The sequence below is a fragment of the Lutjanus erythropterus genome, chromosome 1 (assembly GCF_056507025.1).
Source record: "Lutjanus erythropterus isolate fLutEry1 chromosome 1, fLutEry1.hap2, whole genome shotgun sequence".
In the NCBI taxonomy this organism is placed as follows: domain Eukaryota; kingdom Metazoa; phylum Chordata; class Actinopteri; order Lutjaniformes; family Lutjanidae; genus Lutjanus; species Lutjanus erythropterus.
The window spans coordinates 17,272,207-17,515,999 of record NC_139317.1 but is presented as its reverse complement, the minus strand read 5'-3'; the positions used below and the strand labels follow the sequence as shown (position 1 = coordinate 17,515,999).

Below are 243,793 nucleotides of genomic sequence, written 5' to 3'. Positions count from 1 at the left end.
AGAGAAGAGGGGGTGACGTGCAGCAAAAGGTTGCAGACTGGAATTTAATCAGGGCTCCTGCTCCTCCTTATGTTTGTATTGTTGACAAATTTATTTATTTCCTATATGTTTTTATTTCTTAGTTACTTTTGTAAGTACACAATATTAATTCTGTTATTTATTTATTTTTTTTAACAAAGTTTTTTTCACATCTAGTTTTAGTTTTTAACATTAGTTTTAACTATGAACTTGGCATGCTATGCTTTATAGAGAAGCTGTTTACAGCAGGTTTTTGTCCACACAAAATGCTGATTAGAGAAATATGCAAACTAAATGGCAACAGTAAATGGAACAAAATTCATATTCCTACTGAGAACCACTGTCCTACAGTGTGTTTGACAGTGTGTGTAAAATGTCAGCTTGCTAACAGTTGTCCCTTATCAGGTTGCATTCCTCCTGCATATCATCATCATCATTGGCTCTTCTGGTAATGCTTTGTCTACTGTTACTCTCAGCATACTCAGAACCACATTCACCAACACGTCAGTGGAAAAATGAAGGGAATAAAGGGTCATGAATAACAGTTTTGTGTAAATTAGCACAACTCATAAGGGGTAAATTCAAAGAATTAGGTGAAGATGAGGATTAAAGGAGGAGTTAGAGAGTTAGAGAGTTGAGCCTCAATCAAGGAAGAGCTCATGGAGTGGACGGGGGGGCATCAGTTGGGCTGATGCTCGCTCCATTCTTACTCTTCTCCCATGGGGCGGGCAGGATGTCAACAAGGTCTAGCACCAGCTGACAGGCTTGCACTCCAGCCCAGCAGCACATTAGCATCCCTTCCAGTGCGTCCAGCCCCCATTACCACTCCACACCCAGCCATCCAGCTTTTAGGCTTTGGGGCCATGGGGATTGCCTTTTTAGGAGACACCTGATCACGACTGAGCTCGCCACCACCGCCCAACACAAAGAAACTGTGGCTGATAGCACGATGCTTTTGTGAGCGTGAGTGCCAACCTCCTGGTGCTGAGGGACAACTGATGGGAAACTAGAAGGGAGATCTGAGGGTGGGAAGGTGGTATGAGTTATTATGTAGAGACAGAAGTCTGTGGTAGAACCGGAGAGGCTGTTTGAAGTTCTTCAGAATGTTTTGGGGCACAAGACTTGGTTCTGTTTCCATTGTACTGTGACTGTGAATCTGTTGAGGTGGTGAAGAAGCCCTACAGCTTGGCATTTGTTTGGGCCAGGAGCCATCTCAATCTTTTTTTTGTGAGAAGAGCCCGGTATCATGGAGAAATTCAAGGCAGCCATGGTTCTGGGTGCTGTTGGTGATGCCTTGGGCTACAGAAAGGGCCGGTGGGAAGGTTGCACCTCAGGCAAGAAGATCCAAGAAGAACTGGCCTCTTTGGGGGGACTGGGGGCCCTAAAACTGGACCCTGATAACTGGCCCCTGAGTGATGCAACGCTGATGCACATGACTACAGCAGAAGCACTTATAACAGGTATGTTCAGAGTTGATATTAAGATTTCTAGTAGGCAGATGAGAGCAGGGATCACAGCAAGATAACAGATTAATTTGCTTCTTTCTCCTATTTTAAAACATCAAATATCAAATAAAGATGTCACATCGTATCTAACTTCATATAAAACCAAAACATCTCTCTTTATCTTTTCAATAACCTGTAAAAAACAATATCTGACCTGTCCAGTCAGGCTTTTGATCTTGCTACGTTTAGAAGGACAAGAATAGCTTCTTGTATACAGTCAGTGGAAGCTGCTAATCACTAACTGGCAGACCATCTCTAAATGATGAAACGTGCTGACGTGCCATAATCCATCCTTATAACCAGCCATCAAAGGCAAAATCTCAGTTGAAACCTCTTTACCAATGCCATCACTCAAATGTCATCTCAAGCCCCCAACAGAGTGGCCCGGAGTTGCCAGGACAGAAAAGTCCAAAATAGACCACTTTGGAAAAGCTGATCCTCGGCTCTCCTTCACTGAACAATAGCAGGTCAGACTCCTTCGTAATCTGCCAGTATCATGTTTGGCTGCAGATGTTGTTCAAAGCCAATGACAGCGGCCCTCTGAAATGGTGATGACATCTTTTGAGATTAGGAAGCCCTATTTAGCCACAATGCCTCTACACATATACATGTGCACAAACTGACTCCCCTGTTCATATTTAGTAGCCCACTTATTAGCCATTAAAGGGACTTATTCAGTGTACATAAACTGATTTCTACCTGAAGTGCCCAAAACCTTAAGTATCAGGAACATCTTTTCAAAGTAAACTAAAAAGTTCCTTCAGCCCATTGTTTTCCACCATATAGAGCGACAGACCGGCATCATTATTATAGTAAGCGTGAAAGGGATTCAAGTCATAGTGCTGTTGATCGTGATGTACTGCTGTGCAAATGGGGTCATTGACTGCATTTCCACCCTAAGTACCTGGAACGTTTAGTCCCAGGAACTACTTTTCAGGGAACTAAAAGGTTCCTTCAGCCTGTATTTGTCTGTGTTTCTACTGTAGTCTAAAGACCTGTGAAGATTACACAAATTAGTTTGCATGTCATTTTTGGGGAGAATATACAACACTGACAATGATGCCATTAAAAGCCACCGACAAGCATTAATGTTTGTGTGACACTGAAGTTTCCACTTCTAATTAATCTTCAATATAAATACTCACTATTAGACTTCACGGTTGGTCCATCCATTGTATGTTTTAAAAATAAAGTCTGTGGGTTTTCATCTGATACCTGATCTTGGCATCCAATATGTTTTGGTCTCCAAAAAAGCCTTTGTTTGTTAAAAGATTCTGGTGGGGGGGTTGTTGCAACGTTGATGATCGCAATGCACAATCATTTCGCTGTTTGGGGAAGGATGTCCATAAAGGCTGTCCCACAGCAAAGAAAAGGTGACTTGCTGATGGTGACTTCTAACTGTCTCCCTCAGCCAAAAAAAACCTGACTCTCTAATCCATGCTGGGTGAGCCTCTGACATACATCCCCATCCTGGATTTAAAAGGGTCTTCATCATCAAACCATGTTTGTAACTTAGTTGTGTTCAGCCTCTGAAGCTTGAAACAACATACAGAGGAAGCTAAGCTAAGAAAAATATACAACATAACAATGGCACAACTGACAGAAACACACTAACAGCAGCCAGAAGAAAAGGAAAACCACTGCCACCAATGTAACTGAGCGTCTTGAGTTCACCTCATCAGGCAAGTTTAATAAGAAAATAATAAACGGGACATGGAGACATTATGTTAGCGCAATGACCAGCAACTTCTTTTTATTTTCTCTCCAATGTGTCAAAAACTGAACTTCGCCAACACCTCCTGCCTCAAGGCAACTCTGAGGGGACTCTCTCAAATCCAGAAGGCTTTTAAATCATGAGGGCTCAGTGGTCGATGACTGTCAGACATCGGCAATAGACAATTTGGAAACGTGGCTATACATTTTTTATCTGAGATTAAAGAAAGACAAGAATCTCCAGGTCTATCCTCCGTCATCCTCTGTAACAGAATCTGAACCACAGTCCAGTCAGGAGGGTCCCTGTCTTTCATCAAAGTCCTACACCACCAAAGTAGAGGTGATGCTTCTTTGTCAACATATAGTCTCTCTCTTCCTCACACATGCAGTATGGACATAAACAAATTCTAGCAGGATGGCTGTGGGCTCAGCTCGAGGATCCCAGTTGACCTCATGGTGTGTGGAAGTGACTCCACTCGCTCCACAGGCATGCTGGTCCTAATCTGCAGTGTGGCAGGCTGAGGCTAAACTTAGCTCACCACAGCACCACTCATCTCGCCTTGCATGCCAATCATGAATGACTCTCAGTCACTGTGTGTGTGTGTGTGTGTGTGTGTGTGTCCAGATTACTGGTGTCTGGAGGACCTGTACCGAGAGCTGGTGCGTCTCTACGTGGAGGCCATGGTGTCTCTCCAGGGTAGAACCCCTGATCCTGCCACAGTGGAGGGCTGCGTTCACCTTAAACCACACAACTTCCTGCTCGCCTGGCATACACCTTTCAATGAAAAAGGCCAGTAGAGATCTTAGATATCGTTTTTTTTTATTTATTTTATGAGATCAACAGAAGTGCATTATATGAAAATGTATGTCTGGATGTGTCTATGTCCAGGTTCTGGGTTTGGGGCAGCTGCCAAGGCCATGTGTGCAGGTATGAGATACTGGCAACCTGACAGACTTGACAGCCTGGTGGAGGTCAGCATTGAGATTGGCAGGATGACCCACAACCACCCCACAGGTGAAAGTTGGCAGTTTCTACCTTGTCCAAACAACTAGAATCTGATTATTGCACTGCTGATAAACTGTTAAGCATCTCTAATTGCATAGCCATGACTTGTGATGTCACTCTTGGCTTCAGGCTTCCTCGGCTCCTTGACAACGGCACTGTTTGCCTCCTATGCGATCCAGGGGAAACCTCTTGTGAACTGGGGCCGCGAGCTGATGAAGGCCATCCCTCGGGCTGAGGAGTACTGCAAGAAGACCATACGACACATGTCAGGTTAGATTGTGTTTCTGTGTGCAAAAGGACACATCTTGGTTGATTTGGGTGTGTTAAGTTTTCTTTTCTTCCAGCGTTTCCCAGGCATGGTGATGGGTTATGAACTTTTTTAAAAATAAAATTGATTATTTTAGTTTGAGCTTGAGGTCACTGGTAGTCCAGTTATTGAATTTTGTTGGATTTAGTTTAGCATGTATAGGGGATGAAATGAGTGCAGCGTCCCACTGCGTGGCTGGCTTAGTGTCCTCCCCATGTTTTGTTTTTTCTGGCTGTGATCTCAAGCCCTTTTTGTTTATTTTCTGTTGCACTTTGAGTATGGTTGTAAGAAGTATGGTTACTTTTTAAAAATAAAGCTTGTGGGTTTTCATCTGATGCCTGGTCTTTTGTTTTTGGTTTCTAATAGAGAGGCAGTAACATATTTCAGGGCTCGTCCACGATTGCTGTGGCCACAACGCAGACTACTGATATGACCATATTGTGTATGTTATGTGTTCCTGCACAGAGTATCAGGAAAACTGGTTCTACTTTGAGGCCAAGTGGCAGTTTTACCTGGAAGAGAGAGAGTTAGAGAAGGAAGGACAGAATAAACCATCATTTCCTGATCGCTATGATGCTGAAGAGATAGACAAGGTAAATCCTACCTCTCTGTCACACTAAAAATACACAAGAAAAAGCATACCTTAAGATTGTTACATCTACAAAACTCCTAACAGAAATAACTGTTATCCTCTCCTCCTCCATACAGATGTATAAACGCTGGAGCTCAGAGGGCCGTGCAGGCCGGAGAGGTCATGATGCCCCCATGATTGCCTACGATGCTCTTCTAGCGGCAGGAAGTGACTGGGCTGAGCTGTGTAAACGAGCCATGTTTCATGGAGGTGAGGACCAGGGTATTCTTCGCCTGCAAGGAACAGAGAGAAAAAAAAACATACAGCTATGACTTCTGTGAAAATGCTGGGTTGTGTTTTCTTTTTTTTAGGTGAGAGTGAAGCAACAGGCCTGATTGCAGGTTGCCTTTATGGCCTCATGCACGGCCTCAACCAGGTCCCTGCAGGCCTGTACCAGGATTTGGACAAAAGAGAGCATCTGGAGGAGCTGGGAGAAGCGCTTTACAAAGCAGCATCTGCAGAGAAGTGCATAGACAAGTAATGCTGCTCTTCACTGGCCTGAACCCTACTGGCTATCAGAGGAATTACACAACTGTAAAACTGCTTCTCTTTATCCCACAGTAGTCCCTAGTCCTCCTTGGTAATATCCCAGCAGTCTTGACAGGCATCCTGTCCTCTCCTCACCATACTTTCCTGGAACTACATCTACAATCAGTTTACATAAATTTCATGTTCTGTTGATGGCAGGGAGGAGTAACTTGTGTCTATTACTCCACCTACAATTAGCCTAAATAACACAACAATAAGGAAAAGTAAACTCTTACACCTTTATAACTTTTATTTTAAGCTCGTAAACTTGTTGTCTTCTTAAAATTAAAAAAAAAGATAGATAGGTAGATAGAGTTCCTTCTCTGTTTCCTTTTCTAAAGCTAACCTGTATTAACATGAAGCACATGGTTATGTAATGCCAGCAAATATCTTATTAATCAAAACAGATAAAACATTGTGAAAACTTTATACAAAAACCTAACTGAAGATTAGTCTCTCTTCACAGTAAGCTTCAATAGCTTTTAATGTAGATTGACCATGGCTTTTTAATGCATGTAAAGTGGTTGCAGATGGTTTTAACTTTTATGCATAACATTATAGAGTTGTAGAATGGTAATTATTTTATCTTATACTGTGATCAATTATTATTTGCACTGTGATGCTCTGGGAATAGTGTTCTATATTGTGAAAACACCATTACATGGTGAATATTAATATGATATGAACATTAAAATGGACTCATATAAACACGCATGAAGTGCCTGTCTCTCTTTATCTTAACTAGAACTTTCAATTTTGATGGACAGCTTGGCTATCATAATTTTCCTCTTCTTGCTACACAACCCTCCTCTACAATCCCCTGAACTAATCACCTGTAACAAGTTCACACTGCAAGAACACTTCACATCAAGTCTGAACATTTTGTCTCTTCTACTTTGCTGCAGAGGGGGATGTCTACAAGCACTGTTTACTGACTCAAATATCACTTAGGTAGAAGAGAGAGAAAGAGAAAGTAGTCATTTTTGGAGATTACTCTGATTACAGTGAGTGAGTAGTTTTGTATGGTCATTGTGACAAGTCAAATTCACCACACTCTGAAAACAAATCCCTCTCCAGTTCAGAGATGTTCATTTTGTATGTGGGTTAATATTTACCCATGTGTTTCCTCATTAGGTGTGTTAAAGCAAACATTATACCCAAATTCTTTTTCATGATTGTGCTATCATTAAAAAAAAAGTTTTGGGTCATTACAACTGCATGAAAAACACAAATTTAGCACCATATTCTGAACTGGCAAAATGGTGCAGTACCATCATTGCATCCAGACTAGGGTTACTCTTAATTTATCAGTCATTTTCTGAATCAATCAATTAGTTGTTTTGGTCCATATAATGTTAAAAAAAGCAAATAAATCCCTGTTTTCCAAAGCCCAAGGTAACATCTTCAAAAGTCTTCTTTCATGCACAAACAAAAGTTTGCTGTCATAGGAGATTAAAGAAACCATTTTTTCTGACTCAATGACCCAAAACAATTAATCAATTATCAGAAAAGTTGGGGATTCATTTAATAATTGGCAACTAATACATTAATCAACTAATCATTGCAGCTATAATATAGATAGGTTGGCCCTTTCTAGGCTATTGTTCTTTTCTCTTTCTCTAAAGTTAAGTGCAACACTTACAAGATAAACTTACTATCTATCTAAAGAAAGAAGGTTTGGGTAGAACTCACAGTATTTGTTTTGCTAATCCAAATACATTTAAAACCTTCCATTTTGGCCAATTATTCCTAAGACTAAGACTAAGAAGTCTAAGTGTTTCAAGTGTAGGCCACACAATGTCAACTATCATGAATACTGCACATTTTCTACCTGTGGGAAACAGTTATGATAATGACAGCATTAGTGACCATCCAATCTCCTGGCAATTGTGCATCCAGCAGAGCAATAGTAAATGTAATAATTTGATATCCAATTTGTCATCCTTCAACTGTGCTGTCAGTACCAGTAACTGTAACAGGTAAACTGCAGATGGCTACAGGGATTAAGTTTTGTATGTCCTCTATTCTCCATAGACCAGATTCTTGGAAAACTAGCATCAGCCCTGATGCTGGTATGTTGAGGAAGTGGGTTAGAGACCGCAACTGCCGTCCTGTCCTTCGAGGGATTCTGGAGAGTCTGCTGCATTACCTAACACAGAATCTGCCCAAGTGGACCACCAGAGACAGGAACCTGGCGAATAAGCCAGGGTTGAATACTGTAGTTGAAAGAAACACAGAATTGCCTGATCAGAGAATTGAGGGTTCAAAGAAGCAGACAAGCTGCACTTTTGTTCAACTCCTTGAAGAGCATAAAACAACCCAGGAAAAGACTGCTGAGAGCAGTTTCAAGATCCCTGAAAAATGTTGGTCAGAGCCACAAAAGGACAGATTGCCAAGCAGGAATGGAGGAGATCAAAGAGCAGGAGACTTAATACCCCGGCGCCTTACCACATTCCAGCTCCTCCAGTCCAAATTCACAAGATCCACACCCAAACCTCCCATCACCCATCAAAGGGAGGTAGGAACTCTGTCCTGCAGCAGAGGAGTGGCAAGTAATGTGAAACAAGACACTGAGGAAAACGTGCACAAGATGGACTGGACTAGAAGAAAACAAGGACTGAAGAAAGGCAGCAGTGTAAAAGATATTGTAGCCAAGTTCGCCATGGCTGAACAAAAGGAAAAGGGAGAGAACACACTCAAGAAACAGCCAGTAAAACCAAGACTGATTGGAAGAGGGGTCCTCCTGTCCTCCTTGATGGAAAAGTTTGAAACCATGGCAACTGTGTGCAAGGGAAGTGACTTGAAATCTTCACATGATACGCCCTCTGAAGAAGTCAAGGTGACAAGTAATACAAAACAGAGGGCAGCTTGTGATGAAAGACAGCACCAACAGGCGGTGGATAAAACAGTTCACATACAACACAAGCAAATGAGAAGTAAATCTATTGGTCAGCAGCTGAAAGTAAATCAAATTGTAAATGTGCGAGAACAAACACCAGAGAAGGCCATGGATGTTTTAAAAAAAGTAAACTCAAACCTGGAACAAGAAAATCATTTGAAAGCAGAGCAAATGAGAAAAATGGTTGACGAGCATTCAGATCAAAAGGCTGAAGGTCAGTGTCCATTAAAAGATATAAAAGCTCAAGATGTTAAGTCAGGGGAATGTGGTGAAATTCAGACTACAGCAGAAGAGACTAATATCACCAACAAGTTAAAATATGGGCATGTAGAACGGCTCTGTTTAACATCCGTCACAGATAGTTTGCTCCCAGAACCTTACAGGCTTTTTCCACAAGTAGAAGCTCAACTGAAGTGGCACGTGGCAACCATCACGACCTCCCCTCCTGCGTGGACCTCATGTGTAGATTCCTCTCCCAAACAGTATTCTGCAGAGCCATCAGGAAGCTCACATGCAAATTTGACGACAGAAGTTCCTTTTAGTGCCCTACAATCCAGTATGGATGAACTCGCCACAGATGGAAGAAGATGCCCTTTAAAGCCCGAAACTGAGGGGCGTTCTACGTGTACAGGCCACGACACCACTAAGAATGGAGAAGTGGACAGTCCGGACCCAACCAAATCTGTGACCTTTCAGAGAAGGTTGTCCAAGCATGTCATCCCCTGGGCTTACAGATTTGATTATCCTCTGGATGCTGATGACCAGACTGATTCTTCCCTTCAGTCAGCACCACAACCAGAAACTATAGCTCCACTGGTTGCAAACCCACCATCACCACCACCACCACGCTCAGATTCTTCTATGGTGACAACAGGAACATTTCAAAACATTAATCTATGTCCTTTTAATAACATGATGGTACAAACCCTTCATGCAACAACAAAAGAGGTTAAACCTCAAGAAAAAGAAGTGGAGGCAAAAGACGTAACACCAGTGGACATAAAAAACACTAGTATGGTGCAAGGTTTTAGACTTTTTGAAGACACTGCCAATAAAGCTGCATTTGAAGACAGTGAGACCTCTGCTGTAAAAATTCAACCTGAGAGAGGTGATCCAAAACAGAGACCAAAGTACACAACAATCAACTATGAGGATCCTTCAGTCAAACAGACATATAAACCCAAAATCATACGATTTACTGACACTTTTACGTTCTAGGATGGCACTATTGAACAAACTAGAATCAGCATCTAGCTTACTGGTGAAGCACTGTTTCCTTTTCACAGAGACTGTACAAGAAATTTTAAATAATGATTTCAGTTCCTTCATTTATCAGTAATATTGCAGTTACAACAAAGAAACAACAATAAAAACACAATGCAAGCAACAAGTAAAACTGGTGATTTTCATTTAAAGTACAAGCACAGTAAATGAGCATGTTGCCTGTGTTTTCCTGAATGCTCAACACAGATTTTCCTAAGTGAGATAATCTCCATCTGCTCTTAAGTCATTAACATATAAAAGAAAAAGCTTTTGATCAGACTTAGAAAAAGGATCATCAGATTCTTTTTTCCCCTCACTTTCCTCCCAGGGCTTCTATACTCTACAGTATAGGAATAAGAAAAAGCTCCCCACTAAGAACCAACTTGCAGTGATAACCTTCAAATGACCAACAGTTACACTGGCTAGTCAAGACCTTATCAAGACTGAACTATGCAAACAGCACTGCCAGCTTGATGACGGTTTTCCTTCCGTACAAAACTTGGCATCATCATCTTTTCTACTTGAAATGGTTCTTCGTGGTTTCAACACTGTAAACACAGTAGGCTGAAACTAAAGTAGTGTACAAGCATTACCATAGCATGCATAATATGATATGAAGACTGGGTATTAGAAGATTATCGTTTGACCTTTACATTTCCAAGGTGTATTATAACTTAATTCAACATAAATCTATGTTAATCCATCCATCAATTTCTGACAATTATCTGGGGCCAGGTTGCAGTGGAGGCAGACTAAACAAGGAAGTGACAGCCCTCTTCCCAGCACAGTTTTCCAGCTCCTCCTGAGGGATCCTGAGACTTTCCCACGCCAAAGAAATGGTCAAAAAGGCCATGAGGCTGTTCACAAGACAGCAAAAAATTATTATTTATGATCTTCAATATACCACATGAGCGACGACAGTAACAGTGGAAGGGTTTATTGACGTTAGACATTAAAGTGACACTGTCCATCTGTGGAAAACTGAACAGTGCCTAGTGCACACAGTGATGACTGCCTAGAGCAGATGAGTGGTTGGTCACAGCAGTGCCCAACATATCAGTAGCTGGCCAGAAGCTCGGCCTATTCACGGATCCAACCCCGCCCACCAGCAGGATTACGCCACTGCTCAAACATGAGCCTGCATTTGGACTTACTCTGGTATTTTTACAAGAGGATAAGAGATCGAGCCCTCCGTGATCCATCATCTGTCCATTCCAAGGCTTATCCTGATAGCCAGCAGTGGCGATGAAGAATATGGGGTTGTTATTGAGTGTTTATATAGGGCAGAAACGCTTAAATCAAATTTTAAGTACGTGGATTTAGGTTGGGCAACTAAGGCTTCTACAAATAAGTGAATTTCTGTATCTTTTCATTCTGTTAACAGTAGTTAAAACAACATGTAATTCAGTCATACAGACACACCCACACACCACATTATATGGGATAATTGTGGTGTTTATGGCTGGCTCTTTATCACTGTTAACCTGGGCTGTTTACCAATTATTCAGTCCACCTCTCTCTCATATACTCTCACCTGTAACATGTAACTGTCTCCATATCCTGAAAATAAAATTGAAAAAACACAGCAAAGACTACCTTTAACTGTTTTCGAGCTTAAGCATCCTTTACTTAATCTCTTTGAGTACAAGCCATACTAACTACATTTCTATCTCCACATGATTTCCCTCTTTCCCAGCTCTGGAAAATAAAAATAAAAAAATTACTACAGGAAGGTCATCAGAGATGGCCACCAAAAAGCCACCAGAAGAACCTTAATGTAATTTTGCTACAGTTCTGCCTGGAACTGGGTGACGTGTTGGGACACACTGTCTGAGGCTCTGCTCCAGATTCTCTCATTATCGCATAATCAAATTGAAATCTGGTGACTTATGTAAGGTTTACGTCATTAAACTCATCTTTTCCAGTCAGAGCATCATTTTTCACAAGGTTTTGCACGTAGGGATGTAACATTATCCATCCATTTTCTGTAACCGCTTATTCCCGAAGGGTTGTAGGGGGGTGGAGCCCATCTCAGCTGACATTGGACAAGAGGTGGGGTACACCCTGGACAAGCCACCAGTCCATTGCAGGGCTAACACACAGAGACAGACAACCACTCACACTCACCTACGGGCAATTTAGAGTCACCAGTTAACCTAGCATGCATGTCTTTGGACCAGAGAACCTGGAGAGAACCCATGCAGACACGGGGAGAACATGCAAACTCTGCACAGAAAGGTCCTGGATTTGAACTCAGGACCTTCTTGCTGTGAGGCAGCAGTGCTAACCACTGCACCACCGTGCTGTCCGATGTAGCATCATCAAATTGAATATTGTGATACTGCAATAAAAAAATGTCTGCAGTATCTACTGTAATATTAAATGTAATTTTAAAATGTTATTTTATAAGAAGACAGCACTGACTGCTGCATTGTTTTTTGTTTTGCAGTGTTTTATTCATAATTCAGGCACTCATTACTAATTAGGCAATACACCCCTACTTATTTCAAATTATTTCAATACAGTTGATAGTTACAGTTGTTGTTGTTTTTTGTTTTTTTTTAAATAATAATATTACTCAGGAAAAAATCATACGTTTCCTAAGGATTTGAACCTGTGCTGATGCTGGGACAGAAAGAGTGGTAAATCAATGAATTTTAGTGATTTTTTTAAATTTAATCTATGTATTTTCATAAACGCTGTTTTTTGTCTCATATTTATCTGCCATATCTGCAAACTTATATTGTTTGTCATGGACTGTGGGAGTCCAATCCCACAGTCATAATCCAGTCATATTATTTACTGGACCACAGTAGAAGCTCATGTTAACAGATGGCTGTATGACTGTATTTACCTGTGCTACGTGGCTGTACTGGAGAGGGTGCGGCTACTTACCATGTTTGGTGCATTTACGTGCTATCGGACATACTAAAACTGTATAGTGCCACCGGGGAATTCTAGGAATTTTATTAAGTTTCACTTGTGACGGTCGCAGGCTGTATCTGTGTCAACAATTGACATTAATGTGACATGTTATAATCCCAAACAGGATGTAAAATTAACTTTTTCTTCGTCCACCTGCCCAATAGCTAAGCAGTGTAAACATTTTACCAGACACTCAATAGATTACCATTGTTGTTTGAAAAGTAAGTGAAACAAATCTACCAACCACTTGCATATTTATTTACCAGCATTCGACTGGTAGCTGATGCTAACTAATGACAATTAAGTGTTTGGCTATAGAGGCTTTTTCAAAAGGTTCTGAAATGTCTATTTTTCAAATTGCAGTGAGCAAAACAAGGGTTGCCAAGTGTTCATTAATGGGAAATATATAAACAAAAGTAATAAATATGTGTAATACTTAAGATTATAAAGACGTCAGAGTGGAAGTATAGGCTTGACATAGAAAAATGAAAACAACACAGAGAAGAAATAAATAAATAATAACGAACAATGAATAAAAAAAACCGCAAGAATAAAAATGGCACCAATAAAATTTAAATGTATAAATGTAAAATAAATAAATTAAAAGTCAGCAGAATAAAGTAAAAGAAACATTAGGGATGGAAATAATGTAAAAACAATATTTGAATCTTAAAATTAATGTTATAAAATTACTCCAAAATTAATGTAAAAATTTATCAGAAAATCCAAAAGTGAATTGCTTAAAAACTCAGTCCAAACTTTTTCCTCCTTTTCGTTCTGCTACTATAGCTCAATTATTTTCCCGACCAAAGGCCCGTGAATGCAACATATGTCCCATGAGAGCTGTGAAGTCGGATGTTACGGGAATCATTTGAAAGCAGCACTAGGTCTGATTGACGTGTGTGTCCTGGGACAGACTTTGGGTCCGAAATCTTCGCTGGGAGTAGTCCGAACAAAAAGGTTAAGTGGAAGACGTGACTTGTTTCTGGATCACACCGTGGACCATTCATGTAGTCGTCATGTTTGTATTTTTTTATTAGATTTGTTGGTTCTACTCCGAGCCGGAGAGAGGGATCAGCAGCAGCAGCAGGTGCATGTGGATGGCGATAAAACTCTTCACACGGCCTGAACATCGAAATGATCGATAAAACACTTGAAGAATCAACTCAAACCGACCTCTTGGTTTGTGGAGAAGCATGAGACCGGTTTGCACGGCTTTCCCCTCTCGAGAATAGCATTTTAATCCCAAGAAAAAGCGGCGTCTTGCCCCGTCCCTCCGCACGCAAACATGGAGAAAGTTAATAACAGTGAACGCTAACTAACTTGCCTTAACTTTGACTTCGACATTCATGTTTGCTGCAGACTTTTGCATTGTTTTTGCCTTGTTTGAGCAACACAACACGGTGGATACATGGTGAGACTCTAGCACAGATTTTCAGGATACCATTGACACTGGAGCAGAGGAGAGGCAATGGAGAAGAAGACCAAGGCGAAGAACCAGAGACCAGTCAACGGCGGAGCCAAAGACAGAGTAGACAGGTTAGAAAACGTGACGTTGGTTTTGAGGGTTAAATCACTCTACTGAACATGTTGAGACAATATCTTACCGGTTTTGTGAGGGCAGTGGTAGTTGAGTAACTTACCTGATAGGTAAACCCAGTAGCAGCTAATTACGTTGCCCCACAATTCGTGGAAACAACAGGAACGTTAGTCAACTGACTACTTTAGACCGTTACTGGTGCCGTTAGCCGTTAGCTAACGGCTTACGGCTACCTGAACAAAACTACATTACACGTTGTTGTATATTAACAAACAGAAGCCAATTTCCACCCGTGTGATGGGGAGAAAAGATCCTAAAAATTATCAAAATATTGGCATATTTATTTAAAAGAAAGGAAAAGAAAAGTCAGTTTCTCAAAATAGGGATGCACATTAAATATTGGGCCGATTAATTATTGGCCGATAATGGCCTTTCAAAACTATATTGGTATCAGCATACATTAGCCAACAAATATCTGCTATATTAGCAAATATTGTGCTTCCTGCAATTTAAAAATTGTAGTAGGCCATATTGTGATTTCGATAAAATTTAAATTAATTGTTCAGCCCTAATACCAAGTTATTATTTTGTCATACTGAGTCATTATTTGGAGATGTTAAGTCATTATTTTAACATAAAAGGTAATCATGTTCAGATGCTTTTTTGATCACATTGGCAGAGATGGGCTTCCCTATAAAATAATAAGTTAATATCTCAAAATAGGGATGCATGATAAGTATTGGTTTGAGAAAATATTGGCTGATACTGGCCTATCAATGATATATCTGTATCAGCTTTTATCAGCCAATAAATATTGGGTGTATTACCTCAAAGCATTTTATTTGAATTTTTTGGCCAAATTTCTCTATAAAAGTCAAACTATGTCAGAACTGTCCTTTTATGGGATTTTATATAATCCATATTTGCTTTCTACATCTGAGCCTGTCTTCCCTTCAAGTGCGCATAAACTAAAGGTTATATGAACTTTTTATGGATTTCATGGATGGTAATCCATGCATGTGGTGCATGCCTATCTCAAAATAATGAGAAAGTTCCTCAAAATAATTATGTATTATCTCAGAATACAACCACAATAAACAACTTGTACATTTAGAAAACAATCAGTATACTCAGTTTCTAGGTTATTTAGTACACCACGCTAAATTAATGCAGTCTTGAAATAATTCAACCTTCATGAAGATTATCATGTTCATTTTTTGCTAAAATGTTGTGGAGAGGTATTGATTCAACTTAAGTTATTTCGTGGGGCTTTGAGAAGATTATAATATTTTGCATGCCCAATTTTGCGCTTCATTAGAAACTGCAGCCTTCAGTTCAACACCTCTCTAAACCAGTTTCAACAAAAACCTGAACGTCCTTCATGAAAGAAGACTTTGTTGCAGGGCTGTTGTATTAGACTGCCTTAGTTTTCTCGTGGTGTAACTAATAAACTGCCAGCGGACTGCATGTTGGACTTCAGTTGAATAGCACTTGAAACAATACAGTTTATCCAGTCTGTCTACATGTAAACATAGGCTAAAGCATGGCTTTTTTTTAAATTGTTTAAAATCCTAACTCACCTTTTGCAGTATATTTAAATGATATCTATTTTTAAACAAGATGGAGAGCTGTTGCACTGTTCAAACAACAGTGATACCCTGAACCAACACCTTAATCAGATGCCGCATTCACAAACTCCTGACTGATACATCTACTGCGTGCTCTTGCTTTTGTTGTGGCAACAAAGCTATTCTCATATGAAGAGCATAACATTTGTATAATGACCTTTATTTTCTTCCAGTATTTGCAGAGCACCCAGACACTAGTAAATGCCTGGGCTGTGTGTAGTATATACAGTAGTTAGTGGTTTCACACTGTAAAGTCTTTTGAGCTTTAACAAAACAGATGTAGTGGCCTACCACACTGCTGGTCTGAAGGTGCATTTCGTCTTCAGGGGTGACTTTGCTCTTGTGAACGGGTTAAGCTGATTATCATGTTACCTAAGGCATTAGGTTGAGCCACCAACACCTACAACTTTTTCATCTATAGCCAGATTGTAGATGTAGGTAATGTAGGTACACATGGAGGGCTGCACAGTTGAACAAAATATTATCAAAATCACAATATGGCCAAGTGCAATAAAGCTGTAATTTTTCTTATAAAGGAAAAAAGGGCGACAAAACAGCATTATAATAGTCTCATTGGCACAGAGTGGAAAGGGAAATTGTGTTGAAAAAAAAATTATTATCGTTTCAAGCCAAATGTTGGTAAAATATTCAAGCGGCTAGTAAAATTTCAACATTCACTAGCCATTTGGCCATAGACAAAACAGTTATTTTTTTCATTCTGATTCTTACTAATCATAAATCATATTGCAATCACATTATTTGTCCAAATAATCGCAATATGATTTTTTTTACCATGTCATGTAGCCCTATGCACATACTATATATGAAATATTACATGAACAAAATTAAACCTTTGGTCTCTTTTTTTGTGTTGTAGCATCTAATTGTGCCTAAACATGGTGCTAAAGAAGTTGGATGACAAGGCATAAATGCTAGAAACACAAATGAGACTAAACTAATGAAATGACAATAATAGGTTTTAGAAAATACATGAGTTTTTTTTTTTTTACTTTAATTGAAAATTAGAGCTGCGCGATATGGACAAAATCAAATATTCTGATATTTCTGACCAAGTACCACAATACTGATATTGCAACAATATTGTAGGGAAGAATGTTAGTATGTTCACAAAACATTTACACAATGAGATTTTTCATAATGTGGATATATTATAATGACTAAATGGATAAAGGCAAATAATAGAGCAAGTAAAACAGTCAAGTAAGTGAAGCAAAATACATCACCTTACTGTAATGCAGCCTTTAAAATAAATATCGATGTATAGCCCAGCCCTGTTGGAAGTTTGTTTTCCAGCTTGCCTCAAATATAGTAAATAACATCATAGTACACAACTTAAAGTACATAAACACGCACCGGCATACATACACAATTGACTTGGACTGTTCACCTGATTTTGTTCAAAGTAATCTGTTCAATGTGTTTATGCTTTGCAATGCTATGATGTGAATACTTGGTTATCCTGTTGATGGTTGTGATATACTGACTGAAAACAGTCCTTTGTTGTGCTTCATTCATTGATGTAGTTAACAGTTACTAACTTTGTGCTTTTTGACCCAGAGTGGATCCGTATGGCTTTGAGCGCTCGGAGGACTTTGACTTTGAGTCATATGAGGAGTTCATGTCTGAGTATCTAGTTGTGCTCACCAGACGATCCATCAAGTGGTCCAAACTACTGAAGGGAAGAAGCAAAGTGCAGAAGAATGTGAAATGTTAGTGTGAAAACTTAACACACCAGTATCTACACATGGTGAGTGTACACAATACAACTGAACTAAACCTTAATGTTCCCCCTCTTCTGCAGTAAAGCGTTACGTACGCAAGGGAATTCCTAATGAGCACCGGGCTCTGATCTGGATGGCAGCTAGCGGGGCTCATGAGCAGCTAGAGAAGAACCCAGGATACTACCAGACCCTGCTCGGAGCCCAGCACGACCCCAAACTGGTAGAGACCATCTGCACAGGTCAGGCAGTTTCTTATTCTCCCTTATAGTCACCCAGATTTCCCTTAAAAGCCCTGACACATCCTAAGCCAGGCTCAGCAAACTAGTCCTAGTAAAGACTTAAAGTGCCTCACATCTTCTGTTATGCTGCACGTTGCACTTAAATCTTTATCTAACCCCTCATTAGGAAAACTAACATTCTAATCCAAAGATCATCATGAGCACACTAAACAAATTAGCCAGTTACTTTCACAACAATGTGAGTCTGATTAAATGTCTTGTTAAACTCTATGTTTTTAACATAAAATGAGAATATTCGTGATGAAAAAGTCGCAGCTGTCATAGACATAAAATAGGGGAAAACTACACTAAATGAGCAAAACAGATTTTATTTGAACACAGAGTCAGAGAACTCTTTCTCACTGACTGCCCCTGAGGCTGCTTCAGTATGCTGATGCAGCTGAACGGTGGCTGATTAATGCTGACTATAGCCAACTGTGCCAGACACACTGCAACAACCTGCAGGCAACAGTCACCACACAGGGCACGATGATGCCCAACAGTTTGATGTGTCATAGCCTTTATACTTAGCTTTACAGATTACTATCATATAACATCTGAGAAGCTAGTGTTCAGTGTGACACATAACATGGTTCTGTGAGTAAGGGAGACTGCACTTTATCAGCTCCAGAGATACTGAGATACTGGCTGGGGATTGTGACAGAAAACAGCACTGCATTAAGAGAATGCAACAGACTAGGTTGGTGGGGGTGTGTTGTTTCAGCTACTTGTGAGGAAATAAAAAACACTATGCAGTGTGTGCTGACATGTAACGTACATCTCTGGGTGACATTGTATTGTTGCAAGTCCGATTATGTCTGCACCACCTATGGGCCCTTGATTTAGTATTTAATAACTCTGGTAACAGAGTTAATATATTTGCGCTAGCTGTCTATTAGGGCTTTACATGACTTTTTTTCAGTCGTTATATACAAATATTTGAAGATTCCTTCTTTTTGTCAGTTCAGTCAGTCACACTAAATTCCTGTATCAGCCTAGATTAGTATGTTCTACTAGACTCACATTTTAATATCCTTCTTCATCATATGTGCTGTGAAAACAGATTATTATAGTCAGAGAAAGTAAAAGTGTGGAGCCTCTCTCCCCAGGCGTCAGGTGTCACCTGCCTTGCAAGCTCCACCCTCACTCATGCTGAGAATTAAGGGTTTATTTCACAGTGGATTAAGATGTTTTTGATGAGGTTTATTTTGTTTTTGTCAAGTTTGAATGAAGCAGACTATGATGATGTTAAAATGACAGTTTTTCAAAGTGAGTCTAGTTAGTTTGGCACAAGCAATAAAACAACCATTTCTGGTTACACAAAATGTATCTTACTCTATAAAAAAGGCCTCTCGCTGTCCTTTCTGTAATGTTGCCAGACACTTACGATAACAGTATGAGCCTGCCAGTGGTAAAAACAAGGACGAGCAAACAAGCAAGCATCACCTGCTCTGGGGAAGTGGCTGGCAGCACATCACCGTTGCTCCATTTCTGTCAGTTCGTTTTGTGGTTTGTGGTGATTTAGAGACTCTGTTTGTTTTAACAGCCTGTGATCCTGTTGCATTGCTCTGTGTACAATGACGCAGCTAAAAAAAATAGAGCAGAAGCTTGTTTACCAGCCACTCATTTCAACCTTTCATCAGTTAATCACCACCACATTGTTGTCACAAGGATTTTTTGCAACAGCTGATATAAAAATATAGTTTTATGATTCCTCTAATCGATAATATATTGTTGACATGTTATCTGTGTGCATTTTTATAAGCTTCTGTCCGATTTATTCTGTTGTTGTGATGCACACTGACTGACAAAAGGGAAAAAAAAATTAAAAACAACTCAACTGTAGCAATTTCAGTCAACTGTAGGATCGCCGACTGATGATTTGAATCTTTGACTTTTACGGTGTAGCCCTACTGTGTATGTTGGGAAATAATAATTTATCCAATAAAACAACACAACATATATTGAGAAAGTCTTTCGAACTTTACCTGCCACGTTAAGAAGAACTGCTGTATTTATCTACAGCATACTTAGGAATGAAATTTTTAGTTTCAGTTACACTTATTGGCAAATAACAGCATATATAAAGGATATTTGGCCATGCAAGTTTGCATTTAGATGTAATTTGATTACAAGATTGATTTAACAACTTCAGTTGTAAAAGCAGACCCCGTGTTTCTTGTTCTCTTGTATTTATAAACAGACAGACAAATAGCACTAAATATGAGTGTCTCTGTGTTCTTTTCCCTTCAGACTTGAACAGAACATTTCCAGACAATGTCCAGTTCCGCAAGACGTCCAACCCATGTCTGCAAAAACCTCTGTACAATGTGCTGCTGGCTTACGGTCACCACAACCCAAGTGTGGGCTACTGTCAGGTAATATTACTTAAGATCCAAAATCTTCTTACATGTGTGACAGAGACTTCAAAGAAGAACAGTGTTAAAAAGCAACCTAGTATTATATATTGTTTCATTATAGTTTGTAGTGCTGTGTAACTGCAGTGAAGGATTAAGTCTGTTATTGGTGAGAATTACAGGACAAAATATACAAAACTGACCTAAATATTAGTGTTATATTTGTTAGCCAGAAAAAGTAGACAATGTAAATTTGAATGTGTGGAGGCACCTATATCCAAAATCTGGTTGGCCATTATTCTGTAGAGGGTTTTACACGTCTGTGTCCTAAGACAGCCTGTTTGTGTCAGTGTCAGCATCAGCTAAGTGTGGCCCTACATTAATCATTAACATTTGAAAGGCAAATCTCATTCACCAGAGCATATGCAGCTAGATTTGCAATTCAAACAGACATCAGGACTGTGTTGGTGGTTACATCTCTTACAAAAATACAACTAGAACTCATTCATCTGTAGTCATACCCAGGTAGCCTGTTTTATTGTGAATGTTTTTTTTTGTTTAATGTTCAGTGTACTCTCACTGGTCTCTCCTTCAGATACCTTATCAAAGGGCTCGAGAGTCTCTAATAAAACCTGTTCAGGCAGGATCACAAGATTCGTGTGTAACCTGAGTGTCTCTCTTTTGTGTACAGGGGATGAACTTCGTAGCCGGGTATCTACTTATCATCACAAAAGATGAAGAGAAATCCTTCTGGCTGATGGATGCACTACTTGGGAGAATTTTACCAGGTTGGTGGATGTACAACATTTATTTGCCATTATTTTAGTCTCATGACAGGTATGTGTCTGGACTAAGAATAATCCTGTATTCTGGATAAAGGGTCTTTATCCGTTTTAAGACCTACAGTCTGTTTTCATTTGCATCTCACACTTATTCAACAAGAGACTGTCAGTACAAATAAATGAGAAAATTCTTGGAAGCAACACTTTTGGCATTGTCAGTTACACTTGTGTGTGTGTGTGTGTGTGTGTGTGTGTGTGTGTGTGTGTGTGTGTGTGTGTGTGTGTGTGTGTGCATGTGTGGTTCCAGACTACTACAGTCCAGCCATGCTGGGGCTGAAGACGGACCAGGAGGTGTTGGGGGAACTGGTGAAAGTTAAAATCCCCACAGTCTGGCAGACCATGGTGAATCATAATGTAATGTGGACGCTGGTGGTCTCCCGATGGTTCATCTGTCTCTACATAGACATCTTACCAGTGGAGGTGAGTATATGTGTGTGAATTTCATGGTGCAGCCAGGAGGGGAGTCTGGCCATTGTTACAGTTATTTGATTGTTTTACTTTGCACCAGGAGTCAAAATTCCTTAATTAAGAAGTTTAGAAAAGCTTGATAACAGGCTTTGTGGCAAGTCAGCAATGAAATATAGTCACTGGCATTTAGTATTTTATACAATAAAAATATGAGACGGCAAAGTTATTCCAAACTTTAATATTTTGATGTTAAAGGGATAGTTCGAATTATCTAAAGTGAGGTTGTATGAGGTACTTACTGATAGTCAGTGGTCATGTTAGAGAAGCAGAGAGGAGTACCAGCATGGAAGGTAAGCAATGTAGCTACTGCTTTGGATGGGGTCAGCAAAACATGTTTTGGCTCATTAAAAAAATCTGCCAGTTTATATTGCTGTCAGACAGCCTTTTCTGAGAGGAAACCACTGTTACAAAAGCCAAGAAACACTCTCTCACTCAAACAGACTGCTTTTGCAAAAGCAATTTTAGCTTGCAGAACATGGGAGTTGCTGGTCTACAGCTTCCTCAATCTGCTACATTCATGAAAACGAGTCGCACAATAACACAAACAAACTGGTGGTGGAGGACCAGCAGCTCCCATGTTCTGCAAGGTAAAATGACTGATTTCACCAGTGTGAGAGTGTGAATGTTTTAACAGGTTAGCACGGATTTATCAAAGTCACATAATAAAACAAACTAGCAGATCCAGGCAGCACTAGCCAGTAACTCCAGAGTTCTGCAAGCTAAAATGCAAAACGAGACTGACTGAATAACAGCAGTGTCCTTTTGGAAAAGGTAGTGTGGTGGTAAGGTAGAGTGGTGAAAATATTCTAAAAATAACGTACATTTGAACTGATATTGGTTTCTTTCTTTTTTTTAGGTTAAGTAAAATATGTTTTGTCACTGATCCACAGTACATTGCTCAGCTTCCTACACCAGTAGTCCTGCTGCTTCTCCAAACTGTGATTCTTCCACCCGCTATCTATTGTCAGCAATACACTGACTACTGATAAATACCTCATACAACTCCACTTCAAAAAATCCAGTCCCGTTAAAATGTGCTCCTCATATCTCAAACAGAAAAAAAGCTGTGTCGATGCACACCATTCACTGTTCTCCACAAACACTGCTTCATGTCAGCACCGCTTTGAGTAGAATCAGATAAAAATGAGCTTTTACTCCCTACTTCTTGTTTCTTTTTAATCTCCTTTCTTCTCAGCATCTCCTCTCCTGCTCTGCTCTCTGATCTCCTCTGTACGTTCAGCTGATTCTCTGTCTGTCAGCATTAATTTGAAATGGCCAACACACCACATTCAACAGTCCTTGTTGTGCTAACTCCCTCTGTTGGCCTGGGGAGGGGTGTGAACTGCTATGTTTGCTCTCCAAATACACATGGAGTTCAGTAGGAGGGTGTAACAGTTGCAGATGTTCATGTTATTCTCTTGAGATTTCAGTCCCACCCACAGGCACCGCTGCCAACCAGTAGGAGTTGCTGCTGCAGCAACAAGGACATGGTTCCTCACTAATTTCCCATCCCAAGTTTGAATCAGGGTTACTGCCTCTGCCTCTGCTCCATTTGAGAACCGTGCCTCAGTTACAGATGTTCACTTTTTAAAGTAGCTGCTAAGGAAGTCCATTACAGGGAAAAGAGGAATAAATGGGAAAGTAATTATTGACTTATTTAAAAAAAAAATAATAATAATACAGCACTTCACCATTAACTTGTTGAGGTGAATCTCATTAAAACACCTTCATCCTGATACTGACAATATTTTTTTGGATCTGTTTTTGTTTTCTCACTTTTTTATAACCTTTTTATAACGTTTCAACCACAAACTTGTCTTGATGTTCGTCTGTCATTCAATACCAACACTGGCTTCCCGCTTACAGTGAATCTGATTCTGTTTGTTGCTGTCTTTTACTGTTTTTGGCAAATAACGAGTGCATTTAAAATGGGACATTAAATAGCAAAAATAGCAACATTATAAAAATGTATAAAAATTTATTGAACATACACTGTGCAGTCCACCAAAATACCCCTAGGAATACTAATACTCACACTTTAAATACACTGCCCTGGAAATCCAGTAAGTCATGAAAATATTAGCCCCAATAGTATGTACTGTATGCATGTTCAGTAGCTTACTTACACTAACTGGTGCCCCTTGGATGTGATGTTATTTCTGTTCCTGACACCTTTTCATACTTGACAGCAATTTAGATATTTTTTCAAGCCTGTTTGATAGTGGGATTTATTTGTTTGTTGTTGTTTTTCTGCAGACAGTTCTACGGATCTGGGATTGCCTGTTCTACGAGGGATCTAAAATCCTCTTCCGTGTCGCTCTGACACTGATCCACCACAACGAGGCTCTCATTCAGCAGGCCCAGTCACTGCCAGACATCTGCCAAAGCTTCAAGCAGATCACTCATGGACCATTTGTTGATGAATGCCACACGTTCATGCAGGTAAATTAAAATAAAGGTGGTATCCCATCGGATCACTGCCAGTCATTATGAGTTATTTCACTGTAGGAAAGACGGGGAAGTATAAAACATCCCTTTAAATTTGCTTCCATTAATCCTTTAATCCCTGTGTTTCTTGCCTTTCCTAGAAAATCTTCACTGAACCAGGAAGTCTCCCCACGGCAACCTTGACTAAGCTGCGGGCGACGTGTCGATCTCGCATAATTGCAGAGGAATCCTGAACCAAACTCCAAACTACCTGTTGCTTAAACTCAATATACATTCCTTTGGGATGAGTGCCCAGTAGCTTGTTTGCACCTTTTTTTTTTTTAACTACTGACTTAATATCATCGTAACTACTACATACTTTAAGTTTCTGTCTTAAACATATTTTGAGATGATCATACAGCCTGAGTGTAAATATATGGTTAAATAAGGATATTCTTAGCAATTTGCTGTATGAGCTGACAGTTCCATTTGAAATTAACATGTAGTTTGTCTTGTTTAATGTGGAATTATGCACTTTACTTACTCCAGAAAGTCAGACACACTGTAGAGAGAAAAGCTTGGCAGCAGGCCAGATTAATGTGTTGCACACTGTAAGCACAGCCGAGAAGAACCTGTCTACTGTATTTCACATTGAAGGTAAATGACTGTATGTACTGTATGACCTGCTGCGGTAATCAAATGTGAATCATACTGATTTAATTACATATTTTCATTGCAAACATTTCAAAATCTGATTAATGTATTTGTTTTGAGCAAATGTTGTAGGTCCTAAACTCAGTCATTAATTCAAATGCACTATGGTGAAATGATCTAAGCACAAGTGAAAGGGCTGTTCTCTGTTTCTAACAAACATGTTTCCAGTTTGTTTTGTGTTTGGGTTTTGCGTCCTCTTAAATTCTCACACAACTGATTACATTGTGCGGCAGTGGACAAAAATAACCCTGGCGTTGATCCCGGCTCCCAGTATTCTGTGTGTTGTCCACCTAGTTTAACAGTTCAGAGTAAACAGATGTGTTTGTTTCACATAAAACCAAGTAAAACAAATCATAAAGCTACTTTTGAATGAAAAACAATATCCCTGCTGGACTTTTTAAGATTTTTATTAACTTTCAGTAAGATGCATAATAGAAAACGAGATCAAACCATTTTCTATAAAAATAAAAGATCAAATCACTACAATTCATATTAACATTTCCTTAAGGGTGGGAGGAAGCAAGAATAGAAAATGAACCCATGCACCTGTTCACTTGTAATGGTAAAGTTTTAGTAATACAGAGTCGCACTCTGTTTAAGGCTGGACCATTGACTGTGAATAAAGATAAATGACATGTTTCAACTTCTTGAGAATGAACATTAGCCTCTCTTTGGGGTGAAAACAAATTCTGTAAATGTGGCCAGTAAGTATGTGTGTCTGTGTTAAAACATGACAGGTTAGTTAATGAAGTTACTAAGTAAATGACATGTGACTGATTGTGCCTGTAGATTGAAGTGAATCAGATCAGAGTCTTCCATAAAACACCTGCTTTCAGAATGGAGTTTGGTTCATAATCCTGCAAAAATGGCAAAATAAAGTGTCTTAATGACATATAGTGTCTGTCACATGTCTGCAATACATTACTTGAAGATTTAGTAAGGTAGGATTTGGGCTCCTTCGAGCTAAAAAGAGATTTTTTTTTTAATTTATGTGTTAAACTGGCAAAGACTCTGACTTTGTGTTAACTGCCAATGAAATGAGAGTGGATTTCACCCAAAAAGGGGTAGAGGCATGACACAGGAGTAAAGTACCTGGATGGGCTGCTGTCATCCCTATCCTGGATACAAGCGCTGTGTTTAAGTGTGTCTATGCGTATATGTTTAAGTGCAACACTTAAATGTACATCAATATGATGAGAACAACCTAAAATGATAGAAAATATCTTCGGGAAAATTTGACTTAAATTTCTTTGACATTTGGCCCCATGTTCTCTCTGCTAACATTAAGAGAGTAGGGGTTTTTTGACCTATACTGCAGTCAGCCACCAGAGGGTTATTGAGCTGTTTTGGTTTCACTTTTGGGGAGCTGTCATGTCATCCATCTTAAAAGAGGTCAATGGGCCGGCCCGCCATTCACTGTCTACAAAAAGCAGCAAATCCCTGTTTTTATCATCACAATTACTAGCCGGTGTTTAATTAGTTGGATTGTGCCTCAGTGTACCATTGGGACAGATCTGCCTCCACTGGGGAGGAGTATGATTGGAAAAGACGCACATTCAGAGCTTTCCCTTTTCTTAAAGTGACTGGGATCATTTTATTCTCATCAATTTGAACTGTGTTTACTTGGACTGACATCCTTTTTTAACCAACAGTGGAAGTTTAAAATACTTATCCTACATTTCATCTGACTCTCCCTCTGCCTCTTAAATTGCATGAGAATAATTACAAAGCTAAAAACAACCAGCAGTTCAAGCAAATTCAACCAATTCCTAGAACATAATGCAACAAGAACTAAGAGTTGATGGTGAACTTGCTGCGGCAAATTCAGCTTCCTCCATCCTTGATTATGCGGGGACTCTTGTTCTGTGAAGTCCTCTCAGGCTTCATCAAGCTGCACACCACCTAAAATTAGCAGGTCTTTGGCTTCTCATCATCATCTCATAGCGGAAGTGAAAGGAAAATCAAATATCCAGGAGGTCACGTAGGATATGCAAAAACATTCACTCACCACAGAGTATCACCTGCTTCCATTCACTCGCTCGTGTCCATGGGTCTTAATAACTTGCTCACTCACACACTTGGCTTCATCTCTTCACCATTCAGTCTGTAAAGTTTGAGTTAAATGAAGGGTCTGTTCATTCAGATGGTCTGGTATCCAGCATGGCTTCTCTTCCTGCCTATTAGATATGCAATGAGCACGATCAGCACCAGGCCTGCCAGAGCTGCTCCGACAATGATGGGGATGAGCATCTGGTCCTGGTCCATCTGACACTCCTCCGCTGGAGACGGAACGAAAAAAGAAAAGATGAGAAGGTGACATTTTATTGCAGAATTCTGGATCTCGAAACATGGAATTTATGTACAGTAGCTTCCTTTACATACATACAGTGCAGGCTGTCTGATACAACCATAATTTATGAAGGGTTGACACAGTTCATGTTTAAATGCCCTATGGAAATGCAGCATAAACACGGATTACTGATTCTGAACCTCTGAGGTTGTTGATGCAAGACTATGAGATCTCTCTTCAAGAATCCCTCTGACCACATCTCTGATTTTATTACAGCAAATCAAGTAGTTCTACTGTTGTTCTCATTACAATTCAGAATTTTTAACATTGATACAGATGAAGCGATCACAGGCAAGGGGGAGAGAGAGTTTGGGGATGACACAGGACCGCAGGCAGTAGTCGAACTCATGGCTGCAGATGAATTACAGCCTCAGTACATGGGGTACATGCTCCACCAACAGAGCCACCAGGGTGTCCCATACTATACTCGTACTCGTACAATACTTGATACTTTTTTCAATACCACAGTATACCTTGGCACACATTCATTCATTCATCATCCATAACCACTTATCCTTGAAGGATTGCGGGGGGCTGGAGCCTATCCCAGTTAACACTGGGTGAGAGGTGGGGTACACCCTGGACAAGCTGCCAGTTAACCGTTCACACACACATTCACACCTATGGGCAATTTAGAGTCAAATATTAACCTGCATGTCTTTGGACTGTGGACACAAGGAGAACATGCGAACTCTGCACTGAAAGGCCCTGCCCCAGCCAGCTGGGGACCTTTTTACTGTGGGGCAACAGTGCTAACCACTGCATCACTGCCTCAGCACACTTTTTTTTTTTTTAAATAACAACCTGCATACAGTGCTTACACAGAAACATTTTTTTTGGCAAGACTGATAGAACTGAAGTTGTGAATGTGGACATACAATTTTTTTTAATAGCTTCTGTACTTTTGATACTATAACGGATATTGTATCGTTTTAAACGTGATATTGAAAAAGTATTGAAGTATCAACTATCACTTTTGACAACTTTTGTGCTCATTGATGTCTGATGTTGGAGAAACAACCAACCTTATAAATGTGCATGAGCCTAATGAGGCCAACTCAGAAATAACATTTAAAAGAACAGCTTGGCATTTTTTGGGGGAAATGGGCTTATTCACTTTCTTGCCAAGAATTAGATGAGAAGATTGATACCACCGTCGTGTGCAGACAGTAAGCTGTAGTGCTGTCAAAAGTATAGATTTATCGATAAATATCAATTCTGAATATTTTAAATGCTTTCAATATTCATTTTCCATGGTGTTGATACACTGGTACCACCTGTGCTTTCTTACTCTCTCTTCTCTCTGACAGAGAATATTAAATTTTACCAGTCACTACATTGCCGTAGTTTATTTGGGCTGGTGAGTGAATCACTTCTATCAGCTACTCACATATTTTACCAGCATTTGGCTGAGAGCTTGTTCCTGGCTGCCATGTTATAGCCTTGTTATATTTATCTTTTAATAAAAATATAAAATTTTATGGCCTAAATGTTGTGTCAATTTCTGTCAATGGCATCAAAATTGGGACTGAATATCAACATTTGTCAAAGTATGGTACTAAAGGGAGAAATTCAAGTATTGTGACAAAACTACTAGGCGATTAATGTAGCTTAGCTAAGACTTGAAGCAGGGGAAAACAGCTAGCCTAGCACTCTTAAAAGTTAACAAACTGGCCTACTAGCCCATCTAAAGCTCTCATATTAACACAGTGTCTCATTTATTTAACCTGCAAACCAAACTAGTGAAAGAAATCAAGTTGTCATTTTATGGGCAGTTGCATGCTATAACTACTTCTGATGTTTTCGCAGATTTTAGAGTGGTATCAACTCTCCAGGAAATTCTATTTACCCAAAATGTCAAACCATTTGATAAAGAAAATTTGTGATAAAAAGTGAATAACAGTAGGGATGGTAAAAGACAGGTTTAGTACCTGTAGCAAACTGTTTGGTGGTGACTCCAAAGGGTTGGACCTGCAGTCTGAATGTGTTGAGGGAGAAGGTTGGTACCACAAACAGAGTTTGCTCTGCGTTGCACATGTAGGAGCGGCCCAGTGTACTTCGCAGGTAGTTTAGACTGGTGTTGCTGACTGAGAGGGGAGCTGTGGAGAAAGATTGGTCAGTAATTCTTTGAATGAAGTAAATCAAAGCCGAGAAAACAAAGTATGTTGCTGGTCACAAATGGCATACCAATCATATCAGACCAGTCAGCAAGCAGAGATAATGCACTCAGGTGGTACTTGTTGGTCGTGGAGTTCTGTGGACGAGAGGAGATGGGATGAATAAACACGCAAACAAAAACCAAACTGGTCATGTAGCTAAATTCAAAAAAGAGGAGGGATTATCTTACCAGAGTGAACGTGAAGTTGAGTGTGGTGATTCGCTGCTGTGTCAAAATCAAGGTAGCAGTGTTGGCTTCACATGATCCTGATGCACTTGTCAGATTTGGAGTCAGGTTTAGCAATTCTAGGACAGTCTGGTAAGTAGAAAAAAATTCATTTGTTTTATTTGATCTGTTGTGTAGAATAGACTGAAACGTATGTATTATTTTACTCTGAGTTATCCTTGTAAAGCTCTCTTTTACCTTATTCTGAGATCGAGAAAAATAGGAGACGTTGAGCTGCAGTCCCATTTGGGCAAGGAGACACTCAGTGCCATTGGTGTTGTTTACAAAGTATGTGCCCCGGTCAGGTGTTCCTGGAGGGGTTGGTGATGGAGCTACGGTTGTTGTAGTACTGGCAGTAGTGGTTGGAGCTGTAGTAGTGGCCTGATCTGCCCTACATACGCTTTCTGTGACAAAGAAACAATGAAGAAATATGCAATCAGCAGGTCGAGCAACCTTTAAACTCACCTTGGCCCATCACAATAACAAAAAACAACATTATTAAGGTCATGCCCGTATACCCTACAATAAACTAATAATGTAATTATCATGGCAGAGTTGTACCTGTTGGACTCAGGTCATTTCCTGGCATGTATGCCTCCAGCCTCATATTAGAGAAAGTGACATTTGCTTCACCAACTCTAAAAGTGGCGGGGCTCAAACAGCGGTAGGTGGTGTTGACTGTTGCCGAGATCCCAACTGAAGATGACACCACAGTGACCACATCTGGGACAAAATCAAACATACAGCAAATGCAGTTATCAATCTATAATATAGTACCAGTGAAATACAAGTCCATGTGATTTTCATTGTGTATTTATGAACAGAACTGCAACAATTCGTAAATTAAGTGATTAGTGATTGATTGATTTGTTTTGAGTCAGTTTTTAAGAAAAATAAATGTCTGATTTCAGCTTCTAAAATGTGAATACTTTCTTAAGCCCTCATGACATTGAACAGAATGTCTTTTGGTTGTGAACAAAACAAGACATTTGTGGATGCCACCTTGGGCACAGGAAAAAAGTGATCAAGATTTATCATCATTTTCTGACATTTTCTACTAATTAATCAAAACCAAAAAAAAAAAAAAAAAAAAAAAAAAAAAAATCATCATAAAATATTTTCCATTTTCCATATAGTTAGATCTAATGTAAATGTTATTGTCTATATAAGCACACTTGAGAACAAACTGAATCTGCACTGCACAGTTTGTTGCTGTATTTGTTCTCACCAGAGCTGTTGGCCTCAGGGAAAAGTGATGTGTCGCTGAGGTTGTACTGCAGCGTCAGGTTAGCAACACTGTACAGACTTCCACTGGTTGAAAAGCCCAAACCCAGAGCATGGCCGGGCCCAAACACTGCCACCAGCCATGGCGAGCTGCCATCTGTGCCACAGGAGCTGCTGCCTGTGTCGACTGAGGCGGAGTCAGGCAGGGGGACCTGCACTGTTCTCTGAGGAGAGACAAAAAATACGACTGGTGTTCACAACACACATCAGTTAAATCAATACTGATGGTTTCTAATATGGAAACCAGACTATTGTTGTCACTGTGCATACCGTGCTGTTTGAGGTGCTGTATGTGATTGAGAATGATGCAGAAAGCTCAGCCTCGATGCAGGTGGAGTTCCCTTCATTCACCTCAAGAGTAACAGCCTGAATGCAGCCTGCAGAAAACATGATGAGCAGAGAGGCACAATATTGAAATGATATGGAAAAACGTTCTGATAAAAGCAAACATCTTAAAACATACCACTCAAACTGAAAACATTTGTGTGCTGTGTGTCATCAGATGTATTGTACAGATATTAGAATACACACTTTTAGGTGTATTAAGTATTCATTACTAGATAAATAACAGAATAAGAAATACTTTATTGACCCCCGGGGGAAAAAAACTGAATTTTGATACTTGATTTTTGTGGCAGATTATACTGATATTGGTGAGTTTAAAAAAATTCTGATATTGATATTCCTTATTTAGATATTTAAAATGACACAAGGGCACTGAAACAGTTAACATTTATTGGTATTTTTAATAGTCATTGATAAAAATCAATTTTATTTAAAAAACACAAATATAAAAACATATAAGCTAATATGATATAGACAGATATAGCTGTGTTAGACTAGTATCAGGCCAATAATATTAGCCAACCAATATGTTGGTTTGGCTCTAGTTAATACAATACAATATATATCAATAACAATAATGGTCAACAATGGGTCAATAAATAAGTGCAAGAATATTATCAATAAGAGTATTGGTTGAAATGTACAGTACAAATGCAGTATTGATGCCAGTGTATATCATAGTATTGCACGTTTGAATTATGATTAAATTATTTTACTATTAGGTCAGTGTTACATGGTCAGTCACTTAAGAAAACAAAAAACAAATAAATAAATAAATAAACTGTGGGTTATTGGTCTTGACAGGGGTGAAAATAAGATAAAAGGCCAGTCTACTGACTCAGTGTGTCCGACACTTTGGGGGAGGAGTTCAAATGTTTGATGGCCACAAGTAGGAATTATTTCCCGTGGCGTTCTAAGGTGCATTATATGGGTCTTGTTGTTTTTATTTCTCTTGGCTGGCAAAGGTTACAAAATGCAAACAAATGATAACAATGATGATTATTAAAAATAAGCAGTGTTACATGATGCCATGTCCTACATACAGAGTCACGCAGTTCACACAAGGTACCACCAGAGGTCTGCAGACAGCTGAAAGTGACAGACCAAAACCTTCCCTGACACAGTTAAGCTGCTGCTACACTCTAGACTTGTAACAGGTGTAAGTGAACGTCTCCAGAACAATGTTGTCAGTAATCAGGAGCCATACTTGTTAGTTACAGTATACTAAAGGTAGCTCCTATGAACAGAATTACCAAGTAGCTTTCTAAACTCCTTGCAACTTTCACATCAGCATTTAAGGCTATTAATACCCATACGACCTATAAATCTATTGTCTATGTGTATGAGTGATAGTGACTGTAATTCTCCAAGATATTGTTTGGAAACTACAATGGCTATTCAGGACTCAGGTTTTTATCAACCCAACAATTCACATCCTCAAAAAAAATGATACAATAACGCAACACAGGAGTTTCACCGCTTGCTTCACACTTCCCAGAATGTCTACAAAGAAGCTGAGGCAGTTTGGCTCAAATGTGACCATTGCATGAGAGCAAATATTTCCATTTGGTGAACTTTTCAACAGCTCAGACACGTAGCTGTGTAGATTGTGTTGTATTTCTTTATTCTGGCTGGTCAGTCTTAAGTGATAAACTAAAATTTACTCATCATGCTGCCAATGCTATTGATATTTTACTGCTAAGAATGATTATTGGAATAGAGATGTTCCAATAGTAGCTGGTTAGCTGTTTACACTGCTGAGAGACAGATTTATTTAGCATTTGGCTTGTGGGTGGTGTTAGTTGCCCAAAGTGCCACTGGTACTAATTTCATAACTTGCTTATCACACAGCCGACTGACTGAGATCTTTCATATCTTTTCACTTCTCTCCCTGTCATCTTGAGCTCTCCCCATTAATATAATCTATTGATTGAAATGTACTTCAGTTTCTGCCAATCACACACCCCTTCCCCTGCTGCCTTGCTGAAACTTGACCCTGATGTTACCTCTGTGTTCACCCTGTAAACACACAGCACACGGTTTACACAACACTGCAATCTGATCATGAGGTAAAAGCGGCAGTGTGTACAGAGTATCAAGCTGTAGATAGCAGCATTCAGATGGCTGGTGTGGAAAGAATATCAAAAAACAGAGAGGTGTCCCTGTTTTGTGAGGAAATGCTGCTTAACTCAGAGTTAACTCATATAATAAAACTACTAGAGCTACAGACATGTGGGTCTGTTTTCCTGTGTCAGCAAGCAGCCAGGTGTGTGTGTGTGTGTGTGTCTGCGCGTGTTCAGGGCGATTAAACTGGCCATAAACTAACACTGTCAGTAGGCCCCTAATGGGCTGTGTGCAACACAAAGCCATCACAGCAGTCACATGAAGCTCTCAAATGTCACAACAATGAGGCCAATCTGCTGGTCCAAAACATTAACAAAACCTGGGTATTACATTAGAATAGAATAGAATAGAATAGAATAGAATAGAATAGAACAGAACAACAGACTTTTCCTGTGTCTCTTTTGATACAATTACCTAAGGGCAGTGACCTTTGTATTTTTAAGTCTTCTAAGTTAATGTGAAACTTTGAAAGGCTGTAGGCAGTGGTGGAGGAAGTACTCAGATCTTATGACACTGCATAAATACTCGGATGAAAAGTAGAAGTCATGCATTCCAGTTTTTACTTAATTAAAAAGTACAAAAGTACTGGCATCAAAATACAGTACTAAACGCAAAAGTGTTCCTGTATTCCTTATGCAGGATGGCCCATTTAAACAGGTGTATATTATATAATTGGCTTAGAAATATTGATAAATCAATATGTTAATTGGCTGGTAAATGTGGAGCTAATTTGAATTACTTTATATAGTTTAAATGCCGGGGTAGGTAGTAACTTAAATTATCACATAAATGTAATGGAGAAAAAAGTACAATATCAGGTTCGTAAAATACAGTGTAGTAGAGGTGGAAAGTAGCAAAAAATGTAAAGTACTAGTACAGTACAAGTACCTCAAAATTGTATTTAAGTGCAGTATTAAGTTAAGGTACTGAGTTACTTTCCACCACTGGCTGTGGGTCCAAGTTACACCAGGAGGTTACATGTTATATTAAGCCATGTCATGAATGAATACAAAGCTTTAATTACAAATGTGTTTAAGTATTATGTTTATATATTTTATGTATGTTATATTCCGTGTAAAGAACATCTTTACTCTTTAGGTAAGACAGGTAGTTCAAGACTAGCCTAGACTAGACTTCTCACCTCACCGAACAATATCCTACCTACTGCCTGTAATTACTATGTAACTTAGCCTACATAAAACACAAATACACAAATATGACTCTATAGCTACATTAGGACAACACATGGCTGCAAGTAACGATTATTTTCATCACAACTTAAATATTTAGCCATTGTAAGTGCAATGCCGATCATTTTCTGGATGAATACATGGATAGACTCGTCTATAAAATGTCAGAAAAAGTGTCAGGTGACATCTGCAAAAAGTCCACTGTGTTCGACTAACAGTTTACACCGAGATATTAAAATTTCTATTACCAAAGAGAAAGAAAATAATCAAAACAGTCATATTTTGATCCCTTGTTTCAGCTAGCTAAACTAGCGAACACCTAACGTTAATCTAACACTGACACAACTAACCAACGGTCGAATACGTAACGTCGTTCGCTCCAACGGTAGCGGCACGACGCCGAGCAGCTTTAAACCGTGAAACACTCACCAAACCAGGCGACGCTGAGCACGGCCAAAGCGTGACAGAGTTTCATCCTTCAGGTCAGCTCACGCCACAGAGCAGACTATTACTTTGTTGTCCCTGTAGAGGAAATAAAAAAAAAAGCCCGGAGATGTATTGTGTTGACGCCGCTGCAGGCGCAGGTGGGTCTACACGACGCGCGGCGAACTGCACTTGACTTCACGGACCGTTAGCGAAATCTGAGGCGTCACCTTTGGTCTTCCTGTTGTTGTTTACGTCCCCCGGCTGCCTGGAAGTATTAATTAGTATTTCCAAAGGCGATTCCTGCCGGAGGAAATGTTCAGTCGATGCGGTTAAATGTCGGTCACAGCCTCACTGACTGGATAAGCCATGTCTCGTCATGTGAACTAGTAGCATTTAGAGCCACCCAGTCACGTGAGACCGCCCCCTCTGTCTTTCACAAGGACTGAGCTCTATTCAAGGCAATACTTAGAAACTGTATGCTCCCTAACAGAAATAAAATGACATAAATATACACAGCAGGCTAAGAGACAGCAGTTTTGTCATCTGTAGCTGTATGACAAAATGATGGTTGATAAATTTGACTTATTACAGACTTACATAACTGTATAATGTAGGGTAGGTAACACCAACAAGGCGTCAAGAGACACCTAATGAGGAAAAAAGTGCACTTTTTGGAGTAATTTTATCATGAAATTACTTATTTTTCAGGGAACTGACACCAGTAACATATGTCAAAGCTTGTTAAGTAAAAGTAATTAATGAGTAGGGATAAAAAAAAAACAACAACAACACCAAGTGCAGGAATATTAGAGGTGGAATGTAACTAGTACCTTTACTCAAGTACTGTACTTAAAGGGATAGTTCCGATTATTTGAAGCAGGGTTGTATGAGGCTCAGTCAGTGTATTATTTACAGTAGATGCTGGTTGCACCCTCGCTTTGGAGAAGCAGAGAGGAGTACCAGCATGGAAGCTAAGGAATTTATTACTGTGGACAGGACAATAAGGTCCGCCTAAAATAAATCAATATCAGTTAAGTGTAGGCTATATTTAGAATATTTTCACTGGTTTACTTTGCTGCCAGCAAGACTTTTCTCATGGAAAATTGCCAATATATAAACCAAATATTGCTCTCTCCAAACCAACCAAACTCCATATGCAATATCAGTAATTTTACCATGCAGAACACAGGAGTTGCGAGTCTATCACTGCCTCAATCATGTATACATTTTCTTCAGTTGGTTGGTTTGGCTTCTCTTTCTGACACTTTTCTAACTAATCCATATCAAACACCAAGAATTTAACTCTAAATAAAATAGTGAGCTGGTAAAATAGTGACCACTAATCTTGAAATGATTTAAATACACACTATGTAAAAAAGGTCAATTATATGGTAGGCTGTCAGAAATGTAAAATCTGGAGCAAAGCATATATAGGCCTAATTTGCTATATGGGAAGGTAGCATGTGAGAGTGTACACACTCACACACTCACACACACACACACACACACTCTGTGCTGTGCAAGCTGTAAAGTGCATGTGTTGTGGGTAGTCAGCTGACACCTTCATCAATTCACGAGGGTGTGCAAAACCCTAGAAGGAACGCAGAGGCTGCCTTAATGCTGCTGTCCAAGACTTATCAGGACCCTGCCACATTCCCCCTGCGTAGTTCAACCATGCTTTTTAACCAAAAGACACGCTGCTTTCCTGTCTTAAAATAAGACTATAAAGTCAATCAATAACTCTTTATACAATAGTGGTTTAAGATCTATTTTTAACCACATAAAAGCTGTACATTCCCAGCTGTGAGAGTGAAAGTGTCATAAAACACATTTCATTTTCAGTTCCATCTTGCGGTAACTTGAGATATTAAACTCCTGAATGGCTAATTTCTATGAGAGTGATGACTAGTTTTTTTTAAAAATAGCCAAGAGCCCATCTAATCAAGTGTATGGAAAGCTTTCTCATCCACTTAATGTTTTAAATGCAGACTACGCAGCGACATACAAGCAGAAATCCTCCTTGATACTCACTTGTTCAAACTAGGACTGCAAGTAACAATTGTTTTCATTAAGTAATCTGACAAATATTTTCTTGATTGTTTTAGTCCATAAAATGTCAGAAAATGAAAATAGCTGCCTCCCAAAGCCCATGGTGACGTCTTCAAATGCCTTGTTTTGTCCTCAAGCCAAACATATTTGATTTATTGTCATAGAGGAGTACAGAAACCAGAAAATATTCACATTGGAGAAGCTAAAATGAAAGAATTTTGACAGTTTGTCTTCAAAAAAAACAAAACAAAATGATCAATCGACTGTCAAAATAGAGAGTTTGAATTATTTGATATTGGGCTGTGTGAGATTGAGTTGTCAGTGTATTAGCTACAGTAGATTTCGTACAACACGGTCACAGTTTGGAGAAGCAGAGAGGAGTACCAGCACGGAGGCTAAGCAGTTTAAGTGTATGCTATATTTAGAAGATTTTCACCACTTTTCTTTGCCATCAGACAGCCTTTTCTGATGGGAAACCGCTGTTACAGAAGCCAAATGTTGCTCCCTCCAAACCAACCAAACTCCACAGGCAAAATCAGTCCCTTTAGCTTGTAGCCAAAGGGAGCTTCTGACCTCCCGCTGCTTCGAACTGTTAGATTGTTTGTATTACTGAGTGACTTTTGTGTTTTAAAAGGAACGTTTGGATTCACCAAAGTAACACAGTAACACAAAAACTAACAGAGCAAGGCAGTGGTGGACCCGCAAGAGAACAATATTTGGCTTGCATAACACAGGTTTCCCTTGAGAAAAGGCTGCCTGATGACAAAGTGGTGAAAATATTCTAAATAGTGTCAACTTAAACTGATAGATTTTTTTTAGGTGGACCTTTTTTAAGCTAAAATACCTTTGATTTACTGACCCTGTCCACAGCAGCACATACACACTTCTTACACAGCTTCCTACTTTTCTCTGCTTCTCCTAACTGGGATGTGCCAAACACCATCTACGGTAACTAGTGCCTCACACAACTCCAGTTCAAACAATCCAAAGTATCCCTTCAATTGTTGCAGCTCTAGCTTAAACAGCTCTTATTTGACAATTACTGGCTTGTTTTTGCTGAATTTGGATTAATCTGAAGGAGTTGCACACTGTCAGCATGAAAAATGACTACAGAGGCAACAGCAGACATCTTCCAAAAAAAGAAAAAAAGAAAAAGAAACACTAGCTAGTTATCTACAAATAATTCATTGAATCATTAAATATCCATTTATTCAGGTTCACTGTTCTCACTCTTACATAGAATACAATCTGATCTACAAAAACGTCAGCACATGACATTGGACATTTGGACATTTTGGTCAAAACATAGAAGGTACCCAAAAGAAATACCCAAGTGGCTTGCCTGCATGTTATTCAGCTTCTGTGTTACAAGCAACAAACCCTCCTTCTGACCCAAACACGTCCGACCCAACACATCCGGCCCACTTCATTCTTCTCAAATCTCTTTCTCAAGTCTCTTCTTGTCCTCAACAGCTGTTTCTCTGCCAAATTAAGCAACCAGCCAATCAGGTTTACACTCAGCAGTTTATGCAGCCATTCATAAGGAGAACAAAAAGTGAAATAAAACAAAACTCAAGACAAACCAACTATAGTAGAAAATAAGTGATTTTAGAACGACATGATGGAGAAAAAAAGATCCCACTTCAGACAAGGAAAAAAAAAGAAAACAAAAACAAAAGGAAAGTGCTAGTTATTTTCAGTTGAGTTTTGCATTAGCAGATTTGTAAGTCACATAAACCAACAATCAACAACCCAGGTCACTCCTCCAGCCCCGTCCCACTAAAGGTAACGCAGAGTGGGAACAGTACAGCCAAATGTCTCTTGTCTCTCTGGAGCTCTGTGTGATCTGGACACTGCGTCCAGGATCGTGGATGGAGGGAAAAAATACGGGCACCAGAGGAGAGTCGGGCGGCTGAGGGGCTGTGATGCTGTTTTTTGGGGGGGCCAGCTGTACGCTTGCTGTGAGGAAAGCATGGCGGTAGCAGTGGTACCCCTTCAGGCAACATAGTGGTACTGGTTAGGAGTCTCCTTGTCTCGTTCCATGTAGTCTCTGTCTATGAGTGACTCAATCCGCTTCTTCAGATCGCCCGGCTGTGGAGAGGAAAACAAGTCAGATGATGAGGAGCTTTGTGTGTAAGTATTAGTTAATCTCCTTTTGTTCATGACTAAATTGTCAGGACAACATAAATGAAAAAATATTAACAACAAAAATTCTGATGAAATCATTATGCTCTGACGAATAAAGACGAGATTAAATAGTTGGCTCTGTTAGGGTGAACAACATAAATTAGAACGCAGTGATTAACCATCTGAGAGCACTAATAAATAGCCAGCTGAACCATTAGCTGCTGCTAGCAGTTGGCCTCACAAATGAAGAGTGCCTCATCATCACCAGTGGCTTGTCATGTGAAACAAAGGAGGAGAGACAACCTGGGGACACATTTCTTAATGATTAATAATCCAATGAGGATGGAGAGTCTTGTGGACTAAAGATGTGTGGGAAAACCAAACACAGCCAATTTGAAAAGACACCTGGAAACACACCATCCTGTTATGTAAGTTGATTTATTTGATATATACTTAATAACCTTTTAGGACTAAATATAATGTTAGTCTAGCTTAAAGTTCTGTGTGAATTCAGAACACATGGCCTCCTCCCTCAACATATTGCTAAATTTAACAGTGCAACGTTTACAGTAAACATCTGCTCCTTCAAAGATAATTATGATATCTGATGACTCATGTGATGACTTTATGATGACTCATAACTTAACATAATTTGGTATTAATTTTAGCCCCATGTTAAGTGAATAAACATGTTTTTGAGATAATTCTTGTCTTGTCTTAAATGACTAATTTTACACATTTTTTATACCTGCTGATTTATTAAAACAGACTTCACCTGAGTGAAACATAACATTGGATTTAGCAAAGACCTAAGTAATATAAAAAAGTCAATTTTATCAGGTAATAAACACTATAATTGTCTGAAAGCTAAAGATGACGAATCAATAATAACTTATGCATTATTTTTTGTATGACATGAAAGAAAGTGTCAGTAACTAATTCTCAGCTGAGATGACTAAACAAACAGTTCTACGTCGGCTTACTTATTATTGGAATTTTACAACTGAATGAAATATCCTTCAAGCCATTACAGTATCATGAAAATAAAAATGACTAAAAGCCTAAATCTTGACAAACAAAAGCATAAAATGTGATTTTGACTAAAATTTTCAGTAAGTGACTTGCAACAATGGAATGAGAAGCTTAGTAAATGTCACCTTGACAGGGAACTTGAGCTGGTTGTAGAGCTCCGATACCAGTAGGTTGTGACTGAGGGTCTTTCTCATCTTCATGATGCGAACCACAGCTGCATCAATCTGATACTGCCTATCTTGAAACACGCGCTCCGTGGTGCTGACCTGCTCCTCTACCTGTAAGGAAAATGTGTTTAAAAAATGGGTGAGAAGTACTGTTTTTCACAGGAAGACACATGTAAGTTGTACAGCCTTGAATGTGGTGTGTGTGATGAAGAAACAATAGAAATGTGTTGTTATTTTTACCGTTTCTTTCATTTGGATCTGGTTGATCTTGATGCGGAACAGCTTGTGTTTAAAATCAGTGTTGAAATTGAAACGGTCTCCATCCTCCACGTCTTTCCCTCGAGGGTTCTTGTTGAGGACGCGTGCTTTTCCGCAGGCAAGGGACTGCAGTGTTCGCCTGAGCTCTCCCTCCTCTGTGCAGGACAAGAGAGGAAGATAATTTGATACCGCAGGTGCTTCTGACACAATAGAATAGCTGTTCTACATATTTAAAGACATTTTACCTATGCCAGTGGCAGTTCGGATCTCCTCCACGCTGAACTCTTCTCCCTCATTAAACATCAGCAGCACCAGCGTCTGGAACAGAGACACCTGCAGTTCCTTCTTACCCTGCAGGATGAAACAGTAATTTTAAGAACAGTTAAGACAATTTGTTTCTCTGCTCTGTTAGGATAAACCAGTCTCTTACCTCTTTAAACTCTGCCTTTAGCACAGCGTGGCCCAGTGTAGGCTGCCACTGCAGCTTCCTTCCACTGTGCTTGCCCAGGTAGAACAACTTGAACACCTCCTGCAGTTTTACCATCTACCAAAACATCATAAAGATGAAGTTTATACCAAGACTGTTCTGAACAGCCAGTTAAGAATCACTTGAGGATGTTGCAAAGTTTAGGGAACATCAGTGGTATGATGCAATACGTGAAATACAGTCAACCCAGATCTTTTTTTTTTATTATAAATAAACATTGTTTAAACAAACAGTCTGATGCCCAAGTTCTGCTTAACCCACAAAAATGTTGAAATTTAGGATTACACAACTTTCAGGTGCATAAATGACTCCAATGTACTGGTCCAGTATATTTGTCAGAATTGCCAAAGCACAGTGTGCACACAGGACAGCACCCCAACATAGAAACAAGGTTACTGAAGGTTATTGGTGAAAAAACATTTTGGTTAACTGAAATAAAATAAAAACCTAGAGTAGACTTTAGCAATAAAAATAAATAAACAAAACAAAACATTAAACAATTGTGTACTTATAAAACTATTTGTCAACACAGCAAGCTTGAGGAGGTATTGGTGCATAGACTGGAGAGAGACTGGAAAGTCTACACGTCTCTGAGTCAGTTATGTTTTAAGTGTAATGCCTATTCTATGAAAAAGGCCCATATATCTTAAAAACAAAGTAAAACTTGTACTGACACTACTGAAAATGAAATTAAAAGTAAAAATGGAACATTTTTGAATGATAAAAACAAAAAAAGAAATACATACCAATGTAATAACTGTATATAAATGCTTACCTCTGGGGGCAAGTGGACCTCCATAGGTGTGTATGAAGGCCAGTATCCCATAGTGAGGATGTTGACAGTTAGTTCTATGTTGCTTGGCTCACTCTGGTTCTGTATATACTGAGTAGAAATGGCATAATATTTACAGTCATGCATGAAAAATGCATTAAATGACACATCACAGTGGAACGCCTACACATACTATTAATATGGCATCAATATTTTAAAGATAACATGTATGCTTTTAAGTGTGTATGTGCAGAGAGACTTAAAGCACCTGTTTGAACTGGATCATGATGTCTTTGGACAGCTCCATGTCCTTGAACATCCCCTCGAGCTTACTGGTAAATGCCGCCCCACATTCTGGAGGAAGTCAAAACCACAAGATATCACAAGTGACTTGTTCTCACACCACCACACACGCAGAGATGATTCATTATGTCAGAATAAGCTTCAGCGCTTCATCTGATGTAATTCTGTTTTTTTTTTTGTCTCTACGCTGTGCTGTGACGGAGAGGATCAAGGGGGAACTTCAAGTCTCCAACAGGAGGATTTTTAAGTGTACTAAAGGACTTTCATTGTCCAAATTTTAGGCAAAAATCTATCTCATCAAGGGTATAATGTGCTTCTACTGTACAGCAAGGCTGCAATAACGATTATTTTCATTACTGATTAATGTGCAAATTATTTTCATGTTTGTTCATTTAGTCCATTAAAAGTAAAAAAATGTGAAAAATGCACATCACAATTTCTCAGAGCCCAAAGCAACATCTTCAAAACTTCTTTTGTCCAATCAAAAGTATAAAACCCAAAGACTCTTCTGTTACCATCATAATTGAGAGAGAAAAGCAGAAAGTCCTTACATGTAAGAATCAAATTAGTATCAGAATTGTTTTCTTTCCATTGACCAATTAATTAATCGACTAAACGTTGCAGCTCTACTGTACAGGGCAGGGCAACAAAATTGTATACCTCTTACAATCATAGATATTATTGTTGAGCCTTCCAATCATATCCTAAATTTATGAGATACGAGATATAAACACACTGGACTCACCATGTTTGAGCTTGGAAAGCATGGACTTCTCAGCATCAACAGAAGCACTCTTGCCGACCAGCAGACGCTTGGCCAAGTCCTTCTTGTAAAAAGCTTCAAACACATCTTTTCCTGTGAGAGAAAAACAGAGATTTAAGTTCTCATCAGAGTGTAACAAAGTTTATAATGGTTAGTGACACTATCTGACTGAGAGAGTAAACATACTTCCATTTTTTCACCATTAAATCTTTTTTGTAGTCTACAGATTATAAAACCATTTGAGGCAAATCTGTGATACTGGGCTATATAAATGAAAATGGACTCGACTTGAAATATGCTCTCACCACACACACACACACAAACACACACTAACAGACAGACAGAAGTGTGACTGACCATGTATGAAACGGAAGATTATCATGATCTTGTCCAGAATTCTCTCCAGCTCCTCCTCTGTAGCCTCCTTGTTCCCTGCTCTCAACTTTGAATCCACATATTTTGCTGGATGAGGGGAAACATAAACCAAGAGAAGTTATTATCACATGCTGGAACTAATAAAAACCACAGTAAAATGTGCTGTGAAAATTAACTAATGAGTAGAATGACTGTCTTTTATACTTTGTCAAAGTTGTAAAAATTATTCAAGTCACGGCTGCCGTGGCATGTCATGTATTTGTGTGACCCACCAATAAGTTCAGCAGGTTTGTTGGGCCTCTTGTTGATAAACGTCTCAAAGGCTTCCTTCATGGCGTTGATGAATCCCTCGTTCCGTGTGAAGCAGCTTTGTGCCACGTTGTCCATCTTGTCCTTGAAGTCAAGCAGGTCTTGCACCATGTCCTTGTCTTTCTCTGGAGTACAAACGATCTCTCCACCAAAGGACTAAGACAGGAGAAAGTTTCAATAATGTGTGTGTGTGTGCATTTCTCAAGGACATGGACATGTTTTCTTGATGGTAATGCTTTGTGTTATATTTTGGTTGAGCTCTTTGTTTACCTTTATGTAATCCCTCCAGAACTGCAGCAGTGTGGGAAGTCCTCCTTTCACCTTGCTGAAGAGCTGGTAGAGGAGGGTCAGCTCAGTCACACGGTTTTCATCCAGCAGGGTGCTAAGACCTGCCACAAATATGTTACAATATTATTAAAAACTAAAGGAAAAAAGAAAGAAAGAAAAGAAATCAACTGCATTTTACAATTTAAGGTTTATGACTAAATCAAATTCACTATGACAGCATGGACATGGCTGTACAAAGAGGGTAAGATAACATGATTTGCTTTAGTCATGGATTACTGCTCTTGTAAATTTTAATTGCGACCATTTCATGGTTGCTCATAAAACAGATAGAGTAAACAGAAAAGATTAAGTTTTAAATGAGCAACCGAAATAGCACGTGATTTACTGAGAAACTAGGACGTCTTACAATGTAATGCAAATCAAATGAAGAATGCCGTAAACTACAGCCTCAAGCATGACCAGAGTGGAATCAATAATCTTCGGGCACAGTTCAACAAACTCTGTACACAATAAGCTTCACAAATGTATTCTATATTACCAAACACAGGCTAAAGTACAGCACGAATTAAACTTGTTCAGGCAAGCCTACCCTTTTGTAGTATTGCAGTCATATGTTCTCCTAAAAGTTGTTTCTCCACACAACTAATGAGTGGTTTCCTGAAAAATAATGAGGAGAAAACAAGATGAAATAAAATTAGAAAAAGTATCCAAAAGCTGTAATAGATGTCCATCCTTTTAATTTGTAAAAACCCTTTCAAGAAAATGCCTTTCTGCACAGAGAGATGTGTTTAGATATTTAGATATATTTCTGCACATCAATTATTTGGTGAAAACTAATGAAAACTGGGGTTACAACTAATGCTCTAGGGTCAAGTGTTTGAAGCCACTGGATGAAAGCTATAAAAATATTTAAATCAAGCCTGATAGTATGGTTTTGCATGTAACCCTAAAACTACACTATTATACCAAAACAAACTGAATATTTAGAAGATGTTGAGTGAACTTGATGTAAAAAAAATGATGAAAAGCTGTCAGTTGACACTATTATGCAACTTTTGATTGCTGGTCAAAGAGTTAACACCTTGGCAGTTCATCTATCAGTTTATATAACAAGCACATGCAAACTGTCCATGCATACTGGGTTTACTTTAAGTGACTCCTGTGAATTCAAGGAGGAACCTCATGGTATTGTAAAACAGGTGCACTCTACTGTAAAGGGTAACTTCAGTATTTCTCAACTGGAACCCTGTTTTCGCATGTTTTTGTCTCCAACTGAAAATTTAAATTTAAAGCTTGAAACTGTGGTAAGACGAGCCAAGACGTTTTTGGTGAGTTTTATTTTGTTTCTGTTGAGTTGGAATGAAACCTTTTCCGCAAAAAGATAAAACGAACATTTTGGTAATGGCAGTGGGTTTGTTTGACGAGAACAATAAAACAGCTTTATTTCTGGTTAAATAATACGTATCTTACTCTGTAATAAAGGTCCGTCTCTGTAGTGATTCTTTCCATTATGCTGTCAGAAACTAAAAAATACAGACTTACCCTTTTCTGCTTGGAAAGAAATGGCAATTATTACTTATTTCTGTTATTATATTATTTTATTGAGATTCGTTATGAAGCATTATCTTTATTGTAGATATTTATGATGGAATAATGAAATGTAATTTTGAATGTGTGACATGATTTTTGTCTCTGATATGAAAATGTCAAAGAACCTACTGAGTGCTCTGGTCGAGGTAGCTCACGATACGATCATTCTCCTCCTCCAGCCGACGAGCCACATGGTGCAGGTACTCAGGCACCTGGACACACACAAACACACATACATACACATCCTCAGCATTATGCATGTATATCAGGTGACTGATGAACAAGTGGGACCACATGATGCACTAAAATAATACTGTCACTCACATCTCTCTCCTGCATCAGCCGCTGTCCCTCTGCTGCGTACAGACGATTGGTCTCAATCAAAAATCTCTCCTCAAAGGAATCTTTGTAAACCTGAACAAATGTAACAAAGTCAGGAGGTCAAAATATTGACACACATTCAGTCCATATATTGATTCGTTATGGTAAACAGACGATCAGATACCTGCAGGTCTGACAGCATGCCCAGTAGACTCCTGAGCAGACTGCGGTCTATCGTCTCTCCGTTCCGTTCAAGTTCTATCTGCTCCAAAATGCCGTCCACTGTGCGCTTCTGAACAGCACTGTCACTCACAATGTGGGTACGAAACAGCTCCAGCCCAGTGTCCCTACAATGTACACAGAACATCAGCCTCCTATACAAACAGTCTGCATTAACAAACAGATTAATCTGAAAAAACTGTAATCTTACCAGATGGAGGGCAGTAAGGAGTTCTGAAGCACATAGGTACGATCCAGGAAGAGAAAGATACTTCGGATCATTATCTGTAAAGAGAAAAAGAACCTGTCAACCATGAGATTTTCACTTTCCTATAGCTAAACTCACATTTCTGTCGAACATCAGACTCACAGTTTGTCTGCAGTGGTCCTGCCAGCAGCGATTCATTCGCTTCAGGAAGGAAAGGTTGTCCAAAGACTCTGTGAGCTCCATGTTAAGGAAAGAAATATTACATTCACTCAAGTCATTAAACCAAAATGTTGAATGATGATGCTTCACAGCATCCTGTGGCTAGGCAGCATTTATAAACACAGCAGTTTCACTTGGCTCAAAAAAAGATTTGGTGTTCAAGCTGAGTGACATTAATGGCTTTTACTCTTATCTGTCTTGAGCATGCTGAGGTTCTAATTAGAACGAAAAAAGGCAAAAATCTGTATTTTAAGTTCAGCTTGCCTGAAAACAAAGTCTTAAAATAGCTATAAAGCAACTGGAAGACATTAAATATGACTGAATAAATGAAAAGGTCCTATAATTGGATTTCCTATAATTTGAGCAAATTATGTTAATCATATTTTGCTATGAATCTCCTGTGTTATTGTACAATATGTCAAACATTTGTACACGATTTGTCAGTTGCAGCTACTGCTCATTATAGGCCCTCTGTGTAGGGTTTGGAAACATAAGGATAACTGCCAAACTTGTTATACATTGACCCCTGGTGAGAGAAAACTGCAACAACAGCTGAACTGTGCCAGGAGAGCCCAGACTGCCATATTCTTCTATACACCAATGTTGTTTTTGTGTTTAACAGCAGGATGACAACAGGCCATATATACTTTTGGGGGCTTTGTGACTTTAATTTTACAGGACAGCTACAGATACGACAGGAAAGGTGGTGAAAAAGTTGGGGGATGACATGCAACAAAGGGCCGTGGGCAGGAGTTGAACCCACAGCTTCTGCTGAGGACTCGCAGCCTCAGTACATGGGGCAAACGCTCTACTAACTGAACTACCAGGCCGACAGGACAAATTCTTCTTATCACACTTTCCCATTTAGACAAACAGAACCACTGCTGTGACTTTCAAGTTGTTCTACATTCCTGCTAATGTTCAAATGTGTGCATCAAAATAAAACTGGTCCTTATTCACAGTGCATCTCCTAGAAGCAAAATAAAACAAAGTCATACCTAAACTGGATGGATCTGGTGACACACTGTACAGCGTTGGTGTTATAGATGTCTGAGTTGCCACTGGACAAGGACGTGAATTCAGTGAGGTAATGTTTGCAACGTTATTCTTCTTGGGCTCCATGCATCCTTCGTATTGCAATTTGTGGTGTTTTTTCAGGTGGTTGAACAAGTTAGATGTGTTGCTTTGTGGTCTCATGCACTCTTTGCAAGTGATTCGTTCTTGCTTGACATCACTTGTCTTAAATCCAAAATACTTCCAAAGAATAATGATCCTTCTGCTCTCTATTGTATATTACTCCTCTACTCTGGACTGCAGCCACAACATCCAGTATTTTTTTTTACAAACTACCACTGCAGGGTGTGCATGCAGTGACATGTCAGTTACCCAAAAGTGAAGTAAAAACATCTAGATCGCCCCGTGGTGGATGAATGTTGATTTGGGAAGGGCTTTTTTTCATATGCAGCAGACTTTTCCATGAGCAAAGCACGCATTTAAAACGTCAATACCACAGGTGATTATGTTCCCAGTGTGGCCAAATGCAGTGTAGTTTATGGTAAATAACTGGTTAAGTACAAGTTAAGACAGAGGTATTCATGAGATATGTACCGTCAAGCACATGTCTGTCTTTCACAATGCTTTTTGCACCAAAATATGAATCCTATTAATCCCAACCTCGATGTTTTAACAGTTTCAACACAGAACTTGCCTGATGTAGTTGTAAAGAAAAAGGATATTCTCTAAACTGGTGGATCTGGGCTTGCACATGATCCTCACAGACCTGCCGTAGCTGCTTGTACAGCGTCGGGGAGACTTTATATGAACAGAGGTTCTCCACCGCCTACAAGAGAGACAGAAGGACAGAGATGAGGAAAAGTGACACAAGCAGAAGAGCGAATTTCACAATTATGTTCAATGACAAACAGTAGAGGACACATGTAACTGGATTATGAGTGCTGTATATTAAATATTAGGGGCTGTACCATATGTCCTTTTCGTTTTTTTTAATCTCAAAGCCTCTACTGATGTTCTAATCGTCAAATTGAACAAAGTGGTTTATCATATTACATGAGTTAGTCTTTCTCTTATTAAATTACCTTTCTTTCATGAACATCAGTCATCAGTTTTGTCAGCATCAGTGTATTTTATGTTGCTGTTAGCTTGTTGTTAGACTGCCCTGTGCTTCCCTTTATATGTGACAAATGGGAGAGCAAACAGTTTCTGACTGCAGTGAAAATGCATGTTTTTTTTTTTTTGAAAGGTTAAACACCAACAAATATGGATTGAAGCAAAATATTTCTTCACAACACCGTACAGTTATTGGAAATGTTTGGATCACGTGAGTCGGGAACAATCCTACAAAGCCACTGGAATGTAATTTTACAAACAGCATATTACTGTTAATATTAGTGAAGCCTCTTTATCTGCTACTGTGCAGGAATACCGGGTTTAAACAGAATGGATAGACATGCAAAAAAGAAAAACAGCTGTGCAGCTTTCAAATGATTGAATGAACTAATTGGTTTAAAATTTAAATGTAAACATGAATGAAGCCTCGAACAATGACAAAAGTAGATATTTTGTTTAGTCTTGGGATACATTACACATCTAAAGTCTCAAATGTCTACAAAGTATTGGCAACTCAATGTCTGGACTGTATGACCTGCTAAAAGATCATGTGTATGTAACTAATTATATTTTTTCTCCTCATGTGGTTTTGCACTGATATGTTTCTACAATCCCAGGGGCTGGGAGAAAAAATAATCGAACTGCCAGGTGTTTAAACAGACTGATGGACAACAAACCTGATAGAGTTCCTCCAGATTGTACTTGATGGAGGTGCTGTTCTGGATGGCACCCACCGCATCTCTTAGCTTCAGCCACGTGTCCTCAGTGTAGTTCTCGGCTAGTTTTGGCCTGTCTATTACAAAAAGCCAGTGACAGTGTTAAAATATAACTGCTGAACAAGCTTACATGAACCAGTTAGCTCAAAACTGCACATCTGCTAACATCGATCAAAAAAATCTGAAAATATGTTTCTACAATTTTTATTTTTTCATTTCAGCTCCACACAAACATCTGGCAGTACAGGCAGTAATGTATATATCTTGCATTCAAAATGGAAACTAAAATGAGGTAATATTAGTTTTCATGGTCATTGTTAGGATAACTGACAATGAACCTCTTACAGCACACACTTTGGACTAACAGTTAAAAAAGTAAATACACAGTTGTGACAGAATAAAGTGCAGAGAGCAATTTTAGTTACAGAGCTTGATTTAGACTCTTTTAAATTAAATATTCACTTTCTAGTTTCTTAAACTAGTATATAAATTGGACATTTATTGTTCTGGTTTGTTATTCTCCACTAAAAATACCCTTTTGTGGCCAAATCCTATGCCCTTAATTATCAAAATACAAAGATAGTTTTGTTTTAGATGGCACACATGCCTGCAAAACTTTGTATGCCTTTATGAAAAGTTATTGTATGTTATAACAAAAGACTCTAGCACTCTGACATCAATCATTTTTTTACTGCATGTTAAAGTAATGATTTTTTTTAACATTTAATTTTTAAAATGTCAAAAAATAATGAAAGCCTGTCACAAGTTGTCAAGTGATAACATATAATTATTTGTTTAGCCTCAAGTAACAAACAGCCAACAGTTATTACATTTTTGTAAGGTATGAAATTGTTACAGTAATCAATTTCTTGCAAGTAATGCAGTAAATGGTATGTTTGTTTTACCAACTTGTTAAGAATAGAATAACCTCTGCAAGGGGGAGGAAAAATCAAAATAAAAACGTTGATGTGATTTCTGCTGGGCTCCCTGTCAAAAATGAAGGTCCCCTTACGATTTGTAGGCAGGTGCTCAGTACCAAACACGAAATACTTTTTTTTTCTCCCTCAATCAAACCTTTATTTCCACACCAACACATGACATGTTCTCTGGAAGTATTACATAGCCTATGCAAAATATAAAGATGTAAAGGCCTAAATAGAACACATATACTTGAATAATTGTTATCATCTCTATTTCTGACTATTCAAATTATTTTCCTTTTTAAGTTAAGTACATTAAAAAAAAGTACAAAAAACAAACATTCTTTGGCTGTTATAGAACATTTTGCCAAAGAAGTCAAATTAAATGCTTTGACATACTCTGTCAAATCAGATATTGATATAGCTGATATTTATGGGCTAATATTTGCAAATACCGATATAGCTGTGATAGGCTTTATTGGCCCTGATATTTGACGTGCATCCCTACTAATTAATTAATTCATTGTATAAGCACACAATTTATCTTTATTTAGACCTGAAGTGGGCTACACACTTTTTTTTGCAGACATCTGATGGGACAGCCAGAAGTTGCGAGACTTTTAAAACAATGCAACGAGCAAAACAAATAAATCACTAGTAGATACAAGCATGTGTGATTATTAAAACAGGCCCTATTCAAATCTGACATGGGGAGCAGCATACTAATCAGAGCAGTTAAGTCAGCATATCCTTAATATTTCCTGTAAGAAATGTATACAACGCAGAGACAGACATGTTATGTACACTATCTTTAAGTTACAGTCCCTGTTGTGTTGAGATAAATCGATGTGACTGATGCTGTTGCTGTTAGATAACGAAGGTGAAAAGGATAATTGATTGTTACCTTTGAAATTTTTGATCACTAATTTCTTGGAAGCGCCAGTTTTGCTTGAGGCCACAGCGGAGGTCCTGGCCATCCCGTTGGTGTTGTGCTCCGTTATAGCAGAGAAGCTGGCTCTCTTGTCCTGTCGGGTGTCCTCTGCCATTATCAGATTAGCGCTTTGGCTTAACGCTGTATGGTTCAAGTGTTTTGCTAAGTTAGTGCTGGGTTGTTCAGTAGCCTCCTGTTTGTTTACTGTGCTGAAACACAGCCTCTTTGTTGAACCAGTGATCTTTGGTTGACAGCGCAGACAGTCGCAGAGTATTTAAAACACATGTACAAACACTGACTAACACTGTGGTAATTAATCAGCAAACATAACTACCGTCAGCTAAGTAAACAGATAGCTAGCTAACAGTATGTTATCTGAGACTGCAGCACACTTTAGCTCCCAGTTTTCGTCTTCTCCACAACACTTTAGCTTTAGCTCTGCAGGCTAGTCCATGCCGGTCTTTACTAACCCACTAACAGGTTTTAACTAGTTAAATTAATGTAATCTGCGACACTAAACAAAAACGTAGAAGAGACATAGTTATCGCTGATATAACAGACCCATATTATTGGTGGCTTTCTTTACCCACATAGCTAGCTAGCACAACAAAATGGCTTTTCTCAGACAGTTCAGTTGGACAGGTGCATCTTGGGTGAAAAGCTGCCGAGATGCGTTCAGCGACGGTACGAACATTTACAGTCAGTAACATTTTATTTATTTATTATCTTTATTTATATATATTTTTTACTTTTTCCCCACAACATCAAAACGGACGAACTGATATTTTGTTTCTGCAATTTATTATATATTTTTTTCTTACTTTGAGTCTTAAATAAAGTTTGAAAGTTTATTATAATTATTATTATTATTATTATTATTATTATTATTATTATTATTATTATTCTTTTTGTTGTTGTTGTTGTTGATGATGATGTTATTATTATTGTTTTGTTCATTACAAAATAAAATGAAGACTGAACAAAAATAACAATTGGAAAACAAAATTTCTATGAGGAGAGAGATTCAAATAAATTACACAGTGTGATATTTGATTTTGTCCATATTGCCCAGCCCTGTGTTATATTTTATTAATTTCATTACATTTTCTTTCTTGTATTTTTTGTTTATATGTCAGGTGCTCTTATTGTGACAAGTGCTTTTACTGCTGATTTTTTGTTTGCATCCAACACACTTCATTGTATTGTTGATCCTTTGTTAACACATATGACCAATAAAACATGAAATGGAAGTTAAATACAAAATGAATTAATAAGCTGACATATCAGTAACATTGTATGGTAAAGACAAATGTAACAATACAACAAATTCATATAAAAAGACCTTTTTCACAGCAGGCATTTTGACCTTTCTTCACAGGAAAAACACAAGTAGAATTAATAACATTAATGATGGCTCAGATTTACTGAAAATAAATTTGATGTTAGGCAGATTATTAAACATGCCACAGTTGCTATATAACTATTGTAATAACATATTATCGACTCAGTCTAAATGTGTTGAGAAATGTCTAACAACTTTTTCGCCTCGCTGGATGGTCTTGAACGCACCCCTGCATCACCTGCAACCACCAGGAGTTTTCAGTGCAAATGGGCGGCGTTTCGTACTGGATAAGGAAGCGACAACGCCACCATTCAAGCCATATTTTTCTCCTGTCAGTGCGGTGCCGCCCGAGCACCATGGGTATATTAATGTTTGGCTGTATATACATGTCGTGTCCGCTGTTTTTGGAGTAGTGGCGCTTGCCTCCTGGTGGTGATTCGGCCTGTCGTCCTGACCGCTGTCTGTAGCGGTAGGTGTGCTTTGCTAACGGGGCAGCTCCGGGAGAAACTCGGGAGGGAGTCGGTGCGCAGAGAGCATCATCTCAAGGGAGGAGAGGCCGGGTGGAAACTAACTGCTAGGTGCTTTTATTTCAGAGAGATTGTTATAACAGTGCAGCTTATTGAACACACCATCAATAAACCATTCTGTAGACTTACTGAAAAGATAGCTTAGCGTTTGTTAGCTTGCTAGCATTGGCATTACTGGAGAAGTCTGTTGAAGCTAACGTTAGCTTAGCTAGTTGGCCCAGAAGCTACCTACTCAATTAAAAACCAACACGACTTGCACGCATGCTTAATCTAAATTAACCTACCAACAAAATAGCCCACCTTCAAACAGCCAGTGGTGATCAGTAAACTTTGTTTTGCAACCGCTGTTAGATTCAGCCTGGGTGGTACAAGCTAGCTAACGATAGCTAACGTCATTAGCTATCACCACTTGAGCAACGCTACATGAGAGTGTGTCAGCTAATGTTTTCCAAAATTGTTGAAAAGTAACTCGACCTAGACTCAGAATGAATACTTATTTATTAACAGGTCTAATTTCGCTTCAAGACATTACACAGCAAATTCTAGTAAGGATGTGAATAACAGTATGGTAGGGAAGGAGTTAACAAGTCGGACTTTTTAAGAACTGTAATATTTATTGCTAAGGAATTTAAATTGAACTATCAATTTAAATATTTAAAGCCATAAGTATTTCTTTTGTTCAAGTGTCACACACCCCCTGTGTCCAGCCCATACAGTATGTAGGGTGTATAACTCTTGCATTACATACAAGAAATAATAAAACACACATACAAAAAAGTAAACACAATACAGCATGGGCTATATCCATAAGTGACAGAATTAGAGATCCAGCGATTAGCTGATAATTTGATTAGTCAATCATATTCAGTTAATCTTGTCAGTCATTTGACTGTTGGTTGGACTAAAGAAGCCATTTAAATTTTGGATTCTGACAAATTGTGATGACAATTTTTCATTTTTCATGTCCATTTTTGACGTTTTATGTACTAAACAATTATGCAATTAACAATAATGAAAATATTTCTTAGTTGTAGCCCTAGCCATGACATATAAGATAACATCTTATTAAATGTTGACAGCAAGTGTACAACAAACCCTTAGCTGAGTCATATGCCTGAAATGTAAACATGGGCTGTAATCTACTAGACATCTGTCACGTTGAACAGACCGATAAGTCTGGCAGATTTTCAGAAAACATTTAATTAAAAGTTCATGACAGATTGCACAGAATATAACCTTTAAGGTTTCTAACAAGTATTTTCTTTTTATTAATATGATGATTAATTGTTGGGTTTATAAAATGTCAGTCTGTGTCTGTCACAGTTCAAGGTGTTTGATCCAACTAACACTCAAAAACCTTAGGATGTTGGGAATGTTTTACATTTTCAAGCCCACTTGTGTTGTTATTCAGAGGTAACCCAATCAGAATCGAAGAAAAATCTGACCTGGCTAAAAGCAGTAAAGATGCAGAGTTTGTTGTGAATGAGGTGACACGCCTAGTGCTGCCAGTGGATTAATAATGTATCACAGAAAATGTTTTGCTGTGTAATCTGTCTGCAGTTTTGTTGACGCCCGTCTGTTTTGTATCATCTAGTGTAGATGCCGTGGCCGAGATGAGTGTGAAGGCTTTTGAGCTTGTCCCCGCTGTGGAGCGAGATCTCCTCATGGGTGACAAGGCTCGCATCAACATAGAGTGCATTGAATGTTGTGGAAAGCACTTGTATTTGGGAACCAATGACTGCTTCATCCACCACTTCCTGCTGGACGAGGTCACTTCAGCAAAAGGAAAACTGACTTACTCGGCTCAGAAGCTGCTGCACAAATATCTGGGCCTGAAGAAACCAGTCGCTGAGCTTCGTGCTGCCTCTGCTTTGGAGCGTCTGATTGTGCTCTGTGATGGAGTAGTGTTCCTTGTTGACATGGTGACACTGGAGAATGTGCCCTCGGCGGCAGGAGGTGGAGCGAAGATCAGAGGCGTGACGGCGTTCTGTATTAATGAGAACCCGGTGAACGGTGATCCGTTCTGTGTGGAGATGGGTGTGCTCTCCTCCAAGCGGCGGACAGTGCAGATTTTCATGGTGTATGAGGACAGAGTGCAGCTGGTCAAAGAAGTGAGCACTCCTGAGCAGCCTTGTGCTGTCAGTCTGGATGGTTACTTCCTGTGTCTGGCACTCGCCACACAGTACATGATTCTGAACTACAACACAGGAGCCTCCCAGGACCTCTTCCCTTACAACAGCGAGGAGAGGAGACCCATTGTGAAGAGGATTGGAAGGGAGGAGTTCCTGTTAGCAGCACCTGGTGGTCTGGGTAAGTCGAGACAAAAACAGGGTATCTGGAGGTCTTTCAAAGTCTTAAAATGAAGTTATTTAAAAGTCTCAGCTTTATTTACAAAGGTCTTCATTATTTTTTCTTGTCTACTATAGACGCTAACAATAGTTAAAAGTCTTTTTGTATGTGGTTGTGGGCTGTTGGTTGGGATGGGTGTTGTTGGGATTTATTGATACATAAATCGATACTAATACTGCTTATCAATGCCGATACTTATACTCTTATCAGAAACTTGATTATTTTTTCATTTTTTCAAATGGTAAGTCTATCCATCAGTCTTTATATGGGCTTGTAGAAACAGCAGTCGTTAATTTCATTCTATTTGGCATTATAAAAAGTCTTTTATTTCCTCCCTAGATTTGATTGTGTAACCATCTTTAACAGTTTCAGGTGTATTCTATTTTAGTGTTCAGATACAGTCTAAAATGCTGGACTGGCAAGTATGTAAGTCTCTGCATGGATCTGATATCACTTAATTTATTAACCCTAAAACAGGACCCTGCTACTTCCAAGTAGTGTACTACTAGTGTTTTTTTACCTGTCCCAGGCCATACAACAATGATAACAATCATATCACATCCATCCAGGGTTAGTATTACACAGTTTGGTATTAACTGATCCGCAAAGTCCAGGTATTGGTATCAGGAGGGGAAAAAAACAGTGTTTGGACAACTCTATTAAATTTTTTACCATTATTTAATATACTGTTTTTTGGATCAATGTACAGTATTTATCATGGAGTCTATTAATTTTCAAAACTTTTTGCAGCCCATAATTGTTACATTTAATAAACAATTGTCTTGACTTAAGACATATTCCAGTTAATCCTCAACATTGTCTCCCCGCATCTTCCACCAGGAATGTTTGCCAATGCAGAGGGGGTCTCTCAACGGGCTCCAGTCAACTGGTCGGAGAGTGTGATTGGTGCAGCTGTGTGTTTTCCGTACGTGGTGGCTTTGGATGAGAGCTTCATCACCATCCACAGCATGTTGGACCAACAGCTGAAACAGACCCTTTCCTTCAGGGACGGACACATTCTGCAAGACTTTGAAGGTATCCTCACATATTTTCATGTGTCTAATAAATGTCTATGTCTAATAAAGCCACCTATTTATCAAAAAATTAGAAGATGGATTGATTATCTAGTTGAAGCTGCATTTATGCAATTTTTAGCACTGTGCTCCTGTAACATTGTCCGATTTATGGGCAACAATAGGAATCAAAATGCAGCAGAACCAGTGACATTTTCTTCACATACATTTTCTTCCATGTTAATAAAAACCCTGAGGTGCCTACATTAACCTACAATGACCACAACCTGTCAACCGATAATTCAATCTGAGATTTTGGTGTATAGAGGCTAATGTAGGATTGAATCTCTAGACTGAAGCAGATATGTGGAACAGGCTACAGAGGTCTCATTTCTGAATCCCACACCCTCAGGTTGTAGCCCAAAACAGACACTGACTCAAATGACATTGAGTCAATTTCTCAGACTTTATCCAGTTCCCTCTGACATCACAACAAAAGACTTCAAACATGCTTTTCACACAGCCACTGGTACACCCCACTCGGGATTTCGTAGACCAGTTGAATATCAAAACCACTGTGCATTGTTGTAGATTACTCGTTGATCTGCACAAATTTAAGGTATTTAGAGAAGAAAACATTATTGCTCTCATTGCAAAAAAGCAGATATGTTACTGCAGTTAGATAGTATCTTCAGCTCAGATGAGCTTGCTGGGGGTTTTGTCCAATCAGATTGTTGCTCATTGGTTAACATACACTTAGAGCTAATCGAGAACTCTGCTATTTCACCTACCACAAGCTGCTCCTGCCTACACTAGTTAATCCATTACTGACTGTATTTGAGACTGTTTTGACAAGAACCGATCATTGTTATTAGGTGAAAAAAATATATGATACATCTCCCGCGACTTGTCGACTACTTTTTGAGAGTAGTTGGCAGTAGTTGTGAATGCCATACTCCCTAGGACTCAAAAACAGACTTTGATGTGTAAAATCAGTAAAGTTAAACCCTTAAATTTGTTAGTCCTATAAAAAAAACCATGTCTTTAACTGTCAAGTGCTTCCTCTGTGCACACAGTTTCCTGAAAAGTAAGCCTTGGTTATTAAAACTTCAGCGATAGAAGGAGTCATTGCTTGCTGGGCTGAAAAACTAAAACCTTTTAGCAAAATCTTTAATTAAAGTGGCTGAAAGATGTGTAGAGCTGAACACTGGGGCCTTGATTCTTAATGGGATTTTAAACACTAACAACATGTTCCTACTGCAGAGAATCTTTGGATTTTAGTATTATAGTCTGGGCACAAAGTGACTGGTAGATTGGATTCACTCACCTGCTAAAAAAACAATGGTACTCTATTCAGTGGCTGGTAAAATTTGAATGGTGGACAGAAATTTTAATTTTACACCCTGTTTATGGTTGCTCAGAAACTAAACCAAGTTTTGAGCTGAAGCTGCAAACTTTGTAAGAAAGTTTTGATGTTATTTGTTACATCTGTTTTGAAAACACATGAAAAACACACGAAGCTGTCTCTTTTCAGGACTAAAACCTGATTAAAGGATATTGTGAAAGGCGCAGGATTAAAATTAAAGCAGAGTCTGTTGGTTCTGTATAAACAGGACATGTTCTGACCTGTGAGTGTCATGTGTTTTAGGAAAGGTCATTTTGGCGTCCACTAAGGCTGTGTATGTCCTGGTTCCCCTGCCGCTGGAGAGACAGATCCAGGACTTACTGGCCAGTCACAGAGTGGAGGAGGCACTGATCCTCACAGAGGGAGCACAGAGAAATATTCCCAAAGACAAATTCCAGGTAATAAACTGTGTTCTTTTGACTTTTATGATATTTTGTGCATGATGGGCCTTACTCTGATAGTGATAACACCAGTGAAATGATAATAACTTTGCCTGCACTAAGGTAAGGTGTAAACTATTAATCTGAGCTGAGTGTCTTTTTCTAAACTAAGCATAATTGTCTCATGTTGTCACCTTCTGCATGTACAGATTTTGCACAAAAGAATCCTCCAGCAGGCCGGTTTCATACAGTTTGGTCAACTTCAGTTTCTAGAAGCAAAAGAACATTTCAGGTAAGAGTCTGAGTCACTGTTTGATGATTGTAGGATTTAAGTCTTGTGTTTGATAATTTTAGGATTAACTGTCTGTACCTTGAGTCTTACAGTTTCTGTTTAACTATCCTCACATACCAGTACATGTTGAACTGTGGCTGGTTAGAGTTGAAATAAATAAAAAAAAGACATGTTGGAATGAAGTGTCACAAACAGCAATCATGTTACCCATCAGGTCATCCAATTAATGTTTTCTAATTCCCATCTATCTGTCTTTTCTTAGCCTGTTAATTCCTTGTTACCCAAGCTTCTTTTCCACGGCAAAGACCTTTTGTAGAATAAATAAACTTTCAGGACTTTAGGAACACCACTTTTACTGAACAGCCAATTTTGGTTACTTGATCGAAGTTGCTATCCCATAAGTAGTCTAAACTGCTTCTAATCCGCACTTTAGTGCAACTCTGTGTAATTACTACTTCATGATTTTATAGATGACTCTGCCATGGAGGTAATGTTTTGATTCCTGTGTCTTTTCCTGTTTGAAAGTTTGGCCAAAGGCAAAGTAACTTCGGATTTGTTTTTGGCGTGAATCTGGATCCTTTATGAATTTAAAAATTTATTTTTAATTAGTAATGTGTATTTCTCTATTGTCTAGTATAAAGCTTTAACAAATGTTGAGATTTGCAGCTATTAAGTGTGTGCATTCTGTTGCTGTATTTATACTGCATGGTACAGCCTGACACGCTGGAAACAGTTCTTTTTTGTTTTTTCATTGTCAAAAGTTTTGAATATTTATTACCTAGCATTGTTATAGTGTCATTTCAGTCGAGGTTCCAAGAGAGCTGAGTGAAACACATCCTGCACACTGACCACAATTATTTTTATTCATTAAACCTAGTTTTTTAAAAATGGAAGCCCACAAAACAATGACATGGTCAACTGATGAACTGCAGACGTTTCTCTGTTTCGATGCCAATGAAAGGTTTTCAAAAAGAAAGGATTGTTCCTGTTTTTATGACAGGAGTTTCAAACAGTGTCACTATGACAGTCAGCTAAGAACCTGCCTACATCGAGTTAATACCAGCCACAGTGGAAAATGAAACTGAGAAAAGTACCTTGTGTCCAAAGTGCATTGAATCAAGCCAAGTTGTACCATGCAGTGAAAACCCATCATATGACTGTTCCTCTAGTTTCTGGCCTTTGTTTCTTGATTGCCTCAGTCCTTAGCATTTTTTTTTTTATCACCCTACCTTAATATTTGCAGGAAGGGTCAGCTGGATGTGCGGGAGCTGATATCTCTCTACCCATTGCTGCTGCCAGCCTCCTCTTCTTTCACACGCTGTCATCCTCCTCTCCATGAGTTCGCAGATCTCAACCATCTGGCTCAGGGTGACCAGGAAAAAGTCCTGCGATGCAAGAAATTCCTTATTAGTTACTTGGGAGAGGTAAATGGAGAAAAAAAAAAAGATTTATTTACACTTGTCAGAAGTTCTTGTCATACTGTATATGCATGATATACAGTTTTTCCTCATGTCCACTCACAGGTACGAAGCACAGAGGTGGTCAATGGCTGCAGAGAGGACGTGGACACTGCACTGTTAAAGCTGTATGCTGAGCAGGATCATGACAGCCTTCTAGACTTGCTGGCTTCAGACAATTCCTGCCTTCTAGCAGACAGCGTCCCCTGGCTGGAGAAATACCACAAGTGTGTATGATACCAATTATGGGTTTAAAGTTCTCTTTCTAAAAACAAGTTGCATTATAACACACACAGACATTTTTTACTTTTAATATTAAGATTTATCGGAAGGGACACACAAATGCAGTTAATATTTAACAGCATCAAAACTAATTAGATGTCACATTTTAATGTATGTAATAAAGCTGTTTGATATAGAGTAATTAGGGTAAATTCATAATCCCAGTTTGATCATGTCTCATGCTTAAAACTGCGGTAATTAGCAGAAATATGAACACTGTTGTGGACACTGTGGGAGTGTAATTTTAATTATTGCAGCCACAAAATTTGCAAATTCCTACAGGGACTGACTGAGACAGGACTTTGTTGGGTAAATTCTGTCCCTTGCCCCTCGCTCTTAATTACCAGCCCAAAGTTTTATTACTGTGTCCAGTTTAGTCAAGCCAATTTAATTACTTTGTACAAAATATAATCTGGAGGGAGGCTTTGCTTCATTCAGTCTTTTTTTCCCCTCTCCTCTTCTAGATATTTTGCACTCGGGCTGCTCTATCATTATAATGGTCAGGATTCAGCAGCACTTCAGGTATGTATGCCTAAAATGAGTCTATTATTGCTTCTCACAGTAAAATCAACACCAACATGATGGTGTTTAATGTATTCCCTTCATTTTTCTGACAGTTGTGGATTCGCGTCGTAGATGGGGATCTGCAGGATTCCACGAGATCTGACCTTTATGAGTACATCGTGGACTTTCTCTGCTCCTGTTCCAGTCTGGACCTTGTATGGAAATATGCAGACTGGGCCCTGCGGAGAGATCCCACTGTAGGTTACCAGGACTTTAGATGACCTCAAGAATACAACAGTGCTGTCAGGAAAAGTTTTTTTTTTTAATTTAAAAAAACATGATGTAAATAATCAGAAATAAGCGAAACAAAAACCAGAGCAAACAACACCACAGTCAGAGAAACCTTTACATGCTGATAAAGTTACAAACATACATTCTCTTAACTCATGTTAGGTGGCTTACAACCTAAATAAGTAACAAAACAATGAGAGAATAAATAAAATTGAACCTTATTCATATATATAAATTCATATTTATAAAAAGCCTGATGGCTTCTCAAGGTAATTACAAAAAGAAAATAATTTAATTCTACCCTTGCTGCTCTCTTCTGTAAAAACATTTTTTTTTACAACCTTCAGCTACATTTAATCTTTCCTACCTTCCCCTTTTTTGCCTTTTCTTCCTCTCCTCTGTATCCTTTCAATTTTTTTCCTTCCACAACAAATGTAAAACAAGAATAGTTTTTATCGTATACAAACACTCAGTCAGGCAGTTCCAAAGAGCCAGTAACAGCAGTAACAAAAAACATAAAATGACAATAACTGAAGAAAGAAGATAAAGAAAAATATATAAAAAGAAATACACTGCCTGGACAAAAAAAAAAAGTCACACACTCTAATATTTCGTTGGACTGCCTTTAGTGTTGATTACAGCACGCATTCTCCATGGCATTGTTTCAATAAGCTTATGCAATGTCACAACATTTATTTCTGTCCAGAGTTACATTAATTTTTCACCAAGATCTTGTATTAATGATGGGAGAGTCGGACCGCTGCATTAAGTCTTCTCCAGCACATCCCAAAGATTCTCAATGATGATGGTCAAAATGATGGTTCACCACTATCCTTCCAGGTTTTAATAATGTGTTGGACAGGCCAAGAATTTGACCCTTCTGAAACAGTAACATTTTTTCCAGAGGATATGTCTTCTGACATGGTTGTTTAAGAAATGAGAAGCTACTCACTGCATCAGTTAGGGTTAAATAACTTGTTATAAATAATTTACCTCTTTGCTTAGTTAAATCCAGGTGGTGATTTTTATTGGCCAGATAGTGTATAATAATGATAAGCAGCAAATAATATAGACAAAGAAAGTAAATAAGAGGGATAGTCTCTACAGATCATTAACTTGGCATCAAGTTATTTTTTTAACCGGTTTCACAGTGTAAACTAATTGAATATATATTTTTTTATTTTATTTTATCAAAATTTTAATTATTAATTAAAGAAGACTCTCCTTTGAATAATAGTGAGCCGGAGAGGGTTTGTTTTCATTAGTAGTCCCTGGTCAGATGATAAAGGCGCCATAAAAATCAAAAGAAAGGCATGTATAACCATAGTACATAAGCGTAATTATAGAATAGTTAAAACAAGCAGCAGTTCTCTTGTAGTTGTATTGGACCATTGAACAGACATGCAAAATAAGATGTCCATATGGCTGAAGAGTCAGCTTGCATTTCTCGCAAGCCATTTCTTCACTTCCTTATTAAATAAGGAAGGTACTTAGTTCTTACTGAACTCCTCATTTATACTGGAATTCAGCTCCGTTAACATGTGGTTTGATTTGGTTGATTTGGTTTTGCAGTACGTGGTCTTTTCTTGTGAAACTGTGGGTTTTTGGGTATCTTTATGTTCTGCATGTTTTCATCCTCATGTCATGTTATTGGCATCATTTTTAGCATCATTTCAACCTTGCCTTTCTTCTTTTGTTCATAGATAGGTGTCCACATCTTTACTAAGAGGCCTGGCAGTAAAGATCAGTCAGAATTGAACCGTGATGATGTCATCACATACCTGGGAAAACACAGCAAGGCGCTGCTTCTCTACTTGGAACACCTGGTGCTGGAGAGAAGGATACAGGTACAATAAAAGGATAAAATGACCAGCTGTTAATGACAAATGTGACAGAGTCAGGGATGGGCATCCTTAGGATTTTATTGATCCTACTTCTCATCAATAGCCCTTATTGGTTTGGTTCATTATTGACAGTGTTATCGATTCTTTGTCTTTATCAATTAATTGCTTTTTAAATATATTATTTTAAAAAATAGAATAAATTCAGAGCAGGATTAGATAAGATTGATTTTAGATTTTACATATAACTAAATGTTCCTAGAGAAGCAACAGCAATATTTAGAACAACAAAGTCACTTTATAAACTCAATATCTAATTAGAAAAAAATCTAAAATGTCAATAAGACCAATTAAATTTCTGATATCAAAATAGTGAGTGGAGTTAATAGAGAATGAAGAACACAGACATCAACCAGAGGAACAGAATCTGTGCTCGCCCCAGAGATGCTGTGTTGTAGTTGACCCAAATACTGACCTTCCTGCGGGGTACCAACTGTCATTAGAAGAAAGTCCCTGCAGTATCAGTTCTCCAAAGTACTGAATTGTATTCTCATCATGGAAATGTTTAGATTTACTGCAACTTCATTATTGACCACACTGTAAATATGAAACTGGTCACATGAGACACAGAGGGTCAGTGGTTAGCAGCGCTGTTCATTGACTTCCTCCTACAGTTTTGACCTGTGGGATACAGTAGGTGAATTAGGTAGCCTTTTAAAGTGTTTGTACAAACTCAATCTCCGTCTGGCTCCTCTCAGGAGTCCTGTTACACAAGTATGTGAGGAATGGATGAATGTTTGCATGAATTTTTAAAACTTCTTATAACAAAGATATTTTCACTCAGAACAGTGCTGTTTTTCAGCTGCACCATGCTTCACACTTAGAAGCTGCTCTGTACAATCGCAGTCCGATCTGTTGGTTACTGAGACACAGGCTGAGACACTCCACTGTACTAGTACTAGTAAATTGCAAGTTAATATCTGAATATTGCAGTTTGCAATGTAAACAGGATAACTGTTTTCTTAATGGAAAGTTAATTGAATTCATATTGTTTTCTTCCATGTTTGTGCATTCAGAAAGAGAAGTTCCACACACACCTGGCTGTTTTGTACCTGGAGAGGGTTTTGTCTTTGCTGTCGGAGTCGCCAGCAGATGAAGAGAAGCTCACCAGAGCGAGAGAGAGGCTCCAAGCCCTGCTCAGGGAGTCCAACCTATACCGTGTACAGTTTCTGTTAGGTGAGACACAAATCTGACGACACCACTACGCTTGAATGTCTTATTTTTTCAGATCTTTCTATTTTTGTGTAAACTTTGATGAATACTAATTTGCAGCATTTTAACGAACTCTTTGAAGATTTAAATAAGATTTGTTTAGTTGTAAAGACATTTCAGTTGTAGTACAGATGTATATGACAGATTGTGGCACCATAAATGCAGACTAAGGGCAGCTCCGAATGTAAGGATGATGATTCTCAGCACTTTGTTACAAAATGGCTGCAGGTTTTGACTCTGTCTGTTTGATGTCCTTCTGCTCTTATCAGGTAAGATGGAGAACTCTGAGCAACTGCTGCTAGAGCGTGCAACACTACATGGAAAACTAGAGGAGCATGATAAAGCATTGCACATATTGGTGCACAAGCTCAGAGACTTCCCGTCTGCAGAGGCCTTCTGTATGTGGGCCTCGTCTTCTCGGGATTCTGCTTACAGACAGCGGCTATTTCACCTGCTCTTGGGGGTTTATCTGGATGGGAACCAGACAGCAGCAGCAGGAGGTGGCGGTGGAGACCTGGAGATGGCAGCAGTGGACCTTCTAAATCGGCACGGCGAGGTGTTCGATGCAGTCCGCGTCCTGCGCATCCTCCCTGAGTCCTGGTCACTGCAGCTGCTGCGGCCTTTTCTGGGTCGAGCTGTCAGGGCCAGCATGCACGCCTGCCGCACCTCCCAGATTGCTCTCGGGCTGTCCTACTCTGAAAACCTTCAACTGCTGCACGACAGGGTGAGAAGCACACAACAAGAAAATCAAGAAAATGATAGAACAAACTACACAGCTATAGTTAAAGCTGGAGAAAAGAGACCTGAGTAAATCAATCAAATAATGAACAAATGAAGCACAGATGCAAATATTAGTCTATTTAATCAGTAGCTATTTTTGTTATCGGTGTTTGTATTATTTTTTTCCATAAGAAAAATGCTAAACATTTGCTGATTCCTGCCTCTGAAATGTGAGGATTTGATGCTTTTCATTATCACATGATAGTTAACTGAATATAATCGGGTTTTGGGCTGTTGGTCAGTTTTGCAAGACATTTCAATACATCTTCATAGACACGGACATTTCCTGACATTTTATTGACAGTTTAACCAGTAAATTAAGAAAGTAAGTGGTGTATTGATTGATAATGAAAATAATCATTAGTAGCATCCCTCAACTCGAACCATCTGTAAAATTTAAAATTCAGTTCAAATTTTAACTTCTGCATAAACTACTCAACTTAAGTCCTGGAGCTTTCACTCTTGCTATGAACTGAGATAGAAAAGTAGCAAGTATGTCCCAATAAGTATGTGGATCAGAATCCTTTCACAAATTCATAATTCTTGTTATGTTTTTCATCCATAGAACCATAGAACCTTAACCTATTGAGTGACTTATTGTTGTATCATTTATAAATCTTTTTTTTTAGTGCCTCCAAGGACAAAAAACCCAACAACATTGGATAAATGTCAGTAACCTCTAAAATTCTAAAGTGAAAATAAAAAATATTGCTTATATTTAATACATATTTATTGGTTCTCAGAGGGAAATTCACAAGCTACACAGCATTAAGTTAAGTAATATATAAAATAGGCTATACATAAATAAATAAAAATTAACTCCATATTTACCAGCTGTAGCGATGAACACCTGTTATGGTTTGTCTTCATGCTCATTACTACTTTAAGTGTTTGTAATTTTATGTCTTCTCTCCACAGCTGAAAGAGCGGAAGAAACCGATCTTTGTGTCCGATAAGAAGGGATGTCACCTGTGCCACAACACCTTCAGCGAGCCTGACGTGGTGTGTCTGCCAGGTGGAGTGCCCGTCCACACCCACTGTGTCGCCCAGAGAGTAAGAGACTCTCCCACAAAGAGACAGTTAACTAATAGCAGCAACCACACGTGAGACTTTACTCCTCAAACTACCATGTGATCTGTGATCAGAGGCACCAAACTAAAGCAGGACGTGCTGAGTTTTTGGATGGCAGAGGACTGTGGGGATAACAATAAGCACAGAACACCCGTCGCCATAGTAAAATCTACTATGGAGCTGATGAGAAACACAAAGAAAGCTGTGCAAGTGTGTATGTATGTGTGAGAGTGCAAGGGAGAAACAGATGATTTCATCTATTTATTCCTGTGCCGCAGTTACACCACACTTGCAGACTGCAAGTTTTTATAGAAGTAACAAAACAACAGCTAAGTCACCCAGCCCTTTAATCCATTTCAACATATTATTAAAGACAGGCTCCTGTGCTTATCTGTGGGTTCAGTGCTGTGCCGGTCATCGTCTTTGCTTGAACAGTTTTAAATTTGAGAAAGTGCTTGAACTACAGAACACACAATATTTGAAACCTGTTGCAAATATTTCTGAAGCATGCATAGTATTACCACTCTTACGGTTCTGGTCTAATCACCTCATATGGGTATTGTATTAATGTTGTCCTGACCTGCACATTGCAGTGTTAGGTTTTAATGTGAAATACTACAAAGACTCATCAGTACTGATGGCAACAGAGTCTTTTATGTCTGTCTTTTACTCTCTGAGATCTGTTCTCACTGCTGCTTTATTTTTCCCCCTCAGCCATAAGGGCAATGGATGTTAAATTCAGTGTTTCAGTTGGTGACAATAGTTTGATCATGGCACATTTTGATTTCCTGTGATCGAGGTTAGAGACATTGTTTCGGTGTATCATCTGTGTAGCAACAACAGTGCAAAACACTACATGAATTTATATATTGCTTCACTAATCATCAATAAGTTTAACTGGCGACTCCATACTCTGCATCAAGAACCAATCAGATTAATATGAAGCCCATTTCAAGCAGAGAAAGAAAAAAACATCTTCATGGCAAATCATAATTATAAGCTAAAAAAAATCAGAATCATCAGATTAAAAAGTTGAAATTATGAGCTAAAAAGTCAAAGTTGAGTTAAAGTCATAATTCTGAGAAAAAAAGAAGCAGAAATTGACATTAAATGTAAAAACGAGAGAAAAAATTTGAGATAATTTCTGACTTTTTTTTATCTCACAATTGACTATTTATCATGTAATTGACCTCTTATTTCATAATTATGACTTAAACTCATAATAATGATTAACCATTAACCATCTACTTCATAGACTGACCTTCTGTAAAGTGCAAAAATCAGCAACTACTGAGAGCGTCAGTAGAAACATTGCAACAGCTAATGTTATGGCTCAGATATAAGGGAGAAATACTGTACAAAGACTATCATAAAACCATGTGAAATTAAACTTAATCATTTTGGTCTGGTTTTGAGCAACAAATTAAATAAATCATGAAGGATCTTCACTGCCTGACTGCTGTCACAGATCCATTTTGTTTGTCTGGCTAAAGTCCATACAGTGATTGTATTATAGATGGTTAATTTGACTCCTACTTCACAGCACAAATGCCACAAAACAAATGTCAGTCCCAGTCAAAATGTGCTGTTGGCAAACTGCAGTAACATTTAGGAGGGCCACGTAGAATAAGGAGGTAATTTGCAATGATATGAAAAAACATTTGCGATTTTCATAAGTATGTTACAATAAAAGAGGAGATGATTGTAAGTCATCTGTTAATACTGTTTGGGGTTAATTCAGTTTTTTTTTCACAGCTTACATGTAAAACATGCAGTTACCATTTTCACCACAGGATGGCAGTAATGTTTAAAACATTTAAAACAAACAAAATGAACCACAGGTGGAACATTATGGTGATTACTTGGTATGGTATTCTTTACTGGTATTCTACTAAATGCCCTGCATATGTTTTTTAAATGGATAAATGTGAAAACCTGTTCCCATTTTTATTTCATCTACACCACACCACAATCCATTAACATGTATGCTGGTCCTGGTTAAAAGGACACATCATTGGAGTGAAAATGATAAATTATTCCATATTCAATGCTCTGACTGTGCAGCATTAGCATGAAACCTCCACATTAAACAGTTAATGTGGACAAGGATGACTTCCTGCAGTCCTAACAAAATTAATGAAGGACTGTCAAAGAAAATGGTCAACTCATGATGCATGACAGTTCACTGCACATGACCCCTACACAGTTTGATTTCTTTAATGTTTAGAAATTGTGAGAAAACCTTTATCATCCACAGCTTTGATGGCCCAAGAACAACATGTGGTTTCATGCATCTCAGCTTTCATAACTGCCTCCTCCAGAGTGCTGGAGTTATAGCTTTAACCTTTTCATCATGACATCCCTCTCAAAAAACAGACAGAAACTGAAGTCGGCCATATTCTATCACAACAAAGCCCTGAAATTCTTTACAGGCTTGTCATCGCAGAACACTGCTTTGTCCTTTAGTGCTTTCCAAATGTCGTATACGTGTTGGATAACAATAAAGTGCAGCTTGGACCTCGTAAATGTTTCTCCCAGATAGACATGACTAATTGCAGGTGCATAATGTGTTTGTGTAACTAAATTGCGTGTGCACAGTTAAATCGGGGACATATTCCTAAATGTCTGCTGGAGGTGACGCTTTGCTGAAAAGTGGTTCATGTCAAACTATTTCACTTTGAAAAATTGCGTTACTCCAGGTCGCAGAAGATGCATGAATTTCATAACGGAGGAAGGAGAAAATGCTGACAAAGTAAATGTGGTTTAGCAAAGCTTCTGTACACAAATAACATTGTTTATGAAGTTAAATCAGTGTGCGCCACCATTTTTTCTTTCTTATATTCAACACTTGTCTCTCGTTCTAGAGATTTGCCACACTCAACATGAGCATCCATATTTAAATTATGAAAACAAGTTATTTTGAAGGTTACATCTCCTCTAAAAGGTGTGAAAATCAATCCTTATCTTTTGCACACTACAGTCTGCACACAAGACGTTCATCCAGTCCTGAAAAAAAGAGAAAATCTGTCAGTATTCCCAGAATGAGGCCTCCATGGGTTATAACTTTTTAATTTTTGCCCGTCTCTGAGTAAGACAACAGAAGCAAAACCCAAAACATCAGAGAAGTGTGTCTCCTCAGTTGTTTATTTTTAACTCATGTATTGTCCAGGTTTCTTAAACACATCACTGTTGTGGGATTTTGCTTGTTTCTCTGGTGCCTGTGCTGTTGACGCTAGCCTTCTGTAACTGCAACCCATTTCTGTAGGGAACTCTGTGCAAACATGGGACTATTTTTCTAACATCTAAATATTGTAGATACTGTAGGCTCGACTCAATTTCCATAAGAGGAATTCACAGCTTATGCACAGCAGCATCTTTCTGTCTGAACAGTCCTAAGTGTAGCTTGCTTAAAAGGCCACCTAACTTCAAATAATTTAAAAAATACAGTACAGTTGTGTGAAAAAATGCTATTGTATTTTATAAATATGTGTATACTGGTATGTATATACTGCATTTGTACTTGTTTGTTGCTTTCTAAATCAATGCCAATGTGGATGGGGTGTACAAACTGTAAATCCGTCCCACTTTAATAAACATGAAACTACAGAGTCTCAGTTTCACACCTACAAGTAAATTTATTTTGACACTTTTGTTTTTCTCTTTTGTATGAGCTTTTGTCAGTTAAGGTCCTGTGGGATAAATTGTGAAGACAAAAAAAAATAATTAAAGAGGGAATGCTAAAGAAGGTTGTTTAATTAGCTTTGGTATGTTATTGGATAGCAATTAACTTCCCTCCAAATGTGGATCAAAGTGGATGGATGGATTTCAGCAGAAAAACATCATGTTTACTATAATGCATCTCATAACTGCAGTGACTGCAAATGTGATCTGTACAAATGCATTTCTTTAGATGACACTAAGATGATCTTTCTCTTTTGATGCTGAAAATAATAAGATTTATTAATCACTAGTTCACCCACACGATTTATAATGGACATATCAAATGGGTAAACATGCTTTCAAACAGCTTTAATAGACCTTTTTCACAGCAGCCATTTTTGATATGAAACAGTAAACACAGGTGTTACCAATGAAAGTAATTAAGGTTTCCTGATTCCATTCAGGTCAAACAGAGTCAGGGTTCTATTGTGCATGTTGGCTCACTGGAAAGGCCCTGCTACACTAAATGAAAGAGAACCTTAATTAATCATCGCTAACACCTGTGTTTACCCTGCCATTTCATATCAATATGGCCACTGTGAAAAGGGTCTGTTTCTATGGGTTAAAGAGGTATTCAAATCATTTATGACAACTGCCTGTATTTACCCTTCTTCTGCCTGTCAGTATGGCTGTGATTAAAAAGGTTTATTTCCAGGAACTGAGGATGCGTTCAGATAATTTGATCAAGTTAAGGTACATTCTGTTGAGAGAAATGAAAAGAAAAGTAAAAGTGCTCACAATGTAGAAAAATGGCCCTGTGAGTCTTACGAGGTTGTCAAAAGTATTGATTCCTTGATGCTTTTTCAATACCGTGTTTAATATGATATGATCTAAGAGCTCATTCAAGACCTCAGTTTAATTCAGTCCTGCCTCAACTTTGGCCACTTTTTCTGTGGCAATAAAAATCTAGAAAAGAAAAAATATTTAATTTTGTTGTTATTATTTTATTTATTTTGTGTGCTCAGGACTTTTTTTTTGCTGTGGTATTGTATTGAAGTTTAAAATTCTGGTATTGTGACAATTCTAGAGTCTTATACTATTATATATTATATAATTGTTATTAGCCTACATTATTATTACATTTAACTGTTGTTGGTGGTGTAGTTACTATAGACCAGTGCCAAACGAAAAAACTAATCTGTCTGGAGCTGCAACTATTAAATTCTCTTTCTTCTGTTTTAGAGTTTGGGTTTTTTGGATTAGGCATCCATAGCTATCCATAGCAAGGAAGACATAAGGCTAGTCACCAGCAAAATTTAGAAAAAAATGCACTGAACCATAGATGTAAGCATTGACAAAATATTATTTTTTCATTCATTCATGTGAAGGTTACAAAATTTTACTATAGGAGAATGTAAAATCACTATAGGTCTGCAACAGTGATGAGTGAAAATTAAAATAACCCTTATTCATTTCCTTTTTTTTAATTTATTTTTTGTTAAAGCCACAGGGAGCCACTGGTGAGGGACAAAAGGGCCACATGAGGGTCTGGAGCCACAGGTTGCAGACCCCTGCTGCAGTTCTTGTAACTGCAGCCATACTGAAATAGTGGAGTAAACACAGGTGGTGCCAGTTATATTAATTAATTAATGTCCTGTTTCATTTAGTATAGCAGAGTCTTTGTAATGGACATGAAACACGGTCTGACTCTGTTAAACCTGAATGTAACAGAACCTTAATCTGCATCATTGGTTAACCCGCGTTTAAGAAATCTGAATCTAATACCGTTATTTCATGAAATCATATGTTTTATATGTAAAATTTAAAACCGGAAATATCCTTACTTAATTGTAGTAGAGAAGTATAAAAGAGCATGACATGGAAATATTAACTGCTTTAGCTAAAGTTAAGTATTACAGACAAATCCACAGTCTCTTGATGCCTGCTTCCACTCTCTCACTTTCACTGGAAAAAAAAAATAAACAAAGAAAAAGCCGGTAAGTAGCTCGCAAACAGTTTGCGCCGACACCTGTCAATGATTAACGTTAATCTCGAGTGAAGTGAGCAACGTGATGTCACCACGGTAACGCCAGTGCGGGTTGCTATGACAACACGGAAGTGAAAATCATGAGCTTCCCCGTCGAACGTAATTTCAAAAGTATGCCAGAAAAAAAAAAAAAAAAAGAATCAAAGAAAAACAACAAATCCACTAGAAAAATCACTGAAACAGAAAAGACATGGTTGACATAGAGGATATCCAAGTGAGGTAATTAATTCAAGACTTCTGTACTCATGCGAAATTTAGAGCAGTTTCTGTATGCTGGCAGTGTTTAAAGTGTTTGAACAATTATTACGTGTTTCTTTTATTTATGTAAAAAATATAACGTGGGTAATTCGGTGCAAATATTGGCTGATAATATATAAAACCATGTTATTTTACACATCAGCATATAGGTCTATGTTGATTTCATGAAAGAACACGTTGTGGTGACTGCACAAACTAAATCTTGATAGATTAAAACTCACACCCACTACTAATTTACATTTAAAGATGATTACGTGAGATACAATATTTATTTCAAAGGACCTCAGAAGCTGCAGCTGACCCCAAACCAGGGGACAATTGCAACATATTAAAAAGACATAAAATTAAACTACCTCTTGATTTTTGTCTAGATAAGCATAGCATTCTGAAAATTTGTATAGTTTACAATAATATTAAAGCATTATTTATTTATTTATTTATTTAGTAATATTTATGAAAATAAGTTATTATTCATTCATGCATAGAACATAGGTCTTTCTTGAGTCAGCGTGCAGATCTTACAAATGCTATTCAATCGATCTATATTTCAGTGTGAGGCAAGAAAAATGGAACAATTTCCAATGCAACAAACTTTTATTAAGTATGCAATTTGTATTTGGGTGAACCCTTTATCTATGCCACTATGACTAATTTATGTGGAAAAATACTGTTGTGTGGTCTGTTTTGCTTTTGCTGCTTAGCTTGGGGTCAACGTGTCCCAACTGTCCCCACAGCCATGACAGAACATGTGCTAGCTAGACACCTAAACACATGCTAAACATGTCACTTAGAAGTCAACAAAACATTGTTTACAACTATCTAAGTTTTGGGTGAGAGTATAACAAAAAATACAATTCATGAAAAATTACTTTCATAGCTCCAAAACATTTTTTTTCAATAAATGAAGCAGAAGATGTTGAATGTGTCTTCGGTCTTCCTAGTGGGGAGATGATCTAACTGAGAATGTGCAGTGTGAGTATCATCACTCTAGCATGTTTCTGATTGGAGGAATAACTGTTGCAACTGTCCCCGGTCTACCGTACGATATTCCCAAGTGTGTTTTCATTAGTGTATGAAGATGCAGATGGGTTTGTCGAGATGGGAACAACCCCAGACCCATGAGAGATCTCACAAGGGTGATTATTTTAACCCAAACCATGATCGTCCCTTAACCCTAACTTAGTGTTTTTTGTCCCTAAACCTAAGCAGATCTTAACCACACTGTCGTCTCATTATAAAGCATAATTTGTTTGTACATTGTGCACAATAAAGAAACAGTACAAATCTCACAAGAGTTTCACAAACCTAAGATTCCCATCCAGACATGACTGTATGGAGCCTTAATGAGGAGGGTCTCTCTGCGTCCTCACACTGTACAAGTGAAGCCCACTTCACAACATGACACACCCCTATGAGATAACTTCCTGGATTAATGTACTTAGAATCTTTTCCTAAACCTACCCAAGTTGTTTTTGTGCCTACACCTATGAATGTAGTTTTGCTGGCTAAACGTAACCAATAAGCCAACAGTGTCTTGTAGTAGGCGTGTCCTGTACCACTGTGTACCTGCAGTTAGACCTACCTGTCTTCTTACAGTAGACCAGAATAGACGAAGTTTTGCGGCCACTGTAGGTTCTCTGGCACGCCTGGAAGGAGAGGGAGAGATGAGGTGGTTGTGATCTCCTAGCCTACACACTAGTCCTTTGGTCTTTCAGGGGACTAGCAGATTATAAAATTCAGATAATGATGAAAATATATGGGTTTTGAGAACATACAATTACTTTTTGAGTTTATAAAGACCAATTTTCAATTATGGTTTTTACATGACAGTTTGCTTGTAGAACCTATTGTTTATAGTATCTATTACATACATACATACATCTATTGATACCCTTTCTTTCTTTCTACTTTTTTTTTTTTACTTTTGCTTTTAGTTTACCATCGGAAGATTCTCGTGAAGAACCAGAAGTAATTGCAACAGAAGTTGAAACAGGCAGAGGAGAGACCCTAAACAGCTTCATGAAGAGACTGCTATCCAGTTGGCAGGCTGTTCTGATTGTGATTTTGGTTGTGCTTTTTTGTAGTGTGACCGGCGCCCTCTTCAGTGAGATAAATAAACGGCAAAGTCTGAAAGCAGAATTACAGCACATGGCAGAGGAGTTTTTCATTCAAATAGAATATAATCAGCTGAAGCAGTTACTGAACTCCACTTATCAAAACTCCACCCCTCTGAGAAGTGAATATGACCAACTGAGGCTGCTCATAAATGCAACACTGTCCAACTTGATAGAGAGAGAGAACACAATACAAGAAAAGAGACGGTTGAGCCTGCTCTTGCAGAATACAACACAAGAAAAGACACAGCTGAGCCTGCTCTTAAAGAACACAATGCAAGAAAAGACACACCTGAGCCTGCTCTTGGAGAACACAACACAAGATAAAACAGAACTGAGTTTGCTCTTGGAGAACACAAACCAAGAAAACACACGGCTGAGCCTGCTCTTGGAGAACACAAACCAAGAAAACACACGGCTGAGCCTGCTCTTGGAGAACACAAACCAAGAAAACACACGGCTGAGCCTGCTCTTGGAGAACACAATGCAAGAAAAGACACACCTGAGCCTGCTCTTGGAGAACACAACACAAGATAAAACAGAACTGAGTTTGCTCTTGGAGAACACAAACCAAGAAAACACACGGCTGAGCCTGCTCTTGGAGAACACAATGCAAGAAAAAAAAGAGCTGGGTCTGCTCTTGCAGAACACAACCCAAGAGAAGACACAGCTGAGCCTGCTCTTGGAGAACACAATGCAAGAAAAAAAAGAGCTGGGTCTGCTCTTGCAGAACACAACACAAGAAAAGACACGGTTGAGTCTGCTCTTAAAGAACACGACACAAGAAAAGACACAGTTGAGCCTGCCCCTGGGGAACACAACACAAGAAAAGACACAGCTGAACCAGCTCTTGGAGAACACAACACAAGAAAAGAGACGGTTGAGCCTGCTCTTGGAGAACACAACGCAGGAAAAGATAAGCTTGAGCCTGCTCTTGCAGAACACAACACAAGAAAAGACACAGCTGAGTCTGCTCTTAAAGAACACGACACAAGAAAAGACACAGTTGAGCCTGCTCTTGGAGAACACAACACAAGAAAAGACACAGCTGAACCAGCTCTTGGAGAACACAACACAAGAAAAGAGACGGTTGAGCCTGCTCTTGCAGAACACAACACAAGAAAAGACACAGCTGAGCCTGCTCTTGGAGAACACAACACAAGAAAACACACGGCTGAGCCTGCTCTTGGAGAACACAATGCAAGAAAAAAAAGAGCTGGGTCTGCTCTTGCAGAACACAACACAAGAAAAGACACGGCTGAACCTGCTCTTGCAGAACACATCTCAAGAAAAGACACGGCTGAGCCTGCTCTTGCAGAACACAACACAAGAAAAGACACAGCTGAACCTGCTCTTGCAGAACACAACACAAGAAAAGACACAGTTGAGTCTGCTCTTAAAGAACACGACACAAGAAAAGACACAGTTGAGCCTGCTCTTAAAGAACACGACACAAGAAAAGACACAGTTGAGCCTGCTCTTGGAGAACACAACACAAGAAAAGACACAGCTGAGTCTGCTCTTGCAGAACACAATGCAAGAAAAGACACAGCTGAGCCTGCTCTTGGAGAACACAACGCAAGAAAAGACACAGCTGAGCCTGCTCTTGGAGAACACATCTCAAGAAAAGACACGGCTGAGCCTGTTCTTGGAGAATACAATGCAAGAAAAGACACAGTTGAGCCTGCTCTTAAAGAACACGACACAAGAAAAGACACAGTTGAGCCTGCTCTTGGAGAACACAACACAAGAAAAGACACAGCTGAACCAGCTCTTGGAGAACACAACACAAGAAAAGAGACGGTTGAGCCTGCTCTTGGAGAACACAACACAAGAAAAGAGTCGGTTGAGCCTGCTCTTGGAGAACACAACGCAGGAAAAGATAAGCTTGAACCTGCTCTTGCAGAACACAACACAAGAAAAGACACAGCTGAGTCTGCTCTTAAAGAACACAATGCAAGAAAAGACACAGCTGAGCCTGCTCTTGGAGAACACAACACAAGATAAAACAGAACTGAGCTTGCTCTTGGAGAACACAACACAAGATAAAACAGAACTGAGCTTGCTCTTGGAGAACACAACCCAAGAAAACACACGGCTAAGCCTGCTCTTGCAGAACACATCTCAAGAAAAGACACGGCTGAACCTGCTCTTGCAGAACACATCTCAAGAAAAGACACGGCTGAACCTGCTCTTGGAGAACACATCTCAAGAAAAGACACGGCTGAACCTGCTCTTGGAGAACACATCTCAAGAAAAGACACGGCTGAACCTGCTCTTGGAGAACACATCTCAAGAAAAGACACGGCTGAGCTTGCTCTTGGAGAACGCAATGCAAGAAAATAAAAAGCTAAGCCTGCTCTTGGAGAACACAACGCAAGATAAAACAGAGCTGAGCTTGCTCTTGGAGAACACAACCCAAGAAAACACTCGGCTGAGCCTGCTCTTGGAGAACACAACACAAGAAAACACTCGGCTGAGCCTGCTCTTGGAGAACACATCTCAAGAAAAGACGCAGCTGAGCCTGCTCTTGGAGAACACATCTCAAGAAAAAATGCAGCTGAGCCTGCTCTTGGAGAACACAACCCAAGAAAACACTCGGCTGAGCCTGCTCTTGGAGAACACATCTCAAGAAAAGACGCAGCTGAGCCTGCTCTTGGAGAACACATCTCAAGAAAAGACGCAGCTGAGCCTGCTCTTGGAGAACGCCATGCAAGAAAAAACAGAGCTGGGTTTGCTCTTGCAGAACACAACACAAGAAAAGACACGGTTGAGCCTGCTCTTGAACAACATGACACAAGAAAATACACAGCTGAACCTGCTTTTGATAAACACCACTCAAGAAAAGAAAAGGTTGGCTGTTGAGAACAAAGAGCTTAACATGTTTCTAAATGTTGTGGAAGGGGAAAATAGACAACTGAACGTGCATCTGAATGACTCATTGCGCATCATCACCCTGGCATCTGCAGAAAGCAAACAGCTTCGCCTGCTGTTAAACAATGAACAGCAAACAACCATGCAGCTAGAGGCAGAAAATCAACACCAGCGTTCAATCCTGTTCTCCGACAAACTGTCCTTCCTCTGGAGATTCTGTGACAAGAGTACCTTGCAGTGTTCACGCTGCCTGCCAGGCTGGACCGAGCATGCGTCACGCTGCTTCTTCCTGTCCCAGGAAACACAGAAGTGGGAAGATGCTCGCAGGCAGTGCCTTGACTGGGGTGGTGATCTGGCTGTTGTTTTAAATGCTGAGGACCAGGGGTTCTTGACTAACATGACTTTTCAGTTTGTGCAGAAGCACCCTAAAGAGAGGTTCCATTCAGCATGGATTGGGTTGGAGGACATGGTGAAGGAGGGCACCTTCATCTGGGTCAATGGCAACAGAATGAAGTCAGGTATCATTTACTGGAAGCTCCTGGAGCCAAACAATGCCATGGCCTGGTGGGACAAAGACCGGGCAGGACAGGACTGTGTTGCCATTGTCCCACCAAGACGCATTGGACAGAAGGGCTGGTTAAACTCTTGGGATGATATTGTTTGTGGTGGTAAACGGCACTACCTGTGTGAGACAACAGTGCTCAGTTTGACCTGACTGAGAGGCCTGCGATGATGAAAGCTGGACTCTTCTCTAAAAATCTGATGTATATAACTGTAATCTTCATATTTATGTTTATGTACTGTTGTGATTTATAAACTCTTTTATAACGATGCTAATTCTTACAATATATTTCATGCCAACTTTACCTGGTTTCCAAATGTTCAGTGGACAAATGTAATGGTACATAAAGTATATATACTTAAATACAAATTTGAGATACCTGTACTTTACTTGAGTATTTCTATTTTATGCAACTTTAAACTTCTGGTCCTACGTCTCAGAGGCAAATACTGCACTTTTTTCTCCACTATGTTTGTCTGACAGCTTCAGTTACTAGCTACCTTTTAGAGTATCCTTAGTCCTAAATTTTAATTAGAGGCATTGGTGTACATTAAACTACCTAACAGTGTTTCACATAGTTAAAATTACTGCAACATTTACAGCAGCAAAACATCATCTATGTAACAGAAAAACACTGACAGAGACTATTTTATTGCACAATGAGCACTTTTACTTTTGATACTTAAAGTATATTTAGCAGATAATACTTACTTTTACTTAATAAGCTACTACAAGGAACTCTCATGTTTAGTTAATTTTCGAAATGCCTCTGGAAAAAAGTGGAAGTGTTTGTGCAGCCATAACCTCAAAATATGACGTCAAAAATAAAATTCTCTGGATAAAAATCTCCTCCTACTTATTTTTAACTGGCTAATGTACTACTCACTTTGCCTGAAAATGTTTCATACCCAGTTAAAACTTCCTGTAGTAGCTTTAAATGAGGTTTTGAATGCAGGACTTGTACTTTTAGTGGTGTGTTTTCACAGTGTGATGTTAATAGTACTTGATATGAACACTTCTTCCACCACTGCATATGTTTCAACTGAAATGAGACTCTTTTCTCATGTTGTCCTTTTAAAGTAGTGTATCTCTTGTGGTAAATGTATTTTGGGGTGTGTAAACATAAATGAGAAGATAAGATAATAATAAGAATATAAACAAGAAACAGACAACAATTGGATTAACACACTTGGATATAGGAAATATTGATTTACACAGTTTGAAATATTACACCTCAGTGAAATATTGATAATGCACAGTATGAAATATTACCCCTGAGTGAAATAATGATATTGCATAGTTAGTATACATTAATATTGCAGTGAATCTGTCAGTTTTGGTGTGTGTGGTCCACTGGCTGTAAAGTTGTATGCATAAGTACTCTTTTTTTTTAATGAAAATGTTGGCCCTTAAAATTGTCCCAGATTTCTGTTGACAGTTTTTCACAAAAACATGATTTAATAAAGCAGTAAAAGGTTTATACCCTAAGCACCAGTCTCGCATCCTGCTTTAAAGGGATAGTTTACCCAATTATGAAACTTCAGTCATAATCTACACACCATCATCCTTGATTGAAGGTCAGGTTTAGTTTTCAAATAGAAAAAACAACCAGAAAAACAAAACAAAACAAAACAAGACAAGACAAAACAAAACAGACAAACAAAAAAACAACAACAAAAAAACAAAAAAAAACCAAACAAACAGAAAGTGCCTTCATACTGCTCATCTGGTGTAATTTAAGTCTCTTAAAGCCCCAGCATGCCAAGTTGAGCTGAAAGATCCTTGGCTTGACGCCACGTTCATGTGCACTTGCACACTGTCTGCACTGGGTGTGTGTGTGCTGTGGTGGTGTGCAAACGCAAGTGAAGGTATGCTGGAGCTTAGGGAGACTTGAATTGCACCAGACAAACAAAAGTCAGGAATTATTATTTTCTTTTTATTTATTTTCTTTTTCTTTTCTTTTTTTTCGTGGTTACTTTTTAACTTTTTTTTTTTTATTTTTTTTTTATGTTTTTACGAAAACTGGTCACCATTCATTTATGTTATTTGAGAGACCTTCAATCGGCATGAGGGTGAGTAGATAATGACTGAATTTTCATTTTTGGGTGAACTATCCCTTAAAAAAAACAGGTGCAAATACTGCTCAAGCACTGGTAAGAATTTTTTTGACATATGAACTGAAGTTTAAAGTTGACATCTAAATGTGATAACGAATTTAATCACTAGGAAGCTGACCTGTTATAAGGTTTGATAGCCAAGAGTTTGAACTTTTAAAATCTATTTTCCCAGCATAATTGAAGAGTAAAAATCAAAGCTCCCTCAAAAAATAGTTTTGTCCTATTCTCAAAAATGTAAAATAAAACCGTTATTTAGTGCGTATGTCGTCGTCTGTTTAATATGACCTTTAATATGTAATTTTTCTAACTTTCTGATTATATTTCTTGAAATAATAACGTTCAAACCTAAGCTGAGGTTTCGGTGAAACTACTCCCCCTGCAGACACTTCAGTGTAACTGCAGGCTAACCAGCTCAGTGACTGAGGTCGACTCGACGCAGCAGCAACACGACCGCCATCTTTAACTGACAGACAGGCAAACTGCTGAACCAGAGTTGTGTAAAGAAACTAGGTCAGGCGCTCGGAAACCGAAAACACGTCTGAAAAACTTGCTCGATAAGCTATTCGTCAGTGTTTTCTAACCCGCCGACACACCGTGCTGTCCTATGGTCCAATGTGTTTGATCGGTCGGCCCGCTCGAACGCAGTTTTCTTGTGTCGGTCCCGGTTGACGTTGAGTGATCGTCTTTTCTGATAAACATCCGCCGAGGGAGGCGAAAGCCAGGTGAGAGGAGGACAGTGTCTATAACTGCTCAGGACACAGACTATGTGTTTAACTAGGACTATTTTTTCCACATGTAACTTCATATTAATGACAACTTGTTTGCTAAGTAGTTTGCTAGCAAGACGCAACGCCCGGTTCGGCTAAGCTAACTCTGGTCTTGGTTGGCTTGACGCGTTTTTGTAGTAAACAAACCTCCCATGTTGTCCCTAGCCATCGTTATATGTATGCAGAAATGTGCAATTCTACGTAGATTTTGCGAGCTGTAAGCTTATGAACTTTGCATGAGTGTGAACAGACGGTGTTGTTGTCTGAGGCAGAAGGAGGCGTGTCCTCTTTTACAATGTTTTCATTTGCAAGTGAGCTGCAGAGGTGCTAGAGACCAACACTGTAAAACACACCTGCTCCTTGACACTTTGACAGTTTGTAGTAATGTAGCAGGTAGATCTGTACAATATTCAAACACCAGATAGAACAATCTTCCATATTATATCCCAGTTTTTCCAATCATTTTTGCATGCATGACACTGGGAAATCCAACTCATTATGCATGAACCTAGGAAACCTGGTTTTCAGTTCTCAAATAAACATTCACTGCATTTTATCAGTACGATTTTACTGATCAATAAAATATAAGCATAAAAGATCATGAAACTGTCACATTCTTTTACGGCAGCCATGTTAACATGAAATACTAGGGTAAACACAGGTGTTACCACTGATAGTAATGAAAGTCCCTTTGCATTTAGTGTTACAGTCTTTACAGAGAGCCAACATGCCCAATAGCAGCATCCTGACTGTGTTTGACCTGAATGTAATGGGACCTTAATTGTTGTCATTGATAAGCCTGCGTTTACACTACTATTAATACACCACTATGCTATTACTATGTCTAAATGGCCGCTGTGAAATAGGTTGATTAGTTTCAGGGGTTCCCAGCCTTTTTCGTGTCAAGCACACTCCACAATAACTGCACTTTAGACCACAGACTCCCAGTTTGAGAGGATTTTGTCTTAAGGAATTTCCTCTCAGTTATGTCTTTTAATGTCTAGGTTTGAGGATAAAGTCTTAATAGCCAATCAACGATATGATTATTAGACATACTAATCAGTATTGATGTTGGTTTTGGTAGAAAAAAAAAGGATGTTTTAAAAAATGTATAAACCGATATGGGTGTCAGAATTCAACAAATCCGCAATCCAACTTTACTTTTGATTTTAAGGTTACGTTTCTGTTAGATTTTTTTGATTTAAACATATTTTTTGCACTGAGAGCTATGCCATTGTTAGACTGTCGAGTCATAATTTGTTCAGATTAATAGATTATTGGTTTTATGCCCTGATAACTGTTTTTTACATTTCAAACTCTTCTTTAAAAATCAATTGTGATTTAACAGCCGGTAAGCTATGTTGTGGCATCTTTGAATTGTTTTTTGTTTTGTTTTTTTTTCCTTAGGACATTTGATATATGGTGTAAGTAGGTGGGGGTGGAGAGAACAAAGATTACTGGCAGAATCACTGATTCTAGCCTTTATTATTGAAATTCAAAGCTAATTCCAATCGATCTTTGATTTAATATTGAAATTGTGATACCCCTATTAAATGATAGTGTATGTTTGTATGTACCATTCCTCTGAAGCTCACAGGTTTTGTCAGTGTAGTTTGGTCTGCCTTGTTAGTCCAGAAATACCAGTAATTGTGCCAGTTATGCCCCATTTGGCATTGTTGTCAGCCAATTTTTGAATAAGGACAGGCTGGTGAGAGTAGCGTTTAATATTTTGTTTGTTTAAGTTGTTTGTGCTTCATGAATGAATGTTTCACATAACTAATGTGCCGCTAAAATAGTTTAAATAAAACTTCGGAGAACCAAAAAGACTAAAATGAGAAAACGATGTGGGTTCTGTATCTCATTAATTATTAATGATTAATTGATGATTGACACCGCGTTCTAATATAGGTTAAGGAAAACAGCACAAAATTTTTACTTTACTTATTTTCATTATTTTAAATATTTGATGGACTAAGGAAATAACTGAGAAATAACTGGTATAGGCACTATGTATTGGCATGCATCAACAAAAATTAACTGTAAGCTTGTTGATAATAGGATAAATGAGATAACGTTTAGTCTGCTAAACATGCCAGGTCTGGTGATGAAGAGGCTCTGCATAATTAATACTGCTTAATCAAGAATTCCTTTCCCTGTAAAGTTAACTCAGCCCAACCATCTGGATTTTGTTAACTCCTCCTCTGTTTACCCAGGATGAAAAGAGGTCTGCAGGGGAATCAGCAGGAGGATGGAGGTGGCACCAGTGGGGGGCCTCAGGAGACTCTTAAACGGTCCCGCAAGCAGAGGAGGGAGAAAGACTTGGAGGAGGCGGGAGCCCACTGGGAGTGTCTGCCGCAGGAGATCCTGCTCCACATCTTCCAGTACCTCCCTCTACTGGATAGAGCTTATGCTTCTCAGGTACACATGTCATAATGAGCCATCAGTCACTACACAGTAGGGCTGTAGTCAACCACAGAAGATCTTGGTCGACTGAAATTCTCCCTACTCTTCAACCAATTGATTGATCGACGGGGGAAAAATTCTGCATGTTATCTCTACATAAACTAAATTGGCCAGTGCCCTGAGTACCTACTACTCTACTTGGTAGCCTAGCATAGGGGTGCTAATCAAAGTTACACAGCGTTTCCAAGCAAGTGAATTTCCGCTGTTTGGCCATTTCTTTTTCCACAAAGCTATACCGTTACCTTTAGGGTGTGTCTGTTATAGATACTTTTCATTATACGTATCACTCTGCTTTACAGGTGTTCTGATGCCTTTTACATTAACGTTACAATAACTAACAAGTAAAGACCACAGACAGGACAAGTATGAGGTGTCTTTTGCAGTAATGTTTCAGAGCTTTTACTGTGGGATCACTGTCACTTTTTAATCTGGCAAAGTACACAGAGGCCTCTTGCCTTCACTCCAGCACATGGTTTCTGTACTCTCCCGTGAGTCACGTTTTTTTCAACTTGCCTTTCCTACTGAATTCAAAAGCATGTGCTCTTATGGAAAATAATGCTTATTGGAAATATGATTCATTGTAAAAACAGTGAGTCCTGAAGCATGCTACTAGCGGGTTAGTTAAGCTTAACCAAATAAAGGGTATGTCAGAGATGGATCTCTTGAATAAGTCTTTCTTTCTTTTTTTTTTTTTTTTTAGCTTAATTAATTAATTAATTAATTAATTTTTTTGGTGTCACCACAGGTGTGCCGGGGCTGGAACCAGGCTTTTCACATGCCAGAGCTGTGGCGGTGCTTTGAGTTTGAGTTAAACCAGCCGGCCAGCTCCTACCTAAAGGCCACACACCCAGACCTCATCAAACAGATCATCAAGAGGCACTCCAACCACCTGCAGTATGTCAGTTTCAAGGTATGAAAGGGGTTTATAACTCCGGTGGTTAAAATGATCAAGAGTGAAAGTGCGTAGTGAAGTGAATTGGTCTGTTGGTTCTGCTCAAGTTCAAGTGTCACTGGGTTTTCATTTTTCCTCTCCGTGGTGCTCAGGTGGACAGCAGCAGAGAGTCTGCAGAGGCAGCATGTGACATCCTTTCTCAGCTCGTGAACTGTTCTTTGAAAACTTTGGGGCTGATCTCCACAGCCAGGCCCAGCTTCATGGAGCTGCCCAAGGTACAGTGAGCCTCAGCAAGATCATTATTTCCGTGTCTTTATCTACAGGCAAAGCTTAGACACTGGATTGCCTTTTTAGACCGCTGTTGTAATGGTAGCATTACAAAATGTATATTATTATCATTATTAAAATACCCAGTGATGAACTTTTCTGAATGGTAAGATACTGTATGGATGAGAGAATTAAGTAATGTATTAAGTCATTTTCTGATTAATACCAAGTGCCTCAGTTAAGGTCTATAATGTAAGATCTCCAAACACACACACACACACACACACACACACACACACACACACACACACACACATATGACATACACTGGATCACCATCTGTCCACCCCATTCTTGTGAACGGGACATCTCAAGAACACCTTGAGGGAGTTTGTTCAAACCGGCACAAATGACCACTTTCCCTCAAGGATAAACCGATTAGATTTCGATGGTCAAGTTCACGGTGACTTCACAAAACACATTTTTGGCCGTAACTCAAGAATGTCACAACTATGACGATGTAATGTTCAGCTCTTTATCAGTCCTCTGTACTCCTCTGTACAAAGTGAAGACAGCATGTTTTTCACTGAAATCATACTTGTGCAGTGATAATTTTCATTTCCCCACATAATACACTTAATAACTTTTATTTAATTCCTTCAAAGTCTTCACTACATTATATGAATCTGGACAGACATGGATGTAAACTGCTTCATGACTGGTTGGAGGAGGCATACAACCACAAGGCAGTAATTTTACTTTTGCCATGTGGTCTGTTAAGCGCATTTTCAGTATTGGTACACTGAAGTTTTTGATCTCAAGAGATGATGTGGAGTAAAGTTTTGAAGAGAGATTTTTTTTGTTTTGTTTGTATTTTGTGCTTTACAAGTATGTAAATAGTAAGGATGCAAATGCTCCTAGACAGCTCTGCCACCTGCAGAGGGCAGTAATGAGAATGTACAATGGAACTAGATGGAAGTTAGTAGCCTTAACTGCTTCTCAACTTTTTTGACGTTTTTGTAAATAAAACTAGCATTTTGTGACTTAGTATTTCTCTCTTTTGCTCTTTTTTGACAGTCTCACTTCATCTCAGCTCTGACGGTGGTTTTTGTCAACTCCAAATCTCTCTCCTCCCTGAAGATCGATGACACACCTGTAGATGACCCCTCCCTCAAAGTCCTGGTGGCCAATAACAGTGACACCCTCAAACTGCTGAAAATGAGCAGTTGTCCTCATGTTTCACCTGCAGGTACTGACAAACAGAAACAATAGTATATATTAGGGATCTTGATGATTATTAATGATTGACAGATTATTGTTAAAAATTTGTATTAATTCTGCCAAATGTTTGTTTTTATTTAGTCTTAGTCCTGAGCCAAAATGAGCTGTTAGGTTTTTTTAAAATCATTTTTACCCTGTTTTAGTTGACTAAGAGGCTGGGCATTTGAGTCTGCTTTACTGTAACCGCAAGTAAGTTAGTTTAGTTCCAGTCATTGACAACTGTAGACATTTTAAGTCTTTTTTAGTCATCAAATTATGTTGAACTTGCACAGTCAATCCAGTCTAGCCAAAAAACACAAATGCCACCACCTAAATTATTGAACCAAAATAGCTTTAAAAACACAACCTAATGTTTTGTTAACTTGACTCAGTGGTAGGTGTGGTGAGCCTCAATGTGTCTCTTCAGGTTTGTGGTATTTATGCAAGCTTTTTTTAAGGCCACATACTGCTCTCCTTTTAATAAAGCAATGCATTCATTTTTTTTCTCAGCCCCTTTGTAACGAAAATGAGACCAAATATCACCTTGTTTCTGTCTCGAAAGCCCTGATATTGTCCTTATTAACTTTAACTTGCTCTTTGTAAAACATAACAGATTCACTCTCATTTTAATCTGTGCAGCTGCATGCATTGGCTCTGTGCAGGCTTGTGTCTCAGCTGTGTTTCACCTGTGTAACCATGACCAAAAGTGTTTATCTATGCTTCAAGTCTATTTGTGCATCAGTTCATGCATAAACACAAAGATGATGGACTGTGCCTCTAGAGCTCCAATGGCTGATGGATGAATACATTTTTAATCAATTATGAAAATAATTTCCAGCTAGTTTTTAAGGGGGGGAAATGGGCAGAATTTTCTGTTTTCAATCATTAAATGTGAATATTTTCTGGTCTCTTTATGTCAGTAAACTGAATATCTTTGGATAGTAGACAAGACATCAGAACGTCATCTTGGGCTTTTGGAAACACTAATTGACATTTTTCACCATTTTCTGACATTTTTATGGACCAAACAACTAAACAATTAATTAAGAAAATAATCATAAGATTAATTGACAATGAAAATAATCGCTAGTTGAAGCCCTATTTGAGAGCAAATGATGAAGTTGAAAGGAATATAAATAAATTATAAATGCATATTAGCAGACAAAGAAGGTTAATTGTGCAGAAGTGAACTGGCAGACAAGATTGAAGGTGTAAGGGGACCTTGATATATAGATATTTTAGAGTTTTAGGTATAATGATACACAAATTCAATAAATCACTCTTGCTAAATGTTATTATGAAAGCAACTATAAATCTAAAAGCTACAGGGAGATTCAACAGTGTCAGCCAACATTGCTTTATCATTTTTTCTGTCTTAAACTGGCTGTGTAGATCTGTACTTTACTTTAATTTACTTTCCTCTATATCCCAGGCATCCTGTGTGTGGCTGATCAGTGCCATGGCCTGAGAGAACTGGCTCTCAACTACCATTTGCTGAGTGATGAACTTCTCATCGCCCTCTCCTCAGAGAAGCACGTTCACCTTGAGCACCTTCGCATTGACGTGATTAGTGAGAATCCTGGCCAACAGTTCCACACCATCAAGAAGAGCAGCTGGGATGCCATGGTGCGCCACTCTCCCAAATTCAATCTGGTCATGTACTTCTTCCTCTACGAGGACGAGTTTGGCCCTTTCTTCCGCGATGAAATCCCTGTCACGCATCTGTACTTCGGCCGCTCCGTCAGTAAAGATGTGCTGGGCCGTGTCGGGCTCACCTGCCCACGTCTGGTCGAGCTGGTGGTGTGCGCCAACGGACTGCGGCCGCTGGATGAAGAGCTGATCCGCATCGCCCAACGCTGCACACAGCTGTCAGCCATCGGTTTGGGAGAGTGCGAAGTGTCCTGCAGCGCCTTTGTGGAGTTTGTCAAGATGTGTGGAGACAGGCTGACACAGCTATCCATCATGGAAGAGGTACTGGTCCCAGATCACCGCTACGGGCTGGATGATATCCACTGGGAGGTGTCAAAGCATCTGGGACGCGTCTGGTTTCCAGACATGATGCCTACCTGGTAGAGCACCGCAAGAACATCCAAATTGTGTCCGGGTTTTTGTGAGAGAGTGTGTGTATGTGTCACTTTGAAAACTATGCTTGTTTGAAACACCGCTCGTCTTTCTCCTGTTTTTGAGAGAGGCATTATAAGTATGAGTCTGTTTTTCTCCCTGAGAACGTGAAGAAATTACTTCACTTTAAGATTTGATGTGATGAAAAGTGTAAAATTGATTCCAACTCTGCCATGTATACAATATTTATATTTATATCTAAATTTATTTGTCTTGTTGTCACTCGTGATATTTAGCACCTTGTTCTCAGACACCTTGCAGATTGATGACACTTTTCCATGGGAATTAACAGGAATGTCTGGGAAAGAATGGGAAACTAACTTACTGCATCATATGCAGGCAGATACATAAACATTTTGCCATATTATGAATGGGCATGAGTACATATTCATCTAATAGAAATCAGAAATGTCACAGTGCAGAGTTTCAGTTTAGGAAAGTCACCTGACACAAAGATGAATTCAACAGATTGTCATCACGACACTAAAAACAAAAGGAGGTGAAAAAAATGCATGGTACATGGATCAGATGGGGGATGATCACCATTATAAGCTAACAGGATTATTTTAATATATATGTACTGAGTTACAATCACCTCATTTCCCTTCATTAACTGTCATGGAAGGTTTTTCTGACACTTTACAACTCAATTAATGACACATGGTGACTGTACAAGAATAAGAAACATTTCATAATGAAGGGACGCGTGACTCTAAGAGTAACACTTGTTATAGACTGGGTCGTTGATCACATAGCACATACGAATTACATGTTCAATGCATACATTTTTGTTAGGGCTGAACCGAATATATTTTTTTTTACATTTGAAACTTGTATTGAGGTTTCTGAATTAAGTTTTGAAACACAAAACAAAAATAATTGAAATAATTTGAATAAAGTGATTAATCAGTTTTAATTTTCTTTTTTTTTTTTTTACATTTAAAACTAAATTGTATGTAGAAAAAGTTTTCAGTGAGCAGCATGAATAAACATTTCATGTCTGAAAAGGTGAAGGAAGCAGCATACTTGTCTAGTCTTTCCTCCTACCTATATTAATCTATCAATAAACAATCAATCATATAAACCCACTCTCCTCCCTGGAATCCATCCCCACAACATCACCACTTCGTTTGTCCTCTTACTTAATCATCAGCATTTCAAAATCAAGAATGTTACAAGTAAAAGAAAACTTTCATATTCAGCCAGCTTTCTTGAATTAATATAACTCACCAGTTTTGTCATTAAAATTGTAATTTTTGGAGCTGTTAGATTGCTGCTAGACCACCCTGTGCCTGTGTGGCAAGTGGAAGAGCAGCTTTTTTCACTGCAATGAAAATTTGTTTTTTAAAGGCTAAACGGCACAAAACTCAATTTTGAGGGGAAAAACTATTCGGTACAGCCCTGATTTGCGTTCAGTTTTGGTCTCCGTGTGTCATCTGCTCTTGTTTCCTGTCATTATGTCTCTCTTTGATGTGTTTGAATTGTGTTTCTTAGTCACTGCATCTCATTTAGAAACAGAACGGTCTCTTTCTCCGTCCTCTGATTTGATACGGACAAAGCTAAAGACAGTTCTATCTCCCTTTTTTCTAAGGACAGCTACTTGTGACGTGATGATTTACTTTGGCCATGATCATCTTAGTCTGTATATACTGTGTATATATACTGAGTGATGTTTGAACATATTTTTGTGTAATGTACAGCAGCTATATTTCTGCATTGCCTGGCCCATGATCCAATTGTAAATATCAAAGTGTTATATTGAGAAAAACAAACGAGAGGGAGAAATTTTAATTGTGGACGTCATATATCGTTATACGTTTATCCCACTGATGCACTTTTATTCTAATGAAGGACCCAAGTTAAGCAAGATGAGCTGCAATGAAATTAACATATTTTGCAGCCAAATGTTGGTAAATTTTGGCAGTGGTCAGTAAATCTTTTGATTTTATGAATCACCTTTGGGAGTTAACTTGCTTTTATGGTTTTTCTGTATTCTTACAAACATGTTAGGTGCTAAGAAATTTAATTGGCAGATGGAATTGTTTGATTATTGACAATTGGTGCACAGAAATAATTCTGGGAAGCTCCTGGGACAAACTAAACCTTCTTAACTGCACAATAATAATCTATACAGTCAGGAAATTTCCAAAGAAAGATACTGTATATTGTGGCTTGGCTTTTATAAAAGATATCTTAGAGGTAAATAAACTGCAAAAAAGGAGTCACCATGAGGAACTCTCAAGTTTATGGACAAATATTAGTCACCTTAAAAAAAAATATTGTTTACTCATGCTGTTAAAAGAGAAAAAGGCTTATATTTTCAATTATGATCAGTTGACAAATGCAAAAATACATATTTTCTGTATCCGAGTTTAGTTTGAAGTTATAGAGTAAGATAAAAACAGAGGATAAAAACTGAGGATTTTAAATGCGAGTACAGGGCTGCACAATTACGACCAATATTGTACTTTTTGCAGTCAGTTCCTCAGGCTGTCATACAAAAAACAATTGTCAGGCCCACAGCAAGGACAAATTTTACAACTTAAATTGATGATGGTCCTTTATATTTAATTCTAGATTGTATTTATTTGTTGCATAAAACATTAAACACCGCTTCACTCAGAAACCCCAGTGTTTAGTTGGATGTTATTGATTAAAAGAATATGAAAATCCTGATCTCAGTGAGGTCAGTGTGCAGCCCTGAGGAGAGGACAGTGTGGCAGCTGAATGTTGATGTAACTGAATGTTTGCCTGAATGTGTAAAAAAAAAAAAAAATGAAATATTTATGTTTTGTTGCAATAGAGTGAAAGAATAATAGTTGGAAAATGCGTCGAGGTGGACTTTCCAAGAATGTTGTTGCCTGTGGACTTGATGAAAGATACCACCCTTGGACTGTGCAATGAGAGAGACCTGTAAATCATTATGTTGATTTTAAAAAATGATTGTTATTTTACAGGGTTCATATTCATCTTTTGTTGTGTATTTTGTTTGTAAATGCTAAATGAAAAAAAACTCACTACTTCACGAGTATTTCTTCAGTTGTTGCCCCCTAATAGGGACCCATCACGTCTTAATTTTGTTTTCTGAAGGCCAGCAAGGCAGAGAAACGGATTTTATCCTATACTGACTCGCATTTTATTGTGTATTTATAAATCATGCCATCTGCTGGTTAACATTAACTGCATTTGTATTCAGTGCTTATAGGTGATTATTTTAATATTCAATGATAGGCCGAGTGACGGCTGCAGTTTTTTTTTTTTTAAATAGCGAGTACAGTGACGGTGTGTTGTTTGTATTTTAGTTACACAGGGCTGCATTGTACTGAGAATACTTATTGGAAGGTAACCTCCTGTACTTTTCCCAAAGACATGTAATATTTGAGTTAAGTTCATAGCCACATTAAAAATGCCTGTTTGAATACATATTCTGTCTGAATTATAAAGATAACACTGTTGCTTTAATGAGCTGCTTGTTGTGTCTTTTTTGCTTGTGTTGCACAGTGTTCTTCTTATAGACAAAGCAGCTCTGAAGACAGCTGAACCGAGTTTGAGCTGTTTGTTCTAAGATGCTTAACAAAGTTTAATAATGCATTTAGTTAAACAGACACACAGACTATTCTGGGCAGTGAAAGACATCAAATTAGTCATCAGAAATTAAGTTCACGCATCTTCAGGATTGAACCTGAATGAACTGAGATCAGTATGGATACAAAAGGAGTTCCTCTGAACAAGACACTTTTTTTTTTAGGTTTTCAAAGTGGAGGGTGGGCCTCTCCAGGGGGTCCAAACAGTTTTAGGGGAGGCTCAGTGAACTGAAGTTAGTAGTTATTAAATAAGTAATCAAAGGAGATAACATAATGGCCTGAATGTGTGTGATGTAGTTGAGGAGATAGTTCAGAGATACAGCAGTTTTGTAAAGTAATTACAGCAAATATATTTGGACAGAACTTTTTAGATTTATTTGTTAAAGTCAGAAGTTTTGTCAAACAGCAATATTAGGCTATTTTGCCTCAAGTATTGAGTGTCTGTGATTAAATTACATAGTCATGATCCTATAAGCAGTCAGGAATTGAGCAAAACTAAACATGTAAGCAGGGTAGGGGTCCTGCTATAGACCTTGGTCACAGTAGCCATAGTGATATGAAATAGTAAGGTGAATGTAGATTTTACCAATGGTACAAATATAGGTCCTTTTGCATTTAACGTAGCGGCAGTGAGCCAACATGGACAGCAGCAGCACCTTGACTCTGTTTGACCTGAATGGAACATGATCTTAATTAGTAAGATTGGTAACACCTGTGTTTAGCCTACTATTTACTGCAGAGAAAAAAAAAAGTCCATTTGTCTCAGGGGTTCCCAACCTTTTTCATGTCAAGGACCCCCTGCAGTAGATGCACATTAGACCATGACCTCCCAATTCGAGAGGATTTTGTCTTAAGGAATTCCCTTTCAGTAATTTCTTTACATTTTTAGGTTTTGGGATAAAGTCTTCATAGCCAATCAGTGATAAAACTAGGATCACTTTAAATTACAATCAATCAAAGCCAGCTGTATTTCTTTCACTGTTCCAGCTTCCCCACAACCAACTTAAGTGCCCCTATTGGGGTAATTGGTCTGAAAAGCACTGTATTAGTCCCATCTGGAGCCATACAACGGCTGTGTGAGGTTGCATTGTGGGTATTTGTTTATAAATGACAATCACTTTTTCAAGGTCCAGTGTTCCCCAGATTGATATGACACGTAATGGGAACATAACAAAGGGTCTTGTCCTCCCCAGCTCCATATAGCAAACAAGAGTTAGGGTTTAGTATAGAACAAATGACCCTGGGAACATAGATGCGCTCCTGAAATGACAGCAGTGGACAAATTGAAAATTTGACCTTGACCCAAAGTAATTGGAATTTAACCTGAAGAGAACAAATGTCTGTACCGTGTTTTATGGCATCAATCCTATAGTTTCCAAGATGTTTCACTCAAAACCACAAATCACGTCTACTTCATGGTGACTGCAGAGGAACTGCACAGGATAATCAGTGTTAGTAAGATTCATCCTCTGGGGCCAGTATTTGAAAAGTTTTATTCTAGATCAGAATTAATGTGGACAGGATTAAATCTCTGATCTGATCTTCTGGTATCTGGATCAGAATGATCCCATCTGAAAATCCTTTGATAAACCAGGATAAAATATACTAGATTTTATCTGGGATAGCAAAAAGGATGAGAAAATCTGGATAATTCTGATGAGCATTAAAAGTTTTGCAATACTGGCCCCTGGGGACCATGAATACAGTATGTAGCTGTCTTGCTACACAGACGCACGGATTCAGCTCTCAGACAGTATGCAGTACTTTCTTATGAGACTCGTGTTCAAAACACAATAGCATAAATGACTAACACACAGCATGCGCCTGCAGCTGCCTGGCTCCTCCAGCACATCCTCCAGTCTGCTCCATTTAACAGAAAACTCAGGCAGAGCTCCTCTTCTCAGTATGAGCAGCAGACATCTGACGGCCAGGACACTACTGCATGAAAAGGGGAGAGTGCAATTAGGGAAACCAGCAGCAGCTGTGCCAATCAACTCAAATGATACTACTCTCATGAGCCACCCCCACCCCCGCGCGCGCACACACACACACACACACACACACACCTCTCTCCCCTGCAGATGACTGCACCCACCTCCACACAGTAGCTGCTGAGATATTTCAGGCTGACCAAAGTGGTGGACAGACAACACTTACATTTCATTTAAGAAGGGTAACCTACAGGCCAGTTTTAGCGTTCTCACTTTGATTTAAGCGATTCATGATCAGCCCAGTCAAAACAGATGTTGCACAGCAGATTAGCAGGCAGTCAGAGCACGTTGAAGGCAACTCATCTGATTTGTGTGCCTAAATTTTTCTTAACAAGTAAACCCTGAACTCGGTTGTCAGTGTTTATCTTTGCTTTTTTTAGAAGACCTTTTCACACAGGGCTTGCTTTTTTCAGTTGGATCTCATATTCCCTCACCCAGCCGCTCTGCTTTCACAACACATGCTGTACTCTCTGTGATTGACACCCAGGTTTAAAAAACAAAACAAAAAAAGTTTAATTTCATCTTGATGTTGTAAGTGTCAGTTTGAATGCACCCAAAGACTAAATCAAATAGCTAAGTTAATTTAAATATACCAGGAATGAACAACAACAAAGCTCCCTTTAATTAGACCTGGCAAGGTAAAACTTTACTATCTGAAAACATGATAGTATCCAGATTTCTTATTGTTTTCCTGCAGGTGTCTTGACTCCTCAACATCTCAGACACTCATTTTCTGTGGTTGAGGATGATGCATTTACCGATCTACCGCTGCCATTATTTCAAAACTTTTAACCTAGATGAGAATCATTCAGAGTTTGTAAGCCATTTGGCTAACACAGATCAAACTAATCTTGTAGGTTTTGTCCTGGTTTTTGAAGAGTTTTTAGATTTGGATCATTCTGATCCAGATGACGCAAGATCAGGATTTCAGAATGTAGATTTGCAGTCTATGGATAGGCCTCAATCTGTTGGTCAAAGTAACATTTCATTAACATGGACATGTGAAAACACTGAGATTATTATCATTAATCAAATGTCCTGATGGATTAAAAACAAAACACATAACACATGTTTTGTCAGCATACTACTGTTTTATTGATCAAAAGGCCTTCGGTAAAATAATGTACGACTACAGTGTCTCTTACTGACGATCCAGCTGGTTCATCTGGTTGCACAGCTGCCGGCAGCAGGTTAGGGTCATCTATCTGGGCCTTCCACCGCAGTGAGGAACCGTGCACCGTTTAGCAATATTATGAAGCATGATGCAGGTGAGAATTATGTTGCACACTGCACTTTCAGTGAGAGAAATGTGATTTTTTTTTCCTTTTGCACCTACCCATTGTCACACAACAACAGCTTGGAGTGTGTTTTTGGTGTTCTAATTGAAAATATAGATTTCTTGGTTGATTGTTTAATTAAGAAATGACATTGTTTTGGCACGATCTGTTATCTTAATATGCAAGAAATTATTAAAATAGCAGGATAATGTTGATTTTTAGCATCAAAACTATGCTGATTTTCACCTTAAATTTAGGAAATATCTTAAAATAATATTTGACCTTGATTCGGAGTGGGATTTGATTTCCACATCTGTATCCACATCTGGATTTAGCTTCTCCACTGAATCACCTGTAATGGAAAACCAGAGCAATGATACAATTTAAAATCCACACTACTGAAACCAGACTTTCTCTTAATTGCAGTGTTTTAATCATCATTTCATTTTTTTTTTACCATAGTATTTTTCATTTTACAGTCTATCACAATCAATTTCATATGTTCACATGTCTATAACATGAGAAAGTAGAATCAGACAACGATTGGAATCAAAAAATGGTTAATGCATTTGAAAAACAACTTGTCTCGATGTTTAGACGAATCTCAGGGTTGTCATCAGCAGATGAAATTGTCATCATGTGACCACTTATATAATGTATGGACAATAACTGATGTGACCTTGCATTCATTCATTTTATTAAGCATCTGGATCAATCTCATACTTTCAGTTCCAGGACTCATTTATACACTGTATGAGAGCTCTCAAAATATGTTGAAGTGGACTCTTGCAGTACGCTTCTTCAAATATGTTCATTGTGCAAATAACTCCACAAATAACATTGTGAACCTATAAAACCTTGAAATCTAAATTATTTTTATATGTTCTTTTGATTTACTGTCAAAGTTCATTCTTGTTTGAGTCCATTTTATGACAGAAAATGTAAAGCCTTTTCACAATCTGTTTTTTTTTTTTCTTCAAAGCTGCTTTTAGAGTGGGGTTTCTTTTGTTCATTCCTGGAAGGTGGACCTTGCAGAATTCAACAAAAATAGCAGAAATGTGACGTTATTCTTTACATCCTTCGTTCTTCTCGATAATGCTTTTTATATGGCCTTGCATAACTCTTGTTCTTGTGCTTCCTCACCCGGCAAAGCTCTCACACCCCACGCTTACTGGGTCACAGAGGACATTTGATTAGTCAAACAACGTGCAAAATATCTCATGTTTAATGTACAGATGCTATTCATTTACAGTGAAAAAAAGGCTAAATGTAACTCATGTTTCTGTGTAGAATGATACACTCTATCACAGGATATATAGTGACCATGTAAAGGTTGGATTATTGAGTTAAGCTTCAAACATCCCTGTGAGGAAATTGGATCATTACAGAGGAAAGGAATAAGAGTGAAATACAATACAGGTAAAGGTTATTTATACTGCACTTACCCTCCAAACAGAGTGCTTTCAAAGCAGGCATATAAACAACAGTAAACATGAGGACATAAAAACAGGCACAAACAGGACAGGACACACATTCAAATGATAGCTCCATTAAGTGAAATCAGATAAAAGACATAACTTGAGAGCCGCTGTCTCCTGTTCCACCCACTGCTAATTAAAAATTTAAAGCCTCAGGATTTAAAAGCACAATAAGTGATATTTCTTAAGCAGGACCTCAGCACTTCAGGTATGGACTAAGAGCTGATGAAGTCCGATTACTGACATTATTCCTCCTTTATTCCAAACACAGTTCTGTAAGTTTTATTAAGATTGTCAGCCATCACTAGGTCTTACAGCTTTGTATGTGTAGAAAACAGGGACATTGGGCCTCTTTCACTTACAGGTAAACATATACAAAAAAACTTCAGCTGATACATCTTTTGAAGTTTTTTCTTGAATTTTTTATTTTTTTTTTAAAAAAAAGGTCCTAAGAAAAGTCTAAGTGAGATTTGTGAGAGTGTTCTTAAATTATGTGTTCTTATAATGATGAATGCCATTGACTTCTTGAGTGACAGTTGTTCCTAATTAGCACAGGTAACACAAGGGCATGAGACTGCAGGGACTTGTGCACACAGAAATCACACTTGCAATCTAGCTATTGCTCCAGACATAGTTCTGATCATAGACTCTGGAGGAGCAACATCATTTTTATACCAAGAAAAATGTTTTAAAATCAATATTTTTAAAGTAAACACGTAATAAGCAGGATAACGTACAGTGAGTGAGTCATTATTGCAAAAATAATCCTTCAGGATGATGATTATCTCTTACATATGACATAATGTATAGTAGAAGTATGAAATTAATACAATGGAAGTACAAATACGTCAAACTTGTACTTAAATTACAGTACTTGAGTGAATGTACTTAATCACTGACTACATATAGACCTACATCTATGTATATTCCATATACTTAAAGTTTTTGTATGGGACTCTCTCGCCTGTAATCCAGTATGATGAGTCTCTTTAAAGTCCAGACCAATGAAGGACAGTGTGGTGTAGCAGATTTAGAAAGCTGATGATATTAAACCTCAATGGACACTCCCTCAGCGGGTGGCCTGCGCCTGCCTTGAGGTCGCTGCCAGCTCGGCTCTGCTGGGAGGGGACGACACGGCGGAGGACGAGTGAACTCTCCCCTGAAAACTTAAGAAACTCATCGACAAGAATTAGCACACCGGTTTCTGTCAGTTTAGTACGTTTCCAAACCTGTCGTGCTAAGAGGTGATGCTGGGGGTGGCTGGAATGACGGGCAGGTAAGAGTTTTAATTAGCTTGGGGACCAGCAAACGCACACAACCGCTAACTTCAGCCAGCAAGCTAAAGCTAACGTCATATTAAATGGCCAACGTAACCACTGGGGTATAGTTAGCTAACCGCGGTGCTAAAATAGATACACGGTTTTAATAAGGCACCAATAAAAAGACTGCCACCAGTACATAATTTGGTCCACGGCAACAGTTTAAAGATTGGCTCACAGTTTATCTGTTATAGCGTTTGAACTAACATTGGCGAAATATCCCTAGTATTTTTCCTCTACATTGGTGCTAACTGTGAGGTTAGCATGCTAGTTAGCCGTTAGTCCATTTAACTCCATTCCATTCATTTTTTTGAGAATTATTAGCGTTCGCCACCAGTTTAGTTTAATATTCCTTATGATCGTGGAAATGACTGGTGTGTATTTGAACTTGCTTAAAGGCAGCAACTAATGCATGGCACGACGTTGCTGTGGTTAAATGATTAACATTCATCAAGTTTGTTTGGGTTGGATACTGATATTTTAGGTAGCTAACCTAATTTAATAACAGAAAAGCAGAATAACAGAAAAAATACAAAATAAAAGAAAAAAAAGGAGAAACATGGTCGGGGCATAATATTGAACTTTATATTAATAGGAGTTTATTAGTGAGTTTGTGTGTGTGTGTGTGTGTGTGTGTGTGTGTGTACGTGTACGGAAGGCTGCCCTAGGTCTGGGCAAAACAAATATTTTATCAATATTGTGATACGAGACAGACAAGATATCGTCTTAGAGTTTGGATATTGTGATATTGTGATTTGGAAAATCTTTTAATAACATGTCTCTTAACAACAGACATAATGAATGGGCCAATTGGCCTCTCTCTGATTTGAAGAAGTTATTTATTATAATTTTTTCATATTTCTGAATGATCCAGAGGCTGGATTGAGGTTGTTAAAAGGCCATATTCAGCCCACATACTGCCACTTGAATAGGCCTGGCATAATGTTGTTTTTTCCTGGTTTTACATGCTGCATTACAGTAAAGCGATGTGATTTTACGAACCTACCAGACTGTTCTAGCTGTTCGATTATTTGTTTTTACCCATTTTGTCATTATATCCACATTACTGGTGATTATTTATTTGTTTGTTGAGTTAATGTTTTGTGAAGGCACCAGTATTCGTCTCTGAAATATTGTTGCAATATTGAAATCCAGGTCATTTGGTCAAAATTATTGTGATATTTGGTTTGTTCATATTGCCCAGCCCGAGGCTGCACTTCTCTCAGCTAGGTTTCAGAACCTCTATTCCTTTACCAAATTAGGTGATGACTGTGCAGTGAGTAAGAGTGTTCCCCTACTGATTCACATATCTCCATGGTGACAGCTGCTGAAACAAGCACAGCAGTTTATGTAGGAGTTATGTGAGAAATGATAAACACTGGTCTAGCCGTGTTGCATCCCAGTCATATGTCAGCATAACATTTCTCAGGAACTGTGTGGGGAAGTAATGTACTAATATGTATTTTCTTGTCTCATGCAACAGCATTGCGAATGCCCTGGCCAACGCGGCCTGTGAGCGATGTAAGAGTGGCTTCGCTGCGACTGAGAAGATTGTCAATAGCAACGGAGAGCTGTACCATGAGCAGTGCTTTGTTTGTGCCCAGTGTTTCCAGCAGTTTCCAGAAGGACTCTTCTATGAGGTAGTATACTCACTCTAATAACCACTGTAATTATTTTCATTAAAAAAAACACAATAATGAGCCATACTTTTTGTACTGCATGTGTGATGACAGTTTGTCTGTTACTGTTTTATACAGAGAATGTTTTGAATTTTTCTCTTGAGTTAGTGAATGTCAGTCTTTTTCTCTTCACAGTTCGAAGGAAGAAAATACTGTGAACATGACTTCCAGATGCTCTTTGCTCCTTGCTGTCACCAGTGTGGTGAGTGTTGTAGGGCCTCATTTGGTTAGGGCTTTTTCCAGGTCTAGTATTTGTATGTTGCGTGGACCCCAGAAAAACTAGCAACCACTTTGTAGAGGCTAATGTGGACCTGGACCCTAATAAAAGAATATAATTTTGTATTTACATGTATTGAGACTACGTCTAGGTCTAATTGAGATGGACTGAATTTCAGATGTGCTACCAGAATCCATCTCTTGTGTTCCTCAAGTGATGATTTGTGATTAGTCTAATCAAATCTGAGCAGGGAGGCAAAGTCTAGACAGAAAAAAATACATGGCACTTAGTCATATGGCTGGAGAAGGACCTCTGTGTTTGGCATTGACAACTCATTGTGCGTGGGAGGTTTGCCATGATATAAGCACATTGAAATGTTGACTAAGGCTCTGTGTCCACCAAAGCATTTTTCCCAGCTGAAAACACTGGGTGCTTCTTTGAAAAACACTCATCTGGGAGCTCATGAGTGTTTTGGAGATACAGCACAGACAGTTAAACTCAGATGCTCTGGTTGCTATGATTCAGAACATCCGCAGAAGTAATGGTTAATTTATAATTTGCAAGTACTTATTTTCCAAAATACTTTGTGTTATCAACAAATACTGAATGAACAAATGGGAAGAAAGTGTCAGTGACGAGTACAGTGCTTGACCAAAAGTTGAACATTTTTAATCTCTTGGCAACCAGAAAAGAAAATGGCCTGTCTATTTTTTTTTTTTTTAATCTTTATAGCTATTTTTATCTGTTTTATTTGTTATGTGTGAAGGTGGTGCTGTATTTCATTATTGTCCTGCTTGAGTTTAATTGTCTGTTTGTGAAGCACTATGTGATGGTGCTTTTGAAAGGTACTTTATAAAGTTATTATATTATTATTGTTATTGTTATTATTTCTGGATTGTCTGCTTGTTGACAGACTTTTTTGCAAACGCCTTCATGCTTTGCATGCAGTGTATGCCAAAGCATTCAGCCTTCACTGCACCCTCCCTTTTTGTAACCACCCCAGTTTGTGACTCAGTGCATTTCAGTACATCTGTGAACGTAAACATCTGTGACCTGCAAATGTTGTTTGAGACCTCAGATCCCAGTGTGTCCCCAGTCATCTTTAAGTCTATTTATACTTTTACTCGTGTGTACGTCACCCAAGATGCATTTTAGTAATACATGAAGCTCAATTTAAATACTCAGCTGTGTTCACGGAGCGACAGACAAATTTAACAAACAATTAAAATGCATTCAATGTAAAGTGTCACTTTGAGAACATTATAGAAAGCACTATCGTGCACTTTAGAAACACTAGGACTCCATAATGAAGTGGTCATTAGGAACCACTGTACAGTACCTCAAAAAATAGCATCTACTCCCAACCAATACTTGAAAAGTCAAACTTCGACTTACCTTCAGCTGATCTCTCCCTTCTGGTTTCCATCAGGGGAGTTCATCATCGGCCGTGTCATTAAGGCCATGAACAATAGTTGGCACCCTGACTGCTTCTGCTGTGACATTTGCCAAGCTGTGCTTGCGGACGTGGGGTTTGTCAAAAATGCTGGCAGGTAAGTATCCCATCTTATTACAGTCTTAATATAACACAGTGACAGCCTGTAAAGCAGCTGGTTACACACATGTCAAGCTGGTGACTCACTCACTTGCTTTCGAATAAATAATGGAATTTTGAACAGCTGTGACAGTGTGTGTCAAAACATTATTTGAGGCTGCAGACTTTCTTGACACCCCTAAATTTTGCCCTCCTCTCCATTTACCTCAGGCACCTGTGTCGACCGTGCCATAACCGTGAGAAAGCTCGCGGCCTGGGCAAGTATATCTGCCAGAAGTGCCATGCCATCATTGAAGAGCAGCCACTTATCTTTAAGAATGATCCCTACCACCCAGACCACTTCAACTGCAACAACTGCGGGTCGGTCTTAACACTCTGCACCACGCTGTTTAGTATATAAAACAACACACTTACATTTTCAGACTATATTTCAGGTCCACATGAAAATTGGTCTATATCTTGTGTTTCAACAGGAAGGAATTGACAGCTGAAGCCAGGGAGTTGAAGGGGGAGCTCTACTGTTTGCCCTGCCACGACAAGATGGGTGTACCAATCTGTGGTGCCTGTAGGAGACCCATTGAGGGGCGTGTTGTTAATGCCATGGGCAAGCAGTGGCATGTGGAGGTTTGTGAACAAGAATGAAGCTGTCAATCAGTGCACTAGATAAAATGTTGCATTCCTGCATTGTAATGTGCTATTTGACTGAAGGAATCATGAGCATGTTTACTGTGTTCATAATTTGGTATTTGTTTGAAAAGAAGAATGGATAATAATTTTAAAGGGATAGTTTGGCTTGTTCGAAGTGGGGTTATATGAGGCACTTATTAAAATTGTATTACCTAAAGTAGTAGGTGGTTGGCGCGATCCCAGTTCAGACAACCAGAGAGGAGTACCAGCACGGAAACTAAGCAATGTATTGTTATAGACATGGTCAGCAACAAAATGTTTTTTAGCCACTCAAAAATAGGTCCACCCCGGGGCAGGCCTGTAGCTCAGCTGGTAGAGCGTCCGCCCCATGTATGGAGGCTGTTAGTCCTCTGCAGCAGCCACTGGTTTGACTCCCGCCTGTGGCCCTTTGCTGCGTGTCATCCCCCCTCTTCCTGTCTGCTCTTCAGCTGTCCTACCATAATAGAGGCAAAAAAACAACTAATGAAATAATTATGAGTAAGTAACAAAACCATGTGGCATTAATTCATGCAAAACATTGTGTGTCTTCTACACAATGCAATTTGGACTACAGGGCGCAGGCTTCAGAAAAGTCAACTGACATGTTTGTAATAGTGAACAAATGCCACACTAAGCACCTTTTACAGTTGATATTATATGAAATGCCATCCTCACATAGAAGAAAAGAATGAAAGTATATAATGAATTTAATTTAATTACCATTATTTATGCACAGAAAAATGAAATTAATTTTAAAAAGAACATTTTGGAACCAAAACAGTGTTAATAAGCTAATCAGAGGCAGTGTGAGTAAAAAGATTTCTCCTGAGGCAGAACGCAGCAGATCAAGTTGTGTTCATCTGTCTGGGGGCTGCTGAATTTTATGCTGTTTAAAAAGCTCAAGACTATCAACATAGCAGGCAATTTAACAATAAAGACAGTCATTAGCAGGAATTAATGTTGTATCTAACCACTTCAGGAACGTTATCTGGCCAGCATGAGAAAAACAGACCAATTTTAAAAACACTGTGGGCATACTATAGAAACACTACAGTGGTTTCTCCATATCAGAGTTAGCCAGAGGCACTAAAGGATTACTTTAGTAATATTTCTCCATAGGTAAAGTCTAGAACTTTTCAAACATTTCTAGGTAAGTTAACATATTCATGTAATGCACATGTAATCATGTGTGAGACCACTATAAAGAAGTCTACATCCTCTCCATGTGTGTTGCCACCTGCTCTTCTCGTCAGTTTTTCCCCCCTTTCCCTCAGCAACATTTGTTTTTTGTTGACAGCATTTTGTGTGTGCCAAATGTGAGAAGCCTTTCCTCGGCCACCGACATTATGAGAGGAAGGGGTTGGCTTACTGTGAGACTCATTATAACCAGGTAAGAAAAAAAAAAAATCCAAGATGATTTTGGAGGACAAGGCAGACATCTTAATGTTGTTTAAGCGTCCAAAAAGACACGATACTTCATTTATTCATGAAATAAAATGTGCATCTCCCTGTGTCTGTGTTCTCAAGCTCTTTGGCGACGTGTGCTACCACTGCAACCGTGTGATCGAAGGCGATGGTGAGTATCGGTATAATAAAGCTCATCTTCAGTACTGTGTTTTTAGTAATTTACATAAAAAGTTTGCTGAAAGTACAACAGTTGAATGTTAATGATTTCCATTTTTTCAGTGGTGTCTGCTCTCAACAAGGCCTGGTGTGTCAGTTGTTTCTCGTGCTCCACCTGCAACACAAAACTGACTCTCAAGTAAGTGATCGTGCTCGTTACTAACTAATAACTTGTTTTACTAACTAATCATGTACCACGCTACTAGCTGATTGTTCTTCTCTCAGTTTTCTGTAAAAGTTCCACTTAACCCCTCCTAGTCTTAGTCTTAACATTTGTGTTTGTGTATTTCACTCTATTGCTACAACTTTACCTCCTATTTCTCCTTTTTCATGCTGCTCTTGCTGTGTCTGCGGTAACTCAGAGATAAGTTTGTAGAAATTGACCTGAGGCCAGTGTGCAAGCACTGCTATGAGCGCATGCCTGAGGAGCTGAAACGCCGCCTGGCCCGACGTGAGCGCGATGCCAAAGACCGCAAGAAAAAACCTGCTGTTTGTCTGTAGTTATTATTCATTACCACTCGCCACTCCATCCATTGGTTGGTGCTATCTCCGCCTTCCTCTTTTTCTGTAGTGTTCCTCGTTTACACACAGTGCTTTAAAGTGTGGCATGTTGTCGTTATTTTTCATTTACTTTCTAAAGTAAAGCCAACACCCTGCAGTTGTTTTGTGCAGTTGTTTTGTTGAATACCTCTTAAGTATGCATGTGTATTAAACATGAGTTTGGCTCAATTGATGCTTATGTGCAGGGCTGCAACTAAGGATCATTTTCATTATTGAATAATGTACCACTAGTGTGACTGATGTTACAATGCAGTAGCCTGGGCTTACCCTAGTCTGCTATGGACAATTCATGCAGGAGGCAGATTTATTCCTAGTAAGAAGATAATTTGTGCTTTACTGTTGTCAGTCACAGCCTTGACAGAAAGGCAGTTTAGCTCGTGACTAATCATGGATGACGTATGCACATCCTACATGCATAAATGTGACTATGTGGCAGTATGATATTTAAACAAATTATTACAGAAAAGACAAAACGTATTTTAAATTACATTTCAGCAGTCATAGAATTGTAAGTTTTATCATTTGAAATGTTGGTGCTGAACTTTTTTCAGCTTCTGAAATGAGGCATGCCAGAAAAGGTTTGGGAACCAGTGCACTAGAGCGAGCTTGAGTACCACCAGTGGTACCTGTATCATAGTTAAAGAATTACATTATTCCAGAGTCCAAATTGACGTCCTCAGAGGTGGATTTGTTCTGTCAACAGGCTAAAATCCAAAGATATTTGGTTTAGAATGATAATAAACAGAAAAACTGCAAGTCATCACATTGAAGGAGCAAAAACAGTGTCTTTTTTTTTGTATGGTGGCCCTGAGAACTCAACACACTGGACCTTAAGAAAAGATTCAAAGAGACAAAACATTGTCAATTTGACAACACATGTGTAACAGTTAAAAAAACTCTAAAACACTGCAAATACAGAAGACACAATCAAATACAGAAAGGCCACGAGTCACACAGAACACAACAGAAGATAGTTTAAAATGTTTTTTTTTTTATTTTGTTAAATATTGTGATGATGCATGATTCAGATTTTAATTGCTATGCTAACAACCAGTAAAGGTTCATGTTATTTGAACAGCAAATATCTAAAAACTTCAGTAAATTCATCCACTAACTTCATGAGCCACAAAACATGGAAACAAATACTGTGTCCCTGGTGTGTCAGTGCATGTTCATCACTTTTTAGTGTCCCGCAGAATTTGTGCTATTTTCCGTTGTGCTCTGTATGACTTAAAGCCTGTCTTTACTTGGTTTCTCACTTGGCAGTGTTGTTTTTTTGTAATAAATGCTGTGCATGTGCTGTCAAATTGTTAAATATGCTTTGTTGATTCGATTTTCTTGCAATATGTTGAGCTTTCAGGGCCACAGTATTTTTCACTGTATATTCAAACTCAAATGATTTATGATCAAAAATAGTTTAAGCTCTATTTTTGAGAAATTTAAGCTTCCAATGACATGCAGACAAATTTTCAGGGTTGAATGACAAATGACTGTTGACTTGCACTAATTTCAATTGATAATTTCAATTGTTTCCATGATAAAATAGAACCAAATGTGGGTGTTACCACCTAAATGTATGGCCTCTGAACCTGTATGGCTAATGTAATTTAAAGTGAGGAGACTGACACTTCAAATAAATTAACCTGTGGTGATGATATTTAGATTAAAACCATGCTTGTCGGAGGGAAATCTGAACATTGACAGTCAGAAAATTTAATGTGGACTAGAGAGTAACCACTGATTTTTTTTTTCCCTTCTAGTATTGTATTGACAGGGTCTGTCTTTCTTCTTTCCAGGAACAAGTTTGTTGAGTTTGACATGAAGCCAGTTTGTAAAAAGTGTTATGAGAAGTTTCCTCTGGAGCTGAAGAAAAGGCTCAAGAAGCTGGCTGAGTCTTTGGGACGCAAGTGAGCTACTACCAGCCAAACAAGGTTATGTTCCTGCTATGTCTGTGATGGTGAAATATCTAATATAATATCCAAATGTCCATGGAGAACTGCTGAATTAACATCAGGACCTGCCCTTATATGCATGTATATCACTGTGGTGTTTTCAGAAAGCTGCCCGTTATCAGATGTTGTTTCCTTGCTGTTTTTTTTTCTTTTATATGCATATGTTTTTTGTTTTTTTTTTATACATTCCTAAATTGTCCAAATTTGTTTTTCTTCCCTTGACAAGATGTGTTGTCCCAGTTTATTAAGCATAATTGCCAAGTGCTGTCTAAAACTGTTGACTTTGAAAATATTGTTGCTCGGCATTATTTTGAATTACACATGTGCCTTGAATATATGAACTATGTGTCTTAAAATGCAAATAATGGTAAAAATGTAACCTACGTACAGTTATGCCTTAGTAAATTCGTCTTAATTAGACAAAATATTTATCTGAAAGCAGAATTTTACTAGACCTTTGAGCTTTTATACCTCAGTATGAGTAATTACAAATAAACCACTGTGTTCTTCATTAGGATATTGTAATGATGTCTTTAAACCACTAAGTGTTAATGAATCCAACCTTGGAATTTGTTTACTCTCATTATTAACAGATGGTATTAAGTGTATGTCAGAAGGTGGTATGTCGTGTTTAGAACATGATGTTTCTGGTGCCTCCTGTCACTTTTTCTATCAGTGTGTCTCAACTCCACAGCTAAATGTTTTATTCACAGAATTACAGAAAACTAATGACTGCTGTTTTGAGACATTACAGCGAGTTGGGAGAAAATATGAAATCAGAGAATGATATTATGAATCATCTTTTATGCTTTCAGTACGTCTGGCAGTGTAATGGTATTGCTTGCACTGTAAATGCCTGGGGTTTGTTCGTCTGATATTTTTAGCCGAATTAACATCTGCAGCTTTCTGAGGGAAACGGTTCAAAGGAATCCTGATCAAATTAACCTTCAGTTGACTGTTTAACATGACAACACTTTGATGTTATCATTAATGAGTCAGCACATCGCTTGGGCTGTGAGAAGTGGCACACAACAAAAAATGATATTTGCTTGGATGAGCATTTTTTTTTTTTTTATTTCAGAACTCTTTTGCATACACATTTTAATTGCCAGAGTTTACATTTGACTGATTTGCAAGAAATGGAGAATTACAGTTTACTGCAGCACGTTTACTGTATTTGATTTTCTGTTTAATGATCAATAAAGTATTCCTAAACACACCACAGTGAATTTCAATCCATGAAATATGATATATACCTTCTTAAAACCTGTTCAGGCTGTGAAATTGATGTAATCCTACCTACTATGTATGTGCACCAAAGTTTCCACAAAGTTTCCACAACTTAAATGTTCAGTTAATATTTCAACTTTGACTTCAGAGTTACGTTTTTGAAACTTGTAACATGCATTCATGATGTCATTATAGGCACGTCACACACCTCATTACACCACAAACATTCACTGATTCCACAAGTTACAGTACATATAAAGTAAAAATGCACAAACACCAAAACCACAACAGCAAAGAAAGTTGAATGTGTAAACCTGTTAACCCTGTACAGCAGTGATACTCAACTCAGTGGCCCTCTCACCATTTTCTAATTCACAATGAGAAATAAAATGACACTAAAACCTTTTTATATCAATTACTAAATGTTCAATAATGTCGCTCGACTGTTACTAAAAGACCTTCATTCCCTGGTGGGAGCAGTTTGTTTATGAATGATTCCAGCATTTGGGAGCGTTTCTAGCAATGTTTGATGTTGTATAAACAAATCTAACCAAAGCATTTACAACTAAAATGCAGTTGCAGATATTAAATACAGTAAATTATTGGATTTATTTTATTTATTAATTTGCCTCAGTCCTTGTACCAAGGATTTAAGTCAGTTCAGTTAATTTGAAAACTAAGAATGTTAAACTAGAGGAGAAGAAATGTCTGAAGAAACTTCAGGTGTGAATGCTGGCTGTTTGAAAGGTTGATTAATCCAAAGAATCTATGAAAGATGTGGACTATTTTAAGGTTTGTTGAATGGCTGCTGAAAGTTGAATAAAAGCCCAAATGTATTAAAGACGTGGAACACTTAGATGTTTAAATGGAGTCTCTAAGTGAAAGTGTGACTGAGTAGTTACTAGTTGAAAAACTGAAAATGTGGCAGTTGTGAATATTTTACCATTTACTTTGAATGGGGAAATTTTCACAGAAAACGTCAGTTTCATAAAGCATGAAAGCAATAAAACATCCGAATAACAGAAGCCACGTCTTAATTGAGCTGAATATTTTGATGTTTGAATGACATATCTACGACATGAAAAATGTGGATTTAGTTAGATGCCAAAAATACGTCAAACATTTTTTGTAGAAAAGCACATGACTGTGAATGCTGAGTCAGCAGTCACACCCAATAAAGACGAGCTATGGGCTTGTTAATGTTTATTCATTTTATCTGATAAATATTGTTAATGTTTCTGTATTAACTGGCCTTTGGCCTCCTGTCACTTTGCAAAAGTAGCTCACAGGCAAATCAAATTGAGTATCACTGCATTACAGTTTACCTCGTAAAGCGGTAACTAAATTGTTAACGGAAAACTAAAACCCCTCCATTTAGATAAATATCTTCACATGCACGCCACACTTTTGTGTGATAGATCAGAGGAAAAAACTGAAAATAAATTTTCTGGAGTTTCTTATGTAATCTGTAATTATATACTTTAACAGTACTGATTATTTTAGAAGCAACGTCTGTATGTTTTCTTGATAATGCGTTTCACAGTTTTTGTTTTTTTTTACCTTCCTGATCATTCTCTACTTGCCACCTTTCCTTCTGTAACACACTGACGCAGAAAAAACTCAAGTGTTGTTGTATAATAGTCCTTTTTCTCAGCAGACATTCTGAAGTGTCAGTATAAAAAGCACAGTATCGTTAGTAATATTAACAGCTATTGTATTCAAGTGTCACAGTGAGTCAGCATGCACAATACGTGTAAACTATAGCAGTGAAACTGTGACATGTTGAAATATCTGCTGTGAAAAATGCCTACTATAGGAACATGCAAGACATAAAAAAGACCTCTTGTCCCTCTTAAGTTAACAAACATGTACATGATAGTTACTTGAAATAGTCAGAGGAGATTAACCATTTTCTAGGTAGTGTTTTTGCTAACAAGAGTTTATCACAAGCTCCTGTAGCTAAGTAAAGTGAATGTGATTACTTCACACTTAAAATAAACTCCTCAGTTCATGAATGTTAATTCATGTGAAGTTAAAGTGTCGAGAATAAAGTTGAAATGCCAAGAATAAAGTAAAAAATGTGGGAGGAGGGAGGAAGGTATTTTTAAATTTTTCATTTTGAGAATAGAGTTGAAATTTCAAGAATGTAAAAGTAACTTTATTTTCAATATTTCAACTTCCTCCTCTGATGTCTTTTTTCTTTTGCCTGACAGTAATACTGAAAATTTAATTTTGTTCAAGACCTTTTTTACGTTGTCCTCAATATACAAAATAACAAAAAACACCCCCACACCCCTCCCAAACAAAACAAACCCCAATAAAAATTATCCTCTTCTCTTTTTCCTTCCTTTATTCACAAAATTTTGCCTTTAGAGGACTGAACCAGAATGCCTCTGAATGTCTTTTTTGGATAAATTGGAGTCTTTGGGGGAATGTGATAAACCAAAACCGTTAAGTCCAGTCAGGCAGCTCATTACATATAAATGTTTGAGACTAGACAGAATGCAATTCAATTTGGTGTCAAGGCTCAATCACCTCCCCAGATGAGAATGCGGGGAGTGATCAATTGAACTGCCTCAAAGGGATTGTAGAGAGGAGGCGTATGTTGGAGTGGAGGAAGGAGCAAAACAGAATATATGTAAATATTTGAGCAGCAGTTCAGCAGTGACAGTGGCAGACTGGCATTAACAGACAGAGCACTTAAGCACAGACGTTGTCATGGCATCATCCTCATCAGCAGCGATGGTGGTGCAGGTGCTGGAGTCATCTGCCTGAACTAATGCGTCATGTACCACTGCCTGAATGGAAAAGAGTCAGAGGAGGATGATCAGTACATTCATAAAATTAGAACATCCACAAATGTTCTTCAAGAAAAGATCTACTTCAACTGGTTTATGGCTTAAAGTGTTAAGCAACCAGATAACCTAATGGTGAATATTCCATTATTTTGGGATATATATTTATGTCCGTTCTTGTCAAGAATTAGTTGAGAAGATTGATACCAGTTTTGTATTTGCTCAGTTTAGTTTAGCATAAAGACTCAAAACAGGGGCGAACAGTTCGCTAAAATTAGGAAACACACAATAAGCGTCAAATTAACATGTTGTATCTGGCTTGTTTAATCCACACAAAATCAAAATTGTAAAAATGCTAAAGTCTTACTGCGAATTTCTTGAACAGAGCCACAGCACAGTGACACAATTAGTGACAATAGTGAACTTTAGATGTGTTGGTAGGTGTTTTTTTAAAGCACCAGCTATTTTCCCTGGTTTCCACTCTTTATGCTCAGCTAAGATAATTAGGAAATAATAATAATAATAATAATAATAATGATAATAATACTACTACTACTACTACTACTACTACTACTACTACTACTAATAATAATAATAATAATAATAATAATAATAATAATAATAATAATAATAATAATAACAACAACAACAACAACAACAACAACAACAACAACAACAACAACAATAATAATAATAATAATAATAATGATTAATAATCAGTGATTTTCATAGGAGGCATTTTGATTTGTCATATCCAGTGTCAATTTGGACAAGAATTTTAAGTTTAGTTTTAGTCTTAGGTGCTTGTGGGAAATTGCAGTTAGTTCAATGTAGCCAGGTAATCAAGGTGTACAGAGTATTTCTAAACGGTTTAAATAGTGCTACATGATCCTGCTGTGAAATTATTGTCATAAAGGGTGTTTCCTTTGCATTAAGAGCAGCACATTCCTCTGGTTGAGGTACACTGTCGCTTTAAGAGCAGCAAAGGTTCAGCCTAGCATTGTCTAGTACTGTCTAGTACTATCTTGTACTGTCTAGCATTGTCTAGTACTGCCTAGTATTGTCCAGAACTGCCTATTGTTGTCTAATACAGTCTAGTCAAGTCTAGTATACACTGTAAAACTGGGGTTCATTAGAGTAGAACAAGAGGCATTGTGCTAGAGTCTTTCTACTGTAAGTGTTCTTATATGTTGTACTACCTACACCACTGTTTAACATTATTACTGTATTACATTATTACTTTTCTCGAAGAAAAGTGCATTGACTGTGATTTATGTAAAACACTCAAAAATACAGTCTCATCATTTTTGCTCTGGCCACATTAAAGTCACATTTTATTGTTTTGTTTTGTTCAGTTTTTTTTGGTAATGCAAATCTTGAATCCTCATCCTCAATACATGCAGTCTGTCTTTTGGTTGATATATAAAAGAAAGGTGTTGACGGGTCTTTCTTTGCTTTTTTCTTCTCACCTGCCAGTCTGATAGTGAAGGTGGCCTGTTGAGACGCCAGCTGGAGTTTTATTTGGCTTTTTAAGATAGCTAAATTTATTAGTGCTTTGAGATGGCAACTTATTGTGATCTAAATTAAATTGTCCATGTTGCATTGTCATCACAATTTATTAATGAAATAAAACAATGTCAACAAATACTTACCATAAATATTTTTGTTGACAAAATTAACAATGGTAATAGCAGTAAAAGTACAGGTGGATTAAACTTTGTTAATGAATGCTCAGTTCTATTAAATGCCCCAGTAAGCAGTCAGTCAGTGAGCTGGCATGCACAATACCAGAACCCTAGAACTAACTCACCTAAATGGAATGAAGTTGTTTTTAATGATACCAATTACACCTGTGCTTTTCCTGTTATGCCGTGCCAAAATGGCTGCTGTGAAAAAGGTCCATTACCTGTTGGCTGCAGTGTCATATTTAGCTTAGAGATACAAGAGTGGTAATGATCTTCTCATCTAACTCTTGGCAAGAAAAAAATTCTAAAATATTGAAAAATTCTTTTACTAATTTAATAAAATTGGCACACTTTTCATTGCATTTTTAGTGTATCATTACCAAAAATATTAATAAATGTTACACATACAGATCATAACTGTAGGGGTATCACACTTACTGGAACTGGAGTGAATTTCTACATGCAGCTTTTAACCGGACTGGCATTAGACGAGTAGTAATGGGCGAGATGTGGGGGAAATCTAGGCAGTGGGCTCTGAGAATGAGAAGACGTCAGTGACAGGTTCTTGTGTTGTGGTCGAAGATGTGATGGTAAACCCAAGAAGTGCAGTCTGAAAGTTGCCCATTCTCCGAAGTTCATGCCGAGAAGCTTTTTAAGGTCATCTGGATCACCAAAGACCAGTGCCGAACCGTTGAGGCCGTTGCTCATCACAATATCAACATACTTACTGGGGAATTTCATCCTCTCCAACTAGGAAAAAGAAGAAAAATTAAGTTGGTGTCCACCATTCCTGTGCTTGATTTAAAATTGCCTGCCTATGTACGCATAAAGGATTCACAGGAAATAATGCAGCATATTCAGCATTTTGGTTTGGAACTTTATCAACAGCCTCACTGTTTAGTGGTGGAAGAAGCAGTGAGATCTAAAAGTACACAAGTATCCCCAAAATGTACTTAAGTATAAAAGTAATAGTACTCATTATGTAGAATGGCTCCTTTCACATTGCTATGTTATTGTAGAATATTACTTTCTGTTTATTACTTTGTGTTTTTTTGGGGGGCTTTTATTTTGGAGAGGTCACAGTAAATGCAACGTGTTTGTCAATAAAATTTGTAGCACTAACAGAAACCGCAGTTCTAAAAACGTGTTCTTTCTCTGTACTTTTTGACAGCAGATCAGTTTTAATTATCCCAGAGAGTAATTGAACAGTAATGTGCAGCTACAGTAAGCTGTTAGATGAGATGATAAGGCAGCCCACCTCCAACTAGGGCTGAACAATTAAAAAAACAAAAGCAAACTAAATATGACTATTTTCACACATTTTTACACCATTATTCTCAATTTTAAAGACAGTAATTAAAATAATTCTGGTGTGATTTTCGTGGGGATCTGTGCCAAAGATGAAAGACTCAAGAAGTGTTTGGTGTGGTATTAAATCACACTTCCTGTTACAACCAGTAACCAAGGGCATTCCCAAATCAACTAGGAATTAAATCTTAAAGATTATAACTTAAAAGGCATTTCTTACCTCTTCACATAAATCTTCTGTTTTCATATTGATGATAGTTGTGATTGGCAGAGGAGCCAGGTTCCTCATCCAACCAGAATCTTTCAGCCTGGATGTCCCTCTGATCTGAGCCAGCTCGTTCCTAATCGAATGATCCAGGTTTACTGTCGCCGCTTCAAATGTCTTCAAGTGACTCACGGTGAATTGGAAATCTACCGTGAGAAATCTTTCAAACATCTCAGGATCTCCGTCCTGTTCGAGGAGGTCCTCGATCTGTGCACTCATAACATACAGCTCTGCCCTGGACTCACTGAAGACGTTCCATAAGGTCTTTGAATCACCAATCTTGGCTGCATTTCCATCAATATCTGCTCTCTGCTGTGCATCTTCCACACACTGGATGATCCAGCTGAGGCGGCATGGCCACTGATTGGCCAAGACCACCCATGCTGCAATGTATTCTTTGTGAGGAAGCTCTTCTTTGATCAAGGCCTTCATGATTATCACAGTCACTCGAATGGAGTTGATGACTCTTCTCATTGACATGGCATCATCCAACATGTACTTGTCTAGCTTCCTTTCATTGCTGGTCAGGATACTCTTGACCAACCCCTCTACCTCTTCATCGTTAACATCTGGTGCCTCTGTACTTCTATCAATCAGTGAATCTAACTCTCCCTGTCTTGATTCAGTCACCACTAAAGGTATATCTGTGGAAGATGCTGTTTCAAGGTATCCAGTTCTCTGTTTCTCCTCCTTTCTGCTTTTGTCATTGGCAATTTTTGAATTGCCAGTAAGACTGTAAAATAAACTGCGCTTAGAATCATCACACAGTGGTGGGACAGTGAAGGCCACTGTCACAATGCTGTTCAGCAGTGCATACGCTCTGTCCTCTTTGCTGAAACGGCCATCTGCAAAGTTCACTTTCTGCACAAGCACATCTGGGTTGACAGCCAGAATGGAAATAAACGGACTCTCCTCATCTGAGAGTAGAATGTTAATGGCATCTAGAACCGCAACAATTTTCTTGGGGGAGCACCGGTCCAGATTAGTGATCTTGAGTACCACTCGGATCCGTCTCCTCTCAAACACCTCCATAAATTGGATGAAGCAAGACAGAAACCACATTTCGTTCCTCACTTCGTTCATGAAGCCCAGTTGGCTGCTGACTCGCTCATTGTCCATGCCCTTCTTGATGTTCAGATCCTGGTTGACAATGAGGTTCTTACCCATCAGAAAGGCAAACCTCAGTGCGCTAGCGGCCGGTACTCCTAATGCAGCGATGACCAAGCCCTCCAGCACACCCACCTGGCCTTTTGTTCCATTCACCCCCTGGCCTGGTTCTACCTCGTGTTGGGGAAAGCCAATAGGCAACAGCACTGCCAGGAGGATAATTGGTACCAGAATAATGCACAGGACGAGAAACCACAGAGGGCAGCAGCAAACCTTTTTGGACCTCCACTCATTAGGACCATCCTCCACTATCTGAAATAAAACACAGATCAAATGAGCAGCAGGTTAGACTTCACTTCCATGTTTTTTGCTAACTGAATGGCTTTGGAGATGGCAGTGTCAGTCCTTGGTTTGTTGGTGGGTACTTCACTTTGGTCTTCCATCACTGAAATATCTAACAATCTTAAAGTTGGTATGAATGGACTAGCAGAGTGCTTATTGCTTATGCATTTCCCGTAACAGGCAGCTAGGGAAAGACTTGTCACTGGTCCAAGATTGTAGGAAGGACGAAGGTATATACTTGCTGCTCCCAGTGAACATGGCTGTATGGAACAAAAACAGCCTCCAAGAAGAACTGAGGCCAGTTTGACCACAGAGAATACAGTACCAAGGTGGTTTGCTTGCTGGGTTTGGCTCCTGGCACCCTGGGCTAAGTCACGGCTACCCGGGCTAGTGGCACTTAACTAAGTTACTGTAGCAACAACATCTTTCCATTAGGAAGCTCTGTTAATGTCCGTGTTGGTCTTGGTGGCTGTGTTTGTCCTGGTGAACAGCAGTGCTCACTGGGAAGCTGTTAAGCCTGGTTCTGTGTTTCAAAAATTACTTTGTTTATCATTGTTGGGCCAGATATTGGCATACTGGTGACACTTAAACATCAATTTTGCCTTCATTTTAACTTAAAGGTAAGACAAATCACAAACCTTCTTCTTGATTTCCTCCTCTTCATCATGTTGTGCCACACGGTAGAGTACAAGCTGTAACTTCCCAAAGTTCATCTGCATGGCCTGAAACAGCCGTATGGCGAGCCCGGCCCAGAGCAGGTCACTGCCTGCAAAATGCCAGGCACTAAAATGCACATAAATGAACCTGATGTTATGGTGTTGCTGATTCTCTGTAGTCCAGACGGGCCTGTAGAAGAGCATTCGGCCAATGAGAGCTAAAAAGCCAGTAAATGAAGGATTAACTGAGCGAGGCCTGGATTTTTCTTTCTGCTCAATCCTCAAAGACTCCTGCTTCGTGTTCGCTGAGGAGACACAAAACATATTACATTTAGGATAAATCATTAAGCTTGCTCAGGTGGTAACAGTGTAAATCAAGGCAGGGAGGTATCAAGACAAGTAAAACAACAACAAGTTGGGTAATTGGCTTGGACATAAAGAGGATAATGAATAGGTTTTTAAAATGCTATGTGGAATATTATAGCAATAAGTTATCCGGCTGTCACTGACCCTAATAAAATGCCCCAGACATGACATTAAATACAAAAAATCATATTCTTCTGCAAAAATTGTCAGATGCAAATGACTGTGCTTTTTCAATTGTGCAAGTCAAGGCATGATGCATAGTAAAAAGTTCCAATACAGAGTGAACAGTATTTCATAGTTGTCTAGTTTTGGTATTTTATGGACATTAATGTGATCATAAAGCCTGGTTCAACATGTGCAATTCTGTTTGCCAAGGTTTAAAAAAGAAAAATCATCATGACAACCTCATACTGGGTACCACAGTGAAACAACCTTAAACTTGTCTTTTCTATTGAAACCTGCCACTGAATAGAGCACATGCTCCACTCAGTCTGTTCAATGTCACTTGTTTGTAAAATGAAAATATGTAATTTCATGTTTGACTCTTCATATATTTTCTGTGCAAGAAGACTATGGCTACTATTTGATGTCTCTTAATATGTGGTTCCTTGTTTCTTTTTGCATTTTTTATTCTTACATTTTAAAAAAAGTTTGCGTCTTTAAAGTTAAAGCTGGGATTTCTCTGTTGTTTGTGATGTAAAACTAAACTTATTGTTTAGGAACAACAGGTTTAAACTGTAATTTAATGTATGTCTCATGACACTGAGGGGATTGTTGTGCACAGCCTCTGAAAGGGCACCTTTCTATTTAAGGCAACCACCTGTAATTACAATTATTTACTATACATCCTGCATATGATATGAATGTGCTGAGGGTGTGTGATGAGTGTAACTTTGTTTGATGTGCACACTGTTTAGGAGAAGTATGGTATGCATACTTAAGGACACAGCCATCAGAGGCCTGTAAGGCAGAAATGCAACATCCACTTTTCAATCAATCACTTGTGGAGAAGTCATTAAAGCATGAGCCGGCTCTGAGCTGGTGCACAGGTCATTCACTTGCCAAGAAGTAGCTCAGTGATTTCCTGTCTGCAGTGGCTAAGTTAATACAAGAATTAACCAGAGACCGTCTTGTGATGGGATCACATCAGCTGCAACGCACGACAACATGTTGACATTCCAACCCATGAGTACTCAGTAGTTATTACTTCATTATTACCAGCTGTGACAGCATGTGGCTTTTATTGTTTTCACCCTGTGAGACTGTGTACGTGTCATCATGTCAAATATGGTCTTTGAGACACCTAATGTAACAAGAACTACTACAGAAACAGTTTTGAGTATTTTGCCAGGTGTTTACATGTCTGTCTGTGGACAGATTTTGTCAATGTGGCAGCATCACAACTGAGCAAGATGCAGCCATGAAACTTCACAGGTGTGTAGTTCAGATCAAAATAAGGGCCGAGTTTGAAGATGGCCTTAGTCCAAGCAAGGGTGCTGGGGGTGTGAATCATAGTCATATCACTGCCTATTGGCAACAGGAAATTACAGGCCCTATACTGTTATAAACTGCCCCTAGCAGGTTAACCAGATCCACATCATATGTGGTCAACAAAGTCTTAAGACCTTGATGAAGCTAAAAAGTGAATCTTGTGAGTTTTCATTGAATGGCATCGTCATGATGGCACATTATTCATCACAAAACAGGAAGTTGTTGTAAACGGAGTGTACAGCATGGTTGGTATTGTTTCCACTTCCACCTTATAACCTTGTAACATCCCACAGTTCTGAAACCACAGACTGTAGCCACCGCCACAGAGTTTCAAGTGGCTGATTAAAGCAAAAGCCATCCAGCAGACAAAAGACACAACATGTTGGGGTACATACAGAGTACTAACATACCTTCCATTTGTCCGAGGATCATGTTAATTCGATTTTGACATGCAGAGTAGAGTCCTATAGTTGCAGGTGATGAAACTTTTGTCAGGGTCTTGGACAGGGCATAAGCATAAATATCATCTGAAAGAAAAAAACCCCAGCAAGAATAACATATTTCATTTCGCATTTTGATTTCTATCCACATTAACTTAAACAATACAAAAATATATTAGAGGTTGAAAGATTATTTGATGCACCCATTAAAAGAATTTCTCACATTAAAACTGAGAGGACTGGAGAACTGGATCTCCACGCTCACAGGACTAATTATAACCGACAATGTTCTTTTAGCTCAATAATGCTGAACTAAAATGAAACGACAGTGCAGGTACATGACAGTTGTTCATCTGTGCAGTGATAAGGTGTGACTTTACATGTGTCAGGGACCTGTTCAAAGCAAAGACTGTGGTCACAGATGAGTATTTGCATTTTCAGAGGAAATGAGGAAGTAAAATTTGAGCCCTTGAACAGGAATGGTGAAGTCACTGTTTACTGAATATTGCATTGTACACTATTGCTGTGAGGGCTACAGTATATTGTAGGTTATATTATATTATATTATATATATATAATAAGAGCTTCAAAATACTTTTTATGTGACAATACTTGTAATAAAGAGAATGGTGCTGTGGTGATTCCTGCTCTGTTCCCAGAACACCTGTTCTTGCTCTATGTAACTTGGGTTACACTAAGTCACACACACCACCAGCTATGTCACTGATTTTGGTGAAACTGGATCATACATGGAGCAGCCTTTACAGACATCATGGCAGAGACTGAGAGACCAAAGAAGACATTGACAGAGGAAGCTAAGAACAGGAGGGAGTGACCAAGCAAGAAACCGCTGGACAAGAGTAAATGTCAGGCTGGATTTTTAGTTATTTTGTGAAATAACAGGCTGCAAACAGATGCTGAGCTGGGACTAATGAGTAATATAGGCTGGTTTGCTGTGTCTTGTGTTGTTGCACTTGCTTGATGTTTGGCTGTGTTAGCAGAAAGCGCAAGAGCTGCAAATACAGTGTTAACTAATCATGAGCTCTAAATGCAACATGATTAAATCAGTTATAATCAATTTTCATTTTAAAGACATAAATACTTCTAAAGAAGTTGTAAAAGTAGTGAAATTGTACCCAAATCTTAATGCCCATTATAAGGTTTAAGTACAACATGCTTATTTCAAAACCAAACATAGAGACAGATTTTCAAACAAAAATACAAAGCAACCATAACTGCTGGCTAAATCATTTACAATGACAAAAGATGCAGCCATGAAGTTATGGTTGCTTTGTATTTTTGTTTGAAAACAAAAATACAAAGCAACCATAACTGCTGGCTAAATCATTTACAATGACAAAAATAACTATCTATTTGAATTTCCTGAAGAAAACACCTGTGATTGCTGCACCTGCTGCTGCAGCTGCTGTTCGCCAGCCCAGCTTCAGTCCCAGCAAAAAGTGTTGGTGATTCACATCTGAAGATATGACCCGATATAGGTGGTAATTGAATAATGTGTCCAAGAGATATGATGGTGTTTTATTAACAGTCACAAAGTGCAGCTATTGATGTCATGCCTGTATTGGTCATACATGTGCTTATGGAGAAGCCGTGTACCAAGTTTAATTTTTATTAAAGACAACAGAACTATACATACATATACATATTATATATATATATGTATGTGTGTGTATATATGTATATATATATATATATATATATATATATATATATATATATATATATATATACATATATATATATATGTATATGTACACACACACACACACACACACACACACATATATACATATATATATATATATATATATATATATATATATATATATATATATATATATATATGTATATATATATATATATATATATATATATATATATATACATATATATATATATAGATAGATAGATAGATAGATATTGGCAATCACACAATAATGTGTTTATCTGATGCAGGAGACATTATGTGCATGTTCCTGATTTAGATTCAGTTCATGAACGCTCACAGGCGACTGTCTATTAGTTCACTAACAAAATGAAACTGAAAGTAAAACTGAGCCCTTCGGAGCAGGAGAGGACAAATCTGTACCATATGTGTCATTACCCGCAAATAACTTACCTTTTGTTGGCTTAGACATGATGACTGTTTGGTGGGAGGCGAAGCTTTCACGGAAAATCCCTCTGACCTGTGACGAATAACAAACAGCAGGGACTTCAGATGGTGCAGGCAGTGGAGGTGTATGTGTGTGTCTGCTTTCGGTTTAACAGGTTCCTCCACATTTGTTGATGAAGTGTGCAGGAATTATTATAGCCGAAAGGGATATCCCTGCATCATTTGGAGACACATAATTTCTTCCACTGTGAAGTTAGCTATGGATGTTTGTTATGTTTTTCAACCAATGCAGGGTGACAATAAACAACCCGAAAGGAGTAGAAATGCTTAAATAAAGAAAAACACCTGACCCCTGGAAAATTAAAACAACTGTAAATTCTGTAAATAAATGTTCTGACTGAGAGGCAGGTACACTGTGTATTTACTATTCATGTCATAGTGTTTTTAAGCATTTTAATAATCACATCAGTGTCTTCGTCACGTCGTTCATTCAAACACGACGGAAACAAAATAAAAGTCACAAAAAAACAAAAAAAAAATCTCAGCTTGTATTTTCACTGCTGCAGTCATCAAGTTGGTTATAATAAACTCTTAATTCACTGCGTCAGATATTGTGAGGAGTGAGAAGGAGGTCAAACATCACGAGAAAACGGTGGAGAAACAGCCTGTAGAGTCATTTATTTCAGCCAAAGATAAGTTTGTGATTGTTTGTGAAGTGGAAAGACGAGAATGAAGATGATGATGCTAGCTAGCAAATGTTGTTAACAGTTATAAGACAGTGGTTCTGGGACCTCCTATAAATGCAGTATTTCACTCAGCAGTGGCAAACACAGTGGTGACTATTAGAGATGGGGCTTCAGTTCGACCAGAACTCAGCCAGACACCAAAAATACAGCAAAATGGAAAAAGATTTCACTTGAAAAAGCAGCAGGCAGCCAGGTAGCTTGTGACATGTGATTTTGTTTGATATTAAGAGCTGTAACAATTTTATCATTGTAAATTTTCATTTTTATCATTCTTTGTTCTCTGTTTAAGTACCACACACTTAGCATAGGTGTCCAGTTTTATTATTTCCATCTACCAGCACAGCCCGGTCTGTGCTGCACTATTGGAAGTAGCTTTAAAAAGAAAATTCAAGTCTCTAAAAACTGTTTTCTAATAGACTCAGGGATGAGTTTCAGTCTCCTAAATAACACAGTCCTTTGCAGATCCTCCGGTACGCTGCGAAAGTCCACCTTGAAAAAGGCAGCGCTATCAAGTTAGCCACCTAGCAACAGTGTTTGTCTTGACTGCTTTGTCTTGAGCAAGATAGCTGGCTTTAGAGATGGCCTAAGGGGATTATCTTTAGTCCCACCCATAAAAATGTGACTGGTTAATTCACCTGTCACTTTCTAAACAAACACAGGCTGTGGCCTTCTGTCCCAGTGATGAAGTCCAAACCAGTGAGTGAGCCAACTCTAACCTTTCTCCGCCTAGACACAACAAAATAATCTGATTGGATAACTCTATTTTGCTGTTTTCAGGACAGTAACCCTTTCAGAACAGAAGCAAACTTGATAGAAAATGAGGTTAAAATTAGAAGAGAATAGATAGATGGCTCTCAGGGTTCCCCACTGCAAAACGGTTTTGCAGGACGTAGCAGTGCAGACTTCAGTAAGCTTAGCATGAGTGAGTGGGTGAGCTCAGTGACCATCTCAGTCTGTGCTCTAAATATAAAGTATTTCTAAAGCTTGGAAAATTAGGCAAACCAGACTGAATAATATGTACATACAATATGATTGAGATTGATTGTTTGTAACCCCTGTAAGCTGGTTTGTGCAAGATACACTGGCATCAGAATACAGACCCCACATCTTAGTACATTTTGTGTTGGACATAATTTAGTCCATCTTGTCAATATATTTTGGCAATGTTTAGTTTGGGGGAGGAATAAACACAAGCAAGTTGTTTATCCACCTCTTTGACATGAGCCTGAAAGTTTACTCATCTAATTTCAAATCAACTGTATCAGTCAATGAAGGGAAACATGGGTCAAAAATACAGTTTACCCACCTCTGTATGTATCATCCTGATTTAGTTTCCAGTATAATGTCAATTTGAGAATTAATCTACAGTCAGGTAAAAGTCATTTGAGGATCAGGGAAGTCCAATGTTAGTCGTGATTGCAGTTGGGCAGCAGCACAAGGAGCCAATCTCTATGAGTACCTTTGTAAACTGATGATCACATAAATATATAAAAAAAAAATCATTTCTGCTTGAAGTTATAATTAGACGTGATGTTTCTGGTAGATTTAATCTTAGAGTTAAGGAAAAGATTAGGTTAATAAACAAACTTTTTAGGTTACAGTTTTGTTAGCTTATCCATAAAGTGACAAGATGAACCAATGCAAGCTTACATGAACGCACATCAGGCACACAACACTGTGTGTGACACAGGACGCAGGATAAGTTACCACCCCAAGGTAAAATATGCTTTCAGGGAGTTCCAGTTGTTCCTGACCGGTGTACCGAGGCACACTAGCGTGCCATGAGGCAAGTCCAGTTGTGCCGTGGGATTTTGTGCCAGCCATTATTACAACACACAACTACACAAAAAGTTATGAATGAAATTTTAATTTGACTACATCAGTACATTGTACGGACTCATTTCCAAAGAAAGAGGCAAATTCTATAAGCTAAAAATTATTTGGAAATCTTTCTGTCAAAGTCAACCCCTGTTTTTGCAGTTTGGGCAGGTGCCAGATGGTGGGAATTATGATGATGCCTTATTACTTATTATTACCATTATGCAGTTATTATGCATATCCATTCAGTAGCTGGGCCCATGTCTGTGAAAGTGCTCATGCAAAGACTTGACGAAGCATGACACAGGTGATGTAAATTGTTTAAGAAGATGCAAACTTACTGTATGTCAATGAACTTTCAGTCACCAGCGAGGGGAGCTGCATTGCAGAAACCTATTGATTTGACAGCGTTGATTCACTAAACTCCATTTAACTTGAGGAGCTCATGTTAAAGATTTATTTGCTCATGTGTCAAAAACCCCCTACAGCTAAATGGAAAGCACCCAGTGTCGGCTGAATGTCCTTGAGAGTGCTTACATGGCAAAAACCAGAAACTCACAACAAATAGTGACTTTTTTTTTTCCTTTTTCAGAGTGCTGATTGACAGGCATTTAAGAGAGTTGTTTTAAGATGGTATCCTGACATTCATGCATGGCTATGCACCCTCCTGGAGGTCAGGCTTTTTTTTTATGAGCACAGAAATGTCAACAGTTTTGCTGTGTCAATGATTACCTTGCATTACCTCGTCCCTTTCCCTGAGGGCAACATACTTTTTCTCTTTGTCCTGCCTGCACACGCCTAATAGCTTCACAGACAGCCTGACAGAAGTGCAAAACAGACTTTACAGACTTTTATTTTTGATAAAAGTTTATGCTTAACTTTGACATCGCAACCTTTGATTGTGTATCAAAAGAAATTAAACTAGAGCTGAAAAAGGTTTGCAATGATGCGCTAAGCTGTCATAAAATAATGACTGGTGTTATATTTGGATAGAGATTTGCTTACCTGGTTAAGTTCCAAATGTCAGTCCTGATCTCTACTTTGACTCATCTGTATTAGTTAATTGTAACGTATCCAGAAAACAGAGAGAACCATGCAGCTGCAGCTCAGGTGTAGTGAACCTTACAACCCCCCAAGACTTCAGTGCCGTAAAACTTTACAACACTGATAAGAGGGCAAAGAAAAGCCACCTGATAACCATGAGCTATGTCTGTAGGCTGGACACTTTTCAGGAAGTGAAGTCACATTCGAGATGAAATTATTTGTGAGAGATGGAGCTGTACATTTCTTCCATTCTCCTTTTCCAATCCGTTACCCCATACTCCTGCTCCCAATCTTCTCTCTATTCATAGAATCGAAGTGAAGTGGGTAGTTCCTGAAAGCATTACAAGATAGAAAAATCCCCATTCTTGCAATAGCTTCTGGCGTTCACTGTCCAACTTTTTCAGTCCATGGAAAAATGTAACAAATGAGTGATTTCATGCTGGAGCCTGGGGTCTGCATGATTCATGAACTGAATTCCTAGTTTGGAGTCCCTCAGGTTGAGAATGGCTGGGTTGCTCTGCCTGGCCTGAACTGACATGCATAGCAGTTGAGATGCCAAAGCAGCAGCACCAAAGTCTTTTTTTGCCCAGAGCAGGATTCGTTATGACATAACTGGTTAGTCAAGCTTTGAAAAACAAGCTAGGAGCCTAATTTCCCTTGGCATATTTACTTCTTCTTCTTCTTCTTCTTCTTCTTTTTTTTTTTTTTTTTACATTAGCCTACTTTTACCATCTGGTGTTGCGGTATATCTTACAACACAAGTCCTTCACAAACTACTACAAAAAAACTTTGCGATGTAAATCATATCAAGGTGGATTTTTTTTAATGCACAAATTTCTGATGTTGTTTTTAAAGTGAAGGCTGCACATCTCATTTGCATCAATGACAAGATCTTTCATTAAGCTAGTCTTTTGTAGACTGATATCCACTTACGTCCCCAGTAGCATATAAGAGTTTTAGAAAGAACATACTGGTATAAACATAGATGTATGCTGACAAAAAGCTTTGTGGGCACAGCTATTAGTAGGTACATAACTATTAGCTATAGAAGCAGGCAGGTTTCAAGGTTGAGTCTTTTATTTTAATTAATTTATTTTTTTTTTTAGGTTTTCATACCATTCTAAAGCTTCCCAGCAGTGTGCCTTATGTATTAAAATCCAGAAGTGACATATGACACTGCCACATATAACCCCCCGGTTGAATGAGGGGGTGGAAGGGCAACAGAACTCTAACCTACATCACTTTTTTGTTTTTTTACTAATGGCTGAGAAGGAGTTTCCATTTGAAAAACTCAGAAAAGAGCTCAGATGAAGTTGTTCTTTAATGGTAAAGACTTTTTGTTCTTATTTAACCTACAACAAGGAGTATTTCACAGCATAACAGTCTCAATTTAATAGTGATGACTGTATGACCTACATAAGAAAACAAGACCATTGAAGAGAAGTTAATTCCTGCCCCTGACCAGGGGGCAGGAATTAAGAATAACTAGAATAACTAATTTGAAAGTTCCTTGTGGTGACTTTAAATTATGTGAGATTGAAGACTGAAATATTTTTATTTACTAACATATTTTTTTGTCATATATTAATTCTAAATATATGCTGATAACAGAGCTACGCATTTTGGTGAGTTTTTCTGGATGGCTATTGTGTTTCAGGAAGGGAACTTTTTTTGTGACAGACTTTGTTCGTTGAGCTTCCGCTGGAAAACAGAATTTTTTTGTTTGCAATGTAAAGTTTTATAGCAGGTCATATTCTTGTCCAAGAAATATTTCACCACTGCAACTAATACTTGTGGATGCTCAGAAATCCACATATAGTAGGCTGCTGGGCCACACACAATAAATAACACAACTACTGTAACTAATGCTAATGTTCCAGTCAAAATCAGTTTCCCAGTTGAAATTTCCAATTTCTGACCTCCAAGCAATTCAGGTGCACAGCGCATAGACAAATGTAAACATGACAAACTGAAGCTTATCTGAGACACAATTTAACTCTCAGCAGTATACTCTCCTTGCATATATAAGTCAAACAAAGGAGGAAAACAACAGATGAGTTAATAGATGCATTTGCACATTTTATTTAAGTCACTTTTATAATGTATCCAACTATTTCACTGACTAGACCAAAAGAAATACTCCCACCTTATTGATTTAGATGCACCAGAGAAGAAATAAACCACATGACACAGAAAACAAAATTAATGTAAAATGAAGTATTAACTTTAGACAGACAGACATTTAATGCTCAACGTAATTGAAATAAAACATCAATTTAGCAAAATAAACATTTACAATGTGCACTTCCATGGGTGCTGCCACTTTTGTGTGATGTCAGACAAGTGTTTTTTTTGAAGTCTTGAATTTGAGTCATGTTCCATTGTACTTGATAGATTGCAATTCTTTATTGATCATTAATATACACGTGGTCCCTCTAGTCAGGGATGCCCCAGGTACATAAATCATCAAAAGGATAAAAAACACAATGAAGACCAAAGGCATTGTGGGAACTTTTTATAGTGGGAGGTCAGAGATTTTCAAGCTCCGAGTTGTCGTGAAAGTAGCATTACTACACTGTATGCGAACAAACACAAGAACACATATCATCAGAACTTCAAAATGCTCAATTTCTTGTCTCATTCTTGAAATGCTAAAAGTTTAATTAGTGTACATCTGATTAAGATTTAAAGTGCTTGGCCTGAGGGTGACTAATTCTGTCTTTACTCCGAGTACCTGATTGTTCAACCGCTTTAATTAACTTGACTGTCATAGAGAGAGTGAGGGAGTGTGTGTGTGCATTTACATGTGTGTTCTCAGTTATCGCTTTTGCATACCAATACTAAATGAATCAGATTGTATCTCCCCTATGACGAACCCTGCACCAGACCTCACCCTTCCACCACATAAACCTCACAATTAAGGTTAATGAATTCACCTTCATGATTAATCCGAGATAGGTATCAGACGCAGATAAATTATATTTCAGGATTGGGCAGACTTGGAGTGATTTTTTGCTAAAGGCAAAGGGAAATTAAACTAATATTGTAATATTTTAGGTTCAAGGGATGACAATTATTTTCTGTCAGGAGCTGGTTGAAAAAGTGCACACTTTAGATCGTTTGGATCAAGGTGTGATGCATGAACAGGTTGGTTTGTTGTAATGTAACACACCAACAGAGGGCGCTGAAGTATTGTGCATGAAAGCAGGACAATGACATTTGATCAGCCGCCCTTCATCACACTTCTCTGCTCTATTTGGTATGTAGGAGCAGACCCGGCAGTGAAGGAGGCATTTACTGAAAATGGGGTGCGGTCAAGAGCTTAAGATGTGCTAGAACTTCTCTGGGATGGGCTGATGATCATTTAATGTAAATCAGTAACTGCAGCACACACACACATGCACATATCCACACACACCCTCAGAAATATCTGCCTTTATTCCTTATCCATTGTTCCTAAGGGCAGACAAGCCTCAGTATCGACACGCAGCCTGACACCAGCTCGCCTGGCCTAATTGGCCTCAAGACCTCTTGTTGGTGTGATCTATTGATCAGTCTCACTGCAGATGCTGCTAAGTCACAGGGAAAGGACAGCGAAATGGCCAGATATACTGAAAGTAAGCACTGCCAAATCTGGGCATGATGTCTTAAGCTTTGCTGCTCCCTCGGCAGAGCTGTGCAGCAAGCAAAGACGATGATAGGGTCCTCACCCTGAGGTGCATGGGTCCAGATCCTTGCCACAAGCTGATTCACACACCCTGATTGTCCTTTATTGTTACCAAGGGGGATGGTGGCACCAACAAATGGAGGTTTCTGAATGCGGTGACCCCCAAAGATGTATAGACACCGTCTTGCTTTAACAATCCCACCACCATGGCGAGATGAAAACTCCTTGACGCTCGCAAAGATCCACTTTTTTGTTTGATACCTCTGCGGCAAATATTAGAAGAAAAAAAATGAGATTGCCAGGAGAGCCCCTCTGGGGCATGGGGTGAGCGAAATGGTATGCATGCTGATCTTGTATCTATCAGCACAAACATCCTATACATGATTATTTTTGCCTGCACCTTCAACCTCCTTTCCATTCACATTCAGATCCCCAGATCACATCATCTCATTCTCATCTATTTCTCCTCCTCATCCTCTCCCTTCTCAAGCAGTGCAGCCATTTCAATGTAAATAGTGTCTCTTAATCCTCCTTCCTCATTCTGTACAGCCTTCTCTCAAATCTCAGAAAAACTCATAAGAGAAACATGCGTATGTTTATGAGGCCCGCCACACAATATGTCCTTCGCTGCCTCGTAAAAGCCAATACATTCTTCCTTTATGGGGTGCACAAATTTCCTATTCTCTACTGTGTGTGAGAGCTACATTCCCATATGGTATTACATTTATGATGCATGACAAGGCTTACAATTCTCCATCTCTGCAGCACACTACGAGTAACCAGAGCTGTCCAAAAGTCACGACTGTGACAACGGGGATCATTATACATTTTTCTTTCTGTGCGGCTGCCTCTCTGTATTCCTCTCCATGCCTCCATGAAATCTGTCTTTATCCCGCCGTGTGAGAGTGGAGCTACCAGGTGCAAACCAAGCTCTTCTCTGGGTGGTACTGCTGCTGGAGTGAGTGTCCACTCTCAGACTTTTTTTTTTTCCCCCACCGACCACGCAAAATGCAGCACGTGTGCACACAACCCGCTGCTCCTGCCTCCTGTTTTATTGTCAATATCAGTTGGCTCAGGGGTTGCAGGGGTTGACGGCTGTTGACAGGGCCTGGATTGTTGAGGTAAAGATGACGGCGGCTCTCGCAGAGATAGAATAGCTGTATCTTGAGACCCCTTGGAGGGTGTTATTAGGCTGTTATGAAATCTGCTCCCTATCAGACCTTCACCGAGGCAAAGGGGGAGGATATAGCCAGATACAGTGCAAAGCACAAGTGTTGAGTCTCTTCCTTTCCTCCTATAGCTTCCTCTTATCTACTTCCTTCTCTCACACACAAACTCACACTTCTCTTTAGTATCCAACCACCTGTATATTTCAGTCAACACAGCCTGCAGTCTCACGGCTTATTTGCACGAAGGAGTTTCTTTATCACATAAGAAAGGGCACTAATCTTGTTTGTTTTATATTTCATGAAGATATACACCTCAAGGCGCGCAGCATGCACTGCATCATGACACCAAAACTTGCTGTCAGGTTGCTCTTGACAACCCGAACATACACTGATCATTCCAGCACATCAGTGAGAGAACCGCTGTAAAAACATTGTAATATATCAGCCAGCAGTACAAACACAAACACAACAAAGTGAATGTGCACACATGTTGTCTGGCAACAGAGCATGAACATGTGCATGGCGCATTTGTATATCCAACAAGATCAAACACAAAAATCTGTTATGTAGGAAGGATTGATCTTTTGAGTGTATCCACAGCACAGAGGAACCAAAGTCAACATTCAGGCTATTTCACTTTTTGCTTCTGTTTGATGGTGTTTAACCTTACAACACAGCTGTGTTTTGTGTGTTTCAACCTTTTTGCTTTGGGCATTATCACATATGTCTGGAGTTTGCGAATGGTGTTGCTGTACGGATGGCAATGTTGATGTTTTCACCATTCTGGTCCACGATCATGATAACGCTTTATGGTCAGATCAAGTCTGATTTTGTTCTTGCATCACAGCAGCCACATTTTTCAACATCACAGAAAAGACAAAAATAAGAAAAGACACAAAGATACATATTTAAGATAACATTACAGTCAAGTTTCCAATACGTCAGTCATCGTGGTTTGGTTCATGACCAAATATTTGTAAATATTTGTGAACAGGAAACAGTAAAATAAAGTGGATACCTGAAAGCACAAACAGCAACTCAGGAAAGAAACTGAACTTCCAACCACAGAGATTCAGTTAGAAGCTACATGTAGACATGCTGACATCTGAACATAAAGAAACATCTTTCTTTCTGCTCTCCTGAACACACACAAGTTGAGTCTTGCAAATTTGTATAAGGGGAAGAAGAGGGGTTGTCACATTTGGCTCTGGTCAGAGAGACGTCACCGCAACGCAGGTGGGTTGGTCATGCTTTGACTCCAATGCAGAAATGGTCCATCTCTGGCGCAATAGCACGTTAAAATGGTACAGTGTGTCATGATTTGACTTGACCAGAGGTGACAATAGAAGAGCCAATCAATGTGCACACAACATCAACAACACAATCTGAATAAATGACAGATTACCTATATTGTGTAGTAGTGCTGATGATGACATCGATGTATTTGCTTTTTCTGTGGTTTCCCACATTCCAATAAAACATACACAACAATGTCCATGTGTGATTAGTAACTTGATTGAAATTGATCATCTGGGGCCTGCAGCATTTTCCTGACAAAAGACACATTTTGAAATAAAAGAATAAGTGCTTGGGTTGTTATAGCCTCTACACAACCTGTAATGTTTATAACAAAGAGTAATAGTTTTGCATTTGCTGTGAAAAAAGACTTTCAGGTTAGCAATTATACCCATTTGATTTCTGTAAAGACAAGAGTAATTGATTTCACAAGGATAGGTAAAATACAGCTTTAATGCTTGTTGTCAGAGAAATATAGTTCAGTCAGACAAGTCATGTTTAAGAATGTTTACTCAGCAGCAGAAGATGACTTGAGTTTGGCGTCTAGGCTCTGATATCATCACTCCCTGCTGGTTAAGTTACATAGAGGTATAAGGGGAGTGATGTGCAAATTCTTGAACCACCCCGTCGGAGCCTACAGGTGGATGCTGGAGTGGAGGTGGGGTTAAAAGAGCAGACAGTGACATTGTGCAGGGCAGCAATAACAGGCAGAGGGAGAAATAGGAGGCTTAGCAGTTAAAATAGACTGCTAGATTGGAAGGGTGCGTTTGGTATGTACTATTGAGAGCGAGGTATGTCACGTGAGATTGGCAGTGCAGCTCAAGTTGTCTGCCTGAACTAGTTTGCAGGCGTTGCCACATATCATTCAAATAGCACTATAGCATCGAGGTGGCATACACTCAATATGGTGTAAATATGAGACTTCAAATAGTAGTGGCATGTGGGAGTGCCACAGGTATGAGTGTTATTCTTGGAAGAGGAGAAAAAACGGTTGTATCCACTCATCAAAATGCAACTTCTCACACACACACATACACACACACACACACACACACACACACACACACACACACACACACACACACACACACACACACACACACACACACACACACACACACTCACTGTTGAAGAGGTGTCAAGATGTATAATCAGGATTGGGAAGGTCAGTTTAAAAATGTATTCTGCTACAATTACTAACTGTAATTAGTAATAAAAAAAAAAATCATAATGTAAGTATCATAATATTGTAGTCATTTTGCACTCTCCGTTAATTTTGCATTACCTCAAGACCAAATATGGTGAAATTGTTCAGCCTAATGTAACGTTTTATGTTTGCTTTTATTAATTTTATCCACATATCTCTTCCTATGTTCTGCACAAATGCACATTTAGATTAAAGAGATGTACGACTGATGGACTGATGGCATTTTTATATTTTTATTGTTTAGTTGAATATTTTTAAGGTTGAAATTTTTGAATGAAATTTGCTTGTGTGTCTTGATTGTGACCCCGAGCACGTCTGTGTCTGCTTATGCAGCAAACAGCACCAGCAGGACACTGTGGCCTGTTTGTGTTATTGTTGATTCCACCTCTTTGGTACCCCCCACCGCTCTGACTTTGTCCTTGCGGGAGTTTTAAAAGCTGCAGTCTGTGTTTGGACCTCCGTTTCCATCACTGTTTTTTTTATAATAATAAAAAAAAAAATTCGTATCAGAGCGTTTCTGAAACAGTCAAGTGACATGACATCATTATTACAATGTCAGTCTCCCTGTCTCTGGAGTGCAGGTGCATCGTGTCATCTCTTTGGCTTCTGTAGTATGTAAGCTAGCTCCGTATTCAGTCTGTTTTACTAAAATAGGAACAACAACTCATCCCTTCATGTGCTCGAAGTGTCCTCTTGGGGTATTTCATCAATGTGGAAAAAGGAAAATCCTGGCTTATTTTAATAAGTCTGGCTAATTTCAGTGTGAGATCTGTTCCATAACTGTGGCTTGCAAGGAATCCTTGCTCAGTAACCAGTAATCCATCAAGGCTGATAAATAAACCCGCGCTTAAGTGAAAAAGCCTGGCTTGAATTAACTTCAACTTCCACTTGAGGCTTAAGCTGTTCCACTAACACAGTTTAGCCTGGTCTAGTCAACGCTAACTCAAGCCAGGCTAAAGCAAGCTTGCATTGTGAGAACATAAGCAGCCCAGAACAGCTGATTGTTGTAAAGAGGATAAGATGTCACAAAAAGAAATAAAATCGAGGGCAGCTTTCTTCTCAGCTGCAGAACAAACCCTGCAGATTGAACAATCGAAAGGATATAAAGGGTATATCATGAAAAAACACCAACATTGCCACAAATAGCAAAGCAAAGGAGATATGTTGGTAAAAAAATAGTGTAATTTAGTAAAGTGTCTGATTCGTGTACTGAGGCCTCAATAGTGGTTCGAGTTAAATTGCAACCTCAGGCCGACCAACATGTCATCCTCACTCTCATTTCTCCTTTTCTCTACTACTCTACTATGTAGCAAACAAATTCAAAGGGCCAGAAGCCAGAAGATGTTCACCTCGATCCTCCCTGACGCCCTCTCCTCCAGACTTCAGGTCCAGGCAGCAGGAGTCCGGAGCCACTTCACCTCACCAGTCTCTGCTTTGCACCTCATCATCACCACCACCACCAGTGTCTAGACCCCAGGGGGGTTCTCTTCACTACAGCTTCATCACCCCCATTTATATATGCGTTTCACCTCAATGGGGTCTAACCACCAGAGACTTTTCATGTTTCATATCTCATGCACGTGTCAATAAACCATTTTCTTTTACTCTTAGTCTCTCCTGATTGAAATAATTTTAGAAAAGATCCTACTTATTGTTTTATTTGCTGTTATTAATAAATGTTTAACCTTGCTGCAGGAAATGAGCCAGTAGCTGTTCATATTGATATTACCAACTACACAATGAGCTACTCTTTAAAATTTTTTCTCTTTCATAAGATATCCATTTGATTCATAAGCCTTTTGTGCTTAGTGGCATTGAAAGTCAGAAACTGGGCATGAAGCAGATACATTAAACATTATAAACTGATGTAGGAAATAAGGAAAGTGTAGAGGTCTAAATTTAGACACAGCAGAAGGTCATGGTTTAGACTTGAATGTTTTTTGTCTTCACAGCTTGAACAAAAAGAGTGAATGTGAGTGGAGTGGAATGTGGATCTCTTACTAAAATGAGCCAGACTTATCGAAATAAGCCAGGCTTTTCCTCTATCCACGCTGATGGAATACCCTTCAGGACACACGTGTAGTTTGTTGTCATGTGTGTTGATTATGTGGCTTGATTGTTCACGCTCGTGTTACATGACTGTATGGTTGTATGGGCAGTCGGCATCACTGAACGTCCAACTGTATATTTGTCTTCTCTCATTGGTTGCATGCCCTGCTAGTTTAATCTGCCTCACTTCCTATCCTTTATCTGAGCACATTATTGAAAAAAATCTGTGGTACTGAAACAACCTATCAGCAGTTGTACATGTGTTTCATGATAAATCCAGCTGTTCATGGTGCTGAAATAACAGCTCATTTTTCTCAGCTCCCCCCTTGGTAATAATTTAATCTCTGATGTTGTGATAGCCACTTCATCTGAAATATTTTTACCAATGGACAGTTTATGCACGTGGAATTAATGCATTTCTTGTTGTTGTCGCATTTTGGATGTACTGTGTTATTAATTATGGCTGAATGGGCGCTGTCCGGTGCTGAAGTCTTTCGCTCTTGCACATGACAGACATTTTTGTCATTGCCTTGTGGTCAGTTGTATTTGGCCAGCTATTTTGTTGAATATTCTTTGTTGAGATCAAATGAAAAACTACATTTACCACATGTGCTTTTATTGAAAAAAAAAAAGAGAACTTCCCTATAAAGTCTCTGAACTCTCTGAGGTCTCAAAAATGACACACATACTGGTCAAACCCCACTTAGCACTAGTAGAGAAAAAATCCTGCTGCTGTCCAGATATTGACAAGTTAGCTGGATTTTTTTGTGTAGCTAATGTGAATGTTTGGACGTTGGTTGCTGCTCTGTGTAGGTAACTTTAGCATTTATGTAGCTACTGTATGGTTAGTGATTGGTCTTCGATAACCAGTCCTTTGGTGACAGTATTTTCACAGCTGAAGGCAGAACTGTCACTGTACTGTGATGCTGTTTCTCTTCTCCGATTTAAAGACAAAACAATGTTGAAATTTCCACCCAGTGAAGCATTTTTTCACTAGAGGACAGTATGATCAGCTGGTTTTGCAGAGACCAGTTTGGTTTTGCTAGACTTGTTAAGTGTGAAATGTCTTTTTCTTTAACTGTAATAGAGTAGTTGCAATTCATGTATCCTAATTAGGCTTGGGCAGTATTAAAGGTATTATAGTATAGCAGGATAGTAAGAAATCCAGACAGTATGATTTTTAGTACCATCATAAATACAGACGCTCTGCTTCTGTATGTAACTGATATGGAAATGCTGTATTGAGATGACGTACTGCAGTGCACAGCACACGCCACCAGAGGTCAGTTTCTGTACTAGTGGACATGGTAGCGCAGCTGAGCTGAAAAGCATAGGATATAAAGTTACAGGATTAACTGGTAAAAAGAAAAATGCCTCGGCCCTGGGAGTATTTTGGGTTTAGTCTCGCTGATAAACCCACAAACACTGCAGACCACTGAGTCGAGGAAAAGGGGAGCAGTGAAGTTGGTGATGGTGACTGTGCTGTAAATGTAAGTTTGAGTTTGTGAAGAAAGGCTGCACATGTATGTCTATGAGGCAACAGTGAGCCCCACTTTCCCCACTAATAGCGTCGCCATGACAATCATGTCAGTCTATGTTGAGGAAATATCACATGCAGTGTAGAGCAGCATTGAGTTGAGCCATTTTACATGAATACTGCCATAATACTCTATACCCCAGTAAAATGCAAGGAAGGTATGAAGGCATGAAAAAACAGATACCACCCAAACCTAATCCTAATCCCGTAACACGTAATCTGTTATTCCCCAAACCTGGTAATAATAATAATGTCCTCATACTCAGTGCAAAGATTCTGTCTGCTTTGCTTTAAACTGTTGCATCTGTTATAAAGTATTCACATGTTAGCTCTGTTTACACAGTACACACACACACACACACACACACACACACACACACACACACACACACACACACACACAGCAGCTGTTTAAACACCCGGGCTGGAGAAAGGCAATAGGTGGACACAGAAATCTTAGCATGAATGTGAATCTGATTTGTAAAGACAAGAATCATTTAAAGTGACTCTCAGAGCTCATTCTAAACCCCTTCTGTCAGCTGTGAGAGAGCCCGCTCTAATCCATTGTCACTGGGTGGATTAATTTGCATAATTCCACTATTGTGCAGTCCCAGATCTTTTTCTGTCTCCTCCTTCACTCGCAAAGAGAAGACGAAGAAGAAAAAGACGACACTTATACCTCTGCTCCGCTACTTGTTGCTTTGGAAACAGGGGTGAAAATACGAAGGGAAGTTGCAGCAGGGCAAGAAGGGAAGAGAAAGGACCCAGTGGTGCAAAGGTGGAGCGATGAAGAGGGCGTGAGGATGGAGATATGATGAGCAGGGAGCGGAGAAAAGGCAGGAAGAATGAGGGGAAGAAAGAGGAAAGACTGATAGAGAGAAGAGAGGAAACTACTGTTCAGTGAATGGAATACAGAGCAATTTTCTGTTACTTAAAAAGTCATTTATCTATGTCGACAGTCTATTAGTCATGTATTCGAGTGTGACCCCCCTCCATACACACACACGCACTTCCCTCTATCACACCCACAGCAGCGTGTGTGTGTGTGTACACGTGTGTTGTTGTTGTGTGTCGGTGTGTATGATGAGGCTGTATTGCTTTTTCCTCCAGGGACACGAGCTGGAGGGAAGAGAGGCAGTGCTAAATTGCACAGATAAGATCAATATGTAGTTAAAGGGTGGGGCTGCTCCCTTCACAATGAACACTGTATAATATTGCATTAGCTCGGTGCTGTGTTAAACGGATTATTCTTAAAATGTGATGTGGGGAGCTTACCTAACATTTTACAATCACTCACTGCTCAGTGATTACCTTCCACTCTTGTTCCTTCAGGATCCATGAGAGGTAAGTATCAGTGAGGCTGTCCTCGCAAGAAAAACAACAGAATCAGTCACCGCAAATGCTCAAAAACATCATATATTCAACTGTGAAAGACTTCTAGCAGCTGTAGTAATTATGTCTCTTGTTCTCTGGGAGAAAAAGAGGAACTTGTGTAACAAAATATCAGACTTTGACACAAGATGATTCCCGCCCCAGAGCCTAGAGGTTTCTGCCTCTTTAAAGACTGTTTTTTTCCCCCATTTTTAAAGGCCGTTGCTGCCTTACTGCAGTGGTTTCCAAACTTTTTCTGACATGCCCACCTTTCAGAAACCAAAAAAAGTTCAGGCCCCAATTCAGGCCACAATTTTTATCAATCATTAACAAAAAACGGGGATGGAACTGATAAAAAGGGATTCAAAGGTTGGATTTTTGTGAAATAGAGGTAATCAGCCGACTCGTCTGTTTATTTCCCCTGCGTGGATCATATTAATTCAACTTTGTTTCACTCTATATTTCTTAGTCCTCTGCGTCCCCTGCGGTGGCTCTGCGTCCCTGAGTTTGGGAACCACTGCCTTAGTGTTGTAAAGAATACAGTTTAGACCTGCTCTGTATGAAAAGTGCCCTGAAATAACTTCTGTTATGATTTTTGCTGACGAGTCACATGTATTTTCTATTAAATTATATCTGATATTGCGCTACATACATTTTTTTATGGTTGAGGTTTTGGCACTGGCAGCACTTGGTTAAGGTTTGGTAAAGATTGTGACCTGGTTTAATTCAAAGAAATAAACAAATAACTAAATAAAAAACATACTGACTTAAGACATCTTTATTAACATTTAACCAAAACCGAAAGTTTTGGTTGGACAAGACCTGAAACTCTCTCTCTCTTGTTTCAAAGATGGTTTGTACTTGGGTTGGGCGATTGGACAGCTACTGCTGATTGGCTGAGTCCTCTGCCAGTTGGTGATCGGGGTGACTGCTGTCAGTTTATTTTGCTAATTTAATGGTCTGCCTGACAGCCACACTCTCATTCAGCAGCACAGTACACATCCAGTGGACTGGAGGATGAGTGCACTGAAGAACAAGAGAAATAAGTAGCCAGAGAAATAATATCAGCCTGTAGAGCCAAGACTATTTTCGTATCCGAAGATTTAAGGATTTATTTTGAACAATTATTTAACAGTTATTTTGGTGATTGTTATAACAGTTGAAAGACTGACCCCATTTGCTGTTCCAATGCTGTGACAAACTAAAGTCCATTAACTTCAGTTGTAGATACCTTAAAAGAAAAATAAACCCTAAACCACCTGCATGGCTAATGCTACAAGAGGTAAGTGAAAAAAATAGCTTCTTTTCAAAAACGGGATTCTTTGAATTTGATTCTGATCCTGTGAGACTAACCATGAATAAGTATCTCTTGCCCTCCGCTGAGAGACTGCACACTGTTAACCCTGCTGGCATGGGATGAAAACCCTGCAGAGTCGTGTCCTCTGTCTCCCCTGCTACCTGTCTCTCTCTCTCAGCTCTCCCACTGTCTTAATAAGCAGAACAGCATGTCTTACTATAATCACTGTGATATATGAAACATAATCACGTGTGCTAATGAGGTCATAATTAAGATAATTCATGCATTAATTAGCAAATGTTTCTCTGTCAACACATACTTCTAAATAGTCCAGAATAATCTATAGCTATGAAAACAATATCATGAATACCTGTTTTATTAGCCCCAACAGTGTCTTGAGGGCTTGATATGTGCTGTTTTTTCAATTTATTTCAGCTTCTAAATATGTTCTTGTTATCACCGTGTTAACACCCTCGCACAATTATCCAAAGAAACATCTGTGCAATGTCTCAACAAAACTTGAACTTGATGAGCTTTATTGTTGATTAATATTAGACTGTATAACAGCCATTCTTAAGGAATATTTTTTTTTTTACCAAATGGAATATTATATGGAGTATTAAGGATTCATATACATGACATTGATGTAAGTTATAAAATGTTTTAGTCTGCCTTATTTTTTTTATTTCTAAACTTGCTCAGTGTCAGAAAAAACATTGATAAAATAGGTTAAAAAATGTGCCTTTCTAATCATCTTTATTTTAAATACATTTTTATGAGTATGTTGTCCCTTTAAAGTTGTGCTCCAGATTTCCATTAACTGTGTCATATTCTTTGAAAAAGCATGATTTAATCAGGCATAAAAAGGTTTAGCTATACCCCAAGGACCCCCGTCTCATCTTGATTTAAAAAGGCAGGAAGACTGCTCAAGCACTGGTAAACTTTCTATTTTTCGACAAATTAATTTCATAATGTTGCTATCAGATGTGTCTCAACATGTCAACTCTGTAGCCCTTCTAAATCAAAGCTAAATAAAAATTATGTTTTTTATAAGTTTTAATTAGCATTAAGAGAAATCTTAGCAACTTGAAAACATAAGATAGCCACTCACTACAACTATACTGTGAAATAAAACAAACTAACATTTTGTCAACTCCATATCACTCAGAGGTTTGCCAGTTATGAGGTTTGATTTTCTTAAATATATTTTCCCAGCATTATTAAAGAGTAAATATCAAAATGCCCTCAAAATACCATTTTGTGCCAGTTCTCAAGAATGAGTAATATGTGTTCATAGTATGGTGTCCCCTGAGTATGTGTTATCATTTTATCGTAGTGTGGTTTTCCAAATACTTTCTAAATATATTGGAATTACAAAAAGGGAGATGAAGAGTTCATGTTACAGTATGTTGCAAGGTTTCCCAAATATGTCACAGGATTTGTTCAGTCAGACATTTATATCAAGGGAATGACCATTCATAGCAAATATTTAGCCTATATGTTTGATTTGGCAACAAGGATTCTGCTGGGAGAACTAATCCCCATTAATAAACACATGAATGAACATTAAATCTGAGTTAAATCAACATTGGCAGGAGGTTACGGTGGTGCAGGGAGCTGTGACATCAAACAGTGTTGAATTCATCAGTGATAAGCGTCAGGTTATAATGATTGTCCTGTGCAGCTGGATGAATATGATTGGATGGTACCAGTCAGTTAGTAGCCACACAGCTGGCGAATGAGTCGGTGATTGGGGAGCATGAATGAAGCAGCTGATTCCAATCAGCTAATGCAAGTTCCTCTGCTGCCTACTCAAAATATGCTCCACTGGATCGTAAGTAGGAATCTTTAGAAACAGATAGGTCGGTAAAGATGATGTTTTATTTTTGGGTTACTGTGCTCATTATAAAACAGACAGAAATATCATGTGGTTGGTCATAGTTTGGGGTTTCATGTTTGTCATTTCTTGTTTTATTTTGAAAGAGACAGTCATCTCAGGCGTTGTTGGTTGATTGTTGTGTTGGTCTCAAGCAGGGTGGACAGACCCCAGAATACAGACAAGGAAAAGAAGTAACACTTCAAAGTGACTGAGCAGCAAACGTTAAAATACAGCTGGCTTACTGGGATGATGGAGAAAGGTAATGTCGAACCTGGAAAAGCAGTCCAAACACAGGCAAACAAATCAAAATCCAAAAACCAAGAGACTGGCAAAATCCAAAACAAAGCTGTATACTGCTTTCAAGACAATGCCATAGGTAAGAATTTCCCAGTTGAAGTCTACAACTTCTGACCTCAAAGCGTTCGGTTCACAACAGCAAAAGTAAAACAAAAACAGTGCTGACCCTGAGAAATTTTCTCTCTTTTCTTTCTTTGACAAGTCTGCGCTCAGTTGAACCCTCAGCAGTGCAGCTTCCTGGTGTAAACCACACAGAGGAGAAAAATCATTAGACATCATTATATATTTTATTTTGTGGCACTTAAATGGTGACAGATTCTGACATCTGTTTACATGCATGCAGATCAAATTTTTACTATATGATAATATGCATTATTTTAGCCTTCCACTAGTGCTGCCAGTGTTGTATGACATCAGACAGCTGCACTGATATTGATTGATGGATTTGCCCAGAGTTCACAAGTAGTTCTGACCTTGAGTGTCATTCCATTGGATTTTTTCTTGTAGGAAATTCTGAAAATTCAGACTTCCGACTTGTCGGTAATGCAACAAAAAATCCATGAACACTGGGAAAATGCAGGAAAGGGATGGGATACTGGTCACAAAGCACAATGACAAACTGGTATAGAGACAAAGAAACAACAGGAGTAAATACACAATGGCTAATTAGGGACAGGTGAAACAAATCAAAAAAGACAGGAACAAAGACAGGAAATAAAATCAACCAAACCATGAGAAGACTGACTATTTAAAAATAAAACAGGTAATAAAAAATGAAACCCAAAACCATGACTAGAGATGTCCTGATCAAGCTTTTTGGCCCTGGTCCTTTAACACTGCGTATTGACGGATTCAGATTCAGATTAGTTATCCTCATATTTAGTAAAATGTTAATTAAATGTCTGCCTGACACGTTGAAATATCAGCTATAATCTACTGGCACACCTTATTTCCATGAGCTACTCGATCGTAATACTGAAGTCCTGATTGAAAACTGTGCCCTGTGATAAACAGGCCCTCATGGCATTACGAACACTGATGACACCTCTGCAAATTCTCTGCAGATTTTAAACAAATACAGACGCTGCTTGTAAAAGTCAGAATGTTATCTGGCACCTTAACAGTTTTTCATTAATGTCTTTGTTTCTACATATGTTGAAGTCATAATTGTTAGAAGATGAATGATTAAAGGTTAATGTTTTCACAAATCAGTTTTTCTTTTCTCTGCTCCATATTAAAACCTGGCACTGAGGAGCCATGTGTCCTACATGTTGTGCTGGTTGACTTTTCTAACAAATGTTCACACATTGTTTCAAAGTGTTGGTGATGAAATAGATCACAAATTTGAAGGTTGAACTAAAATCTCTTAAATACGTCTCTCAGCTGTACTTGGAATAATTTTAGGTTGTTATAATATATTGTGGGCTTATTTTTTTCCTCAAAAAAATCTGTCACATGACATGCAAAAATAAACATTCACAAAATTCCAGAGATTTTTATTCTGGATCACTGCTGAACCTGCTGATAAACCTAAAATATTTATATGATATGACTGAAAATTTAATTGGAGAATTTGACTTCAGAAATTGACTTGATGTGACGTAAAGACATATTCGTGTCTTGCGTACTGTTGGACTAAAAAAAACACTTAGTTCACTCATGATTGTACGGTCGTGCCACAGAGTGGAAGTTCCTCCCTCACAAATAATTTTTGACAAGTACAGACACTCACAGAGAGCACACAAACCCATCAACAGAGTTTAATTTGAATTTTGGCCTGTAATTAAGGCACACTCACAGAATTAACGCTAATTAACAAAAGCTGATGTGTCCTGCCGCCCGAGACATTTGTCATTTTCACCAGTGAAAGCGACGTGTGTGCCAGCGGTTGACAGGGATTGGACTACTTTTGAACTGTTGCCAAGGGTTGAAGTTTTCGTCTGTTAGTTGGACAGATCTATTCTGCAAGTAAATCACAACGTGCTTAATTATTTCTGCAAAAAAGACAAAGCAGCAGGTTAGTTTGTGTATAAGTGAACTTGTCTATGATAACACAGTAACAAATTACACAAGACCTTTTTAGTACCTTTGCTAAAGGGCTGTGTAGGGAAATCTGCTTTTAATGCTTGCACACTAAACATTTAGTTTTACTTTGTAGATGTTACAATACATTTGACAATGATAACAACGGTGTTGTAATTTGAAAAGAGATGTTTATGGTTTGGTGGGGGAATATTTTGGCTCCTTCTCTGGTATTGTGCTGGTTTTATTGGCCGTTGGGCTGGTTTTGTCACACAGACCTGGCAACCCTGGTCAGCACCGTCTAAACATAACGAGCTGCCAGCTGAATGTTTTGCACTCTGCCTTTTGCAAACAACAAAAAGAGAGTTAGAGTCACAGTTCAGTGAATCCACGTGATGTTAATTTGCCAATCTGGGTATCAGATCTCAGTTACTCATGCAGGGTGCACAAATTCGACTGTATATTCACATTCACACGCTGTGATTTTCACTGGCATACGAATGAAATGGTGCAGTGTAGAGCTGAGCTGTTTTACAGCAGAGCAGCACTGCAACACTAGCAGGCTGAGGTGGATAAAACACACTAGAGATCAGTAAAGGAAGATTCAATTTAGCTGATACCGATCCTGTCAAATATGCTTGGATTGGCCCTGATACTAATCTGTAGAATCAGCTTGGGATATCTCTAATAATCAATACTTTTATAGTAGCAATGGATCACATGACTACTATATGAAAGAGGCTCGTAATGAAGACCCCATGGAGAATTATCACCAGTCTCAAACTCTCCTCAGCTCTGTGAAGCACTTCAGCATCTTTCTCCTCATTTGGTGGATTTGGTTTTATAGCCTGTAACTTTACTGTTTTGGTTCACTCTCACCTCTCTCATCAGTGATTTTTCCCACTTCATGCTACCTGCTCAGCAACAGACAGCAGAAAGAAAACATTAGCCACTAACTAAAGGTGGGACCAGATCATTATTATGCAAGTCACAAGTAAATCTTAAAGTTTAGACCATGGGACTTGAGTTCAAAGACTTGACTTTTGAGTCATAAACAAGTCATAATTTAACAATTATTTTCCAGCCTCATACAATTACAAATTTACATAGCTGTTAAGCTAGCTAACCATATTAAAAGGCTATTAGCCTCAACATACCACTTAATGTGTTTTGTGTCTTCTGTAAGTTTCAAACCACATTTTGCATATTGCAATTCATTTTTTGTTGACTACCTGGTCGATTTTGCACATGAAAGAGATTATCTGTAATTACTTTTGGTAATTAAAGGGGATTTGTGAACTGTGGTGGTGAGATCCCAGATGAAAATGAAACTGGAACATCCCCTAAAGTGAGATTTTCAGTCTCAAAAAGTTGGAGGAGCCTCACCAACCCAGACCTCAAAATCCAAGATGACTGCTACTACATTAACAGTAATGAAGAACCCCGAATTTTTTTTTCATCTGTAAGCGTTTACTTGCTGGGAATGAATAGCGTGAATGTTAGTTGATTCAGAAAATGAATGGAAATAAGTTCTTAAATCTTCTTTTCGATTTTGTCAAGTCAAATCTAAAGTCATCAAATTTGTGACTTGAGGCTGACTCAAGTTCAAGTTGAGTCCACACTTCTGCTAGCTGGTTAACATGGTGGAGCTTTTAGATGCTAATGAGCCATATATTTCTCTGGTTAGTGAAGACTAAAACAGAGCTAAAAGTAAATATATAGTATAAACATATAAATATAAATATATAAATATATAAATATTAGACATGCATTAATAAGTTCACCTGAAACACAACTCCCAGTGAGCAATAATACAAAATACTGCAGGTTTAATATCAAATCATTGTGCCACTAGTCAGAAAAAAAGTTGGAAAAGTCATCCATTTGTTTTGGTAAACAGAACAAGTAGGAAAGTCATGTGTGATATGTTGTCCCAGAAGATTTGACTAATGTTTATTCATCCAAAAACATGACCGTGCATATTAGCTCATTTCTCAGCAACGCTTCACATTCTTATACTAATCCTCGCAAGCTGTCCAGTACAGGACAGCCTTGAACTGTCGGCCAACACTGGAACAAGACTGGGTTTCAGTGTGGGCCTTGCCTGGGGGAGCCGGAGAGAAGCTGAAGCAGAAAATCTATTTCTCATAATTATGAATGAAAATTAATGTCCATAATTCACTGAGCCAAGCTGGAAGATGCTGGAAAAAAAGTTGGATAAGGTTCTGCAGAGATGTCGATTGAAACTATTGATTAGGTGATTACACACAGTTCATACCTACTCTGTCTTGTATAAGGTGCAAAACATTAGCTTGACAGTAAAATTTAGGCTGAAAGGGAACAAAGTGTAATCACTTGTTGACTTCAGAACATCATATTAAAAATTCAGCCATCTCAGAATCCCCCTTCTAGCAGTAGCAATGATCAGATTACATATTTTCAATTACTTTACCTTTTTGAAACCTCTCAAATGCACTCTTAGAAATAAGGGTTCCAGAGGGCTGAGGTTCTATCCAGAGCATTTTGCGTCTGAAGAACCCTTTTCATGAAGATTATCAGGGGTTCTTTGTACCGTAATATAAAAAGGATCTCAGCAGAATCCCTGGGGTGGGTTCTAGAATATATCTAGAATGGGTTCTTGCAATATAAGAAGGTTCTTTGTAGAACCCCTGAGTGTTTTTTAGATAAAACCCTTTTAATATAAACAGGTTGTTGGTAGACTGCCCTGGGTGGGTTCTAGATAGAACCTTTAGAATATAACAATGGTTTGGGTAGAACCCCCTGAGTGTGTTTTAGTTAAAACCTTTGGAATATGACAGGGGTCTTGGTAGAGGCCCTTGGGTGGGTTCTTGTTAGTGCTGGTAGTGGGTAGAAAGGTTCTGGGTGAAACCATTAGGGGGTTTTAGGTGAAACCTTTCACACATGGTTCTAGTTAACCCTTAATGTTAGATTCTAGTTAGAACAGAAAAGTTGCCGCTGCAAAAAATAAAAAAAAACATTTTGTTTTTGGTTTTTTTTTAGCTTTTTTGTTAACTTGATAGCATATGCAAAGTGTTGTTTATTTTTCCCTACATAAATAATATTCATTTAACTTTACCCCCCACCCCCCATCCCAGGGGACCACAGTCCTATGGGGACAAGAACCTTTTATGATTCTAGATAGTGTACATAATCAAAAGTTAGCATTTGCAGTGTCTGCAGCAGACACTGGTGCTGTATGTTTATTCATGTGAGCTGTGTGCCAAACTGAGCGACCATCCATCAACACACCCTGGACAGAAGTGACTGTCTTTCTTTTCTCTTCTCGCACTGTCCAACACCTCCTCCCCTCCACCAGAGAGTGGAGTGTGTTTGCTGATGCGTGAACGCGGTAGCCACGATGGAGTAACCACAGAAAACAAATGCCGTCCCCGGTCCGTGGCCGTCTCTAGTCATGGATCATCAAAAGCAGTTCATCATTATTACTTCCACTGTTACACTCAATGATGGAACAACAGACAGGGGGGGCAGTTGAAATTGGTAGTTAAGACACATCATGCTAAGAACACCTGCTGGTTGATAATTGTCACAACACGGCAAAGGAATACAATCAAGATGCGCGAATATACTGACACACGTGCTTTCAGTCACTATTACGCAGGCACAGAGACACGCACACACACACATATAAGCACGCCTTAATGGGCCAGTGTGTGGTTTAAATTCTCTTTGATGCTGTGGATACCCCCTGCTGTTCACCATATTACTCTGTACACATCAAACAGGTTGTTCTGGGAAGAAAAAGGGACATGATGACAAGACTGTGGCTCACCACTCAGCTCATCCTGATGCCTGGCTTTTTATTCAAATAAAAAAATAGGTTCCTCTACCCTTTTCTTCTCTCATATAGTCTCTCTTTTACTCCCTCTGTTGTGCTGCCATGGTTTCTCCTTTTTTCTTGCCTTTTTCCCTCACAATATCAAACCCTTCCTCTTCCTGCCTTTCTTCTTTTTGTAACTCTTGCATCTATTTTCCTCACCCTTCTTTGCAAAAAAATAGGCTTCCTATAAATCTTCACAACATCCTGTTATTGCTCTGTCCACGTCTGCCTTTTTCTCGTCCTTGTTTTTTCATGTAAACTGCCCCCCCAACACTCTTAGAAGTAAAGGTGCTAACTAGAACCATAAATGGTTCCTTGGCTTGTCCCCATATGAGAACCCTTTTTGGTCTGTGGCAGAACCTATTATAAAGGTTCCACGTGAAACCCTTTCAGAGAGTTCTAGGTTATCCACAGAACCATCTGTGAAATGTTCCACCCAGAACCCCCTGTGAGGGCCCTTTTCTACCAAATAAGTTCTTGTTCTTGAACCAGTTCTGTTCAAAATCCATGGAACCTTGGTGCTATCTAGAGAACCAGCCCGCATTTCCACCAAACCATTGTAATCAAGAAGGCACTGCAGATTGTACAACAACCTTCAGAATAGGACACACTTACTTTGCTTCCCCAGGAAAAGTTATGCTATTTTTTTTGGTTCCAGCTCAGAACAAACGTTTCAAGTTACAAATCAGTTTACTTTAGGGGGAACTGTTCAAAATGGTCCAAAGTTAGGTGCTTGAACCAGAGCAGGGCTGATTCCATGTTGGTGAAAAGGAGGTCCTTATAGGTTTCCACCCAGAAACCTGTCTGGGGGTTCCGTCCACATCCTTTTATATTCCAAGGGTTTCATCTAGAACCCACCAAGGGGGTTCCACTGAACACAGTTTCATGTTCCAACGGTTTCACCTAAAACCAACCAAGGGGCTCTATTGAGAACCCTTTTATATTCCAAGGGTTTCATCTAGAACCTGCCCATGGGGTCCTACTGAGAACCCTTTGGTCCTGTAGTCATCCATCATGTAAACCAAGAAAACAGCCAACTTTTAACAGTCCTCAAAGATTCTTCCAAAAAAGGGTCCTTAGATAAAGGGTGTTCTTAATGGAACCACTAGTCTTATAAAGAACCCTTGACAAACCCAGGGTTCTTCAGAAGCAAAAGGGTAGAATCTCAGACCCTCAGGAAGAACCCTTATTTCTCAGAGTGTATCGTTCTGTTTTTTGGAGTCACCTGGAGCTTGTCGCAGCATGCCACCCCATCATTGCTGACCATCCAGACAATGTCAGTGTGAGTCACAGTTCACAGATAATAATGACCCCACCCAGCTGCTCTGTAACCAGGGACACACTCTAACCTACGCTCCGGCCAGCGTATGTGTGCCCATGCATGTCCATTTCAATGCATGTGTACAAATTCTTTATGTGCAGAAAGGAAGCGAGGAAAAGAGATTCTCCCCCTTGTGCTGATTTGTGTTATGTGTGCAAATGCATCCATGTGTGCACTGAATTTACCGAACTGGAGATTTGTATGGCGATGTCTGCGCATGAGCCCATTGGTATGGATGGCGTGGTGTGATCTCGAGTGTGATCTGTGCTCGCCGCCTCCCAACCAACCCCCCCTCCCATCCCATAATTCCACTGCTACCTCCAAAGCCCCTCTAACCTTTCTCCTGCACACCCATCTGTCAATCATGTTCAGTGCAGCATAGCAACATAGGGACACTTGGTTCAGTGTTAATTGAAGCCTCACAGTTTACACTGGAATAAACCAACATCCCTTATCTGTTATTCCTGAGGTAACCCTTCGTGGAGCCATTATTAATCACTGCTCACAGCTCAGGGAACTATCTATTGGCTGATAAAACGTTTGGAAAAATGAGGCTGGAGCCAGTTGTAGCTACAGATGTATTGGCTAAAAATGTACATACTGTACATTTATTACTTTAAATGTAATGTGTTGAGATGTATCTTGTTTTTGTGTTCTCAGATTATTAAATGGAGGTACCTCCCTTTAAAGTGCTGTGAAAGACCTTGCATAAAGACACATTTTACCATAGTTAAAGGTCACGCCTATTTCAGGCATAGTTGTAGGTGGTACATTTTGCGTCATTTCATGAATTACATAAGAAAAATGTTTCTTTACAGTGTTATACAGATGGTCACCTAGCAGCTTAGATCGTGTGCACTTATAAGTACACAGGGAAATGTGAGTTGAGTGTTTAGGGAATCAGTCTGATGTTTTGCTTAAAAGCTTGTTCCTCAAGTCATCATGTTGAATGAAAGTCCTCCATCAAAAGAAGTGCGTGTCAGAACATCTTACAGCATCTGAAGCCATTTTCAGCACTGAGGAATGTTTGGGGGAATTGGGGAAGTTGTGTTCAACAATTTTTGTGACTTTACAACACTAAGAATCTGACAAGCAACCGCATTAAACATAGCAATTGGCCAGATATGTGGAGCAGAGATGGGGACTCTTTTGTACGACTTGAACTTGAGTTGCAATTATGTTTATAGTTAAGTCGGACGGCCGGTTTTTGTGCTTGGAAGCTGACATTTTCAAGTATGTGTATATGTGAAGGTGTGTGTCCATGCTAATTGGCTAAAGGGGGTCTGGCAATGGGAGTGGCCTATCACAAAAGAATACGAATCTTAAAAATGGATTCACAAAGTTTTGTGGAAAGGACAGCTAATTAACTCTTCATGCCAAATGACAAAAGGGGGCGTAACAGGAGGAGTGGCCTATAACAAAAAGGCGCTTAACTTCAAAATGGATTCACGTAGCATGACCGGACTTTGTTGTAGGCTCCTGTGGGATGTCATTGGATGGAGCAGAGAGTTCCTATTTCAATTATTCAATTGTAAGCGCATAACTGCGTAACTCACACAGACGCAGACAGTACCTGTTCATGGCTGAAAGCAACACGCCAGGCTTTTCATTGTAAACCTATTCACGGCTTTATAAGACGCCCCGGGCTGTTCACGTGGAGGAGGTGGGGTGGATGGATGTCTCAACCAAACACAGGAATTTTACCCAAGAGAAAGTGAATTTTGTAACGGTGATTCATGTGAAACGTAACGTACTTACTGTAACTGCAAACATGGTTTTATTGTGAACCTAACCAAGTAGTGTTTTTGTGTCTAAAATAATAAGTAGAACTGTATCTAAACCTAGCCAAACTGTGACCGTTTCACAGCTTTAATTACATGTTAAAAAGGCTTTCTGGCCATGTCAGATAAAGCCGCTAAAGGGGAACTTGTACTTCAGTATCAGAAGCAGAGAAGCATTGACGCCAAGAAGCACTGACTTCACGCCCAAAAAACAAGCTGCTAAATGCACCATCTGTTGTATCAAAATAAAGGAGGCTGAATCAACCACAAACATTATCAGTCACCTGATAATGCTGGCAGGATAGGTGAGTCACTGTAAAGTTACTGTTAGTGCATATGGACAGCTAGCAAATATGTTTAGCTCATCCTTATGTTTCTAATGTTAGCTTGCTCCTAGATTTGTACTAAAGGGAGTTTAACTTGATTATACTGGTGTTCACTAAATATTTTGAAAAGATGAGCAAGCCTTTGTTGCTTACTACACTTGTTATCATAGTGTGCTGGCTTTGACTATTAAAAATCCGCATTCCTGTACCTGGGTAAAGTTAAACTGGGAGAAAGACTGTGTTAATTCTAAACGTCGGCTACAGGCAGGCTACGGGTTTACTGCTGACCACATAAAGCTACAGGATCATCGGCCCACCATTCCACTGGATTTGACAGGCTGGGTGCACAACAGACTGTGACACCATGAATGCCTTCGAGGAGCGAGCCTGAAAGCACACACAGCACAATTTGTACGATTCATTGTGTGAAAAATGACACGCAAAAGACAAGGAGGCAGTGGGATGCAGCTAGGAGGAGGCTATATGGAAGGTGGCTTTGAGGCCGTTCAGAACATATGTAAACACTTTGCCTTTAGATGTGATCAGACACTTTGTGTGACCTAGTTAATTTCAAGAATACTAAAGCCTTAAACATAACAGGGTTTCCTTTAGAAACAAGTTTGTTTGGAAGCTCTTGATTCCCAGTGGTGCTGTCTGCAGGAGTTTATAAAATGCCTTTAAAATCAATTCAGCTCAAATCAGTTTTTGATTGAATGCTTATTGGATCCAGCCTCATGTTCCTGGTGTAGCTTATGCTTATGAAATTATTCTTGACATCTTTATTTCTACACTTATCCAATATTCAGTCACTTAAATTTTAAATTTCTGAACAGTGCACTTGCAAATTGAGTCTTTGCTGATAGACGATGTTCCCTCTGTCAAACTGGATCCCTTAGGGGTGAGCCCACCCGGGCTCTGCTGGAGAAATTTTCATCAGTGATCCATGCCATCAAAGAAATTTGTTGACGTCGAAATAGTAGGCTGGTAGTTTGATTTTAAAGAAGAGGGATATGGTTTATTACTTTGAAAGCAGAGCGTTGCATGATCTTGCATCATGGAACTGAGAGCGAATGTAAAACATAGAAATCATAGAGGATCTGTCTGATTGTTCTGTGACAGGAGCGTGTTTCTTGGAACATCTCTGCTTCTCTCTGTGTTCTCTAAAGGAAATAATGGTACAACAGCGCAACGTCTGTGACAAAATGTCATGTCAGTAATTGTCTGCCACTGCTTATCCGCTCTGGAGTGAGAATGGACTTAGAGTATTTCCTGTTCTGTCCCTCTCCTAGTCAATTCACTGAGAAAAGGTTAAATTCTCTTCTCACAAGCCACCGTTTCCACCTTGCGGGACAGCTTCGGATAGAGATCAGACTGCAATCAATTGACTGTCTGTGTCATTACAGGATTAGCTCTACCTACAGCATGGTCACATACATCTGGAAGCTTGCCCAATAATGAGCAGGTAATAGAGCAAGTGACTGCATGTCCCCTGGGGAAGATTAGTGCGCCATGTCCCATATTAAGTACAAGATTGGGTACTAACAAATGACATGTAACGGAAATAGAGTTCGCTAAAAAACTCTGTCAAAGTTGCATTTGTCACCATTTTTAGCAACATGTTCTCCTTCTCAGTTCGTCAAACATGGCAGCTTTGTCAGTGGCCCTTTGCTTCAAACTAGGAGGCTGAAGGTGCATGGCATCTCATATCATAAACTGTTCACAGTTTAAACTATACATTTATTCAGTGCTGCGGTAATGTTGATTAGGCACACCACCCAACAGGCTCAAGCATGTGGCACAAAAATGAGGCATTATAATCTGCAGATTCAGTAGCGGCCATATAGGAGGGCACAGGGTTTCTGTATCAACCCTACTTCAGGGCTTTCTGACAGAAAGCCCTTTCTAACACATGGTCATCGGTCGATTTTAGCCCAAACCATGAGCTTTTCTTAAACCTAACCAAGTGCTTTTGTTTGCTAAACCAACTCAAACTGACAGAAAACTGAAAATAGTAATTAAAAAAAAAAAAAAAAAAAATTAAGCTCAACTAAGTTTAAGGAAACCCTCTTATCTACATGACTAGTCTGACACACCAGATGCATACTGCCATCGGCCGCAGTTTCATAACATCAATTATCTGCATTTTCAAAGTCCTCAGGAAACAAGAACAATCTCTGAGCTGCAACCTACATGCTGAAATGGCAAATTAGTGCTTGGGATGCTGATGGTATGAACGTCAACAAGCTAACAGCTGTTACCTTTTATTTTGTAGTTTATTGTAGTGCAAATGTTCCACCAAAACAAGTTCCCCCTCGACACCAAACTTCAATAACTTACAACTTTGGACAACTGCATGCGGACTTTTCGTTTCACACCAGAATCAGATCTCGGTCCCTTTGGTGAAAATCTTGTGCTTGTTTTGTTTTTGAAAGTCCTGAGGTCTAACTTCTTCCATGTATCCTTTAGCATACTTTTGAATGTGCAGTGCAAGGTAGCAATGATAAATTTGCAATATTTGAGTAGACTTTCAAAATAAAGGCACAAAAACTACTTTGTTAGATTTGGGCAACAAAAACCATTTTAGAAAAGATTCATGGTCTGGGTTAAAATAAGTATGCAAGTAAATGTACATAATGTAGCTTAACAAACTTTACTTAACTTAAAAAGAAGTCAACACTGACTATTGATTTTACACAGGACACAAACAAGAGTCTCCTGGGTTAAAGTCCTGTACTTGTTTGACCCATCCATCCACCTCACCTCCTTCATATGTGGACTTTCTCACTCTTTACACTACGTCACTTGATTTCAACAGCACATTAAAACATAAGCTAGAGGTGTGCCTGCAGAAATGAAACTATATAAGAGAGATACCTAGAGGGGCACCTTCAGCGTCATAGTTTTGAAGCAGCAGGTCACTGACCAAGCTACTGTGTTTGACATGTTGGGAGTGAGAACAGGCTGTTCTGGCTTGCTGGAAAATAACTCCGCTTAGGAGATAAAGAATAAAATTCAAAGTCGTTATGTATATTTATACAAATCAAACAGTATGTGTGATGATGAGTATGATCTCAGTTTCAACCGGTCCAGTGACTTGTTACTATGGAAATGTTGGTCTGTAGGGGTTGGTCCACCAATTTGATCCAGATTGAAAGCGATGAAGTGTAAAATGACTTGTGTGACCCTTTGATTTTTCCACAAGTGCTGAAGGCATTTTTTGTTTTTTGATGAAATGCCTCAAGAAATGTTGCCATTAAAGTTGCTTCCAGATATTCATGGTGCCCAGATGGTGAATCATAATAATTTTGATGGTCCTCTGTTTTTTATTTATTTATTTTTTATCTAGATTATCTGGATTTTATCCAAATCAAAAGTTTCACCCACAGTATCTAGTAAAATATGTTAACATCTACTGGATGCATTGGCACTTTTTTTTTTTTAAAGAACAGATATTTATGGTCTCCAGTGGATGAATCCTACTGACTTTGATGATCTCATTGCCTTTTTTTTCTTGTGCCACCACGTGATTTATATTTATAGTTTTGAGTGAAATTTCTGGGCTTTTACTATTAAAAGCCTACGTGGAATTATTTCTCTTTTTCTAATCATAATAACAATAATAACATCTTGAGATTTAATTTGATTTCAAAGCTATGCTTACTAAAAGTAACGACAACCTTCCTAGAAATGTAGTGGAGTCAAAGGTGCTATATTTATCTTTGAAATGTAGTGGAGAGAAAGACACGTTTCCAAAACAACAAATACTAGAATTTAGCTCAAAACATCACTGTGCATCACAGCATCAAGTCCAGCCTCACAGAGCTGCTTAGTGTCATTACTACTCAATAATCAGTGATGGATTTAATCGTGACATACCTTCCCCACTTACTGGATGAATAAATCTGTCTTTGATTTCCTTTAAAAATATCAAAGTATACTGCATGCTTTTAATGCTGTTTTTTGTCAGTAGCAAACACAGATACACACACACACACACACACACACACACACACACACACACACACACACACACACACACACACACACACACACACACACACACACACCGATGCAGACAAATGCACATCTTCACAATAACTATTTTGCCATGTTCAAGGTAGTCCGAAGAGAATGGCGTTTGTCCTGCTCTATTTCTAGGCTTGAATAGGCCTCATTCCTCTCAATAGTTCCTCATTACCCAGCCTGCTGGTGTTTGAGTTTGATTGATTGTTCATAAAACATGCATGACCCTCATGAATTATTGTGAGAGAACATCCAATAAATTGTTTTAGATGGCTTATTACAACAATGTTACTGGCCTGGCATATTAAATTATTTGCAATCCTGTAAATCACGGAGGCGATTTGAAAATAACCTATTAAAGGCATCATGGTGACATTTCTCCACTCAACAACATAACCATCTCTGCCACAGCTCTTTTTAATCACGGGAAACTTTGTCATCAATCACATTCGATTAGGACTTTAATAAGATACAGACAGCATCTGAGGAGATGAATCTGGAGGAATCGGCAGGGTTGGGGGGGAAAGTTTTATGAATATGATCAGGTTAACAGTGATTAATGTTACTCAGTTATGAAGACACAACTGCAAACCTCTTAACTTTCAACCGTCTTTTCCCAAAATCCAATAATACATTTGAGTGTTGCAAGTAAGTGTTCTGAAAGTAAGCAAAGTCGATAAAAATTACATAAAAAAGCAATTAAGCCCAGTGGTAGAATCATTTTTTAACACAATATTTCATTGTGAAAGATGCATGTGAGGACACATAGTGAGTTATTAAATTCATGCTAACCAAAAAATCAAAAAGAAAACACAAAAACATCTCTTGTTAAGGGCTTCATTTGAGCCAATTTCAACAGAATTATTGCTTTCATTCATCATTCAGCCTGTAGATACCCGTCAAAAAGTTGAATTTAGCCTGAGTATGGATTTTGATATGAACGCACCATCAGTCTTTGCCAATGGACACAGAGTTGGCCATGCGTTTGAGCTGTGTGACCCTCTTTCACCTTCCCTGCGTCCCATGGGTGACGCGAGGAGACAGGAGGGGGAAAGAGAGGATGAGGTGGAGGGGACAGACGAGAAGGAAAACAGAGGGGACGCTCACCCCGGCCGCCTCCGACCTTCAGGTCCCAAGGGGACATGAGTCAAACTTCAAGAATAAACTTGAAGGTGCGTGTGACTTGGGCAGCAGAGCAGCTGCAGGGATTTCTAGCAACTGACTTAAGTGGGGAGTTTATAAGTGGCCACTTTATGCAGGTTCTTAGGGAGCACTTCACCGCGTTGCCTTAGATTTGGTTTTGACTCATGTAAAATTAATGGCTGAGGACCAGATGTGGATAATTTCCTGCTAAACAAGATTTAAATGGCAACTTTTTCTTTTCCGAATTTAAAGTTATGTTTTCTCTACAGGTTTAGTACAAATCTCTAATAATCCTGGATAAAGATGAGGTGTTGTGAGGCAAACTGATTCGTGGTGCCTACAGTGAATAGATACGGGAGACTGTTTTTGAAAGGCAGTCAGCTTTGAAGGTCCACCGAGTTTTTACACACGTCCAGCTCGGTCCTCAGAATCAAATGAGTTTTATGACCAAAGGCGCAGGGTCAAGTATCGCTTTACACTCAAGTTCCAACATCTGATTTATTTGAACCGCAACTTCATTTGATTCTGGCTCATTTATTCACATTAAGATTCAAGTGTTGTAGTGAATGTGGCTCCTGCAAGCAAAGACATGAAAAGCACCATAGATGAAGGGAGAGAGAGTTGTGTACATTCACCACCTACCTGCACCCACTGCGTTTGATCCAAACCCCACGCCTTTGAAGTGTGTATGCCTTTGTGCCGGGCCAAATAGGGATGTGTGAAGAACCTTGCATGCAGGTGATGTCATCATTTACACACACACAAGCACACACACACAAAAGCACCATATGCACCTTTATGTGCATGTGAATCAACACACAGTCACACACACACGGACGGGAAACTAATTGAGAAAATGTTTCTATCACTCACTGATATACGCCTTCAAAACCGAACCTCTTTTTTTCTGACTGTGGACTGTCTCAAACACCAATGCAAATGGCCATTTTATTAGATTGCATGTTTCATGCTGGAAAAAGTTGTAAAAAGTCTCAAAATATACTTACACTTTTCTTACAGTGGCTAAAATACATATTTTTTATATTGCTAATGGATCACACAAGAACCTGTATGTGAAAACAACTTGTTCTCTCTCGTCAAATATGGCAGCTTGGTCAGTGTTCCTTATGCTTTGAACTTGGTGACTGTATCCCTCTAATGTCATTTCTGGAGGCACCCCTCTGGCGTTATGTTTTGATGAAGAAAGTCTGTGCATGGAGGTGGTGGGGTGCATGAATGGTTAAAAGAAACACAGGACTTTCATCCGGAGGTTTGTTTCCTGTTTGAAACCAAAAGTGAAAATGACTTTTTTTAAATTATGAAATATCATTCATGTACATTATGTACCTTGTCAAGGCTACATTATGTAAGTTGGGTTATATAAGTTACGTACGGTAACTTACATAATGAATATATTTATTTTAACCCAAACCATGATCTTTTCCTAAACCCAACCAAGTAGTTTTGTGCATAAACCTATAAAAGGTACAGCATAGGAGATTTATTTATCATCACCAACACAGAGCTGTAAAGAGAGTCACGCTCCTTCATGTCACTACTTGACTGCTAAACTAAACTAATTCCTCTGCTCTGATCGCCAAAACATGTCTGCTCTGAGCGCAGCCACTGGCACTGTCTCTTTTTGCTCAACCACACTCACTACGCACACCGCCGTGCTTATGCCACAATCAAAGAGAGAGAGAGAGAGAGAGAGAGAGAGAGAGAGAGAGAGAGAGAGAGAGAGAGAGAGAGAGAGAGAGAGAGAGAGAGAGAGAGAGAACTTTACTTACTCTGTTTGAAGTGGGAGACCTTTTGTCCTTCACCACAGAGAAAATGGTCAATAACCAAGTCATGTAATTTCCCAGGGGACTTCCATCACACAGGCCTAATATTTTGGCTAAGTGGCCATGCCTCTCCTGTCCTGTGCACACATGTTCAGACCCGCTCATTTTCTTCTACTTCACTGCTGGTTCATTTTAAAACTAGTTTCACCTCCTAGGAGTTTCTATTTTCAATCAGTAGCAATTTTGAGGAATTGTTTTTAGCCAAATTACAGATCCTCACCACTGCCTGATAGCTGATATCACGAGGACTGTCTCGGTCGTTTAATTCAAATGGCGTTGGTTTCATTGGCAGGGACGGTAGGAATGAGTCCTAAAAAACGGAAATGAGTTATCATTTTTATTTCCTGAATCTCGAAGTAAATGGGTTTTGTTGAATATGTGTTTTTGGTTAGATGCTTGAAATAAAGTCTGCTTAGGAGATTTTCAGATTTTTTGACATAAAATATACCAGTAGATACCCCACTTGGGAAGTTTGAAGCTTCTACACTTTTTAAAAAAGGTTTAGAAATGATAACAAGTCACTAAATAAGACTATAAAGTTTGTTACATATATTAAATGTTGTCATGCCAAACACCTGGTGATGTAGAAGTCATGTGACCGTGGCGTAGTTAGTTTATAACATTAGCTTTAATTTTAAAAATCATAACAGTGGCGTTTGTTTGTGTTTGTGATACGTGTCAGTATTATAAACTTTTATTCACCACAGAGAATAAATTATATTAAGATATTCTGCACTAATTCAAATTCCAATGATAAATTCCCACAGTTTGTTCCGTTCAGTTTTTCAGCAGTATAAAGTGACCACATCTGCCTGATACTATCAAGGTGCCACCTCAGTTGGTTTCAAGTTCACATTTACTCCAAAAGCAGCATGATACTGTCTATACACAGCTCAGTGTCACGGCAGCTCGTCAAATAGTCATGAAATATAATCAATAGATTTGGGTACATGGACACTAATTTTACATTTTTAGTCAGTGTGACTTTCAAAATAAGAGAGACAAATGTAGTATAGAGAGTGAGAAAGCAGTTCCTGTGTGAGACCAATAGTCAACATTGATTTTATTATTTTATTTTTAAGGAAGTTATTTGGGCATTGCATGTTTATTGAGAATGATCATGGATAAAAAAAAAGGTCATGCTGAGTGACAGGATTTGTTTGCATGGAAATAAATCTATTGGATTGAATTTTGTGACTATTTCATGAACTGCCATGAGACTGTATTAGTCTGCAGAACATTTTTTACCCTCTTATAATTATAGGCTGTTGTAATCGAGATGTGTATTGTTTCACTAATTAGAAAGAACTTGAAGAACCTGTGTTTAGAATTTAGTGGCATCTAGCAGTGAGCTTGCGTATTGCAAACACCTTGTGTCACTCTTCCATTCCAAACATGTGGAGGACCCCACAAGGGTTGCAAAACTCACAAAAACCTGGAAGGCCGTCTCTAGAGCCAGCGTTTGTTTTGTCTGTTGTGGGTTACTATAGAAACATGGCAGTACAACATTGTGGACTCTGTGGAAGAGGACCCAAGCTCATTCTAAGGTCAGGAAAACACATAAAACATAAAGAACATTATAATCCATTCCTGATTAATTCTGAGAACAAATCCCCATAAATCTGACACATTGGACCTTTCAAAAATTGTGAAATGATGCTCATGACAACACAACACAAAATACAGTGACTGTTTTGTGGCAGAGAAAATGCAAAACAACAATGGCTTCACTGACAGGTGGAGGCTGGCTTCCCTTATATTCTGTAAAGAAACACAGCTGGCAGGTGGATTAATGTGTCAGTGAGCAGCTTTAGGTTCCGTAATGGAAAAAAGTGTTTTATAAAGTGTTTGTTTCGCAGTTGACACTTTCATACTGACTGATCTTTGCTATAAATTAAGAAAATACAAATAAACATGGTGTGTTATAAAGAAATTAAAAAGATTTAAGGGTTTTTTATTTCCCACTACATCCCTGTCTGTGACCAGCTGTTGCTGAATAAATCAATATGAAGCGAGCTGAATTCTAATTAGCAGATGTACATTTCTAAAATAAGATGCTATTTATTCTGCAGAACGCAGAAAGTTTCGCTCAGAAAGAGCAACTGGCAAAAAAGACACCAAGATGGTTTGATTTTAATGTTGACATTCAGACACTCCTCCGGTTTTGATCTCTTCTGATCCAAAGCCCCCGTCAGTCTCAATCATTAGAAAAGTGTTTTGCATGGCTGATTGCTTGTATAAACATATACGTATGTTTTATGCTGCTGTATGCAAGAGCACTTGACTATAAAAACAAAAAGCAATATAATCGAAACCCCCTCGATGGAAGGCTTCCTGTTGTGCAGTTAACTGTCAGATGACAGAGTGAGAAAAGGAAAACAACAAGGGAGGAGATGAGCTATGAAGAAGAACAGGAAACAAGAGGAGTGGAGGAGCTGTCAGTCGCACTCTGGCTTCTTAGGGTTTAATATCTCTTTCTCATGCACACATCTAAACCACCTCCTCATCTGCTGTCAGTGAATGCCAGCTAGATGTCACTTTAACTCTGGATTTCCAGCTCATGACAGAGGTACTGAAGGTCAAATCACTAAGAGTGAGCTCACTTTAATGGGAGCGAACATAAACCCCAGATAGTCTTAAAATACACTCAGAGTCGTTTCAGGGGATTGATCACGTTTATCAGTGTCTGCCGCACATCCTTTTATTCATTATGTATAATATAGTGGAAGATAAGCTTTATGAAAATTTACTCCGGGTTGACATTGTAGTATAAATAGGCAGTGTAGGTGAGATATGACAGGAGTGAGGCACTACACTTTATCAAGTCATGAATAATACAGGGAAGGGGAAATCAAACTTTAAACCGGTGGAAACCAGAAACATGTTTAAATATTTGGAGGTTTTTATACTCTTACTGTGTGTTCTGGGCCTCTGAGCCTTATAAGTTTGGTGTAAGATAGAAAACTGAAGGCTCCAAATCCAGAGAGTTTATAAGTTATTCTTTAAATTTAGATATAATATCCAAACTTTATACTAGAATTCTTTCATATGACTAACTTGTTTTGACAAGAGGGAAACATAATTGCTGCCTGGATTATGTTTAGTGGCAGTGTTTGCTCAAATTAAGAAAGTGACACATTTTATAGGAGGGATATTGCATTTTTGCTGATATCTGATATGCTGATATTTAACAGTTTAATTTGGCGGATTGCTGATACTGATCATAGACAACAGGATAAGTGGACGGACCTTCTAGGTCTGAAAAGTGAGGCTAATATTGAAGTGCCATAAACTTAAACTCCTTTTAATGACCAGCGGGGGGCGACTCCCCTTACTTGATTTATGATCTCAGTAAACAGTTTCCCAATAGGTTTAGGGTCTCAATTGCTAGTTTAACATCTTCTTCAATAAAGCAGGATGTTCAATTTCTAAATTATGGTCCCATTTAGGTTAAAATAGACGATAAAGCAAGGTATTATTTAAGGCGGGGTTACTGTGTGATTGACAAGCCGTTCTCAGTCATTCTACTCAGTGCAGGGCTGACGAAATTCAGATCAAACTGTCAAACTAGACAGTATTGGCATGGATGAAACGTGGATCAAGATTCTGATACTACATTGCCTATTCCTCAGATAAGATGTTTTTGGACATATATTGTAATGTACTGTGAAGCTGTATACAAAAAAGATTGTGGCCAGGCAGGCTGCCATTGTTTTCTGCTGAAAGGACAAGCCAAAATCAAGCACCACCCGAGTCACAGTGCTTCACCCACCACCTTCACGCTCTCGGCACATGCTTAAATGCAAAACACTACGACGGCGACCCCCATTACGAAACTAAAGGCTTCAAAATGGTCCACAAACCAGTGGGTGAAGTTACAGTGGCTCCGTCCATTAACTATTCTTCTGTCTATGATACAGATATATGCACATATTTTTTTCCACCTACGTGCAGAGAACACCAAGTCTCTTTTGCAGTATAATTAACATATCATTATGCCTATTCTTATCGTGATGGCACACTGGCAGATGCAGACATAAAATACAAAGCTTTACAAAATGTACATATTCGTTGGGTGAAATAAGAAAACTACTCCTGGCAGTTTTTTTTTTCCACTGCTGCCTGTTTCTCTTTTTTCTTTACAAATTTGTTTGTTGATCAGGATGATGGCTTTTACTAAGGGCAATTAAATTTGTAGTGTTGACGGAATGTGATTTGGCTCCTCTTTACATGACTGACCAGTCTTTATATACAAAGACAGGCGACAGGACGGCTGTAAATTCTGCTCCCTCCATGTTAGCAGATGGGGCATGGTCAAAAAAAAATCAAAGTACACGCCAAATGAATTTCTCACAGAGATGGTTATAGTTAGCACTTATCACGTTGCTATACGGTCAAGTTGTCATTTTTCTGATCAGTTTGGTTTTAATTAGTTATTTGTTGATCTAAAAGGGGGGTTTCCACATCCTGTTTGACAGTTTAAGCCCTGCTTGTGATTGGGTCAGCCACAGGTATTGGTGGAGTCTTGATACTGTAGTTCAAACCCTGATCACTACTCCACAGACTCTGGCTCCAAGTGACATCGCCAGCACAAGATGGCAGCGCTTGTATTGGGGATATTTTGGCTTCAGTTTTGTGCAGTGGGAGGAGGAAGTGGAGATGCGGTGTCCAACTTTATATGCAGCCAATGTGACCAACACTGAGCAATGCAAATAGTAACTTTGTCGTCCCTTTAAGTCACTTTTGACCTTAATCCACCGACCTTAACCAAGTGCTGTCTGTGAGTACCTAAACATAACTATAAACAACGTTAATCAATTTTAAGTTGCCGTGAGTGGACAGTGTGTTGCAGGAGAGGAGAATCAAGGGAAAACACATTAAAAGAGTCATCAGTGAATGTTTTGCAGATACGCTCTGTATGAACATTTTACAACTTTGCAGATGTGTTCATTAAAAACATTTCCTCATTATGTTGATAAAAGACTTAATCTGTCAAATGTTATTTGGTGTTGCAAATTAGTTTTATATAAACATAATTTTCTAAGAGACAGAACTGTGTTTTCATAGTTTCAGCAATCATTTTGGTAATAAGATTGTACGCCCCAAAATTAATTGTTGGGATCTGAAAAGGCAGATAAGAAGTGAGACAAGGCAAAAAAAAAAAAAAAAAAAAAAAATAGAATTATAATCATTATAATCATGCAAATTTTGAGGTTAGCCACAGCATTTAGGAGTGAAAATGAAGATGAAAAGGGAGATTATCACCCAAACTGCACATTGTAAACATCTGTCACAGTTTCAGTTTACTTTCGGTTTAGATAATCTGGGTAAAGTGTCGGCCTGTTTACAGTCTGTCTTGCATTTTTTTTTTGTCTGTCGCACTTTCTCGATCTCAGTAATGGCTTTGGTGAGTTGCAATGTTATCTGACATGACAAAATAAACTCAAGTTGTAATAAAGATGGCAATAACATCTATCTTGTCACTTACAGGAGAATCCATTTCCTCGTTACCTGCCTCCCCCAATTATCCAACTTTCCTCTTATTCCATCAAATACAGCAGCAGCAATAAAGATCTTTTCATATTTTCAGTTACTTTCATTTTCAGCAGTTTCACTCCAGCTCTGTCTTTTAGTGTGATCAAAGAACGCCAACTGAGTCTGCGTCATAAAACCGATTCTTGCTGAGTGAGAATATTACATAATCATGATCATACCCATAAGCCAATTTTTATCGCGCCCGTCATTTATTAACTCACCATGATGCATTGATCCCTGATTTGGGCCTATTATGACCGATGACAAAATGAAACTAATAATGGATTTTTGATTTAGACTAGAAGCTCACTGAGGACGAGCAGTATATCTGACATGACAGGGAGATATCTGTATTCATCTGGGTGAGAGTGTGTGTGTGTGTTTGTGTGTGTGTGTATGTGTGTGTCCCATTTCTGGTTTGGAGTGGGTGAGTGAGTGCGTTTGTGAGTAAGGTCACACTTTGTGAGATATCAGAAAAGCAATATTCCTTCAGCTTCAGTGGTATGTGTTGGAGAGAGGAAGATCACAGCAGGAAGAAAGGGATTGTGGGATGTGGCACTGATAGTCATCTGTTCTTCACTTGGACTACGTGTATGGCTGCTGGCCTGAGTGTGTGTGTGTGTTTGTGTGTTTGTGTGTGTGTGTGTGTGTGTGTGTGTGTGTGTGTGTGTGTGTGTGTGTGTGTGTGTGTGTGTGTGTGTGAATGTATTTATATTTTTGCAGCACGGTGTGTCCACACTCTTGTAGCTGTATCTGAGATCTTGTCATGTGAATATTTTCTAACCTTCAGTCTTTAACATGAAAATGAAATATCAAAGCATTTGTAGATGGATATAACTGCTAACTACTCCAGTTATAATCACATACTAGATTTAATTTGACATATATCATTTGGTTTGTGTGATGTACAAGCACTGAACATTTTCTGTTGACAAAAATTCCAGCCCGACCTTATACAGCTGCCATATTATTACAGTATCTGCGCTGTCAAATCCTTTCACCAGGAAATAACATTGATAATGGTGGAATCTGAAAAGTCACATTCAACGACAACATGAACGGTGAAATGAAAAACACATTTTCCAAGATCCTATGTCCCTTTGTAAATTGTTTGGTGTGTCTTTTTATATGTAAAATTTATTTAGATTTTTTTGTATTTTTACATCAAAACCCTTATTTTTGTTGTAAAATGCTTAAAGGTAGAATCTGCAACATTTTTTGTAAACCCCTCCTCTCCTCTTCAGCTGCGTGAATAGGAGAGAGGCCGAGGGACATAGACTGCGAATCAGGAGAGGGAGTTCTGATAGCAAGAACAAAACACTAAATCAGAGAAATAGAGCATTACTTTTAATTGTTTCACGGTGTTTTTTCTTCTAAACATATTTAATGAGCGGGGAGAGAGTTACACGAGTAGACTGTGGTTCACAATTCATGTTTGGGATTTTTGGGTGGACCTGAAACATGGCTCAGTGACATGCTGGAGCCATGGTCCCTCAACACTACATAAGCTGCATGTACATGAACAACACTCAACACTTGCCTCACCCTCTCTACCGACAGGTAATGCCTGTTCGTGTGGCGTTAGCTGCTGGTTTTTATTTTGGCACCAATATTAACAGTTTAGAGCATCCACACAGCCTGTGTGTGAAGTGCTGTTTCATCTAGAGATTCAGAGGGTTGTCTGTTTTGTCTGTGTGACAAGTGCAGTTCTTGGCAAAAATACACATTTAAAATGATCTGTTGACAGTCACCTCTCACTAGTTTCATTGTCCACATCTGTGCAGTATGTCACAGACATGAAAAAAACGGATGCAGGGCAGTGATTTTGTTCTCTCTTTTTTCTTTTCCTGTTATCCATCCCGCCCTTCCTCCTCCCCTCTCTGAACGATGGAGAAAATCACTGATTGCCTTCTGAAAACAGCTCTTTTCTTGTCTTCCAAACTCTTCTGCAAACTCTGTGTAGAAGGGCTTTCACCAGCCGCCTCGTAGCAAAAATGCTGCCTGTGTGGACGTCATAGTGTGTGCGAGCTGCAGCACGTCAGGTCAAATATGTAGTGTGAACAAGCCACACTGGTCAGTTACGAACATCCGGATGAACAAGCAACTCCCTCAGTTCAAATCAGCCCAGCAGTTCACTTCAACCCGACACAGAAGAAAAAGATACCATCCTGTCACTGTCCTCTGGCTCTGGTGGCTCAAACATGTCTGAAGACGTCCAATAAAGCTGCTAGATGTAGCGTCTGTGTTTCAGGTTGTTTTCAGGTCATAGTGGTGTTTGACACCGAGACAGTTGAGTGGACACGCCCCCAGCATTTCAGAGCAGAGAAAACTGATAATTTTCCTCATGATTGTGATGATGATTTAATTTTTATCTATTTAGTGATTTTAATAATCATTCAAATTTGGCTGGGTGGTTACTAACACATATTCCCGTGGTGTCGCAAACTCAGAATGTTTCTTGTTGCTTTACAAGATCTTTAAAACACAAATAAACAAGCCAACACCTCTGTACAATGCTGTTTTTTGTGGATACAGCTAAAGCGATCCTCAGTCTGCTCTGCCTGTGTGTGCGTAAAGATCTTTCTGCAGCTCTCATTAGAAGAAAGAGACAGAGACAGTGCTGTAGTCATTGGTCGCTATAGTTCTGACTTCATAACCTGCAGGACGTTACTGTCTGGGGGCTACACAACACTGCCAAACAGGCTGAAGTCCAGAAACGTCCTGAACACAGCAAAATATAAGAAAATACAGGCAAGCTGTTAAGATATTCATATCTCCCTGATCCTCCCAACAACTCAGGTGAGAAAGGTCTGGGTGGAGGCCAACAGTCTTATAGCAAGAGAGAGACAATGTCCTTGCCCTTCCAGTATGCTCCACTGATCCGATTTGAATTGTCCCATGAATTACGTGTATCATTTATTAATTTAAATCCTCAGGATACACATCGAGGGAGAAGCCTCATTTACAGTGTTGCTGATGTACAGACATACAGTAAGAAAGACACAACTAAAATCATCAAAGCTTGGAGGTAGCAATATAGGAAAAACACAAGGGTAAAACAAAGTAAGTGTAGCAAAAGTAGCAAAAGATGCATGAATTAGCAGCAAGAGAACCAGCCAAATAAATAAATCATACAAGCAATTAAAAATAAAAAACAATAGCAATTAAAATCAATAAAATGAGTAATTATACCCCGGCATTGACTCCGCGGTATAAATTAGAGCACCTTAAAGTTTTATCTGGAGTTATGAGACATAGTAACAGAAAGTAGATTTTCCTAACTGTGTGTGAATTTTTGGCACCTGCAAGGTCAGCCATGTCTGTGAGCAGGTACAATGGCTACCAACGTTCCAAGGAAGCAAGGTTGAGAGATATGGGGGGAGTTTTTGTAAAATTGCATTATGAAGAAATAAATGCTCTCTTTTTGTTGATAGAGCAGGCAAGCAAGTTGGTAAAGTTAACGGTGGTGTGTCCCATAATTATCTCCAGGAATGAATCTTATACTGTAAGATTAGTGTGCATATGTAGGCTTTTTTTAAACAAGGGCAAACACCACAAAAACTATGTGACTGACCCGTTTCACGTTGCCAGTCATCTCGTTTTTTTCTGATGTGTGGTGAGACTCAGCTCATGTCTGTGCAGAAAAGCAGAGAGAAAGAGGTTTTTAAAAGTACTTTAAGTACTCGCAGTACTTTTGTAGCTTTCAGTTGAATCTCTGTGGTTTGAAGTTTACTTACTTTCCTGTGTTGCTGTTTGTACTTTCTGCCCTATTTTACAGTTTCATGTTCACTTTGCTGATAAGAGAGTGTTAAGTTACTGCTGATGATGCACTTTTATTGTGAAAACCCAACATTTCTTGATTTTGGTGCTTTATAATGAAAGCCTTTAGATGACAAAATAACAGACTTTTATTGTGAAGAATTTATGAGCAGTAATGTTTATACATCGTTCACTAAATACACACCTTCACCGGTGCAAACTCCGCCGTGCTAGGAGTGTGAAAAGTCTGAGTCAAACCAGGTCAAGAAGCACATGTGTATGAAAAAAGTGCAAAAGGGGCAACAAGCCATCATTTCCTGTACAGAAAAAGGGCAGAAATAAAGTGTCTACCCTGGTGTCATGTTTACATCACTTCTTTGGAAAGCTGAGTTCAGTTTCACCAGCCACACCCAGACCTGATTACTGCCAGACCTGCAGAATCAATAAATCACTTGAATAGATCCTGTTTGACAACATGAAATAGGCTAAAAGAGCTCAAAAAGCAACCTTCATGCCCCAATCTAAAGAAATTCAAGAATAGATGAGAAACAAAGTAATTGACATCTATCAGTCTGGAAAGGGTTACAAAGCCACTTCTAAGACTTTGGGACTCCAGCAAACCGCAGTGAGAGCCATTATCCACAAATGGAGAAAACATGGAACAGTGGTGAACCTTCCCAGGAGTGGCCGGCCTACCAAAATTACTCCAAGAGCGCATTGACGACTCATCCCGGAGGTCACAAAAGAACCCAGAACAACATCTAAAGCACTGCAGGCCTCACTTGACTCAGTTAAGGTCAGTGTTTGTGATTCAACAGTAAGAAAGAGACTGGGCGAAAATGGCATCCATGGGAGAGTTCCAAGGCGAAAACCACTGCTGACCAAGAAGAACACCCATCTCACATTTGCCAAAAAATATCTTGATAATCCCCAAGACTTTTGGGAAAATATTCTGTGGAACTTTTTGGAAGGTGTGCGTCCTGGTGCATCTGGCATAAAACTAATACAGCATTTCAGAAGAAGAACATCATACCGACAGTCAAACATGGTGGTGGTATGATGGTGGTATGGCATGGGGCTGCTTTGATGCTTCAGGACCTGGACGACTTGCCGTAATTGATGGAACCATGAATTCTGCTCTCTACCAGAAAATCCTGAAGGAGAATGTCTGTCCATCAGTTCGTGACCTTAAGCTGAAGCGTGCTTGGGTTATGCAGCAGGACAATCATCTGAGGCACACCAGCAAGTCCGCCACTGAATGGCTCAAAAAAACAAAAAAAACAAAAAAACAAAAAAAAACAAAATGAAGGTTTTGGAGTGGCCTGGTCAAAGTCCGTACTTAAATCCGAACGAGATGCTATGGCATGACCTTAGGCAGGCTGTTCATGCTTGAAAACCCTCCAATGTTACTGAATTAAAACAATTCTGCAAAGAAGAGTGGGCCAAAATTCCTCCACAGTGATGTGAAAGACTCATTGCCAGTTATCGCAAACGCTTGATTGCAGTTGTTGCCGCCAAGGGTGGCACAACCAGTTATTAGGTTTAGGGGGCAATTACTTTTTCACATAGGGCCAGGTTAGTTTGGATAGCTTTTTTCCCCTAATAAATGAAATCATCATTTAAAAACTGCATTTTGCATTTACTGAGGCCATCTTTGTCAGATATGAAAATTTGTTCGATGAACTGAAACATCTAAGTGTGACAAAAAAGCAAAAACAGAAGAAATCTGTAAGAGGGTAAATACTTTTTCACAGCACTGTATATGTTTTATTTAGAAACACGGTCCCATTGTGGTCCACCAGATGGAGGGGGGTCATTACAGCTCTGTACTGTGCTGTATTCCCTACAATGTACCCACTGTAGAGCAAAGCAATCTCATGTTAAACGGTAACTACATTCCTAACCTCTGCAAGAACCCTCTCTCCCTGCATATTCTTAAAAAATACAACAGAGGAGTGAGGGACAGGGAGTTCCTGGATTGTATTTTATCGTCTCACTGGTACCTTAAACAACACACTCGCACCAATGCGACTGTTTTTGGTCTGAATCCCCACTAATTCACCAGTCCCCCATGCAAAATTCAGATCTGCTTTGTTGCTAAATCGCGTGTTGCAGAGTGCCCAGTAATAATATCTTGGGATTTGTGTTAAAGAAACATCAGATCAGCTTGAAATGAAAATAAAAGCTGAATGCATGAAAAGTAGCTCAGAAGAAAAAGTTCAATTGGGAGTTGTACGCAGTATATGAAGGTATTTTGTGTATTGTGAACTTCGGAAAATGATTACCTGCTATTTGTCGAGATGAACCGGAGAAGATTAAACATAATTGCAGTCAGATGCGATCACTACACATGTTGTAACTCACAGCAATCGCTGTGACTTGTCTGGAAAAGATAACATGTTAATCTATTGTAAGGATGAACACACACAACTTGTAAAGGCTTCACTTTATCTTGGAAACAAGACCCCAGAGCAACTTCTCCAGCTCGCTCAGAGATGTCAATCAAACTGTTCTGCTCCTGAGTGCTGGCTGAGCATTCAGTAATTCACTGGAAGGCTGCTCTGCGTGCAAATGTTTTTTAAGTATATATTTTCTCCTGTATTATGTCCCGAACAGACCTGATGGTTACATTCATCACCTAAAAGATAATTCCAGTTATTTCCAGCCTGTGTCTTATTTTCCAAAACGTTGCCATCGTAATGATCGATTACATTCAAAATGTAGCCACAGCACTGTGCAGGTCTTCAAACCTCTCAGCCTTCAGGCTGTGTGTGCAGCACACACGTACACACAAATAATACAAAACATCCACCTGACAGGCAAAAGGCTGAAACAACAGAATATAATTCAACAAGACCTGGCCCTGAAAACCTATTTTCTCAATCAGCTTCTTTCTATGAAGGATAAAGTCCTGAATGATTCTAATAAAAATGAAACAGACTTGATTATTTCACATGAGAGATTTGTTGTTTGTGTTCTTTTCACTGGTTTTCAGTGGGTGGGACTGTGTTGGAAAAGTAAGACCATGTAATGTTAAATCATGTTTTGGGGTTTTTAAAGGAATAGTTTCTATAACAGGGTTGTATGAGTATTGAAAATCAGAATATTACCTACAGTAGATAGTCACAGTAATTGGTCATTTTTCAGTACAGTACACAGGAGTTGCTGGACTACTGCTGCCTCGATCAGTTAGTATGTTTGTGTTATTGTGTGTCTTTGGCAAGGGTGCAGGTTTTGTTTCAACACTGGTGGGGACACATATTAAGAGGGGGTCCTCCCAGAGGAAATTATGAATACAAACATTTCTTTTCCTGCATTCTGTTGATTTTTATGCATGAATTTGTGCCTTTCTGGGCCAATTGATAGTGAAAATGTCTTTTTTATGTAATAAAAAAAAAAATTCAGGCATAAAATATAATAGAAGTTAATGCAATGTATAGTATGAAATAAAGCGAAACGAAACAAATCGAATTGAACTGAATGATACAGTATATTTTATAGCCCATATAGGAAAATTCATTTTGGACTCCACGCATATAGCGGCTTTATATAGTTGTATAGTTGTAGTTTATAGTTTAAAATTAGCCTTGGAATATGTGTAATGTGCAATATTGTGTTTTTGTCTCTCGGAAAACAGCCCGTCCTCACCAGAAAAATGTGTTTTGGTCGAAGTGCATGCAGTTTATTCCCAGTGATATATCCATTTAGTGTTAGGCAGCACCCCCTATTGGACATAGTAAGCATGACAGGACAAGTATGAGGAAGTGGGGTGGATACACAAGTAGAGGACCCAGGAGACATGGGATCGAGTCCTATGTGAAATGAAAAGTAAATGTGGAGTTTTGTGTAACTTCAAATTTCATTCTGGATGTGACACGTCACTCATGTAACACACGTAACATAGTTATTTTAACCATAATGTTATCCTAAACCTAGAAAAATAGTTTCTGTGCATAAACCTAACCAGACTGCGGCCGTCTTAAAATGTAAACCATGTCTGTAATGTAATATAGTTACTTGCATCCGGTAAGCAGGTATATGTAATTGACACTTGACCCATTCTGTCGTTTAGGTATGAGGATGTGTTGCAGACAACAACAAAAATCTAGCAAAAACTTTGGTGCGAATAATAATACTGCCCTTATCCACTTTAGATTAAGAGGGTTTAAAATAAGAAATGACTTTCCATGGACAGACGAGATGAGTTAAAAGTGACCTCCATTTTAGATGAAGTTTATGGTAAGATGAAAATTTGAAAAATGTCACTAGCTTTAAATTACTTTGCTGGGACAGAAGTAGCATTAAAAAGGTCAAACCTCAGTATTTTCACGTTGCAGCTCTCATCACTGCAACTGTTCCCTCTTCAATACAACCTTACAATCATCGGCCCGGCCGCTCAGCCACCTGAGCTGCAGCTGCTCCATTTTAACTGTTTTGCATTTGTTGGCTCCTTTTTAAAATGCTACACAAAAGTGATCATTCTTTTTAGTGTTATTTTCAAATGTTATTTGAGCCTTGTTTTCAGCTGTGCCTTTGAAATTTTCTGGTGCTGCTTAGCAACAGGCACACACCTGCTGCTTCCTTCAGCTCCAACTGATGAGCCGATGCTTTTTACAGCTCAAATACTGCGGGCCTTCCCACACATGCTAAATGCCACACGTCTAATCATAACAGCTTTAGTAGTTCTTTCGTCCTGATAAAAAACATTACCCACGGTAAAGATGTACCATTTCAGTTGTTGGTTTTGCACGAAAACCTAGCTTGAAATTTATTTTTCCAGCCAATGAGTTAAAACAGGTGAATTTCATGCTAAGGTGAATATTCCTTTTAAATCTTTAGAAAGTGTTACTGTCTAGTTTTATCTCGCTGGGAGAGAGTTGGTCTTTAAAAAAGGACAAACCTTGGTAATTTCATATTTTAGTTACAGCAACTCCTGCAGCTGCAACTATTCGTCCCTTAATGCATACCAATCACTTCAGCAGAACTATAAAGGCACTGAAGGTAATTCCAGTAGGCCAACTGAACTGGGATGAACCTTTCTCCTCGAGTCTAACTGTGCTGGCCCCACAGCCAACTCACCATTATGGACAAAACATTGGCAGAGTGAGAGGGCTTCAAAGAGTGGGACATCTCTACAAAGCAATGATTTGAGCTTCAGAAGCAGCTACAGACGGGGACACTAATGGCCACCGGCCACAGTGTGCCTTTCGACGCGATGTGAATGTGTGATAGGACGGGGTCAGACACTCGGAGCAAAATGAGGGGTTGTACTGTTTGATGAAGGCGCACTCTTAAAAATTAGGTTTCAAAAAGGGTTCATCAGAGAGCAGTGAGAACAAACCAGTTATTTGTGTGATAGGCATTCTGCTGCTTTGGCCACAAAATAAATCACATTATTTGAAACAGAGACACTGAGCGGTACTAGGATATTTGCATTCAATTGTACATTCTGTGAATTATACCTTTCACCAAAGAATGTGAAAAAAAGAGAAATAGTTTGACCAGTGGGTGTGGAATGCTTAATCTTTAAGAGAAGTTTAGCACCAGACTGAAAAGCAATGTTTTACTGTTGTCTTTGGTTGAAAGTTGCAGCTCTGAAAATTCACCAAAATCCTGAATTATGTTGAGTGACAGTACTTTTCTGCACATGCACAAGGCAACTATGGTATAGTTAAGATTAGAAATGAGCCTGATTCAAACATCTACATTAAATCACCACCACATGTGTGATTGATGAAACTCCAAGTCAGAAATGTGTGTTTTCTTTTTCAAAAAACACAGTATGTTAATGTAACAGGGCACATTAGGCTCTGAAGTTAAACCTCCGGAGGTCAGCAAAAACAAGTTTTCAGGGGTTGTTAAGTTACTCTTTAACCACGCAGAAATTTAGTGGAATCAACTGATATTTCCTCATTAATTTTATATAAACATATTTATTGTGCAGTATTTTTCAGTTAATTCACCTTAAAATTTCTGGGTTTTCCACTTCAGAGGTGTTCTGACTTGAAGTCTTTTGACTTATGAGTTTAATTAATGTAATGCTGAGGGCTCACTTAACATAAATTAAGTTTCCAAAGAAACTTGATCAGCATGTTAACAGACTTTTTTTGGAGCTTGAAGAAAATTTGTTTGATTTTACTTTAACACATGTTAAAAGTGCAGTAAATAATTCTGGAGTAAAATGGTTGATTGATGAGTCTCATTCACAGGTTATCAGTTGTGGACAAAGTACTCAACCCCAGTACTTGAGTCAAAGTATAGATACTCCTGGTCAAATATTACTCAACTACAAGTGAAAGTTGCTCAGTCAAATTTTACTAGAGTTAAAGTACTAGAGTACTTGGTTTTAAAAATACTTAAGTATTCAAAAGTACAAATTACAAAGTACATTTTCTATTATCAATACATGCTGTATTGTTTTCATGATGCATTTACAGAAGCTTTTAAATCTCTGAAACCATCTAATGATGCACTGACTTGTTTGTAGAACCACTCTGCTACACAAAGTCTATAGAAACACCTATAAAAACTTCAGCATTGAAATGCAATCAAAAACACAAAGGACAGCTATTGTCATTTTCTGATGTAACTGTATGAAAATCACTGCATAAAAGCAGATTGAAGCCGACTGTAAGGAGTTCTCCAAGTCTGTTAAATAACTGAGATTTCTTTCTGTCTTCAGAGGCAGTATATACATGAATTATACTGTATTTTCACCCCGATTAAAAACAATCCACCTTTAAAAGCCTACCTAGAATAATTAATAATTATAATAACAGATTTAATTTTGTCTTTCTCCTGCCTGCCTGCCTGTCTTTCACCATTACCGCTTTTTGTTTGAATGAAAGAAAGAGAGTTTGCTTGTGCTTGTTAGTGCGCCTGGACGTATTTCTGCTTTTTACATCAGTCCCATTTGAGAGGAGCTACTGTGATTGGTTTCTTTCTGTGAGGAACACAGCATGTGACCAATTGCATTTTAGAAAAGAAAAAACAGCAACAGCTGACTTCAACGATGTGCTCCGTCAAAAAGTCACTAGATTTTCTAGAGCCTGCAAACAGAGGAGAAGAAATTTTCTCTCAGACCACATGAATTACATTATGCTTAAAAGGTTATTGTCGAACTTTTGCCAAATACTAATGCTGCCTAATCCAGCTTTAAGATAAGTCATGGTTGTTTATTTTCATAATAATGAAAAAGTAAACGAAAAAAGAAAAGATGGAACAAGATGAGACAAAAAAGACAAAAGACAAAAAATGACAGATGTAACAATATAAAAAGCAACATAACAGGTCAAAGATCAAAAAGATATATAACTAGATGAAAAATAACATGACTGACAGAACAAGATGAAAAACAACATGAAGTACATAAGAAAAAAAAATTATAACAATAACAACAACACGACACAAGGGATGTAATAAAATGAATGTACAAGATCTACATTATGTTTAAAAGTTATTATCAAACTGTTGCCCAGTATATACCACATATCCCAGCTTTCAGATAAATTGTGGTTATTTCTCTTCACACTAATGAAATACACACCATGAAGGTTATAATAAAGTTCAGTCTTACTCCCATACAGTTAACAAGGTCAGCAGGACAGCCTTGCTTGTTAGCTTTGCACTAATTGTGACAAGTTTCTAATGTTAAAGAAGTCACTCTTTGTTTTTCAGCATGACTGAAAACTGAAACTGTTGTTGATTAAACATCTATCTATCTATATATGGATATGATCTATATATTGTTTTCTCAAGTTCAGTAACCTCAAGTCAGCTACAGTAGTTTTACATTTTCAACATTCAGAAGATGAATTTTAATTATTATTTCAAACAAGAATTAAATCACAAAACAAACGTAGTTGTCATCCGTTAGTTACTGGTAAAAACATGTAATTACAGTTAAGAATCCAAATGTTGGTGATTAGAAGGATTAAAAATTAAAAAGTTTGCATGGCAGAGATCTGCCCTCCACTGTGTGATCTCTCCTAGTTCAACTTAAGCTGTGTTAACTCACATGACTCAAAATGATCCACAGTTGACATGTATGTGTTTTAGATGATGTGACTTTAGTACAAAGAAAATTACATAAACCAAAAATATTCCCCAAGACGTGCAGGCAGTTATTAAATAAATTATTCATAACTGAATTGAACAAGATGAGTGATGGGCGTGCTTTTTTGAATAAAAAAAATGAAGCAAATCACATCCTTCTGTAGTTTAAGATGAGAGTGCACTGCTGCCATATGCTGCTATACAGAAGTTTTATCATATTGTTTAACTTGAAAAGTGTAAAACATCAGCTGCTTCGACTGTCGACTATCTACTGAATGAGGGGAGCACTTTATTCTCACATCAAAGTAGAGGCATACGTTTTGCGATAAATTGATCAAAACTGTGGCCTTGCAAGTAACTAATGAATTAAATTACGTTATTTAAAATGCAGCATTTCAGCAGCATTGTTTTGTCCAATAAGCATGTATACTGTGTCGTCAAAAGCAGTTAGAGACATGCTGCGAGTTTGATTGTAGACCGATCGTTGTAGAAAGTTGTGCGCTATTTGTTTGTTCAAATCATTGCTCCTTTCTTGTTTTTAAAAGAGATGAGTCCCTGGGTCTTCCAAACAAGATTGTGGATATCGATGCGAGTCTATTCTACCATAAAAAACAACAAATAGTATCAGTGTATATTTTAATGTTGATTATACATAGTAGGAAACTAGATACCTTCATCTGATGTCCTCTAACAACCTTGTTATGAAGTCATTAACTCACATTTTCTTTCTTTGTCTGCTGTGTCACCACTGCAGGAGTCTGCAGATGGGATGGGAATGTGGTTATTTTTTATTTTGTTCTTTGATTGATTGCTGATTAATTAGATGTACACAGGCTTTTTGTGAAGTCTTTAGAGACTTGCTTTATGATGATATTCTAGCAGGCTATCATCATTATCTCCCTGTCAGACTCTGTCAGACATTTTCTAATTGTCAGACACCTTCTCTCATCTCTTTAACAGAGTATATTAGCACATTTACTTCAAAAAAAGGCATGTTCATATGAACTTTTAAGGGTTCAGTCAGGGTAATTTCAGAGGAAGGGGACTGCAGCCAGTTACAACTGCTGAACCAGAATTGGACATGATAATTGTCTGTCCGAACTGACCCAGTCAGTGATCTTTGGAGGCGATTCATCTACAACTGAGCTTGGGGAATAATTGTTCTTTTCTGGTATAATCAACAGCAGATCACATAAAAACACAAAGTCTGTCAGAGGTGGGAAGTATTGAAGAACAAATACTTTGTTACTTAAGTAGAGTCTACAGGCATCTGAAACTTTCCCTTTTACTCCCTACATTTGAAGACAAATATCTGTACTTTTAATGCATTTGAGGGGAATTATTAATAATTTTTAGTTTGCATAATTGCGCACTGCAGTCCCAACATCAGGACCAATTTCAACCTAAATGGATGAGATAATAACACAGAAAAAAATTATTCCTCGGTGTATCTGTCAGTGCATATCACACACGACAGTTGTAACAAAATGAAAAGAAAAGTAATAAGACATAAACAGATGAAAAAGACATTACATGATGAAAAACAATGTCAAAGACATACTAAGAAGGTAAAGACGGAAGAAGATGAAAAACAATGTACCAAGACGAAAAGACATAACAAGACAATGAGACATAAAAGCTGTACAAAATAACATAAAATATAAAATAACATTAAGAACAATGTAAAAGATGTAATAAGACAAGGATGATGGAACAAGATAGACTTCACAAGACAAAAAACAATGTAGAAAGATGTAAATGAAAGAGGTAAAAAAACGACGAAAAGGATGTAACAAGATGTATAGGACAAAGATCTAAAAAAGGAAATCACTAGACGTGAAATACGAAAGACGCAATGACACGGAAATGATGCAAATGTCATGATGAGATAAAAACAAAATGACTTTAAAAGACAGGACTAGGCAAAAAACGTCCTAAAAGACATAACAAGATTAAAGAATAAATTAGATTAAACAGACAGTAGAAACGTCCTTCAGAGGGCTACTTTTTACTTTCTTTCTTTGAATAGAGTTCAGAGCCTGTACTTTTTCACTTCAGTAATTCTACTTTTACCACTTTTTTTAAAAAACACAAATATCTGTTCTTCTGCTTGAGTAAACAATGTGTGTACTTTTCCCACATCTGTTTGTTAATGCTTTCACCGATCGACCAGTTATCTTTTGTTGCTAATGATGCTGATAGTTTTGTTTTCGTAATGGAGGACTCAAACAATCTAAGACCCCATTTTGGTTAGAAAAGATTGTTCGATGCACTGGAAGGTCCACTTCTCATCATCATCAATACGTCACTAAATCCTATTGTTGTTCCCACATCTTGCAAAACAAATGTCATCACACCCGCACTTTGAAGTCCACACCTAGAGTCATCTCCAGTAAGCAATTACACACCAATTTCTGAACGTCCTTTCACGTCTTAACTGTTAGAAAAAGTGTTTTCGAGCCAACTCACAGCCCATCTGTCCACTCCTTTTGAGCAATTTCTGTCTGAGTTCAGATGTAAACACTCTAGTGAAATTGCACTCACAGGGTACTAAATGATATGTTAATTGCTGATGATTCTCTTCTAACATCTGTCCCGTATTTGACACTGAGGACCACAAGATCCCCCTTCGATCTTCTTGAGATGTCTGTTGCTCTCGAGGGGCTGGTGCTCGTTCTGTCTCAGCATCACGTGTAGGATAGTTCTGTACTGCAGTATCTGAGGATTAAATATAGTATCTCTCAGGGATCTGCTCTTGACCTGCTTCTGTTTTGTGTATGTGCTGCCCCCTCAGTCACGTCTTCAATAAACATCACATAAATTTTCAGTTACACAGATGACGTTCAAATCTCTCTCTCTCTCCAGCTGCAGCTTTTCATTTTGGAAAAATGTTTATCTGAAAATTAGTCCTCGGTGCTTAAATGCTTCCTGCATTTAAATGCAAATAAGAATGAAAAGTTGTTTGTTGATCCAGCCAGACAGACGATGTTTAACTGCCACCATTTATATTGACAACAGCACAATTTTGAATTGCTCGACAATAAGGACTTTGGGTATAATGTTTGATCCTGAGAGAATCAATAAACAACATCTATCATTCTATATGCCCATAACATATCAAATCAAGCACTGTACATATTTGTGTTCTTTTCTCCAACTAATAACAAATACAGAGGGAATTCTTAAGTCTTTGCCTTGGTTATAAATATAAGATATATGAATATGTCCTTTGGACCTATGAGCTTTGAATTATTTGGCAGTGGTCTGCTTACCCTGTCTACAAAAACATATACGCTCTTGATTTTTAAAGTTTGTCTGACTCTCTCAGTAAGTTGCTTTTTTAAAAAAAAAAAAAATATCTCAGCTACTATTGAACTGATGAATGTGAAATTTTGTACACATTCAGAAGCAGATATTACAGATACTAAGGCTAATTCTTACTGACTGACATTTTCCCGAGCACCACCAGCAGGTCAACATTTACACTTTTCACATCTCACCATCCTTTGGAAAAATTTGTACAGATAGTCTTGGGTGCCAGAGAATGAATCTTAATGACATTGTTAATCATCTGACATTTTCTTTTAGCATGCCTCAACAGCTATTAGTTGGATTGCATTGAAATTTGCTACGACTTTTCAAGCCTTCCTTAGGATAATCTGTAATCAGCCATAGGTTTGGTGATCCCTTGAGTTTTAATCCAGCACCATGAGGTGGTGCTTACTTTAATTTATGACCGAATACTAATAAAGTTTGTGGTCATTTCTGATGATTAAATGTTAACATGCTAACATGCTAAGATAAGAGCGCAAACATGGTATAAACAAACTATACCTGCTTAACACCAGTATGTTTGCATTGTCATTGTGAGCATGATAAAGGTCCAGTTTGCAACATTTAGGGTGATCTTTTTAGAAATAAATAGTATATAGAAATGGAATTTAACACCAACACCGTCTCTAGATTCGGCCTTTTGCATTTTTTGTGAGTATTACGGCCACTGTATGTTCTTCTACATGCTTGGAAGGGGGAGGGTGAGGCAAGCAGTATTCAGTTGGTTAAACTCCACAACCTCACCTCTAGATGCCACTAAATTCTGCACACTGGTCCTTTAACATGCAGACATTAGCATTTAGCTGGTGCCACAGGCATAGCTGTAAACTCTCCGGCTTTGATCAAACTGCAGGCAAATCAGATTTGTTTCTCAAATCAGATCTTAAAGACAGACTGTCCACACTGTTATTTGAAAGTGATCAGACTGGATTTGTGTATTCAGACATCACCAGCCTATCTACATGAGCAATCCACCTCCATTTGTGATTTGAATCTGAATTTCTAAAATAAATCTAGATAAAATCTAGATATTGACAAGAAACGGATTTGGACTGGCAGTCTGAACAATGCTTTAGTGTTGTTAAATCATCCCCTCATGGTAAGTCCTCCTTTGCGACTGAGAGTGACATGAGGACAAGTCAAAGACACCTACGAAGGCAGCAAGAAAGTTTCTGAAAGTAGTTCTGAGAGTATGGGATCCAGGGAGAACCACGTGACGAGTACGGTGTGTATTTATCTGAATTATTTTCAATCAAAGTTATATTGACCCTTAGAGAAGATCAATAAAGAACTGCTGGTTATGAGTTAAGCCGAACCAGGCCTCAGAGTCTGAAGAGTTGCACATAAAGTAGATTTATCACAGCATCTTTCTCGTCCCCGCAGGTTTTCACTTACCTCTGAGAACCATTTTTCTAAAAATAGAAACTTAATTAAGGCCATCATTAAGGCTTTCATTTAACCATACAAATACTTAAATCAATTACACTGCATTCATTTGGCAGATGCCTTGGCCAAAGTGACTCACCATAAGTGCTTTCAACCTACAAGCAAAATTTGCCACAATAAATCAAAGTATAAGAAATCCATCTTGGAAGGTGATTTTACAAAATGTACAGATTCTGGGGAGACTAAATGAATGCGCTTGTCTTTTGTATGAGGCTCATTCTCTGCTGCAAAACTGCACCTGAATCCAACGCAGGGTTATAACTGGAGATAGATTTTAACAAGTGACTTCATAAGTGTATAATCACCATAGTTACTGTTCCACCTCACCTGTAGGTGTCAATTACAAAACAGCATGTCTCACAGCGGGGCGCCGGAAATTTTTACCATATACCACCTCAGTATTGTCTGCTATCTTAAGATGATCACCAATAAAACCTGTGTTCCTGCAAATTAAAGAGCAAGAAATACAGAATTACACACAAAGTAGATGTCCTCTCTTCATCACACAAAATCATATAAAGAAATAATCAGTAGAGCTGTTTTTTTAAATAAACAAATTTAGGTTAATACCCGCGTGTGTGTATGTTTACTAATGATCATTCTGAGTGCAGTATTTTTTGGCTTTATTATACCACTGACTGTCCCTTTTGTTCCACAATGCCCACGTCTATACACACAGCACCAAACCCACCGAACTGTCCACACAATTAAAGCCCGCACAGTGTATCACTGATCACCATCAAACTGTGCATTTCAGTCAGTAAAATTTGTCACAGGAAAAATGTCAAAACTACAAACCAAAGAGATTGTGGTAAAATCATCTTAGCAAATTATTAGGTGGTAAAAATAAAAGGAAGAAATTATTTATTTAGTCTAGACTGAAATGGCCACAATCAGAAATAAATGAGCAAATGGGAAAAGGACTCCAAATAATGTGCCATCAAATGCACCAAATATAAAATGATAAACAAAAGCAGGCGTTAATTAAGTTAGAAAATGTGACAGTAATTGATATTTCTGTTTTCAATTATCTCTCTATTTATTTACCTGTGTATTATTTCCCCGATTTATTTACTTTCAAGTTTAATATTTAATTTTTCTAAAGTTATCTATGCATTTATGTATGTATAATTTCTCCTTTACATCCCCCATTTATTTTACTAAACTTATTTATGTATTTTCTTTAAGTTAAATGGGAGAGTATTGTAAATAAACAAGAAAATTAATGCAAATGATGCAACTAAAAAAAATAAAATAAATAAATATCACTTTGCCCCATTTTTCTAAATGAATTAATGCCTATATTTATGTTTTATGTTATTTTTGGTGCATTTGATAGCATAGAAATTTAATTATGGAGTAATTGATTTACTTTACCTTTATTTTGGCAGTTTCAGTTCTCCACATTAGTCAACACAAACCATGAAAAGATGGTGCAGCATGTCCTCCTTTGTTCACCAGCAGTGACCTCAGTGCTGCCACTGATGGCCAGAAGATATAAGGAAAGTGTTTTATACTGTTGCTGCAGTATATTTTAACTTTTTTTTTTTTTCTTCTGGTAAAACGTTAATATATTTGTAATGACTCATCCTGCACTTGGGGTGTGTACATACATTTATCCAATTAAATGTGATTTGGGGGCAGCAGCCAACCGCTCCCACAATATAAAACCACACTTGACCTCGTTAGCTCATGGGTCACTGTAGCGAGGGTTATCACGGGTCAGAGGCATGAGTCTGGATATCACCTGGCATAAACTTTGTTTACGTTACAAAGAGCATGATGGCGGTCTAATTTATTCATTTCTCCCTTGTCCTCTGACTGGGCGGAGGTGCATGGTCCTCTACAGCTACACACCTCTACGACCTGCCAGATTTTTATTACTTTTTAGTTTTATCACAAGGCTTTTTTACATTCTTATTTCATTTGGGTAATTTTGTCTGCATGCGTGCACTTATGTGTGTTTGTATGAAATGCGAACTTTAGCGTATATGTTTATATACTATGTGCGCGAATTGATCAAAACTTTTACTCTCTATCAGTCTCACATTGTGTATTTTGTACTTTTTTTTTTTTTTTACTGTTAAGCACTTGGCAGTTTTTGGTTTCCAAATCCATTTCATTATTATCATCCAGTCCGCTAAGAGATTTCAGCTTTTGAGTGATGAAATCACGTTCCTAAATGATCGGATCACTCTCTAAAATATATTCCTGTATACTTTATATCAAATATGTCATGAAGTGCTCCAACTTCTGTTTCACTGAGCTCTGTAGTGACCAGTTGTCATAACCAGCGCCTACATGACATCATGCTTCAACATGCGATTTATGAAGCCGTTAGCTTCTCAAAACCTGTGCCTACATAAAAGTGCAGAGGCTTTTCAAATCACGTAGACTGACTCAACCAATGTAGTCACAAAATAATTGTTAGACATGTCTATAGAACAAAATTTTCTATGAAATTAATGCAAAATTTTAATCCATTCAAATATCAAACTGCTTTCATATCTGTAGGATCTTTAAGGACTTTCTTTTTTCTGTCCCCCAAAGGCGTGGCCACGACATTTTGTGGAGTCTGTGTGCACTGGTTTGATGTATACTTGGCTTACGGTGACTATGGTCACAGCTAAAATGATGTTCAGAATAAGTTAAGTAAAACTTTTCTCCGACTATTTGTAGACATTTACTGAACGGTCACATTCAGACCGTATTTCATCAGATTTGCAACAGTGACATTTTTCATCCTCTAAAATGTGAAAATATAGTCACTTTGGAGCCTAATTTAGTAACTAGAAAAAAATATTTCCCACAGGCCAGTCTCAAGCCCTGATAAGTAGGGTAGAGGACCTGTGCTGAAACCACTCAGCTATTGTATCTTTCTTTTTGATGTTGTGTCATCGTTGCTCTTTGTACTACGTCCCAGTGCATATACCTGTGAAATAATCAAGTCTGCAATCAATACACATTGTAGAAGTCTCTTGTTGGCACACAGGTTATGTAGTTCATATTTATGACATTTCATATGAAAGATTAAATGCGTTGAAATTATGTCTTTGTGTAGACCAGATTTTAACGACCAAATACCCAGTCTTGAAATAACTCAGTTGAAAGGTAAACCCCTCCTTAGTTTCTGGTTGTGTTCTGTGTAGACAAGCCGAGCATGAGTGAGGAGAAGCGCAGACCGTTCTGTTTACCGAAGGCATTCCTGTTCACTTCCTTCATTTCAATGCATAAGGTGTTTGTGAAATATGACAGGGATGGGCGTGTGTGAGTGTGTTTGTGTATGTGCGTGTTTCTGTGTGTGTTATAACTGAGGGGAAGCAAGAGGAGAGGCAGAAGATGAACATGCTTTATGGCAGTAGTAAAATTCTCCATGGTCCGTCTGCTAGGGAAGAGCCAAGGGCAGAATGTTTATGGCTCCCAAACATTATAAACTACCTCTGTGCATTTACCTCAAGCTGCTGTGTTTGGCCAGCCATGTCCCTCCGCAGCAGAACGGGCGTCGGAGTGGCGTGTCTCTTCATGAATACTAACTATACCTCTGTTTCACTATCATTAAATGTATCTTTACTATTTCCAGCCTCACCTCGTCTGCTGGTAAAGTCAGGAGCATCGAGGTCTGACTTCATGCAGTGAATATCAACTGGTACACGGTCTGCACAGACATATTGGCTGAATGCATGCATGTCCCCCTCTGTTACTACAGTGAACACAATACAAACAGCATGTCACAGTGAGTTAGATCCTTGAGAAGTAAAACTGCAAAAATACAGAGGTACCTATTACAAAACATCACAAGATATCTGAAACCCACAAGGCCCCTATGACCTGCAAGGAGAGGGTCACCGACAATGACCTAGCATTGCTGCTAGTGAGCTAATCTGTTAGCATGTTTACTACTGATGACTATTAGCTGTGTGAGTTATTACACTGGCCAGAACTTTTGCATGGGCTGTGTGAGGTGTGCACCTCCACAGGGCTTTGTGCCTGACACAAAATGGGTAAAAATCAAAGGCAATATAGCCCAAACCCAGATCATGCACAGTGGACTACTTTATTGTGACCTTCCTAATTGGAATGATGTCCTAATCTTCTCTGTACTGTAGTGAACAGACTCAATGACATGTTGCTTGTTTGAAAAAAATATTTGTCCTGGTTTAGCAAAGTGTTGTGCACTTCTTAAAGTTTCTATTTCCCATCATCAAAGCTAATTTGCAAGGTTGAGAAGAGGCACACTTTATTTGGTCCACAGCAGGCTTTTCATGGGAATATCCTCAAAAGGTTTGGAAGAAAAACAGGGAGCTGTTGGAAGTTTCAAGTAAGTAAACTGTCCCCTAAGTACTTCAAAACAAGACAGACTTAAGAAAATTATTTTAGTTAGATAAATAGAGACTTATTTAGTGATCTGCAGAGATAGAAATCACAAGCTGTGCTACTGTGAAATTCCACACATATCTGGACAAAAATTGTGTGTGCAGAAGAACTAGAATATGTGTTATGTCCATGATTCATGTGCATACATGTGAGTAGGGCCTTGGACATTAAGTTTGCACAGATGTGGATTTTCTTATGCTTTATACTATGCTGAAAGCCTGGTGTGGCACATACAGCTGCTAAAGGGTACCTTGTGCAACAAAACATAGGCACCAGACAACTTGGGACTGAGAATGGGCTTTAATTCTCTAAACAGAATTGCTGAAATTTGAAGGAAAGTTCTATGTTAATAGAGCTGTGACTCAGAAATTAGCAAGTAATTTATTTTGAAGGGCTTCTTAAATGTGATTCATTTGCATGAATATTCATAATGGATATAACGTCATATTTCAGCGGGAGATTGACTTGTTCCAAGTTCTTTCTAATGATCATAATTATTCTGGTTTTTAATTTTTTTGCAATCTGTCAAAACTGAACACAGATGAAAGTTTGTCTTTTTGCTGTAGAGTTTCACTAAATTCTCAGACAGTTTTGTCATGCACTTCTTTACCATTTACCATCTTACACAAGGTTATCAAAAACTAGGCTAAAAAGTCTGTCCCTAAAAGTTTTGTTCAATAAAGACAACCTCTCTTTTTGCATTGTTAAAACTGGGTGGAAACAATTAGCGAGTTTCAAAAAAAAACCCCAATCTCCATTGCCCAACCAATCTGAAATCTTTGGGGTGGCCCTTCATATGGTATTTGCTTACTACTCAGGAGAATATCACTGTTCTAGCAACTACCATGCATTTACAAATCAACTGAAGACTGAGGTGGTGAGATTACTGAAAACTAGCCTACTGATGCCTTCGGCTGTCTTTATTGGTCATGTAATGGCTTGACTCCACTGGACATGGCTGTGTTGCATTACTGCAGAAGCTCACTGAGGACAGGGAAAATAACCAAATCAACAAAATCTAAGCAAGTTAATATAATCAGGTGGACAATGGGCCACTTCTGAAACTCTGCTGGTGGGGTATGAAGCTGTGTGGATGACGGATCAAAACTGCGTCGCAGACGTGCCCAATGGAATCGAGGAGTAAAACTTGCTTAACAAGTCTGTCGAGAGTCTCACAGCCAATTTATTCAGTTAAACTATTATGTTTCCTTGGGATATGATTGATAAATTAGACATTAAGAGACTAGTGAGCAATTAATTTTTACTTTATTTGTTGGTTCATCGTATGCACAATGCCCTCAGAGATACAATCTGCTGTGCCAGGTGAAAACAGACAATTCTTATCGCCACGTGTACACCCAGCAGTCATAACACACACACACACAAAAAAAAACTGAGACATCATACCACTGAATGAATTATTTGTGGCCATGAATTATATTAAGCTGCCATATGTTACCCAATCTCAAACTATGTTATGTTTTTATTGGTCTGCAGCACGGAGAATTAGCAGCACCAGCTCTTGGTAACAATAATAGGACCTTTCTTCATAGTGTGCAGAGTACATCATGCAAGCCTAAGTCCTGGTGCACAGAGGCACTCCATCTGAATCCTAACACCATTTTACACTCAGACTCTGAAAGCTGCTGTCAAGGGATACAAGATTTATTTGCCTGTAATTGCCTAATTTTGCCTTTCCTGCAGGCTCAGAGGGAGCCACAGCCCACCGATAGACAGCCTAACCTTGCCTACTGAGGAACAGTCCAAGGATGTAATACTGTCAGCTTCACATAGTCCTCGCTGGTGATTTATCATCACTGCCTCCCTCCCTCCCCTCCCAGCCTCCCTCCCCACCATGCTACTCCCCACCTTCTGCTTGAACAAACACTTAGTGAGTTGTTATGGCTCCGCTCATTGAAGGCAAACTCTGCTGAGTGTTTGCGTTGCAACACGAAGGAGGGATCTGTTGATAGAGGTAACTTAGAACTGAGACAAGAGGAGAGTTGTGTTGAATGATTGCAACACACCCTGGATGAGTTGTTTGTCGGGATCAATAGCCCGGTCTGAACAAGCAAGCAATGGAAGTGTCTTTTTTTACGTTGAAGGTCGATTCAGGTCAGTGACGAAGGTTCCCTGATTATGAGTGTTTACTTTTGCAAGGTGCTGAGAATAGCAGCTCTGGTGGGACGATCAAGAGGACATTTTGGAAAACGGCCCCATTTTATATAACAGTACACTTATGATATGTAACAAGCCATGCTTTGTATTAAATTAGAAAAAAAAACTAGGAACCATATGTTCTTGATAAGATAGTATTAGACCCTTTATTGGAAGCTTATTAGGCTTTACTAGATGGTAATCAGGGATATATTACAGCAGAATTACTCTGCAAAGTAAAATGTATCATTTCCCACTCTTAGACTGGACCCAGATATTCTCAATAATTTCTGGCCAATCTAAAAACTGCCATTATTTTCAGAGGTCCTAGAATAAGTAATTGCAGAGCAGTTAAACTTCTTTTTATTTGTGATAATGGTCTCTTTGAGAAAGTTGAGTCTGGATTTAGGGCAGGTCATGGCACAGAAACTGCACTCCTTTGGGTTTTAAATGATCTGTTGGCAGCCGACTGTGGTCAACACAATGTCTTGCTCCTATTGGAATACTGAATGTCTTTAAAATTGGGTTGGCATCTCTGGTTTGGTTTAATTCTTTCCGGTGTGGATATTGGCTAATATCAATCAGCTCCAGTGCCACTAAAATAAGAAGTTCCACAGGGTTCAATTCTTGAGCAGTCACTGTTTTCCATTTATATGCTACCACTATGTCATATCATTAAAAAACACTATCAGTGACCATTCCTATGACACACATGACCCATGATCATAGGCCCAGATTCATCATAAAATTGCATCTCCTCCTGTCTTGGACCTCTCTCATCACACATTATAAACTCCTGCAGACACTTCTGTATTATCTTTGATAACAACCTTCATAACAGTTTCAACCAGCTTATAAATTCTGTTGTTAAATCATGCTTTCGGCTCGGGAAAATCTCAAAAGTTGGGTTAATTTTTATTGACTGAGAACTTAGAAACAGTAATTCACGCATTCATCTCATCCCAGTTGGATTACTGCAGTGCACTCTTCTGCTGCCTCACACAACAACGTCAATAAACTTCAGCTGATTCAAAATGCTGCAGCTAGATTCATAATCAGGTCCAACAGGAGAGAACACATTACACCAATTTTAAAGTAACTTCATTGGCTTCCTTCCTTTAATTGAGGAACGTGGTTGCACTTTATCTTAAAGTGTACTAATAACATGTAACAAGCCATACTTTGTGTGAGATCAGACAAAAACTAGAAATAACGTTCTTTATTAGACAGTGGTTATATCCTAATTAGACACCATACACCTAACGGTACACCAATAAGATGCAACAAAGCCTCACATTGTATAAAAATCTGTTCTTTATAAGACAGTATTAGACCTTTATTAAACCCTTATTAGACTTTACTAGATGTAATCAAGGACATATTACAATGGAACTGTGTGGGACCAGCCAAAGAAGGTGTGTCTCAATAGCAGGTTTGTGATTTGACTTTAGTTCACAATACAGTTTGATTGTACTGTGTACCTAATTACACTTTAAGAATGTCTAATACTGTCCATTAAGGAACATATTATTATATTATTTCTAGTTTTTGTCTTATTTGATGTGGTCTGTTACATCCTACGAGTGTTCTTTTAGGTGTAGAGTCCCTAATTAGGGTATTTTTTTTGGTCTTCTTTGATGGTACAAGTACAGTTTGTTACGTCTTATTAGTGTATTGTAAATCCTGTGCAACCCTGAAAACATGACAACCTTATTTTTGCTTTTGCAAGTTCAGAATCTGGGGGAGAAAGTACTGTTATGTTGCAGCAGTTCAGTCAGACATTCAACACATTAGAAGCTTTATTCAAACAAGGTAAGACAGTGCCGTCGTCCTACTTTGAGTCGTTCAATGAAGAACTCGGCCTCTCTGTAAGCCTCTTTTAATGGAATTTGTACCTGGGACAAGTTAAAATAACATATCGACCAGACAGTAGACTGCCACGTGATCACATAGAGATGATGTATAAGCTGAGGTTCATGATGCATGAAGCCTATAGCCTATTTTCCACAGTGCATGTGGCAGAGTATGCTCAATTTTGCTGCTTATCTACAGTCACTCACTGGCTTTAGCTGGGATAAGACTGGGCTTACTCTGTACACTGCTTATGCAGTTTTAAGACATTCTGAGGCTTACGGCTCAAGTGCAAAATTATGACAAACAATTCTATATCCACTCTATAAATAATAAATTTTCCTGAGAAAAAAGGTATTCCCTTTCTTTCCAGCACAATTTTTTTTCAAGGATAAAACACATTTAATAGCACCGTTTTTTTTACTTTTTGCAACATGGTGTCCTGTAAAGAGCAGGGTTGGGGGGGATACTTTAAAAATGTATGCATCTAGATTGTTTTGGTATGTGTTGCAAAGTTGGATATGGAGATGTGTGCCTTGTCTCCGATAGAATAGTTTTTTGGGGTTTTTTTGGCGCTCAAAGCCTCTATTGTAACAATTCAGGAATTATCGGGTTTGGGCCCAAAAGCAGACAATGTAGGCAGAGAGGAGCAGTCTAGAGATGTTTAATAATCAAACAGAACAAACAAAAGCGTATGCAGAAATAATGCAGGGAGAGTCCTATGTCTGGGCAGGGAAGAAAAAATCCAACTAAAAAAATCCATACAAGGGGGGGACCAAAAAACACGAGCAAACAGAATACCAGGAGCAAACCAAACAAGTGAGCAAGAACCAGCAACTAAGGAGAAAAGGACACAGGGTTAAATACACTAGGGAGAGGGAGGATAGCAAGACACAGGTGAGGGCAGTGAAGGACAGGTGAAAACAATCAGTGAACAAAAAGAGCGGGAAAGCAGACAAAGACAGGAAGTAAAAACAACAAAGATACACAAGGGAAGACACACCAGAATAAAACAGGAAGTGACTACGAGAAACCTAAATCCACGACATCTATAAATACATTTGAAAAATTCAAAACCAGTGTCTCTTTCCAAAAATCATGACCTGGTAAGTTAATCCATAGACCTTGCTGTGAGCAGTTTCATGTACAAGCTACTGTCTTTCTGCTTTCTGGAACTACTACCTTCTCTACTCCAAAGAAAGTAGTTCCTACATGAAACTGCTCACAGATCATCCACAGACCTTGTGTTTGTGGATTATCTTCAGTAACCAGGTCATGATTTTGGGAAAGAGACAATGGTGTTGAACTTTTAATGTGTATTTTTTGCTCATTTGAGCACCACTGGTCAAGTACAATTTAGTCCCATTATATTGGAGAGAGGGCAGTCATCTCTATGGACGATATCTCCAAAACTCTGCAACTCACACCAAAAAAATCTAGATAGATAAATAGCACTACAGGATAGAGCAAAAATTGGTAAGTTTGATTTTGGGGCAAACTGTACCTTTAAAGCAATGTAACTTGATTACTTTCTGTTACTTCTGGATTACTTAAATACAATGTTTTATGTTCACAGTTATGTTTATTAATTGTTTGTTCAGCTATTCTTTCCTTTTTGCATTTGTGAGAATAACCAAAGTTCAGATTTTGTGCAATACGTTTACATAACCATGTTTTATCTCAGCTTGCATCAAGTGGCACAACCAGTATCTCACAGTTTATGGTTCACAGCATAATTATGCATAAATACAGAAACTCATTCCACATAACAAATAACCCACACTACAAACTGTGAAGGGAAGACACAGCAGAAGCATCTAAGTCATTAGTCACAAGATAATGTACAGCAAGCTGGTTATTATCGCTAAATAAATCCTGACAGGCTGAATCTGTGGCTGATTGCATAACGAGGAGCACCTGGTCTTCCTGCCATATTAACCTCCTTAAAACAAACTCACAAAAACAAATTAATCCTCTCAACCAAGATAGCAGTTTGAAATGATTATATAAAACAAGATAAAGTCACTCACGACCATCCGTCATGACAGGAGTGAAGTTCTCGATGACAGAATGTTAGACAGACATTTCGATTTGTCCTGGCAGGAAAAGCACAAATGTAATTACACTTCTGTTCACAAGTTTGGCATCGTCTGCCACAAAAGCTTGATTCAGTACATGGCTGAGAGGACCACTTTATATTTTTGAATGGAATTTCATGGTTTTAGGTTGTAGAAGGTCCTCTTCACAAATAGATGTTATTTTGTATGAAAAGTTTGTGAAAAAAAAATGTTTTGTACATGGAGAACAAAACACGACTGTTCAATTCTTCAACCACACTGACAATTGAAAGGGCAGAAAAGGACAAAGATGCCTCTCAGCTACAGAAATCACCATCACTGGTGAGAGCATGCTTGGCATTAAAATCTGTGCAGATTTAAATAGGAACTGTTTCCCTTTTCAGTGTGCACAATAATGTCTATAACAAGCTGGAATTAACACACATGTTGCTGTAGCCAAGATATTCTTACAACTTCAGTATAGAAACAGAAGGTCAGTTAATGTTAGCATTATTGGGATTGGATCACAGAATATCAGCTGAATGTACTATGGACTGACAAATCACAGTGTGATCTGACTCAATCCAACCACTGAGTAAAAAGAGAAAAGAAAATTGGGCTCCAGATATTTAGCACCCAAATGCAAACTATATTGTGTAATGATCTGGGGTGCAAAAACAAATCCAAAATCAGTAATATCTGGGGTGCAAAATTGTTGAAAAACAGAAGGCTCCCGCACACTGTCTTGTTTTCTGTTAATTTATTAGATCTGGATGACCTTCATCAGGTATACTAACAGCATACAAACATTTCTGCCCATATATAAAGACAAAAATTGCCTCCATTTCCAAGCATCCAATCAGAGGACTGCTGAGATTGATCAACACCTGAAATGAATTCAGGTGTTAGCAGCCCGGCATTAGGGCCGGAAACTCATTGAATTGGGTAACGCCCACAGAGATCACAATAATCTTTTTTTTCTTTTTTTCTTGTACTACCCCACACGTAAAAAATACATATGTACAGACCAATCAAGCCTAACAAGTATCAATATTATCTTGTGCATCATACTCCAAAGTGTATCAATCTCCAAAAAAGGACATAGGTATATCAAAAGGAAAACATTTCTGTTTTTCTTCAAGTTGAATCTTCCTCCTACGAACCTGTCACATTTTCAGGTGTTCAGAGACCTTTTTAACATTTTTGAGGGTGCAAAATTGTTACAAGAGTATTTTCCCTGGGGCATTGACAAATTGGAAGTTTTAGGCATTTAATTATTCTTCTTTAGAGGCCAACCAAAAAAAAAAAAAGAAAAAAAAAAAATCAAATATAAATCATACATTTGATGTCTGAATTACACAGTTTTTATCTATTTAAGTTGTCATTATTTAAGAAAAGAGAAAAATATATCAGTAGAACAGGTTATTCCAAACTTTGTAACTATAATTAATATTTATTCACTTTGGGACCAAAAGTAAACACAGGCATGGGTCCCTCCACATCCCGTCCTCTCCCCTGTTTCAATCATTGAATAAATAGTAATTTAAAACAAAAAAAAAACTTTTATTCGTGGTAGAGTGTGAAGGATGAACTGGGGAGTCTCAGGAAACAAGCTGTTCTGAAGTTTAGTGGTACAGCAGTGGATACTTCTGTATCTCTTGCCAGATGGCAGCAGGGTGAAGGCTGTGGTTGGCAGGGGGTATTGTCTCTTAGTATCCCACCGCTTCCTCCTTTTTTCAGCACTGTTGGAGGAGTTTTGCTTCATTTTTCAACAGTGTGTACACCATGCTGTGCAGTTTGTTGGTAACTGTCTCTCTGAGATACTCAGTATCACTGAATAGTCCAAGTTAGTGGGGAGGCCCTGATATGGATTTTTGGAAAGAAATAATTAATAACTGAAACGCAAAAAGAACAAAAACAAAACAAAAAACTTTCTTAACCATAAGGTGTGTTAACCCCTCCACGACTGTCGTGTATGTGTCCCAGTGAGGAGCACCAGTGAGCAAACATGCACACTGCCAGGTATCTGGAACTGGCACACAAAAATGAGATTCAGCAAATATACCTGATATTAATTACACCTGTGTGTCTTTGACAAGTCAAACTGTTCGTTGTGAGAAAAACCTCATTCAGAGACTTGGGGGGTTATTTTAATATTACATGTGCTGATGTGCGATTTTAAAGCCTCCAGACACTCTGTACCTGCACAGGTGTGTTTACTTATCTTGCCTGATAAGTTGTCTTTTCAACACAGCGTAGCAATATACAGACTTGATTGACAACTCCCACACAGTTTCTTTTGTTGAACCTGTTAGTGCAGGGCAACTTACAGCCTCATCATTTTCGGCACATTCATGACTAAGCAAGTTTGGACCAGAATCAGTTCATTTCAATGCAATCACCACAATCACGCTGTTGAAAGTCTTTGATGTCTGACTCTGTTAAGCTCTGGGAGGAGCAACAGGCACATGTCCTGTGTGGAGTCAATAGACACAGGTGAACTCAATCTGCACAGAATCACTGCTCTTATAACCAGGAGGAGAAACACTTCCTCTGTTTGCTCTGCCTTTAACCAGACCTGAGTCCCCTTATTCTTGTTTAAGGCACGCCGACTAATTCTGTCGTTTAGCTGATGAATTGTTTGAGTACTTTGTTTGGACCAGTGAGCAAATAAGCCAATGACATGGACCCGATTCCTTTTTGAGGAATCTGCTGTTCCGCTCCTCCTAATTCCAGTGCTTGATGTTATATTTGATGTCCCTTGGCACTCAGGTTACACCCAAAACACAGATGTTTGGCCTGTGCATGTGTGGTAAATCTGTGCTTCATCATTCAAATTTGATGAACATTGACATGTGTCATGACAGTGGGGACATTTGCGGAAACTGAGAGAACATGACGGTCCACATTTAGAGAGGTGATTGTATTAGCTCTGCTGTGCCATCTAATTTCATAAAACCCTACACTGCTGAATGAGGAGCAACACTTAAAGGGACAGTTTGCCACCAAATCAAAAATTAATGTTTTCTCCTACCTGTAGTCCTGTCAGTCCATCAAGATTGTTTTAGTGTGAAAGAGTTTTTGAGATATCAGCCATGGAAATATCTGCAATGTGATGGAACTAAATGCCACTCAGCTCATGGAGCTCAAAGAGCCAAAAAAATACATTTGAAAAAATCAACAGCAATATCTCTTTCCAGAAATCATGACCCAGTTACTCAATATAATCCAGATACCTTGTTGTAAGCAGTTTCACAAATGAACATTTTTCTTTCTGCTGAATTACACCCAGCAACTGTATCACCATGCAGAAGGAAGCGTGGACATATTCCGGTTTCTGACATAAAATAGTAAAGAAATCAGAAAATATTCATAATCGAGAAGTTAGAGGATTTTGACTTTTCAAACAATTAATCAGACTGATCAGCTGATTATCAAAATAGTTATAGATTAATTTATTTGCTAACAACTAATTGATTCATTGTTGCAACTCTAGTTCCTTAGAAAATATATGTATTTTTGATTTGGGGGTGAAGTGACGTTTTAAATGTTCCACTTAGTGGGCCTCTTTTTGTCAACACACAATCAACTGTAGTCACTAGACTGACATTAAATGCAACATTCTTTTTTTGGTTTATAAAATGTCAGAAAATGGTGAGAAGTGCCCGTTTTAATTTACAAAAGTAAAAAATCCCAAGGTTTCAGTTTACTGTCATATACAAGCTGCTAATCCTCACATTTGCTCAACTCAAAACAGGGAATGTTTGACATCTTTGCTCAAAAAAGCACTGAAATTATGCAAATTTATTTTCTATTGATCTCAACTAATTAATTTAAGTTTTGTACAGTTGATTTTTATTTTATCAGTCTCACTTTTATGAGCATTTGACTGTGTATTTTTTTTCATTTTCTTTTTCCCTTGTAAATCATTTTGTATTTACTGGTTTTATATGAACAAACCTTATTATTGACACTATTACACTTCTTTTTTCTTCTTCTTTGGTTCCAGCACCAGCTGTTTCATAAGAACACACAAATAAATTCCGCTGTGCCATTTTCTTGTGTAACTGGGTACTTATTATTTCATAGGCTTTGGTCACATAATTTGCAGCATCCAGCAGGTCAGCCAGCTTTAACCAGAACAGAGGTCTAATTAGTCAGACTGATCTGGAGAACACCTGTGTGGGTCTGTGGGGTCTTTAATCTAGACTGTATGTACAGTATACGTGGGATCCCCCCCCCATCTGATACAAATACCTCCAGATTATTCTTGCAGTCTCTGGTCCTCCCAACTGTGTATTTTACAGAGTGTCTCTTGCACTGTTGAATGTCAGTCATTCTTCAGAACTGGGACAAAACAATATTTTGCCCCACAGTTTATATTTTAAAAGATCAATCTCTTGGCTATAAAACCTTACAAAGTTGACAAAATGTTAAATATTTGCTAAGGGTCCTTTTCAGTGCTGATCAAAACCACAGTTCTCACTTAGCTTTGATTTAAGGGGCTACTTTTTAAACCAGGAAATGAGACAGGGGTCCCGATTAATTGACCTTGGCTGCACCTTTTTATGCCCGATTAAATCATTTTTTGGTAAAACAGACTTGAGGGAAATCTGGGATACAAAATTGAAGGGCAAACATTCTCAAATCAATTGTAAAAAGACGATGATTGTAATGGCACATTCTTTTAACATATTTTTAAAACACATTTTTAGTTGTAAATTCAATTTTTGAAATTTTAGAATTTTGATTTTTTTTTTTTGAAAGGACATAATTTGTCCCAGTTCTCAAGAATGACTCATATCCTTGTCTAATAACCACCCTCTGCTATCAGGCTGCCTCTGAGGAAGACAATACCTGCTGGAATATTAATCCCATCCAGCAGGAGCGTTGGATATGAAACACTTTGTTCTGTGAAACAAAGCTCTACTCGACCTTTATTAATACATTTTGCTCTTATTAATAACTGCTGATGGAGGTGAGAGATCAAGTGTTGACACTTTTGCTTTATGGGAGGGTCCTGGTTCCCCAAGCTGCCACCTTAATTTGACCTCTTAATTTACACATTATGTTGATAATGGGTTCATTCATCAGTGTGAATTGGCTAGGTTAATTTTTTTTCCCTCACAGAACTAAATGGGAAGATTAGCTTAGCAAATTACAACTGATGAATGACCCATTAGCAAAATCAAGCATCTAGGGCAATGATCATGGGCTGCTGTGCATGCTCATGTCCTGGTTATGTGGTCAGTCACTGAGCTGACCTTGTATGTGACATCAGCAGGAACCTCAAAACAGAAATGACACTGGTGAAAAAATTAAGCTGTAATTTACCCCACTGTATGTTTGTATGTATAGAGAAAGCTTCATCATTCTAATAAGAAAATACCTTTTCTAAACAAGACAAAAGGATTGCAAATAATAAACTTAATTTTAAATGTGTATACAGCTGAGGCATGATCATTATATTCAGCACTTATAAGCTGTACATAAACATTTTGTTTGTAACACACTTACTTGTATTCAAGGTACATTTTTTAATTTGTTTATGTTCAGCATTTGGCAACAATTACAGCTTATCTTGAATGCATAATTTATATTATGACATCTGTGTTTTTACTATATTGTTTTTCATTATCTGTTTCTATACAGGTGACCACAGGAGGAGTAAGAAGTTATTTCCCTAAATATATATTATAGTGTACATGCAGTGTGTTATAAACAAATGTTTATATACAGCACTGTTTATAAATCCCAGAAGGGGGTCCATAAAGTAAATTTTGCTTTAATTTTCTGATGATTTCTTAAGATAATTTCTGAAGAACTGTTTCTTACTAATGAAAAGATCCTTGGAATTGCCTCCAAATAATCGCTTTATTTAAATATTTTTTAATTATTTATTTATTATTGCCAGTTAATAATTTGTTAATTTTTAACAGGGGGAATGGCCCAGTGGGAGCACCCTGCTGCCCCCACACCACCAGCATTTTAATAATGCTTATTTCTCAAAACACAGCCCAGTTTTGATGGTATGAACATTACTTTTAATTATGTGACTGCAACAGCACAGCGGTCAGTGAAGGGTAATTTAAGTCACATCACCTGCTCTATTCTCAGGGTACACCAGGTTGCACCAAACATCTAAAAAGTGTTCGTCTCCCTTAAAATATTTTGTCACAGAGGTGGTTTGGTCTGGGGTTGTATTTTCAGCAATGCAGATACCACTGAATGATCACTGAATATTATAGAAATACAGGCAACAGTGTGTCTCTCATGTCACTTTGATCATGAAGGTGACCCAACTCTAGATCAGAAAAACTCAAGGTCAGGGGCCAGTTAATAAACAAAAATGAATAATAATGTTATTTATCAGTTAAAATGAATAAACATTAAAAGCCCATAACTCATCTTTACTTAATGTTTTTTTGTTTTTTTTTTTTATCTTCAAATTAACTAAGTTATTAATTTAATAACTAAATCTGCTTGGTACATGTATTGACAGGTAAATCAGATGCTTTACTGCACTTATTAACTGCACTGTAGTTGTAAATGCTTGGGTAACTTTTGAAAGTTTATTCAGCGTTAAACAGCTGGAACCTCTTCTATCAAGCAATCACTGAAATGATTCCTGAACATAAGCCATAAATATAAACTGCTCCTACCAGGGACAGAATGAATAGCATATTTAAGCTCTTTTAGAAATACACATTTATGGGATCAGAATTATATTTATTTCTGTGTAACTTTTGGCTCTCTTCAGCTCACCGTCCATTTATCCCATGCAACACTGGCCTGGTTGCCCGTCCTTCCCGGGAACAACATGAGACAATATAATTTGACTGTGAATCAGAGCATTGTTATATAGTATAGGCTACAATTCAGTGACTATTCATAGAATATAGTTTAGAGAACATTATAGATCCAAGACAAACCTGAGAGAAGGGAGAGACTGACAGTTAAGACTATTGATTTCAGAGCCATGGTCAAGGCCATTCTAACTTGCACAGATCTTGCTCATTTCTACTTTCTTCTATTTGTTTTATATTACTTTCTATTTCTACTACCATCACATCTCAGAAGAAAATACTTTTTACTTCACTTCATTTATCTGCTCACTGGAGTTACTTTTCAAATCAAAAATTACATTAAAGAACATATTAGCTTTGGAAATACACCACAAATCCCCCTCTAAAAGAGAGCAGTGTCTACTTGCCATCCTTTACTAAATAAAGGATTTCAGATGTCTATGAACTGCATTTCTACCAAAGAGTAATGGTTTCATTGATATAACTGTAAGTTCAAATTATCCAATATTTCACAAAAACAAACACAAAATCGGTACAAACTGTCTGTAGCAAAACAGTTTTTTCTCTTTCCCATCCCAGTAGCCATCTCACAGTCCTCAAGATTTATTGGTGACCCTTTTAGAGGGGAACCCCTGGACTAAGAAACCTTACTGTATATAAAGTAGTTAATATGTCAGCCTAATGCCTAAATCCTACCCTGTCTTATTGGTACTTTAACGATCTAATTACTTCTTCCACTGCTGTGATTACTGCAAACTTTTACACTGGCAATTTTTTCACTAATTTTTGATTGACCTCCTGTGCACTGACGAAGTGCCACGGTCCTTTCTGGAAAATGCCCCAGGAAATTATTTATGAGATTATGAACTTTGAAAAGAAACTACTCACCAAGTGCTTCTTCTACAGAAGTAATCAGTGAAACAGATTTGGCTTTTCCCAGCTCACTCTGCTCTGTTAGGATATCTTGTTTTGGACAGTGGCTTGAGGAGAGCAGATGAGACGCCTACAGGACTCTTATTTTGTAACTATGGAGACGAGACACTCTTGAAATCTTCTGCCTCGTCACAGCCTTGTAATAGTGATTTACTGCATCAGAGAATAATTGGTGGAAGAATAGAAAGCGCGTTGTGTTTTACACCAATAGTTCATTATTTAGCATGGAAAAAGTTAGTCGTCACATTAAGTAGTGAGACATCGTGGTCTGTACTTGTTAGACTGGCCTCTGCTCTTCATAATAAGCACAGTGTCACTCTGAAATTACAGACTAGCTTCCACAGTGTTTTCCTGCATGATGCATCCAATTAAAATGTCTTTCTCTTGTATGCTTTATGCATTACTGGCACAGGCATACGTCAGGAAAGAAGTCTTGAGAAGAAGTCTGAGCACAAAGCCAGAAATTACCTGGCTTTGAAGGAATGCTATATATGTATTAGCTATACCTGCTGTGTTCACAGAATTACTGCCAGTGCCACTTTTGTTAAGAGACATTTAGGCTTGTTTTTTCTAACTGAATGTTGCTTGGAAATATTGGCAGTCGCAGGGTTTGTTTTTCTGGGCTTGTTTTCAAAATGTGCTTGGTCTTTACAGCCTTGTTTTAGTTCACCTGCTTCATACACAGAAAACAAAATGGCCAAACAATCTGAGATAGAACACAAGCTGTCAATCATTACCACCCGCTGCCTGGCTCTGATACCTGCACAAACTGCAGGACCTGTGTGTGAACAGAGCGCTGTCTCTCCCTGTGTGTGCTTCTTTGAATTTCTCAGTTGTAACACCCACTGCAGTACTTTGCAGTGACCAATCAGTCTCAGCAAGGAGCAAAAGACCACATCACAGAAAAAGGTTTAAAAGCCTAGTTTATTGTTTCATATAAAATGTGCTAAAATCACTGGGAAATACCTGAGGCTTCTGGCAATACTGTAATTACTCAACTCTTTAAACAGAGGGGAAGCGGTCAGCATGCCTGCAGCGAACCCTGGCCTGCACTCAGAGAAACACAGAAGTATCACCCAGACACCCCTGCCATCAATCAACCCAGTGAATCATCACCATTGGATCACAGCAAACGTGAAATACCTTCACCCACATACCCACACGCACTTTTGAACCCACACCACACATTTACTTGTGTGCCTTTTGGGGACGTTGCACGGCTTGTTCACACTACACGCTTGAGCAGTGCATGATGGCACCGTCACCGAACTGCTGTGGCTCGCACACGTTGAGGTGTCATAGGCAAGCCGTGGAATCTTTAGATGAAGCGTGGCTGCAGCCACACCTGACACACAAGTGAGCAGCAGCGCACATGCGGGCTGTGTGGACGCTCTAACTTGGTAATATGGGTGCTGAAATAAAAACCAGCTGGTAATGCAACACACATGCACTGCTCAAGCGTCAAGTGTGAACAAGCTGCTCACTCACTTATTCACTACGTACTGTCACTATCTAGGGATTTCAGTGTTAACGACTATTGTCTTCTAGTATATAGTGAAGAAAATGTCATTTTCTCTGTGCTGTAAATTCCATCATTGCTGTTTGAATTTGCTGTCTTTGTTTTAGTGCAATGCATGATGGTTCCTTGTGTACTGATACTTTGAGTCCACTATATACCCCAGTATGCATTCAGACTGCACTACAAAATGGCAAACTCACTTTAAAGTGAACAGCTTTGACTTAATTTTCTGTGGCCACTTACATCTACAGGACTTATGTGTGTTCTTAAGCTAAGTTGGTCTTAACTTGGCCCGACCTATAGTTATGCTGGTTGTACCATCTAGGCTGTGCCATGAGCACTCAAAGAGGAAAATTATTTAACAGAACGGTGTGGAAAATGAAAGCAATGCATCCAGTCAGACTTAACATTTGACATAAGAATTGAATGCCATTTAATTCTTGTTTTTTTCACAACCAGAGTTAATGATATAAAACTACAGATCAACCAAACAACTGGTGACATCATTTCTCCAATCTATAATCTCCCAGCCCTGCTCAGTAACATCCAGCCTGTCTCTCTGTGCCCTTTAAAGGACATAATGGCTAATGGCCTAGTTAAGACTGGGCTTAAGTTTGGTTGGTGCAACCATATTTTCACAGCTTTACCTTGCTGTGAGGCTGCCTTTTCTGATAAGAAACCACTGTTGTATCTGCCAGTGATCAATCTCACCAAAGCAAACTACATTCCATTTCCAAAATAAGTCATCTTGAACAACACAGGAGTTGCTGGTCTTGTGTCAAAATCATTAGGTACTTTGTTTTAATGTGTGAAAGTGGTTTCACCAAAATCACTCAATAACACACAATACTTGGCTTATAGAAGGATGGTTTCTCATCAGAAAAGGCTGTCTAATACCAAAGTTAAGCAGTGAAAATATTCTAAATATAGTGTACACATAAACTGATATTGATTTCTTTTAAGTTCATTGCATAGCTTTCTACACTGGTACTGAGAAGTGGGTTGTGCTGACTGCCATCTACTGTAGGTAATTCACTTACTATGGATAAGTATACAACCCAGCTTCAAATAATCTGAATTATCCCTTTAACTTCTGACCCAAAAATCAGTGTTTTTCCAACTGGGGACAGAACTTTTGTCCTCAATTGCACCAGCAATTCACAACTAACTGGTCTTGAGTCTGAAATGAAAACACGCACACGCACGCACGCATGCACGCACACACACACACACACACACACACACACACACACACACACACACACACACACACACACACACATACTATAAGTGTCAATTAGTGATGACACAGGCTACCCTGTTAGTTTTTCTTTCTCTCTATCTAAAGAAAGCTCTGATGCCAAAGAATACAGAGTGCACTGATTATGGAAATACTGCAGACATTAACCATAATTAAACAGAAACGGTATGTATCAGTGTAATGATGATTAATAATATTAAAATTAACACTCAACAACAATTGAATTCAATTAAATTTAATTGGTAATAAAATGGTAATCAAAGTGATTCATTAATAGACACAATTAAAATCGGATCAGGATGTGGCCGTTGCATTTTTATACCTTGTTTAGCAGTTCAACTTTAACAAGAGCCCCAAAATTGATATCATAAATGATTTAAATAATTGTTTTTATTGATTCATTTTCTTCCATCTTTACAACCCTTCTTCATATTGGTACAGATGAGTGTTTTACAATATAGAGTGCTACACTTCTATGAAGCTTGGCAAGTATTGGTACTCAATAATCTTTTAGAATTACTGGAAATGGAAAAGTAATGAACTGATAAGTCAATACAATAACTTTTTGATGATGTGATGATTTTCCCTTCACAAAGCCCCATTACCAACCTTGTCTCCTAAAAATTACATTGGTATACAACTAATCTGCTTTTCCTAATATGTTGTTTTTAGAAACTTAAGCATCTTTTCCATACAATGTGCTGGCTTGGCTTGACTCAGTTTGACTCGATGCATCGGGCCAATGCGGCAGGGATTTGCATATGCATTACAGCAGGATTACTTGGTTGAAGGTGGATAAACATGTTTCATTTCCTATAAATTCTTCACAATAAAAGTCCCCTGGTATTTTCTTGTTTAAAAGCTTTTATTATGCAGCAGCAAAAGGTTTTCAATTGACGCTGAACATGAAACGGTAAAATAAAACGGATACCTTTGACAGAGGAGAGAAACTAAACTGTCATAATACATCTTGTATCACAGCTAAATAGTACACCAAACTATTGTTGAAAAACTTTGAAGTGAGAAATAAGCAACATAGTAATGTAATCCTGTTCCATATTTTATCAGCACTCTCTAGTTTCACGGTTTCAAATGATATTTTTGGAGCCTCAGTTGGAAACCAGAGCCAACATGGCAGCCACCTGGTCGCAACATTTCTTTTATTACTGCTAAACATTAGATTAAAATGTGTTTTTGAAAACATTTTAGGCGAGAAATAGGTTTTAATAGTTTGGCGAGCAGCATGTCTTCAAATGACGCTTTCTCCAAAGTTATTCAGTAAAATGAAGCATGCATTTCTTTCTCTGAGATGTTGGTGGTCAACTACAACATCTACAGGAAGTTAATGTTGTGCACAGCACCTTAATACATGTAAACTGTTCGACATAGTACCTTTTAAAAAGACACTCCAACTATGAGTCTTTTTGTATCACAGATTATTCCCATATAGCTTGAAATGTGGCAGGTCAGAGATGGTGGGTTAATCCTTTGGAGAACAGAATTCATGTCACTTACAATGTACTGCAAATGAGTTTTCTCTGCACTATCAAAATGTCCATAGAAACTTCTCAAACTACTCTCACAGCATAATTCACTTCCCGCCGGCTGTCCGTCCCGATGCTCATTCTGTTCCTTAATGCACAGCTAAATACTCGGCTTCTGTTCGTCGCTCAGGAAGCATCATTTTTAATCTTTGAGCTTGGGGAGATATTGGTATTCAGTCGAAGTCAAGCTGCAAGTCGTTTTTGATTTTGTCGAGATTAAAGTCAACAAACTTGTGAATCTACACCTTTGCAGAGGCCTGTTGAAGCGGTAACGTAAATAAGGCTTGGGCTGGGTTGATGCAGGAGTATTTGTAACCCACTGCAATGCCTGCCAGACTGAAAAACCTTATTAGTTGCCTATTCTAAGACTCATCTAATCTAGTCTGGTTAACAATCTATTTGTCTTAGTTTATTCTCTTTGTTGTCTGTTGTCCTTAAACACCTCTGCTCTTTTTTCCCCGTTGGAGCATTTTAACTAAAGACAAATCACAGTGGCATAGCCACCCATAGTTTATTATGAATGTCTGGCTGTTTGTGCCTTCTGTACGTTCATCTGCTCCACAGACATCCCTCCTCAGAGTGTCTGTTCTGTAAAACTGTCTGAGTGGTGGCAGGAAAGAGGGAGCCTGGATTGATGTTGTCAGGATGTAACCAGGCTTTTATGTTAATTCATCAGCTGGCAATCAGCACCAGTTAGATGGAGGTGGAGTGGCTTAGTGACAGTGGGTGTGAAGATCATGAACAGAGATGTGTAAGAGATTGTGTATCTCAAATTATTATCGCACTTAACACTGATCATTATCAATCCTCAAATATCAAAGAAGTTACATTAGCATACTTTGACCTGTGCTGAGGAGAGTACAATTTAAATTTACAATTTTTTCTCAAAGACAGACGAGGGGAAGAGGGGAAACTCGCTGAATTTGTGTATTATTAACCTAACTGTTTGTTGGCCTCCAAAAGAGAAATGAATAAATCAACAGCGGAGCATGTGCAGTGAGGTGGCCTCCTGGATAAAATGAGATTCCAGTGATATTTTAATCTGCTTATTTATTTCAGGAAAGAATTTTGTTGGAATGTAAGGTGGTCCTGAGGTGCAACAACAAAACTAAAAGCACAAGGACATTTTAAAAAACATGTTAAAGGCCTAATATGTAATATTTCTGCATTAAAATGCGTAAAAATGACTTCACCTATGTCATACATATGTTGGTGACTTGTGTACTTAGATTATGTTTTAAATGTGTTCAAACCCCAAGTCCATAATTTTATTCAGCGTATCACTGTGTTACATTTGGTCAACTCTCGATGGCTTTATATTCTCTTTGCCCACCAGATGATTCATCAGAGAGTTAGGAAAGAGGCTGGCAAACATGTCTGAACATCACATCTATAAAAATTTAAAATATTATCTTGCCTGTGAACATGATTTCTGCCTGAGTCATATCAGATAGATTTTCATTAGTAATAGAGTGCTGTAGGAATAACTTATTTTTGCAGACAAAGCTGGAAGCTAGCTTTACCCTGGTTCCCTCCACACAAAAAGTGGAATTTTTCCATTGGATTTATTGCAGAAAATAAGTTCTTTGGTGAACAAAAGTTTGACATTTTTTCTTCGGCAAGATAATCTTCTCAAATGAACACCACATTTATGATTTGAATGAGTGAATGCAATCACCAGGTGACTAAAAAGCTAACGTTAGGCTAATAATGAACTACACCACGGTCACATGACTTCAGTGTCCCCCGCCACTATGTGGCTGGTGTTTGGTGTGATGATGTTTAATTTGTGTGTTAACTGCTGTAGTCTCACTGAGCCACTTGCTGGCAGCCACCTTTGTTAACACATAAACGCTTCAAAATTCACAAGTGGGGGATTTATTTTTATTTTTGGAAACATATGGGATGATGCAAGTACACAACTCTTAAATATCTCTAACAATTTTAGACATTTTAATGTGGGAATGTCACATATTATAGCTTTAAAATAGCCAACACAACATTTCACAAAATACAACAATGAAACAAAACAAAAAAAGTGAAGTTCATTTTTTCCAGATGAAACAAAATAATGATACATTGTAGCTTCTAAGTTCTAGTCCAGTTTGTGTTCACACTGGCTTTTTACAAACTAACAGCTGTAAATTTTAAAATTTACAGACTGACATGTTATACATTGATTGGACAGTTGTTATGTCATCCTGCATTATCATGACCCACTCGGGGAAATCAAATTCCGCTGACTGACAGCTGTTTAAGCAGCACTTTAATGCTTCTATTGTGTATATTTATGTTTTCTGGTGTCATGGTTACCTCAGAAAGGAATAATTGATTATTGGCATTATTAGACTGCAGGCTGATGTCATGTTATGAAAAGACAGCATAAAACAGAGCTGTCTTGTACAACAATATTACCCATTTTGACCTCTTTATCTTGCATGCTGACACGCATATGTGTTACCATGGTGACCAAATGATTTGCATAAACACATACATTGCATATTCACATTGCTTATTTTATACCAGCAGGATTTATTAGACCTCTGCAAATGGCCCAGTACTCAGCAGCATGTCTGGTATTCAGCTTAAGACAATTTATGTCACTCCACTTTTCATTCCTCTCCACTGGCTCCCTGCTGCTACTCACATTAAGTTCAAGTCTCTAATGCGCGCCTACAGAGCGGCCGCTAGCACAGCCACCACCTACCTGAATTCCCTCATTCAGGTTTATGAGCCTTTTCCGTCATTACAACCTGCAAATGAACTAGTCCGACTGTCACTGCGAGGCACGAAATCTCAGTCCAAATTCTTCCCCTGCGTGGTCCCTCGCTGGTTGAATGAGTTAACAAACTCAATTCAGACACCAGAATCCCCGTCTGTCTTAAAAAAAAATGACTTGAAGTCAGACCCTGTCTTCTTTCTTTAGCTCTTTCTCCCCCCATTAATGTCATTTGCGAGGCACTTATTTTACTTCATGCACCTGCAAGCCTGGTGGCACATGTGTCTGGAACTGAGGCACCACCTCTTCAGAAAAGCTTCTTTGATCTTGTGTGGCTTAGACTGTACCTCGCTTGTGTGTCATATTCAACAAAAGCATTTGCCAAACGATTATATTTAAATGTCTTAGTAGTTTTGTTTTTGAAATCATGTTAATATCAAATTTAGTATCACAAAACACTGCGGTTGGTCTCTTTTCTTTCAGGGTTCAGGTTAAGAGTTCATTTTAATCGAACCAAACGGGTCAGATGTGAAAGCACCCTTACAAGCTCAGCTCTCCGCAGCATCATGTCGAATGCAGGCGTGTCCTCACCACTTAACTTAAAATACACACCATCACGAGTGAACTTCATTTGAACTTAATTAGCATTAACACTTGCAATTAGATAAGGTGATGCCACCACTGTGCAAACTAATTTACAGGCGAGCACACGTCTGAACAAGCACCAACCCTCATTTGCATTCAAACATGCGATTAGACGAGTATTGACCGCAGCCGTCTAGTGTCCTGAATGAGTGAGTAACCGCAGTTTAGGAGTGATAGTTTACACTGGAAATCTGCAAGACTGCGGGGAAGAAATTGGTTGAGTTTCAAGGTAAAAGCAACTTCACTTTTCGTGTTCAAATTAACTACTGAGGTCTTTTGTCACCCAGATTCTTTTACTCACTTTTGCACATTTAATCATCATTTACATGTAGTTTGAATTTACTTGTCCCCGTTTTACAGGAGTCCCCATTCCCCTCACAGGTGGGAGCTAATTAGCGCTCAGCCAGGTGTAAATCGTTAATTTGCCACCACGAGGACCTGAAGAACAGGACTTCGAATCCAGTTAACTTTTGTCACAATTGAACTCCGTCTCCTAGAAATTATGTTTGATTATTACTAATTTTTCATGATTACATTGTGGTAATTCCTGCCTGGTTTCTATTCAGCGACTATGTTTCTCTGAGTGAATGAAACAGAACATTTGTACTGTACAACATGCTGCAGTTGCAAGGGGGTGGTTGGGGTGGAAGTGCAGGACTGCGAGTCCAGAGTTCACGTCCAGACTCCTGCCACAAAAGCACTTTGGTCAAGGTCAGGAAATATTATGAATTTGGTTAAATACTGAAAAGAAATCTGACGTCTCACGTGACTACTGACTTTTGAATGATTCTGTAGATTCTGTAGTAAATGCAAATGAAGCAGATTACATGCTGAATAGTCAATTCAAACTGACTCTAGGAAGTCTAGACCATTGAAAGGTTCAGTGAAATGTGTGGAAGTTACTCAAACTTACAGAGAAGACTTAGGAAAGCGGTGCAATATTTTGAGAAAGTAAGGTTAACAGGTGGTAACGTCCATACGAGCTGACTATGTCTTGGAATGACGACCCAACAATTCTGCCGTCGATTCCCTGTCCTGGCTGGTGAACAGTCTCAATTTTTCGGGCAGCTCATATGCAGCCAAAGACTTGTTGCAGCATACAACTAGATGGTGTGTGGGAAGTGGAGAGGCTCAGTGTCAGGTCATCAATGACATGTGTACTGTTAAAGCCAAAATAGGCAATCGACTGATATTTATGTTCAGGACATTTACGAAATATGTAAACAATACTTCATTCATAAACATAAGTAATTAAAATGTCCCTTTTCAGCTAATTGTCAAAGTCAATTGATGCAAAATTAATGAGACATTATTCACACAAGCATATACAGTATTTGGTTGACCAGTGTTGACCATTTTGGGCTACAATTGTTGCATTCAAATGGCACTCAGTCCTGTACGTGACTTCCCATGTTGTAATTTCCTAAGTAACTCAAGAGGGGGGCACTCAAATGAACGCTTCTCGTGAACACAGTAAACACAACTCCATTTGAAGGCAGCAAATCATCAGGAACAGCTGCGAGTTTGGATGCATTGTTTGTTTATTACCTTCAACATGGCTGAACTCCAGATGACTGACACAGTGATGAAAACACTCTTTCAAAGTCAAAATTTTTGCAACTTGCCAGGTACATTAATTGACAGCAACAGAAAACATAATTTGGTTGCTGCTATGTGTCCTCAAAATATTTGCTATGGCAAATTCATTCCTCATAAAAGTAATTTCTTGAAGACAGGGGTGCACCTTTGGGACTAGATGTTATTGTAGAAATTTTAATTTAAATTGTCCATGTTTTTTTTTTTTTTTTTTTTACCTGGCACGACAATGGCATGGTAACGTATTATCACTTTATTTTTTTTGTTGGTGTAATTGTTTTCATTGGGCTTCTACAGACCTTTTTCACAGCAGACATTTTGGCTTGTAATAACAGCAAAAACACAGGTGCAATTGATAACATAAAAATTTAGATGAGCTTGTTCCAGGGTGCTGGGATTGTGCATGCTGGCTCGCTGTCGTGACTCACAGGGACACATGATGGAACTGAGCCATTGTTAATGAAATTTGTTACACCTGCTTTCCCTGCTACGAGAACTGAAAAAGTCCTCAGTGAAAGGAGTCTGAAGAGTATGTATACATATATGTGCAGTACACACCTGAGCAGCCATTATTCATTTGTTGCCACAGGCACAAATCAAACACTGTCACGGTCAGTTCACCGTATCTAAATCAAGGATACATTCACATGGCTGCCACAGCTGTGCTGAAAACATTCACTGCTTCTTTTTTTGTCAGAAGTTTGAAATACAGCAACTTTTACTTGACAGACTTTTACATTACAAACAGTAATTTAAAAATTTCTTTATGCTATTTGTTATGCTATAGTCAGGTATTATCTTGAAACCGAAATGTTGAAGCTGTACTTGTTTATTTTGAGTTTTGGGCTTTCAGACATTTTCTGCTTTTGCTCTTAAGAATAAACAGGACATGCAGCTTAAGGTTGGATATAAATATCTTTAGCAGACAATGGTATTTCAAATGTTAATGCCTGTTATGCATCAAGCTACATGCTTACACTGACATACCAAGGTGAGACACTAAAGACTTGACGAGACTTTAAGGCACTTAAAACTTGTAGTAAATGACCTGCGACTCGCTTATACTTTCAGCACGACAATGTGTTGACACCTCAGCTAATTTGCTCATTTATGGAGTAAAAATGCATCAATTATTAAACACTGTTAAGGCACAACTGACTTTGTATTTACCAGGTCTGACACCTTCTGGTCGATTGGTTTGTCAATATGCTCTTTTCTGACCTCTCATTGTTCTGACAATTACTGGTGTTACTTTCATGCCTAATCCATTATTTTCAGAGATGGGAGGGACATATTTAAGCCTGATGTATTTTATTTTTGAGTGAGAGGCTATTTACTGAACATTTACTCAGCTCAAAACTAATCAACACCTTGTCAGAAAAACGGCACACATCGCTACACCGGCCTGCAGCCTCAGAGGACAGAGGAACTGTGCGGATAAAATTTCTTTTCAATGACAACATATGTGTGAATTTTAACATTACTCCACCAGACTGCTTTCTAAGAAGGACCCATAACAGTTCAAGCTCAGTGATGGATTGATACAGACTGCATGACCCATCTTCAAACTTAGAAGCTGGAAGTTTTTTTATGCTTCCTGCTGTCTTAGTGCTTATTTTGGAGGTTATCCTGTTGAACTTGGTGTTGGCAAGGTGCTAATGTGGCAATTTCCACAGACTGAGGTGGTGTTGGACTAATGCTGTAATACTGTGAGAGTCAAGAAGCTGTGTGAATGTTAAGCTTCATTTGAAGCAAATTAATTCATAACAGTAGGCCGGATGCTTTTTTTTTAATGTCACTTTTTGTGGAAGTATATACTGCACCACTACATTAGCTCAGGTAGTGTTATATGGAAGATGGTTCTGCTCTGATACTTGTCACTGTGTGTGTTTGTGTTTCTGTTGTACGTGAACATACTCGACAGACTGACCCCAAGGTAGCTATATACATGTGGAAAAGAAATGGTCAATGTCATGTCACGGTACTCAATAGCTTTAAGGTATTGACTGAAATAACCCAGTACCAACTAGTACTGAAACTTCTCCAGTCAAACAATACCTGCATTCAGTTGTTTTTTTGTTTTTTTTACTCAGGTGTAGAAAAAAAATGACTACTTTTATGTTTTTCTCACAGCCAATCACCACAAGCATTGTTTGATTTAATAGGACATGTGATTGTCCCACTACAGCAGCAGCTACAAGTGTAAATGACAGAGTTGGTAGCTGCAGTTCGGATTGCACAAATTCACTAAAACTAAGTTTAGGCTTATTTATATACTAGAAACCTGCAAAGACCTATATAAAAAGTAAAAGGTGTTTGTGTAGCGCTTAATCATAACAAAGTTATCTCAGATGCCACCAGCACATTCAAAACGTATGGCTATACTACATGTCTGTGGTGTCTGATAAAAAATAATGCATACAATGCAGATGGATTATTTCAGCAATGCTTTCATTCACATAATGGGCACTGATTTGATTGTTGAAAAAGAAGAAAATGAAGAACTCTATTGGTATTGGCATTACTTTAAGGATAATGGTATTAGTAATGGTATGATTTTTAAATGATACCCAGCCCCAAACATTGGGCACTAACCCTGAGCTGGACTCCCCTGTATTTTAAACCCTGGTTAGAGCACACTTGGTCCAGCAGGTTGAGTACACTCAGTGAACTGTGGCTGATTTCAATGGTGTTTTTTTTGTCCCCTTCTAGCAATCAGTTGGTTTAAGTGTGGAATTTCAGTCCACCAAAATTTTCTTTGGCTGACTACAGCTGTAGTATTTACTCATCTTTTGGTTTGTCATAGTATTTGAAGAGTCTTTTTTTTGTAATGTCTTTCGTAATGCTAGAACAGGACTGCATAACAACCTAAAATGTTCATACTTACTCCCTTTGGTCTTCAGTAGTGAATATGGGTTGGTACATATCTGTCAGTCTGACTGTTGTTGGTTCAAGTGACTGCAAGTGTTCACCATGTGGTCCATGAATCATGAAACACCTCCTCGTATGAATAACTGTGAGGTATCCTGTAACAACCCACACTTTCTGAAGTACTTAACTAAACTGCAGGCCTGATCGCCCTCTTAGCAGGCACAGAAATAATTGAACCTTTTGGGTGGAGGAATGCTTTCTGCTCAAAGCCGGCAAAAGTTGAACACCAGCCCTGTCTGAGAGCATTTATCATAAAAAAGCCTCTCTCAGAGCTATGTTCAGTCACTCCAGGATTTTGGAGTCAAATACTTCAATACATATTACCTTGCCCAGAATAAAAAATGACATGCATCTATTGGACAGGAAGAAAGTGTTGTGTGATTGGGCACAGCATGTCTCTCTCGTCCGCCATGAAGCTAGGCTATTCAAAGTGGTTATAATGACAGCTCAAACAGGGAGCCTTGTCTGGGAATAAAGATAAGGCAGAGCAAGCGTGTGTGTGCGTCTGACTGCGTGTGTGTATGTTGGGGCACGAAGAAGGGTTACAGGGGAACAGGCAGGAAAGCAAAGAGGGAAAGACAGATGGACAGAGGGGAGAGAAAGAGACAGATGGAGAGAGGCGGAAGACAGACAGAGAGATATTGCATAATAGCACAGAAACAGCCCTGATTGCCCACTGCAGCATAATTTATATGGCACCCATCAGAATTTTCCTCTTGCCCTCTCTCTTTTATTAAACTTTCTCTCATTGCCTGTCTGTTCTTCCTATTTTGTTACCAAAAAAATCTAATTTATTTTCAAAACGAAAAGTGTCGGAATATATTCTCTACAAACCATGAGAGTTCAAACAAAAATTGAAATATTACAAACCATTAAAGAAGAAATCTGTAATATATTTACTGTAATAAATATCAAAACGTCCACAATGTGTCATCAGATGTTAAGGAAACGTGCAAAGCTGAAATTTTTATTCTGGACTGACATGACTAATTTTGTTCGCCCGTTTCATGTTAATTAGAGTTCAAATTAATGCTGAATGTTTGCAGAATGACTAAGTGAATGACGTGTCCTCCTTTGAAATTTCTTTTCCGGTCCATTACTTGTGTTATTGTTTGCCTGTTTCACATTAATTACAGTCCAAATTAATGCTAGACATTCGACAAAGTAAGAGAGAAAGTAAGAGTGTGTGTCTGTATGAGTTGTAAGAAATTCTCAATCTTTTAGAAGGAGTAGATGTTTATAACTTTTTGTTTTCAGGATAATGGGCTTAGCTTTACATTGACAGACAAACAGTTGTAAAGAGCTGATCAGTTTACAGTGGATGACTCTCCATCCCTTGTTCTTGTCTAAATACGATGTTGCATGTGTCTTGCTTTCCTTCAGTGTTCCTGCAGCCTGCCTGAGCTTCACTGAGAGGAGGGGCGGAAACAACTAGCTTTAGCTATAGACTGTATATTAAAAAAGAATTTCAACCCATTTATTATACTATATAAATATTATTAGTAATATTAATATCCTTTAAATGAAACAAATAGACCTTATAAAAAAGGACGGCCATTTAAACAAAACAGGCACCACATTTGCAGCAGCATCTGACACAACACATGCAGTGCAGACATGTGGTGAGATGAGTCAGAACACTGTGAGCTTAAACGTGTTGCATTTGCACATGGTCCGCAATTATTCAGGATCCACATTATGTGTTTGAATCATATCTGAAGATAAATATCAGCAGACCACAGTAGTGCTATTGTCAGTTTGAAACTTTAAAATGTGTTAGATGACATTTATTCATTTATTTATTTATTTTTTTTTTAGAAGGGCCAGATCTCAAAGTAAAGTGCAAAGGGGCCGGATGTCAGATGTCTGTAAATTTAGGGATTTAAATGTCTAAACGGTGGACTTTCTTTTTTCTCCACTTTATTAGTTTTCAAAATTGGAAAAGAAATATGAAGTATGAGAAGAACATGAAAGAAAAACAAAGCACCTTTTGTAATTATAAGTAGCTGCTTCTTTTTTTAATAAACAAAATGTTTCATTTAACATCTTTTTTTCATTTGGTTTGATTCTCCTGAATTCTCTCTGCTCAAATAGCCTGAATTAAAACTTTTAAATTTCTTTGTGATTAACAACAGACACAACACCACTGAATAGACTCTCTCATTTGACAAAACTGTGTAATTATATTTATTTTTTAAACATATTTATGAATAATCAATGGGCCTCACTGAGGTTGTTAAATGGCTGGATTGGGCCCATGGGCCTCCAGCTGAATAGGCCTGAGTTAAGTAATGATGATTTATTAAGATTTTTGCACTCAAATGAAAGGAATAGTTTGACATTTTGCTTTTAAGGTAGCGAGTCGCATGAGAATTTTGATATTGATTGATCTTGTCTTTGTGCTAAGCAAAGCAAACTGTTCTATACTGAACAGATATGAAAGTGAGAAATTAATTTTGTCATCAAAATTTGTAAATGTGATTTTATTGATCTGTTCTGTACACACATCTACTCCATGTCTGTCTGTCTTGGGAAACGGTCTCTTCTCTGTGCTTCCTGAAGTTTCTTCTGTTTTTTTCTTCACCTTAATTGAGAATAGGGGGCAGGGTGTCATACACTGCATGTAAAACCCTCTGAGGCAAATTGTGATTTATGATTTGGGGCTAAATAAAATTTGACTTGACTTGAAAGTGGTATCGATTCTCACATCTAACTCTCAGAAAGAAATCAAATAAGCGCAATTCCCAGCATGTCAAAAAGTCAAATCCACAGTATGGGCATATCAACAATGGTGATAACCAGGAGGAGGAAATTTCAATAATATATAAATAATATAGTACAATAATTAATAGATGCTCCATGTGTTGATAAAGAAAATCAGGCACTAAATCAATTTACTATGAGGTTTGAGCCACATTTGATTCTGGTGTTTATCACCCTCATCTGTGTTTACTTACAGTATATGTATGTTATACTAACTAAAGTGGCTATGATCAGTATTTTATTAGTACCAATGATCACATGACTCTTGTAGTGATTCACTCAACTAACCCGCCCCTGTGTTTGTTTTTGTTCACTCTCACTGCTCTAAGTCGTGATGCTGGCAGCTGTTTTTGAACATAACACCTCTAAAAACCCACTGCATGCCACAGAATATCTCAAATAATATATATCAAAATGCCAGAGTTTGCATGGTGCCTGTTCCTTCACAAGTTTGTTTTTCCGGAGACCAAAAACAAAATGAAAAAGAAATTTCATTTTGTTTGTAGGCGATCTGCAGTGGATTTTATTTTTCAGTTTACAGAAGGCAGAGATAATAATTATGTATAAAACACTTCAGACCTACCACACGTCACCTCGACCAAGTGTTAGAGACCCCTGACCCTCTGAGGAAAAGAAGGCACTGACAGAGAATGGCCTTACCATTGTACTCTTAATAAATAAATAATCTTTGCAATAAGAATTCTTTGAAAAATTACAAACACCAGCTCTAATCCTCGTGCTCTCTTTGTATTTTTGAACCAAGCATCTCGACTGGCTGGGACTTCATCGTTCAGTGAACAGAGTTCTAGTGAAAAGCTCCTGCTGGTCTCAGGCGGGGAGAAGCTGTGCGGGACCCGGTGCTGTTTGGTCAGGGCAGAGGCTGGGGCCGGACCTATAGGTGGATATTATAATTCATGCAGCTTTGCACACTGGTCAGGGATAAGCTCACCTCAAGGTCAGGAAGCTGTGAGTGGAATACTCATTGGGAAGTCTGGGCTTATTTTCACATCTCTGCACATCCTTCTCCATCTCCTCGCAAATGAGGAAAGATTCTGCGATGTGCGGCAGAGCCAGTGCATTAGAGCACTTGCCAAGAATGAAAAGTCTGGCAACAGAAGCCCTGTTGCGTTTTTAGTGGTACTGTTTTTTTTTTTTCAGGACTGAAAATGTGGTGAACAGCCAGAATAGACCACAATGCCACCACAGTCTCACTTTATTTTACAGCACACCTGATGTTATGAGCTACTTGGTATCAAATTAGACAAAAATGCTTTTTTATTTTTTTTATTACACATTAAATAAACAATACTATAACAATAATACCCTAATTAGACCTCATACACCCAACATTACACTAATAAGATGTAACGAGCTATATTTTCTATCAAAGTAAACAGAAACTGTACTGAAACCTAAAAAGTATTATTCCCCACTGTTAGATCCTTATTAGACTTTATCAGATGGTGATTGGCAGAGATGCTCACAAGCCAGTTTTTGCTGGTCCAAGTCACATCTCAAGTCTTAAGTCGTAAGTCCATTTCACGTCTCTTATTGTTGTATGAGTGCTCTATCATCTGCTGCACGCCACCTGGTCTGCTTAGACCAGAGAGTGGGGTAAGATGTTGTCCTCTAATAAGTGGGCAAGTGTCGCAGGTGCATAGCCCTCTGTTAATTCCCTTGTGTGTCTAGGTCTTCAAACATGATATGGGGGACATAATGATGATCAACAGGAATGCTAACATTAGCCAGTATTAACTACCACTCTGTGTGTGTCCACACCATCTGCTTCACCCCTTGGTGGTGCTGGGGCTCCGACCAGCTCGATCCTGAGATCCTGTCATCAACCTCGTGCCTCGTCTTCCTTGTGCCACCTCTCATTCAGCAGTTTGTTCAGTTCTGTCAGACTAAAACATTAACTCAAACACAAAATAACTCCTAAGGGAAGTAAACACTTCGACACTCTTCCTCCGGGTGACTTTGCTTTCAAAAAGGGCACTGAGGCTATAACACAGTTCACAACTCTGAATGGTGTCCTCTCATGTGATGGAGGCAGCTGTTTCTCACAAGGCCCCTGGATAAACCCCACGTTCTGAAATATGGGGTGGGTCAACTTAACCACTGGCTTGGTATATGGTCACTTTTAAGAGGCACATTGCAATATCGTATTAAATTAAGCCCAGCCACTGCATCTTGCGTAATGACGCATCACAGGGCAGTTTACCGGTCTAACGCTAGAACATAGATCTCAGTCGTTTCACATGTTTTCAGCAGCTTTGTTCTAATACATGCAATATGTTCAGTTCAGTTCTTCTTCTGTTGGAAGTCCATTGTGCAGACTTGAGTCCCCATCTCTGTCAATTTGTCTTGGCTACCCTGCCAATTGTATTGAACCATCAAAAGAAGACATGTCTGAAGCAGCAGATATATGATATCACTTACGTTTACGGTACATTTCTGTTGTTATGTGTCCTTACTCCCCTCTAAAAATGTCTATTAAGAATCTAATACTGTCAGTAAAGAACATTATAACATCTAGTTTCTGTCTATTTTGATACAAGGAATGTCCTGTTCTTATTACGTTACTATAAGTGTTTGGTATCCAATTAGGGTATAGTTGTGTTTGTTTACTAACTAATAAAGAACAAATTATTTCTAGTTTTTGGCTCATTTAATAAAACATGCTCCTTCTTACACTCTATTAGTGTGCTGTCAAATAAAGTGCGACCACAACCACTTCAAGTGAGATTATGCTGCAGTTCTACCTCCACTGTATATAATGTTATTATCCTTTACCCTTGAAGATTTAAATGCAAATTTCATGTTATTTCAAGGATCTGCTTTCTGCACATTTCTTGAGGCAAAAAAAAAAAAAAAAAAAAAATGCAGGTGGGAGTCTCACATACAGATTTTATTTCACATGTATAGTCAAAGGATATCAACATCCATACATATGTACATACTGTAAGCCCACCACACCCATGCTAACCTATAAATGCACAGAAAAATAAAAAGAAAATAAATCCTACATGACTGTGCACACACACAAACACAAAGTACAGGAGATCCCAGGGAACACTGACAAGTGTGCTTACCATAGCCTGAGGCAAAACAGAAAACAGAAACAAAACAGAAACAGTCTGCTCTCTAGATTTCCATGACAATAACAAATTGATGGAGTTTACTTCTCATATATTATTTATATTATTTGATAGGGTTGTAGGCAATCTACATGGGAGAGAAATTCTGGAGAGAATACAGAACATCTTGGATGTTTGGATGAAAGAAGCTGCTTCCTCCCAGGCTTGTTGGATGTATGTTTTCATCTGTCACATTTAAATGTGAATAAGAGATACTTGTTCCTCTCCTCTCTCCAGTGCTGCAGCACTCCACCACACACACAAACACACCAAATCACTGATGTCAGTCAGAGTCGTAGCAAAGAAATGTGTATTTTCCAACTCTTTTCTAACTAAATTTGTATTCCACAGGGTTAATTCAGAAAAAAATGTGTATTCTTACGTTTGTGGAAGTGGATGTGATGATTTTTTAAAATGTGTAAGGTATCAAATGCTTGTCTGTGACTTTTTTTTTTTTTTTTTTTTTTTTAATACTAAACTGAATGTGTGGTATTTGTTTCAGGATTGGTGGCCTGGACAATAAGTCTGTTTTTGGTCTATGACATTTCACTTATGTATTGCTGTAGTTTAAGGTGGTGGCTTTGAAATCACAGGCAGTCGTGTGTACATCTGTGAGTAGGATGTGAGATAGTGGCGACAGCTTCTTACACTCAAGTGAGTCAGGAGTGTTTATATTCAGGTGTGAGGAAATGAAGGTTGTGTTCTTTTTGCTTCTTAAGCCTTTATTCAAAATGTACCTCAGAGCATGGACATATATAATATAACAGCAGCTGAATAACCCCCTTTAACTTTTCATGTACTGTGCTGTGCTCCTGTAGTGCATACTACATCAAACCCCTTCATGTAATGTACTATGCTACATGCGAATAAAGACATTTTCTGTGCTCTACATGAGCGTGATATTAAAATGTGTTGGTCCACTGTGTGCCTGACGGTTCTTTGTGTAATTATTCACAGTAGGAAAGTATTTTTAGGGATCCTTTGGTTTCAGGGAATCAAATCTTGATTACTTGCAGGGTTATCATGTAAGCGCGTGCTTTTCCCTCAGTGTTGTTGTGTTTGAGTGTGCGGCAGACCGCCTGCTGTTGTTATAGCTACCTATTTTGTTTAAGGAAGTAATTTGGCCTTAATCCACTGCCTTAATATCTTGCCCCAGTGACTGTTTATAATTCCCCTCCTACAGTTTCACTCTAGAGAGGTGCCTGATGTGTATCAAGTCTGAGATAGGAGAGTTTGTCTGTGTAATTCAGACACCAGTTTATTATTTGAGTGGGAAATTGTGTATGGTAAATGTGAAAATTGAGTATTTCTTTAGAAAATGTAATTTTGGTGAATGCTGTTCATTGAATGAATTTTAATGAACGTTTATTAATGATTTATTTATCAGATTTTTTAAAAATAAAATTACATGCATTCCATTGCCTATATGACAATACAAGAGGGAAAAAGGGGAGACCAAAAAAAACAGTGATGAACAGGCCATCAAACACCTGCATGCATTGGAGCATGTCTGCATTTTCATGTGTTTAGAGATTAACACCCACTAATAATATGATATGTTCCAGTTTATCAACTGTAGACTACAACATATTTAATGTAAATCAAATAATGATTGTCATACAAGGCTCGCTCCCTGTTGTCAGTGGGTGGCACTGACTTTGAATATTGACATGTAGAGATCTTCAGCCCTTATCAAAGGTGAAGTCTGGCGCAGATTTGACCATGTACACTCAAGTCACAACTATTTCCTGTCTCGCAGTATTTTTTTTTTCTCTCCAACCCTGACGACATGCAGCATCTGGAGTGTGTGCAAAGAAATAAACAACACTTCAAAGAAGACACAGCATAGCTTACCAGTCAATACATCACACTTGACACTATATACATCTTTTCAAAGAAGAACTGGACATAAAACCAATGCACTTGCACAATGAACATCAAATCTTTACATAGTAAGACTCAACAGTCAACTACAATGGCGTAACTGCAAAATAATAAAAAAAAAAGGTTTAAATCCAAAAGTTAATTGTGCATTTGGAGAATCGTGACCCCTATTTGATGCATATGGGTGAAAACTAATGAAAGGCCTCGTACCTCAGGGCTTTGTCAAGCTGTTTTGCCACACCCATGCCTCCTACCTCTGACTTGTGTGAGACGTGTTTCATGAGTTTCTGAGAATCATTAACCCCTCAACAAAGTGTTTGAAGGCTATGGAGACGAGCTAATTGCAACGTCAAATTGAAATATTTACTATTTCAAACATGAGTGCAAGGTTTGGTGTGTTTTGAGCACATTTTTAGAAAATGAAATAATGAAATAAAATACAAAATGTCTGACTACCTGTTGGGCAAACTCTTGGTAACTCCTAGGTTTCCTGCTGTTAAGCTGCAGTAGGTAGAAAGTCTGAAAACGGTTGAGTTTTGAGTTTCATCTGAGTTAGGTTTCATTTTCTGCATCCTCAGCCCCTCCCACTAGATGAGCAGCACGCCCTTCATGAGCATAAGCAACAGTTCACCGAGGCCATCGTGAGCGAGCACAGACCACAGACCACAGACATCAGCTGTGTGTAATGAAACAGACACCTGACAGTAAAAAACACAGAGGAGAGAAACTACATTTAAAAACATTGAGATTCAGTGTTAAGATACAGAAGTACTGAGAGCTGAACATAAAGCTCAGTATACACTTGTTTGTTTGAGGGGGACAGAAAGGAGGCTCGCCACCGTTGGGCCGCGGTCAGCGTGATGTGACCACAGCCCACGTGGAGGTGAGTCGGGCTCACGGTTCATGTCGGGTGTGGCGTGCTGCGATATAAGCAGTCATGAAAATGCAACTCAGTGGCAACACAGTTTGACTCTCGCGGCCAACAACATCAGTACAAAAGCACTGCGTCATTTACTCATCCTGTAAACAGTGTGGTCAGCTCCTCCATGGTGCTGCTGCACACAGGTTTACAAGCAAACATGAAGATAAATTCACTTTTTAAGCCCAAAACTAAAAAAAAAACAAACTCTGAGCTCTCACCTGGATGGTCAGCACATCCGTAATTGTTTTGTGAACTGCTGCTGCAGAGGGGCTGAGAGGCAGGAGTGAAAATAAACCCACTTTTTCAACTCAAAAGTTTCAAAAACAAATGCTGAGGTCTCCTCTGGCCGGTCCGCGGGTCCATGATTTCTTTGCTGTTGCTGCATAACATTGAAGCAGGAATGAAGATAAATCCTCTTTTTAATCCCATAAGTTTGTAATATACACTCTGAGCTTCTTTCCTGCCAGTAAAGAAGCCAACATCAACTCCAGTGTTTAATTTCCCCCAGAAGTGCCAGTGTGCTGCAGACCCTCCCCTGCAGAGCTCCCCAGCTCTGAGCAGCTGTCTGTCGGCCCTGTGTCTCAGCTCCGCTCGGTCCTCTCAGCACTCAGCAAAGCTCCGCGATACACGTGAATGAACACGAGTGAAGGTGAACTCAAAGGTAAGTGAGCGAGCTGACAAACTCCTGGGTTGAGCATGTTGCTCATTAGGGTCTCTTCTCTTTATTAGCGACTTTTCCTGCAGTAGTTTCCATCATTGACTCAGGGTCTCACCAAGGGAACGTGCACACGCTGCTGCACTAGTAGGAGGAGTCCTACAGGTCGTAAAAGACCTGTGATTGGTTTAAGTCTACCGTCACGGAGCAGATTCTCTAAATGCTGAAAACTCCATAGAGGAGGTGCAAAGTGTAGCTCAGAACACCTGAACATATGCTGAAAAGTTTTTATGAAATTATTTCTGTTATACCAAAAGAGTGTTGCCTACTGGAGCTTTAATCCCGGCTTCGCTACCCTCTTATACATGATGACGTCAAGATGGGGCCTAATTGCCAAAGACTGCCCACATTTTCATCCTGATTGTGCAGGACAATTAAATTTATTTCTACACTCAGAATAAGGTCTCCCCTGATTTGAAATACAATAGGTACCTTGCACCCTTCGTGCTCGGATCCAAATTAATTATATGAATGGAAAATGAAGAAATACACAGCAGTCCTGTACTTTTTCTTCAGAAAAGATTGTTTTCCAAAGATGTGATTGCCGAGCTGGGCTGGCATGAACACCAAGATTAGTGGAAAATAAAAAGTGAAAGCAGGGAAGAGAAGTTTGATAGTAAAAATAAGAATGCAGCAAGTTTGCTTAAGATGATGTTTATGTATGTAATTGGCTTTATAGACTGTAAATCCTACTGAAACATCCTTCCATCTCTTCAGCTCAGGGTGAATGATGTTCTTGAAGTTTGCTACTTGTGTGTATATACGTAAACAGACCTCTTTCTAGGACTGATGGGAAGCTTGAAGTGGCCTATAAAGTAAACGCAAAAGAACAGATGATGAATCACACGGGGATTTGAGCTCTGTCTATCTGTGAAGCAGTGCCATCCCAACTGAGCAACTGTATTACCCAGAGACACTGCTTTGAGAGAGAGAAAAACTACCATCATCCAAACACCCATCTCCACCAGCTCTACGCTCACGTACAGTCAAAATGTGTGTAAAAATAATGCAAACATAAAAATTTTAATTAGATTTTGAAATGTTTCACACACTTTTAAAATGAGCAATTTGAAAATATGCATGGAGAGAAAGATTCAAGCCTTCAGTTAAAATGGAAGTGGATGGAAAAGTGAGAATGCTTTCTCTATCAATCAGGGTCAGAGCTGCAAAACTCCTGTGGGTTAGATTTTTACAATTTCACAGAGGAGGCTTGTGCATTTGAGGTATTGCATGTATGAAAAGTGAAGACTACAGGGGTAAGAGCAACTTCAAATGTTTTTGATTTTGTTTTGTTCTTTAAAACACAGCTTCTCATTACTTTGATTACATCATCCACTAACAGTCCACATACACATCCAATATACCGTAAGTCTGAAAACGTCTGAAATAAATAGCAAACTGCAAGATATATCAAAGAGCTAAACTAGGAAGGTAAAGTACAAAGGGCTGTGATCTGTTTAGAGTTGGAATGGCATTTCTAGCAGAAAGTATGATTGAGGTGGATGAACATACAAATGACACGTAATCACTGTAAAAGATGAGTGTTGGAAAGTATTTGGTTTCCTGAAAACAGAAGTGGACAACCATTGTGTGACCAAAAAAAATGTACTTACTTTAATCACAAAATAAACATGCATCAAATATGAATGAGTGTGAAAGAACATTTTAATTGAAACCAACAAACATCGCACACCTGCTTGTTTCAAAACCCACACAACTACAAATAAAAGATCTGCTTCTAATTTAATGTTTAAAGACTTACCTTCAGCAGTGACAACATGGTCTTATAATACTCTGATACACAATACTCTGATATCTAACAGGACATAGTACACCTAAAACCCTGTTTTTGTGCAACTTCTATTTCCTCTGACTCCATATGACATGAGTCACTCTATTATTTGCACATGAATAACCGTCCAGATGGCCAACTCGCAGCGTGGCTTAGTAACGTCTACGTTGGTCCACTGTGCACTTAGAGTAAAAATATTGTGTCATCCAAGTCTTATTTTTAGGACAATAGCTGTCACAGTAGTGAAATATTAAGTGGATACAACTTGACCTCCGTTGACTGACGACTTTGTTATGAGAGCTGAGAGAGAAATTAAACAGAAGCAGTAGTCAAGCTGCATCAACTCTCACACAGAGAATAATTAGATACAGAGTTGAGATTTTCAAAATCAAAACTAACATAAAATGCGCCTATAGGTGATAGCATATCCACATGACAGTAGTCACATCTACTGGTTCTTCATGCTTGCTTTAAATACCACTATACTATATACAGTACTAAATACAAGCACAAGCACAATAATGGAATAATTACACAACATTACATTACATTACATTAATTGAGGTGCTGCTTTTATCCAAAACAACTTACAATAAGTACATTCAACAATGTGGTTAGAGACAATAATTGTAAGAATAATACACCAACTTCATCTAATATGATGAACTGATTTGAAGTGTTTCATTTAGAAAGAATATGAGTTAGAGAGAGAGTTTGAAAAGTCATCTGTTCAGACTGCACTTTGGGCCATTAAAACAGTCTGCAATGGTAGATGTATGATATGTAAGAAGAAGCCTGGAGTTTTGCTGTGCTGATTAAGTTGGGGAGCTTGTTCCAGCATTGTAGAGCCAAGACAGCAAACAGTCATGATTTTGCATCCCTTTTCTTGATTTGTATTTCCATAATATTAAATTGTATTCAGAATTATGTTGTGGTGACAAACATGTTCACAGGCAATGTTTCTTTTAACAAATAAATTTATGTGACATGCTTGATCTGTAAGGAGGTAGTTAGGGTGGAGGGTGTTCATACAAAGTGCAGGACTTCAACACCACAGTCTGAGGTTTGTCTCTGGACTCCTGTAACAAAGGTTCTCAAAAAGAAATGAGGATTTGTTGGTTGCTATTTGTAAATGCACCAGAAAGATAGCAGATTGTTAAGTCTCATCCCCAGGACATCAAATATAGATGTTTTGAGTTGGTAAAGCGTCTAGATTACAACAAAATAAGGGAAAAAAATAAGAAGGTATGGGTGGAGGATGAGGTCTCAGCAGATGCAGGCCCTGCTACACACCACTGGTGGGTCATGTGTGATGGTTGAGAATGATTATTTTTGTATGAGTCTAAGCCTTCTTTTTTAAGGGATATCCTGTATATTTTGCCTTTAATGACTTTTTTTCTGTTTCTGAAGTGTGGCATGCCAGAAAATTTTGAAAACCACAGGGTTAAGGTTAAGAAAAAGGTTGACATTTCTGTAAATTTAAACGAATAAAGGTTATATCTCAAGTCACTGCTTAATAATGCTGTAGTCACTTTGATTGGATTGTGTATCGCAAGATAGTTAATTTGGTGGGGAAAACATAACATTGTCAGTGAACAATTTACTCACACAATCAACATTTTTGCGATATGCCAGGTACGTTAATCAACAACATATCCCTATTATGTTAATAGAAAATGAGCTTCGGTTTGCAGTATGCCCTCAAGGCATATTTGCTTTTGCAAAGTCGGATATAAATGCAGTATCTGGGAAACAGGGCTGGATTTTGTTAAGTGGTAGCTGGGCCCTCTTTGTAGTGAGGGAGTAGAAAGCTAATTGGCTGTAACCGAGTGTAGGGGACAGGCTGGGGTGTCTGGTTTTACCATGTCCTGGATGTGGGATGGAACTGAGCTATTCACAGCATGGCAGTCAAGTGCAGTGTCTTGAGATGGATTTGAGCAGGCACAGGTAGACAGTGCAGGGTGTGAAAAAGTGGTATAGTGCAAGAGAACTTGGAGAGGTTGAAGACCAGCAAGGCTACTGGATGTTCAGACATGCAGGCAAACCAGACAGCAGCGAGTTGCAGCAGTCTAGACAGGACCGAAAGAACTGGTCATCCAGTGTCAGAGCCAAGTTCCTTGCTCTCCAATTCCCCACAGAGTTCTCAGCGATGATGGAAAGGTCAGGGGCAGGAGACGCCTCCCCTGGAAGGAAGAGCAGCACAATCTTGTCGAGGTTGAGCTGAAGGTGATGGACAGACATCCGCGGAGAGATTTTAGTCAGAGATCTGTGCTGCCACCTGGGTTTCTGACTTGAGAAAATAAATAATAAGTTGAACCTCATTAAGAATATCTTTCAGTCAGACATCCAATATTTATAGGCATAGTGAGGAAACTAAAGATTTAATCAGCAATTAAGAAAACTATATACTATACACTTTGGAACTTTACATCAAACACTGTCAACTCTAGACCTTGACATCCATTTATCTGTTAAAGTCTCTTGTGCTACTGGTGTAATGATAATTAAGTTTGCTGTGAGAGCCACCAACAGGTGAAGGAGTAATAAAGTAATGAATTGAAACAACAATGTCATTAATTTACCGCTTTCACTACAGAGTTTGCCAAAGGGTTTAATTCATTAATGTATGATTTAACCTTCTTGATTGTATTTGAGAGCTTAGCAATAGCGCTTTCCCTGGAACAATTTGTACAGAATATTGACAGGTCCAAAGTAAGAGACCTCGGAGCCACTGATTAATAAGAAGCAACTGAAGGGGCTTTCATCATAATTATAATTTTTTCCCTTTTTTTCTAATATTCAATAACCAAATTTTCTCCTAGGCCATAACAATCTTAAGCAATTAATAATTTAACTACTAACACTTACAAGATATATGGGTCCTCAAGATCTGGGACAGGTCTACCTGGTACCAGTAGATCTTCATGGGAGGACTCTCCTACGTCATGTTCTCTAAGTACACATTTTCTCGCTGCTCCTGCACCACTCATGTCATATTGCTCAGACTGTAATTGTGAGAAACTGCTCACGTCAATCTCTCTACATCTAATTCCTGAGAGCTACAATATCTCCCATTTGGTGAAAAAAAAACTACAGGGTGTCAAAGTGTCAACAAACCTGTGGCAAAATTGTCGAAAAGCCACAAACGTTGGCTTTTTAGAGGATTACAGTTGCTGGGATCAGTGTTTCAGAAATGGAGAATCTTTTCATTGTTTCGACCACAGTTTTTGTACTTTTTTTTTCGAGATGCGAGCTGGACCTGCAAAACCACAAGGCACAGCACAGGAGAGAGCATAGTGTGAGCTGTGAGCGAGATGCTTTGATACCGTGTCCAGTGGACACTGGCACACTATCTCTGGCAGTCACAGTGGAGCTGGAACTCATCACAGCTGCATTGGGGGTAAAAAAGCTGTTATTTCACTATCTAAGATCACGCCATTTGTGCAGTTTAAAGTAGTAGCAGTTTATTCAGATTAGTGAGAGGACTCAGGAAGGACAGGATGAAGGTCATTTATGGTACAGCTGAGATTTTTTAATCAGCGCAGTGAAAAAGGAACATTCCTGTGGGTTTTCTATGACTGCCGCTGCCATAAAATATAAATAATAATTGGTCTTTTCTATTGAACTTCATTGAAGGGCACTATTATAAGTGTGGCATAGCTCCATTATAGAATAAAGCTGTACACAGTGTGTTTGCTTGAGATATTGAAAAAGAATCAGCAATAGATTGAGACCGATGGTGCTGCAAATGGAGAAGAGGAATATGTTAGCATCAAGTTGTCAGTCTGGCAGTAAATGTATAGTTTACGTTATTGTGTCAATTAATAAATGCTTCAGCTGCTCAAGACCAAAAGTGTGTCTGTTATTATATTATCTGTTATTTCCCAACTACTGGCAAAGAGAAGAGGGTTAGCCCTGAAGTAAGCTGAGCAGGAAAGGTCTACAATATGTTGACTCCGATCAGATCATATCCAACTGAATGAGTGTCTTCAGTCTAAGTTATCCATTTTTCTGTGTTTAAACAGTTGCTGTTGGCAATCCCATGATGCCTTAGGTCAAGTCTTTGAACCACTCAGAGACAACACATCACACATTTGAATAACATGAGACTGACAGGAGATCGACCAAAAAAAAATGCCAGCATTGTGGTCATGCAGTTTTCAACTCATCTGTAGTTTATGGAGGGATGATTGGGGTTGAGGAGAGGAATAAACAGGGGCTGGTTAGGCCTGTGGTTTTACTGAAGCAGCTAGGGACCTGTGATCAATACTCATGATGGAGGCAGAGTTTTGAGCATCCTCCTATAAAAGAAGAAAGGACAAATTACTAAGATGGAAGTATTAACCCTGACACGCATGTCTTTGATGGTGTGGAACACTCGGCTGAGAACAATGCAAACCAAGGGAGCATGTGCAGATTCTCAGTGAAAGGGACCCGTGACAGCCATGGTTGAAACTTGAAACATTCTTGCAGTGAGGCCACCGTGCTGACTGATGCCCGCTGAGAAGGGACAGGAGAAGAATGAGGTCTGAGCATTAAGGTCATGAGAATTTAGACAACCAGGAGACACACTTAAATGGGTATGCACAGGTGATTCAATCAGAGAGGCACAGGTCGTTGAATTAGACAGACACGGTTGGGTTTGTTTGTGAGACAGAGCAGTGCGATCTTGTACGTGAACCTTAGGCTGTCATCTACTTGTGAACTGGGTGTAACTGAACTCTGACCTCCAACACAGAAAAGTACAACTGAATGAATGGTCATTCAAGTTGGAATCTCAGCCAAGGTCCATCCAGCCTGAGTTCACCTAAACGCACCTGATGTCACAGCAGTATGACGGCTTATACAGTGAACAGCAGAGTTACCTTTTCCTGCTGTACTTATTTTGTGATTGCCATTCCCATTTCCATTCAGATGATTTGTGTGGTAGAAGTCTCTGTGAACATGTGGTACTCGCCTACTCCTCCTGTCTCTTTTTAAGGGTGCTAATCAGCTGTTGTAGTGATGCTTGTGAAGATGTAAGACTTGTCATACAAACATCAGTTTGCTGTAGGCGTCCATGTTTTCCAGAACAGATGCACTGGGATGCATTTAGTTTCGACTCGGGACTATCAACGTTCGACTTGCAATGGATTGCAGCAAAATACATCTGCCTGACCTTATGAAGAAGCAGTTGGTTGACATCACACAGTACCCATTACAGTCTAAAATAATATGTACAATCATATAGTAAAACCTGTCCTGCATGTAAATTGATGTCAAAATGTTGCTGTAAAATAAAGTGTATAATGGCCTCATGGATTGTTTTTCCTCCTTTGTGTTGTTTATGCAGGGAGGCTGCACAGCTGAGGGTTCAATTGTGTGTCAACTTGCTAAAGAAACTAATCTATTTGTCAGGGTCAGCCAGGTTTTTTGTTGATATTTGTCTTTGTGCACCTGGAGTGTTTGGAGGTCAGAAGTTAGGAATTTGAAATGGGAAATTCCGACCTCCAACTTTAACTGGAACGAAGCATTAGTTGTCATAACTTCCTTTCTGGAAGTCGGCTCACAACAAAGTGTACAGCTGTGTTGCACTCATCTACACTTGTTGCCTTTTTGTTAGGAATTGATTCTTGTTCTGGTCTTGCATTGGTTGTTAAACCTTGAGTTGTTTTTCTGTCCTGGAAAACAGTCACCGATGAGCAGACCTATTTGATCCTATTGCTGAAAATAAAATCAGATCCTATGCTCATACCGTAGATAAGAGATGACGTTTAACCCTGCTCAACTGTTTACTTTCTGCAAATTTTTATTGAGTGTGCAATCAGACTCTTCAGTTATATAATTTTTCATTTTGCCACTATGCATTGCCATTGAATGAGCAAAAAAATTGGATGAAGAAAAGAATTTTGGTTTTGCTTTTTGTAAGCAACACTGTTATTTTTATTCCTTCCACTACAACCATGCCTCTGTCGTCTGATTACACGCTATGTCGGCTCTCCTCAACCTCTAAATTCACTAAGGATAATATCCCTGGCCTCCTATTCTTTCATCATTCAGTTTTGATTTATACAGTGCAGGATGTACCATAAATACATGTCAAATAGTGAATGGATGACAAATTCAACTGCAAAGTGAAATGTCGGATTGTACAGACAGACAACACTTAGATGTAAATGTGCATGGGCTGCAATAAATTATGTGTCTTTGTGTAGACCGTGTACAGGGTATGTGCAGAGTTGATATGGTTCAGACCTGCTCCTCAACATGCAGCAGATCCCCTGACTCAAGTAAAAATTTCCCCCTGATGTCCACTAGGGGACAGAATGTCTCCTGCAGAGGTTTGCTCTGCTGAACTAGAGCTCATCAAGTCTCTTCTCTGCCTCATGGTCTTTCTTGTGTGACCCTCTCACAGTAAGGACATTCCCAAAAGCCTGAAGGACTCGCTGTTTCAAAACAAATTCACATTAGATATGGATTACAAATCCATACAGGGGTATGAGAGTGGGTTAAAAAACATTTAATTGCAGCAGCATCATTTTACAAATGTAGAGATTCCTATTGTTTGAATCCAGAGGAAACAAAGACCATTTGTTCTTTGATTCCTTCCACTCATTTATGCTTTTGTTGTACTTCTTAAATGTATCCATAACAGTAGAAAATATCTGAATTTCTAAATGTGTGGCACCATTTATTTTTTATACAAGGCCTGAGTTTAAATCCAATTCAAGCACACACACACACACACACACACACACACACACACACACACACACACACACACACACACACACACACACACACAGAAAAACACAAAGAGAAAGATATGATCCTTTTTCTCAGAATTTTCCCTCCATCCTAATGATGACTTCATATCCAGTACTAATAGAGAGAGAAAGACTATCCCATCTGTAGGCTCTGCACTGACTCTGACTGCATGCTGGATTATTTTAATGGGGAGCTCTCCCCTCATTATGGGGCTTTAGGTATGGCTGCAGGAAAATGATGCACACTGTATATGTTGGGCAAAGAAATGGTATTGCATATGAATAAGACTGATTTTTCTCTTATTTTGATGCATCTGAATACACATGCATAATGCTCTGTCACATTATACAATATCTGACTTAATGAGTCAGTAACTGATTTCAGCCTAAATCGGTGACCTATGTTCAGAGAGTTCTCCAATTAAAGGACAAAATGTGTTGTTTGTCCATGCCCTCTTGAACGATGTACTAACTGTTTCCATCAACATATTTTCATGTGCATTTTGAAGTAGTCCATTAAAAAAGATTGATGGAAATGTCGACATTAAAAAAAAAAGTCCTCAGCTTTGAGGTGTTTTTTTTTTTTTTTTTGCCTTTTCTGAGAAATTGTTAATGTGCTTAATGGGAGATGGAAATACCTCTTCTGAATAAGTTCTGATGTAGAGAATATTAAATGCACATGACTTATTAGATGTTTTCCGTTTCGAGAGAAGAAAAAAGAGCCGTTTCCTGTTTCTGTCGGTGACTAGACTACTCCATGAATAATTTCTCCTTGCCCAATTGAAATAATATGTGCAGACCCCTCTCTGTTTTCTCTCATAGATGGCCAAGGTGACTGCTTCTCCTCCTCCTCCTCTTATTGGCAGCTGGCAATTTTGTTTCTAGTTCACAACTTCTTTACTCAGAACTAGTTGATGTGAATGCGTCACAGATAAAAATACTTTTTTGGATGGCGATATTAACGGTCTTCAAATTTTAGTGGTTAGATGCTGACTGAAGAAGAACTGTGTAATTTATTCTAAAAAAATCTGATTTTTCTAAGAATTAAAGTATTCAGTTATTCAAGATCTGGTTTCCTCCTGGTACTCGCCCGTAATCATCTATAGTGATTTATATAGGGAAGCTTTTGAGCCAGTGACAAAAGTTTGGTTAGATTGTGGCATAAACATGACTTGGCTAGGTGCAGAGACCATGGTTTGGATTAAAATTGTAATTATTTAGATGAGGTTTAAAGAAATGTAGGTTGGATTAAAATTACTACTACTACTTAACCTAAGTGGTTAAGATCTGAGAGACTGTGGTTAAAGTTAGACACTGGTATGATGAATGGAAAATGAGCCTCCTGTGTCCAATGTTTTGTTGAAACTCTGCATCCACCCCAACCTCCTCCCAGACTTTGTTGCTCTAATGTCGCCTTTTTCTCCTGATGGGCAAGAGTCATATTTTCAATGACAGTGAGGACGGTCGCCCTATATTTCTATTTTTCCTGACAGGGCCTCATGTGAATAATGACTGTTGTCTGTCAGGAGCAAAAGCAGAAGTAGCATGATGCCATAATAATTTATAGACAGCGAGGATGGACAAAGTCGAGCCTGCTTTGCTAATAGTCAGTTTTGGTTTCTTTTAACAAAGATTATGATTTTGTGGGTTTAGTTGCCCAAAAATAACCAAACTTCAACTATAGCAGAGCCACATCATCATCATTTCTATTGGTTATGAAAGGCACTAATAATTTTGACCTATTTTGTTGGGAGATGTGTTATGCAAGACAAACCTTACACAAACTAGAATCAGAAGACAGTGGAGTCAATTTAATTAACATGTGGCTGATTTATATCAGCAGCAGCAGCTGAAAGTGTGTTTATGGACTTTGCATTGAATTGTGCTGCAATTTCTTCTTGCTCAGGTCACGTGTTAAAAAGAACATGCTTTTATTTGGTGGAGACGTGCACAGACATTGCTATATACTTTGTATGGTGCATAATTTCATACAGAGATTAGGTGGTGTCTGTGCCTTGCAGTTCAAGTCCTCCTGTCCACCACACAAATTTTTGTGTTCCTCTGCAAACCTGCTGCTAAATCCTTCATCAGGCTTTATGCTCTCTTGCCACACCTGTTGCCTGTTGTATCACAATCCACAATGTGTTTAAACCCTGTTGTAGCTTTCACTGAGGTTGTTTTGGAGCCTATGTTGCCTTGGGTTCCTGACAGTAATTTCCTAGTAAAGCATTTTGCCTGCATGTTTCCTCCTCAGTCTGTTGCAAGGTGTCTACATTTGGGTCTTGTTACTCCAACTGCGACATGAATTCACTTCATTGTACTTCCTGATTTTATTAATTAGGCTGATGTTGTTGAATAACAATATATGGCTTTGGTTTTTATGATTCAGTGAGTCTCCTGACAAGCACTAATAGACTTGGTAAGTTATACTGAAGGTAACATAATTATCAATGGATTACCTGTTGCCAAATCAAGGCTTTATTACTCAGAAGCAACTGGCAAAAAGAGTGAAAAATAATGAGCTCAAAATATTATATTAATGAGCATATTAATATCGCATTTTATAGGATATTTAAGTTGACAGTGGTAAACAGGAGCAGGTATGTCCAAAATGTACAGGTGGGCATCTACAAGCATTCATACTGACTGAGTCTCCTTGTAAATAGATGAATTAAAGAATATTAGCCAGGGCATTTGTAATATTAATGTCCAATCAACATTTTCTTTGACATTATGCACGCTTGAGGGAGAAAATTCTGTGCTGCCTTGAACAATGTGGAATTGAAAATGATCACATCATTCATGAGCTTTTCACTTCTGTATAAAATCTCTCTGAAGGACTACAGGCATAAAGAGATGAGAATAGATGAATAGTGAGCTCTGTTTTTAACCACTTGAATTCTGCAATAGAAATGGACCGCTAGTGCCTCCACTGGAATTCTTGCTTATTGTGATGTCATTTTTGGAGCATCTTCAAATGGGTCACATCCCGAAAATCTACACAACCTAAACTAAAGTGTTATTGAACGTGTCGTGAGTACAAAAACATGTTTTTTTTCATATTTTTTTTTATTGAATCAAGATTTCTATGTGGTGACCAAAGTATTTTAGTTATTTTAACTATGTTAAAGTTAAAGTTTTAGTTTTTGTGATATTCATAGTTTTTATGAGTGGAGTGCAAAGTGTTTTGATAGTTTCATCTCCAATAGAAATGTTTACTCAGTGCCTATATTGATATTTTTGCTTATTGGGATGCCATTTCCTTGATGATCTTAAATTTTTTCACATCCCTAAAATATGTACAACCTGAACTCAAAACTACTGACTCAATCCTATTTCTCTTATTTTCTCTCTGACATGAGCTATCGACCTGCATTACTGCCCCTCTGCTGGTACCACCTTGTGTTGTCACCATACAGAACATTTAGTGTCGCCACTCCGCCAGATTTTTTCTCAGAGTGAAGAAATAGAATATTTGCAGCTCTTGAATACCGAATCATCACTGAGGTGAATGGACCCGATCAGACAAAGTGCAGTTTTTGCAGTGAGAGGCGGCTTTTTCCAGCTGTTTCCTATATTGATGAGAAAAATGTGATGCAGACTCGCAGTCCCTAGAGAGACACAGAGTGGAATGTCTACTGCATAATACTCTCAACACGAAGATACTATTCATAAAGTCAGTCTAACATTTTATTGGTGGGGTCAATTATAGTTGACAAATGTATGTAAACTTGCCACTGTAGGAGCAGTGGTTATATGACCTGCAGCGAGCCACAAGCGTGTGCGTTAGTGGTGCGTGGGTGGGCTCTGAGTTCATCAGAATCTGCATGTATGCACCAAGCAATCACCCAATATTATATTGTGTGATTTAATGATCTGCACCTCTACCTGCCCCTGTAGGCTATATTACCTTCTAAATTATGTTGAGCAGTGCAAGCTTTCCAGGTGATTTCTTTATTGTGCGTTGTATTGATGTCTGAGTGATTTACTAATGAACATGTGGTATGTATGTATATATGTATGTATATAAGTAATGTTTTGTTTATGACTGTCACTGTTTTTACATGGTGCCATTCATAGTTTCTGGACCGCTGTGCAGCTGTGATGTACTGTACATTATGTTCAGCTGATTCATTTGTAGTGTGTGTGCGAGATGGACACATTTACAAGCTTCTTTCTGTCTCCCTCTGCATACATCTCACTCTATCTCTCTGTATCACTCTCTGTAAATTGTGTAGAGCTTGTCAGAGGGGAAGCAGGGATTAGGGAGGCTTTAACATCAAATCTGACAAAGGTAATACCAGTAATTAGCATTCACTAGACAAGAGCGAAAAGATGGACACGATCAAAGACTGTTCCACAGAATTGTATGCAGGTGAACGTACTTGAGAATCAACAAAGCAAATTTTCTTTTGTAATTTCTCTGCGGTATGAAATTGTTTTTAAGTGCTCATGTGCTGTCAAGTGTTCAGTTTGTCTACAAACCAAGTTGTCATGTAAAATGTCACAAATGAGGTGAAGAGAAAGCAGCCTTTTTGGTTATATCTGATGTTTTTTTTTTCTTCATGATGTGAAACAATTTAAGAAGTGTTATAATTCATACTTAACCCAATTTATGCAACAAAGGTGTGGACTTTGACTGATATTTTCATTATTAGGAACATTACAGGCGATGGCTAATTTAGAGAGATTATAAAATCCTTGCAAAGCAGGAGAGTAATCAAAATGAATTTCATATTTAACCAAATGAGGTAAGCCATTAGTCTTCATTATTGTCTCATTTTGTTACATTAACTGAAAACAATTGCAGAAATGATAGAACTCGATTTTTGCAGGCTTGTCTGGCACCGTATGCATTCTCATACTTGCCAAACTCACCCATGCCAGTCAGTTAGATATAAAAAAAAGAAATAAAAATAGTCTCTTGAGCTTGATAAAAGAGGTGTGATTTGTTTTGAAAGGTACAATAATAAAAATAGAATAAGAAAGCATGTCTAAAGGGAAGGAATTAGCAAGGTGCAGAACGTGAGCTGCATTCCACATTCTGCATATTATTTTTTGCATCATATTAAATCTAGTGTGTGTTTCAAAGCATTAGTGGCACAATTACATTGAGCTAAATGTACAGCCAAAACCCTCATTTGTTAATTCTGTGTTTAGAGGTGTGATTCAACAGCGGCACTTTGATTTTCAAGGCCACGTTTCCAGGGCCATTTATGTTGATTTGTCGCACAAGTGCTGCAATTAAGGGACGCCCTTCATTGGCAGGTTGACTTACATCCACTTAACTGCAGTATCTGCTCTTCTGTCGCCCCTCTGTTGCTTTAGATTTGTCAAAGCGAGGCCATCAGTGCCAGCTAGACGGAAAGGGATGAGAGAACAAGACCTGTGAATTAAGGGCGTAATCATCAATATCCAGCAGCACTGCCTCACCCTGAACTGCACGGCTATAGTGTCTTCTCTCTATTGAATTTTATTTATACAACAACCCATTGTTCCTCAGGTGGACAACCTCATGTCTTTCTGACCAAGAGTGACATAAAATAGCACCTCTCTGTGGATATTTCATGCCATGGTTGGTAGGGACAATAAACATTTCCCAACTGGAGCTAAGATGTCAGGGGAGTTGGTTCACCCCAGGCAAGTGAACAAAACAAACCTGGTTAGTCTGCTGCACCTGTGTTCTCTACCACCCTACCTTGTTCTCCTTTGTTATCTGCTATTCTGTTACCTGTTTTCACAAAGTTTGAGTGTTGGAGTAAGCATTATAAAAGCTGTCAGACTCTGGTGCAATCTTGTGCAAGGACCTGTGCTGCTGCCAGAGAACTGCTGACTAAGATTACAGCATGGGAATAAATTCTTCACTTTTCCCTTGACAGTCTGAATATGTCACTAGATATGTTGCTATTATAGACCAATGGCTACAGGTGAGCAGTGGAGCAAACCAAGGAGAATGCAGTCTTTAAAAAACACATGTTTTGCATGGGTGAGCTCATCAGATGACTTGCTTGACCTAAGCGATGACTTGACTTGCATGTTTTATAACAGGGACTCGACTTGACTTGCTTGACTCTCACCACAACAATTTGGGACTTGCTTTAGACTTGTTGGTTAAGACCTGAGACTTATATGTGACTTGCCCATTGGTGACTTACTCCCACCTCCGCACTGACAAACACAGTTCTTGCTTGTGTTGAGTGGGCAGGTTAAAAATCTTTTTCACTTAAAGCCTGGATTTGATGATAGACGAAAGCAGACTTTCTAACCCACAGCAGTTATTATGTTATCTGTTACCACAAGGACGAAAATGATGAAAAACTAAGGGAGAGGAGCGAGGGGAAACAGTAAAACACCAAACTTCTTAAAATAGTCAAATACACACTGAGAAAATAAGTAAACCTGCTGCTTAATTATAGACCTGATATTATTTCAGCTTGCGTAAACAATGTTAAATAAATAAATTTGAGATCACAGTCTGAGTCCTCATGACTAGGTGGTGTCTGTGTAAGTACCTCTGTACTGCTGTTTAACATTTCCCTTACTAATGCAACACTGGAAGCCTCGTCAGCCCCCGTTGGGCAGTCTGCTGAGGTCAGCATCCACAACACGACAGGTCCTGCTGCCCATCTCCTTTTGGGGCATGGCATTACCATATAAACTTTGTTAATGACCTTGTCATTTACACAACTTAATTACCAGAGTTGTGTCCCCTGAACATCTTCCCATATGAATTATACATCAGGAAGGTGGCTTCAGACGAGGCGCTGAAGGGATTCGGTAAAGGGATGTACGGCTCAAGGCTTCAATGTGAGGAAGCCTCACGTGTCTACGCAAATAAATAAATAGCCAACTATTTTTTTGGAGGGTGTGAAGCAAGTATTTATTTTAAATCAAAAAGCAGCTTGATTTAAAAGAAAGAGGAAAAATTACATACTTAAAGGTGTAAGCAATTCTGGAGAAAGACAGTTAACTGAGTTTCATTCCCAGGTTGTCAAATTCTTCTTTTTCAGGAATGAGACTCAACAATCTTATCGACCTGTGATTGGCAAAAGTCTACCGTCACAGGCTAGATATTCTAAAGCCTGAAAGCACAGCCAAGATGAGGTCTAGTTTTCTTTCTGACCAGCTGAATTACATTATGCTAAGATGTCATTATGGGATGGCCTATCTATCTTCAATTTACTCTTGAGGAAAACATCCAAAAGTCATTTTTGAGTTTGCTAAAAGGGGCAAGACTTAAAAGGTAGAATTGCCTGAGCTGCTCACAAATGCATCAGAAAGATAGACAGACTGTTTAATCTCATTCTCAGAATGTCAAATACTGATGTTTTGCATTGGTAAAGCGTTCTGAACACAGTAAAATACTGAAAAAATGAGGATGGCAGGGTCTCTGCAGATACAGCTTCCACCAGACACTTCTAGTTTGTCATAAATGATAATTCAGAGGGATTATGTTTATGAGTCCATACATTGTTTTGTAGAAAAATGTTGCATTATGCCTTTAATCACTCTTGAAAAAAGTTAAACTCGACATTTTATGGAATAGGTAGGAATGATATGAAGTTGCATTATTTCCTTGGCTGACTGGTCAACCTAATTTTTATTACTTCCGTATTCGTAGTATTGAATGCTTATCTTGTGGGGTATAGGCATGGAAACCTGGATGTGGCGTGTTGAGTCAAGGTGTGAGTACGCTTCATGAAGTGTGACTTGGGAAGCCGACAGGCTGCATCTGGCAAGTTTTTCAACTTGAAACTGGCAATCCAACCTGCCACCCACCTAACACAACATTTGCAAAGGTGAGAAACATGAAGGGTTTGAACTTTCTCTAAAAGCTAAGTTTTTTAGTCTTTTAGACTATTTCCATCACCTGTGTGGACAACTTATTGCAACACTGTTACCCGTTTTCCACACACATGTGGTGACTTGACTCACTGTGTCAGCTCAGCACAGCAAGAATTTACATTTCCATTATAGCAGGGCTAACTGCTTGAAGGTGTGTATTTAACTGATGTTTGTCTTTAGTTGAGACGAGGTAAAACAGTGGAAAAACACACTGGAATTCCATTAAATTCTTCACAGTAAAAGTCCCCTGTTAGCTTTTTTCTTTTGATTTTAAAGGTGGGCAACTAAACTGTCACACTCTGCTCTCCTGCACTGACATGAGTTGCAACACATGCTTGTTTGAGTGGGGGAAGGGTCTCTCCATTATTGAACTGTGATCTGTAAGATGACATTGTAACCTGCTTGAGGTGGGTCAGGTGTGCTTTGGCCCTGCTCCAGAGGTGGTCAATCTTAGGCACAAATCAGCACAGCTTGGCGCATTATTATAACTAGTATGGAAATCAACGAACAATAGAAAAGCTGTATAAAAATGCCTTTGAGTTGTACACTATCATTCACATTTGTACAATTCACTGCATCTCACCTGATGGCAGGCTTTTACCCCTGCCTTTGAGTGTCATCATTCAGGGAATTATGTTATTGAACATATTCTATGATCTAATTCCTTTGAAACATGTTGAACCCTTCAGTCTTACTGCCAAATGATCCCAAACATGGTACTGCAAAAGACAACAAAACAAACAACAAGCTGCTGACTGTATTTTGCACTAACACAGCCATTATAAGAAAGACATCTATAAATTTTTTTGACAGGACAGCAAACAAGGTCAGTAACTATTCTTCATGCATTTTAAGACAGGGTGAGGAAAAAGCAACAGTAATGCACCTGTGCAGTGTGTTACATAACACAAAATCATACCAGGAGGAGCAAAACCTTGTCTTTACTGCCCTTACTGAAGGAAAATACACTATTTTTTGTATTTTGTGCAATCTAAAAATGACTATCTCTTCATCATTTTTCTTGAAGTCTTTTATTTCCTTTTAGCAGCTGCTCTGCAATATGCCAAAACACTGAAACACACAATGATAAACACAGCAATATGGACTAAAATTGCCTGTATTTTGCTCCTAAAGAGTGGGAGTGTGTGAGATAAAGAAGAAAATAACATCAAATGAGAAATAATTTAGATTTTCTTGATAGGAAAAGTAAGGTTCAAACATTGATGGTATTTTGCTATCTGAAAACTTTTTTTTTAGGCAGAACAAATTTGACCACTACATGAAAGCCATCATCGCTGAGAGGATGTTCTCTGCTGTGATGTTGAGCTCCACTGTGATTCTGACAGACAGCAGACGTGTACAGCACATTATATGGTGGCATCAAAAAGAAGAATCTCAGCTGTCACATTCACAGTCAGATAAAACAGTTGAGCATAGGTCATGTAGGTCATGGTCTTATGTATGTGTTTGAATATTGAAATGACCTGATGCGATAGTTTAAAGTAATCAGTTAAAAAAAAAAAAAAAAAAAGTTGCAGCCAAAATGATCTTTTAATGTTCTTTAAAAGGCTGGGAAGAATTCAAAAGGTTCTGTGTTTTATTCAAAAATCACAAGGGCTGCTAATATGCTGCAGAGATGCCCACTGTCATCCTTTATCACATGCACACGCACACACACACGCACTTTAACTCTTCTTCTATTAGACTTGTCTGTTCCTGCAGGGATATTGAACATTTTTCTCCCATCACTTTGCGCTGCTCAAAAACTCCTACTCAACACCTCTGAACGTGGCCATTGTTGGTTTTCTGCCCCCTGTCTGTGTCCACATTGCCTGTATATCATCAGTTTAAAGCTGTTGTTGTGCAGCACTGCTCCTGCCTTTGGCCACCTGGAGCTTACTGCGCATTTCACTGTAACTGTACTTAAATTATTACATAACTTGAAGTTTACTTAGAGTTACACTGCAAGAAAAGACTCACTCCATATGCCGGTCAGTTCTTTGGCCCTATACTCAACACATGGGAACGAAGCACAATTGTATTTTCCAGCAGAAAAACCCACAAGTGTCAGTGCTTCGACGCCAGCAGCTGAGACAACTCAGTAAACAATACAGTATGCCTCCTTGTGCATCACATACACTCACAATATGTTCAGTATAGCCTCGAGTTCATAACAGAACGTGGTAATGACATTCATGTTACAGCAGAGACTGGGCTGAATTTGATATGCATTTCCCTGCTGTCTGGTTTTCACAGCTAAAACAGAATCTGTTGACCTACTATTGTACACTGGGTCATGATGTTGACTGTGACGGCTCTTCACATGAAAGACAATGCAAATGCAAATAACGTGTTTTGTTGTTGTTGCAGATTTTCTTTTGTGCGGAGAAAAGAAGAAGTGCCAAAAAAGTCTCTCTTGTCTGCAGCAGCAGTCGGGAGCCAGTGTTCTGTTAGAATAGTACTGTTGCAGATGTTATTCTGCAGAAAAAAACATCATTCTAACAATGTGAATAACAATGTGTGAAGTCACTCTATAAAATTTTCAATTACATAATTTATTTTGGGACAACTTCATGTTTTTCAGAAGTTGACTCCTTCCCCCCAGGATCTGTGCCCAAGTGTGTCGTTCTAGAGGACAATGTGTTGTGTCATTTAATTTGAAAGACTTGTTGGAAGATATATTTACTGTAGGCGCCTCTTTACATAAATTAACAATGAATGAATGAATAAATAAATAGACACATAAGCAAACAAACAAGCAAACAAGGTGCATGTGAAAACATTGTTTGCTTCATGTCTCATTTTGCATATCAGTGCTATCTGCAGTAAACTAATCGTAATTCCACGGATATAAAACCCTTTAAACATGTCTGACATAATTTGACAGTGCTCCTGTGGGTTTGAATGAAAGGTTGACTATTCACCAGACGCTGAGACCTTACTCGTGAAAAGGTCATTCCACTCTAAATAGTCAATGTTGCAGGAGCCATTCCCATGATAGAACCACTGATAACTCTCTAAAATGAAATCTATCTGTGCCCGTGATGCATTGCTGTTTCACCGCCATTGGCGTTAATTCATTACAGAAGAACCAGGCAGAGATTACAGCTTTGTATTCCTTGACAATGTCACGCAGGCCTGCGCCATCCAGATAATTATGAGTCGAGAGCTGCGGCCTCAGAATGAGAAAGCTCTCTGAGCTCATCTCATTCTTCTGAATGGGCCTCTGTCAGATACTGACAATGAGTGACCTTGTGCTTGGAAAATCGCACTGAATTAACCATGGAGCAGATATCACTTATACACCCTGGCTGCATTCCTCTTGAGGGGCCTAGAGTCATCTTTCAAAAATGAATCAACTGAACTGCCTAAATTATGTCCCCCTTCCTGCCACACAACAGAGACATGCTAATTTTTTTTTTACACTCTATCCTTTGGCTGTGTCTCTTAGAAGCTAAAATGGATGATTGTCATCATTGTGGATAATTGATTCTTAAACTGTGGCACTTATTAGTTAGACATTAGACAATAGTTTTTGTTCTGGATTCTGATGACTGAAATTTGATATGGCTTTACAAGATGGGCCTTATTCCTGCTGCCATCTCCAGATTCATTACACATACAGCACATTTCTAATGTTTTTGTTTGTACTTTAAGTGCTGTCAACTGTGAATCGGGGAAAAACAACAATGCAAAAAACAACAGTAGCTTACTGTCGCTGAATATCAATAGGTTGGAGAGATAAAACCCTGCCAGCAGAGTTCTCATAACTTTAACCTTCCTGTCAAACATCAGCGTGGGTGTAATCAGCACTTATCTTCTGAGATTTAGCTACTCTCCGAAATCATATTAAATAAAAAGACAAGCGAACTGACGACTGTTTTAAACATTATTCTTTTGTGTTTTTTAATTATAACAGGCACTACATATAAAATGGTCAATCTTGGCAGTAAATACAGTGAATCATCAAACTAGGCAATACATAGAAGAAGTAATGTTACAGTAATTGCAAAATAAAGAGAGTTGTGAAGATCACATGGGCTACACTACTTTCTCTGCTGCTCTGCCCCCTGCTAAGATAACTGCTTGTGTAATGATTACATTTGCAGGCTACCTGTACATGTAGTGTGTGTAGTTTGCTGAGGTTCTCAGGTTTCCACCACTGAACCTTGAGCCGAGTACAAAGAGGGACATTGTGCTTGTGATGTTAAAAGCAGAGGTGGGAGTTTTTGTGCATTGCGGAACCCGTTGATTTTTATTTTAGCAGTTAAAGCAGCCACACAGCCCACAAAAATACACACCGAGCATGATCTGTTGATAGTCATGTCAACATCATATAAGCAGTTTCCACATTTAAACTTAACATTAGTTTTCTGGCTAATGTTTGACCACATAAAAACTTTGCTTAAAAGACACATTCACCTAACGTTCTTTGTGGGTTTTGTCATGAAGGATGAATTTTGGATGTTGTAGTGATCATATCACTGATTATTGAGCTGCAGGTCTTGCATACTCCTGCTTTCTTCTTGCTACTGCCACTGTCCTCCTTGAATGAAAAAAATGCAAATATTTACTGATACTTTCTGACTCAGGTCAAGTCATGTGATCCCCCACCTCAGTAAAAGTATACTTTAAAAATTCAACAGTGATGTGCCGTTGTAGAAACAATGTCCTTTTGAATAAACTGCAGACCTCTCTTTTTTTTTTATTGTCATTAGGAACTGTTTCCTACCAAAGGCAAAAAGCAGAGGGAGACACCACTAGGGATATTTTGTATAATTTATTTGGGTGAATTGACATGAATCCTGCAACACCTGACTGTTACTTTTGTTCTCTATAGCTGTCTGTCACCTTTCTGATCCACTTTGCTCTAACCGGCTGCACACACACTATTTCTGTCTCAGACACACGGAGGAAAAATACAAAACAAAGACCTCATTGTTTCTTCCGCCCCTTGTTGTGCAATTAACGCTGTCTGCCTTCCGTTCGGTGGCCGTGCACTCTCGCATTGTACGTCTGGCTGATTGAAGCTGTTGACTGAAACCTGCATGCCCTCACAGTCTTTCGTGAAAGAGCAAGTACTGAGCAAGTAATTGAACTCTCAATAAGAGCTGTGGTCATTCATTTGTTAGTTCATTTATTTATTTATTTGTTCAGTGTCTGTGATATTTCTGAAGGTCCCTCAGTTAGTGAAGAAACTACTTTGCACACTGGCAGGTAGATTTGAATAACATTACTTACTTCTAATTTGTTTGCATGGTGGATGGTTATATTGACTTGATTGTAGAGGTTTTCTGTTTGTTATTCTGATTTTTGGTAGGTGTGGACACCTGGCACCTGTTTAATACACACAATTTCCCACACAGAGGGGTATTTCATCCAGGCTGATTATGAAATCTACCCTGAAGTGAAAAAGTCGAGCTTGAGTTAACCTCAACTTCCGCTCAAGGCTTATGCTGTTCCACTAACACATTTTAGCCAACCAAGCATGCATTGTGAGAGTGCATGGAAAATATAATCAGCGCAGAACATTTGATTGACAAAAAGAAGATACTGTGTCACAAAGAAAAGAAAACTTTTTATGGGGGTGAAACGAACCCTGCTGATTGAACATGTTAATAATATGAAGGGTTTGTCATTAAAAAAGGCCAATATTGTTGCAGTCAACAAAGTGAGGAATACAGCTGGCAAACACTTTATTCTTTAATTATAAACGTTAAGGTTCCCTCCATATCAAATAACCTGTTGGCTTTTGAAGACAGTAAAAGTTGACATTAAAAGACATGACTTTTTAAAATAATACATTCTTTGGAACTAAAGTAAACATGCTCGGTCACATAGAAAAAAGTCTGAACTTGTGTTAACATAATGAAGAGAGTACAGGTGGGAATTCTTTGACACACAGCTAAACTGACCTTGACATTTAACCCGCCACAAAGCTGGCTAGTTCAGTGGTACCAGTTACCATGGTTACTGAGCAGGGACTCCTAGAAGCCACAGTCTTGGACCAGATCTCTCACTTAAATTAGTGAGACTTAACAAAATCAGCCAGGCTTTTCATTTATCCACCTTGATGCAAAACCCCTCAGGTGTAGGTTCAGTTTTTGTGTCACTTTCAGTTATGTTTATTTTCTCGTTACTGCACATACTGTACAGCAGAGGTGGGACCACGTCACCGTTTTGCAAGCCACAAGTCGGTCTCAAGACTTTGCACTCAAGCCCCAAGTCAAGACTGATGAGTCTGAAGTCAGGCTCCAAGTCTTAAACTATGAGTTTCAAGCCACAAAGAGTCATAATGTGCTCTTCACCAGATGCAATGTCATTTTAATTTTGACTGAAAATTCTCTGTGCAACTTCAATTATCAAAAGTATCTTTAATTGTAATTTTGTCCCTGCACACTTTGCATACTGCCCGCTATATGGTTTTTGTACACAAATTGCAACATTTTGGTGGCAAAGGCTCGCAGTATGGGAATAAAACTTGGTGGTCACGGAGTAACTTTTTGTGGTCATGGACCATTGGGCCAGTCTTTAATGTCAAACCCTACAGTGGATATGAGGAATTATTGACTTGAATGAATGAATGAATCAATAGTGTTCACATGAGTTGATCTAGGAAATGAAAGGAAGTAAACTGATTTGTGGCACACTTTTTAACTAATGTATTTTTTTAACCTTCGGGCTTCGGGAAAGATATCGAGTATTTTAAATCAAATGGCTCAAGTCCAAGAAAAGTCACAAGTCATTTGTGTTGTTAAAGTCCACTTCAGGTTGTAAGACTATTGATTTTGTCATAGAATGTGTGAGTTGAATGTGACTCCAGTCCAAGTTATTTGACTCGAGATCACACCTCTGCTGTACAGTTTAGAAATGCAGCATGAAGGTTAATTCAATCTAAGTACATACCTCCAAATTCATTCTTTCTCATGCAGATAGGCTGTAATGTAGCAGCAGGTGTTTGTGTTTCACAATGATGGAGCAAAATTATAGCACCTTTATAGCACTGCCAGTTTTACTCAGACACAAATTTATCAACTTTAAATGTGTCGTCTTCTTTCTCTATTTTGATGAGATCTTGGTGAGACACATGGCCAATATGAACAGAAACATTATAAACTGTTATACTGTAAAAGAGCTGTTATACTGCATTAGACTAAACAGGTGCGACCAATAAATTGTGAGTTGGTTTAATTTGGTTGGTAATTCTCAGTGCAGTCACTTCAGTCTAGACTTAACTGACTAAACACTAGCCAGAGCTCAGAGTTAAAAGAAAATGAGCCACATGTGCATCTCTTCTGAACCCCCTCTCGTTGTGGAGTGCTTTTTCATCGTGGAAAGCCAATGCAGATGTTCATTCAAGTTCTGGCTCAGAAACAGTCTCTTTGTAGCCGGATTGCCTTACTCTCAGCAATTAATGTTTCTCTTTTTCTGGGATTTTCTGTTGAAGTTTATTTTTGGTACAGTTCTTAATTAAGCTATGGTGCTTGTTGTTTATGAAAAATACCTGGTTTCTTTTTGAAATAAAACAGACAAACAAACCTGGCCTTGCTGCCTCTGTAAATATGGGCATGTAAACTTGGTAATGTTATGCTGTTTTATTCCTCCTGTACACCACAATTTATTCACTGAATAAATCATTCACTTCATCCGGCCTTCATCAGGGAGGTCAGAAATTGTAATGTTAGAATTCAAACATGCTAAATATTGGGATGCAATCATTATCGTGCCTGTTAGCGTGCTAATGTTCACATTCAGATCAAAGCACACCAGAGTATAAGTGCTGCTGAAGGTGACGCAGTAAGGGCTGGGTAATACTCTACAGTGGTCCCGTTATTGGACAGCCACCTAGTTCTCATCCCAACTCGCCACCCATACAGATGCGCAGGCTATCCTTTAACGCCAGAAAACCTTTTTTTTTTAACATGTGGTTAATGTTGCGAAACAGCTGCTCTTTGGGTAGGTTTAGACACCAAAAGTACATGGGATTTAGGGTAAGATCATGTTTGGAGTTACGTAATGTACATCACATGACATCGCTGAAGTGACAGAAGACAGAGGACATGATGAAAGTTACGTGACACCTTTACGTGAACCCCTGTCTCCTGAATGAAAGACCTCTGTTTAAGCCATCCATCCACCCAACCTCCTCCAGATGTAGACTTCTCCCTCTGTATATACTATATAGAAAGAGTGGTGCTTGTCATTAAGCCACAGAGAGGTTTACATTAAGATAAGCTGAGATCCTGGTGTCTCTCTTTCAGCAAAGCATCTTGATTACCCCCTGGTGGCTGGCTGCAGTATAGGTCATACGTTTTACGTTATGATTGACAGCTGAGCACTGCTTGCAACTGAGTAAATTGAGTCAGCTGTATGGGCGGGAACTCTAAAGCATGTCTCCAACACTGCTGACTATACTGCACAGACACTTGCACCAAATGATGTCCAGGATATTTTACTTTCAGTTTTGTGCAGTGGGAGGAACTAGAGAAGCGCTGCCCAGCTTTTATTTAAGTCAGTGGTTCCATACATGTGCAGTAGATTGATGTTATGACCCCAGTGGTGGAAAAGGGAAACAAAACAGAACCAGTTGTTGATGAATTAAATTATTTGTAAGCAAAGAGTTTGGGGAAAAATGGTGGCTGGTGAGTGCTGTCCAAAACAAAGAAATAAATATAACCAAAAATTAGAGTAAACAATTGCTTTCTAAAGGAGATGAAAAATGAAAACAAAACCTCACTATTTGCTTTACTTCTTAAAACCAAAACCAATAAGAATGCCACTGTTGCTTCTACTGTGTCTAGACAAAGAAATTGCTATGTAGGACTAGACAGCGTTTCAAACTACTGCCTGGCCCAGTCCGAGGTAGGAGTGCCTCAATAGTACTTACTTTGAGACGACACAATTATTAACATATGCAAAACATTCATGACAGACACGTCTGGCAAGCTGAGCCTCAGCTGCCCTGACTGACAGGTTGGCTGAATTGTTATAGTTGCAGTCCTCAGATTGTATCTCAGGGACTGGTGGAGCTGACTGAGTGCCTCGCCAATCAGGAGGCAGAAGGCAGGCGGTGAGAGAAGGTCAAACCTCGCCAGCTGGAGCTAATCGTGCATCAAGGGCCGCACATCCAAATTAGCATACAAAAGAAAATACTACAAGCAAGGGTTAGACACTGGACAGGCCGGTCGTGTCAATCGCCATCTAATGGTCGCACGGTCAAGTACGCGTGGCCGCAACAAATAAGGGGTATGCGGATGTCCACACAGAGCCTACACATACAACCTCTTATGACAAAGTTTACGTCACACTGACCCTTGCTGACCTTTGTACACTTATGGACAGGGAAAACCTTGCACCTTACACTGACAAATCATAACCATTTTGAGGAGAAAATTGTCTTACCTCAGATATCACCCTCCACTCAGATGTTTCAATTTTTTGCTGCACTTGTGGTAAGAATCTGCAAAGTAATCTCTCGGTTTATTTCTGTCCAGTCAAAAATTCTGTTCTCAGAATCTAACAAGCATTGCAGTCTCTTAGGGCTGTCACACTGTCTATTTAGTATTATTCCTTTAATACACTTAAAATGCAGGTACTTTTAGTCTCCCTGTAAAATGCACTCCATTCTAGTGAACTAGATAATTATTCAGTTGTCTGCTTTGTTGGTTTCAAGGTAATGATCTGAGTGTCTTTCCTAAAAGCTGAAAAGCAGATAGTAGCTGTGTGCCCACTTGAGACCAAATCATCTCATCAGGTATCATGCATTCAGATTCAACAGGTAAGCAGCAGCCTCACAACGCTCACTTCCCGTCATCTCTACAGCTCTGGCCCATCCACCCCCAGCTCTTCTGTTTGGCATGGTAATACATATCACTGCCAGGAGCGCACTCCTACACTTGAGATGAAAACATCTCATCAGATATCATGTATGGTAATCCAGATCCAGTAGTTAAGCATCCTCACACACATTCAGGAGACAAGAAGCAGCTTTACAGTACAGGATTTAGATAAAAGCAGCACTCGCACAGGCTGTGCTCTGTGATCAGATTGTACCTGCTTTCAATGGGCAAAAATTCATCCAATTCTGTCACTGCACCAACGCCGCCCCCACACCTCTCAGCTCACTCTCTTGTTCCTGAGAGACAGAAGTCAGGTAACCACTCGGCATTAGCTCTATTACAGCCTTTTTTTAATTCAAATTGGATTTACAGAATTGCTAAAATTGACAAGATGCAATGAAGCCTGAGCTTATGGCAGCTTAGACCGGTGTTTCTCAGCTCTTTCATGACTCCTGTATCATTATGTTTCACACTTACACACACACACACACACTGAGCTGTCTGCTGGTTTCTGCTTTTGCAGCTTAAGGGTTAGTTGGGAAGTCAACCGACATCATGAACATTAAAACAGTAGCAAACAACTATTTGCTATGTAAAGAAGTAAAAATTAAGTCACGTTGGATGTTGTTTTGGTAGCCAGTCTGGACGTGCATACATGTGTCTCTTCCTGTGAACTGAAGATGTTTCTTTTTACATCTAACACTGTGAATTAAGGATTTAGTTCAACCAAACCACAGTTGGTGATCGTTGGAACAGTAGAAATACTAACAAAGACACTTTTGGTGAGTTTTATGTTGTTTCTGTTGAGTTTGAGTGTGTTTTGTGGTGTGATCTGTGAGGCAAAATTGCCATATTTGTCATCAGCGTGAGGCGGCAACAACATTTTACTTTGTAAAAAAAAAAAAAAGGTCTATCCCTGTAGGGATCCTGTCC

The 243,793-nt window shown here is 38.7% G+C and overlaps 9 protein-coding genes across 14 annotated transcripts; 6 read left to right on the top strand and 3 right to left on the bottom strand.

Annotated features, from left to right (window-relative positions):
• Positions 1-658: 658 nt before the first annotated feature.
• Positions 659-10,003, top strand: adprhl1 (ADP-ribosylhydrolase like 1). 2 transcript variants are annotated; one of them, XM_084715210.1, is made up of 8 exons: positions 659-1,478; positions 3,862-4,026; positions 4,126-4,251; positions 4,372-4,512; positions 5,015-5,142; positions 5,258-5,390; positions 5,492-5,657; positions 7,743-10,003. In XM_084715210.1, exons 1-8 carry the CDS (start codon positions 1,265-1,267, stop codon positions 9,823-9,825), a joined length of 3,156 nt encoding a protein of 1,051 aa, XP_084571336.1. In that variant the 5' UTR covers positions 659-1,264; the 3' UTR covers positions 9,826-10,003. The 2 variants fall into 2 exon arrangements, with proteins under 2 accessions (XP_084571336.1, XP_084571344.1); XM_084715218.1 differs by lacking the exon at positions 7,743-10,003 and having other exon boundaries at positions 689-1,478; positions 5,492-6,426.
• A 3,655-nt stretch (positions 10,004-13,658) lies between these two features.
• On the top strand, positions 13,659-25,437 carry grtp1a (growth hormone regulated TBC protein 1a). Its single transcript, XM_084715185.1, has 8 exons — positions 13,659-14,334; positions 17,542-17,693; positions 17,786-17,944; positions 20,237-20,361; positions 21,032-21,128; positions 21,430-21,602; positions 23,907-24,092; positions 24,239-25,437. Exons 1-8 carry the CDS (start codon positions 14,267-14,269, stop codon positions 24,329-24,331), a joined length of 1,053 nt encoding a protein of 350 aa, XP_084571311.1. The 5' UTR covers positions 13,659-14,266; the 3' UTR covers positions 24,332-25,437.
• Positions 25,438-25,813: 376 nt separating this feature from the next.
• On the bottom strand, positions 25,814-35,299 carry lamp1a (lysosome associated membrane protein 1a). Its single transcript, XM_084715197.1, has 10 exons — positions 34,891-35,299; positions 34,439-34,441; positions 31,079-31,185; positions 30,753-30,972; positions 30,086-30,247; positions 29,723-29,928; positions 29,489-29,614; positions 29,329-29,395; positions 29,073-29,240; positions 25,814-27,070 (listed from the first exon to the last, which is right to left on the bottom strand). The coding sequence occupies exons 1-10, from the start codon at positions 34,940-34,942 to the stop codon at positions 26,931-26,933; spliced, it is 1,251 nt and encodes a 416-aa protein (XP_084571323.1). The 5' UTR covers positions 34,943-35,299; the 3' UTR covers positions 25,814-26,930.
• Positions 35,300-38,125: 2,826 nt separating this feature from the next.
• Positions 38,126-51,708, bottom strand: cul4a (cullin 4A). The gene is made up of 20 exons (XM_084715173.1): positions 51,048-51,708; positions 49,185-49,300; positions 48,117-48,220; positions 46,324-46,393; positions 46,165-46,238; positions 45,919-46,081; positions 45,738-45,827; positions 45,543-45,625; positions 44,413-44,480; positions 43,806-43,924; positions 43,499-43,691; positions 43,209-43,313; positions 42,834-42,944; positions 42,054-42,139; positions 41,789-41,896; positions 40,957-41,070; positions 40,772-40,877; positions 40,509-40,681; positions 40,227-40,379; positions 38,126-39,033 (listed from the first exon to the last, which is right to left on the bottom strand). Exons 1-20 carry the CDS (start codon positions 51,187-51,189, stop codon positions 38,938-38,940), a joined length of 2,274 nt encoding a protein of 757 aa, XP_084571299.1. The 5' UTR covers positions 51,190-51,708; the 3' UTR covers positions 38,126-38,937.
• Positions 51,709-52,652: 944 nt separating this feature from the next.
• On the top strand, positions 52,653-66,528 carry tgfbrap1 (transforming growth factor, beta receptor associated protein 1). 4 transcript variants are annotated; one of them, XM_084715149.1, is made up of 13 exons: positions 52,653-52,885; positions 54,543-55,253; positions 56,133-56,327; positions 57,954-58,108; positions 58,300-58,382; positions 59,626-59,806; positions 59,906-60,066; positions 60,586-60,643; positions 60,739-60,882; positions 62,620-62,763; positions 63,834-63,993; positions 64,299-64,753; positions 65,728-66,528. In XM_084715149.1, the coding sequence occupies exons 2-13, from the start codon at positions 54,557-54,559 to the stop codon at positions 65,914-65,916; spliced, it is 2,622 nt and encodes an 873-aa protein (XP_084571275.1). In that variant the 5' UTR covers positions 52,653-52,885; positions 54,543-54,556; the 3' UTR covers positions 65,917-66,528. The 4 variants fall into 4 exon arrangements, with proteins under 4 accessions (XP_084571275.1, XP_084571266.1, XP_084571284.1 ...); XM_084715140.1 differs by having other exon boundaries at positions 54,538-55,253; XM_084715158.1 differs by having other exon boundaries at positions 52,653-52,994.
• Positions 66,529-71,777: 5,249 nt separating this feature from the next.
• On the top strand, positions 71,778-77,587 carry LOC146332769 (uncharacterized). Its single transcript, XM_084724493.1, has 2 exons — positions 71,778-71,801; positions 73,703-77,587. The coding sequence occupies exons 1-2, from the start codon at positions 71,778-71,780 to the stop codon at positions 77,546-77,548; spliced, it is 3,870 nt and encodes a 1,289-aa protein (XP_084580619.1). The 3' UTR covers positions 77,549-77,587.
• A 2,339-nt stretch (positions 77,588-79,926) lies between these two features.
• LOC146332768 (F-box/LRR-repeat protein 3-like) lies at positions 79,927-88,247 on the top strand. Its single transcript, XM_084715120.1, has 6 exons — positions 79,927-80,234; positions 82,493-82,697; positions 83,488-83,652; positions 83,787-83,909; positions 84,979-85,150; positions 86,594-88,247. The coding sequence occupies exons 2-6, from the start codon at positions 82,494-82,496 to the stop codon at positions 87,232-87,234; spliced, it is 1,305 nt and encodes a 434-aa protein (XP_084571246.1). The 5' UTR covers positions 79,927-80,234; position 82,493; the 3' UTR covers positions 87,235-88,247.
• Positions 88,248-96,685: 8,438 nt separating this feature from the next.
• lims1 (LIM and senescent cell antigen-like domains 1) lies at positions 96,686-106,400 on the top strand. Of its 2 annotated transcripts, none has more exons than XM_084715108.1 (10): positions 96,686-96,888; positions 98,415-98,571; positions 98,746-98,812; positions 100,257-100,377; positions 100,590-100,739; positions 100,853-101,003; positions 102,343-102,435; positions 102,573-102,621; positions 102,732-102,807; positions 103,031-104,536. In XM_084715108.1, the coding sequence occupies exons 1-10, from the start codon at positions 96,860-96,862 to the stop codon at positions 103,167-103,169; spliced, it is 1,032 nt and encodes a 343-aa protein (XP_084571234.1). In that variant the 5' UTR covers positions 96,686-96,859; the 3' UTR covers positions 103,170-104,536. The 2 variants fall into 2 exon arrangements, with proteins under 2 accessions (XP_084571234.1, XP_084571223.1); XM_084715097.1 differs by lacking the exon at positions 103,031-104,536 and adding an exon at positions 105,026-106,400 and having other exon boundaries at positions 96,689-96,888.
• Positions 106,401-108,501: 2,101 nt separating this feature from the next.
• Positions 108,502-123,661, bottom strand: nkpd1 (NTPase, KAP family P-loop domain containing 1). Its single transcript, XM_084723945.1, has 7 exons — positions 122,570-123,661; positions 119,007-119,073; positions 116,837-116,953; positions 114,552-114,874; positions 112,420-113,883; positions 111,330-111,641; positions 108,502-109,209 (listed from the first exon to the last, which is right to left on the bottom strand). Exons 2-6 carry the CDS (start codon positions 119,023-119,025, stop codon positions 111,348-111,350), a joined length of 2,217 nt encoding a protein of 738 aa, XP_084580071.1. The 5' UTR covers positions 119,026-119,073; positions 122,570-123,661; the 3' UTR covers positions 108,502-109,209; positions 111,330-111,347.
• Positions 123,662-243,793: the final 120,132 nt, after the last annotated feature.

Coding starts and splice junctions, on each gene's coding strand:
- cul4a (XM_084715173.1), bottom strand. CDS start 51,189: ATGGCAGAGGACACCCGACAGGACAAGAGAGCCAGCTTCTCTGCTATA. Junction 46,394..48,116: donor CAGATCCACCAGTTTAGAGA/ATATCCTTTTTC, acceptor CATGGAGCTCAC/AGAGTCTTTGGACAACCTTT. Junction 40,878..40,956: donor TAAAGGCAGAGTTTAAAGAG/GTAAGAGACTGG, acceptor TTCATCCTGCAG/GGTAAGAAGGAACTGCAGGT.
- adprhl1 (XM_084715210.1), top strand. CDS start 1,265: ATGGAGAAATTCAAGGCAGCCATGGTTCTGGGTGCTGTTGGTGATGCC. Junction 4,513..5,014: donor GACCATACGACACATGTCAG/GTTAGATTGTGT, acceptor GTTCCTGCACAG/AGTATCAGGAAAACTGGTTC. Junction 5,391..5,491: donor ACGAGCCATGTTTCATGGAG/GTGAGGACCAGG, acceptor TCTTTTTTTTAG/GTGAGAGTGAAGCAACAGGC.
- lims1 (XM_084715108.1), top strand. CDS start 96,860: ATGCTGGGGGTGGCTGGAATGACGGGCAG. Junction 98,813..100,256: donor TCCTTGCTGTCACCAGTGTG/GTGAGTGTTGTA, acceptor GGTTTCCATCAG/GGGAGTTCATCATCGGCCGT. Junction 100,740..100,852: donor TTCAACTGCAACAACTGCGG/GTCGGTCTTAAC, acceptor GTGTTTCAACAG/GAAGGAATTGACAGCTGAAG.
- lamp1a (XM_084715197.1), bottom strand. CDS start 34,942: ATGAAACTCTGTCACGCTTTGGCCGTGCTCAGCGTCGCCTGGTTTGGT. Junction 30,248..30,752: donor CCCTGAGGCCAACAGCTCTG/GTGAGAACAAAT, acceptor ATTTTGTCCCAG/ATGTGGTCACTGTGGTGTCA. Junction 29,241..29,328: donor TGACTGGTCTGATATGATTG/GTATGCCATTTG, acceptor CTTTCTCCACAG/CTCCCCTCTCAGTCAGCAAC.
- nkpd1 (XM_084723945.1), bottom strand. Junction 113,884..114,551: donor AGGAGGAAATCAAGAAGAAG/GTTTGTGATTTG, acceptor GTTTTATTTCAG/ATAGTGGAGGATGGTCCTAA. Junction 111,642..112,419: donor CAGAAGATTTATGTGAAGAG/GTAAGAAATGCC, acceptor TCTTTTTCCTAG/TTGGAGAGGATGAAATTCCC.
- tgfbrap1 (XM_084715149.1), top strand. CDS start 54,557: ATGAGTGTGAAGGCTTTTGAGCTTGTCCCCGCTGTGGAGCGAGATCTC. Junction 55,254..56,132: donor AGCAGCACCTGGTGGTCTGG/GTAAGTCGAGAC, acceptor ATCTTCCACCAG/GAATGTTTGCCAATGCAGAG. Junction 62,764..63,833: donor TGCTGGAGAGAAGGATACAG/GTACAATAAAAG, acceptor TTGTGCATTCAG/AAAGAGAAGTTCCACACACA.
- grtp1a (XM_084715185.1), top strand. CDS start 14,267: ATGGAGAAGAAGACCAAGGCGAAGAACCAGAGACCAGTCAACGGCGGA. Junction 20,362..21,031: donor CAAGTGTGGGCTACTGTCAG/GTAATATTACTT, acceptor TTTTGTGTACAG/GGGATGAACTTCGTAGCCGG. Junction 21,129..21,429: donor ACTTGGGAGAATTTTACCAG/GTTGGTGGATGT, acceptor GTGTGGTTCCAG/ACTACTACAGTCCAGCCATG.
- LOC146332768 (XM_084715120.1), top strand. CDS start 82,494: ATGAAAAGAGGTCTGCAGGGGAATCAGCAGGAGGATGGAGGTGGCACC. Junction 83,653..83,786: donor TGCAGTATGTCAGTTTCAAG/GTATGAAAGGGG, acceptor CGTGGTGCTCAG/GTGGACAGCAGCAGAGAGTC. Junction 83,910..84,978: donor GCTTCATGGAGCTGCCCAAG/GTACAGTGAGCC, acceptor CTTTTTTGACAG/TCTCACTTCATCTCAGCTCT.
- LOC146332769 (XM_084724493.1), top strand. CDS start 71,778: ATGGTTGACATAGAGGATATCCAA. Junction 71,802..73,702: donor TTGACATAGAGGATATCCAA/GTGAGGTAATTA, acceptor TATTGTTTATAG/TATCTATTACATACATACAT.